At 40.7% G+C, this 288,358-nt stretch overlaps 4 protein-coding genes, 2 long non-coding RNA genes, 2 other non-coding genes and 3 pseudogenes across 16 annotated transcripts in view; 8 read left to right on the top strand and 3 right to left on the bottom strand.

Moving 5' to 3' along the window:
* Positions 1-70,933, top strand: part of SPG11 (SPG11 vesicle trafficking associated, spatacsin) — a 76,560-nt gene extending 5,627 nt beyond the window's left edge. The window contains exons 4-40 of one of the 2 annotated variants that reach the window (XM_061429711.1): positions 153-354; positions 3,957-4,094; positions 4,287-4,735; positions 6,120-6,265; positions 12,738-12,870; positions 14,589-14,744; positions 15,143-15,318; positions 17,151-17,327; positions 18,193-18,264; positions 18,556-18,683; positions 18,997-19,172; positions 19,893-20,106; positions 21,990-22,193; positions 24,737-24,843; positions 25,660-25,805; positions 27,119-27,280; positions 29,633-29,699; positions 33,373-33,538; positions 34,747-34,952; positions 35,346-35,454; positions 36,377-36,536; positions 36,925-37,197; positions 37,829-38,029; positions 38,789-38,896; positions 51,626-51,788; positions 54,293-54,507; positions 54,944-55,697; positions 60,637-60,776; positions 61,484-61,682; positions 62,395-62,532; positions 65,364-65,497; positions 66,196-66,303; positions 68,009-68,177; positions 68,641-68,729; positions 68,850-69,005; positions 69,662-69,813; positions 70,291-70,933. In XM_061429711.1, coding sequence (XP_061285695.1) covers positions 153-354; positions 3,957-4,094; positions 4,287-4,735; positions 6,120-6,265; positions 12,738-12,870; positions 14,589-14,744; positions 15,143-15,318; positions 17,151-17,327; positions 18,193-18,264; positions 18,556-18,683; positions 18,997-19,172; positions 19,893-20,106; positions 21,990-22,193; positions 24,737-24,843; positions 25,660-25,805; positions 27,119-27,280; positions 29,633-29,699; positions 33,373-33,538; positions 34,747-34,952; positions 35,346-35,454; positions 36,377-36,536; positions 36,925-37,197; positions 37,829-38,029; positions 38,789-38,896; positions 51,626-51,788; positions 54,293-54,507; positions 54,944-55,697; positions 60,637-60,776; positions 61,484-61,682; positions 62,395-62,532; positions 65,364-65,497; positions 66,196-66,303; positions 68,009-68,177; positions 68,641-68,729; positions 68,850-69,005; positions 69,662-69,813; positions 70,291-70,471 — 6,674 coding nt within the window. In that variant the 3' untranslated portion in view covers positions 70,472-70,933. Of the gene's footprint in view, positions 1-152; positions 355-3,956; positions 4,095-4,286; positions 4,736-6,119; positions 6,266-12,737; positions 12,871-14,588; positions 14,745-15,142; positions 15,319-17,150; positions 17,328-18,192; positions 18,265-18,555; positions 18,684-18,996; positions 19,173-19,892; positions 20,107-21,989; positions 22,194-24,736; positions 24,844-25,659; positions 25,806-27,118; positions 27,281-29,632; positions 29,700-33,372; positions 33,539-34,746; positions 34,953-35,345; positions 35,455-36,376; positions 36,537-36,924; positions 37,198-37,828; positions 38,030-38,788; positions 38,897-51,625; positions 51,789-54,292; positions 54,508-54,943; positions 55,698-60,636; positions 60,777-61,483; positions 61,683-62,394; positions 62,533-65,363; positions 65,498-66,195; positions 66,304-68,008; positions 68,178-68,640; positions 68,730-68,849; positions 69,006-69,661; positions 69,814-70,290 lie in introns of those variants that run through there. The other variant, XM_061429712.1, reaches the window with a different exon arrangement.
* On the top strand, positions 46,159-46,226 carry LOC133256326 (U5 spliceosomal RNA; annotated as a pseudogene).
* LOC133256281 (U6 spliceosomal RNA) lies at positions 67,284-67,386 on the top strand. The gene has a single exon (XR_009739156.1). It is a non-coding gene; the product is annotated as a U6 spliceosomal RNA (small nuclear RNA).
* Positions 70,934-71,532: 599 nt separating the features above from the next.
* EIF3J (eukaryotic translation initiation factor 3 subunit J) lies at positions 71,533-90,314 on the bottom strand. 2 transcript variants are annotated; one of them, XM_061429719.1, is made up of 8 exons: positions 90,176-90,314; positions 89,992-90,095; positions 79,875-79,929; positions 79,331-79,422; positions 76,237-76,351; positions 74,252-74,413; positions 72,938-73,011; positions 71,533-72,600 (listed from the first exon to the last, which is right to left on the bottom strand). In XM_061429719.1, exons 1-8 carry the CDS (start codon positions 90,210-90,212, stop codon positions 72,469-72,471), a joined length of 771 nt encoding a protein of 256 aa, XP_061285703.1. In that variant the 5' UTR covers positions 90,213-90,314; the 3' UTR covers positions 71,533-72,468. The 2 variants fall into 2 exon arrangements, with proteins under 2 accessions (XP_061285703.1, XP_061285704.1); XM_061429720.1 differs by having other exon boundaries at positions 71,533-72,597.
* Positions 90,315-99,803: 9,489 nt separating this feature from the next.
* On the bottom strand, positions 99,804-175,919 carry CTDSPL2 (CTD small phosphatase like 2). Of its 5 annotated transcripts, XR_009738887.1 has the most exons (14): positions 175,456-175,617; positions 150,586-150,795; positions 132,564-132,702; positions 130,843-130,992; positions 126,715-126,930; positions 123,373-123,451; positions 122,974-123,085; positions 120,785-120,871; positions 110,534-110,596; positions 110,352-110,431; positions 107,017-107,143; positions 105,258-105,353; positions 103,732-104,662; positions 99,804-101,363 (listed from the first exon to the last, which is right to left on the bottom strand). XR_009738887.1 is itself a non-coding variant. In XM_061429713.1 (13 exons), exons 2-13 carry the CDS (start codon positions 150,769-150,771, stop codon positions 104,597-104,599), a joined length of 1,401 nt encoding a protein of 466 aa, XP_061285697.1. In that variant the 5' UTR covers positions 150,772-150,795; positions 175,456-175,919; the 3' UTR covers positions 99,804-104,596. The 5 variants fall into 5 exon arrangements, 4 of the variants coding, with proteins under 4 accessions (XP_061285697.1, XP_061285700.1, XP_061285699.1 ...); XM_061429713.1 differs by having other exon boundaries at positions 99,804-104,662; positions 175,456-175,919; XM_061429716.1 differs by having other exon boundaries at positions 99,804-104,662; positions 130,843-130,989; positions 175,456-175,619.
* LOC133256318 (U2 spliceosomal RNA) lies at positions 141,254-141,394 on the top strand (annotated as a pseudogene).
* Positions 175,920-176,135: 216 nt separating the features above from the next.
* Positions 176,136-185,699, top strand: LOC133255115 (uncharacterized). Its single transcript, XR_009738890.1, has 2 exons — positions 176,136-176,812; positions 185,340-185,699. It is a non-coding gene; the product is annotated as an uncharacterized LOC133255115 (long non-coding RNA).
* Positions 183,946-270,182, bottom strand: GOLM2 (golgi membrane protein 2). 2 transcript variants are annotated; one of them, XM_061429717.1, is made up of 10 exons: positions 269,561-270,182; positions 236,336-236,390; positions 231,032-231,134; positions 229,472-229,562; positions 224,826-224,970; positions 224,450-224,530; positions 205,923-206,021; positions 204,812-204,982; positions 192,944-193,111; positions 183,946-186,039 (listed from the first exon to the last, which is right to left on the bottom strand). In XM_061429717.1, exons 1-10 carry the CDS (start codon positions 269,885-269,887, stop codon positions 185,969-185,971), a joined length of 1,311 nt encoding a protein of 436 aa, XP_061285701.1. In that variant the 5' UTR covers positions 269,888-270,182; the 3' UTR covers positions 183,946-185,968. The 2 variants fall into 2 exon arrangements, with proteins under 2 accessions (XP_061285701.1, XP_061285702.1); XM_061429718.1 differs by lacking the exon at positions 192,944-193,111.
* On the top strand, positions 240,834-240,901 carry LOC133256325 (U5 spliceosomal RNA; annotated as a pseudogene).
* A 75-nt stretch (positions 270,183-270,257) lies between the features above and the next one.
* Positions 270,258-277,350, top strand: LOC133255114 (uncharacterized). 2 transcript variants are annotated; one of them, XR_009738888.1, is made up of 3 exons: positions 270,258-270,765; positions 272,048-272,154; positions 275,791-277,350. It is a non-coding gene; the product is annotated as an uncharacterized LOC133255114 (long non-coding RNA). The 2 variants fall into 2 exon arrangements; XR_009738889.1 differs by lacking the exon at positions 275,791-277,350 and adding an exon at positions 272,311-275,772.
* LOC133256283 (U6 spliceosomal RNA) lies at positions 274,141-274,242 on the top strand. The gene has a single exon (XR_009739157.1). It is a non-coding gene; the product is annotated as a U6 spliceosomal RNA (small nuclear RNA).
* Positions 277,351-288,358: the final 11,008 nt, after the last annotated feature.

The following is a 288,358-nucleotide window of genomic DNA, read 5'->3' as shown; positions in this document are numbered from 1 at the left end:
ACCTGGTTAACATGATGGGTTCTTTAATGTCCATTCTCCTGTTATTATACCTACAAGGTTGGAACGATGAAGTCTGTAACTCTGTCCTGTTCTGTGTTTTAAGTGTTTGGGCATACTTAAGACTGACATTTTCTCTAACTCTTAACTCAAAGACATTTTTGACATTGTGGATGGTAAACAAGTAGCTCATGTGGATTTAGCACTTGCTCGAGAAGATATGTGTAATGAGCAGCAACAGGAACCAGCCAAGAGTTCTTCATTTACTTCACTGAAAGTGTCTCAGGACCTGGATGTTGTAGTGGTCGTGGGCTTCTCCAATACTGCAGTTGCTCTTAACTTGACTTTGTACTTCAGGTATGTAGATTACTTCCTTCTCTAATTTGAGGTAAATAATTAGAGCCAAAAAGAGGTTAAAAAATGTACTTGTTAGACTTTTTTTTTCCCTTTCTTTTAACCAGTTTTCTTCCTTTATCTACATTCTAGGTACTACATAGTGAGCTTGTTACTATATAAAAATATGTACAGATGACCACTGGCTATTTTTTATTTCTGGATGCATATTGAAGTTTTTATTTTGATTTATATTTATATTATAGATAGCTTATGTCATCATATGTAAAAAGTAACCGAGCACAATTTTAAAAACTCTTAGCTATTATAGTAATCTCCTCACTTCTTTCCAATGCCAGAGCAGAAGAAAAATGGGATTTACCCTGTTAGAATTTTATCTTATGTGGCTTATGGTCCTGGCCGCCTATGGGATCCACCTTTTTCCAATCTTAGGATGTTCTCAGGTGTTTCCTGTGGAGGGCCCACACCGGCAACTTTCTGAATATATTAGTGAAAATTGAATACTTCTGTGTGTAGCTTTTTGATTTAGAAATTCTAGTTGCTTCTCATCTTATGTTGGAAGGGCACATGTTTGTATCTGATTGTGCATACCCATGTACACAGCACCTGTTTATTGCAACTTGCAAGTAGGCTAATCAACATTTATGACTTTCAGAATTAAGGGACATTTCAAGCCATTAGGATTTTTGGTCCTAGTTTAATGTGAATGAAATAAACATATCCTTGAGTAATTGGGAATGTACTTCGATGAGTTAATTTCATCCTCACATATCAGCCAGAACGTCTTACTAGTGTGGTTTTTTGTTTTTAGTGGCTTTTTAACGTATTTTTTTAGAATTTTTAAGCCGGGATGATTATCACATTTTCAGGTTGTATGCTTGTGTATCAGTAGGCCATTTTCACTGACTGAAATATATCTTGTATATGTTGAGTTACCTCCTAATCAGATTCCTTGGTAAACAGTTTAACAGGTGAAGAGGAAGGAAAACCCACTTGCCTCCCCTGATCCTTGAGTGCAGGGTTCTGCTCCTCGGGATGTTTTGGCAGCACCCCAAGAGAACCCTGAAGGGGGCACCAGGCACATTCCTTGGGACAGATTCCTTTGAACTCGGCCACTGTAACATCAGCCAGTGAAGAACTCCTGCTCCCTTCCCTATAGTCAGTTTGGGGATCTGTCCTGTCCATCTAAATGAACAGTCTCTCTCTATTTGTTAATTATCTACGTGAGTGCTCTTTAATTAATATAACTTCTCGAGGAACTTGACCCTATATTTTGTAAGTACACTATGAAATCTAAAAGTATTTTTTCCATTCCTGCCTCCAGCTCTAGTTCTTTCCCACCATAAGGAATATCAGCCACCCCTTTTCATTTTATCAAGTCCTGTTCCCGCTCTGAGATCCACCTCTTTTATGAAGTCATTCCTTACTAAAATCCCTTCCACTTGTAAATTTCTGCTCATTTTATACTTTTTCTTCTCTTTGAACTTCTTTGGCACTTTTTGCTTTGAACTACAGTTTAGCACTTAATTGTATAGTCTTTCATTACTTCCCTAATTTTTTGTGTTTCCTATAGGTTTGTAAGCTCATGTAAGCTCCACATGATTTGTCGTTCAATTTGCTGTCAGTAACTTTTTCTTCCAGTTTACCTTAGCTGTCTATTCTCGTAGTCATACCCTGGGCTTTGTCAGTATATGAAACTATTCCTCCCCTAAATCACTTTTCCACACATCCCACTCTGACCACAACTTCCTGAACTACATCTTGCTTACTGAGGTACCCCCACTTCTCTCGTCTGGCTTCACTGGAATTTCCACACACTGACATCACGAGTGACGACTGCATCTCCCTCTGTCTTCACGTCCCTCTTTATAGTGTAGATTCTGTGACCTGTCATTGTGTTCACTTTTTTGAATGCGCCCTAAACTCTTGATCCTGCTGTGTGATAGCACTTGGTCTAACACATTTTTAAATTCTGTCTTATTCCCTGCATCCACACAACTGAGCACTTGTGAGAACACCACAAATAAAAATTGATACCACTAAAAGTTCACACTCATGCCTTATGTGGTCTCTTATGTTGCCTGGAAACTTTACAGTGATATTTTTCATGAGTCCTTTTTTTTGGCAGCAATGTTTTAAACATCCGTTTTTCTCAAACCTTTATTCATCTCTTTACCCTCAACTGTTCTTGGATGACTTTACCTCCTACTTTATAAAGGAAGTAGACCCTGTCTCACGGGAGCTCCTTCTGTTTCTCACATGAAATTCCTCACTTCCCTGCACGCGTCTTCTCCATATTCTGCCCTGTTACAGGAAAGGGGTTTCCTGTTCCCATGCAGGCCCATCCCTCTGCGTGTGCTCTGAATCCCATTCTTTCCTCCTCCTCGGGGACCATTTTCTGTTTCCTGTCTTTTCTAGATCTCCAGCCTCTTAAGTATTAGATCCATGTCCATCTAATCACCAGGTCCTAGTCATTCTAGGTCCTGAGGGCTTCCTGAATCTTTTCCACTTTTCTTAACTTCTTTGTCATCACTTTGATCCATGCTGCTGTCATCACTTATCTGAATTAGCTTACCAGCCTCGTAATTGGTCTCTGTTCTTCCCCACTCAAATTCACCCTCTACGGAGTAGCCAAAGTGATGTTGTTTAAATGCGTATCTTTTCAGAGTGTAGGCAGGTATGAACATGTGGGGACAGAGTACATATCTTTTGTTGGCGGGGGAACTGCTTTCTCCACAGATCATATTTCTTCACTTGTCACCCTGCTTTCTCTAACATCATGTCCTTGACAAATGCAAGTCACGCTGTTACCTTCAAATTGTTGAAATGGTTAATAACTTAACTAAGTGCTCAGGGGGTTACGTACATCCCGGTCTCACACAGCCACTCCTCTGTGTCTTATCATATGGCTTCTCTGCTTAAACCCCTTGTCTAGCTTCTTTCCTCCTTCCCCAAGATGAAAGCTAACAATCCTTAGTAGCCTATAAAGCCTGACCCCATTTGTCTCTTGCAAAGCTCTCCAGCCTCATGTTACATACACTCTGCATCTACACCTGCATTCATACTTTGCTTTCCTAGCTATTAAGTATTTCCCTGGTCTCAGCCTAAATCTCACTTTGTGGTGGTGGGTGATTAAACACCTGGGGTTATGTCACATTCACCTGGTTCAAATCCAGCTGCACTGTTTCTCTGAGCCTCAGTTTCTATAGCTACAAAACTGGCGTATATTTACCTCATAAGGTTGTTGAAAAATTCAAATACATTAGTTCAGGTAAAAGTTTTTAGTTTCACATCTACAGTGCAGTAGATAATACATGCTCTTGTCTCTTCATAAAGCTAACTTCCCTTAAGGGTAAAAATTTTTTTAATTCATGTAATTGACATATAATGTTACATTATTAGCTTCATATACACAACATAGTTTTATTAGTGTGTCTAAAGCAATGGAGGTGAGGCGTCTAGGTCAGGGAAACTTACTGTCTGTACTCTTTCTGCTCTGTAACACCTCCACCCTGTTTTCCTTTCCATTTTTAACAAGAGAGGCAATAACATGGATTTGGGTTTGACCATCATTTTTTACCATGACTATTGTTTTCAAAACATAGGCTATATCCAGGACATCTGTTATGTGAAAAAACTCTACAAGACAGCCCTATTGAAGGTCCCAAGGGGATAGATGAAGATGATCCTGTTAATTCTGACTACAACATGAAACTGACCAAGTTTTCCTTCCGAATTGATAGGTACAGAAACCTCCTTTTTAGATTTACTTTATTATTTTCATTTTTGTGTGTGTGTGAGGCTGACACTGTACCTTTTCACTTAAGTCTTTACAGAGCAGATACTTTTACTTCCCTAAGTGCATCTTTGCTTGGTTTAGTGCCTCACTTACTGCCTTCCACTGTCACAGACATGAGTTCTGTCCTATCTCCCAGGTCTTGGAAAGCCCAGCTGTCATCATTGAATGAAACAATAAAGAGCTCCAAGCTGGGAGGTTCCTGCTGTGCTCCGTGGTTCCAGGATATTTCGCATCTGGAGTCCCCTGAATCTGGTAACCGCAGTACCAGTGTGTCAGACTGGGCCTTCATTCCACAGGATGTGACATGTAGCCCATGTAATTTTCCACAGAAAGGCCCTGCCAGGACCAGTGATCCAGGAAGAGTGTGGAAAAGGATGCACATCAGGGAACAGGAGGAGCCCCTTGAGCTTACTTGTGTGTCTGTGACAGGCTTCACTGCACTGTTTACTTGGGCAGGGGAAAGCACAGGCTGGACCATTGTCCTGTGGGACTTGGAAACCCAGAGCACGCAGTGTTTTTCACTGGGCAAAAAATGTATTCCTGTAGACAGTGGTGGAGTCCAGCAGCTGTGCCTCGTCTTGACAGGTAAGGACATCTTGTAACAGGTTGAAATCCACGCGGAGGGCTGTCCTAATGCCAGTTTTACTTCTGCTGCCTGAGTGGTGGTGGTGCCTGCTCTCACCTCTAAGCCTAGGCTTTGATGGAGAAAATTCGGTGTTACTCTTAGTACTGTTGTCTATGTGTTTGATTTTTAGTTAAGATTAATTCTGCTCAGCTAAATGCTTAGGATACTAAGTCAGAAAGAGTTTAAGGAAGGTTGGTTTTTAACCTAGCAAGTCTTTCACAGGACTTCAGTCTGTGTAGGCAGAGGTTGCAAGCTCGTAGCTCATGGACTGTGTATGAACTCAGATTTATTTTGTTTGGCCTGCACTACCTAAACTTCTAAAAAGTTTTTGAAAGTTTAGTTGTGCAGTCATGTCCGACTCTTTGTGACTCCATGGACTGTAGCCTACCAGGCTCCTCTCTCCACATGATTTTTTAAGCAAGAGTACTGGAGTGGGTTGCCATTTCCTTCTCCAGAGGATCTTCCCAACCCAAGAATCGAACATGGATATTCCACATTGTAGGCCGATGTTTTACCATCTGAGCCACCAGGAAAGTCCAGGCTTTTAAAAGACATTTTATTTATTATAAGCATGTAAAATTAGAGGATTTCACACAATCTGGCAGTTTAGTTGTTACTGAAAAATTAAAAGATTTGGCCTACTGGCCTTCATCCCTCCTCCAATTTATGGATTGAAGCCAAATTTCAGTGGCCTTAGATGGGCCAGTTCCTTTCAGGTTGTTTTGTTTTGGTTTTGTTTTTCAATTTTTTTTTTTTTTTTTAGGTTACGTTTTCTTGTACTTCTCTCCCCACCTGCTTGGCTCCCATAGGTATTTGAGTTTGGTGTGTCAGATATATGTTGATTCAGCATTTATCCCATAATTTCCTGTAAAGCTACTGAGTGTTCTGATTGAACTGTGTGTTTCTTCTTCAGTATCTCAATTTTGGTAATCACGTATTTCTGTGTATCAGAGCGTGCTATTAATTGCTTTATTTTGGTAAAGGTTCCAGGTATTGATTGTGCAAGATATAATTTTTTACATTATACAAAATGCAATTATACAAGATTATACAGGATACAGTTAAGACAGTATTGATTGTGCAAGATTGTACAAAGTAGGTTTAGTGCTATTTCATAGGATTCATTGTTCTTATGAGAATTTGTCTCGTGTTTACTGTTTTGAAAATTGAAATTATTCTTTGAAAAATTATGATGAATGTATTAATTGAGGTCATTAGTTACCAGTACCCAATAAACATTAGTAATTACAGTACTGAAGTATTGAGTAGTTAGAAATTAATTCCTGTCATAACACTAAAACCTAAGTCCTAATAATTTATTAAAACTGACTTTTTGTCTTGTAGAAAGTGGACTCTCTCTGATTTTGTTTGGTTTGACTCAAGAGGAATTTTTAAATAGGCTGATGATCCACGGAAGTGCCAGTACTGTGGACTCTCTTTGTCATCTCAATGGTTGGGGGCGGTGTTCCATCCCCATACATGCGCTAGAGGTAACAGAATTTAGTGTCTGTAGTATGATGATGTTCGATTATTTTCTGTTGTTTACTCTTATATGGCCAAAGAGTTGGGAGATAATATGCAACCTAGCAACAAAAGATGCATTGCCTTTACCCATCCATTTGCCTAGTTTTGGCTGTTTCATTACCCTAATTCTGCTTAGCAATTTACCCTTTTTGGCTTTGAAGTAACGTAATGAACACTATTTAAGAAAGAAATCTGACTGTGGCTCAGATCATGAACCCCTTATTGCCAAATTCAGACTTAAATAGAAGAAAGTAGGGAAAACCATTAGACCATTCAGGTATGACCTAAATCAAACCCCTACAATTATATAGTGGAAGTGACAAATAGATTCAAGGGAATAGATCTGAAGACAGAGTGCCTGATGAACTGTGGACAGAGGCTCATGGTGTTGTATAGGAGTCAGGGATCAAGACCATCCCCAAGAAAAAGAAATGCAAAAAGGCAAAATGGCTGTCTGAGGACGCCTTACAATACCTGTGAAAAGAAGAGAAGTGAAAAGCAAAGGAGAAAAGGAAAGATATTTCCAAAGAATAGCAAGGAGAGAGATAAGAAAGCCTTCCTTAGTGATCAGTGCAAAGAAAAAGGAAAATAGCAGAATGGGAGATACCAAAGGAACATTTCATGCAAAGATGGGCACAATAAAGGACAGAAATGGTATGGACCTGACAGAAGCCGAAGATGTTAAGAAGAGATGGCAAGAATACACAGAAGAACTGTACAAAAACATATTCACTACCTAGATAATCAGGATGGTATGATCACTCATCTAGAGCCAGACATCCTGGAATGTGAAGTCAAGTGGGCCTTAGGAAGCATCTCTACAAATAAAGCTAGTGGAAGTGATGGAATTCCAGTTGAGCTATTTCAAATCCTAAAAGATGATGCTGTGAAAGCACTGCACTCAATATGCCAGCAAATTTGGAAAACTCAGCAGTGGCCACAGGACTGGAAAAGGTCAGTTTTCATTCCAATCCCAAAGAAAGGCAATGCCAAAGAGTGCTCAAACTACCGCACAATTGCACTCATCTCACACGCTAGTAAAGTAATGCTCAAAATTCTCCAAGCTAAGCTTCAGTAATGAACCGTGAACTTGCAGATGTTCAAACTGGTTTTAGAAAAGGCAGAGGAACCAGAGATCAAATTGCCAACATCCGCTGGATCATGGAAAAAGCAAGAGAGTTCCAGAAAAACATCTATTTCTGCTTTATTGACTATGCCAAAACCTTTGACTGTGTGGATCATAATAAACTGGAAAATTCTGAAAGAGATGGGAATACCAGACCACCTGACCTGCCTCTTGAGAAACTTGTATGCAGGTCAGGAAGCAACAGTTAGAACTGGACATGGAACAGTAGACTGGTTCCAGATAGAGAACGGAGTACGTCAAGGCTGTACATTGTCATCCTGCTTATTTAATTTATATGCAGAGTACATCATGAGAAACGCTGGGCTGGAAGAAGCACAAGCTGGAATCTAGATTGCCGGGAGAAATATCAATAACCTCAGATATGCAGATGACACCACCCTTATGGCAGAAAGTGAAGAAGAACTAAAGAGCCTCTTGATGAAAGAGGAGAGTGAAAAAGGTGGCTTAAAACTCAACATTAAGAAAACAAAGATCATGGCATCTGGTCCCATCACTTCATAGGGAACAGTGTCAGACTTTATTTTTGGGGCTCCAAAATCACTGCAGATGGTGACTGCAGCCATGAAATTAAAAGACGCTTGCTCCTTGGAGGGAAAGGAATGACCAACCTAGATGGTATAAGAAAAAGCAGAGACGTTACTTTGCCAACAATGGTCTGTCTAGTCAAGGCTATGGTTTTTCCAGTGGTCATGTATGGATGTGAGAGTTGGACTGTAAAGACAGCTGAGCACTGAAGAATTGATTCTTTTGAACTGTGGTGTTGGAGAAGACTCTTGAGAGTCCCTTGGACTGCAAGGATATACAACCAGTCCATCCTAAAGGAGATCAGTCCTGAATATTCATTGGAAGGACTGAAGCTGAAGCTGAAACTCCGATACTTTGGCCACCTTATGCGAAGAACTGACTCATTTGAAAAGACCCTGATGCTGGGAAAGATTGAAGGCGTGAGGAGAAGGGGACGACAGAGGATGGGATGGTTGGATGGCATCACCAACTCAATGGACATGAATTTGGGGAAACTCCAGGAGATGGTGAAGGACAGGAAGACCTGGCGTGCTACAGTCCATGGGGTCACGAAGAGTGGGACATGACTGAGCAACTGAATTGAACTGAACTAAAGAAAGAAAAAGTTACAAAAGATGGAGGCAACAATAAGCTAATGAGAATAAATGCAGTGGAATCAAGCCATGGGAAGCTCAAGCAGGAGTGAGCACTCATTCCTGCTTTATCTTCCCCACCACTCTTATCCTGCTGTTGTAGTGACATACCTGAATTTATACAGCATTTTTTAGTTCACCCACTCCAGTATTGTCTGGGAAAGCCTATGGATAGAGGAGCCTGGTGGGCTACAGTCCATGGAGTTGCAAGAGTCAGACAGGACTTTAGGGACTAAGCAGCAACAATGTAGTTCACACTCTCTGTGCATCCTCTAAATTGTGCTAAAATAACCACAGGTGACAGTTGGTAAGTTTGTATTCATGTCATTTTACTGATGAAAAACTCAAAACCATTGCGTGGTCCATAGCTGTACTAATATGACAGGAGCCAGAATCAAACTCGGGGCACTTTCTACTATACCACATGGAAAGGTTGAAAACTAGAAGTTAATAAAGTTACATACCAGACTCATCTTTTAGTGGCAGGTTTATTGAGATATAATTCACATACCATAACATCACCTGTCTATGGGTAGGAGTATCATTCACTTAGGAGGGATTTTTAGTATGTTCAGACTTGTACCACCATCCGCTCTGTCTAGTGTTTTCACTGTCTCACTTTTTTCACCCCAGTAGCAGTCACTCCCGACTCTGCACACACCCTCATTTCCACACACTGATCGGCTCTGTCTGTGGCCTTTGGGGATGGCTTCTTTCACTTCGCTTGTCTTCAGAGTCCATCCCTGTAGCATATGTCAGGACTCTGAGTAGCTTTGCATTATGTGGATATAGCACATATTTTTAATCCATTCATCATCAATAGACATTCAGGTGGTTTTTCCTTTTTTGCTATTAAGAATTCTTCTACTATGAAAAGTGGTGTACTAGTTTTTGTTATCACTGTTATTTTTTCGTTTCTCCTGGTAGTAGAGTTAGCAAGTTACTTAACTTTTTGAAGAACCACCAAACTGTTTTCCCCAGTGGCTGCACTATTGAACATTCCCAGAGTAAGGTAAAGGAGTTCCGATAGCTCCAGATCCACTTGTTTTGTCCAGTTTTGTTGTATCATAACCATCCTAGTGACTGTGAAGGCAACATGACGTGTTATCTCATTGTAGTTTATACTTGCGTTTTCCTAATGACTAGTGTGTTGATCAGTTTTCATGTGCTTTTTGGCCGTTTGTATTATATGTCTCTTTGGAGAAATATCTACTTAAATCCTTTGTTCATTTTGTAATTGAGTGATTTGTCTTTATTGTTGTGTTCTAAGGGTTCTTTACATATTCTAGATACTAGACCCTTATGAGATGTCTGACCTACAGATATTTTATCCTATTCTATGAGTTTTACTTCCAGCGTTTTTGATGGTGTCCTTTGAAACATAAGTATGTAATTTTGATGAAGTTAGTTTACCTGTTTTAGGGAGTTTTGTTTTTCAGTTACTTGTGCTTTTGGTGTCATATCTTAAGTAACCAATGCCTATTCTGTGAGGTCATGAAAATTTACTTTTATAAAGTTATGAGTTTTATTGTTTTAGTTTTTTCATCTGATTCTTTGATGTATTTTGATTAATTTTTATATATGGTAAGTGGAAAGGACCCAACCTCATTCTTTTGGATGTAGATTTTCAGTGACCAGTACCGTTTATTGAAAGACTTATCTTCATGTACTACAAAATATTTATTATAGAGAATTTAAGAATGGGAAAAAAAAAAATTAGTCTCTTATAAATCTGTTATCCCAAAGTAATCATGTTTACTCTTGGGTTATTTCCTATAGTTATTTTTTCTAAATATTAATGTTAATAATCAGGTGCTAGCTCATTTTCTTACCTATAGATAAAAACTATTATTATTTCCATTTTACAGTTGAGGGAACATAGAGGTTAGGAATCCTAATTCAGATGTACTTGGATTGTAACTGGTAGTGCCAGGGTTTGAACCCAAGCAGTGTGACTGCAGAGCCTCTGCCCTTAGACGTTGTGTGTCCATGTAGTAAGTTTAATTAGGATTAGGTGGTATTACAGCATTGTTTTGGCCTTAATCTCCCACAGCATACAAAGGAGTTACTTTGTTGAGACTCAGGTATAGCCTACTAAACACTCAGTTTTCATAAATGTTCCTTGTGAAAGTTGAATGTGCATTTTCCAGTTGTCACAGTGTTCTTTCATCAGAAGTAGTTAGAATTTTCATACTTGGCTCAGTTTATCTTAATCTCTTTGAGTCTTTGGGTAATTCAGCTCACTATTTCTCTTTTCAGGTAGGTCTAATCTGGTATTCAATATATCTGCTGAGTATCTAGTTTCAATTTTTATTTATTTATTACTAGAATTACTATTTGGTCATTATTTTTAAATATGTTATTTTGAAACTTTTCAAATGTATAGAAAAATTGTAAAAGTTATAAAATGAAAATCCATTTATCTCTTTTCTGTTTACCAACTGTTAACCTTTTGCCACTGGAGAAGGAAATGGCAGTCCACTCTAGTGTCCTTGCCTGGAGAATCCCGTGGACAGAGGGGCTTGCCAGGCTACAGTCCATGGGGTCACACAGAGTCGGGACACTGAGTGACTGACAAAACAGTTTGCCACGGTTGTTCTGACTGTATGTTACTTACTTTTGCTGAACTATTTGAAAGTTGCCAACTTGATAACTGTTGGCAGCCGTATTCTTCCTTAAGCACACACAGTTTAGTTCTTCCTTTCACTGTGTGGTGTGAAGTCAGGGTCTGTTTCTTGTCTCCCTCAGGGAAGTCTCTTCCTTCTTTTCTTTTCCTCCGCACATAACTTTCACCAGTACTTCCCACCCAGCCTGCCTGGCCTCGTACCCAGAACTCACCCCTTGGATTCTCAGTGTTGCCCCCAGACCAGCAGCATCACATCTTCTGGAGATTTATTAGAGATGCAGATTTTCAGGCTCCACCCCAGACTTAGGAAATCAGAATCTCTGGGGACTGGACTCAGCGGCCCACGTTTGAACAGGCTCTCCAGGTGATTTCTTCAGTGCAGTGCTTTAGCCTCAGCGTGGCAAACTTCTGTCCAGGGCCAGAGACCCCAGGCAGGTTTCTGTTATAACTACTCAGATGTGCCATTGTAGCCATTGACAGTGTGTAAGTGGATGGATGTGGCTGTGTTCCTATAAAACAAAGACAGGCAGGAACTGAATTTGGTTGGTTCGTCCTATTTTTCAACCCCTGCTTCAGGCCATCAGAAATTTATTTTTAATTCTGAGGATTTTTCTCACTTTCTTTTCACTTCAACTGAGCATTTAAAGATATAAACACACACACACACACACACGCACGCACGCACCATCATTGACCCTTGAACAGCATGGATTTGAGCTGCACGGGTCCACCTGTACTGGGATTTTTTTCAGTAGTGAGTACCACAGTACTACGCAATCCAAGGCAGGTTGAATACATGGGTGTGAAACCTCTTATTCAGGGGGAGGGCTGTAGAGTCATACATGGGTTTTCCACTTTGTAGGAGGGTTAGCGTCCCTAACCCCCTAGTTGTTCAAGGGTCAACTGTATATATAATTTTAAATCTATGATTTTTAAGTGTTCTTTATAGAACAGTTTCCTCAGATTCCTAGTTAGAAACAGAAGTCTGTATTTAGCCTGCTTTTTCAGTTGAACTTTGTATTAATCTGCTATAATATTTTAACTCAGATTGTAACTTAACTGTGAGGGTGATCCCCAGGTACCTAGCTTTGAATGGTTTTAGAATTACAAAATGGGTGGGAAGATACCCTGGAGGAGCGGCGGGCGATTTACTCCAGTATTCTTTTCTGGAGAATCCCATGGATTCTCCTGGTAGGCTATAGCCCATTGGGTTGCAAAGAGTTGGACGTGACTGAAGCGGCTTAGCATTCAGCACGCACAGAGCTAGAAGTGTTTTCTTTTCTAACCTCCTGTTTCTGCTGAAGCAGAGACTGTTGCTCCAAAAAGTTACAGAGACTTGCCCTAGATTACACAGTCGTCGTCAGAATCTGCACTAGAACTCAGGTACTCCTACAAGATAAAGATAGCCTTGTATCTCTGTTAGTGCATTAAATTGTAAAGTTTTAAAAAACTTGTATCCCAACTTTTTTTTCGTATTGTAATTTTTTCCCGATCTCCTCCCATTTCAGGCAGGAATAGAAAATCGTCAGCTGGACACAGTAGATTTCTTTTTAAAGAGCAAAGAAAATCTTTTGACTCCATCCTCAAAATCTTCTGTACCTGATCAGTTTGATCACTTTGCATCCCATTTATATTTAAAACGTAAGTGGAATGAAGGCTTCTACATTTGTATTTATCATTTTTCCTTTTTAATCACTTTCAAATTATTGTTATGTTTTCTGATGACTTATTTACTAGCCAGGACTCAGTCATAATGTTTTGTCTCCTTTCTGGACTCTTGAGAGAATTGTAAGAATCTGTAAATGCTCTCATTATACTTTGAATATTAATTATTCATATGCTGTACTGTGCTTTGTATTTTTAGTATGCAAGGAAGAGATGATCCTTGAAATTTAAGAGCATTTTATTCAAAAGAAAATAAAATTCATTTGTGAAATTCCCCACTCCTGCAGCTGTCTGAGGTATATAGTGACAGTGCAGCTGGCTTAGTTTTCATCCTGACTTTGCTTTTGCTACGTTACCAACTCTTCTTTTTAAGACTTTGGCTTTCATTGTTAACAAACAGGAGCTCTGCTTTTATTCTTCAGCCAGATAGTCGTTGCAAGTCCTCTCTTTGGAGGGATAGGGTAAAAAATGTATTTTCCCATGTACATAAAGTTTTATAATTTGCTTTTTTTCCACTTGATAATGTATTACAGACATCTTCCTTGATAACAATAGGTGTACTATTTATGGTGGCACAGAATTTCATTATATGGGCTGTGCCATAGTTTCCCCAACCAAACTCCTGTTGCACATTTAGGTTGATTCTAATTTTTGCTATTGTTGGCAATGTGCTATAAATGCTATGTGTTTGTATAATTTCACATATGTACAATTATTGGGATTAATTTCTACCAGTTTATACTCTTTTTTAGTGGAGAAAAGAGCAGCCTACCCTTTCAGTCAGGGTAATATTGGTTCTCACTTGCAGTGTGAATTGACATTCTCTTGTTTTGAGTGCAGAGTTTGCCCTCCTCCCTCTTGAACTGCTAACTTTTTTTTATGCTGCACTTTTTTTTTTTTTTTTTTAAGTCTGCTTAAATTTATAGAGAAAAGCCTGGTTTGTGGTGTTGAGGGGAACTCCAGTAGCAACTGTATGGTCATTACTCCCTTCTGCTGTTTGGTGGTCAGTGATTACTCTTCCCTCCACTCACACCTGCCCTGCTCTGCCCTAAAAGGTGGGGATAGATCTGGAAATAAGCATAGGATTAGCTTTTCCTGCTCTTTTGGTAAAACCCATGTTTCCCATCATTCTCACACAGACGCAGTTCTAGAGGTGGGGCCGATGCTGGAATGAGCAGGCAGCATTTTATTTGCAGCTGGCAAACAGAAGATTCAGGGGCCTCCATCCTTGCCTTCACCTGTATGTTTAAGAGAATGGTTTTGGAATCAGCAGATTTATATTCAAATTTGTTCTGTGCCACTCATGCTCAGATTAGCTTGGACAAGTTACTTATCCTCTTGAAACCTCAGTGTCTTCATCTGTGGAAAGAGGGATGTAATACCTACCTCTCTGGTCATTAAATGGAATAAGTGAGATAGCATTTATAAAACACCAAGTACAGTATTTAAAATAGAGTAGGTGGTCATCAAAATCCTAGTTACTAGTAATACCAGTAAATAATGACTAGTGATAAATAGAGTCCCTGAAGTTTGCAGGAAATAAGACTTCATGAAAGTTTTGTGAGCTTTTTGAGAGTAAGACATTGGTCTTTGTCTTATGTTTTAAGGTATTGGAGCATAGTATTTTTGGATAGGTTAATTTTATTGGGAGTGTCCTGGTGGTCTTCATAGTCCTTTCTTTGGTTTTTCCTCAGATGTGGAAGAGCTGACACCAGCATTGGATTTACTTTGCTCAGCAATTAGAGAAAATGATTCTGAGACCCAAAGCAAACACTTTTCAGAACAGTTACTTAACCTTACACTATCTTTTCTTAACAAACAAATAAAGGAGCTTTTTATTCACATTGAAGGTAAGAAAGCAGGAAATAAAGGGACAATTATCCTACCCTTATGTCAGGACAGAGATGTAAGTGATCCTATTGCACGAAAGGGCGTAAGCCAGCGGAGTGCCATTTGCTAAGTTCAGTGTGTAATTGAGTGAGTGAAATGGGTTCTAATCCTGGGAAATTTGGCAGGAAGAACTAATCATTTTGAAGGGGGTTATATTAAAACATGGGGATACTTGTAAATAGGAAAAAAGATCAGATTTTTTTGTTTGATCTGAAAACACTGTTTGAATTTTGCCATTTTGTAAACTTCATTATGGTTATATAGCTCATGGTGAATTATTTCTCTCTCTCTGCTCTCACACACACACACACACTCATACTCTTTATGTATGAAATTGGCACATTGGTGTTTTCCATAGAGCTAGATGAACATCTACAGAAAGGAGTGGACATTTTGACCAGCTACATTGATGAACTTCGAACCTTCATGATAAAGTTTCCCTGGAAGCTAACAGATGCTATAGATGAATATGATGTAAATGAAAATGTCCCCAAAGTAAAGGAGAGCAATATATGGGAGAAACTCAGTGTTGAGGTAAATATGAGTAATAATCACTTCTTCTATTTTTCAGATTCAGAGAATCTGAGAAAATGATAGAAGAAATAGAATTTAAAATCTGTATACTTGTTGGTTCATCCATATTGTAACATGTGATAGTATTAATTTTCCTTCTTTTTTTTTGGTCACACTTGTAGCATGCAGGATCTTAGTTCCTCACCCCAGGATCAATCCTGCCCCCTTCCCACCTCCGACAGTAAAAGCTCAGAGTCTTGACCACTGAACCGCCAGGGAAATCCCTAGAATCTGTATATTTGTGATTCAGAGTCTTTGGAAAGGCTTTTAGGTTTTATAGATTTTTGGATCTCTGAGTACAACTTCAAATACATGTTTACAAGTTTCACTTATTTAATTCAGAATACAGATAGGCACCTTCTTTATGCCAGATCTGCCCATTTGGATCCAGTGAGAAACACCCAACCCCAAACCCATCGTGAACTAGCACTCCTTCAATATCTAGGACATGGTACTTTGGACTTGTCCGTTCTGCCTGATGTTTGAATGAATCACATTGCTGCTGGTGATTCGATCTTAGGAAAGTTATGACATTATATAGTTGGAAGTATATTCAGTTCAATTCCTATCTCAGATTCTAGTTAAGATATTTTGCCAGTTAGATTTTCTATACTCATCAACTTGGCTTTCTTTTTATAGTAGAAGTTTATACAACCAAACTGTGATGCCCTCTTTTTGACTAGGGAGTGGAAGAATTCTTCTAATCTCTTGGAGGATGTTGGCATTGAAAAGACCAAGGCCAGAGTAGCCTAACCCCGATGGTCCACACTGATAGGGTGTGAAAGCACTGCGGTTGAGGTTGTGCCTCTCAGGGTACAAGGGCGGGGAAGCGCCTGGTGTGACTGCGCTTGCTGTCTCTCAATCATTCTCTAACCAAAAATTACTTAATTTTCCTTCCACTCTCTTAGGGTTCTCTCTTCCAGTCTCCTTCACTGGTTTCATTTCTCGTTTTTCCCATTTTCAATGTGTTCCAAGGTTTCATCTATGGCCTTCTGCTCTTTTTACTCATAATCACTGATTTTTAATTTGGGGGGAGGTTACAGTCCACTTCGATGAAAGCTGTGGACTCTGTCTCCAAAAACATGCATGCCAATGTGTGTGTGTCCTTTCTAAAATATATGTATCTTCCAAATACATCTGTATGATTTTATCATCCTAGCTTTTAAGATCCTTCAGTGGCTCTGCATAAGTTTCAGGATAAAACCCATGTCACACACACCATGCCATTATGATGGAGATTCTACTTTTCTTTCATGTTGCATTTGCTACTCTCTTCAGCCTTTTCTCTAGTTACATTAAGTACTTTCGAGTTCTCTGAAGGCTTGATACTGTTTCTTGCCCTTATGCCTCTGCATATTAAATATTCTCTGTTTTTGGAAGTCATGTTCTTTTCTCATTAAACATATATCACACTTACTTGTCTTTAAAACTTTTACTTCATCGGTCCGCTCTACTAGGAACCCTTTTCTTTTTTATTCATTTCTCTTATTTGGATATTCCTCTTCTGAACTCTCCTCTCTAGAACCCTGGAAATACCTGTATCATCCCCCTTATCATGCAGTACTATAATCTGTGCTTTATTTGCATTTCTTCCACTAGTCTAAAAGCTCCTGGAGAGCAGAGTCTGTATTTTGGTCAATTCATATCCCCTTCCAAGCCCCAAATCTAGTAGTAGATTTTCAGTAAAATTCTCTTATTGAGGTAGTCAGTAAATACATAAGTCCCTTGTTGATAAACATATTAAGGTAATAAAAAGGAACTCAAAAGGCAGATGTTTTTCTTCCTTTTCCTAGGAAGTTATTGCCAATGCCATTTTAAACAACAAAATACCAGAGGCACAAACTTTCTTCAGGATTAACAGTCATTCTGCTCAAAGACTTGAGGAGTTGATTAGAATAGGCCTAGATTTGGTCTTTGACAGTTTGAAAAAGAACAACATGGAGGAAGCCTCTGAGCTTTTGAAGAATATGGTAAGTGGCAAAATTTGTTTGTCCGATCATAAAGTTGCTAATGAAAGAAATTCTCTTCTGTGTTTAGTACAGTGTCTGGCTGTTAGGAAAACTGCTTTGTATTCGTAGTCATGTCACAGGACTGAGAAGTGTGTGTGGCTTTTCCTGGGAAATCATGACAACAGTACTGAGAAACCTTTAGTGCCAAGACCTTTCTGGAAGAGATTCTTGGTTAGAATTTCCACCATTTGTTCTCTATTAGATTTGGTACTTTGGTTAGAAGGGGAAACGGTGTTTCTCATAAAAGGTTTCACACATTTCATAGTGTGCAGAGGACCTCATTATTTGTTGGGGGACATTCTCTATGTTCTCTCTTATGTCGCCATTGGCACTTTCAAGTGGCGTATACCTTTGCTCAGTGCTCCATGGTTTTACTTCACTTGAGAAAGGAATGTCCTGGAGATGGGGTTCCTGGACCATGCAGATATGGTCCTCATCTGCATGGTTGAGGTCTTGCCCGTGGTAATTCTCTGGAAGTTCAGAGGGGTGAAACTGTGTCAGGTTTGTTACGTGCGTTGACGGTTGTCTTCAAGTGGATCGTGATAGCAGAGACCTGTAGTTTTGGTCCTGTGGTAGCCGGGCCTTGCCTTAAATTGTTCTGTGTGCTGCCTTTGGCATTCTGGCAAATCAAATCACCTTAAGGATTTAGAGATAGTCTGCAAATATTTTGATAAATGTAGAAAATGAACATTTACAAGAGCAGGAAAGTGGTGGAATTCTAACAGGGCACATTTCTGTAATAGAGTACTTCTGTATTGAACATATATTTAGGTTCAAATAGCTCCATTACAAAATGTAAGTTTTCTTGATTTTCTGTTTATTTCAGGGCTTTAATGTAAAAGACCAGTTGCTCAAGATATGCTTCTATACAGCTGATAAAAGCGTACGGGACTTTCTGGTAGGTAAAGGTGAGACCAAGTAGTTTACGTTTTCTAGTAAATGTTGGTGAAACTTCAAAACAAATTACTTTAACATTCAGCTAATACCTAGTAAAATAAAAGTATGACAACTCCTTGTCTTTATTTAAATGAACATTTTGCGTTTGTGTTAACGGAAAATTTGTGTGAATACATACATTGCCTCAGAAATTCAAAATATAATTCTTAAGTGGCATTTAATCTCATGGAATTTGTTTTGCAAATGTTCTTGATTCTTTGTGATTTTTTTCTTTAATTGCTTTTTGTTCAAGGTTGAAATTTTTAAAGAAAAAAATTATTTTTCTGAAAAAGAGAAAAGGACTGTAGACTTTGTGCATCAAGTTGAGAAGTTTTATTCAGGACATTTACAAGAAAATATACAGATCCAGTCTTTACCCAGGTAGTCTCATTAGCCCCGTTTTTATTACATAGGAAGAACACCATAGACAAGGCTTAGTTTTTAATTGTTATCTTGGACTTCTTATGTGGAATTGAGCTCATATTCCCTATGAAAATTAAACTTGTATCATCCAGAAGGGCCTGAGGAATCCCCTGTCAGATCAATATGTACATATCAGAATATTCTAAGATAATAAATACAAAGTTAAGAGTATTGAATTCTGTGTTCCCCTAAAGAGTAGAACTTCTTGAGCAGAGAAAAAGGAATGATGCCTTTCCCTCCAAAATTTAAAAATTTCCTATCACACTTTTAGGTATTGGATAAAGGAACAAGATTTTTCCAAGCACAAGTCTGTTTTGGACTCATTCCTAAAATATGATCATAAAGATAAACTTAACAAGCAAGATCATAGGATTGTGTTAAATTGGGCTCAGTGGTGGAATCAGCCAACACAAGAATCCATCCTTCTCCCCTGGATAAATCCAGAAGGCAAGTGTGAAAGAGCCTAAAAGAATGAATGAAGATTAAATTAGGCATTGGTATTTGAATATTTTGGTGTGTCTTCATTTTCAAATTCCTTTTGGGGAAAAATACTCAGTTGCTTTAGAATGCAAGTCTTTATATTGAGAGCTTTTTCTTGTCTTGAGGTTTTTGTAAGGGATTTATAATGTGATTATGAAAGAGAAAAATCATCTGGTTCATGAATATGAAATTTCAAGGCTAAGAGTTCTCTTCCTAGGTTCCATGACGTTCTTTGTTTTTCAAAATAGTCTTTGGTTTCTCTTTGTGTAAACTGAGAATCTGTATCATACCGGGGCTCTGGGGAATAACTTAACAATGGTAAACAGAGGTAGTTCATAGGGTGTCAAATTCACGTTTATTATTACAGCTGAAGTTTTTGTTTATACTAAGGAAAAGAAAAGGGAAAAAGAAGGCTGACAAGATAAATGAAACACACAGGTAATTCCCAAGCTTCATTTAACCACTGTAGTAACAGGAGGCAACATTTAGCTCTTCCTCCTGCTGACCTATCCGTTAGCAAACGAACAGCACAAAAGAGGGAACTAGGAAAAGGAGCAGAGGGCCTGAGTGATTCTTCTTTTATGTTAAGTATTTGCCCAGATCATCATGTTTGCTCAATTAGTGTTGAGTTTTATGTCAGTAATCATCATTCATTGCTATTTTAAAATGAATTTTGTTCTTACTTAGGATATAACTCGTATTCTCCTGAAGGCCTCTGGAGATACCTCACAGCACGCCATGATTGGCCCAGCATTATCCTGTGGATTGGAGAATTTCAGACCCAGAGTAGTTATGCTTCACTTGAGCAGAATAAATGGCCACCTCTGACTGTTGATGTTGTTGATCAGAATACTTGTTGCAACAACTACATGAGAAATGAAATTTTAGATAAGCTGGCCAGGTATTGTAACTGTTGTTGATGTTTAGTTGCTAAGTCGTAGCCAATTCTTTGCGACCCCATGGACTGTAGGCCACCAGGCTCCTCTGTCCGTGGGATTTCCCAGGCAAGAATACTGGAGTGGGTTGCCATTTCCTTCTCCAGGGGATCTTCCTGACCCAGGGATCGAACTCACATCGCCCGCACTGGCATGGAGATTCGTAACCACTAGACCACTAGGGAGCCCTCCAGGTAGTTTTTAAAACTTAAATGTAAAATCATAATGCTTTTAGAAGATAGAGAAGGCTGTCTTCATGACCATGGAATTAGGGGGTGCTTTCTAAGAGGCTTGGTGTGGGGCAAAGGGAGACGACACTCCCTGAAACCAGGGGAGCTGCCTGGTGGGACTTGTGTCCCTCAGTGGACAGCGTTAGCCAGCCTGCTGCCACACGGCACAGAGTGCGCCAAGGCATCCCCATCCTCCCTTTTTCTCGATTCTTGTCTCCTAACGGGGATCTTCGTAGGTCAAGACAAAGCAAAGCAGAAGCCTGAGGGCACAGGACTCTTGTAGACCATCCCACACAGGTGAGCGAGCCTCTGGGGACACACAGCAGGAGAGTAGAGCTTGGATCTGGAGGGGAAAGATACCAGCACACAGATAGTTCACAAAAGAGGAAGCATACATGACCAGTAAACATTTGAGAAGATGCTCCTTCTTATTTATAGTCACAGAAAGGGAAATTTATTTTACAAAAAATCTAGGGACAATGACTATCAAAGGTAGAATAGAAAAATAAAATGTGGGATAATCATACAGTGGAACAGTGAGAACTATACAAGTGAAACTTAACAATGAAAACATGCTACAGCTGTAGTATCAACATGATAAATCACACAATGTTAAGTGGGAGAAACAAGGCAACAGCGTGTCCAGAATGTTCCATTCATATATGTCACGTTTGAAATAGCCAGAACCAAATATTATTAATATTTCAGGCTACACACATGGGTAGTAAAACCATGTTGGTGAATGAAAGTAGGGAAACAGTTATCATGATAATCCGGATAGTGGTTACCTCTGCGGCAGAAAAGCTCGTGTGAAAGGGGAGGAGCACTCCAAGGACTTCCAGGTACAGCGTCCTATAATGTAGGTGGTGGCTATGTGGTGTTTCTCTAAACTGCACATAATACTTTCTTTTTGTACTCTTTTAATGGTACGTATGGACTTCTCTGGTGTCTCAGATGGTAAAGAATCTGCCTGAATGCAAGAGATCCAGGTTCGCTCCCTGGGTCAGGAAGATCCCCTGGAGAAGGGAATGACTACCCATTCCAGTATTCTTGCCTGGAGAATTCCATGGACAGAGGAGCCTGGCAGGCTACAGTCCATGGGGTCACAAAGAGTCAGGCACGACTGAGCGACTAAAACTTTGCCTTTCATGATGTATTAACAGTAAACTTATAGAGATATTTAAATGCAAATTTCTGTTCTTTAATAGTTGGTCTGTTTAAGTTACTCTTTATTATGCTTTTAATCTCTTAATGATTTTGTCTGTATATTTTGGTGAATTCCTCAGTGTATAAAGCATCTAGCTTCAAGAGCCACAGTGGGTTGTACAGTTCTAGTCAAAAACAAACAAATGGAAGTAATTTAGTTTAGGTTTCTGAAATATTTAAGGTAATTGGAGACTGTCATTACTACCTTAAAATACTATAGTGGTGCAGAAACCTTTATTGGAAACTAGCAAAAGACATGTTTCAGAACATATTTATGGGGTAAGAATTGGCAGTCTTATTTGTAAATACTAGTTTTTAACTAGTTGAGATTACTTAGCAATGGAGATGGTCTGGTCTGCTCTGAATGTAGCAACTTTTTAACTTGCCATGTTTTATTTAAACCTTCCCAATAGGAATGGAATTTTTCTTACATCTGAGTTAGAAGACTTTGAACTCTTCCTTGTCAGACTAAACCGTGTTGGGGGTGTCATGCAGGATGCCCTCGCTGTTCAAAACTATAGGTCCAAAGAAGGATGGGATTTCCACTCTCACTTCATTCTCTATTGTTTGGAACACAGTCTACAGTATCTTCTTTATGTCTATCTTGACCATTACAAGTGAGTACTAAGAACGAAGCCTTCATGTTCCCTCTTTCCATATTACGTCTGAATATGACTTTTAGGAAAATACTAAGCATTCATGTGAGCAATACTGATCTTTTTGAAGTAGTTCCCCCCACTCTAACATTTGGTAACGTCTTTTAGTTTATACTCCATTCAACTAAATGCTTATCGTGTGTTTTTTAGATGTTAATTATGTAATTCAATATTAACCTTTTAAATAATTAGATATATATTATTTATTAACATTTACTAATTTATTAATATTTATTAATTTATTAATATTTAATGCTTTAAGAGTTTAAAGGAGGGAAGATTCTAAAGGTTAACTTGGACTTTCATACCAAACAAATGCTAAGAACTTTGACTTTATAGCCACTGCAAGGTATCTTCAGTTCAGTTCAGTTCAGTCTCTCATTCGTCTCCGACTCTTCGCGACCCCATGAATCACAGCACGCCAGGCCTCCCTGTCCATCACCAACTCCTGGAGTTCACTCAGACTCACGTCCATTGAGTCAGTGATGCCATCCAGCCATCTCATCCTCTGTCATCCCCTTCTCCTCCTGCCCCCAATCCCTCCCAGCATCAGAGTCTTTTTCCAGTGAGTCAACTCTTCGCATGAGGTGGCCAAAGTACTGGAGTTTCAGCTTCAGCATCATTCCCTCCAAAGAAATCCCAGGGTTGATCTCCTTCAGAATGGACTGGCTGGATCTCCTTGCAGTCCAAGGGACTCTCAAGAGTCTTCTGCAACACCACAGTTCAAAAGCATCAGTTCTTCGGTGCTCAGCCTTCTTCACAGTCCAACTCTCACATCCATATGTGACTACTGGAAAAACCATAGCCTTGACTAGACGGACCTTTGTTGGCAAAGTAATGTCTCTGCTTTTCAATATGCTATCTTGGTCATAACTTTCCTTCCAAGGAGTAAGCGTCTTTTAATTTCATGGCTGCAATCACCATCTGCAGTCATTTTGGAGCCCCGAAAAATAAAGTCTGACACTGTTTCCACTGTTTCCCCATCTATTTCCCATGAAGTGTTGGGACCGGATGCCATGATCTTCTTTTTCTGAATGTTGAGCTTTAAGCCAACTTTTTCACTCTCCTCTTTCACTTTCATCAAGAGGCTTTTTAGTTCCTCTTCACTTTCTGCCATAAGAGTGGTGTCATCTGCATATCTGAGGTTATTGATATTTCTCCCGGCAGTCTTGATTCCAGCTTGTGCTTCCTCCAGCCCAGCGTTTCTCATGATGTACTCTGCATATAAGTTAAATAAGCAGGGTGACAATATACAGCCTTGGCATACTCCTCCTATTTGGAGCCAGTCTGCTGTTCCATGTCCAGTTCTAACTATTGCTTCCTGACCTGCATACAGATTTCTCAAGAGGCAGGCAGGTCAGGTGGTCTGGTATTCCCATCTCTTTCAGAATTTTCCACAGTTTATTGTGATCCACATCTTAGACATGCTCTAAAGTTTATATTTAGATAGTCAGACATCAGTATATGTACTTACCTAAGATCAACTGGCGGAATTGTATCTGTGGCCAGTGTTATTTGCTGTTGGGTCAGTAATAATAATAGTGGTAGCTCAGATGGTAAAGCATCTGGCTACAATGCGGGAGACCCAGGTTCAGTCCCTGGGTTGGGAACATGTCCTGGAGAAGGAAATGGCAAACCACTCCAGTATTCTTGCCTGGAAAATCCCATGGAAGGAGGAGCCTAGTAGGTTACAGCCCATGGGGTCGCAGAGTCGGACACGACTGAGCAACTTACGACTTGTGACCGTGAGTGAGCACTTAGACAGTGTATCTGGCACTGTTCTTAGTGCTTTATGTGCATCATCTCGTTTAATCTTCAGAAACTCCCTGAGGTGGTTATTCACACCTCCATTTCACAGATGACAAAACGGGCTTTGAGAGGGACCCAGTGCCTTGTTTAAGGTGCACAGCTAGTAAATGGTAAAGTTAGATTTAGTTATATTTGATTCCAGAACCCACATTCATCTGCGAATGAGAACATTTTTATTTATTTTATGTAGTATAGGCTAGGAATTCAAGCAAAGGATGTATTTCTTGTTCATATCATTAAGGCTTACTTGAACACAGAAATATTTCCCCCAAAACTACTGGCAAGTGAGGGTTTAAAAGCCATATTTTCAGAGGCCCTGTTATGACCCTTAACTGCTTAGTCTCATCTTCTCTTGTAGTTATATAAAAATTTCCAAAAAATCTCTTAAGCTTGAGAAAGATCTTAAAGCACAAAGGTATTCTGATAATCTTACACAGAGTTGGTAAAATTTCGTCATTGTAGGAAACACTTTAAGTGATATTATCTCTGTCTCTAAAATTTTCTTTATTCCCAGATCATATGTAAGGCATATGAAAAACATACTATAAGACTGGGAGTATTCAGTGTTTACTTTTTTAAGTGCAAAGTTCTTTTTTTTTTTTTAATGCTAGATATTACCTGAGCAAACATGGTTGTAATTGTCTGTCTTACCCTTTATGTTAATCAGATATTTTGTGTGTTTGTTTTATATACAGACTTAGTCCTCCAAATTGTCCTTTTTTGGGAAAAAAAGAATTACATGAAGCTCACCCTTGGTTTGAATTTTTAGTTCAGTGTCGACAAGTTTCCAGTAATTTAACAGGTATGGGTGTCCTATGTTAAAACAGAAATTGCTTTAGATAAATAACCAGTCTTGTGAATGGAATTTAAGTTGTAAACTCTTTAAATAAGTCATATAACTGTAGACAAATATTTGACCATAATCTAGACTCAGGCTTTATTTAAGAAGTAGATAGGTGATATGTGGTATCTGACTCCTGTTTTAATTTGCATTTTTATTGCTAATGAATTACATATTTTTATGTGTCAGGCATTTATATTTTCTGCTTTGTAAAATAGTTATTCTGTCCATTTATCTGTTAGAATCAGTATTTTGGGCTTTCGTATGAGCTCTTTGTTGAAGACATTAATTGTTAGGTTGTTGTTTTTGTTTATTTTTCCCCTTGTTCATTACTACCTTTCAGTTTTCCTTGTTTCCATTCCCCGAATAGAAGTTTTTATTTTTATGTAGACATCTATTTTTCTTTCCCTTTGTAATCTGATTTCCTATTGCTTTTACGTTTGGAAAGTCCTTACTGTGGGTAGAGCTAAAAATTCATTTTCTTTCTTAGAATTATATAATTCTTATGTGTGTTTGAGTCACTGAGTCATGTCCTACTCTTTGCATCCCCATGGATTGTAGCCCTCCAGGCTCCTCTGTTTATGGAATTCTCCAGGCAAGAATACTGGAGTGGGTTACCATTTCCTTTTCCAAAGGATCTTCCTAACTCAGGGATTGAACCCAGGTCTCACACATTGCAGGCGGATTCTCTATCATCTGAGCCACCAGGGAAGCCCATATAATTCTTAGTTTAGTATTTCTCTCTCAAGGAGAAAAATGTACTTTCTTATTTTTCAGATCCCAGACTGATCTTCCAGGCTAGCCTTGCAAATGCTCAGATACTGATTCCCAGCAACCAGGCCAGTGTCAGCAGTATGCTATTGGAAGGACATACCCTCCTAGCCCTTGCTACCACAATGTATGCCCCTGGGGGCGTCAGCCAGGTATGGACAGCACTTTTACATGTTATAGCAATATAGGACTGATTATAAGTTTAGCAGAAATACTGTGGATCTTCTAGATCTCAGTTGATTTAAAATGTAACCACGTACCAGTATTTCATTAAAGAGTATAAAACAACAGTGAATTTTTAAGCTTTATGTCATATCCTCTTAAGTTGAAAGGAGATCAATACAGTCAGCCCTCCATATCCAGGGGTTCTGCATCCACAGGTATGGAGGGGGCGACTGTACTACAGCATTTTATTTGAAGGACTTGCTGCTGCTGCTAAGTCACTTCAGTCGTGTCCGACTCTGTGCGGCCCCATAGATGGCGGCCCACCAGGCTCCCCCGTCCCTGGGATTCTCCAGGTAGGAACACTGGAGTGGTTCGCCATTTCCTGAGGTCCTCACATTTTGGTTATCTGTAAGGGTCTTGAAACCAATCCCCTGTGGATACAAGGGGCAACTGAATGTTGTGTAGAGATTTTTTTCCCCCTTTATTTGCTCTCTGATAGCCCAGGTTTGTTTTTAGGATGGAATCAAGATCTAATTGCTCCTTGGAGTAAGTATACTTTGAATCTGTGGCTTGGGAATTATTCTCTATTATTTGACCTCTTTGAGAGCTAAAAAGGAAATCATAATTTTTAGCTACCCTTAGAAACTTTTTTGAGGAACCCAGTGAAAATTTGCCCATCTCTGCAGTTTTGAAAGTGTAGCATGGCTGGTTAGAGGGAACTTAAAGATGCTGCTGCTGCTGCTGAGTCGCTTCAGTCGTGTCCGACTCTGCGACCCCAGAGACGGCAGCCCTCCAGGCTCCCCCGTCCCTGGGATGCTAGCTTAATTTAATTCCACCTGTTTTAGATGTTGCAGTATATCTTAACTTCATGGTTACTTACTCCTCTGTTTTTAATCACTGTTAGAAGTTAGCCATAGAATAACTTGAGACCTGAGAGAAAGAACCTAAGAGTCATCTAGTCTAGTAGGTTTTTTTCTTTTAAAATATTTACTATTTAATATACAATTAAATATTTAATGTTTTAAAATTTTAAATATTGTTGTAACAGAGCCTGTTTTCAAACAGATTTTCCTTATGCAGTTTGAAAGCCACTGGCCTAGCTGAACCTTCTAATTTTTTAGTTGAAGAAACTGAAGCCTGCCTGATACTAAGTATCCAGCCCAGGGCCACACAGCTAGTTTGTCTTAAGTCAGAGCTAGAGCTGTTGGCCTGTTACTCCTTGCATCTTATGAAAAAAGGACTTAAATTTGGAAAAGAGAAAAACATTATTCTGTATCACATTATCTGTCTTTTTATTTAGGTTGTTCAGAATGGAGAAAATGAGAACTCTCTGAAGAAAGTAGATCCCCAGCTACTGAAGATGGCATTAACTCCTTACCCAAAGCTTAAAGCTGCTCTGTTCCCACAGTACACCGCCCCTAGTGTCCTGCCTCCCGACATTACACTCTACCACCTCATTCAGGTATAGTACCGAGACATTATCAGCCAGAGTGGAAAAGAGAGACCATTCTGGGTCTTCCAAGTAAGGTAACGTGTGCATGCTCAGTCATTTTCGACTGTGACCCCCGTGAACTATAGCCCACCAGGCTCCTTTGTCCATGGGATTCTCCAGGCAAGAATACTGGAGTGGGTTGCCATTCCCTTCTCCAGAGGATCTTCCCAACCCAGGGATCAAACCTGTGTCTCCTGCATTGGCAGGCAGGTTCTTGACTACTGTACTACCTGGGAAGCTGGAGTCTTCCACGTGTAGGCCATTTAATGTAGGAAATTACTTATACCGAATGATAGCAGAAGAGAGAAGCCAAGTGTGTAATGATGAGGCAACCTCAAAATTGACAAAGATGGATGTCATCAACACCCCTAAGGCTGCCAGAAAGGGGTGTTACTGAACCCAGCAATGGAGCCTCTCTGAGAGACACGCTCAGAACCAGGCTGCCTACTGGGGGCTTGGAAGAGAGTGTAGGCTGGAACCTTGTAGGAGATCCTCCAGAAAACACAGAAGGGGAAAGCATCTCAGTTTCTCCCCTCTTCCCACTTTTTCTCTCTCATGGCTAAATGTGTCTGGTAGCCAAAGCTCAGGTGAGTTTGGGAAATGCAGTTGTCCGGTTAAGGGCAGAGCACAGGAAAGGTGGAATTGGGTGGGAGGGCAGACAGGCAGTTGGCCGGCATACTGGTCTGCTACTCTCATTGAAAGCTGCTTCATGCTACCACTGATAAACTTCTGTTTCTTCTCAGTGAATAGGGCTGTTCATTTAAGTCACCTTTTTCAGGACAAAGACTTCTTGAAGAATGTGAGAGAACTACAAACCCTGTACCCAGAAAAATTGTATATAATTTTGCTTATGTTCCCTGAAACCTATTGAGGGATCCTCAATTAAGAACACTTTCTTGACAGAAAACAACAAAATTTTGAAAAGCAGTTATCCTTTAATTAAAAATTAAATACTTTTTTTAAAAAAAGAACACTTTCTTTTGATCATTTCTCACTTTAGAAGGCTTTTGCTTTTTTTCCTGAGTACAGATATTCTCATAGTGTCTTCAGTTAAACGTAAACCCTATAATCCTATAAAAATATAAAACCTCTTACTCTAATGTGAAAATTTTACAGACCTGTGCTACTAAAAATGTGGTGGTCCCCAGGCATACATGAGTCCGTGAACTACTTGTTGCTGGTATGTGTCAGAGGTGTTTTTTGGTGTGTTTTTAATGTAGCAAAACTTTCTTGAAGAAGGAAGCAGTCAGCTAGATTTATATTTATCACAAGCTTCTTATCTCATTGCAGAAATGAGATAAATGGATTATATAGATATAAGTGGATTACATAAAACATAAAAAATACATGTTTTACTACATAAAGTGGATCCCATCAGCCTAAAACGGAAGTGGTTTCCAGTTGTTGTTTGTTCTGTTTTTAGGTTGAAGCAGTTTGTTAGTCCTATTGTTTTAGGGAAAGTATTCCCTCTTCACTAGACCGTAAGACTCTCCCTTCATTTAAAGTTAAAGCTGCTTTGGAATTCCCTGGTGGTCCAGTGGTTAGGACTTGGCACGTTCACTGCCATGGCCCAGGTTTAATCCCTCATTGGGAGCCCTAGAATAAATGAATGAATTAATTAAAGTATACTTAAATAAATAATCTAATACACACACACATACGTAAATAAAATTAAAGCTGCTCTTTTCCCCGCCACCCAAATCTGGACCTGATAGTTCTGTTGTCTCCTGTATGGTTCTCTGTCTCCTTCCCGCAGTCTGTTTACTGTCTGCTAAACCTTTGGCCTGCACATTTCAAACAGCCAGTGCTCCCTGCTCTCAGATCTCTGACTGACCTGGCCTTAGTCTGCTGTTTTTCTTTGGTGGTGGTATTGCTGCTTTGGTCCTCACATTGCTGTAGCCCGTGACCCAGCTGTCTGTTTCCCGACCTGCTGCAGCACACCTTGTTGTATTTATGGTAGCGTTTTCTAGCCGCTTAGTCCTCTTGCCTTTGATTCCAAAGCATTTACAAAGCCCATTTTTACGTTGTAATTGTTGCTGGTTCTACCAAAAGACAGTAAACTTTGCAGACATAGTTTGAAATGAAGAGAGTCTTTAAAAGAAACATAGCCAGTTCTGTTTTTATTAAAGTAGAAAAATGTCTCATACCCTCTTTTTTGTTTGTAGCTGTTTTCAAAGAATTTATATCTAGAAAGATGAGAAGTTTTTAATTGCTGTGGAAAGGGAAGCAGACAGAAAGAGAAAGTGAAGCTCTTGCATATGATTTAGTTTACTTTGGAATCAGTTACCTTTTAACTCTGATTTGACCTCTCCCCTTTTTCAGTCATTGTTGCCCTTTGATCCTAGCAGATTGTTTGGCTGGCAGTCTGCCAACACATTGGCTATAGGAGGTAAGTCATTATGGATTCTTCTTGCTTTAGAAGCATTTCAGCAGTGTTGACAGTAGAGGATCATTTATGTAAAGCCAATCTAGTTTTCTCCCTCATACTTTCTATCTTAAAAATAGAAACTTAAAAAACTGGTGTGCTTTTTTTTAATTGAAGTATAGTTGATTTACAGTATTGTGTTAGTTTCAGCTGTACAGCACTGTGATTCAGTTATATATTCTTTTTCAGATTCTTTTCCCTTATAGGTTATTACAAAATATTAAGTGCAGTGCCCTGTGCTATACAGTAGGTCATTATTGGTTATCTGTTTTATGGCACCCCACTCCAGTACTTTTGCCTGGAAAATCCCATGGACGGAGGAGCCTGGTAGGCTGCAGTCCACGGGTCGCTAGAGTGGGACACGACTGAGCGACTTCACTTTCACTTTTCACTTTCATGCATTGGAGAAGGAAATGGCAACCCACTCCAGTGTTCTTGCCTGGAGAATCCCAGGGACGGCAGAGCCTGGTGGGCTGCCGTCTATGGGGTCGCACTGAGTCGGACACGATTGAAGCGACTTAGCAGCAGCAGCAGTATATGTTAATCCCAACCTAATTTATCCCTCCCTACCCTTTTCCCCTTTGGTAACTGTAAGTTTGTTTTCTATGTCTGTCAGTCTCTTTCTGTTTTGTAAATAAGTTCATTTGTATCATTTTTTTAGATTCCACATCTAAGCGATATGATATTTGTCTTTGTCTGGCTTATATCACTTAGTATGATAACCTCTAGGTCCATCCATGTTCCTGCTGCAGATGGCATTATTTCATTATTTTTATGGCTGAGTAGTATTCCATTGTGTGTGTGTGTGTGTGTGTGTGTGTGTGTGTGTGTGTGTATATACATATATATATCTCACATCTTCCATTATGTGTATGTATACATACACATATATATTTTCTGCTGTGTGAGAGTGTTTGTGTATATATGTGTGTGTGTATATCACATCTTCTTTATCCAGCCACTTGTTGATGGACATGAAGGTTGCCTCCATGTTGTACATAGTGCTGCTGCAGTGGACATCAGGGTGCATGATCGTTTTGAATTAGTTTTCTCCAGATACATGCCCAGGAGTAGGGTTACTGATCTTGTGGGAAGTCTGTTTTTAGTTTTCTTAAGTAGCCTCCATATCGTTCTGCATAGTGGCTGTTCCAGTTTACTTTCTCACCAACTGGGTAGGAGGATTCCTTTTTCTCTACACCCTCTCCAGCATTTATTATTTGATGATGGCCTTTCTGACCAGAGTGAGTTGATACCTCATTTTAGTTTTTTATAGATACTGAATTGAAAACATACTTTGAGTTAAAAGTCATGAGGTCACTAGTGCTGTACTTGCTGGAAAATGTAATATAGACCTTCTGCTTAAATTTTTCCTTTTCCAAAAATCCATGTTCACTTGCAGTATAGTATTAATATTATAAAGGTTAAAAGCGTAGGTGTTTTTAACATTAGACAGGTCTTGGCTCTGCCATGTAATAGCTGTATGACCTTGGGCAACTGATTTAACCTCCCGTCAGTTTTCCATGAAATAAGGTGAGTGACAGTGCCTTCCTCACGCGTCACGAGACTCATTTAAAAAGCCCTTAGGTGGTGAGCACCAGGTGTGCACACACTGCCATCCTCTCTAGACCGTAAACATTTCCCTCATTTTTTTGTGTGCCATTCCTAAACTCTGCTTTTTCTGTTTCTTTTTTACTTACTCATTTTGAGTTAGCTTTTAATATCATATTACCTGTGGTGCCTCTGCCTGTATTACTGTAAAGTAGGATTCAAATCCATACTTTTCACATAATACATACCCTATAAATATTTACTGATGTACATAAAAGTGCGTTTTCTAACATGTCAGTTCTATAAGCTCAAATTTCGGTATATTGAATTTACCTGGTGTCTAGCACAGTGCTGGGCCTGTAGGAGATATTCAGTTGGTGTTTGTTCAGTGCAGGATGAGGTAGTGCTTACTGCATTTTCAAGTGAAAATACTCATTCTAATCTCTGTGAGGTTACTGGAGAGTAGGCAGAATCCCCTGTGCGGTTCTGATGGCTCCAACTCCACCCGTTAGCCAGAGTCCTGAAGTCCTGGTGAATATGGAGCACTCGACCAGGTATACTAGGGGAACTGAAAGGAAGCTGAAGACCTGTTCCCTGCCTTGTTTTTAGAAATTTAAAACATATTTGAAGAAATAAAGCACAATTTAAATGAAATCATTATTATGAAGATGTAATACGGATGTTTTAAATTGGAGGGTTGTATTTAACTAGAATGGGTGCTTCTTTTTTCATACGGTTCTACCACAGAAAATGACCATAGGCAACTGCATGGTAATTTGGCTTTTGCAGCAGGTTAGAGAAAATTTTCCCTTATACAAAACCTCTATACTGGCCCCCCACCACTAAAAAAATTAGGGTCTTATTTGAATAAAAACTCAAGTTTGGGGACTTGCTTGTGGTTCAGTGGTTAAGACTCCACACTTCCACTTCAAGAGGCACGGGTTCAATCCCTAGTCAGGGAACTAAGATCCCACATGCTGTGCTATGTGACCAAAAAAAAAACAAAGACTCAGGTTTGTTCATTTGGCTTTATGTGAACTCTGTAAATAATGGATGAATGAATGGTTCTACATGCAATTTTAAGTTATCAAAATCTATCTGCTCTTACAAAGAATACAGATAAGACGTGACAGTTTTTTAATCTCGAGGGAGGTGTAATTTTAAGGAATAGCTTTGTAAGATGACGGGCTCCTCTAAAGTCTTCAAATCTTTTTTTAATTAAGAACCTAGTCAGAATGTAAAAATTCCTTTGGAATTGCATGGGAGGATATAATTTTACTTCAGCTTTGAACTATGAAAATAAGAGCAGATGCACTGTTTTCCAGAAATGGTTCCTTACAGTTCAAAATGTTTTATCTCCTTTTTAAAATAGGTCTTTAGTGGTTAAGAAGCAATTAAAGGTTAGGGCTTGATAGGAACAATTATATCTTTTGACTTCATATTTCTCTAAAAAGAGAAAAAGTGTTTTTTTCTGCTTTTTCTATGGGCACAGAGGAACTTTGAAACACTCTGCTGGTCTTAGAAAGATGGTTTGATGTAGATAATAAGGTGCTCATGAATGCAACATGAGAAGCAAAAGTAGCTATAATAAAAGATTATTAGGGTATTAATGTGGAGAAAAGAATATTCTCAGTATTTTGGAAAAGGTACAATGCATTGGTCTTGTTGAATAGAGGATTTGTATAAATATGATACGAAGGCATTCACCGTGTAATGAGCTGTGTGAATGAATTAAAAAGCTCTGTGTGCCGATTATTAACAGATTTTGTAGTTAAAGGGTTATTGCCAATGTGAACTTAAAGAATCATCAAATACAGGATTATAGCATCTAAAATAACAAGCTCAATAGGTTTAAAACATACGTTTTTATGTGGCTTCTGAGGTACACATTTTTGTGTAAAATGAGGGCTACTGCTCCACGTTAAAATAAAATTATTACATTTTGGTGGTTCACAGTGATACACAGTGGTACAAAGTGATGATCGCGACCAGTTTTCTTTCACCGTTGCCAAGTTAAGTTTTCCACATGCCGATCTGAAGTTAATCATGGTGAGGTGCAGAGGATTAATATTGCTTCACTTTCCCCCAGATGCAGCGAGTCAGCTCCCACATTTCTCTAGCCCTGACCTGGTTAATAAATACGCTGTAGTAGAACGTCTGAATTTTGCTTATTATTTACATCATGGGCGGCCATCATTTGCATTTGGTACTTTTCTGGTTCAGGAATTAACCAAGAGCAAGACCCCCAAGCAGCTGTGAGTATTTAAAATATAATTTATACTCTTAATAAAAAGCATATTTGTGTATTTTTATACATGCATTTATAAAAACCTACTGGAAACATACCACAGTTGGTCGTTTTATTTTTCATTTGTACTTTTCTGTATACCCTAGGAGTCTGGCACTTAATCTTACTTTGTGAATAGGAAAAAGATTAAAATATATTTTTAAATATCATAAATATATCTTAGAATCATGTCTTTAAAAATTGAACCAGGAGCTTGCCAAATGTTAGCAGTTTCAAAGAGGGAATTCTATAATTAGATGTGAATTCTGTATTTAAAATCTTGGTCTTTTATAATTCACTTTTGTAAAGCACAGAATTGGGAGGAGTATTTGATATAATCAGCAGCTAAATTCAGACTTAATATCTTAGTTTATTTTATAGGTAACTAATGCAACTTTATGGTAAAATATTCAAGTAAATCAGAGGATGAAAAGTGAAAAACAATGTTTTGTCTCTCAGCTTCAATTGTATTGTACATAGTAAAAATAAGCATGGTTAACTTCTTGTGTATCTTTCCTCTGAATTTTTCTATTCATATAAAAGAACATATATGAGTCCTTTAAAATGCTTGAGCTTTATGATGTCACACTTTAGGTGCCATTAATTTTCTTGGTATTTTGTGTGAAAGTGAAGTCGCTCAGTCGTGTCCGACTCTTTGCGACCCCATGGACTGTAGCCTATCAGGCTCCTCCATCCATGGAATTTTCCAAGCAAGAGTGCTGGAGTGGATTGCTGTTTCCTTCTCCAGGGGATCTTCCCGACCCAGGAATAGAACCCAGGTCTCCCGCATTGCAGGCAGACGCTTTACTGTCTGAGCCACGAGGGAAGGGTAGTTTGTGTACATACTTAAAATTAATAAGATCACAGGTTGACAGTTTCTCATAAATTCTATTCCATGTTCCCCTGAATGAAGTTGGAAGCAAAAATTACTTGAACTATGAATAGGTGTTTTAGGCAAAGGTGAAATATAAAGGAATAGGGGGCTATGGAGCCAGAAGACAACTAAAAGCTACCAAGAACCTAAGTGGATGAGTACAGGGGGTGAAAAACAGCAGTGGGGGGGCGGGGGAGGAAATCACAAAGTCCACAAGTATCACTGATGTAATTCCATCTGCTTTTTCTGGTGAGAAAAACGTTTCACGTGTTGATGTGATTTTTGATCCCTTTCTTTCTCAGGATCCAGCAAGTCGGCCATGAAGCCTATGTTTTAGGGCTCTCCTGCTTCCACATATCTTCGATAGGAGCCGCCTGTGTATGCTTCTTAGAATTGCTTGGTCTCGACAGCCTCAAGCTCAGAGTTGATATGAAAGTGGCCAATATAATTTTGAACTACAAGTGTGGAAATGAAGATGCTCCGTACAACTCTATCAGAGAGTCTCTAAGTATAGCACCTTTATGTCGTTTGTTTTGTTTAAAGGACAAGAGACAAATAGGTCTAAAGCATTGAATTGTGAGTGGTTGGGGAAGAAACAATTATCTTCTGCTTCATCCTTTTTCTGCAGAATGTTTGTACTTTATCTCATTTCTTTGGGCCCTTTAATGGGTTTCTGAAATGTCTCTGGGCCACACTCTTCAAGTAGAAATGCCCAGTTCCTGGGAATTCCCTGACAGTCCAGTGATTGGGACACTGATTTCACTGCAGTGGCCCAGGTTTGATCCCTATTTGAGGAACTAAGATTCTCCAAGCCATGCATTGTGGCCAAAAAAAGAGGAAATGCCCACTTCCTGACCGTACTTTTCTCTTGACCATATTTTGTTGTTTAAATTTCTTATAGCTGAAAAACTGTCTAAACTTGCTCTGGGTGAAAGGGCAACCATCGAAGAGTTACTTGTTCTCTTAGAAGAAGGCATATGGAGCAACATTCAGCAGCAGCAAATACAGAGGTTTGTGAGCTGCAACCCTCACCTCTTTTTCAGGAAACCTGACCATTCCAGTCTGTGTTTGCCTAGTGTTTCTTCTCTCAGATGTTTCTGCCAGTCCCCCTAGACCTTATCTTCGTCCTCATGGAGTACTTAGCGTACTTTAATGCATCTTGCCATCAGTAAAAGGAGAATGAAGATAATGATTACTTCTTTAGAGAGGGTTCCCAAGAGGTGGAGAGGAGCTTTGCCTCTGCCAGGGCCCTGCTGGTCTGAGACATCTCCACTGTTAACATGTCGGAATCGGGTGCAGGATGGGTCTCACAAAAGTTGACTCTAAGTGATGTCCTTGATTTTTTTTTTTCTTGCTAATATATGTCAACTGATAATGGAAGGTGAGGTGACCGTCTTTCCACAGAAACCCCTCTCTTTACACATTGACGTCATCTTTCCTCTCTGCTGTCCACTGGGGTTGACCCTGCCACCCCAGCCCTGGGGGTGCACCATTCTCCTGTCCCTCCCTTCACAGACTGTGTGCTCAGCAGGTACCCTCCCCTTAGCGAGGAAGCCCAGGTGCCTGTCCGGCCTCCCTCTGACACTTAAAGAGAATCATGCAAGAGAATCAGGCACTCAGTTTCTCGAGTGACTGTTTTCTCAGTTCTCCTAAAGATGCTACATTACATAGCTGGTTTGACAGACACTTGGTTGGTACTGGTGTGGGGCGGTGGGGGGTGGGAAAGGAATTTTGCCAGTATGCTGAGAAAGCTGTTGAGCATTATGGATGAAAGTTCTTTTTTCAAAGCCTTCTAATAAATATTTGGTGTTTGTTGAAAGGCATTTTAGAGAATATACTGTAGTTAAATTTATTTTTTGCTAAGTTTCTAGCTCAAAGCTGTATTTTAACAAGTTCTTTCCCTCTTACCCCCATATCCACTCCCAATTACAGGTTATCCAGTGAATCCAGCAGCCAGTGGGCATTAGTGGTACAGTTCTGCAGGCTCCACAATATAAAACCGAGCACATCTTACCTTAGAGAATGTGCCAGAGCAAATGACTGGTTACAGTTTATTATTCATAGCCAGCTCCATAATCACCACCCAGAGGAGGTAAGCCACCGATTGTTCCTGGTTATTAAAGAAGACGAAATTGGAGCACTTCTCAGAAGACAGTGTTCTTTCTGTTGTATATCATAAGCTTTTGTTTGCTATGGTGACTATTTTTACTGAGATTTCTGTGGGTTGGCTTCAGACAAAGGACTAGTCATTACTACCAAAGAGCTGAAAGAAGAGTTTGTGTGACTCTAGATTGAATCTGGAAACTCACTCAGACATAACAAATGACTTTAAAATTGTATGGTCACTTCTGACATACAGTGGTCACTTCTGACAGTTCAGGGTGAGAAAGAACAAGTTTGCCTCTTTGTCCAACGTTTTTAGCTCCAGCTGAAATTGGAATTTGGTTGTCTTTTTTGATCATCGTCTAATATGTTTTTAGGTGAAATATCTTCTCCAGTATTTCAGCCCTGTTCTTCAGGACCACTTAAGACTGGCTTTTGAGAACTTGCCCTCAGTGTCCAACTCCAGAATGGACAGTGACCAAGTCTGCAACAGGTCCTCACAGGAACTCCAGAGACACAAAGAAGAGATGACAGATTTCTTTCAGATTCTGCTTCAGTGTTCAGAGGTGCCAGACTCCTGGTGCTGGCTCCTGGGAGAAGCAGTGAGACAAAAGGCCCCAATCCTCAGTGTCCTGGCCTCATGTCTCCAGGTGAGGATCTCAGAAAGCCTAAATTAAGGACTCAGAGGGCAGTAGAAAAAGCTGAAAGAAGACAGAGAAGGCTGACGTCAGGGAGGCTGTGAGGCGAGGGCAGTGAGGCTCCAGCGTGGGTTTGCAGGTCCCTGACACCTGTGCTTCTCCCGCTTAGGCCCTGGGCCGTCTCGTGCGCTTCCTTGTGCCTTAACGTTCGGTAACTGAAGTGGTCAGAGCCCTGGCTCCGGGCTGGCAGTCACAGAGAAGGGTGCTTTGGTGGGCCGACCTCCTCTGCTCTCCTCTTGAGCAGGACGGGGGATGCTCGGAACAGTCCCTTGGTCAGCAGTTCTATGGAGAACAGGCTTGTTTTCTTACACTCAGTACTTCCCTGACCTCCACATAGATCCCCTCAGGCTTTTGGCCTTTTGGTCTACTGTACTCTGCAGGACAGCTTATAATAGTCCCTTGGTTGTTCATTAGAGTTTGTTTCATGTCTGAAGGCTTTTCAAGTCATCTTAACCAATTTAGTGAGGTGACTTGTTCTCAACAGGAAATACCCATCTGTAGTTGTAGCATTGCTGGAAGCTTCCTCAGTCAGGCAGGCCATGTGTAGTCGTTCCTTACTTTGAAGAGTTTTTTCCGCTGGCAGGATGCCAGCGCTATCTCTTGTCTCTGTGTCTGGATCATCGCCTCTGTGGAGCCCCACGTTGCAGCTGAAGCAGTGGGACCCCTTCAGGACTCAGCGGAGGGCCACGTCTGGGGCCTGGAGGACCTCTCCGTCATCTGGAGGACATTGCTAACAAGGCAGAAGATCAGGACTCTCATCAGAGGTTTCCAGCTTTTCTTTAAGGTAGTGTTAGTTCATTTCTTTCCTCAGTCTAAAGGCCTTACTTCAGAATATCCACCATTGGCTTTTTCAATTATTCCTGTCACTGGGATTTTTTTTCCAAGCCAACAATAGATAGTGATACTAGAACTGTCACTTATTTAGCAAAGTGCTTTATATATATCATTTTAGTTGATTCTTACAATAATCCTGTGTAAAGTAGTATTTTATAAGGATGTTATGAAGTAATATTATCCTCGTTTTACACAATGATATACCAAGGCTCACAGAGCTTAAGAAACATGCCCGGGGTCTCAAAATGCTTTAGTAAGTTGTTTACTTATGGTTCAGATCCATACTCTCCAATTCAAAAACTCCTATCCTCTGAACAGAAAGCTCCCATTGAAGTGATGGAATTGTGTTGACTGATGCCACAGACGAGCAGTAGTTCAGCAGGTCAGTGGAGCCCATCACCCAGGAGTGTGCGCTGGCCACGGTGTCTCAGCTGCGTCCAGTGGAGCGTCCGCTGCTCGTGTGTAGTGGACCAGGCACAGGACAGACAGAAAATGGGCTGTTGAGTAGGTGTGCCTGGCCTGAGGTCTTTTTTCCAGAAGGAAATATAAATTTAATTTCTGTTCTTTTTAACATAGATGATTTCACTTTACTATGAAGCTTTATTAATAGTTTTGTTTTACTGTAACCTCTCTTGTGTTGGCATTATTCATTGAGAAAATAGTATTAAATTTCAGGATTTTGTAACTTCATTCAAACTCTTCCTCAAAGGATTCCCCACTCCTGTTGATGATGGAGATGTATGAACTCTGTATGTTCTTCAAGAATTATAAGGAGGCTGAAGCTAAACTTGTGGAGTTCCAGCAGAGCCTTGAAACTGTAAGTTGGAATTATAGTAATCTTTCTCGCTGATCTGAAATTGACTAAAGTGGCCTCTTGTCTACTGAGAGTCAGGATATGACAACAGGTGAATAGCTGTTAACATGGCATGATTCATACTGAATCATTTATACCACTCCAGAGATGGAGAGGCAGGACAGGAGTCGCAGTGACCTTGCTTATAGCAGATCAGTTGCCATGGATGACAGGGAGGTTTCATCCAGTGTGCTAATGACCTCTGATCAGTGACCTCTGACCACTGACGCTGTAGCCAACCTCAGTGGAAAAGGAATTAATGGTGTCTGCTGTGGATGCTACAGAGGAGTGTGGTGGTTACATGGGCTGTGTTTTGCCAATCCAAAAACAACTTTGAGTGTGAAGGGGCTTTGATACTGCTTTTGTTCACTATGACAGAAAATAATGGCTTTTTCCATCAATACTTGTGGTTTCTGTCCAAATGATGCTGAACCTTATGGTTAATTTCAGGCTTTACCTATTCTGGTGCTTGTTTCGGGCCTGTTTAGCATGTGGAACTGAGTAACCCTATGGAAAAAAGAGGAACATAGAAAAAAGGAAAAGAAATATGCCTTGGTCCTGCTTGGAGTATTAGCACTTTTGCCCTCTATCCTAAAAGAGCTCTATGATAAATGAGACAAAACCATATACTGATTTTACCCAACAAATATATCACAATGGAATCGTAGTATAAGATTTTCCTCCCAATCATGTTCATCTTAACTATAGTGAAACTTCTTTAAAGTTTTATTATTTGAAAATATTGAATCGGTTATTCAAATACCCCTGAGGTTCCTAAATTATAGAAAATAGAGACATTCATTTCCTTGGTCTGTCACTCTCCACGACTGGAGCCATACCAGGTAACTTCTTTTTTTTTTTAATTATTTTTTTAAATTGTGATAAAATGCATATAACATTTTTCATTTTAACTGATTTTAAGTGTATAGTTCAGTGGCATTAACTACATTCACATTATTGTACAACCATCACCACAACCATCCATCCTATAGCTTTTTTCATCTTGCAAAACTGAAATTTTATAGCCATTAAACAATAATTCCTCAGTCTCCCCTACCACTAGCCCCTGTCAATCACCATTCTACTTTCTGTGTTTATGATTTTGACTACGTCCCTCATGGCAGTGGAATCATATAGTACTTTTCTTCTTGTGACTTGCTTATTTCACTAAACATAATATCCTCAAGATTCATCTATGTTGTAGCATGTGTCAGAATGTCCTTCCTTTTTGGTGCTAAATACAATTCCATTGTATTTATATACCAGTCTATTCATCTATCAGTAGACATTTGGGTAACGTCTTACGTTTTAGCTACTGCAACTAATACTGCCACGAACATGTTGTACAAATGTCTTGAGACTTTGCTTTCAATTTGTTTGGGTATCTACCTAGAAGTGTAATTGCTGGATGATAATGGGAATTCTATTTTTGGTATTTTGAGAAACTGCCCTACTATTTTCAATAGCAGCTGTACCATTGCCACCAACAGTACACAGGCTTCCGGTTTTCCACATACTCTTAAACACTTGTTGCTTTCTATTTTTTTGATAGCTGTCATCCTAACTGGTGTGAGAATGCTGTCTCGTTGTATTTTTGACTAGCATTCCCCTAATGATTAGTGATGCTGAACATCTTTTCATGTGCTTATTGGCCACTTATATATCTTCTTGGAAGAAACATCTGTTCAAGTCCTTTGCCCATTTTTTTATTTCAATTGTGTTTTGGTTGTTGAGTTTTAGGAATTCTCTACATATTCTGATACTGATCCCATAGCATACATATGATTTGCAAATATTTTCTCCCTTTTTGTGGGTAGCCTTTTTACTCTGTTGACCATGTCTTTTGATACACGAAATTGCTTAAATTTTCATGAAGTCCAGTTTGCATGGTTTTTTGTTGTTGTTACCTGTGCATGTGGTATCCTAGCCAAGAAATTACTGCCAAATCCAGTGTTGTGAAGCCCTTATGTTTTCTTCCAAGAGTTATAATTTTTTAGATGTTACGTATTTAGGTCCTTGGTCTGTTTCAAGTGAATTTTTGTGTATGGGTTAGGGTCCAACTTCCTTATTTTGCTTGTGGATACCCAGCTTTCCAAACACCTTTTGTTGAAAAGACTGTTCTTTCTTCTTAAATGGTCTTGGCATCCTTGTCAAAAATAATTGGACCGTGTATGTGAGGGCTTATTTCTGGACTTTCCATTTTAAACCATTGGCTTATATGTCTTGGTTTGGCTATTTTGGTTAGTATAGTAGTTTTGTAGTACGTTTTGAAATCAGGAAGAGTGCTCTGCTGCTGCTAAGTCGCTTCAGTCGTGTCCGACTCTGTGCAAAACCCCGTAGACGGCAGCCCACCAGGCTCTGCCGTCCCTGGGATTCTCCAGGCAAGAACACTGGAGTGGGTTGCCATTGCCTTCTCCATTGTGTGTTTAAAGTTTTTTTTCATGATTGTTTTGGCTATTCAGGGTCCCTTGAGATTCCATATGATTTTAGAATTTTCTGTTAAAAAAATGTCTTGGGGATCTTGATAGGAATTGCATTGAATTTGTAGATTTTGGGGATAGTAATAATATTTTAACTATGGTAGACCTACAATTTATAACCATAGAATGTATTTCCATTTATTTATGTCTTTAATTACTTTCAGTGGTGTTTTGTGGTTTTCATTGTACAGATCTTTTACCTCATTGGTTAAGTTTCATTCCTGAGTACTTTTATTCTTTATTTTTGGCTGTGCCACGTGGCATGTGGAATCTTAGTTCCCTGACAAGGGATTGGACCCACACCCTCTACAGTGGAAATCTTAACCACTGGACCAGAAGGAAAGTCCTATTTTTGATGCTATTGGAAATGGAAAGATTTTATAATTTCCTTTTCAGATTGCTCACTATTTGTATATAGAAATGTAGCTGATTTTTTGGTGTTGACTTTTATCCTGCAACTTTGCTCATTTACTGTTAAGTTTTATGGTAGAATCTTGAGGATTTTCTATGTAAGATCATACCTGCAAACAGAGATAGTTTTATTTCTTCTTGTATGCCTTTGATTTCCTTTTCTTGCCTAAACCCTCTGGCTAGAACTTACCGAAATGTGTTGACTAGAAAGGGTGGAAGCAGGCATCCTTGTCTTGTTCTTCATCTTAGAGGAATGCTTTCAGTCTTGCACCACGGAGGATGACGTTTGTTGTGGCTTTTTCACGTGAGGGTTTTTTGTTTTTTTTTTTAAGTTTTACTTATGTGTTTTTGGCTGTGCTAGGTCTTTGGTGCTGCACGTGAGCTTTCTCTAGTTGCGGACAGCAGGGCCTGCTGTCTGTCTGTGGGGTGTGGGCTTCTCCTTGCGGAGGACAGGCCGTAGGGGCCGTGGGCGTCCGTAGTTGCAGCATGTGGATTGGTGGCTGTGGTGCCCGGGCTTAGTTATTCCCTGGCATGTGGGATCTTCCTGGACCAGGGATGGGACCTGTGTCTCTTGCTTTGGCAAGCAGATTCTCAACCACTGGACCACCAGGGAAGCCCTCACGTGAGGTTTTTATTATGTGGAGGTCGTTTCCTTCTGTGCCTCGTTTGTTGAGTGTTTTCTTATCATGCAGTGGTGTTTTAATTTTGTCAGATGCCTTTCCTGCATCAATTGAGATGATCATGTGTTTTTTTTTCCTTCATTCTGTTGAAAACTGTGATATGTACATTGAATTTTGTATGTTGAACCATTCTTGCATTCCAGAAATAAATTCTATTTGGCTGTGGTATACAGTCCTTTTAATATGCTGCTGAATTCATTTTGCCAGCCTTGTATTAAGGATTTTTGCATTGGTGTTTATAAGGGAGATTAGTCTGTAGTTTTCTTTTAGTGTCTTTATCTGTCTTTGGTATCAAGTTTATACTGGTTTCATAGACTAAGTTGAGAAGTGTTTTCTCTAGTTTTTTGAAAAAGTTTGAGGAGGACTGGTATCAATTCTTCTTTAAATGTTTGGTAGAATTCACCAGTAAACCCATTAGGTCCATGACTTTGCTTTGTTAGAAATTGGTTTTGGTTGGGAGATTTTGACTACTGATTAAATCTCCTTACTAGGAGATTTGGTCAGATTATCTAATTCTTTGTGATTTATTCTTGGTAGGTTTTGTGTTTCTAGGAATTTGTCCATTTCATCTCGGTTATCCAATTTATTGCCGTACAATTGTTCATAGTACTCTCTTATAACTCTTTCTGTAGAATAGGTAGTAATGTCCCCACTTTTATTGCTGATTTGGTAATTTGAGTCTTCTTTCTTTAAAAGTTGTTTAATTTTCATAATTTTGTGAGTGTTCCAGTTTTCCTTCTGTTACTGACTTATAAATCATCCCATTGTTGTCAGAGAAGATACTTCATATGATATCTGTCTTTTAAAATCTGCTGCTGCTGCTGCTAAGTCGCTTCAGTCGTGTCCAACTCTGTGCGACCCTGTAGACGGCAGCCCACCAGGCTCCCCCATCCCTGGGATTCTCCAGGCAAGAACACTGGAGTGGGTTGCCATTTCCTTCTCCAATTTTAAAATCTATTGAGACTTAATTACAGTTTAACATAAGTTCTCTCCTGAAAGATATGCCATGTGGACTTGAGAAGAATGTGTTTTTTATTGTTGTTGGATAGAGTATTCTGTGGATGTCTGTTAGATCTAGTTGGTTTTATGTGGAGTCCTCTGTTTCCTTCCTTGTCTCCTGCCAGCTTGTTCTGTTCATTACTGTCAGCAGAGCACAGGCGCCGTGGAGATGCTGCAGGTTAAGTTCCAGACAACAGCAGTGACGTGCACGTAGCAAAGTGCGTCGCAGGTGCTTTTCTTTTCTTGTGCAGTTACGTTTACACCGCAGTGTCGCTTGCTGAGTCTGCAGTGGAGTCATGTCTGCATTGGGAAGATCCCCTGGAGGAGGGAGTGGGAGTTCACCCACTCCACTACTCTTGCCTGGAGAATTCCATGGACAGAGGAGCCTGCTGGGCTGTAGTCCATGGGGTCACAAAGAGTTGGACATGACTGAGTGACTAACACTTTCACTACAGTTCCGTATATATTTACAGACCTTAATTTTAAAAGTTTATTGCTAAAAAATTCTAACCATTATCTGAGCTTTCACTGAGTAATAACCCTTTTGTAATAGTAATATCAAAGATCACTATAGCAAATATTATAATAATTAAAAAGTTTGAAATACTGTGAGAATTACCAAGACATCACTGAGATTAAAAAGTAAACTAGTGCTTTTGGGAAAATGACGCTGACAGACTCGCTCAGCTTAGAATCGCCATAACCCTTCAATTTGTAAAAATGCAGTATCTGCACAGCCCTGTAAAGCACAGCACAGTAAATGAAGTATGCCAGTATTGAGGTCTCCCACGATTATTGTGGAACCGTCTGTTTTTCCTTCAGTTCTATCAGTTTTTGCTTCGTGTATTTTGATGCTCTGTTATTGGATGTGTAAATGTTTATAATTGTTATGTTTTCTTGCTGTACTGAATGGCTTGCAAGTGCACATTGTCCTTTTCTGGTTCTTTTGACCTTTTTAACCTAAGGTCTGTTTGGTCTGATATTAGTACAGCCACCTCTGCTTTCTCTTGGTTGTTTACTATTTACACAGAATACCTTTTTCCATCTTTTCACTTTCAGCCTGTGTCTTTGGATCTCAAATTAAACTCTTGTAGACAATATACCATTTCTGTCCTTTATCGAGCCCATCTTGAAGAGATCTCTAGTCTTTCCCATTCTGTTGTTTTCCTCTATTTCTTTGCATTTATTGCTGAAGAAGGCTTTCTTATCTCTCCTTGCTATATTTTGGAACTCTGCATTCAAATGGGAATATCTTTCCTTTTCTCCTTTGCATTTCTTTTCTTGGGGATGGTCTTGATCCCTGTCTCCTGTACAATGTCACGAACCTCCATCCATAGTTCATCAGGCAATCTGTCGGTTCTAGTCCCTTAAATCTATTTCTCACTTCCACTGTATAATCATTAGGGATTTGATTTAGGTCATACCTGAATGGTCTAGTGGTTTTTCCTGCTGCTGCTGCTGCTGCTGCTGCTAAGTCACTTCAGTCATGTCCGACTCTGTGCGACCCCATGGATGGCAGCCCACCAGGCTCCCCGTCCCTGGGATTCTCCAGGCAAGAACACTGGAGTGGGTTGCCATTTCTTTCTTCAATGCATGAAAGTGAAAAGTAAAAGTGAAGTCGCTCAGTCGTGTCTGACCCTCAGCGACCCCATGGACTGCAGCCTTCCAGGCTCCTCCATCCATGGGATTTGCCAGGCAAGAGTACTGGAGTGGGGTGCCATTGCCTGCTCCGAGTGGTTTTCCCTACTTTCTTCAATTTAAGTCTGAATTTGGCAATAAGGAGTTCATGATCTGAGCCACAGTCAGCTCCGGGTCTTGTTTTTGCTGACTGTATAGAGCTTCTCCATCTTTGGCCGCAGAGAAAATAATAAGTCTGATTTTGGTGTTGACCATCTGGTGATGTCCATGTGTCTTCTCTTGTCTTGTTGGAAGAGGGTGTTTGCTATGACCAGTGCGTTCTCTTGGCAAAACTCTATTAGTCTTTGCCCTGCCTCATTCCATATTCCAAGGCCAAATTTGCCTGTTACTCCAGGTGTTTCTTGACTTCCTACTTTTGCATTCCAGTCCCCTATAATGAAAAGGACATCTTTTTGGGGTGTTCTTTCCAAAAGGTCTTGTAGGTCTTCATAGAACCATTCTACTTTAGCTTCTTCAGCGTTACTGCTTGGAGCATAGGCTTGGATTACCGTGAATGGTTTGCCTTGGAAACTAACAGAGATCATTCTGTCGTTTTTGAGATTGCATTTAAGTACTGCATATCAGACTCTTTTGTTGACCATGATGGCTACTCCACTTCTTCTAAGGGATTCTTGCCCACAGTAGTAGAATAATGGTCATCTGAATTAAATTCACCCATTCCAGTCCATTTTAGTTCACTGATTACTAGAATGTCGACATTCACTCTTGCCGTCTCCTGTTTGACCACTTGAAATTTGCCTTGATTCATGGACCTGACATGCCAGGTTCCCATGCAGTATTGCTCTTTACAGCACTGGACCTGGACGTGGAACAACAGACCAGTTCCAAATAGGAAAAGGAGTACGTCAAGGCTGTATATTGTCACCCTGCTTATTTAACTTCTGTGCAGAGTACATCGTGAGAAATGCTGGACTGGAAGAAGCACAAGCTGGAATCAGGACTGCCGGGAGAGATACTCTGGTTTCTCCTCAAAGCGTATAAATCTTTCGCCTTTTACTAAAGATTGCCGGGAGAAATATCAATAACCTCAGATATGCAGATGACACCACCCTTATGGCAGAAAGTGAAGAGGAACTAAAAAGCCTCTTGATGAAAGTGAAAGAGGAGAGTGAAAAAGTTGGCTTGAAGCTCAACATTCAGAAAACGAAGATCATGGCATCTGGTCCCATCACTTCATGGCAAATAGATGGGGAAACAGTGTCAGACTTTATTTTTTTAGGCTCCAAAATCACTGCAGATGGTGACTGCAACCATGAAATTAAAAGACGCTTGACTCCTTGGAAGGAAAGTTATGACCAACCTAGATAGCATATTCAAAAGCAGAGATATTACTTTAACAACAAAGGTCTCTCTAGTCAAGGCTATGGTTTTTCCAGTGGTCATGTATGGATGTGAGAGTTGGACTGTGAAGAAGGCTGAGCGCCAAAACATTGATGCTTTTGAACTGTGGTGTTGGAGAAGACTCTTGAGAGTCCCTTGACTGCAAGGAGATCCAACCTGTCCATCCTAAAGGAGATTAGTCCTGGGTATTCATTGAAAGAACTGATGCTGAAGCTGAAACTCCAATACTTTGGCCACGTGATGCGAAGAGTTGACTCATTGGAAAAGACCCTGATGCTGGGAAGGATTGGGGGCAGGAGAAGAAGGGGACGACAGAGGATGAGACGGCTGGATGGCATCACCAACTCGATGCACATGAGTTTGGGTGAACTCCAGGAGTTGTTGATGGACAGGGAGGCCTGGCGTGCTGCGATTCATGGAGTCACAAAGAGTCGGACACGACTGAGCCACTGAACTAAACTGAACTGAGACAACATAAGTTGGATTGCATGTTTTCATCCATCTGCCAATCTCTGTCTTTTAATTGGAGAGTTTAATCTGTTTACATATGAAGTAATTACTGATAACGAAGGACTTCTATTGTTGTGCGATTTGTTTTCTGTATAACTTACAGCTTTTGTGTCCCTCATCTCTTGCATTAGTGTCCTTTTTTGTGTTTAGTTGATTTCTTTGTGTAGTAAAATGTTTACATTTCTTTCTCATTTCAGTTTGTGTCTATTCTATAGCTGTTTTCTTAGTTGTTACCATGGAAGTTACACTTAACATCCCAAAGTTACAACACTTTAACTTGAATTTTATAGAGGTTTAACTTTAGTAGCGGACAAACTGCTACTTTACAGCACCGACCCCACTCCTGTTGGTTGTTGATGTCACAAAACTACATCTTAAACATTATGTGCCTGGAAACATAAACTAATATTTCTTTTCAAAGCATTAGTCTCTTAAATTATAAAGAAAACAAGATTTGGAATTACAGGTCAAAGTTACAGTAATATTAGCGTAAACTAATAATTGTTCTTTTTTCTTTAAATGTATTGGTCTCTTAAACTATATAGAAAACAAAAAGCTATTGCTGCCACAATACTGGCTTTTATAACTGGCCATTTATTTGCTTTTACTGAGCTCTTAGTTTCTCCACATGGCTTCGAGGTAGTGTCTAGTGTCCTTTTATTTTACCTTGCAGGACTCCCTTGAACACTTTCTGCAATGCAGGCCTAGTAGGCCCAGATTTCCCAGCTTTTTTAATCTGGGAATATCCTGATTTCTCCGTCACTTCTGAAGGGGAGTTTTGCCAGATACCATATTCTTTTTTCTTTTTTTTTAAGTAAGACATCTAATGTATTTTTAAAATTGATTTATTAATTTATTGTTGTGTTGATTTCTGCCATCCATCTACATCAATCAGCCACAGGTTTAATTCCCCAACCAGGGATTGAACCCCTGACCCCTGCAGTGGAAGTATAAAATCTTAACCACTGGACTGTCCCTTTAATGTCCTAATCTTTAATGTCTGGCTCCCAACGGAAAAAGCAAAAAAGAAGAGGGGGTTGAAAAGGGCACCAGCCTTTTAAATCCCCTGGAAGTCACTTCAGTTGAAGGGAGTAGAGCTTGCAACAGCAATCAGTTCAGTTTAGTCACTCAGTCGTGTCCAACTCTTTGCGACCCCATGTACCACAGCATGCCAGACCTCCCTGTCCATCACCAACTCCGGGAGTCTGCCCAAATCCACGTCCATTGAGTTGGTGATGCCATCTAACCATCTCATCTTCTGTCGTCCCCTTCTCCTCCTGCCCTCAATCTTTCCCAGCATGAGGGTCTTTTCAAATGAGTCAACTCTTCGCATCAGGTGGCCAAAGTATTGGAGTTTCAGCTTCAGCATCAGTCCTTCCAGTGAAGGCCCAGGACTGATCTCCTTTAGGATGGACTGGTTGGATCTCCTTGCAGTCCAAGGGACTCTCAAGAGTCTTCTCCAACACCACAGTTCAAAAGCATCAATTCTTCGGCACTCAGCTTTCTTTATAGTCCAACTCTCACATCCATACGTGACCACTGGAAAAACCATAACCTTGACTATATGGACCTTTGTTGACAGAGTAATGTCTCTGCTTTTCAATACGTTGTCTGTAGGTTGGTCATAACTTTCCTTCCAAGGAGTAAGTGTCTTTTAATTTCATGGCTGCAGTCATCATCTGCCGTGATTTTGGAGCCCAAAAAAATAGTCTTCCACCGTTTCCCCATGTATTTGCCATGAAGTGATGGGACCAGATGATCTTAGTTTTCTGAATGTTGAGCTTCAAACCAACTTTTTCACTCATCAAGAGGCTCTTTAGTTCTTTGGTTTCTGCCATAAGGGTGGTGTCGTCTGCATATCTGAGGTTATTGATATTTCTCCCAGCAATCTTGATTCCAGCTTGTGCTTTCTCCAGTCCAGCGTTTCTCATGATGTACTCTGCATAGAAGGTAAATAAGCAGGGTGACAATATATAGCCTTGATGTACTCCTTTTCCTATTTGGAACCAGTCTGCTTGCAACAGTAGGGGAGGTGAAATATCAGTGTCTGCCTGCCTCTCTATTTGCACTGTGGTCAGAAGCAGCAAACAGAGCTCGTATCTTTGAAAGACCCAAGGTTCTTTATGCCACCCCTGCTGTCTCCTCGACACCAGGGGCGTGTAAACTGCTCCAGGAACACGTGCAGGCTGCCTTCCAGGTGGCTAGGAGGGAGAAGGAGATAGCTGCCACTGCGCTGGGGCCTGAAATGGACCAAAATTATCCACAGTTTATGTTGCAAGTTTCCCTCTGGAAGTTGTAAGGCTTTAGCAGACCCCAGCGTTCCAAAAGAGTTCCATGTTGCACAGATTCTGCGAAGTAATTGTCGTCTAGGTGACGAGACAGAATTCTGGTGTTTTAAATCTGCTGTTCTACACACAGACGTGTACAGTTTTTTAAAAAGGAATTTATTTTTTAGAGCAGTTTTGGTCCACAACAGAATTGAGAGGAATGTACAGAGATTTCCCATGTACCTCCTGCTCCCACACAGGCGTGGCCTCCCCTGTTATCTGGACCACTCACCAGAATGATGTGTTACCAGGGATAAACCTACGATGACACATCCTAGTCACCCCAGCCCACAGTTTACCTTAGGGTTCACTCTTGCTGTACCTTCTTTGGGTATGTATTTCCACAAATGTGTATGACTTCAGCCCATGATTGCAGTGTGGACAGCGTGTTTTCACTGCCCTGAAAGTCCTCTGTGCGGCCTGTCCGTCCCTCCCCGCCCCAGTCATTGATAACCACTGTTGCTTTTACTGTCTGCACAGTTTGGCCTTTTCCAGAATATGGTAAATTGTAATACAGAATGTAGACTTTTTAGATTGCCTTCTAAATGTGTAACACACATTTAAGTTTCTTTTATGTCTTTTTCATGGCTTGATAGATCATTTCTTTTTAGTGTAGAATAATACCACGTTGTCTGGATATGCCAGTCCATTCACCCACTGCAGGACATCTTGGTTGCTTCCAAGTTTTAGCAGTTACGAAGCCAAAAACTGCTCTAAACATGCACCTGCAGGTTTTTGTGTGGACGTTAAGTTTTCAGCTCATTTGGGAGAATACTAAGGAATACTCGGGTCATGTGGTCAGAGTGTGTTTAGTTTGGGGAGAGGCCACCAAACTGTCTTCCAAAACAGCTGTGCTGTTGAGCGTTCCCACCAGCAATGCAAGCGAGCTCCTGAGTCTCCATGTCCTTGCTAACCTCTGGTCTTGTCAGAGTCCAGACCTTGGCCATGCTAATAGGTATGTTGTGGTATCTCATTGTCGTCTCATTTTGCATTTCCCTGATGATGTATGGTATGGATCTTTTTCTCATATGCTTATTAGCCATTTGTGTATGTTTTTGGTCAGGTGTCTATTAAGGTCTTTAGCCTATTTGTTTTAAATAGTGTTGTTTATTTTCTCCTTGTTTAGTTTGAAGAGCTCTTTGTGTATTTTGGGTAACAGTACCTTAAAATCAAATGTGTATGTTGCACATGTGTTTTCCAGGCTGCGGCTTGTCATCTGATTCTCTTGACACTGTCTTTTGTAGGGCAGAGGTTTGTAATTTTATTGAAGTCCAGCTTATCAGTTATTCCTTTCATGGATTATTTCTTCGATATTTTATCTTGAAAAGGCATCACCACACGCAAGGTCATCTATGTTTCCTCCCATGTTAACTCCTAGGAGTTTCCTAGTTTTGCGTTTTACCCTTTGCTCCTCCAGGGTATACTCTTCCTCTTGCCTGTCTGCTCCTGCCTCAGCTGCTACTAAGGCTGAGTGCAGCTGTTCCGTCTTTGCCTCAGCTCTTTACTTCCATATGTTTCTTCGTTTAACCAGTTCCATCATCTGTCTGCTGTAGACCCTCTTCTTAGAGCAATAGAGGTAGGGAATCAAGGAAATAAAGACGAAGAAGTAATACTCTGATTCAGGCCTAGTGTAGCTGCTGCTTGGGGTCATCTTCCTGTTAACACTTGTAGCATTTGATTGAAATGACAAAAACTCAGGCTTAGTAATCTCAATTAGTAATTGAGATTCTTCTGTAATGAAAGTATAAACTATAAGCACACCAGTACAGCCAGCTCAGAAATGTTAAGCAAGTCTCTTTAAGAGGTCTTCACATGTGAATTTCAAATCTTCTGGACTCCAAGGCAGGCTTAGACCCTCTCTGAAGGAAGAAGCTGCCAAGTGAAGCATGTCTGGTTAATTTCAGTCACGCCCAGGGCTATAAGTTTGGCAGTCTCTATCTTGGGGGTGTTGGCATTGCTTCACTCCATTCAATCTTTAGTTCTCTCTCCCTTTTTAAACTTTCACACACATAGCTCTCTACACCAGAATTTCCCACAAAAAAGACAAACTGCAAAGCTGGCAAAGAGGGTTTATATTTGCTACACCAGTTACTGCTGTCTGAAAAGGACCTGAAGGAAGCATCCTCCTTTGTGATGGGAGATGCCTTTGATGGGACCTTGGCTTTTTTAGACATTCCCAAGTTTGGGAGATTTTGATTTGCTGTTCCTGTGAAACCACTTTCCCTACCCCTCTCTTCTTTTTCATAGCTTGAGACAGCAGCCACAAGGGTCCCCGCTGCCATCCCTGCGCCATGGCTGAAGGAACACGTGTGTTTTCTTTTGAAGCTCATGCTGCAGCAGTGTAGCACCCAGTATGAGCTGGGGAGGCTCTTACAGCTGTTTGTTGGAATAGAGCATCTCTTCTCTGATGGTAAGCCAGTCCTTGCATTTAACTTGCTGCTAGAAGTTAGCATACTTAATCTTGAACATAGTTTAGAAGAGCATTCAGGAAGTTAAAACGCATGTGATCTAAAACATTGTAGGCAAGAACGTGGTGTGAAGAAGAGGTGACAGGAAACTTCACCCAAGGTTAAAGCATTTAAAACAGCACAACAGGGCGGGACACAGCTAACGCGACTCTCCGGATTCTGGGCCAACAGCCAGGCTTCCCCGCCGCCGGCCTGCCCTGTCACTGCTTCTCTTTTCTCTGACGAGTGACCTTAATGTGTCGTCGTTGCTCAAGGTCACCAACTTGTTTCAGGGATGCCTAAATCATTTTGAAGGTTTTAAGAGACAAATTGTGCTGATTTTTTGCAGATTCCTCTAGACATTGGCAGTCTCTAAGCTTATTGCTGATTGAATGAAACTAGTATTCCCTTATTTTCTTTTCTACTTTTTGAGAATTTCAAGTTTTTGTTGAGCGGTAATGTTACTCTTTTACACTAGATCCTAGTATTTTTCCACTCCCAGGGTTGGTTATTTTATCACATTTAAACTCACAGATGTTCAACCGGAAGCTCGCATTTGCACAGAACAGTGCTAGAATACCTGGGCTTCGTGCCAGTCTTGTAGGCTGTGCGAGCTTGAAGGAAAGAGGGGGTGTTTCCAACATGTATTATATACGAGCTACTTGTCAGTTACTGTGTAGATCCTTTTAGTATATTGTCATTGGTCTATAGTAACTTTAATTTTTTCAGAAATGAATTTCCTGTTTTCTTGCCAAAGTACCATATCTTAAAAGATTACAAAGATTGTCTGTGTTGTTAACCATTACCATAATGTCTTATTCACATAATTACATTGTTTTTATATAATATTTTTATGTGTATACCATGTATGTGCTTAGAGAAAAGAAATATGTTTTTTTTTTTTTTAACTTACATTATATATCATGCCAGCATAGAAAGCCAGCACACCCATACTGGTGGTTATTACACAAGGTGTCTCCGTCCCTGGAATTAGCTACATCCCAGCACAGCCCAGCAGGTGACAGGGGGAGCAGGCCCTGTGGAATGGTTTACATGCCCCTTCTTTATCACAGGGCAGACGGAGGCTCTGTGTTACTCTATCTGAGAGTAGGCACAAACCGAACCACATAAATTATTGGCAGAGAATTCCTAGTGTTACTCAGGATAAGAATTTCTAGGGCAGATAAATATTGTATCATTTCACTTACATGTGGAGTCTAAAGAGTGAATGGACAAGCAGAACAAAACAGAAGCAGACTCACAGGTGCCAAGAACAGACTGGTAGTTGCCGGAGGGAGGAGGGTGAGGGGATGGGCAGAGTAAGAAGAGGACTGAGAGGCACACACTCCAGTTATAAAGGAAATGAGCCACAGGAGGCACTGGACAGCCTAGGGAATATAGTCACTAAACGTGTAATAACTTTGTGTGGTGGCAGATAGTTACTGGATGTATCATGGTAATTATTTTGTAATGTTCAGAAATGTCAGGGGCTTCCCTGGTGACTCACTGGTTAAGAATCCACCTGCCAATGCAGGAGACATGGGTTCGATCCCTGATCCAGGAAGATCCCACATGCTGGAGAGCAGCTAAGCCCGTGTGCCACGACTGTTGAGCCTGTGCTCCAGAGCCCACGTGCCACAGCTTCTGAAGCCCGCATACCCTAAAGCATCCACTCATGTAACAGAGAAGCCACCTCAGGGGAAGCCTGCACCCCGCAACCAAGAGAAGACCCTGCTTGCCACAATTAGAGAAGAACCCATGTGGCAACAGAGATACAGCACAGCCAAAAATAACTAACTAAATAAAAGAATTTAAATAATAAAGGTTAAAAAAAATAACGAATCACTGTGTTGTACACCTGAAACTGACGTAATGTTGTAAGTCAATTATCGTTGGATTAACATTTCCTGGGGACGTCACGAATTGCTTAGCTGGGTCTCCTTGGTGGACTGCATTAGGCAGATGTCTGGGAGAGCACACGGTGCTCCGTTCTGAATGCCAGGGAACCACATTAGAGTTCTGGCTATTGTCAAGCTGTCCTGCAGGTTATGTATGTTGATCCACGTGATGCTTAACGTAAATGAATGAGTGAACAATCATAAAAAGAGATTTAAGGTAGAAAAATCTGGGAAAAGATGGAACTAACCTGAAAGGCCAAATCTTCCCAAGGTTAACTGAGTTGCTACTACAAAGTAGGCCACCAGCTTCTGCCTGGTGTGTAAAGGTAGAGTGCATGTGCTAATCTCTGATAGTTCTTACTACATAGGAGCTGCCTTTGGCTTCCTCTGCCAGCCAAGCAGAGTGGAAAAATAGGTTGTTGTTTTCCCTTTAAGCACAGTATTAGGTTAAATATACACATTCTCCCCTCATATTTAGTTGCTCTTGAAATGGCCATATCGGTATTTTGCTTCTATTTTTTAATATTTCATTTTATTTTAATGCTTATATCTGCTTCTGTTTGGCACAGGTCCAGATGTGAAGAAGCTGTGTGTCCTTAGTCAGATTTTGAAGGATACACCCATAGCCATTAATCGTGCAGTCATTACTAGCTACAGCCTTGAGAATTTTCAGCGTGAATGTAGGTCAGTTTTGGAAAAACTGGAGACAGACGGACACTTTGCTTTGGCCAGGAGGGTAGCAGAACTAGCTGAGTTACCTGTGGACGACTTGGTAATTGAAGAGGTATCATTAGTCTTTTAAGTTTTTTAAAAACTGAGCTTTTTGAACCAGCATTATTTGGAGAATTCAGTGAAATATGTGACTTATCAGAGATTATAGTTTTTCACTTTTGACACACAGATTACTTTCAGAAATGGGTGAGCCTGCAGTGCCCATTTTTGAGGAATGTTTGCTTTAATATAAAGTTAGCTTACAGGACATGCTTCAACTATATTGAATAGAATTAAATATAGTGTGGCTTCCTCTTGAACTTCATTCAATTAGATAAGTTTAGAATTGTTTTTCATATTTTAACTTTCCATGTAAAACTTCCAGGATCATCTGTAGCCAAGTCCCATGTTCTCTAGTTTGATTTGGATTCTTACAAGTAGGGAGCATTAACATTTATGATACTTCTTTATCTAGGAAAAGCTAAGAATTGCTTTGCTCAACTTCACAGATAACACAGGAAATGCAGACCTTAAAGCACATTGACCAGTGGTCCCTGAAACAAGCACGAATTGACTTCTGGAAAAAATGTCATGAGAATTTTAAGAAAAATTCCGTTTCCAGCAGAGCAGCTTCTTCCTTTTTCTCAGCCCAGGCCCTGTGGGCAGGTGAGTGCCCCGCTGCAGGGGGTCCCAGCAGCGCCGAGGAGCGCCACCTGCTGCTCACGCTGGCAGGGCACTGGCTCGCCCGGGAGGACCCTGTGCCTTTGGAGGACCTGGAGGGCCTGGAGAAGCAGATCTGGCTCTGCCGTGTCGCCCAGCACACCCTCAGGGGGAGCCAGGAGGAAGGAGGGCCCAGAGCGCCTCAGCAGGCCTCAGCTGGAGGTGAACTTTCCTTTGATGGCTTAGCCAGTGAGTTTTCATTCTCTAACTTGGCTGTTCTGAACACATCAAAATACTTAGAACTTACTGGCTTTCCATCCAGAGATATTTGTGACAATGAACTGAACTGGAAGGAGCAGGCATCCCTTAACTGTTTGATCGGGCGCCTGCTGGATGACGGCTGTGTGCACGAAGCAAGCCGAGCGTGCCGGTATTTTCGTTTCTATCACCAAGACGTCGCCTTGGTGTTGCACTGCAGAGCTCTGGCTTCAGGGGAGGCTAGTGTGGACGACCTGCACCCGGAGATCCTCGCGCTCTTACGAAGTACTGAGCTTCCTGAGGAAGAAGAAGAAGCTGGTATCCCCCTAAGGAAAGTCCAGAGCAGTAAGTGAAGGTCATGCTGCTGCCTCCTGTGAGGTGCCATTTGGCATTCTCTCCAGGTAGAAAGAGACTTTTGACACACCAGTTACACAAAGTTAAGGGTAATCCATAAACTAGGTAATTAACTACTCAATGAAGTAGAAACACCTGTATCTTTAATTAGCTATGTAGCAAGATTAGAGGGAATCTATCTGATTTACAATTAATTCACTGAAATTTACTCTGTGTAAATAATCATGTTTCCAATTGTACATGATCACATTTAGAATTATGGGTGATTTTTTACATTAAGCTTAAATTCTGTGATCTTGCTAAAGTCACTTATCCTAAGAGTTTTCTTGTAGATTCCTTGGGATTTTCTATGGAGACAGTCATATCTGCAAACAGAGGCGGTTCTATTTCCTTCTTTCCAATCTCTTTACCTTATTAATTATTCTTGATTTATTGTACTAGCAAGGACTTCCATCCTTGCCTTGTTACTGGTCTTAAGGAGGAGGCGTTTAGCCTTTCATCATTAAGTATTAGATTAAGATTTTTGAAGATACCTTTGTCGTGTTGAGGGAGTTCTATTCCTAATTTGCTGAGAGTTTTTATCATGAATCATTGTTGAATTTTGTCTTTTTTTCCTTCATCCATTGGTATGATTGTGATTTCTTCTTCTCTAGACTAGTAGTACAGTGCGTGTGTGTGATAAGTCACTTCAGTCCTGTCCGACTCTTTGCAGCCCTAGGGACTGTAGCTCACCAGGCTCCTCTGTTCATGGGGATTCTTCAGCCAAGAATACTGGAGTGGGTTGCCGTGTCCTCCTCCAGGGGATCTTCCTGACCCAGGGATTGAAACCATCCATGTCTCACATCTCCTGCCTTGGCAGGCAGATTCTTCATCACTGGCAGCACCTGGGAGGCCCCAGTAATACAGTAGATTACATTAATTGATTTTTTAAAATACTGAACCAGCTTTTTGTATTCCTAGGGAAAAGCTCACTTGGTTAGGGTACATTATTCTTTTTGATATATTACTGGAATCAGCTTACTTTGTTGAGAATGTTTACATTTATGTGCAAGAAGAATATTGATCTGTACTCTCCTTTTTCATACTCTCTTTGTTTTTTGCATCAGAGTAATGGCTGGATGGCATCACCGACTCGATGGACTCGATGAGTCTGAGTGAGCTCCAGGAGTTGGTGATGGACAGGGAGGCCTGGCGTGCCGTGATTCATGGGGTCGCAAAGAGTCGGACACGACTGAGTGGCTGAACTGAATGCCAGTTTCATGAGTTGGAAAGTTTCCCTCCTCTTCTGTTTTCTAGAAAACTTTGTATGGAATTGGTGTTATTTCTTCTTCAAATGTTCAATAGAATTTAGCAGTAAAACCATCTAAACCTGGAGATTTTTGTTTTGGAAGATTTTTAACTACAAATTTAATTTATTTCACAGTTATATGACTAATCAGGTTATTATTTTTTTTTTATCTTGGGTGGGTTTTGGTAGTTTGTGTTTTTTGAGGAAACCTTCTTTTCTTGCCTTTGGGTTATTTTAACAGTTTTTAGTCTTCCATTTTAATTTGGGATTTTGACTATATAGCTTTGCATAGTTGTTTTTTTTTAATTGGTTGCTTTAAGGGTTGCATTAAACATTTGTAACTTTTCACAGTCTACTTAAAATCATGTTTTCTCACCTCAACTGCAGGTTAGAAACCTTGTGGGTCACTTTACTTCTCTCCCTTTATGTCCAGGTTGCCTTATTATGTAACTCGTATGTACATTGAAAATATCATCAAACAGTGCTAATTTTTTTGTTTTCAACTGAAAAATGTTTTAACAGACTTGAGAGTTTATTATTAGTATATTTACTCAGATATTTAGTCTTTTTTTTTCTTTTTTTTTTTTTAATTTCTTAATCTTTTGGCCATACTGCATGGCATATGGGAGCTTAGTTTCCTGACCAGGGATTGAACTTGTGCCCTTCTGCATTGGAAGTACAGAGTCCCTGCTGGACTGCCAGGGGAGTTCAGATATTTACAGTTTTTGTTGCTCTTCCTTCATTTCCGATGTGCCGCGTTTCCTTCTGGCTCCTTTTCCCATCTGTTTGAAGGACTGCCTGTAGTAACTTTTTGAGAGTTGTCTGTTAGAAGCAGATTGTTTCAGTTTTTTTACTTCATCAGTTTTTTGTTCATCTGAGAATGTCTCTGTTACACCTTCAATTCCTGAAGGCTGATTTTTTGCTGGATATAGAACATTTACTCTTTTCTTTCCACACTTAAGTGTTCTGCCACTTCTTTTTGACCCGTGTGGTATTTGATAAATAATCTGCAGTCATCTGAATTGTTGTTCCCCTATAGACGATATATTTTTCTCTTGTGGCTCTCAAGACTTTTTTTTTCTGTCTTTTCAGCAGTTTGATTTTTGGCCAGGAGGTGGTGTGGGTTATGCTGTTTGAGCTTCTTAAGCATGTAGGTTTATCAAATTTAGGTAGTTTTCGGACATCGTTTTTAAAAAGTTTTTATTCAGCACCATACTCATACTGCTCTCCTCCTGGGACTCCAGTGACATGACTCTTAGAATGTTACTGTCTCAAAAGTCCCCAAGGCTTTGTTCAGCTTTTTCAATTTTTCTTTCTCTATTCGTCTGTCTTCATTTTCACTGACTCTGGCATTTCTATTCTGTTAGTTTTTATTTCTGTGATTTTTAAATTTCAGTTCTAAAATTTCCTTTTTATTCCTTATACCTTTTATTTCTTTGCTAAGACTTTGTTTTTCTGTTTAAGTTGTGAGCATTCGTAACTGCTTGTTGGAACATTTGTAGTAGCGGTTTTAAAGTCTTTCAGGTAATTTCAGCAGTCACGTCATTTTAGTACTGAGTTTCAGCATTTCTTTTCTTACATGAGTTGTGCTTGTCCTGTATTTTTGTATGCTGAATAATTTTGTGTTGTATCTTGGACATTTTGAGTAGTATGTTATGAGATATTGGATCTTGTTTAAATCCTATGAAGAATGTTGATATATTTATAGCAGGCAGTTGACCTGGCTAGGTTCAAACTACAAGTGCCAACCCACTTTTTGTGGGCTGTGGTTCTAACATCCATTTTCAGTTTCTTTGTGGTGCTATTCAGATCCATCCTGTGCGTGCCATCCTGTGCTCGGTCTGCAGCCTGAGTAGTGATCTGTCTGTTGATTCACTCCTCCGAGTCTTTGTTGGTCAGGACCAGATGCATAATGCAGAGCCAGGAATGGGTGACCCCTGATGTTTATGAACAGCTTTATTGTGTTGCGTTCCTCAGTCTTTCTCCCGGGCACTTGCTGGTTGCCTGCGGCTCCCCTCTTCAGTCTTCTGGCCAAAGCTGGAGTTCCCAGTTGCCCCATTCTGTCATACACTTACCTAACTGCCTGCGTCTTGGGCCAGCCAACAGGCTAATGCGAAAAAAGAGCAGGGATTCACTCTGCCTGCTTAGGACCGAGCACTTCTGTTGTGAAAAGAAGGTCCCTTTCTGAATTTTGGCTCTTGCCAGCTGCCGCTGCAGCCTGCCCACCACAGCTAAGGGGTTGCTTAGAGCCCAGAGATGATGGGTGCTCCTGGGAGTTCCCACTCCTTGAGCCTGTTCTAGAGGACGTCTCCTGAAGTGCTCTTTCTCTCTGTGAGCCGCAGTGATGGGTTCTGGGTTTTAGGCAGCACTGCATTCAGTCTGGAGGTTACTAGCAGGGAGACAATGGAAGCACAGGTTATAGTCAACCCACCTGCTACTGTCGACTTTCCAGAGTCTTCATAGAGGGCTCCATGCCCTGGATCTAGGTTGTATGTTGAGTTCAGTGGGAGAGACCTAGAAATGGACACCCTAATGAAGGATTTTAAGTAGGGAAATAACATGGTCTGAGTTGCTTTTTATTTTTTTGTGTTTAAAGTATATTTTTTAAAAAATAATATCTTAAATGCAAAAGTATTGTATTCTTGTATATTTTTTTTAAATATCTTAAATGCAAAAGTATTGTATTCTTAATGTAACAAATCACACAATACAGAAGTCATAAAGTAGAAAAGTGAAAGTTATTTACCCATTCAACACCGCCCCCACCGACTTCCCCAGAGCAGCATCTTGTCCCTGCGCGGTGTGTGTTGTTCTCTGTGTGTGGGCTTGCACGCGTGCGGACGTGCGTGCTGTCAGTACAGAGAGCGGAGCCTCGTTCTTCTAGTGGCCGCAGAGTACTGTATGAATGTATATGATTTTTTAACAATGGTTCACTGATACACACTTGAAATTTTTCAGTTTTGTTTTTGCTATTAGGAACAGTGTCATGTAAATATTCTTTCCTTCTTTTTTCCCCTAATTGGAAACCCTTTATTAAACTGAAGTTTTATTGTAGGCTAAGAGCTTTTTTTAAATTATTTTTATTTTAAAGAGAAACCAGGAATGGCTTTTACTGTTACTGTGCCTTTAAGAGATCTATCAGATGATCCTTGATTTTTTTGATCTGCATTTTATAACACAAAGGACACCAAGTTTGCGAGGCTGAACTGGGAGCGGGGAGACTGGCAGCAGGAGACGGGAGCAGCTCTTAGATGCATGGGGTGAAGGCTGGACGCCAGGCAGTGACCACAGAGATGTTCTGAGATACAGTCAGGTAGACCTGTGACTGAGCTGATAGAAGGGGAAAGTGGGAGGGAATGTGTGTGGGGGAGAGTTTGGCAGGCATCTTTGATGGTCTTTAGTATGTGTGTTAGGTGGCTTTGAGTCTTTTTTAGCCTATGAGACCTTCAAAGTATCCTGGGCTGGGGTTTCCTGGAAGAAGGCAATGACAGAAGGTAAGTGGGGCGTGAGCCCTGTTAGAAGTGGTCCCAGACCCGGGGGAGTCAGTGGGGCGCAGTGAAGGAAGCTGTGAGCAGAGAGGCAGAGTCGGGGGGGCCAAGGAGAGGCCTTGAAAGCCCCCCACAGGCCTGTGTTTGCTCCCAGCTCCCAGTCTGGACAGTGGGTCGTTAGTGATGCTGCCCCCCGCGGACGAAGTGGTGACGAACCTGGAGACTCTGACAAGCAAGTGCCTCCGCGGGAAGAACTACTGCCGGCAGGTCCTCTGTCTCTATGAGCTCGCCAAGGTGCGCGCCAGCGGGGCCTCCACGGGGAGCTGCCTCGGGGGGTGGGGGGCAGTTGGGACGTTGCCCAGTCAGCTTGTCAGTGATGACCCTGACCTGGAGGGGGCGCTCTTGTCAGTGTGCTGGCCCCTGTAAGTCCACCCCCTGAACCATAGAGGGGAGCTCGCCACATGGGACAGAGCCCAAAATTTCAAGTTTTTAAAATAAACTTGAATGTAAAGACAGGAGCCAAAGCAGCCAGCAATTGTTTTGGCTTTGTGCTGATTGGGGGAGAAAAAGATTTGATTCGAAATGGAGTGGAAGACCGCGAGAGAAGCTAGCCGAGTGCTGAAAGCCCTGCCTTGGACAAAGCGCAGAGACGTCTTTGGAAATTAAGATTTCCTGCTGCCATGGGAACAGTGAAGAAGGGCTCTGCCTTTTATTTAGGCTTCATGACATTTGAAAAGCTCAATATTCAGTGAGAGAGAGTAAGTCACCTGATGATTTCTGAAGACAAACCTTTCTCTTGCTTGGATTCAGCTCATTGGCAAAGTGATAGAAGGGACTCGAAAAACAGGTTTCCTTCTCGTAAGCTTCCTGCTCAGGGTGAGGGATCTTGAAGCTCAGAAAACCACGGTGTCGGTCCACATCAGATTTTGGGAAGGGTGGTGTTCTGCTGCCTTTTGCCTGGCTCCTCATGATGGCGTGGATTGGCTCTGCCTCCCTCTCAGGAGCTGGGCTGTTCCTACGCAGACGTCGCTGCCCAGGATGGTGAGGCCGTGCTCCGGGCCATCTTGGCTTCTCAGCAGCCTAATCGATGCAAGCGAGCTCAAGCCTTCATCAGCACCCAGGGCCTCAGGCCAGACACAGTGGCTGAACTTGTGGCTGAAGAGGTGACCCGGGAGCTGCTGACACCGTCGGAGGGAACAGGTGCCCTACTCCCAGGCCTCCCTGGCCTTTCAGACCACACTCTCCAGCTCCCCACATTCAGGAATTGATTTATGTTCATGTATATCTTGTATGCTGTCCTGTATGCCAGGTTGCACTTGAAACACACTACATTTATTTTCTCCTTTAAAACTATTTATTTACTTGTTTATTTTTGGCCGTGTTGGGTCTTCATTGCTGCGTGCGGGCTTCAGAGCGCGAGGTCTCCTCTAGTTGGACGGCACGGGCTTCTCTTCGTGGTGGCTTTTCTCTTGTTGCGGAACATGGGCTCTGGGCGCATGGGCTTCAGTATCGCTGCAGGTGGGCTCCGTAGTTGGAGCTCGTGACTTGGCAGCTGTGATGCGTGCACAGGCTTAGCTGCCCCGTGGCACATGGGGTCTCCCAGGACCAGGGGTCAGACCAGCGTCTGCTGCAGTGCGAGGTGGCTTCTTAACTGCTGGACGCCAGGGAGGCCCTGCATTAATTTCCGTGCTGTTGCTTTTTGTTCATTGCTTTAGAGTTATATTTAGAGTGACAGTGCCCTTCTCTGAGCTGATGAGCCCTTGCTGTCCTGCACGAGGGCGTCTCGCCTGCAGCACTGGAGGGCAGCTGCCCGGGGAGCTCCCTCGGCGTGGCCTCCTGCCCTGGGGCTCCTGTCTTCCTCTGATCTCTCACACGGTCAAACTAGCACCTTTCTCCACATCTTCCGATACAGGACACAGGCAGGTGTTCGCCCCAGCAGAGGAGAGCCAGACGTTTCTTCAGCTGACTGCTTTGTGTCAAGACCGCACCTTGGTGGGCATGAAGCTGTTGGAGAAGATTTCCTCTGTTCCCCACGGGGAGCTGTCTTGCAGTGAGTTTTTGGCCATCTTCTTAAATGTTTTGGGCCCGAGCAGGTCACTGAGAAGTCTTCTGTTTGGATCCTTGTTCCTTGTCTGGATCCCTCCTCCTCCACTATTGTTTATAAGTTCTTAGTAGAAAGCCATAAGTTCAGTGAAGAAAAGTTAGAAAATACATATGGAAATGCAGCTCAAAATTTAAAATCACACCAAAAAGTAACCTTTTCCCATTTGGTATATTTAGCTTATTTTATTCTTACATTACCCTGCAAAATGGCTGCTAGTGTCGCCATTTTAGAAGAAGGAAACTGAAGCTTTAGAGAAGTTGATTAATTTCTAACCTATTATGTGACACAGCTGCCACTTGAACACTGCTGTGTGATCTCACAGCCTGCTCATTCTCAGTGTCGTTGGGCTCATTCAGTAGTGTGTGTCCCTCTCATCTTTTTCTGTGCAAGTCCATAGGTTTTCTTTTTTTTTTATGGCATTATACTGTGGATACTACTTATAATTATGAATATGCTATCATTAATATCTTTCCATGACACTGACTATTCTACGTAATTTTTAATGGTTACACAGTATTTCTCTTACATGTAATTTTAAAAGGTATACCCTATTACAGGACCTGCAGATTGCTTATAATAGCTTCTGCTGGTTTAAACACTGTGACAGACCTGCTCACAGGCAGTCTGTGTGCACATCCATGATTACTTCTGTAAGAAAAATTCCTGATTCAGGAGTATGCCGTTTTTAACGCTTTCAGTTCACTTGCTCAATCATGTCCGGCTCTTTGTGACCCCATGGACTGCAGCACGCCAGGCCTCCCTGTCCGTCACCAACTCCCGGAGTTGACTGAAACTCATGTCAGTGATGCCATCCAGCCATCTCATCCTCTGTCACCCCCTTCTCCTCCTGCCCCAATCCCTCCCAGCTTCAGGATCTTTTCCATTAAGTCAGCTGTTCGCATCATGTGGCCAAAGTATTGGAGTTTCAGCTTCAGCATCAGTCCTTCCAGTGAACACCCAGGACTGATCTCCTTTAGGACGGACTGGTTGGATCTCCTTGCAGTCCAAGGGACTCTCAAGAGTCTTCAACACCACAGTTCAAAAGCATCAATTCTTCAATGGCAACCCACTCCAGTACTCTTGCCTGGAAAATCCCATGGACGGAGAAGCCTGGTAGGCTGCAGTCCATGGGGTCGCTAAGAGTTGGGCACGACTGAGCGACTTCACTTTCACTTTTCACTTTCATGCATTGGAGAAGGAAATGGCAACCCATTCCAGTGCTCTTGCCTGGAGAATCCCAGGGACGGGGGAGCCTGGTGGGCTGCCAACTATGGTGTCTCACAGAGTCGGACACGACTGGAGCGACTCAGCAGCAGTAGCTTTCTTTACAGTCCAACCCTCACACCCATACACGACCACTGGATAAACCATAGCTTTGACTAGACAGACCTTTGGTGGCAAAGTAATGTCTATACACATATATATAATATATAATGTATGTGTATATATACACATAAAATATATATATTGCCAAATTTACTTCAGAAAAGAAAAATTCACTTCTCCCTCTTAAGCAGTGTTTGAGAGTATCATTTTCTGGGATGCATTGAAAGGGAAAGTGTTAGTCACTCAGTCATGTTCGACAATTGATGAGCCCATGGACTGTAGCCCTCCAGGCTCCTCTGTCCACGGGATTCTCCAGGCAAGAACACTGGAGTGGGTTGCCACCGCTTCTCCAGGAGATCTTCCCAACCCAGGGACGGAACCTGGGTCTCCTGTATCTTAGGCAGATTCTTTACGTCTGAGCCACCAGGAAACGTTATACTCTGCAAATCTGATAGACGCACAAAAAAAGGCATCTTACTGATGTTTAGTGAACAAGTGAGATTTTAAGAGGTTGAACAGTTTTATTTTTAAAATAACCTGGGAATTCCCTGGCAGACCAGGGAATTTGCTTTCACTGCCGTAGGCCCAGGTTCAGTCAGGGAGCTAAGATCCTGCAAGCCGTACGGACAACCAGAAAACAAGTACAAATTCTGCAGCTCCTGTCAGTCCAGTTCAGGAATATCTACTGAGTACTGACTGTGTGCCAGTTACTCTAAAAACCAGGACTATGGTGGACAAGTTAAACAGCAGTCCCGGAGCTCGCAGACTAGGGGTGTTGTACACAGTAAGCAGACCAATGGCGTCAAGAAGGGTTTGGAGAGGAAATGTGCAGACCAGGGCCTGAAGGACTAGGAGTGAGCAGGTCTGGGGAGCGCCCCGGGGGCGTGGGCCCTGTGCACACTTGGCACAGTGTGTGTAAGGCTGGGAACCCCTCTTCTGGCTTCCAGCACCACAGATACTTTCCTCTTTCCCTTTTAATTGTGTTCATAGTGATTGTGTGTAGTCGTTTTAAATTTGTGTCATCAAATCTTAATCGGAAAATCCATAGAAGGACCAAGCATCAGATAGCACTTGATGAGGCCCTGATGCCCCACTGGGCTGCAGAGCGTGCCCTCAGACTCACGTTGGCAGGCACTCCATCAGTGTGTGTGCAGGAAGTCTCTCCATCTTTAGAAAGCTAGGCGTCTTTGTCGTCACTGTTTTAGCCTTTTAGAAGCGCTGTCACTGTATGTGCGCCGTCTTTGAGGAGAGTTAACCCTGTGCTATCACTGAGAGAAAGACGGACTTCGTCAAGGGGCTGTCCCAGAGCTAGAACTGGTGCGGCCAGGGATCTCAGGACTGCTGAGAGCGCCTTCTCCAGAAGGCCCCATCACCCTCCGGCCAGGCGCAGAGCAAGACACCGGGTAGCCGGAGTGGACAGTCCTGTCTTAACATGTGCCCACCCTACCCAGCCACAGAGCTGCTGATCCTGGCTCATCACTGCTTCACACTGACATGCCACATGGAGGGCATCATGCGTGTCCTGCAGGCCGCCCGGCTGCTCACCGACAACCACTTGGCCCCCAGTGAGGAGTACGGGCTGGTGGTAAGTCACCCCTGACCCTTGCCCCCATCCTGAAACCACCTTTGACAGGCAGGTGGGCTGGAGGCCGTCTCTGAGCTGATGTCTCTTAGGGAATCTGCCCGTCCCGATACCGCTACCTACTTGGTAGCTGGCTGGGCAGCTCAACCTTCTGCTTCAGGTTTTGGTTTCTGTCAGAATCCGAGACAGCGCCAAAGGAACAGAAATCAGAGAGGATCGCTGCCATGCTCCAGGCTGTCGCACCCATTCACCCCAGGTTGTTCCCTTTTCCAGAGGGCTAAGACAGCAATCATTTTCCCTGCAAAACAAGGTTCAGACCCGCCTCTTGTATGTGAACTGAAAGGAGCTGACAAGTCAAGCTTCCCATACTTCTGCAAATTCTGTAGGCTTGAAACTGATCCAAGTGTCTGAGCAAGCCGTTGGGTGCTGTAATTAAGAGTATGGGGACAGAAGGGTGCCTGCCCAGGAGGATGGTCCTTTACTGTACGATAGTCATGTTTAGACAGAGGAGAGGACAGCCAACGTGGGACCCGGAGGGGCGGGGAGACAGGCAGGAGGAGAGGAGGGAAGCCTGGCAGCCTGGCCATTAACCCTGCTTCCTGCCGGAGCCTGGTATGTGAAAGCAGCCAAGCTGTTGAGGAGGGGGTCTGGCTCAGAGAACTCCAAGCAGTGCTGATGCAAGCTGCCTTCTCTCTCTGCAGGTGCGCCTCCTCACTGGCATCGGAAGGTACAATGAGATGACATACATATTTGATTTGCTGCATAAAAAGCACTACTTTGAAGTGCTCATGAGGAAGAAGCTGGACCCTGTAGGTGTACAGTGTTTTTGAGCTGCTGTTCTACTGACACTCGGGAGTCTCAGGTTTTCTCAGAAGTAATCCCAATCAGGGTGGACTTCTGGGATATGGAAGACGAGAACTAAGGACCTCCCTCAGACATACACCAAAACCAGTAGCTTAAGGTTCCAGAGCTCCAGCCAGGTCACAGATGCAGCTGATAGATGCAGAATAATGAAGAACAAGTCTCCTCACTTACTGTCCCAAGGCCTGCTTTGGCAGGGGCAAAACCCCTCCCTCCCTGGATTGACCTGCTTGGGCCCTTAGAGTGAAGAGTTTTCAAGGGACCATGAAAAAGTGTTCCTCAGAGCTGTTCAGACATGGGTGCCAAGCTCTGGGCCTAGAAAGCTGTAGAGCTGCTAACGATGACCAGGAAGGAGGCTGGGAAGCAAAGCCCTGACTCGCCAGACCTTGGGCCTCTGGGTTCTTGTCTGTCCTTAGACAAGCTGTGTGTCTGAGGCATGTCACCAGGCATACACTCTGAGAACCTGTTTCCAAGTCTCTCATTGGCTGATTATTGTTTCCACCCATTTCACTTCCCGGGGAGTGCAGTGGTTTAGGACACTGCTTCCCATACAGGGGGCACGGGTTTGATCCCAGATTAGGGAACTAAGATCCCGCATGCTGTGTAGCAGGGCCAAAAAATTTAAAACCTAGGTGCACTTTTGTTATCTGAGAACTTGGGCCGGCCGAGCAGGATTGAGAGACATATTTTTCTATGTGTTGTGCGGGTAAGAAGTAGCCTGCTTTTCTCAGTTAACAAGAAGCATTAAGAGAAGCAGAAAAACTCTCCTCAGTGTTGGGCTGGTTTCGGGACAAACCAGTCCAGTTAATAAGGAAAGGAGCAAGGGATACCTTTCAGGACTTTAAAAATTGTTTTTGAGGCATTTTTGTTTCTGCATTGAAGCACTCTTTTTGTTTCCAATTATGAAAGTAATGCATATTTAAGACATTTGCTTACTTCAGCAGCACATATACTAAAAACTAGAATGATAGAGATTAGCATGGCCCCTGCACAAGGATGACACAGAAATTTGTGAAGTATTCCGTATTAAAAAGAAAAAAAACACTTGGGAAACAGAACACGGAGAAAGCCTTGTGTGTCTAGCTGCTGTAGACAGTCACCGCTGACAGTCTGGTACAGGCCCTTTGCACATGTACCCACAAGCATGTATACACGCGTGTTTACAGGCGTGTATACATGTGTACATGTCTACATTTTTTACTAGACGTGTCATGCTGTGCAGATAGGGGATAGCCTGCATTTCTCAGTTTTCAAGTCAACGTTGGTTTTAATGGCTACATTAGCCTTTTTTGGCCACCTGGATCATTTCTAATTGTTTGGTATCATATATCCTTGTTATATCCATCTTAGCACTTTCCTCTGCTTACTTCTTGAGGGACAGAATTTAGAGTGGAATTGTGAAGGCTCATGCATGTATACATGTTGTTAAGGCTTTTCCTCTGACGGGGCTTACGGTTCACACTCCCAGCCGGCAGAGAGGATCTGCCCGTTTGCTTATGTTCAGGATAGCATAAACATCTGTCTTCATTTGTGGCTCTCTTTTCCCTTTCCTTGGGAGTTTTTTGAGGAACTTTCAGAAGCAAAGGACTAGGTCAGTCCTCCCTGCTCTGCAGTGCCTGGTTGAGACCTTGGTATCCCTTTTTTTCTGGGCAGAGTGGCACCCTGAAGACGGCCCTGCTGGACTACATCAAGCGCTGCCGCCCTGGGGACAGCGAGAAGCACAACATGATCGCGCTGTGCTTCAGCATGTGCCGCGAGATCGGCGAAAACCACGAGGCAGCTGCCTGCATCCAACTGAAACTGATCGAGTCTCAGCCCTGGGGTAAGCAGAGGTCACAGCAGCACCCCCAGGGCAGTGCTGCTGGCCAGGGAAGGGTCTCAGGGCTAAGAACGCCAAGAAACCAGCAGACTAACACCCACCTCAGCCTCTTGACATTCATCCAGTGGGTCCCAGCGGGGCAGAAAGGAGGTGGAAGGAGGGTTGGAAGGCATTTACCTCTCTTATAGCCCGTGCGTCCAGTGGTGTCATCTGTCAGGAACCATTGTATGCTGAGGCTGTGGACGCCTGCCAGGATGTTTCAGAGAGGAGTGAACTAGACGGGCAGTGAATCCCAGTCTGGCGTGTAGAGGGAGGGAGTGCGAGAGTCTCACTTCACCTGAGTGAGACATACCTCCCTCCCTGTGGGTGCGAGCTGGGCTGTCTCTAGCCCACGCTGCTGCTGAGTGGGGAGAGAGTAGCCTGCTCTGGGAGCCAGACACAAGCACATTTGCTCCACTCCCTGCAGAGGACTGTGTCAAGGATGGGCAGCGACTGAAGCAGCTGCTGCTGAAGGCCCTGACTCTGATGCTGGACGCAGCAGAGAGTTATGCCAAGGTAATTGGGAGCCTTGGGGCTTGGTGTTGCAGGAGGAGTAAATTTGTTACGCTGCTGGAGGGGTCGTAGGGGAGACGTCACAAAGTCTTTATCTGTGCCTACCTCCACCCTTACCCTCAGGACTCCTGCGTGCGCCAGGCCCTGCACTGTCACCGGCTCACCAAGTTGATAACGCTGCAGATTCACTTTCTGAACACTGGCCAGAACACGATGCTCATCAACCTGAGCCGCCACAGGCTGATGGACTGTATCACGGCGCTGCCTCGGTTCTACCAGGTGAGCGCGAAGCCCCACCAGTACTGCCGGCCTCGTCTCTGCTGGTGTCCCTGTCACAGGGCCCTTCCCTGAAGGGCTCAGGTCGGCCAGCCCTGCCTCCGCTGTCTGACCCACCCAGCTGCCTTTGCACAATGGTGCTTCTCACCAGCATGCTATCTGGGCAGAGGCTGGAGACCAGCGAGACAGCATGCTGTCCCCTTTCTCCACACCGTTAAGCCTTTGCACTTTGACAGTTGAGGTTCAGGGGAACATCCCTGCTCGTGGTCCCATGAGCACCTCTGAGCCCAACGTTTTCCAGAATGCATGCACTTCTGGGTTAGCATAAAAAGCCAGGGCTTCGGGGAGGCTGGTTCCAGCCCTTTAACAAGGAGGGATAGTTATCAGGGAATCAGCCCTTTCACTGAACAGAGCTGAGTGAGAAAAATACTCTTTATCAGCAGTTCTTTTAAGTCATTGTGAAGATTAGAAACACTGAAAAAACATATCTGGGGTGTCAGGGGAAGGGTAATATCAACCTTCCCACCAACCCTGGTAGACAGCCTTTGTCGTCGTCGCTGGCGGCCACACCTGCTCCAAGTGCAGTGTCTCGCTGCTCTCTGGGATCGTTTGCCTCCAGTGGTGTCCTCCCCTCCCTTCTTCCCCTCCACCCTTTTCAGGCTTCCATTGTGGCAGAGGCCTATGACTTTGTTCCTGACTGGGCTGAAATTCTCTATCAACAAGTGATTCTTAAAGGAGACTTTAATTACTTGGAAGAATTTAAGCAGCAAAGGTTATTAAGACCCAGTGTATTTGAAGAGATTTCAATAAAGTAAGTACTAAAATGCCTCTGCTTTGATGTCAGGCATGGGTAAGAATTTTATACCTAAGTGTAGGTATAATATGTCTAACTAACCCCTTGGCTCAAGATGGCAAAGAGATGTCAAGAATATCCAGAGGGATAAGATCTTTTAACAGATTTATGCAGACGAATGAGAACAGCTTGCTTATGATGCTCTGTACCCAAAATGGGAGAACTACTCAGCTGGCCTGAGGTGCCAAAAACACTAAATATCAGAAGATCCCTTTGGAACAGGAAATTAAGGCCAGCATTAAGATACTTGTTTTTAATGAAATTTCATTGTTATCAAGCACTGACAGCGAGGGCTATACTAGTACCCTAATTACTAGTCTGATTTCCTAGAGTCAAGCAGCTTCTTTTCTATAGATAGCGGTTAAGCATCAGAGCTGATAGCCCTCGCTCAAGATACAGTATCTTAAACCTGTACATTCTTGCTTCCCTCTTTAGATGTAAACATCATCAGCCTACAGAATTTGTTCTGAAAAACCTGAAGAAGTTACTCACATATTGTGAAGACATCTACTTGTATTACAAGCTGGCATACGAACACAAACTTTACGATGTTGTAAATGTGCTTCTGAAGGACCCTCAGACTGGCTGCTGTCTAAAGGACATGCTGGCCGGTTAGGTGGATTCAGGTGACACGTGAGGACGGCTGCTGCCAGGGATTCCTAAGTGCCTGTCGTCTTGTGCTGAAACGAGGTACTGACAGATGTTTGTGGTCAGTGTAGAGAGAGATGCACTGGGGATCTTTGATGTCAACACCAGGACTGACCATACCAGTCCTTTGTGAATAGTGGGTAAAAGAAGGAGAAATTTTGACAAGGAAATTCCTTTTCGAAAATGATCATGCATCTATATTATCATTTTCTGTACATACCAATATATATATATTGGTATTAAGGAAAAAAGTTCCATCTTCCTCAGGGTAGTTTTACTTTAGGAGCTGATACAGTATTTAGTAAAGAATAGCTGTGCCTGTAGATTCCAGTTTCAAAGGAATTTAATATTATTTACACAGTTGAGGAACAGATGATACATTTCCATTTGTTAGAAACTGATCTCTATAATAAAATAGATTTTAAATTCAGTGTATGTCATTACTACTGCTAAGGAAACCTTAGCCCTTGGCTGCCTTGAAGCAGTCTTTATTGGCTGTAGTTATTGCTGTAGAGTCCATTCTGTAAATTCCTCAAGTCACTGGATGGCCCTGTCTCCACTTGGTGGTCTACAGAGCTCTGATTGAGACTCCTACTCCTATGTAAGAGAAATTTAAAATACTTGCTCTGTCCCTATTTTTGATTCCATGGCAGTTTCCAACAAAGTCTCTAAGCACAGATTTGGTTAAACTGATAACCAGAATATATATAATAGAGAAGATCACCCAGTCTCTGCATACAGCCATCACCTGAGTTACAAGCTCAGTTACTCCAAAATAAATACTTCTAGGTATTTAATTAGGCCTTAGTATCTAAGCAACCAAATAATTTCTCCAAATAAATAAGAGGACTGCAGCTCCGTCCCTTTGTTGCTCTAGAGTGACACTGTTAAGGACTTTGCAAATCACTTTTCTTCTAGAACTGCACCTACTCATCAAGCACCTACAAAGCTTTCTCAGTATATAGAACTCTCGTCCCAAGAGCTTTGTTCTATACTCTCCAAAAATATCTCTTGGGAGGTAACACAAAATTTAAGTCCTCACAATAGTGACTTTATTAAATTAGTTGCTTTATAAAACATTGCAGATGTCATAATTGTTAACATAACAATTTACCAAACTGTAGTTAACTGGTGCAATTTGCTGAGCATGTTTTATAAAGGAAAGGAAATGCCAAAACCCTGTTAAAAGTTGTTCCACTGCAGTCTTGGAGAACAAAGGAAGATTTGTTTCTCAGACACTTACATCAGGCAAATAAAACAGGTGAGGAGTTTCCCTCCCCCATCTGAAGCTCCGTCAGTAGAACAGCCCGATAAATAGAGACTATACAGTCTATAGAGATTCCACAACTCGTACTGCAACGATGGAGAGGTTTACCTTCTTCAGCTTCAAAGTTGGAGGGTTTTGGTCATTTAATTATCAAACTAGTGCTCTGCCCCGCCGTATCTTCGCTGAGATCAGCAGTCTTCTCCACACTGTATTTTTAATATCCTCACGCTCAATCTTAAGACAAAGCAATTTTAATACTAGGTGCACACCACATGCCCTTGCAGCAGACCGCTTTTCTCGACAAGTTATGAAGTAGTTCAAGGAGGTATGGTTAAGGCTGTATTACTGAACGGTGCTGGTAAATACTACACAATTTTTTTTGTCATGTTGCAACCTTTGTTTCCAATTTAGTGACTGCTGCTATGGAATCAGATAGCAACAATGACAACATTATTAGGTTTGTTTTTTAAAACTATGATTTAGTAGCAACAGAGATTCCCAATTTTAACCCCTTGGCAACAAGATCCAAGTTCCCTCATTTGCACATTAGCACCTAAGTGTCAAGGGATTAAATAACCAGCACAAAAGATACTGCACTTCTGATTGTAGCATTTGGCAGAACTGAAAAGAAAGGAAGTTGTGCTACATGTTGAAGGGATTGTGGGCAACAGAAAGAAGACGCCAGGAGAAGATAAGCGTCACATGAAGTCCTCGTAGTCCTGTGCGTATCCGCCGTCGTAACCCCCGTAGTCCGCCAGGTCGTCTTTCATGGTGGCCTTTAGTCCCCCTCCGGGAACCACACCTTTCTTCTTCTTTTTGGCTTTGCTCTGCTGAAGATAGAGAGTTAGATCTTAAGACTTTATCTACTATGGGCATCTGTATTAGGTACAGCAACCCTCAGAGTCAAAAAAAAAAACCTCTGGTTCCAGAAAAACCGAGTTCTCTGAGATTCCAGAACTAAGCCAGGGTAATTTCTATTATTACTTTAGAAAAACATGAACATGTCTACAAACAGAAGGATGACAATGGCACTTACACCCCTGTCCTATTCCAGTATAAATGGTATTAGTGAGCTCTTGACTTCTCCTAACCAGCCTTGGTGAAAATACCATGTCTACACCCCAGTATGCGTGTAACACACATTTCCCACCCAACTCACTCTTTTACCTTTTCTTGCTTCTGTTTTTCACTGCAGAGTACAGTCAATGAATTGGTAATCTTTTTCAAGTCATCAATTTCCACTAAAAAAAAAATAATTTTTAAGAATTTTAGAGAATAAGTAAAAAAGCAAAATACACATTCTTCACGGTGTCATGAGAAATCTAATTTGTCCATCATTAACTTCAGTAACTTTGTAAAAGGCTGTTAATTTCTCCTAACATGATAGAGAATCTTAAGTCTATGGGTAGGCTCACAAACCAGAACTGTTTAAAACTGCAAACCCAGCAACAAAACTTTATAATGATCTATAGTCGCCAAGACACCACTGTTTAACCAGAAACTGGAAACATCTACAGCTCACAGTGCTCCCTACCATTCTTCCGTATCCAGTCTAAACACACAGAATAACCATGCCTTATGGAAATTACATATCCTTAGTTTTCAGAGGGGAGAATCTGAATCAGTATGGAAGGCCAATCCTCAAAGCCACAGACGACAACTCCCCGACCCCTGAGGTCTCCATTTTCTAGCACAAGAATGAAAATGAAAACAGTAGGTATCTCAGGAGTCCCAAGTGCCTGCCCTACCAGGAAATAAACTTGGCCAACGCATCCTTCCACCCCATTAAAATATAAAGCTGGAAACAGACACGAGTTTTTAGCTACCAAAAAAAGTGTTCAATTTTGGTTAGCACCTCTGAAACAGAACAAATAGTGTGTACAAAATAAAATGACAACTATGGGCATATCACTGACCAAGTTTAGAACCTTCCACTTAGTAATCATTTCCCAAAGAAAATCCACTTTAAAATTTCTGTGAAGAATTTCGTTCTCGGTCTTAAAAATAGCAAAGACTAGCAAAACTAGGCCCTCCCACCTTGGTGCTGTACCACCACTGGCTGCCGTCCCCATACCCCATGCCCCTGAAACGCATGACTCTTCTGGGAGCATGAAACGAAACCCACGGACCCAGAGACTGCGTGGCAGCTCTTGCAGCTGGCTTCCTCATTTATAAAGTGAAAAGACACTCATCTATGGTCTCAGTTGTAAAATTCTGTATGCTTTTCCCCAAAAGATACTTCCTTACCTCCCTTCAATATAAAACAAGAAGCTAGTCTTTTATTAGCTGTTGTGCCAACAAGCACAGATGTCTCTCTGGGAAGCCACTGTAAAAACACTCAGAAAGCGTCCTCAAAAGACCACTTAATGTGTATTTGCAGAACAACATTCCTAAGCTACCTGCTAAAAAGCAAATCTTCAGTGTATTAGAACATCCCCTACTTAAATCCATCCACAGGGGTCAGAGATGAGAATTACTTACATGAAATACAAACATCTCGAACTAAGGCTTCCAAAAAATTGGCATAATATAGTGACTTTTCATATTGTGTAATTTTATCTTTTAGTAACTTTCCAAACTCTGTGAAGTCATCTCTTGAGGATGGGTTCATAGCGTCTATTCCATAAACTGTATTATTAACACCTGTAGGAGAAAGGGGACACGCAAACTATCAGATTTTTTAAAATTTAGAAAGAAGCCTATCATACCTAATAACCCTATTATTTCATTCTAAAACAGAGGTTCCCAACCTGAGTCGACTGAACTCTTCGGACAGAATCCAAGTGGTCTGTACATAATTACTGTGTCACAGGTTATTCAGTATTTTGATACCTATTCCAAAATAAATAGGTTTCCTTTGTAAGTAAAATCCTCTGTACTTTATGCATTTAAAAACAGTATGTTAAGAAGGGGACCATAGCCTTCACTTGGCCCAAAGGAGTCCCTGGCACAAAAGGGAAGCTCTAAAAGCACTTGTCCAAGAACAGCCTACAGCAAAGATTGAAGACAAAGGGAAAAAAGCCAACAAAGATGGTTCCTGTCCAAGTATCCAGCTAACCACAGAAGCTACGTAGGAGTAAACCATGTGCTAAATCCCAACAGAAACTTTAATCTAGCTTTCAAGGGTTCTAGGCTGCGAGACAGACGCTTCTGTGTGTGCGCTGTATGTGCTCAGTCGTGTCCAGCTCTTTGCAGCCTCATGAACATGGCGCATTTTCTAAGAAAGACTGGAGTGGGTTGATATTTCCTACCCCAGGGGATCCTCCCCACCAGGGGTCAAACCTGCATCTCTTCCGTCTACTGCACTGGCAGGCCAGTTCTTTTTAACACCAGCGTCACCTATTCCTCTATAATCAAGTCATTACTTGTTCACACCGATCCAGTACTTTAGTATTAGAAACACAACATTAAAACCCTATTAACCAAATGATCACCGCATGAATACATGTTTTTGCTTTTAATCTGTAACTGTGTGTCCCATCTTAGAATTTATTACCACATAAACCCTTCTCTTTAATAAACACAGGGGTGGCTTTTACCATCCTATGAAGACAGGATAATGGGCACGTGCCCTCTGTAATGCGATGAGAGTGGTGGAGACATGTCAAGCGCTTGCCAGTACACAGAAGCATCCACGGCAACTCTTGAGATTGCTGAAGACTCACTAAGAAGTTAGCTCACACTTCCAGTGAAAAGGAGAGTGATCACTACAGTCAGCCTGCTTGGTCCATTTTAAAGAAGGGACCGGGGGAGAGATCAAAATAACTAGATCCTTCTAGGTTTCATTTCAAGGTTATTTAACTGTTTCAACAGGATATTCTACTCTGAAAAAGTACTCAATAAGCAGAGACAGCAAGTAAATAAAATGAGAACTTTTAACTATTTTCTCTGACTTTGAATCTTCATCCTCTGTGCCATGTAACTCCCCCTGGAACTCTCTAAACTTAAATTTACAGAATCCTGAACATACCTTTTACACTACCCTAACCACAGCGGCAGGCACGGGACTTGGGAGTGGAAGTCCTCCGAGGGTAGGGCACGGTGAAGGCCAAGAAGGGGCAGAGCCTCAGCCTCACCAAGGCCAGCACGCTCTTGCCTAAACCCTATGAGACTTTAAGACAGTGACACGCCTACAGTCAAACGCTTAAATCTCAGAAAGTTACAGACTCACATTTCACCCAAATTTCATCCAGCGGATACATATACTTAAATCAGCAGTATACTTTATTTGGGTTCAATAACTTAATCATCTTTTATACAATACTCAAATTATTCAAAAATCTGAGCATGTATCTCACTCTACATTAAGTAATGAAACCTCAAATACAAACAAAAGAGATTAAGTTCTAATACCTAAATTATCATGTTTCTTCAAGAAAGATGTTTTCTGAATTTTCAAACTACTAAGACCTCCACAGTATTCACTTACAACTTCAATACTACACTGTTACCACACCCCCACTTACCAAAAGTTTCTTTTGCTAATTCAAGGTCAGACTCTTCCTGTAATTTCTTAAGCCGCAGTTTATCTGCTAATTGTTCTTCTGGTGTTAGCACTTTAGGTTCTTCAGGTTCTTCTAACTAAAATGAAGTTTGAAAATAGCTGGTTATAATGAACGCAGTACATATCTATCCTGTATATAATTTTTTTCTAGACATATATAAATAATAACAAATATTCATAGTGTTTACTGTATTTCTACAGTAAATTCTTTTAGATATCCTAATGTTATAGGAAAAAAACCCGAGTCACAGATTAAGCAGCCTGCCCATGGTAACAGAAGGTTAACACAGGTGGTAATGTCACAGAGTTAAGATTTGACGACTGGGTTTATTTCATGGTGATTTTTTTTTAATTAAGGAATTGAGACTGCAGACAAGTTGAAAATAGCTTTCTTAGATTCTGACTAAAACTGTATACTGAAAAATCTTTTCTAGAGTAACTGTGGTAATATTTATCAAGTTTTAAAAACATTATTATATGCTTTAATAAAATAATTCCACTTTTAGATATTCCTCTTAAGAAACCAAAGATGCACACAAATATTTAACCAAAAGGAGGTCAAATGGGGTATTATTCATAATAATATCAAATAAATGTAGAGATGATCTAAATGTTCCACAACAGAATGGTTCAAGTATATGGCACATCCATAATAAATATTATACAGACATACAAAAAAATTTTTTTCAAAGAATTAGAAAAACATTTCCCCCTTATCTTTTTATTCCACTTCTTTGACAGGACAATTAATAGTCTAATTTATATCCCTTCTATATGCCATCATAAGTTTCTATAACGAATATGTTACTAACAGGAGATACCTTTGATAATAGTGGGGAAAAGGTGAAGGGAATTTGTGCCATTCACAAATCTCCGTACCTGTGCAGTTTGAAGATTTTAATTCAAAAGGCCACTTCTGAGACAGGTCACATTTTGTTTCTCATGGAGAAGATTTTTCAGAAAAAGGGGACCATCTCCACTGTACTGACTGACCTGAACACCCTTGCTTCCTGCATCAAAACTGAGTATGTTTTAACAACACTTCACCTGAGATAAAATTAATGCACTGAGTGTAAGGTTTCTTTACTTTGGAGACTAATATCAAGATACAGTAAAGTAAGTATAATGCTAAACTTCAATGACCAACTTCTTTGAGCTGTAAGAATCCATTCCTTGTTCTGAACAGATAAACATGCATGTAAGTGATCTCAGATATACAAACACAAGTTACTAAAAAGCATCTAAAACGTTCCTGACTGGGGGGAAACAAACATTCTCACATACTGTTGGCCATGATAATTTGCTACTAAGAAGGAATCACAGCAGCTGATTCCAGGCCTAAGAGAGTTCACTAGAGGAGTTTATTGTGCCACAGAACCAGGGACCTTTCACAGACTAGCAGGGCTCTGTGAAACAGAGGAAGACAGAACAACTTAGAGGGACCCCACTGTCCAACGCTGGGACAAATTAAGCATTAAAAAAAATAATCGCTATATCTAAATGAAATTCATAAAGACCTGTAAGTCCATAAATTTACTCAAAAAGAAAAAACTGAAACCTACAAAATCCTTCATTTTTCACCACTTAGAGTTACCACACTCCCTTACTCTGAAAATTAGTAATTAAATGAATTAAGCTTTTATGCTTTCTAGTACAAACCATATCCAAAGTAACCAAACAGAAAAAAAAGGGGAAAAAGTCAGCCGATAAGAAAATGGAAGTCATAGAATGAAGTATCACCTTTCTGACACCTAAAGAAATAATTAGGCAATGATCACCAGTGACACTCCTAAAACTGGGCCAGCAGTAAAAAGGAATCTGTAATGTTACAGGAGAAGGGCCAGGTTGTCATCAACTTGACTCAGTAATCAATTTTAGCATCACTAATAATAGTACAGACATTATATGACCTGATGTGATGCAAGGTGCTTGCCTGAACAAAGCATATGCTGGGATATTCTGGGACAATTAGATGCACATAAACTGAATGTAGACGATGTTTAAAAATGACTTACATTAGGAGCGTAATTATATGAGACATAGCTTTGCTTTTTCAGAAATGCATACTGAAGTATTTAAAGGAAAAATGCAGAATGTTTGTTATTTATTGGATTATATTTTAGCAAAAAAAAAAAAACAGATGAAGCAAGTTGGCAAAATATTAACAACTGGTAAATTTAGGTGATTTGTATATGACCCATTATGCTATTTTCTTGAAATTTCTCTTAATAAAAAGTCAAGGGAATTCCCTGGTGGTCCAGTGGTTAGGCACTTTCACTGTGGAGTTGTTTCACCAGGTTAAAAATAAAATAAGAAAGCTTGCTATGTATGATCTATGGTAAGATTTCCATGATTATTAACTAAAGCCAAGGTGAAAATAAAAAATGGGTGGAATATGACCATATAGTTGTATACAAATATATAAAGTCACCTTGGAGACATCGTAATACACCAGTATTTAAGTAAATACTTAAGTAAATATTTAAGTAAATACAGTATTTAATACACCAGTGTATAAGTAAATACACTAGTATTTACTTATAAAGGGAAAGAGAACAAATCTGTGAAGAGTTGGGAGCCCCTCTTAATACCATTTTGATTTCTGAATCATGTAAATGTGTTTTCTATTCAAAAAGTAAATGAACACAAAATTTCTGACCTTGCTTCAAATAATCAAAAACAACATTTATATAGTACATGGCAGAGAAATGGATGCTTTTTATATTTACTCAAAATGTACACTGCAAAAAAAAAAAAAAAGACTAAGCTAGAGAGAGCTGCAAGACACTGACAAAAGCCCTGACTGTGGGCACAAGACAGTCCTGCCGCTTTAAAGTGTCTGTGAAAACCTGAAAGGCATCTAACACATAACGCTTCTCGGTTTGTTTTTTGCAAAAACCACAAATTCCATGTGTTTGGGATCACCTTATCTGATGATATCCATGCATAGCCTTTACAAAGCCCTTTACACACCCAGGTAGCATCTGCTGCTTGCTAAGGTTCTGCACCACTGCTGACGCGAGGATTCTGTACTTTGGAAAATAAACAGGACTTACTCTCTTTTTAATTTCTTCTTGCCTTTTCTTCTGCTGCCGTTCTTTCTCTTTTATTTTCTCTGCTATTTTTTTCTTTTCTGAAATTTTTACTTCTGAAAGTAAAGAAATGTTTTAATCATAGTTAATCTTAAATATTTTCTAGTTTATGAATGAGACAGACATGACACTTATATACTTCAAGAGATCAAACCTCTCCCAGCTCCAATTTAGATGGTGATTTTCTGGCAAATAAGAATAGAAAAGTTCTGGGACTTCTTTCTCCTCTCTAATCTCACCCCTAAGATCCAAACACTTCCTTTCATGTTTCCCCACAGTCCTTTAGGTGGGACTTAGACCATTCAACTGTGATGCCTCATCCTCTAATCTGTTTACATTTTAAAGAGAGAAAGAGAAAAGAGATGCAGGGAGAAGAGAATGAAACAGAAGGATGTTTGGTTTCTAAAAATAACCAAAATTCCCAAGTTTGCAGCATTTTGTTAGTTGTCTTAACATAAGCATCAGAGTAAGATCTAAACCCCAAAACTGAGGAAACCCAATGGATCACCTGGTTTTACTTCTGCTTCTTCTTTTTTCTCATCATCATCATCATCCCAGTTATCCTAAACAAAAGAAAACTCCATTAATACTTCTTACATGCTTACTCTTCCCTGTGATCTTTATTATTCTAACACCAGAGAAAAAAGTTCGCTGGGTTTTTTTTTTTCTTTTTCTTTTTTGGTGTTACATTAAATTTATAATTTTGGGAGAACTGACACAATGTTGAACTGCCCTAGCCAAGAAAAAGGGCTATCTTTTCATTTGTTCAAGCCTACCTCTGTATCTTTCAAAGAATTTTTTAAAGTTTCTCTTAAAAGGTTTTGCCTATTTCTCATTAGGTTTGTTCCTAAGTATTTTGTCTTCCCTGTTGCCACTGTAAACATTTTTTTTCCATTTTCTGTCCTCTGACTGGTGGTTGTATCATACGAAAGCTACAGGGTTTGTATGTAAACTTTATATCCTGCTACTGTATAAACGTAAATACATATATGTTGTGCTCAGCCGTGTCCGACTCTCTGTGACCCCACGGACTGCAGCCCACCAGGCTCCTCTGTCCATGGAATTTTCCATCAAGAATACTGGAGCAGGTTGCCATTTCCTACTCCAGGAGATTTTCCCAACCCAGGGATGAAACTCACGTCTCTTGTGTCTCCTGCATCAGCAGGCAGATAGATGCTTTACCACTGCACCACTTTGAAACCCAGGTACCTTACCAATTACGTTTATCACTTAAGTTAGTTCCATCACTGAGTCTCTGTGGTCTTCCAGGTATACTACCACATCATCTGCAGGTGAGACAGCTTTACTCCTCCTTCACCAGTCTGTGTGGCTCCACAACTGATTTATCTTATCTAATCGCACTGGCAAAACCTCTAGTACAGTATGAAAGAACAGTGGCAGAGAAAATGGGGATCAAGTCCTTGTTCTTCTCTTAACGGAAATGCCTACAGTGTTTCCCCACGAAGTGTTATGTACCCCACCACATTTACGGAGTAAAATTTTAACTTTTCTTTTACTGCTCTGAATTCCAAGTCAATTAGAAAGTCTTTTCTTAAAGCAAGGAGTTTTCTCTAGAAGATGTATGCCCCCATTGTTTTTTCATTTAGATCTCTGATCCTTTGGAATGTTTTCTTCTCTACGATGGATCTGAGTGCAGATCTAATTTTATATTTTCCCAAATAGTTACCCAGTTGTCAAAGCACCATCTGTTGAAAAGTCCACCTTTCTAATATCCTATAATAACTATAAATGGAGTATTATCTTTAAAAACTGTGAACCACTATGTTGGTTCCAAATTGGGAAAGCAATACGTCAACGTTGTATATTGTCACCCTGTTTATTTAACTTATATGCAGAGTACATCACGAGAAATGCCGGACTTGATGAAGCACAAGCTGGAATCAAGACTGCCGGGAGAAATATCAATAACCTCAGATATGCAGATGACACCACACTTATGGCAGAAAGTGAGCCTCTTGATGAAAGTCAAAGAGGAGAGTGAAAAAGCTGGCTTAAAACTCAACATTCAAAAAACTAAGACCACGGCATCCAGTCCCATCACTTCATGGAAAACATATGAGGAAACAATGGAAACAGTGACAGACTTTATTTTCTTGGGCTCCAAAATCACAGCAGATGGTGATTGCAGCCATGAAATTAAAAGACACTTGCTCCTTGGAAGAAAAGCTATGACCAACCTAGACAGCATATTAAAAAGCAGAGATATTATTTTGCCAACAAAGGTCCGTCTAGTCAAAGCTATGGTTTTTCCAGTAGTCATGTATGGATGTGAGAGTTGGACTATAAAGAAAGCTGAGCACCGAAGAACTGATGCTTTTGAACTGTGGTGTTGGAGAAGACTCTTGAGAGTCCCTTGGACTGCAAGGAGATCCAACCACTTAATCTTAAAGGAAATCAGTCCTGAATATTCACTGGAAGGATTGAATCTGAAGCTCCTCTAATACTTTGTCCACCTGACGCGAAGAACTGACTCATTAGAAAAGACCCTGATGCTGGGAAAGATTGAAGGCGGGAGGAGAAGGGGATGACAGAGGATGAGGTGGTTGGATGGCATCACCAACTAGATGGACATGAGTTTGAGTAAGCTTCAGGAGTTGTTGATGGACAGGGAGGCCTGGCATGCCGCAGTCCATGGGGTCGTAAAGAGTCGGACACAACAGAAGTGACTGACACTGTACACCTGAAACCTATAATACTGCAAATCAACTATACTTCAATTTTTTAAAAAGCCCATCTTTGCCCCGTGATTTACCATATACTGTTTTCCTAGACACTTGCTCTATTTCTGCTTTCTATTCTATCCCACTGGTTTGTTGTCTCTTCATGTACTAGTATGTACTGTTTTAATTAGAGGCTTTATAGTATGTTTTTAATGTAAGCTGGGGCTAATTCCCCCTTTTCAGGTTTTTTAGTGTTTTCCTGGCCATTCTTGCACACTTGTTTCTCCATATGAACTTTTATATCAACTTGTCTAACTCCACAAAAAAGCTTCTCCATTAACAATTAAAACACAAGACCACCAAGCCAAAACTAATGGCCTCTCTTAAATAATTCACAGTAGTTTTAAAAGAAAATTTGAGCTGTCTTTACACTTACTTTCCCAAATGTAAAAGCAGCCAACATTCTGGCTAATGGTTTTAATTATTTCAAGCAACATTTCACACAACATAACCCTGGCTAATGAATTAAATCTTTATAAAAATTTAAGCCCAATTTTTTAAAATTAAATTTAAAAAAAGAAAAAAGAGTTAAGCTCAGTACAACAGAGGAGTCAAGAGCTGATCCACAGCTTCATGGAACCAACTCCCTAACTTGGGCGGGCACTTCAAGGTGGCTCTGCAGCCTCTCTTCTCTATGCCTAGCACACAGTCCCTGAGCTAAACATTAAACAAGTATCAAACAATTTTTAAAGGGTCCACAGAATTTAGAAGGGTTAAGTTCAACAGAGAAAGACACAGTCCTGTGTTTAAATAGGGCTTTAACCTACAGGTAACCTGACCCCTGTCTCAACCACCACCAGGCGCCCTAGGACACGCCACCTGAAGCTTAGCCAGAGGATGACGGGCAAGGCAGGAGGCCCTGGCGAGGCCGGAGGGGCAGGGCTGACGAATATGCCACAGCTGCGACAGCAACCTTCTGGCTTATAAACCAAGAGGCCATAAATCTGAATCAGGCTAGGTGTCTGTAAATTAACCAAGCGTTGATTCTTAATAAAAATCTAAATCCAAAGAAATAAAACATCCTGATCAAGGCTGCCATGGAGTGGGAAGAACTTTGACGAGAAGTATTTTTATAATCACTTTACCTTTGCAATTTAACCCATAGTTCATAGTTAACAAACACAACGAAAGCAAACCAGCTAGTCACTTTTTGAACATCTAAGAGTTAGAAATTAGACGGTAAATGTTCGTATCACCCTCCCGGTTTGCTTAAGTGCTTGCATCAATACAGCATTGCACAAAAGGAACCAGAGAGCTAACACTAAAAGTTGACTACTACTAGAAGTTTTTGTCATTTTAATCTTCAGAGAACGTAAGAAAGCTGGGTTTGTGAGTGGTATGCTACTTATATGGTTCTTAGATAAAAGAGCTACCTGCTGACTTCTAGGGGATGTTTGTAACTCCCTACTAATAACAGTGACGATAACAGCAGCGACGACAATAGACTGCATTTACTAAGTGCTTGCTCTACACTAAGCTCTGTGCTAAAGACTTTATGTTTAATTTTGTTTTTAATTCTTTGGCCACGCTGCACAGTTTGTGGAATTTTAGTTCCCTGACCAGGGATGGAACCTGGGCCCGTGGCAGTGAGTCCCAACCACTGGACTGCCAGGAAGGTCCCCAAAGGACTTTACATATGGTAACACAGTTAACCCTCACAAAAGTCCTGCAAGTCAAGTAGTGTTATCCCCACTGTAATACACGGACACAAAGGCCCAGAGATAACTATCACACAATCTGGAAAACTAACGAAAGAACCTGTTTTGAACAGGACATTTCTTTACAGTGTCATACTAAACATCATTTCTTACCTGAATCTGAAGTATAAATGTCTGGGAACTAGGTCCCTCCACATCAAAATGTGTTCTTTCAATTAGTCCTGGAATGGAGTCCCCTGGAATTGCAGGGAATCCCATATCAAAGAGAAGGGTTATGGTACGTACTAAGATACGCCCAGCTGCAACTATGTCAGATATTCATCTCAAATTGCCTGTGATGGATTCTACTAATTTTAACAAATGAGTCTAGCAGCCTCTGGGAGCAGGAGCTCAAGAGAAGAGAGGCATAGCTGAAAATGAGCAGCCCCATCCCAGTAACCCCCACAGAGAAACAGCACAACGCGGCAGGGTTTTTGTTCAGTGCTGACGTTCCTCAGTCCCCTGTACCAGTAACACCTCACCCCCCAGGTCACCGCCTGTCCAGGGTCGCATCCACCCTGACTTTGCATCCCGCCTCTACCCCGCCCCTGGTTTCGCTATCGAAGAATAACCTTACTCCAGACGGCTGTCACATTGTCCCTTCAGTGCAAGTGTAATGAGGCCACCCGGATTTTCAGCACAGAAACGGTTTCAAAAACAGTGGCTCCCGTCTCCAAGTCCTGGAAACAACTACGACATCCGCTCCTCAGCTCATAAACGGACCATGAAGGCGCCTCACCCCACAGCGCTGGGAAGAAGACGCTCCTTTCTTACAGGGGCAGTCACTCCTGTACTGAGGATGAGCCTGCTCCTTTCTTACAGGGGCAGTCACTCCTGTACTGAGGATGAGCCTGCTCCTTTCTTACAGGGGCAGTCACTCCTATACTGAGGATAAGCTCCTCCAGAGGGGAGCACAGTGACGTCAGAAAAAACAGACTGGTCACACTTCTGAACAAATGTAATCCCCAAAGCTTTCCCCATGAACTTACGACAGTTTTTGCATCCTTAGTTATAAAAGTAAATGCGTAAAAGTAGAATGTTTAAAACTTCCCAATTTTCCCTAAACATCAAGACTTTGTAAATGCTGACAAAAAATTCAGATAAAATACAAGAAGGGTTCCTAGAGAAACAGCTAAAATTAATGGTTGTTTTTGGTTCAAGAGTTACCTATCAATATCCAATTAAATTCTTTAGCCAATTATCACTGGTAGTCAATAAATCTTTCAACTACAATATCCAAAAGTATTTCTTTTACCTCCAAAAGTATTTCCAAGTATTTAAAGTATTAATATCTCCAATATTAACCAGGCTCTTCTAAAATGGCCAACTTCCTCAGAAGAGAAGCTGTTTATTAACTACCTGCTTATCTATACTTATGTTCTTCAGATAAACACCCAGCATCATTTGAGCCATTTCTCTAAAAAAAGGGTGTTTTTCAAGTTTAAAACCTGCTTCCCAACTAAATACAACTAAGAATTGAAAACATAACAGAAAGAACTTAAACCCTGGCTTCTTTTTATTTCTAATGATGCAGCCAGTAGTTGGCTAGTCTGTCATCTTATAATGTACAACTACAGACTGTCACGTGCAATAGGAGAACATGTTTAGGGCTGAAACTGCTTCCAACTTGAGCAAGTGTATTTATAGATCATCCAACAGAAGCAGCTTCAATGAGCAGGAAAACTCTTCTGCCCCACAGCAGAAGCCCATTAACTAATATATATACCCCCTCCGTTTCTTCTTAAGCACAATAGTTTGGTTTAGATAAAGCATAATCTCTTGAAGCAAAAGAGTCTTTTACTGGGTATTCTGTAAGCTGTACCAATTCTGTTCTGAGAAACCTCAGAACTCTGTAGTGAGCTCCTGCCATGGCTAGACCTGACAGCAAAGCTTAGTTTTTAAAATAAGCTCAAATGTTCTTCCATCACCTCACTACTTGCTTGTCTCTGAAAGCCAGGGTATCTCTCTCAATAAATTCTACTTCACTTAATTCATTAAGCTTTTAACACACTACTATGGCTCAGCACTCTGCTGAATTCCATCTCAATACCGACCTGTCTCATATTTGGAAGTGTTATCAATCAATTCTACTTCAAATTCCTGGCTAAGCTAGATCAAGAACAAGACACTGAACATGAAACAAATGGCCTGTTTATTCTCAATGGTCCAGGACAGCAAATATATTAGGTAAATATTTTTCAGCAACAAACACACTTCCCAACTTAAAACTTACTAGTTTATAAAAATTGTCAGGGTATTAAAATGATACAACTGATATTTTCTTCAAAATAATCTGGCTGGGTAAGGAGAGCAGGAAGACAGAATATAGAAAATAGAAGGTTGGACATGGGTTAATAATTATTAAACTTTTCTTTCCACTTCTGTATATGTTTAGAGTTTTTCATAAGACACACACATGCACACACACACACCTTCCAGATATCCATTTCCTAGCAAAATGCCTACCTTCTGAAAACTTCCCAACAATCTCCCATGTCTTTGAAATATAATCCTCTACTTCAGAAGTGCTGTTTCCAATACTTCAAAAATGTCCTTACTCTGGTATATTTAAACTATTAACTGGGATACGATCCTGACAGACAGCTGAATGGGCATAATAAGGCATGCAGTTTTCAACTAATCCAGTTCTCTAGGGTCTTTTAAAGACATTTTGTAATAACATTATAGAAGCAAATGTGTGAGACGCTTAATTACAGCCAGAAGTTTTCTCAAAACAAACTCTACACCCTTTGAATAAATCTAGCTTCTATCTGTTTTAGTGAAATGATGGGAGTCTAGTAAAATGGAGTAAAAGTTGTATTGTTCCTGCTTGCAGTGGGTAGGTACTCACAGCAAGCAGAAAAAATGATCAACACAGCCTACACATCATTCCAGAAACGGAGAAGGAGTCTAGATATATGCCAAGCAGACAATTCCTCCCTGCCTCTGCGCTGATAGCAGGATAGGGTAGAAAGGGGAAATAAAGCTCATGTGAGAGGAAAGCATGCTCCCTGGTTCTCACCTTTTAAACTGGGAAGAAGCACAGCCTTCCCCTCCCCGCCCAGTGAATAGGAACAATTCTAATTTCACCTAAATCCACTTCTGCCACTATCAGACTGCTATTTGAAAAGTCAAGGGCAGCAAAATGCTATGTCTACTGAAAGACATTCACCTAGTGGAGCAAGTCACTGTAATAAAAGACCTTGGTGTTCCTTTCATTTCTCAGGATGTTACAAATGACATTAAGCCTATACTCTCAAAGGTTAAACACTACATGCTGACACAGACTTAAGAACTTACTGTTTCTACCTACCTTACTTTTGAAGGACTTTTCAAAAATTCACATACTGTATTCTTTAAGGACTGTGATTATTCAGTCTCATGAAAACTAAACCCTGCTAACAACTGCTACAAAGGCTCAGCATTAGAATGTGAGAATTCAGAAATCTGGTATTAATGTACTCCTTACTTTTTGAAAGTTCACTTTATGACACTTCACTTTTTCTAACAAAGTACCTTAGTACCTGTGTTCGCTAAGTGAAATCCAAAAACAATTTACAATGTTATGACAAGTGAAAACAGCATCTGTTTTTGCACTGAGCTGTTACAGTGGCAGTGAGTACCCTAAGCAGCAAGAGTGGCACCATCAAGGCCAAGTTCATTCTCCACCAAGCTGCTCAGAGTCTAAGCACCAAGCTGCCGGAGCTCTGACCTGTGTCTGTGAGCATCTGTGCGTTACCTTGACTGACGCTGTGCATTCGTTAGCAAGACGCGTTCTAAAGTAACTGCTTCTTTCAGCTTAGGAAAAGTTTGACAGGAATGCTCTAGTTTCAGAAAGCAGGGAAAACCTGCTCATTACCATTCAAGGTGACAAATTTCAACTCTAGATTCTGAGCAAGCAAAAACTTGCCTGACAACCATGGTCATTCCATTCAAACCAAAAAATACACAATAAACACCCATTGTGGAGAGAACTTACTCCTACTGAGCTAAAGAAAGCACAAAATGTGGCACAAAAATGACCCCAGATACACGATCTAAACAGCCTAAGCGTATTTTCCACTAGCCAGAAAAATTAAGACTACATCTAGAAGCAAGAGAGAATTAACATTTACCCAGTGCCTACCAAGTGTCAGACAACTCTGCTTAATGCTTAATATATTAACTTCTTTAAAGTGCAAAATAATGCCTGAGATAGCTTCTGTAATGCCAAGATTGGGAAATGGGGGAGGGGGGTGATTACAAAACTGGTTTATGTTCACAAATAGGAATGGTCAAGACAACAACATAGATCCAGGTCTGCTGATTCTAAACTGCTAGGAACCAAACTACTCTAGGAACACCTTATCTTGGAAATCTCCGAGAAACTCAACAGAAATAAAGCAACATTTCAACATGGAAATAAAATGGGTAAGTTCAGCTTCCTACTACTCAAAGATCAACTTCAAAGTTTAAGTAAAAGAAATAGGCTATTTGTATAAATACAAACAAATTATGCACTGGAGAGACAAGATAACCTTTATGTAACATTTACCTTTAAGTAAGATTTACAACTCCTAAACCTCCAAAATTAGTTACAAGTGGTCAGAATTCTATTTATCAGGATAGACACCACTTATACAATCATTTCAGTCGGGCTTCTTCATATCAGTCTAGACTACTTCATTCAAACTTCATTTTCTGGTAATTCCTGATTCCCTAGCCTCTTCTCCCTTATTTCCAATTTTCCTAACAGATGTCTTAACTCCTGAATCTACTATGCATAGCAGTCAAAGGACAAATCTGAACTAAAGGCTCAAAACACAAAACCTGCCACAGTGCAGGGAGGTGACTAATATTCTGCAATGAGGGTGATAACACAATCCATTCCCATGTCTACACAACATTTAAATGAAACAAAAACGTAAATATCTTCACAATGGTGTTGCTTATTAATTAACCCCAAGGTCTGAAAAGCTCACATCATCCCTGAACCTCAGGCTGTTCAATGAATTGGACATCCACCTCATCAGACAAAAGTAAAATCTAAACAAAAGCAGTATGGACACGAAGTTCCTAACGATTATCTAGCTTAAATTTTTTTTATCTCAAGCGGAAAGATTTGTAGGTTTGTTATCATGAGCTGGGTGTAGAAGTCAGTAGAATAAACCATTCACTAAATGAATCAAAACCACAGAAAACCATTTTCCAACTCATATTAAATTTTATCTTCACGGAAATAAAGATTTTGAGAACTTCGTTAATGAGAATCCTAACACTCTGCACTTGAGAGATTTGTAACTACTAGAAAAACGAAAACAAACGCACATACTGTCATCCGCAGCCACGAGTCCCCAGGAGGTCTCACAAACAAGCGAAGTGTAGAAGGCACAGGAAAAACACAACACAGCGGGCTCGCTCGCCTTCTCCAACCACGACATCAGTATTTCCTTACGGGTTCCCGTGTAGATGAATAACCCACTCTATCAGCGCCCCATTTTTCAAGTCGCTGTGTAGACTAGCCAGGTTTCTGACCACTAAGGTAGCTATCTCAGTCCTCAATTCATCTTTTTACCACACGTAGGGAAAAGAGGGTCTAAAAATGGGGTCTAAAAATTATTTCACTTGTGTGTGGGGAAAAAAGGTGGCTGAAACTACACCACAATATTTCACACATTTAAAAGCTCTAACAAACTCTACCAGCGGGCCTTTGGGGCTGGAGACGAGCTACCAGCCCGAGGGACGCCTAAGCTCAAAAAGGCTTGAGTGTTAGGAAACGCCCCATGTGGGATGAGCAAGGGCCCCACCTTACCCTCCCTTTAGGGCTGCAGACGAGCTACCAGCACGAGGGACGCGTTACGAGACGCCCCATCTGGGAAGAGCCAGGGGCCGCGCTCTCGCCTCCCGGCCTGAGCCCCGCGCAGTGCGCACGTGGGCCGGCCCAGCCGCGGCTGTCACCGCCTGTCGCCGGCTGGCGGGGGGTCCGGGCAGGCGCGGACCCTCTAAGACGGGCTGGGGCCCGCCACTCGCCAGGCAGGCTCGGCAGAGCACGCAGCCCGCCTCCGGCCCTGTGGCCGGCGGACCGGGGGAACAGGGCACCGCCGGGCCCTGCGCTCGCGTCCCCACGCAGGCCCGGGCGGCGCCCCGGGCCCCGCGTCGGACCTTCCGCCCCAAGGCGGGCACCCCGGCCCACCCCGCGCGGACCCACCTTGACGTCCTCGTCCTCGTCCTCGCCCTCCCAGCGGTCCCCGCCGGCAGTGCCGCCGCCCCCCACCTTCCGCACCGGGTCTTCCACTGAGAACGTGTCCGCGTCTGCGGGAAGAGAGTCGCGTTAATGACAGTCTGGGGCCAGCGCCGGGCCGTCCCGGCCCGACCCCCGAGCTTCTCCTCACCCCAGGAGTCGGAGTCCCCAGCCGCCGCCGCCGCCATATCGAGCCGGGCGTGAGCGTGTGTGAGGGAAGACCGCGGAGAGTTAGCGCGGCGGAGGTGAGTCACCGGATCCGCGCTCGTCGCCCGCGCGGGGAACGCTGGGACCGCGGCTGACTCAACGCTGAGGCCCCGCCCCCTGGCGGCCGGAAGGGGCGTGGGGCGCGACGGGCGCGCGGGTTCTTCCGCGCTCCACTCGGCGCCTGAGGGGCCCAGTGGGCCAGTGGCAGAGGGGGGGGAGGGCCGGCCCACGTCGCGCGCCCCGGGAAGGAACAGGGAGGGCGGGGACCGTGGCGGCGCCCTGTCTGGCGCTTAGCTGTCGCCTGCCCTCTCCCGTCCTCCCAGGCCACCCTGCGCCCGCCCCAAGCGGCGCGGCGCGCCCTCTGCTCGCGTGGACCCCGTCCCCAGGCGCGGGTGACAGCGGCAGACAGTCCGCACGCCGCGCCCGGCTGTGGGCGGCGGACTGGCCTCCACGTCCCCGGGGCGCGCTATGGCGTGCTGGGCGAGATGGGCCTCTGGAACCCGAAGGGCGCAGGGCGCCAGGAGAAGCGAGAGGAGAGCACCGAGTTCCTGGCAGTCTCCCAGCCGAACAGCTCAGATTGAGCTCCCGGCACGTCTGCCGGCAGTGCGTCACGAAGGAATCGAAGGGAACCCCGGGGCCCGAGGACCTTCCCTTCTGTGAGCCCCCTGAACCCAGTACACGATTCATTCTTTCGCAGAATGATTTAGGAACTCAGCTAAACTTATCTGCTCTAGCCTTACCCTTAAGCGCACAATCAAGCAGTAAAAACAGACATGTAAATGATTTCGATACAGTGCAATGACTGCAACAAAAAGAAGCGTTGTGAGGTTAAAAGCAAAAGGTTAACGTTAACCGCGGAGGGGAGCGGTAGGGTATTTGAAAGGTTTCCAGAAAGTGAGCGCTGCAGTAAGGAGTTTTAAAGACCCAGTGAAATTTGCTCTAGAGCGTTTCCGGTAGAAAGTACGCAGGTAGTCCCTGATATGACTGGCTACTGGAGATAAGCTGAACAGGTAAAGTGATTCTAATAAAGGGCTTAAGACGGGCTATCAGGGAAGCACAGTAATGCTGAAGAAGCTGAAGTTGAACGGTTCTATGCAGATAACACCACCTTTATGGCAGAAAGTGAAGAGGAACTAAGCATCTTGATGAAAGTGAAAGACGAGAGTGGAAAAAGTTGGCTTAAAGCTCAACATTCAGAAAACTAAGATCATGGCATCTGGTCCCATCACTTCATGGCAAATACATGGGGAAACAGTGTCAGACTTTATTTTGGGGGGCTCCAAAATCACTGCAGATGGTGATTGCAGCCATGAAATTAAAAGGCGCTTACTCCTTGGAAGGGAAGTTATGACCAACCCAGATAGCATATTAAAAAGCAGAGACGTTACTTTGCCAACAAAGGTCCGTCTAGTCAAAGCTATGGTTTTTCCAGTAGTCATGTATGGATGTGAGAGTTGGACTGTGAAGAAAGCTGAGCGCCGAAGAATTGATGCTTTTGAACTGTGGTGTTGGAGAAGACTCTTAAGAGTCCCTTGGACTGCAAGGAGATCCAACCAGTCCATTCTAAAAGAGACCAGTCCTGGGTGTTCTTTGGAAGAACTGATGCTGAAGCTGAAACTCCAATACTTTGGCCACCTCACGCGAAGAATTGACTCATTGGAAAACACTCTGATGCTGGGAGGGATTTGGGGGAAGGAGAAGAAGGGGACGACAGAGGGTGAGATGGCTGGATGGCATCACTGACTTGATGGACATGAGTTTGCGTGAACTCCAGGAGTTGATGATGGACAGGGAGGCCTGGCATGCTGCAATTCATGGGGTCACAAAGAGTCAGACACGACTGAGCAACTGAACTGAACTGATGAAGACCTACAAGACCTAGAACTAACACCCAAAATACATGTGCTTTTCATTATAGGGGACTGGAATGCAAAAGTACGAAGTCAAGAAACACCTGGAGTAACAGGCAAATTTGGCCTTGGAGTACAGGAGGAAGCAGGGCAAAGGCTAACAGAGTTTTCCCAAGAGAACACACTGGTTGTAGCAAACACTCTCTCCCAACAACACAAGAGAAGACTCTACACATGGACATCACCAGATGGTCAACACCAAAATCAGATTGATTATATTCTCTGCAGCCAAAGATGGAGAAGCTCTATACAGTCAGCAAAAACAAGACCAGGAGCTGACTGTGGCTCAGATCATGAGCTCCCTATTGCCAAATTCAGACTTAAATCGAAGAAAGTAGGGAAAACCACTAGACCATTCAGGTATGACCTAAATCAAATCCCTTACAATTATACAGTGGAAGTGAGAAATAGATTTAAGGAACTAAATCTGATACAGTGCCTGATGAACTATGGGCAGAGGTTCGTGACATTGTAGAGGAGACAGGGATCAAGGCCATCCCCAAGAAAAAGAAATGCAAAAAAGCAAAATCGCTGGCTGAGCAGGCCTTACAAATAGCTGTGAAAAGAAAAGAAGCAAAAAGCAAAGGAGAAAAGAAATTTGAATGCAGAGTTCCAAAGAATAGCAAGGAGATATAAAAAAGCCTTCCTTAGTGATCAATGCAAAGAAATAGAGGAAAACAACAGAATGGGAAAGACTAGAAATCTCTTCAAGAAAATTAGACATACCAAGGGAACATTTCATGCAAAGATGGGCTCAATAAAGGACAGAAATGGTACGGACTTAAAAGAAGCAGAAGATATTAAGAGGTGGCAAGGATACACAGAGGAACTGTACAAAAAAGATCTTCATGACCCAGATAATCACCATGGTGTGATCACTCACCTAGAGCCAGACATCCTGGAATGTGAAGTCAAGTGAGCCTTAGGAAGCATCACTACGAACAAAGCTAGTGGAGGTGATGGAATTCCAGTTGAGCTATTCCAAATCCTGAAAGATGATGCTGTGAAAGTGCTGCACTCAATACGCCAGCAAATTTGGAAAACCCAGCAGTGGCCACAGGACTGGAAGAAGTCAGTTTTCATTCCAATCCCAAAGAAAGGCAATGCCAAAGAATGCTCAAACTGCTGCACAATTGCATTCATCTCACATGCAAGTAATGCTCAAAATTCTCCAAGCCAGGCTCAACAGTACGTGAACCATGAACTTCCAGATGTTCAAGCTGGTTTTAGAAAAGGCAGAGGAACCAGAGATCAAATTGCCAACATCTGCCATATCATCAAAAAAGCGAGAGTTCCAGTAAAATATCTATTTCTGCTTTATTGACTTATGACAAAGGCTTTGACTGTATGGATCAACACAAACTGGAAAATTCTTCAAGAGATGGGAATACCAGACCACCTGACCTGCCTCTTGAGAAACCTGTATGCAGGTCAGCAAGCAACAGTTAGAACCGGACATGGAACAACAGACTGGTTCCAAATAGGAAAAGGAGTACGTCAAGACTATATTTAACTCAATGTATTTAAATATAAATATATTAAATAAATGACTATTATTTAAGTAAGTTAACTTATTTAACTTATATGCAGAGTACATCATGAGAAATGCTGTGCTGGATGAAGCACAAGCTGGAATCAAGATTGCTGGGAGAAATAGCAGTAACATCAGATATACAGATGATACCTGCCTTATGGCAGAAAGCGAAGATGAACTAAAGAGCCTCTTGATGAAAGTGAAAGAGGAGAGTTAAAAAGTTGGCTTAAAGCCCAGCATTCAGAAAAGTTAAGATCATGGCATCCGGTCCCATCGCTTCATGGCAAATAGATGGGGAAACAGTGGAAACAGCAGCAGTGATTTTTTTGGCTCCAAAATCATTGTGGGTGGTGACTGCAACCATTAAATTAAAAGACGCTTACTCCTTGGAAGGAAAGTTATGACCAACCTAGGCAGCATATTAAAAAGCATGTGCGTTACTTTGCCAACAAAGGCCCATCTAGTCAAGGCTATGGTTTTTCCAGTAGTCATGTATGGATGTGAAAGTTGGGACTATAAGGAAATGTGAAGGCCAAAGAAATGATGCTTTTGAACTGTGGTGTTGGAGAAGACTCCTGAGAGTCCTTTGGACAGCAAGGAGATCCAACCAGTGCATCCTAAAGGAAGTCAGTCCTGAATATTCATTGAAGGACTGAAGCTCAAGCTCCTCCAATACTTTGATCACCTGATGGAATGAACTGACTCATTGAAAAAGACCCTGATGCTGGGAAAGATTGAAGGCGAGAGGAGAAGGGGACGACAGAGAATGAGATGGTTGGATGGCATCAACGACTCAATGGACGTGAGTTTGAGTAAACTCTGGGAGTTGGTGATGGACAGGGAGGCCTGGCGTGCTGCTGTTCTTGGATTTGCAAAGAGTCGGACACGACTGAGGGACTGAAGATGGGCTAAGCTGCACTCTGTCCTTTTGGCCTTTGGGCTCCACTGCAGGATTTTCAGAGGCGTGCAGTTTCAGATATTTTTTGTTTTGTTTCTGCTGTTTCCTAGTTTGTTTTTGAATATGTAACACCTCCTTGGTACAACATTCAAGTTGTAGAAAGGTATATACAATCATCAGCCGTTGTGTCTTTTTCTAGTGGCAACCATTGTTCCCCATTTCCTGTGTATCTTTTCATTTAATAGTCTTCCAAAAAATATTCCACAGTCCACTTACTCAAAGTTTGTTCTTGATCAGCAACACCTGAGAGCTCTCTGACCCGGTCCCAGATGACTATGTTAAGGTGTGAGAGGCAATGCTCCGCAGCCTTCCGTTTATAAAGAGGGACTAAAGGAGGCAAGACAGAGGGCAAAGACTAGAATGTAAGGTCCCTAAGACACAATCTTTCATTCACAGTTATATCTCCAGCATTCAGCACAGTATCTACCATATAAGTAAATATTTTATGAATTGAGAATACAACCCTAAAGTAAGACAATGGCAACTGAGAGGCAGGAAGCAATCTGGAAGGTAGTTAACTGTCAGAACCAACAGGATTTAGTGGCTGTGATGATTAATTTTATGTGTCACTTTGGCTGGGTACTCAGTTTTTGGTCAAACACTAGTCTAATTATTGCTGTGAATGTATTTTTTGTTTGTAATTACCTTTAAATCAGAGAATAAGATGGTTGGATGGCATCACTGACTCAATGGACATGAGTTTGAGTGGGCTCCGGGAGTTGGTGCTGGACAGGGAAGCCTGGCGTGCTGCGGTCCACGGGGTTGCAGAGTCGGACATGACTGACTGGGCTGACTGAACCTTTAAATCAACAAACTTTGAGTAAAACAGGTTACCCTCCATAAGGTGGATGGGTTTTATCCAATCAATTGAAGGCATTGAGGAAACACTGAGGAAAAAGGAATTCTGCCTGCAGACTGCGTTTGGACTCTGCAGCATCAGCTCTTCCTGGGGGCTCCAGCCTGTGGACCTTCTGTGCAGAATTGAGACTTGCCAGCTCCCACAATTACATGAGCTAATTTCTCTGATTTTTTTTTTTTTGCCACACCCCACAATTTGCACCATCTTAATGCCCCCAACCAGGGATTGATCTGAGCCCTCAGCAGTGAAAGCTGGGCATGCTAACCACTGCACCGCCAGGAATTCCCTGTGAGCCAGTTTCTTAAAATGTTCTCTCCATAGAGACACATCCTGTTGGTTCTGTTTCTCTGAATGAACCCGATTAATACAGTGACAAACTGGATATGGAGGAGGAGGGGAAGGAATCAGTAGAGGATGATGCTTTTGGAGACTGGAGGAGTGGAAGTGACACCCACCTAGAGGTACTCAAGTCAAAAACCTGGGAGCTATCCTTGCATTCCTCCTCCCCCTTACCTTTTTTTTTTTTTTCCACTTACCTCTTAAATTCAGTCCATCACCAAGGTCTGCGATTTGCTTCCACTATTAATCTTGAACCCATTTAATTACCCCCATGTCTCTTGCTACCACCATAGTCCAAGCTTTCTCTAGACTCTTCTCCTATAATCTGCTTCCAGTGGGTTTTCCGTCTTCTGCTCTTCCCTCTCCACAGCCCATTCACTACATACCGGGCAGTTTATTTTAAAAATCAAACATCGTACCCCTTCCTCCCCGTTGAAATCCCTTTAGTGGCTTCTTGGTGTTTGCTTGGGGTTTGAATTCACCTCCTTATGAAGGCCTACAAGGCTCTGCATAGTCTGACTCCTGCCTCCCACCAAGCCCCCTATGCCATTCTCTCTCACTAACATCATTGCTACTGGCCCTCTAAGGCTACTAAGCCTTGTCCTGTTTTTGGACTTTGTACTTGCTATATTCTGCCTACAATGCTTTTTCTACACCTTTATACAGTTGGCTTTCCTTCCTCCTTTGAAGCTCTGTTACCTTTGCAGAAAGTTCTTCCCTGATCTCTCTCCAGCAAGGGGCCTCCCCAGTTACTCATCTCGTCACTCTGTTTTTGTCATAGCATTTATCACAATTTCTAATGATCTTGTTTCCCTATTTAATATCTGTTTGGAGCACAGGCATCTTGTCTGTGTTCTTTGCTACTGTATTCACAGTGCCTGGCATGTAGTAAATGCTCCATAAATATTTCTGAAAATGCCTAAATGGTGTGGTTCTCAACATTAAAGAATGAGGATAGTTTTGGGCCACACAGATCTTGACAATCCTTTGAGGCATCCAAGTAGAAATGTGTAGTGTACATTTGGAACTGGAGTGGTCTGAACCTGTTTTAAGGAGAGAGAAATACTCAGCCAGCGCCTGGCTGTTTCAGATTGTCTCAGCAGAGATGTCAAACATGGGAGCAGAGAAGCCACACTGGATGTCCAACCTAGCTGAGCTGTCAAGTGATCCCATCCACAAGCACCGTTTGTTTTGGCCGTGCAGCTTGTAGGATGTTAGGTCCCTGATGAGAAACTGAACTTGATACCCCTCCAGTGGAAGCTCAGAATCCTAACCAGGGGATCACCAGGGAATTCCCAATCCACCACTATCATTTGAATGCAATCACAGAAGACCCCTGGGCCTCCCTGGTGGCTCAACAGTAAAGAATCTGTCTGAGATGCAGGAGACAAGGGTTCGATCCCTGGGGCGAGCAGGTCCCCTGGAGGAGGAAATGGCAACCTACTCCAGTATTCTTGCCTGGAGAATCTCATAGACAGAGGAGCCTGGCGGGCTATAGCCCATGGGGTCACAAGAGACACGACTGAGCACAAGCTGCTGCAGAAGACCCCAGGCAGGAGCTGTCAGTTGAGCCCAGTCAGCCCACAGACCTGTGAGAGAGATCTTAAGCTTAAGTCTTGAGGTAAATATAGTTTCCTAGAACTTTAGAATTTGGAACTCAAGACTCTCAGGCCTGGGAGTTGGTGGCAGATGACAACAGCCTGAGGGAAAGACCTCCTGCTGAAGTGGTGATTGCCCACGCCACCTCAATTCCTCGCCTCCCCTGGAGGTCCAGTTGTCCAGCTCTTCCTTAAATGCCATGACATATTCCAGTATCTTTCCAGTCAATTCCATTATTGGCCTCAGCTAACATTTTTACCAGGTACATCCTAGCAGTCTATCTGCAGGTGAGAGATCTTGAGAAGCTCAGGTCTGCCATACTTAAAAGTCTGTTTGGCACATCAGTTCAGTTTAGTTCAGTCACTCAGTCGTGTCTGACTCTTTGCGACCCCATGAATCACAGCACGCCAGGCCTCGGAACGACAGCATGAATAAACTTCTAGGCATTTTTCTCAAAAATGCACCCATCAGGCCATTGCTTTTCCTCACGAAAGGTAGCCTCAAAAGAAAATTAATAGAGCTGGGTCCCAAAGAAAGCTGCTTTTATATTGTATTACTAGTCAGCCCACACAGTGTAGCATGACCTGAACTAGAAAATAGTAAATAATTGGCTAAAACGGTGGCAGATTCAATCAAATACACCAAGGTGAAGACTCAGGAAAGCACCATCATTTCTGAAGTGGTAATGTAGTCATCTGTATTAACTTGCTTGAAGATGTTCTAAGACAATGTATCTTCAATGTTAACAGAAATAAGGTGAGATATAGGGGATGGGAGACCAAAAACTACGATTTTCACAGTCCCCAGAAATAAGGCTAAGCTGCCCTGCAGACTTCTGGCAGATGCCCAGTAGAGATGAAGATGAGAGCGTCCAGTCACCTTGGTATTAGCCATTAGGATTCTCCTTAGTTCTACCCTTACCAAGCAGCCATCTGATTGTGATTTAGTTTCATAAGAAGGTAAATGAATGAAATTGAGCCTAGAAATTAGTGCACCAAGTTAAAACTCATTTATAGGGACTTCCCTGGTAGTCCCAGTGGTTAAGACTCCACACTTCTAATGCAGGAGGCTTGGGCTCAACCCCTGGTCAGGGAACTAAGACAACACACGCTGTGTGCCCCGTCTTAAAAAAATTTATAAAATACCAAAATCACTGATTCGAGGTAGAAACTAATGACTTCCTCCATTTTTACCCTCCTTCCCTAAAGAGCCTTCCCATAACATGAAATCAACGACAGCATGTCTCCTTTCAGCTCCTACACCTTTTCTGTACTTCTTATACAGTGATATAAAATCAGAGTGCCTTTCTATTCATCATTAACCTGTACAATGCATACTCCTTCTAGAACTTTACCAATCTCTGGGCTCAGATTATCCATTTATGGTGCTAGCACCCAATACATTAACCATTTATCAAGGAGAAAGGAAATTGGTTGCATGGAGAATTTGGTCAGCACCTGTATTTCTTCTTCTAACTGGTCACCCATTCAATCTATTCCCTATTCAATCACCAGTGGTCTTTCTAAAACAACCCTGATACACTCCCTTGCTTAACTTACCCTGACCCCAACCAAGCTTGGCTTAACATTCCATAAATGTTGCACAGATACTTCAGCCAATTGAAGCCTGACTTCAGATTGTGCTGTTGGTGCTCTCCAAGTGTCTTTTCCTTCACATCCCTATTCTCAACAATGTCAGTCTCCACTGCTGGACTGTTCCAGCTTGAGAGCAGTGTCAGGCTTGCTTTCTTCTGCCATCCAGAGCCTGGCACAGTAAGGCAGTGTTTTTACATTACCTTTACCGGCATCGGCAAGTCTAGTCAAAGGTACCTTCAAGGGTTGTCATACATCAAATATATTAAAGCTCATTATATGAGCTACTAAAAAAAGCTCTAGTTCATTTGGTTCACTAAAAGAATGCTAACTTTGCAAGTCATTTATATGAGCCTGCTACCCCAATTACTTACCAGATTTCTCAAACCATTTAATAATCGTTCTTTAATTTCCTCAGCATCCGTTTCTTCCTTCACACTCAGCGTCACTTCCATCAAACGTATCCGTAACACTCATGGCTGGCCTCCCCATCAGCACTGCTCCAGCTCTTTCCAGACTGTTTACTGCTCATGTGACCCCACCCCCACAAACTTTTTATTTTGTACTGGGGTACAGCTGACTAGCAGTGTTGTTGAGTTTCAGGTGAACAGCAAAGGGACCAAGCCACATATATACATGTATCCAACCCACTCTGTTCCTTAGAGGCCACCCACCCGAAGGGAAAGCAATGTGAAAAAGCTGTGTAAACAAAGCACTATACAAATGTAAGTTGTTAGAGATTATAGTTTCTAGTGGCTGATAAAATATCACCAAAGAAAAGTGCTTCCATAAAAGTTTTATTTATCCCCACAACAACCCTGTGAGGTAGGGTGATCAGGGCATTTGAAGATGAGAAAACTAAATCTACATTACTTGTTCACGGCTATACTGCATAGTAAATATGTAGAAATTAAATCGAGTGTTTTAAATGTCCATGATTTATATCAATTCATGTGGAAAAAGGCAGAGAGAATACTAACTCCCCCCGACCTTAATGCCAAAAGGACACCGCCTTGAAAATCCCATTTCAAAAGATGAAAGTATATTTCATTGCTCATTTCTACAAAGATTTATAAAATAAAAAAATAGTGAAATATTTTACAGTTAATATATATAATGGTCTCATTCAGGGATATGTCCTTCAGCTGTGTATATGATCAACTACTTCAAGTGCTAGAAACGCAAACTCTTAAAAAGTATGAAAGACAATGATAATGAGCAGTAGCCTCAATCTTCTTTATTCCTCCAAGTATCCTGAATAAGTTCCGTGAAATCTGGTAAACTCCACCACAAAGAAATATCTGGTAAACTTTATTTTGTTGCCTACTCTCAAACCACTGTCACAGTGAGCAGTGATTGCCCAAATCTATTAGAATCATTTGGAGAGCTTTTAAAAAGCACGGACTTCTCAGGCCCCACTCTAGACTCAGACAATTCTGCAGAGGTGAAGGCCTCAGGAAGCTGTATTTCGAAAGCTCCACGGAGTGACACAAAGGAGCAATCAGGTTCGGGAGCCACTGATGTATTTTAAAACACTGATATCAAAACCATAAAGTGAGTATAACCCTCTTGCTCTCAACTCTCCTTTTTAAAAATTCCTCAAAATGCATTACAACCCTCGAATTCTGCCTCTGGTCAAGTAATTTTAATTCAAGATACAGAGAAACATCTTATAAAAATGTATCCTAGTGAGTTGAGACGTGGATTCCAATTATAATTTACGTAGCATTTAGATATAACGTACCGAGTTCTGTGGTTCTTATTCTGAAATTTCAAATTCTATTTTATACAGGTTCCTAGTAGGCTTTTAACTCAGGGGAAGACATGAAAAATAATGACATAATCAAGCACATAAGCACTGAAAAAAATATTATACTCAAAAACAGCTTCATGAGAGGAATAAGAAAGTGAATGAATGACAACCTAAGGCCTTTTGGCCCATACACTTTTGTTCCCAGTCCACTCTTCCCCTATAAGGGGAAATAAAATAAACATTCTTTCCTAGTTGCTTGGCATAGTTATTCGGTGGGTGACTATTAACACTAAGTTAATTTAGATACACAAGAGATTAAAAGAGACAACAAATAAATACCTAGGAAGACAGAGAGAATCCGGGTCAGAAAGCCCTAACTAGCTAACGATGCAGTACGTAACACCACCGTGTCAGTGCAGGTAAAGGAGGCGCCAGTGTCCTGTACATCTCAGCTTTGTGTGACTGACAGAAGACGTGCAAAAGATCTGGTCCTTATGAAGAAGTCTGTGCTTGCTGTAAAGATTTGTAGGAATAATGAAATGCGTTCTTCATTGATGAGATGAAGTCTCTGTTTTTCAGGGAAGTTGACTGAACAAAACAATGAAAAACAAACTTCTTTAGATGGTTAAATGAAAGAAATATCTAATTGAAAAAGTCATTGGCCAAAGATAACCTTTTTTAAAAAAAATGATTCTATGTTTAACCATCCCCCCCAAAACCCCCAAAACAAACAAACCAGGAAAACCAGAGAAATATAAAAAAACAATATACACATCCATTTTCACTTAACAGTTACAAGAAAATAGCCATTTATAGAAGTTACAATGCTTTCAACAAATCCCCCTCCAAATTCTGGGAAATAAGATAAAGCCATTGGGTAAATAAATATACATACTAGCTAATATAAAACAATTTATGCTTTTAAATTGTTGTCAACTTTAAGACCCAAGGAGAAATACGGTGCTATAAATCTGATCAGGGCTACATATATTACATGGCGTTAAAAAACACAACTGATTAAAACATCCTAACAATAATACAAATATTTAAAAGAATGTCTTTAAAAGTCAGACATTTACCACTGGAAATATCACAATTATAGTATGTACTTCAGAGTTGTAATGTGTATATAGGTCACTTTTTCTGTGTCATCATCAGGTACCCATCTCTCCTGCATTTACTATGGTCAGTTTCTAAGAGTTCATGTTTCCTGTGTGAACTGAAGGGGCTGGGCACATCAATTCATAAACACCTCCATTTAACTAAACGGAAATGTTTAAGATAACATCTACCAACAGATAAAGGAAAGAAGGACTAATAAAACATGTTAAAGAGGAAGGAAGCTGGATAACAGTCTCTAACTTATTCTAAATTTTGTATTAATAACAAATTTAAAATTACTCAAATCAAATAATGAAAAAAATATATTAAATTGCTATCAAGAAATTTTCTCAGGCCATAGGAAATTTTCCCTTAGCTTATTTCTTTACAGAATCTTGTTAGGCTTGATTCATTTGTCAGTTGACTTAAAGGAACTCTCCAGCAGGGGATCAAAAGCAGCTTTACCAATAAAAGGTGGTTGAAGTAGTTTTTAAAGTGCCTGTCAGCACAATGCTTTATACAGGTGCTTCCATTTCCCCTCTAGTTCTGGGAAAGCCCACAGAGTATATGTACTTAACTGGTCAAGCTTTCAGCAATTATAATGTAAGCTGAAAGTTTAGATCTTATATAGGTTTTGCTGTTTGAACATAAAAAGGGAGCAAGGAGAAATGTAACCAGGTTCACAATTTTGAGCAAGAGCATATGTAAAGGTAACGTATGTACATTTTATTTCAAGAAAGACAGGAGACAAACAGCATAAAGATGCCCAGATGCCCTAAAGATAAATACATTTCAAAGATTCTCATTAAAATGAATCTGTATTGTTTTTTCCTGCAAGCAAAATACCTTTCTTTAAATTAAAAACAAACAAAAAAACCCCCAATATTCTGAATTGCAAAAAATTTTTTTTTTTTTGCAGAAAATCTGCCATGATTATTTTTTTTAATGAATAAGGATTTTCCACAAAACAGGCTTGCTCTACATGCTAGATTTTTAAACAGTTCAGTGACACAATATGCTAACTACATACACAACAGATAATATAGTAAGAAAACACTCAACCTGATGAAAAGTTAAAATCTTCATTAATACACTGAAAATTGACATAACTCATGCCTTTAAAATCAAAAATACAAAAATTAAATGTTTTCCTAAAAAGATTTCCTTATTTTAAGGATTCATTTGAAAATGAAGCTGCATGTAATTTGTACAATAAGTTGTACAAGTAAACAGGTAATATACATAAAAAATTAAGTGACATACTCCTCAATTATCAGTTGTCCACCTTTAATTTCCAATACTGTACTTTCTTAACAAGCATACAAAATATCAAACTTCTCTTTAGAAAAAGTGCCGTTCTTTGACATCCTTTACACAAAAACAGTCTGAGCCTGTGGCATGTTAATGCAGTTGAGAGGCAAAGCATACTAACTTTTACAAATTCTACCTCCATAAAAAGCCTCCCGAAAAAGAGATTACACGCCACTATAAAAATATCAACCTCTTGTGGTAGCTGCATCAGAGAACCAAGGCTTGAAGACTATTTCCATATAGCATAGAAAACCACTATGAGAGCGTACTGACTGCACTGGTGGCCCGGGAGTCTACTGCACACAGGGTTATGCACAGCTGCTGCGAGGTACCAAGACTGTTACACGGAGCTTAAACTGATTGTGACCGAGAGCATAACAGAGGTACTACCAGCCCATGCAAAGTAACTAAAAATACTGAATCACTGTGCTGAACACTTCATTCCTGGAGAAAACCAAAGGCATCAGTAACCAAATCAAGCCCGACAGGTGGCCCAATCCATCCTCCTCAAAGACTGGTGAGCACAGTGAGGTCTGAGGTATACCTTTATCCATCACGTCTGTGTGCCACTGCGAGATAGTACCACTCGGAACACATGCCATCACAATGGTCTACATCTTTTGAATATTAAGTCATTCATATATTCTTATCTACCCAGTCTCTTGAATTTTGAAAAGATTTCACCTACAGTAGAATATTACAGAAACAAAATATAAATGCATGTTCTCTCTAAATGAAACTTACATGGACTAAAAGTAGAGGGTATTTTTAAACAAATATACAATATGCAGGCAGACAAAGCAGGAAAACGGCCATTCAAATGTATAATAAAAAACTAAAAATTTACTATTTCCAGAAAACTATGAAGCGCCTCAACTAAAAGGAATGCATAATGAAATTCTAATCTATTAATAATACAGGTCAAAAATGTAAAAAGGTTATAAACCTTAACAGGAAAAATAAAACAACTTTTACTGGCCATTCCTGTTGAAATGAGAATTTTAAAGTAACAGAAAAGTGGCTACAAACCCACTTAGAGCACCAAACAGAGAGAAAATAAAAGTCCATTTTCATCTCTGTTATTATCATAAAATCCTGTGTGACTACAGGTCAAACTGCTGGTGGCAGAAACAGAATTCTTTATAAACTGCAGATGTCCTGTACATAAAAAAATTTCACTGGAGTTGCACTAGTTCTAAAGACGCTTCTGTTTTCGCCTACCTACTGTGTGTATTCAATCTGAGAGAAAGTCTCTTTCTGTAACCCTTGATTATTATTGGGCACCAAGATAAGAAAAGCAAGACGGGGTACAAAAATGCAAAATTTCAACAGTAATGGCAATGTTTTTGTCTTAGTCCAAAAGGGTCCTGCATCCTCTCCCCCTTCAGTGATCTGACAAGTCTTTGTACTTAATCGGGGGGCAGCAAGTCATGCAAGCGAAACCGGTCTCTGATGTGCGGTCGAACGTCTTCATTCTGTTGGAGACAGACATTTTAAAAGCCACGAAACTTAAAAGACACGATGCTCAGAGCATTATGAACATTCTGACTTTGCAGGGAAACTATGGCTATTTATTTCATAATTTACATCATTATTATTATTTTTGCCAAATGCAAAGACACTACATAGAAGTAAACTTAAATTTAGATGCAAAAGAAAAGCTCGTCATTAACGCATCAATTTTGAAAGAACAGTGATGCAGGAAAAGATCAAACCAAAAGACAGACAAAGCATTTAGCCACTGAAGTCTACTTTACACAGTAGTTTTAAATTTAATCCATGGATATAGCAGAAAAAATTCCCAGAATAAAATTTCGGTACCATAAGCATCAGCTCTAGACCTGAACTCAAAACGGATTGAACACAGCCAGCTAGTGACTTGCCGCAGGAAGGTCGGTGAGATTAAACGATGCGTACAATTTTAAATACTGATAAACATAATTTATAAGGTATAATCTTTTTCAACTTCTGCCCTAATCTCTCACCATGTTTACTTAAAACATCAGTATTTCAATAGAGTTAAAGCAACAAAAAAACCTAACAAAAAGATAAATGAAAAGATATACTTACCAGTTCTACTAGCTTCTCCAGAAATGGGATCAATTTTAGCAGTTCATTGTCATTTTTATCCATAAACCAGCTTTCTATAGGGATTCCATTAGATAGCTAAAATGATAAATAAGGAATTAACTCTTCTTTTCATTTACAGTTTGCCTAAGTTGGAAAAGCTATAAAAAGAAATAACAGATTTTAGTAAATATTAATCCATTAAGTTCCTTTAAAAAAGGAATGCCATCAGAGTTTATGCCTGTCACAGTCTTTGGCATCTTAATAGTGCCAGACACAGATGTGAAGGAATAAACTGAAACCTAACTGGTTTTTCAGAGTAATTCTTAGTGTATATAAAATTTAACAAGAAATATTCATTAAAATAAGTTTTGCGTTAACATAACTAAAAACATTACTCATTAGAGAAATAGTAGTCGATGCTAGGCATTTTGAATAAAGAAATACTGCCATTTAATTTATTTACTTTTGGAATACTGCCATTTTAAACAGAGAGAGGCATATGCGCGACTGTGTCCTGATCACTGTTTTACTCCCACACAAGATAACCTGCAACGCAGCAGGGACACAACAAACCGACTCAATGGTATTCCGTTGAAATCTAAAAACAAAACTACAAACCGTATTTGTTTTATAGTAAATATTCTCTAGGATATCATATCTTTTAATATTTACACAGAACACTGTGTTTAAGATGGAGGGTAACTGAAATTATTTTATTTACAAACCAATTCTTAAAAACATTTAAAATGCAAGGAAATGAAAAGTAGTGACCTAAACTGAACGTATTTCAATACCATAGGCCATCTTCCCCCCTTGTATTTATTCTCTTTTATGTTTTATTATGGACACTTTGAAACACAGAAGTTGAGGGCAAGTCTTGTTTCATCTATACCCAACCCCCTTTCCACATCCCAATTCTGCACTGATTTATTCTGACGAAAATCTCAGTCGTATCTCATGAACATAATACTCAATGTAAAATCCATCTGGCAAAGATGGCCCGTCTCTCTCTCTCTACGTATGTATCTATCTGTTTATGCCGCGCTGCATGGCCTATGAGAGCCTAGCTCCCTGACCAGGGGTGGAACCCAGGCCCTCAGCAGTGAAAGTGCCAAATCCTCAACACTGGATGCCACAGACTCAACTAGAGTTGAATTTATATGTCTAAGAAACACTGACAAAGGGTACAAATATATTGACAAAATAGTCTAAGATTTCAAAAGGTCAAATTACACAGACCAGAAGAACACGGTGTAATTCTCAAATTATTTACAATTAAAATTACTGATTTAACAACGGCTAAGAATGCTACTGGGGCTTCCCCAGTGGCCCAGTGGTGAAGAGTCTGCCTGCAACGCAGGAGACATGGGTTCAAACCCTGGGCTGGGAACATCCCCTGGAGGAGGAAATGGCAACCCGCTCCATTATTCCTGCCTAGAAAATCCCATGGACAGAGGAGCCTGGTGGGCTACAGTCCATAGGGTTGCAAAAGAGACACGATTTAGCAACTAAACAACAACAAGAAGGATGCTATCAAATGGTATGTATCTTACAGCCCCTTCTTAGGGTTTTACTATTTCAAATCTACATGTATGTTGTACTTCATTTAAAAGAAAAATTTCCACAAGGAATATACTAATTTGGCACTTCTAATTCTAAGATGACACTAAACAGGGAAATCCCGCCAGTGAAAACTCTGCTGCCCCATCACACTGTCTGGCAGCGTTCGTCTGAGTTTGTTTAGCAGCCTTCTTCCTACCTGATATGCAAAGGCTTGCGGTGAGTTGTCAATTATTATAGTTTTTGAAAGATCTCTTCCAAGGATATTTAAGTCCTTTATATAGTTTCCTTGTACACAAACACAATGTTCACGGAAAAGCCGGTGCCTAAACATAAAAGTAAAAACAAGTTAACTAAAAGATAAAGTATCTGTAAAAAGCACAACACATACTGAAACATATACAATGCACACACCACAGGCTTTACAATTAAGCCTTGTCATTTTCTCTCACAAAGGAAATTCAATTACAAGTTGTGGGCCTAGGCTTCGGGCTACGGTCTTATAAAAAACTCTTGGCAATTATTGAAACCTTACAACCAAGTATTACCATGTCTTAAAGAACTTTGGTTTATCCCAAAATTTTATATTAAATGATAAAGAGGGATGAAAAACTCTGTAAATTGTTTTTGTAATTTATTTACCCAGGAGAGCTCAGTTCAGATGCAGCATCTGGTTGTCATCGAGGTCCTGCTTTTTAACCAATTTTCCAGATGGTTGACTGAGGCACAAGGAGGTCAAGTGACTTGCCCAAGGTCACACAGTAAGTCAGCGGTTAGCCCCGCAATGGGACCCAGGGTCCTCCCGGCTCCCAGTCCTTTGCTCTAACCAGAAGACCACACCGCCTCCCTAGCCCTGCACATGCCAGAATAGAAAACATGAGAAGGGATGCTTCTGTGTTGGCATTAAAAAAAAAGTTTTCAGTTTCTCTTATAGATTTTGAGGAAAGGTGCAGAGGCCAAAACATTCCATCATTTCAACTTTTCCCAAACACCCGTGCTTTAACTGTGTGCGTGATTTGGAAAAACAAGGATTGAATGAAAGGATGAATTCAGATTTAAGTGTAACAAAATTGATCTTTCACCAGTGAAAACTGAAAAAGTTATATCATTTTAAAACGAAAGCTATTAAGTTTTGTAATATTTATATACTTGTAATATTTATATAATCTCTAGCACTCAAAATATATTAGTTTCTGAATATTACTAATAACTGGTACAGATTATCCTGAAACACACTACTTGCATACATTAATAATTTGGTAGTTTGGCTTCCTTGTGTCTTAATCCCACTATACAATTTTTAAGGAGCTAGGACTTATGCATTCATAATATTTTTAATTCTCAGATTTTAAGAAAGCAGCATTTTCTACCAACAAAATCTGTCATAGGTCTAAGAACAACCAGTAACTGGTATTTTAATCGGTGCCAATGGTAATGGAAAAGAGGAAGAATCTTAAAACCAGACAAAACATAATACTATAAACAGTTTTTTCTAATGATTATCTACGTCTGAAAGGTTTAAAGACAGTCCTACTTTGAAAATATAAGGCTAGACAAAAGAATTTAAGTCCTGGTTGGACCTAAATAAGATCCTACATTTTATCTGTATAAACATCCAGATAAAAGGAAATTGGAGGCAGGTACAGTGGGTACCTCCAAGTCACACTGATAACTTCTCCAATAGCAGCAATTCACCAGACACAGGGGACAGCTAGCTGAGTATATATATGGAGACTAATGATTATTTTAATTATAAACTCCTCCCAGTTAGCAGGAATCTGAGGGTTGCTGCTGCTAAGTTGCCTCAGTCGTGTCCGACTCTGGGCGACCTCACAGACGGCAGCCCACCAGGCTCCCCGTCCCTGGGATTCCCCAGGCAAGAACACTGGAGTGGGTTGCCATTTCCTTCTCCAATGCATGAAAGTGAAAAGTGAAAGTGAAGTCGCCCAGTCGTGTCCAACTCTTAGCGACCCCACGGACTGCAGCCCACCAGGCTCCTCCGTCCATGGGATTTTCCAGGCAAGGGTACTGGAGTGGGGTGCCATTGCCTTCTCCAATCTGAGGGTTAGTAGCTAGTATTTGCAATTTTAAAAAGAAATTACTTTTGCTCGTCATCGAATTAGCATTCAGACTCCTGGGACTTTCTGAATCGACTTTGTCACCAACGCAGGTGGCGCCCTATAGCACTCTTAGTGCGTTCAATACACAGTTCAAGAAGCTTTTCCTGTTTTAAGTTTTTCAAAATACAACTCGATGAAACGAATTTAAACTCCCAAAGGCGTAGGTTCTATAAAACTAGTTTAAAAGAAGGCTTTTAACTTGTAACATCACAACTGCATGACTGTGATTTGTCCCCTAGTAAAATGAAAGCTTCACAAGAGAAGGGCTATGCTGCTCACTGTTCCTGGAGCACTGGAGGTGCTAAATGGAAATCTTCAGGAGTGAGGTCATCAGAGCAAAATCACTTGTACGCTTTTATTATCAGGTAAAATGAGCATAAATTATAATATACTTTTATGAAAATAAAATACCATTTTCTTTTGTGTGTCTGAAGCTTGTTTATATGGAAGATAAAATGGAAACTGACTAAACGACAAATTTTGATACTTTAAATTTTTTTTAAAAAAAAGAGGGAAAAGTCTCCTAAATGTGGGCATTAGGAAAAGCCTTTCACTATAGCTGAAACCACTCAATAATAAAGGTACTACTGACAGTAGAAATTAAGTTTAGGATTTTCCACTCTAAGACAATATGTGAGGAAATATTCAAGAAAATGAACACCCAGATACCAAAGCTTTCAGGAGGCTTTTCCTGCATCTCTCATTCAGCTCTTGATCAAAACTCAAAGATTAACTCCTATACTTCAGAGGATGCAGCAAGACTGAGGAGTCTTGGTATCTCACTTCAGTTGACAGAAGTAATGAAACTAATTTTCAAATTGTGTTAAATTACTGAAAACACGCCCACCTAACCAGTAATACACTGCATCTGCTGGCTTAGGACACACACACAAGGAACTGAGTCCAGATCAGAATCACCTGAGTGACTAAACCAACTGCAATTTCCAATTAGACTCAAGTAACATTTTCTTTCCATGGAAGATAAATTTGCTCTTGAAAAAAAAACAAGAGTTTAATTTGATCTTTTTTGTTAAAATTAACTTTCATTTCTATGTCATTAAAAAGATGACATAACATGCATTATCTCAGAGGCATTAAGTGAAAACATCATGCACAGTGAAAAATTCCACATACCCTCAGTTTCCCCCCAATCCCAAAGTGAGGATACATATGTACAAGTGAATAAACACCTTTGATCTTTGTATCCATTAAAGAACGTCTGTCTGGAGTTTAATTAGGAACTCTTAAAGAGTTTGGGGGCTTAAAAGAAAAAAAATCACTTATTTTCACCATTTAACACAACAAATCTCTATAAATGCAGCCAACTAAAAATGGCCATCAAAATTAAATAGAATCATAGTAATTTCATAGTTCAGTGTGACAGACATTTCCACTATTTCTTAATTAAATTTACCTGACCAGTTGCTTTTTAGGGTCTAGTATGTTCAGTAACTTGTCTGCATACACCTTCTTAGAAGCAGTAAAAAGAATGATCTACAAATTCAGGGGAAAAGAAGTAATCATTATACATGATCTAAATGGGTACTGTATTGAATAAAATAAAAATACTTAAATAATTAACTTAAGTATGTTTACCTCATACATCTGAGACATTCGTTCCAGGAACTCCCTGAAGAATGGTCTTAATCTCACGTAAACCTGAAAAAAACACAAAGATGGGCTTCAGAAAATAAAAATATGAAACAGAAAAAACTTATTTATAAGGTATGCTCTAACTTTGAATACAATTTAAAAGTTCATATGAATAAAAAAATTTACTAAGTACCACTTGACCAAATATATTTCGCATACCAAAACAATCTTTTGGTAGGATAATAGTAATTGCTGGTGATCATTTCACTTTTTCATACTCAAATAGCAGCATATAATAGACCTTCATGGAATGTAATTTTAATGAACAGTTAAACTAAGAATGGCAGTTTGCCCTCTGAGACTCTGATCCACCAATCAGCTCCATCTTCCAGCCAGGGAGCATCCATCCAATTATGAGGCAGGCTGTGTGTCCACCTCTAGCTGACCTGTCTCAATGACCTTCCTCAATGATCACTCAGAATTTCTTCTCACTTGCTTAAGAATACCTTTATTTTCAATTTCTATTATGGTAAATAATGTTTAAGAAGGAGATGTCTGGATTGGTGGGTTTAACTAACAAGAATGTTTCAGAAATCAAGCTTGTTCTACACTTACTGATTCAGATGTGGTATCTAAATTAGCACTACTGGGCTACTTGAGATTGAAAATATAATAATCAAACACACCAGTTATCAAAACCAACTGACAATATCAGGACAGACTACAGTAACCAAAGAACTGACTCTAAATATATTATTGTCTTACTTCTGTCTGTCTTTCTGCCTATATTTAACGCAGCTCTTGTAATATACTCAAGAAGCACAGAAATATGTCATGAACAAGCACTAAAAACTGATTTACAAAAGACTTTAACTCCTTTAAATTATATTTATTTTGTGACAAAAAGTTTTTACAAAGAAAAGTTTGTACTTCACTCAAAGGTGATTGTTAAAGTAAAAAAAGCACGAAAGACAAACACACCCTCGCGCCAGATTTCCTGGGCGCAGTGGCTGTGGTGGCAACACGGTCAAAACTTAGGCTTCACTGCATTTAACTGTGTCATCAGTACACATCTCAACAAAAATGACCTTATGATAAAAATCTAGTTCTGGGAATGTTTCAGAGCAGAACAGGGAAATCAGGCAAAGGACTTTAGAGGGAAGGGACTATGTACTAACAGTCTTTGTAATTTCTAAAGCCCAAACAGTGTAAGAGAAAGCCAAATATATAGTAAATATGTGATAAAAAATCTGTCAAATAAATTTAATAATAAACAGACTTAGGCAAATAAAACTGCCTTAAGCAATATAAACAAAACTGAGAAGGAAAGGCAAGACCACACACTACAGGACAACTACACAACTACAGACTCGAAGGCCAACCATTGAATCTCCTTAAGAACTGATCACTGTGGAAGACAAATCCCAAACAACTATTAATGTTAATAATATCACCCTATTCCCACTTACAGGCTAGAATAGTAAGTCAAAGTGTGTGTCAGTCACTCAGTCGTGTCTGACCCTTGTGACCCATGGACTGTAGCCCACCAGCCTCCTCTGTCCGTGGGATTCTCCAGGCAAGAATACTGGAGTGGGTTGCCATTCCCTTCTCCAGGGGATCTTCCTGACCCAGAGACTGAACTCATGTCTACTGCACTGCAGGCAGATTCTTATATTCTTTATATTCTTCTGCAGTCTGAGTTACCAGGGGAGCCCAGCATAATCAAGATTTACTCATTTCTAATCCTGTTACAAGGCAGCTGATCTCAGTAGCTTTGACTAATCAAAAATGAAGGCAGTCACACACTCCCACTACTAGCAAATAAAAAAATCATTAGTATCCAATCCCTATCCTTTAGGATGAGATACAAAAATTTTAACTAGATTTGCACTTCTAATAAATTTTAACATTTGCATCCTAAAATATTTGGTATAGTTGGGTAGTTTTCAACACACTTTATTTGATAATCCAAGTAACTGACAGATTCAGATATATTACTACCTTAACTGACAAAATCAATTTTTATTCATTATGGAACACTTCAAAATATATTTGTAATGGTTAAGGGAAAAACTATCAATTCAGTTGATACTTTTTTTCAGTCAACCTTATCTCATGGAAGATGATAAACCATGAGCCATCAGAGACCTCTGTTTGCTGCTAAGAAGCAGTTGGATGCATCTAACAACCAAAGTGCCTCATTCCTGCATGTGTGTAAATGCCTCCATTTGCTTTCAGTATCCCTATCACTTGCTCATACTATAGATTAAAATGAGCAGGGCCTCTACAATTTGGGGTTTGTCTCCTCTGAAACCTAAAATACGTCCACTGTAGAGGAACACTTCCATTTAAACAGCATTATCTAAGCACAGTCAGTGGCCACGGTTCAAAGGGGACGTGTCCCACTGCTTGCACTTGGGGATTAGGCAAAACTGTGGCTTCACTATGATTCTACGACGCTGACTATGCTGAGAAATGTAACACACATCTTAGAATCTGACATTACTTTCAAAATGTGCCTGTTTACTGGGGATGAAGGCAGCGCTGAGATGGGGGAACAGAGCACAAGAGTGTTTTCTTAGCACGAGAATAGAAACTGTTCACTGTAGATGTTCCTACTCTCAGAGCAGACTCACTATTTGAAACACAGGAAGGTGTTTCCGGATTAAAAGACATAAGCAGAAACAGACAGTTAGGGAAAAGGTGCTGAAAGGAACACAGCAGCAGCGAGCAGGAATGGGATGGGACCACGCGAGGCTCTGTCACTTGTGAAAAGGCAAACATCTCAGGGAGAAAAATAGAAACAGAGTCACAAGGCCAGCAGGACCTAAGTCATTCGGATGGATATACTGAAGCAGAAATATACAGAAGTCAAGAAGCACTAAGCACTGTCCAGCAGGAGAGCAGAAGAGCTGTACGGGATGCACAATCAACAGACTACACCCTCTACTGTGTTAGGTCAGAGACACAACCATACAGATACACGGACACGCCTCTGAAGGCTTCAGAATCGATTCCACAGATGCCCTTTTCTTCTCCTAACCGTCTCCTAACAAAGATTCCCGTCCCGAGTTACTTACTTCCTATTCTCTACATTCTTCCACTACTTAGTATTTCAGAAATCATCCTCCTTTACACTTGCAACTCTTCAAAGTCATTTAGTCACCCAAATGTTAAGACTAGGCCGTAAGTTTCATTTCAGGCTGGTGTATATATGCTCCTTTAACTATACAGCAATTATTCTAGGTACAGAACAAATAGTTTTAATCACTAAACCAAATATATTTTGAAAAAGTCAAAGTCTTAATGCATAATGCTATAATAATGAACAATTATGATATAAGAACAGCACACACAAAGACATGTCTGAAATAAGACTGCCTACTACCCAGAGATGTTCATGCCATGAAATGTTTATTATACAGAACTTTTGTACATTTCTTACTCATGACTCAATTTATTTTGGAACTGGAAGTTTGTACCTCTTAATTCCCCTCACTTATTTCATTATATGTTCACGCTGTAAACTTTTACAACAAAATCTACTAGAATAATATCTGTAAAAATAATGATAACTAATCTTGTGTGATATATTGTGAACTGATTTTACCAAAACTTAGATGATATCTGACAGTCAGCCTATACTTTCTTTAGTACTAAGACAAGAGAATGTTCTGTAACTGTGCATACAAGATGCTGCTGCTGCTGTTGCTGCTATGTCGCTTCAGTCGTGTCTGACTGTGCGACCCCATAGACGGCAGCCCACCAGGCTCCCCCGTCCCTGGGGTCCCCCCTGACCCTTGTGACCCATGGACTGTAGCCCACCAGGCTCCCCCGTCCCTGGGATTCTCCAGGCAAGAATACTGGAGAGGGTTGCCATTTCCTTCTCCAATGCAGGAAAGTGAAAAGTGAAAGTGAAGTTGCTCAGTCATGACCCCATGGACTGCAGCCCACCAGGCTCCTCCGTCCATGGGATTTTCCAGGCAAGAGTACTGGAGTGGGGTGCCACTGCCTTCTCTGAAGATGATGCTAATAGGTTATAAATGGTTAACAGAAACAGATTTAATAAAAAGTCATTAAAATAGCTATCCAGTCACAAATTGACTATATTTTGTGAAAGTCTATCTAAACTCAAATTTATGTCTAAGTGTGCAATGTCAGTTATATATACTGATTTCTGTAACTAAACTATTATCTTAGTTATCTAGGTGACTTTATGAGCATGACCAAAAGCAAGGGGACACCCAACAATCTCAATTTGCAGGCAAAACTGGAAAAAAAATTCTTACATGTAGATCTTTTTAGGAAAAATACTTCTAGTTTTAAGCACAGATAATATGACCCTAATATATTTTGAAAAAAAGTATCTTTTAATATTTTTTCCATGAAATCCTTTGAACTTATTGCTACACTGTTGCAGGAAGGAAAAGAAAAGATCAAATTCGATGGTATTCACCCACTTAAGAGTATGGCACCTTTAAATAAAAAGATGATTGGTGGATGCTACTTATTTAAACAACAGAAAACCAAGAACACTGAAGAAGGTAGAGTTCAGCACACATACACCAATATATACCACGGGGATATAAGAGGCTCTGCCAATTTTTTAAAACCTTCTGTACACCTCAGTTTCTTCATCTATAAAATCGGTATAATAACAGTACCTACATAAGGTTACTGTAGTAAATAAGTTAATACATATAAAGCACCTAGAACACTACCAGCACATCAAGACCCTCAACAGGAATTATTACTATCCATGTGATTATTTAAGTTATCAGCCATAAGGAGAACACCTGGAAAGAGCAGGATTTTATGGGGGTAGGACCGGGCAACCACACTCAAAGAGAAAGCTCTATCTTCACTTGTAGAAGAAGTAAAGTAAGTCAACGGATTACTAATTATTTAACTTGGTTAACATTGTCTTTGCATCAATACCAGATCATAGAGACAAAACCCAAATCTTTCCCATAGAAAGAGGGTTGCTCAGATACACCCTGTGCAGGAGGCCTCAACTTCATAATCCATAGGTGATTTAAAAGTCATCTTTTGCTTCACACAGTTTCAATAAAAGGCAGACTGCTGCTGGGGATAGTATCTGCAGGTGGATCAATCTGAGAATGAATAGGTAAATACTGAAACATCATAACCAACACAAATGAAACTCTCAAACTAAAACCTTCTGTAAAATCTTACACTGTATTAAATAGAAATAAATTTGAAAAGATATTTTCTTATGGAGTCCAAACGGGATAAAATGTTTCATGTATTCATACAGAAGGTATATTAAAAATTAGCAATGAAGCATACTTTTCAAGTCATGGCCATTTACACACACACACACACACACACACACAATTTTTCAATTTGAGTATGTATGTACACATATGTGTGTATGTATATATATATATAAGGTTTAATGTGTTTCTTAAAATCAAGTTTACTGACTTTAAAAGCAAAAAAAAAAAAAAAACCCAAAAGCTCACATAGCCTTCAAAACCAAATTCTAAATTCTTAAGTCTCCAATTTAATATGTTTAATAGTCAACTGTCACCTCTCCTAAAGCTGCAAAATATTTTCAGCTACTGAACAAGAATTTTCTGTGTATTTTTAAATGAACTACTTCTAATTTTAAGATACATTTATAAAGAATACAAAAGCCATGATGAAAAAATTAGTACCAATGACTGACTATACTTACTAATAAGGATGGAAAAATTATTTTAAATGCTGACTTACAACTCATTATCAAAAATATTATTCCCTATCAGATATAAAATATTACTTTCATCCTCAATACTGTGTCCATGGTCCCGGATGTTTTAAGGAACAAGTATACATACTACTTTTAGATAATAAAATTATGCTTTATGAATGTCAAAACAAAATGCCTCCTGTTTAGTATCAATTTAAGTCAGAGCATGAGGGGAGGAAAAGTTTGATTAAGTATCTACTAACAGAACTCTTTATTTAAATAATTGCTTTTTTTCTTCATCAAGCAAAAATGCTGACTTTTCTAGGAAAGATTGCAGAAAAGAGATAGATGCCACCGACCTTCTACTTCTATATTTCTGTAGTATAAAATATTTGAAATCCTTACAAAAATTATCCTAGGCTGTAAGCCTCCCAGAAAACAAACTACAATAAAGAGGAAGAGGCTGAGCTTTGCTAAACATGGGGTTTCCCACCCACCTTTCCCCCCAACGCTTCCCATAAAAGCAACCTCTACTATTAAAACAAAGCATACTTTAGCAAGTAGCTCCCTATAGGATCCTATCTCTCCTTGAGTGCTTACCACAATCTGATTTCTGGACAGCTGACCCAAAGTTTGTTGATTTTACTGATCTTCAGAAAGCCACTGACTGGCTAAAAGTCTTATTGGTGAACAGAGTCAAAAATCAGATGCCCCTGCCATACTTTACAGAATGAGGAGTTGGACAACACAGTTACGTTTGGTGGCACTGTGGTGAAACATATGAGGCATCTTCTTTTTGTCTTCAATTAGCCACGTTTGGGCTGGGTAGCTCTATTACATCTTCAAAAAACTGAGCTCCAGTTCTTGATGGAGACAGAGGAAGGTCATTGAGGAGGTGGTTCAGCTCAAGAGCTAAGTGAAAAATCTGTCTTTTGATTCAGTCCTGCTTGTGGATAGAAGTCATCTTCTGGATGGAAGAGGGAGTGAGATGACCTAGAGTCTTGAATTGGTGGATCTGCAGGAACAGAAACTAAATACAGTGGAGACCTCTTAACTGAGTAACACCACGAGACGGATTTCCTGACAATGTGTCAATATAAGCTAAATATAAAAATGAAAACATGTGCATTGGAACTGATCATGCACTTGGTTTTCCAGATAGCAAATGCATTTGTACCATTCTACGAATAAATATGTTTTCCAGTATCTAACTGTAAAACAATTCATGGAAAAACTATCAATTAAGGGAAAAGAAAAAATACATTCAAACAAAAAAATCTATCAACTTTGCCTTAGTGAATGCCACACCCTCATTTTAAACACTCAGTTACTCTTTCAAATGACTTTTTCACAAACTATAATCTGTCTAATCTATATAGTGTCAGTGGTAACATATATCAAAATTTTCATTTGAGTTGGATCTTTTAGGTTTATCCCCTAGAGAAATGGAAATTCAAATACACTCCAGGTACTAAATTGAGGCTTGAATAATCTAAGTCTTCATTGTTCTAAGTCTTGCATTAACTAAGCTGATCCCTACTTATCAATCAAAAGAAGCAAGGCAATCTTTAAACATTGAGTAGTGACCACCTTAAAATTTCCCTCAAACTTTCATCTGCAAAAACCTTAGAAAGCCTGTCATCAGGGTATAGTGGATCTAATTCTAAATCTCTCAATATATTAACAAGAATTTTGATGAACATCTGATTACTTACTTCCATTTAGAATTTGAATATATAAATTTACTGCATATACTCTCATAATTATTAGACCAAGGGTCAGCAAACTATGGCCTTTGAGCCAAATCCAGATCATCACTTATTTTTGTTAAGTAAAGTTTTACTGGAATGCAGTCAGGCTTATTCATTATGCGCGATCTATGACCACCTTCATGCTACAATGGCAGAAAAAGCAGTTGTGACACAGACTGCAAAACCTCAAATAACAACAACTGGCCCTTTATAGGAAAAAGTTTGCCAACTCCTGATACAGACAATTATTAAAACATACAGAAGACAAATTACATTTTAAATTGTTCTGAAAGAGAACAGCAAACAGAATTAAAATTAGATACAGTTCTACCTCAACAAACTTACCATAAAAAGAAAGCAAAAGTAACAGAAGTCCCAAGAGGACACTTTATCTGGCTTTGATTCAGATGAAGAATTCTGATCCTATCTTAACATTACCATTTTATTTTAAAGCATATATATGTAAATGCTATGGAACTGACATATCCAAGAGTATTCAGATAAATGCCATTCAACTGTTCCCTTAAAAATGGTTAATTTTATGTTGTGAATTTAAATCTCAACCAATTATTTTTTAAGAGTATATACAGTCTTTTACAGATGTCTCCCTTTAAGCGGGCCACATTACACTGCAGTTGTTAAACATGTAAGTTCCATCTTACCTAATACTGTGGTTTCTCCAAAATCTCTTAGATCATCCCAGACCCTTGTGTATATGTCTTCTTTGCCAGTAGATGGAGACAACACCACTGAAAGTTTAAAAGACATCATTCCCTGTTTAAAGGGAGCTTGCTGGTCTGAAAACTGGGGGAACCCTAACCCAAGATTTCCACAAAGTTATTTTTAAAAAGTAGACAGAATGGCTATGCCAACACCAGAAACCTAATATAACTATGGACATCCTCAACAACTTACTGAAAGGGAACTAAATTCTGTACATGATGTAGTAACTAAATCATATTAAAATGCAGTCATCTCTGTAACTTAGATTCAAACTTCCTGCTCATTTTTCCTGACTTAGGCTAGACCATTTAGTTTTCCTGTTTCAGAAAGCAGAACTCAGGTATATAAGAAGGAGTTCTTTGAATTCCACAGAGGTAGATGCAGTACATATGAAGATTATTTTTAAAGTATTATATGCACTGCTAAAAGCCTTTTATTCAAAATAAGACAACTATCCGGATCCACATGAAATAATAAGGATTTTACATAGAAGAGAACTAAAGAAGAAATGGTGAAAGCAGTAAGAAAAAAATTCAACTTTATGGTCACACTGAAAAGAAATCCTCGTGAAAGAAAAATCAAACTTATCCACTCTTCAAGTTTTTTATTTCACTACTAAAAATTATGCAAACAGACAAACCAACTGTAAGAAATAAATTTCAAATCTGGAAAGCTTAAGAAATCACATCAAAATAATTTGTATTTTTCAGTAATAGCTTTCTTTTCCAAACTCAAAGATTGAAAGCCATTGTTTTTAAGGGCAATTTTGAACATAAAAACAAGGTTATCAAGCTAAAAACAGAGAACATAATGCTATACTATTTATATTTGCCACAAGATTCCTGTCTTTGAAGTACACTAAACAAGAACAACCTATTTGGCAGAAAATGTCTTAAGAAAAAGATTTACCTTAAATAACATCCAGTTATTAAAAATCTTAAAATTCCTTATTTTTATGTATACTTTGTTCATCCTCTGATCATATATCAGAACTAAAATCAGTTTACATAAAAGGGAAATAAATACAATCCAGGTATTACCATACCTACAATTCCTCTCTAGGTTAAACTAGAACTGACAATAACCGCTTAAATAAATCCTCTTATGACTAACTGTAAAGTAGATCCTGAACCACAAACTAACTCTAAAATCTTATGATTCCTAAGATCTAATAACTATCACGTGCCAAGAACTCTACAACAATATGCCGCCTATTAAGAGCACATAAGCAACCGTAAGCACCTCCTCACCGCTCCTTGTAAACGTGCTGTGACTTCACTCAGTTAGCCCTTGGGTGGGCTTCTATCTGACAGACAACAAGGTTCTGGACCCTCTGCCAACCTTTCAAAAACTGGGATACAAGGCAATGCTGGTAACAACGCCCAGGACAGAAAGGTGCTTTGTAGTTTTCAAAATGTATTCACACATCTTAATTCAAATTTTATGATAGGAAAATCTCTAACAAAGTAAGAACTATGGTCAACAGGTAATTCGCAGTGATATTTGTAACTGATATTTGTACTCTGCACTGTTTCCTGTCCATCGACACAAATGAGGGAGATACACTCTAATTTTTTAAAGTAAAAGCAGAGTAACTAGGAGTAACTGGAAGAGTGTCCTGGAATTCCAAATTAAAATAAACTAGATTTACTACACTGCAACCTACAGACCACATTACTACAAAAGGCAATAAAAATGACCAACAAGGAAGCTTTCTTCATATGAACTGCGTTTTGGAAAAACAACAATAATGTCAGATGTTAACCTTGCACAGTTCCTGGAGCCCTAACGTGTCAGTGTTCCTGCCTCCACCTGCTGGCAAACAGGTTATGAAACTAGTAGAAATCAATGGGGTAGAAAAAGTTCACATTTTTCTGGTAACAATGTTTAAATGTAGTCCTTTAGCACCATGCTACCTTGTGTTACTAAATCATTAAAATAGAGATGAAATCCATTGGGAATAAACACTTTAAACTTTAGCAAAAAAAAAAAAAAATATATATATATATATATATATATTTACAAAGGATTTCTTGATTCAGAATATCTAACAGGCCAAAATTCAAGTTAAAAAGTTTTAATTACCTGATAAATGACATCTTGGAAAAGGACTGGAAAAGTAAGTGCTGCATCTTCTAGCTCATTTAAACTACAGTGTACTAGTGTTTCATCCTTAAAATAAAAAGCACATATTGAATGAACTAAGATACTGAGATATTTCAAATGATAATTGTATGTATTCATGATCACCAAAAACATTTATTAAAGCATCCTTTAATACATGACTTTCATGTTTATAACACCTTCCTGTGCGTGCTTGGCACAGTAGTCAGGGGCTGGGTTTTCTAAGCCACTGGTTCTCCGGTGGTGGCCACTAGGACAGCATGTGGCATCGGCGTTATCTGGGGACCGCCAATGAGAAATGAAAGATCCCCAGCTCTTCTGATAACTCAAATTCAGCAAGGAGCAGAGAGCGGAGCTCAGCAGTCTGTGCTCCAGTAAATCTTTCAGGGGTTAGGGTGATAGGGCGAGTCTGAGAATCACTGTTCTCAGTCCTGCAATTGCCCACTTTCTGTTAAACCACATATGTACTTTCTTCTTATTATTATTTTTACAACTCAGCAATAGAAGTTTAGCATCTAATTATTTAAAAATATATATCTATAGCTCCTTATCTGTAAACTAAATTAGCGGTTAATCAAGACTTCTCATCTTTGATTACCAAACCCTCTTTTCTCATTGTGAGGAAAGGAAAGTGAGGATCATTCATCTAAGGTATGTGTAAATATCTGTATTTCTCAAATCCTGAAGGAAAAACAAGAGGGCTTCCACTTGCAGAAACTGACAACACTTTATGCTTAAAATGAATTAAAATGAAATACAAATGTTCACACCTTATGAATTCCATGTTTTATTAGCTGCAGTGTTTCTTTGAACCTAAAGTTAAACTCGGTGGAGGCAAAGAGCAAAAAATACTCTAGATATGCCTCATTTTCTTTTAATAGCATATTAGAATACACAAATTAAGATATTCTTAGTATCTTTTAAAAAGGTATTCTCTTTCCTATAATTGAATCATAACTAATTCTACTTCTTCATCTATAGCCTATCTAAATTTTGATCATTCTTCTTTATATACTTCTGTAAAATTACTCATTTATGCTCACCAATTCTTATCTTTCCTTCTCTTTTTACCCTTCATATTGGTTTAAAAATATTACGGCCAAGCTTGCTATCATGATATCAACTACTAACATAAAAATCTAGCAAAATCTTTTTCAGTTTCTCCACTAACTTGCATATCAAATCTTAATTACTCACACTCAGTTTCAATACTTTTCTTTCTTTTTTCCTACTTAATCCTCTAATACACATTAAATACTTAGGACTTCTGGATACCTAGCTTCTCTCTTTGGCTAGGCAAAGGCTAAGGTGCTGAACTCTCAGAACTGTCCATGTTAGTCAAGATTTAAAAGAATAACCTTTTCATAAGATAAGAAACAAATTAATGAGAACTAAACTACATCTCCAATTATAGGTTACTAGTAACAAAGACTAAATAGTAAAATGTTTTCCAACACTACTTAATGAATTGCTAATATCAAGAAATTGCTGGCAGATGTAAATAATGGTGACTATATATTAAATTTGGTTAGGAAAAGGTAAGAGATATTCAGTTTTCAAAGCTCTCTTGGTACCCTAAAATATAAATTTAAAATCACACCAAGAAAGCATACTAAAGGTCTTATTAGTCAACATTAAGAAGTCATGCTTTTGAGAGTCTATTAATAAAGTTATTGGTATGAGATAATATGCAAAAAAAAAACAAAACAAAACAGGAAAAGGAGTATGGTCTTGCATAAGGTTAACTCATCAAGACCCAGGTCCTCAGAGGGACATGACTGTGGTCTCCCTAAACTGAAATCTAGGCATGAAATTATAATTAACTGGAAGATTAAAAAACAAAACAAAAGGTATAGGAGTGTTGGAAAAATAATTGAATTTAAATAGCAAAGTAGCAACAGTGTGGGGAGAGAAAAAAAGAAGCCTAATTTATTTTCAAAAGGTACTGGATACCAGTGCAATGGGAGGAGGCCCTGGCATTAGATGGCGCTTAAAGGAAAACCATTTCAGAGCACCTAAGACAAGCTACTACAGTCAATGTGTGTGTGAGGTGGCTCACTCTCTTGGATTCTTTTAGATATTTTGGCTAATATTTTTTAATAAGAATTTAACTCCTTTATTTTTCCTAACTCTAGAAACAATATACTTACCAAGTCTAAAACTAGGGAGAATTCTGGTGTGCTTCTTGTCTTCAATGGAAGAGCGGGCTTCCTATTTAGTTGTTCTTCTGTCAGTGGTGGAACATGTTTGATGAAATAATAGCTATAAATCAAATTTTAAGAAAATGTCAACATTTCTATTTTTTGTAAATATAAAACATCTTATTAAACTCAGCCCATCTTTAAGTTTTAATTAAATAATACATATTTAACCTAGTAAACCAAAATTATAAAACATGTAAGTAAAACTGAAAATTAGTATTTCAGTAACTCAGTAGAAGTATTAATACCTACAGGTAAGATGCTCCTTGCACTATACCATTCAGCCACCCCTGTACACATGTACTTTCTTTCCGTCCCAAGAGGAAAAGGAAAAAAAAAAAAACTCACGGGTCAAATACTTCCCAGTCTTCTTCATAGGTGGCCTCTGCGTGGGCGGATGAATATCCACTATCTGGTGTTACTGGTGCTATTTAGTAAAGAGAAAAACAAAATGATGCTTTTACTCAATGATTCCATGAAGTATACATATTTACTGCTTTTATTAAGATTGTCCTGAAGCCCTGTGCATTTTAGGTTAAAGATAAGACAGAAATAATTTGTAATTATTATTACAAACATACATTATTATTATTATGCAATATACAATAATATATATTATATAAATATAATATACAAATAATATCTAATAAATTATAATTATTATTATGTAATCATTATTACAAATTATAACAAATTATTATTAATAATTTAAAAGTAACTTGATTAACACAGAGATCTAACTCTGGATCCAAAGGAAAAAAATACCATTACAGACAAAGTGGCAAGCTGTATCATGGCTAACAAAATTTAAATCCCTAACAACTAAGAGAAAATTTACTACTTATTATTAGGAAACTACATGCCACAAAATTTCCATTTCTAACTGAATGATGTTTGTATGTATAAGAAGAATTTCATGGTGCTCTTATAGCAGTAATACTTCACAAAGTACACTGTACATACAGGCAGTCAATATATATGCTGGGATTTCCCTGGTGGTGCAGGGGTTAAGAATCTGCTTTTCAATGCAGGAAATACAGGTTCAATCCCTGGTCAGGGAACTAACATCTTGCAACTATTAAGCCTGTGCGCCGCAACTAAGAACTGACACAGCCAAAAATTAAACATTAATATGTGTATGTGTGTGCTGAAAAAAGACTCGAAGGTAGTTTCAACTTAAGATCCATGAACAGTCTTTAAAGAGGTCCACAAACTCCTAAAGATTTATACAGGATCTCAAGGGTTAGGAAACGATGCTCTACATAGAAATCAGCGCTTTAGATGACCCATTATTTTACTTCTCACTTACAAGTAATTTAAAAATAATCAAGGAAAAATTCTATAAAATGCAACCAATTGATAGAGCTTCAGAAATTACGTTGAGAATTTTCTAATATTTATAACTTAAATTCAATGAGAGGACAAAGATGACCTACAAGCTAAACAGGTAATGTCTCAAAGATGAAAGTTTAAGGTGGGCTAGAGACTGAGTGTTTTTGTTTCCCCAAAATTCATGTACTGAAATCTAATCCTCAAAGTGATGGTGTCTGGAGATGGAGTCTTTGGGAAGTCATTAGGTCATGAGAGTGGAGCCCTCATGGACGAGATCAATGACCTTAAAAAGAGACACCCCAAAGAGCTCACACAGCTTCTGGCAGATGAGGACACAGCAAGAAGACGGCTGTCTATGAACCAGAAAGCAGATCTTTACCAGACACTGAATCTGTTGGGGTTTTGGTCTTAGATTTCCTAAACTCCTGAACTATGAGATATATTTGTTGTTTATATGTCACCTAGTCTAACGGTAGTCTGTTATTACAACAGCCTGGAAGAACTAATGGGCCGTAACAGAAATCGCTGTGAGCTACCCACAGGGACGGGACGGTGGTGGTGGAGCCACCAAGTCGTGCCCGACTCTTGCGACCCCACAGACTGCATGTAGCCTGCTAGGCTCCTCTGTCCATGGGATTCTCCAGGCAAGAATAGTGGAGTGGTTGTCATTTCCTTCTCCAGGGGATCTTACCGACCTAGGAATTAACCTGGGTCGCCTGCATCACAGGCAGATTCTTAACCGACTGAGCTATGAGGGAAGCCCCAGGAATGGAATACTGGTGGATAATAGCCTTTCAGGACAAAAACTTTTTTTTTTTTTAAACTATTTTCATGTATTAATGCCTTCTCAGAGTCAATACAGTGTGTATGCTCAATAAATGACAACAGATGTAAGGCAGAATTTTGTTCACCTCCAACAACTTTATGCCAGTTAATGGTTCATAAGCACAAAGGGACAAAAAGGAGAACACACCTTCTGCCACTTCACTGCTTCACGTCCTTATTACCCGCAGAAAAAGGGGGAGAGGAAGGATTCATAGTATTCAAACACCTCATGCTAAAGCATTTTCACATTTCATCTCAGTCTCCAAAGCTCTAAATTATTATTGCCATTTTAAAGCTAATAAAACCACCTCAGAGAGCTCAGGTTATCTCAAGTCACACAGCTACGTAAACGGTGCAGCCAGCCTCCTTCCTTCTTGCTCTCTTTGGCGACCTTCCTGAAGCTGAGGGAAAGCCACGCTTCTGCCACTCATGCTCATCTTTTAAGGTCAGCAGGACTTTCACTTGTTTTCCTCTCCTAATCCTCCCAAAGGAACTGCAACATGCCACCTCCACATTTCGCTCATTTATTTGTAACAGCACTCATCACACTGTGTAGTAATTTTTGTGTATACCTGGCTCATCTATTAAATCATATACTCTTCAGGGTCAATGAGCATATCTTATTCATCTTTATAAAGAGTGTCCATCACAAAAAGCAGGTGTTCAATTATACAAGTGTTAAAGGAACAAATAATGAATGGGAAATGGAGTAAATCTTACTATTCTCCACTAGAAACTAAAGTTTTAGAAATCCCTTTTGTCGCCATAGTTGTCAGAAAAAATAAGTACAAAGGTTAATAAAGAACCACAAAAACAGAAAAATGTCAAACAAAAAGTCAAGAGCCTTGGCTTCAGTCTGTATCTTATCATTCACAAGCCTGTAACACGGGGGAAAGCAATCAGCATTAAATGACGGGTCAACATTAAGGTCATCTACAAGTCTTATCCACCCAGGAATAAATTATGTGCATAATTCATGCTGATTTGCTTGTTAAGTTCAGTATTACTCTTAAGTTAGGTAATATATGCTGACCCCACATGGTTCTATATTTCCAACTGGCTCAGGGACCTACCAGTTATGGTAGGCCTTTCAAGGGATCCAGACTGGGCTGCAAAGTCTGTATACAGAAAGACCCGAGAACAGAAGTTTCTTCTTTGGGGATGTTATCCATATATGAAACAAATCTGAAGGTATGAGATTACCTCTACACAGGAACTTCAGATCTTAAGTAAAACTCATGCATTTCTAATAAATATGTTCATAAATGTAAGCATATTATTTTGTTAGCTGTGTTAGATTTAGATTGGTACAAATAATTAAACTGTAAGTGACTAAAATGGTAAAATAACCTTTAAAAAATTCAATTTCAAAATGACTAGATTTGGGAGGAAACGCTTTATTTCCAATTTTAATTTTATTAATTTCAAGGAAGAAAAATTTATGCATTTAATCTGCCTATTTAAGAAAAATATGAAGTACTGCATTTTTACAAACTATTTATGAAAATGTATAAGAAAAAAAATATTTTTCACCTGTAAGGGGTGGTATATCACGATTAACTGTTTCCTCTGCTTCTTCTAAACCATTATTTATTGATGGCCTCACTTGAACCGCTTGATTTGAGTAAGCTGCTCCATTAGCTGATGTAGTAGTACTGGTAGTGATCTCATCCACCTGTTCCATATCAAGCTGCTTTACTATCTCCTCAGCTTCCACAGCCTGTCCTGGGGAATCGGATCCTGATGTTCCTGAAATTATGATTCAGTGTACATTAATCATTACTTAACAGCTCATAGTGGGAGAGGAAAGACAGAGACAAATTTAAAATGAGTAATAAATAAGCTTTAGAGACAAATGCACAGTATAGTGAATATAGACAACACTACTGAAATCATCAAACCTGCTAAGAGATTAGAAGTCAATTAATCCAACCACTAAAAAAAATAATTATATAATATAATAGCACATGCTAATCATCACTATGATGATCACAGTTCAGTTCAGTTGCTCAGTCGTGTCCGACTCTTTGTGACCCCATGAACCGCAGCACGCCAGGCCTCCCTGTCCATCACCAGCTCCTGGAGTTTACCCAAACTCATGTCCATCGAGTCGGTGATGCCATCCAACCATCTCATTCTCTGTCGTCCCCTTCTCCTCCTGCCCTCAATCTTTCTCAGCATCAGGGTCTTTCCCAATGAGTCAACTCTTCACATCAGGTGGCCAAAGTACTGGAGTTTCAGCTTCAACATCAGTCCTTCCAATGAACAGCCAGGACTGGTCTCCTTTAGGATGGACTGGTTGGATCTCCTTGCAGTCCAAGGGACTCTCAAGTCTCCAACACCACAGTTCAAAAGCATCAATTCTTCGGCGCTCAGCTTTATGGTCCAACTCTCACATCCATACATGACTACTGGAAAAACCATAGCCTTGACTAGATGGATCTTTATCAGCAAAGTAATATCTCTGCCTTTTAATATGCTATCTAAGGTTAGTCATAGCTTTTCTTCCAAGGAGCAAGCGTCTTTTAATTTTATGGCTACAGTCACCATCTGCAGTGATTTGGGAGCCCCCCAAAATAAAGTCTCTCACTGTTTCCATTGTTTCCCCATCTATTTGCCATGAAGTGATGGGACTGGATGCCATGATCTTAGTTTTCTGAATGTTGAGTTTTAAGCTAGCTGATTGTGTAATCAGCTGATGATCACAGGACAATATATAAATTGTAAGATCAACACATTGTACAACTTGAAATTTTCACAATGTTTTATGTCAGATATATTTAATAAAAATAAAAATTCATCAATATTTAGAAAAACTAACTGGAACAGAAACAAAGCCAAGGACACCATTATTCAGTGAGTCTTCACTGGACATTTCAAACAATAAGGAATAAAGACTATTATAAGCTAGAGTGGTATTTGTGAACGGTTTTTCTTAAGAGTAGCTTAAGCTATTTCAAATAGCTTAGAAATACCCATGTATAGTTAAATGAGTCAATTCAGAACTTTAAAATATTTTATTGATATAATTAACTTTATATAATGAAATGTGATTACCAACTGAGCATTAGCTAAAACCTCTATCCTGCCACATAATTATTTCTTTTTTGTGGTGAGAACATTTACGATCTAGTCTCTTAGCAACTTTGAAGTATCAATATATACTGTTGACTTCTGAACAACACGGGGGCTGGAGGCACTGAACCCCATGCAGTCAGAAACCTGAGAATAATTTTACAGTGAGCCCTGTGCATCCACAGTTCCAAATCCTCAGGTTCAACCAACCAGACTGTGTACTACTGTAGTATTTATATTGAAAACAATCCTTGTATAAGTGGACCTATACAGTTCAAACCCATGTTGTTCAAGGGTCAAGTGTAATACAGTATTGCTGACCACAGAACTTCTTTTCATTAAAGTAAGTGTTGTTTATTAAGGGCCTACTACATGTTGGGCAATACACACATACACACTTTTCCACTATCCTCAAACAGCTTCTGATTTTTTAAAACTAGAGATAGTTCTCTAAAAATGAGTCAACTGTTTCCGTAACCATAAGAAGCTTTTTATTCCAAGGTACAGGAACAATTTCTCAACAAGATTCCACCTCGTTAACAAAGAAGTCAATTTCCTCGTTACATTCATCCATCACTGAGATGAACCTGCTGCCCAGTCTTTCTCCCACTATGGACTGACCGACCCCAACTCTCCATTTCTTTCTGGAATCCTCCAAATATCATTTTCAACAACAAAATGAACCTCCAGTAACTCTCAACTTTCTCAAAGAATATTCTTTCTCCCTCCACTGCCTTAATTTTAACCTCTTTCAAAAAAAAAGTCTCTCTTCCTATTACCCTTCCCTGAAAGCTGTGTGCTGTCTCATACTTGTTACTCAATCAGAATTCATCTACCTCCATTGCTGCTGCCAGATCACTGGTTTTTCCCTAATGTGTAAAAATGTTTGCTCCTCTGAGACTGATGTCACCTGACTACCCAATTCTTCTCTTATCCCCGGTGCTGTCACCTACCACCTACTGCCAGCATCCTCTTAATCACAGAGCAATCTAACACCTAGCTACAAGTTTACTGCTCTATTAAATACCTATAGAGTTGTTGTTATAGGAGATGTCAGCGACTCATCCAATAACCAACCTCAAAGGTCTTGCCCTCTTCGGCTCTATCTACCCTTGTGATGCTCTTTAGTAGTTACTACCATGGCCACAGCCTGGACACTATCACTGAGAAACCATTCCCCTCTGAAACCTAAAATTCAAATAATTAATCTCCTACAACAACCTCCTAATCTTCTAATTAGCGTCTCTCTCATGTATTTCTATTACATGTGATCTTCATGTCTGATAAAAACCAGTCTCTTTATCCAAACGCACCTCTCAGTGGCTTCCTCCCCACCTGCCTCACCTAGTTAGCCTTCATGCTGCATCATTTAAACCACTCTCATGCCAGCAGCCTCTGTCCTTGCTTCCTTGTCTTTCCACTGTCATTCACCATAGAAATCCCTCTTCAATCAATCTGACAGATTTCTCAGGCACTAGACCCAGCCTGGGATAGGCAACAATACAATTATAAATAAATTTTGAAAAGAAATGTCTAGGGTATATTGGGTTAAATTTAAAGGTAGGGTTTTTTGGGGGGTGGTTTTTTTCTTTTGGCTGCACCGTGAGGTACGTGGAATTTTAGTTTCCCAACCAGAGATCAAACCCATGTCCTCTGCTTCAGAAGCATAGAATCATACCACTGGACTGCCAGGGAAGTCCCTAAATGTAGTTTTTTGTTTTGTTTCTAGTCTAAGACTTCACAGTCCTTTAACGTGCTAATACATTTTTATGCCCGTACAGTATCTTGATTTTATAGTGTACACTGTGCCTTTTAAAAACTGCTTTATCATCCAGAAACATAATTCAAATTAGAATTTAAATAATCAGGCAACAAGTATTTAATGGCTATTTCCCATGAGCCGAATAATACATCAAACAACATGGTAGATGCAAAAATAAAGACACTACCTCTTACCCTCAAATAATTTCATGTATGAAATTAAATACTAATATTAGAAAAGATAGGACATCAGAAAATATTTGAAAAATATGTTGAGAAGGCCATTTTTTTGCCAAGGCATTATACAATGGAAATCTTAAATTCATTTGAATTAGGGTAGTTTTACTGTTTGTCTAAACTGAGGATTCTTAGAGGTGGGAAAAAAACCAAGCAAAGGATAATAAAAATAAATTGTATTACAAAAAATAACCTGGTCTCAATCCACTTAAAATATTCAACAAATTCTACTTTACTGATCTCTAGAATACAGAAAATGCTTCTCAGTTCTCTCCTGTACACACTCTAAAGATGTAAAAGTCATTCCAACACATAAAAAATAATACTTTCCATTCAGCCCTAAGTTTATCATCTAGCTTTTCAGCTAGTTAAAGCAGAGCTCATTAACTTACACAAAATTAAACATAACCTACATTTATTTCAGTCACTACAAAAAATAAAGTACATTTTAGAAACTCTGTATTTTTAATGAAGCTGAAAACAAACATAAGATGCTAACAAAAATATGCCAAAAAAAAAAAAAAGACCTTTTAAAAAACCAGGAAAACAATTTTTAAGCCCAAATTATGGTTAATGATTTATATTTACCATTTTTATTTGCTGGTGAAAAAAAGTTGAAGACAGGAGAAAATATGGTCCCCAACAATGTAGTCCTTGGAGGACTGCCAGAGGAAGGGTTATCTTCCAATTTTCCATTTTGTTTTACATGTTGGTTTGTCATTTCATAACTACCAGCTTCTAAGAAAGAAACAAAAGAAAAAAGTTGCAATCTAGAAAACATAACTTTCACAAATGTGTTCTAAACCATTAAGAAACTTTTTCCCTCAAAATAATGAAAATTGATTAACATTAATTTTTAAAACCTTATTGTTTAAAGAAATCTTGAGTTAAGTCACTTGCAAATCAAATGATCTTTATAATAAGTTTATTTATAATGCTTTGTAAATGCTAAATTTACTGAGTTTTTACAAAGCAGATTTATATCTGGAATTATATAGTCTGGAAGTCTTAAATTCAACATTGTTTAAAAGAAAATGAAATAAACTCTTTGTAAGTAAAGCAAGCAAGTTACACTATGAAAAACATAAATGTAAGATTCTGCCTTGGCTTATTTACATTTTGGGATGCTGTCTACTTCACAAAATTTACCCTCTATGTCTAACAAATAACAGCTAAAAAATAGAGGCAACCAGTTTTACTGAAAAAGACTACACATATAGCAGTGTCAAATGTTACTTATGGATACTGCAGCACCATTTCAGAGTACTTAGGAAGAACAGCCAGTGTTTTCCCTAAGTTTCTTATAAATAAAAAATTTAATGGGTTTTGGGAAAACGTAAGTTGGAAATGTTTAAATAAATCATCCTCAACCCTCCACAACTTTACCACATTTCTTTTCTTCTTTCTTTGCTAGAGAACTGTTAACTTGTGTATCCCTTTTCTCCCTGATGGTCAATTCTAGAGATAAATCACTGCATTAAGAGGAAAGAAGTTGAGAAAAAAAAATCATAAAAAAACGAGGAAAGAGACTGAGGAATTATTACTACTGTTGTGTTTAAAATTGCATTGGTTAAAAGGCAGCACTCCATGCTCTAAAGTGCTATTCACGCTTTCTCTGCTTGTCCATCTTGTTCCACTCCTTTTTGATGCTGAGGAGCTTGTCAGCTCCTCAAAGGTACTGACCTAGAAGAGGGTTTATAAACAGTAACACTACTGGCTCTGGGCTGGGTAATTCTGTGTTATGGGATGTCCTGTGCACTGCATGATGTTTAACAGTATCCTGACCTTTACCTGCTAGATGCAAGAAGCAACCTCTCCACAGGCTGCGGCAAACCAAAAGGCCTCCAGACACTGAAAAATGTCCATTGGCGAACAGAGACACCCCTACTTGAGAAACACTGACCTGAGAGCTCCAAGCCGCCTCTGAGCTTTAAAATTTCATAATCCAGAAACAAATTCTTTATACACATTTCAAAAAATTTATTATATCATTCATAACATATTATATATAACATATATTATTCATATATATTATTATTCATAATAAAAATTATTACTGCTTTAAGAAATTTCATATATATTTTCCTGCCAAACAGTATAAAGCTAGTTGCTCTGCCTTTAACTGTCACTTTAGCTCATCAAAGCAGATGTATACATTAGGAAGGTAAATTTCTATTTACTTCATGCTATTCATACTTAATACAAAGATTATAAAAAGGCAGAAATGGCTCAAAGTAGATTTTTTTAAAACAGAGAAAAAACATATCAAGTGATCTCTGCTTAAAAGCAACAGGTAAACATTAACAAACCTCCATTTACTTGACTTTTCCGTCTTACTCGAGATATCTGTTTGTTAGGCTTTTCTCCTGCTCTTGGTGTTGATGTGATCAAATTATTATCTATATCACGTTCAATTCTACTCCGTTTTGAAGGATTTTCTCTCTCTTCCTTAAGATATAAGAGGAAAAAACATGCATTGAACAGAGTCATTCTGCTGGATAAGTCACATTTTTGGGGGCCACTCTATGCAACTTACTGGATCTTAGTTCCCCAATCAGGAACTGAACCTAGGCCACAGTGATGCAAGCGCCAAGTCCTAACCACTGGGCCACCAGGGAATTCTCTACATGTCACACACTTTTAAAATGATAAAATGTGTTCACTACATTATTTACAACAGCCAATGTTATCTGTTATCAACTGATGGACACTTAGGTTGTGTCCATATCTTGGCTATTAGAGATAATGCAGTGAATATAGATGCATGTACACAAACAACGGATTATTCAGCCATAAAAAACTGAACTCCTGTCACTAGTGACAACATGGATGAACCTAACAGGCATTTCATTAAGTAAAAAAAGTCAGACAGAGAAAGACTTATACCATATGATCTCACTTACATGTGGAATTAAAAACCAAGAACAAATGAAAAACACCAAGCTCACAGAGGGCAGACTGGTGGTTGCCAGAGGCAGGGGGATGGGGATGAAGGAAGTGGATGACAAGTATCATCAAAGGGTACAGAGGGTGATAAAATACTGCGAGTCACCGTGACACAGCGCACAGCATGGCGACCACGCGTGCACACTGCACTGCACACGTGAAAGCTGCCGTTACAACACCATGGTGTAAAGTTAAAAAATAAGATAAAATAAATTAAAAAAAAAAGAGTAAAGCTTCAAAGTTTTGATCACAAGAAAAATTCTGTAACCAAGAATGGTGACAGATATTAATTCGACTTATTGTGGTGATCATTTTGCAATATATAAAAATACTGAGTCAGGCTATATGCCTGAAACTAATATATGTCACTTCTCTCAGATTTTTAAGAAGATAAAATATGTTGTAAAAGCTTTATTCTCTTTTCTTCGTATCAAGGAGAAACAAACAGAAATATCTAACAACAGAAGAAAACAGAAAAAAATCTGACAAGAGTCATGAAAGTATTCATTAATGTCATTATACTACACAAACACCTCACAATTACTCACAAGAACAGGGGTCATTTCCTCGAGTGAACCCCACGGGAATCTGCTGGCATATTACATATAACCAAAAATGACATAAAAATAACAGGGCTTGTCCACCGCTATCCATCTAATGCCAACCTCAATCTTCAAAAGGTCCCAATCAACACTAAGGAGTCTATTCTTTAACAAAGTTCTCTATTAGTTTCCTTATGTGGGGGGCAAATCTACATTACCAGTTTACACTATTTTGTAATACAGAGTTACGATCAGATCAGTCGCTCAGTCGTGTCCGACTCTTTGGGACCCCATGAATCGCAGCACGCCAGGCCTCCCAGAGTTCACTCAGACTCACGTCCATCGAGTCAGTGATGCCATCCAGCCATATCTCACCCTCTGTCGTCCCCTTCTCCTCCTGCCCCCAATCCCCCCAGCATCAGAGTCTTTTCCAATGAGTCAACTCTTCGCATGAGGTGGCCAAAGTACTGGAGTTTCAGCTTTAGCATCAGTCCTTCCAAAGAAATCCAAGGGCTGATCTCCTTCAGAATGGACTGGTTGGATCTCCTTGCAGTCCAAGGGACTCTCAAGAGTCTTCTCCACAGAGTTATGATAGTTTGACTTAAAGATTTTCTGACTTTTACAAGTCAGAATGTGAAAGCAACTGTGCTTTGGAGTCTGTTTTTTCCCCCGGAGTCTGTTTTGGAGTCTGTTTTTTCCCCTGACCAGCAACATGCAGGCACTCCGCTCTCATGTGATGCTGGGCTATAGCCAGCCACTTGATCACGATCACTCACAACATTCTGTATCCATACAGCCATTTTCACTTTCAGTACAGTATTCAGTAAGTCAAATAAGATATTCAACACTTAAAAAGTGTTACAAGCATGTTAAAGGTAGGCTAGGATAAGCTATGATGTCAGGCAGCTGCTGCTAAGTCGCTTCAGTCGTGTCCGACTCTGTGCAACCCCACAGACATCAGCCCACCAGGCTCCCCTGTCCCTGGGATTCTCCAGGCAAGAACACTGGAGTGGGTTGCCATTTCCTTCTCCAATGCATGAAGGTGAAAAGTGAAAGTGAAGTCACTCAGTCGTGTCCGACTCTTAGCAACCCCATGGACTGCAGCCTACCTGGCTCCTCCGTCCATGGATTTTCCAGGCAAGAACACTGGAGTGGGTGCCATCGCCTTCTCCGGATGTCAGGTAGGTTAAGTGTACTAAGTGCGTTTTCAGCTTACATTTTCAATTTACAATGGGTTTATCAGGACATAACCCCACCATAAATTAAGGAAGATCTGTATTACCGACTAAAATAGTATACTCCATGCAATAACCTGAATTTTTTCCATCTGTACCTCCATTTTTTTGTCATTAGTACAATTCTTCCAGTCATCTCCTACATGAGCAATTTTCTTACATTACTGTAATACTGGCCTATAATTTCTTGCTGTTTCAATGAAAGTACCTGAAATCTTCTGTTAAGGATTAGATTTTTCCACAGCAAATAATAATATACTATTGTGCATTTTCTAAAAGTTGAATATTATTTTACTGTCTCCGAAACAAACTTTGGTATTGCAAATAGCCAAAATTACAATTCCACAATTCCCTATCTGGATCAAAATGAAAAAAGATAATACTGCAAATATCACTCAATATAGAATTTTACTTTTCTCACCAGTTTCTCTAATTTTAGGTAAGTTCACCAAGACAATCTCCTTAGCACAAAATACTGTGTCAGTGACCCACAATGTAATTCCTCTACTGTTTACTATTCCCCTGCACTTAAAAATGACGACCAGGAAGCCTCGAATCCGAAACACTGGGTCTTCATTACAGAGGGGCTCTTATCATAAAGTCCTCAAGAACAGAAATAATGCTGCAAAGCCTTATTACACTTACTACTCTAAGCTCCAGCATTTTCTTGAAGAAGTCTCTTAGTACATCTGCTATAATGTAAATACATACATGCATTCCTGGAAAATTTTCACTCTGCAACCCTGAAAATAACAAGGTTTATGGGGAAAAATGGGTCCACGAGGGTAGAGAAGGGTACATGGGAGGCAGATCAGCCAAAGCCCCTGTAAATCTGTAACCACAGCACTAAGAAAACCAATGATGGGGACTTCCAGAAATGACCTGCACGCCCCAGGTGAGCAGCTAAGAGCAGCTAAAATGCTACCTCAGAGTTTAATAAAAGGGATTTAAAACAGAAGTAAAAACAAAGGTTTATGGGAGCTGAAAAGTGGAGCTTTAAGGCAGGAAGACTGCAAACACGGACACGAAAGGAAATGCAAACTGCCAGATGAGGACAAGAGTCCATGACAGACCAGGGGGCTACATCTCCAGGAGAGAGTCCCTGATACAGGTCACTAGTTTTAATTAAAAACTGTGTGTAGGATAAAATTCCACCACCATTATACAGGATTCCCTTGTCCAGTTTAGAAAAAATCATACATAAACCAAAACCCACTCATGTTATATTGAAACTATCTCCCTACTTAACAATATAAATCAACATTAACGTATAAGAGCTAACAGACATCCCCGGCAGCTCAGTGGTAAAGAATCCACCTGCAACGAAGGAGATGAGAGTTCGATCCCTGGGTCGGGAAGATCCCCTGGAGAAGGAAATGGCAACTCACTCCAGGATTCTTGCCTGGGAAATCCCACGGACAGAGGAGCCTGGTGGGCTACAGTCCATGGGGTTGCAAAAGAGCCGGACACGACTGAGTGACTAAACAACAGCACATAAGCTAACTGTTAGTGTGGAGGTACCACACACACAGCAGAAACAGCTATACTGTGGTCAGTTGAGAATACATTCAAATACTTCAGTTTACATCTCTAAAGAGAAATAGAAAACTATTAAGATCAGGGTTAAACTTCTGCAGTCACTGACAATAATATTCTATTCTTCAGAATAAAGCATTTAAATGTCTGATGAAGCTTCAATTCTGAAATTTGTCACCAAATCCTCATCTTTTTTAAACACTCATGTATATAATTTGGGGGCATTTTTGGATATAGGATGCGTTTTAGAAGAGGAACTAGGAAAAATAACATTTCTACATTACTGTACAGGTTATTTAAAAATTTTTTAATAACCCTATGATGTCTTTTCTGGAATCTTCATTTTTCAAAGCTGCCTCTAAGACATGCTTTTAAGGGGAAAGCTTGGGAAGGTAGCATTCTTAAATCTCTGAATCCCAAAGGAAATACAGAGAACTAAAGAAGCGACAAAAACCCAAGAGCACATTTATAACAAAACCAGGAAACAAGGTTTCTCCCCCAACTCCAAGCAGATGAGGACAAACCAACAGCTGTAATACTGAAGGAATCATCTTTATCAGTGCTGGAGAAAGCAAAGCAATGCAACACAGAACGGGACCCATCTGAGGCCAGGAGAAGCCACCCCAAACTGCCAACACGGTAGGTATTCAGTGGAGAGCACGGCAGGCCAGTCTGACGACAGCAGATGAAACGGGGTAGAGGACACTGCTGCTCAATCCAATAGCAAAGGGATCCACAACTGAAATGGGAGCAGTGTAGCTCCTAGGAACTCTTGACACCGACCAACTACAGCTCTCTTCAGAACAGAGCTGCATATGAAGGGAAACTGCTAGGAATGGAATCGAAATTTCATTGCAAAAAAAGGCACAACAGAAAAGCAAAGAAAAGTTCCAGATAAACAATGAATAGGGATAAAGAAGGCTTCCTAGGTGGCTCAGTGGTAAAGAATCCACCTGCCAAGCAAGAGACTCAGGTTCAATCCCTGGGTCAGGAAGATCCCCTGGAAAAGGAAATGGCAACCCACTCCAGTATTCTTGCCTGGAGAATTCCATGGACAGAGGAGCCTGGCAGGCTACAGTCCATGGGGTTGCAAAAGAGTCAGACACAACTTATCAACTAAACAAAAATAAACAGGAATAAACATATAGCAAAACTTGAAACGCAATCATTGTATTTTTAACACTATTCAAAAACAACAAAATTGATTAGAAAAGATACCCCGAACCATACAATCTTCTAAAAATTTAGAAAAACTCATGTAAGAATGAGAGAAAAGAAAGCATAGATCTCAAATTCCACACAAAATCATTGTAATAAAATGTTGCTTAGTAGCTAAGTCTGTCCTTCTCTTTTGCAACTCCATGGACTGTAGCTGCCAGACTCCTCTGTCCATGGGATTTCCCAGGCAAGAATACTGGAGTGGGTTGCCATTTCCTTCTCCAGGGACCTTCCCAACCCAGGGATCCAACCTGTGTCTCCTGCATTTGCAGGCAGATTCTTTACCACTGAGGTACCTGGGAAGCCCATAATAAAACACAGGAGAAGTAAAAGAAAGCATCTCGGAAAAATATGCGTGAGAGAGCCTTCCCTGGCTGTCCAGTGGTTAAGATTGCATGTTTCCACTGTAAGGGGTGGGGGGCTGATCCCTGGTCAAGAAACTAAGAGCCCTGTGGTACAAACTCCCCCCAAAATGCATTAAGAGAACAGATTAAAATTAGATCTTTATTTCAAAAAAGACAAATAACATTAAGAAAGTGATATGACACATACATCAGAGTTAGAAAAAACTCACTAATGAAAAGACAGAACAAAATAGAAATAAAAGAGAAAAATATTTTAGAAATAAAGACTAGGATAGACATAAAAGTTAGTAAACAGGATAGACTATGTGCCTTTATGAGAATTAGACGGTAAAATAGAGGGGAGGGGAGGTTAAGACATCAAAATGTAACAAATACTGAGGAAGATCCGACAGACAGAAAACAGTAAGTGGTCCCTGAGCAGGAAGCCAGAGCCAAGAACAAGGCGGAAGAATGAGCATCATGAAGTTTTCCTCAAATGAAACATCTGAAATTACATACTCAAAGAGTACACGGGCCTTTTTTTTTTTTTTGGTCTGTGTGACTCAGCTTCACAGTCCTCGAAGTCCCCACCAGGGACTGAATCGGGCTCACGGCAGGGAGGGCTCAGTTCTCACCTAAGCACTGGGCTGCGGGGCTCTGAGAGTGCACCGTTGGACCACAGCCATAAACCCAGAAAAACGACAAGACAGGCCCTAAACTTACCACAAGTTAAAGAAAAAAATCCTTTGGAGAACAAGGAAAAATGTTCGTTTAAAAAGAGAAAATTAGACTGTCATCAAACTTTGAAAGCAGTGCATTTAATGCTGGAAGAAAATGGAATAACACTTTTAAAAATCAAGAAGAGAAACTGTGAGACAAGGATATCATATGCAGTAAAAGTGGTTTTAAAGCACAGAACTCAGAATATTGTTTCTGTGTCTGCTTCATGTGGCATCTACCAAAAAATGACTACAGACAACAACCAGAGGACTGGGGAAAGCATTAAACACGCTGAACGCACACAGGACCTGTGCAAGATGAACGAGGGTTAGAGATCACGTGTAATGGCTACAGGCTCAGAACATATACACGACAGTAAAAACTGGTAAGAGATATAAATTTTAAAAATTGTTCACTTTAAAGACATTCTGAGTAAAGCTGACAGAATTCATTTTTAGCTGGTAAGAAATAACAAATGAAGTTATCTAGGCATAAAAGAAATAATACCAGATGGGATTCTAAATCTGCAATAAGGAATGGATACCACTAAGGCAAACATGAGTAAATTCAAAAGATCTTTGTGTTCAATAGTTCTAATATGGTCTTTCTAGCTGTCTTCAACACTGATACCTGCTACAATCTCTGCAGCCTCATTATAATCCAATAAAGTATTCTCAAGTCTCCGAGCTGCTTCTCTCTCTCTCTCTCTACATATATATATGGAAACACAATAAAGGTACTCTCATTGCTTTGCAATATTATTAAATTTGGTCTTCAAAATTTACTCTAAAGTTATTTTAGAATTTAGTAATTCTTTAAATAAAATTTATAATTTATAATTAAGAATGGATTACTGGGTTGAAAAAGGGAGCTGGGCGATCTGTGATTTCAATCCACCACTCTTAGTGATGAAACTGACATAAACTTCTATAGCCCATGAAAGGAGGAAATGCACTCCAAGGGAACTAAATACAACTGTAAATCACAAATGAAAATAAGATAAAGTTAGTGTCCCTTTGGCTTCAAAATTGTCTTATGCAACAGAACATATTCAAATAGAATTATAGTGCCAATTCAGTTGCACTGTCGTTTGAGAACAATCATTCAGTTTTTAAAAAAGAAACTATTTTAGATGTACAGGATGAAATCTTTAAAAGCCAAAATAGTTATATAGCCTTTCAAACTTAAATTGCAAAACCCAATGAGGTGTCTCAGAAACAAAGTTGGTTATATTGCTTTGGCTGAAAAAAGGTATATACTTACGAGAGACTTACAAACTCTTACACAGTAGTTAGTGCTGAAAACCTTCTAAGTCAGTAAAAGAAACAAGCAGAGGCTTTCCTGGTGGTCCAGTGATTAAGAGTCCATCTGCCAACGCAGGAAACTGGTTCGATACTGATCCGGGAAGATCCCATGTGCCGTGGAGCAACTAATCTCCTCGGCCACAACAACTGAGCTCTACAGCCTGTGCTCTACAAGAGGAGAAGCCACCACAATGAGAAGCCCAAGAGCCGCAACAGAGACTGGCCCCTCCTGCCACAACCAGAGAAAGCCTGCGCGCAGCACCATCAAACACAGACAGACAGACTAGCAGGCAAGAAAGAAAGAAAGAAACAGACGTTTCCACTTTCTAGTGATAAAGTAAATCACTGGGAGACTTAACTGTGAACACAGAAAATGAGCTAACACTGGTATGTGACTTGTACTTGTCTGCTGCTTCAGTCGTGTCCGACTCTGTGCGACCCCACAGACGGCAGCCCACGAGGCTCCCCGGTCCCTGGGATTCTCCAGGCAAGAACACTGGAGTGGGTTGCCATTTCCTTCTCCAATGCATGAAAGTGAAAAGTGAAAGGGAAAAAAAAATTTTTTTTAAAAAAAAGAAAAGTGAAAGGGAAGTCGCTCAGTCTTGTCCGACCCTTCGCGACCCCATGGACTGCAGCGCACCAGGCTCCTCAATCCATGGGATTTTCCAGGCAAGAGTGCTGGAGTGGGGTGCCATTGCCTTCTCCGTATCTGATACTAGTATCAACTAATCATCAAAGATCTTCTTTACCATGAATGCACGGTAACAAACACAAGTGAATTAATTTTTTGCATCTCAGTTTATCCTGGAACAACTGTGTCAATGTCTGTGATGACTATTTTGTGATGCAAAATAAAAAAAAAAGGTTTATGATTACTGCCACCTTAGCACAAATCAAAACGTGGACATCCAAAGTTATTGTATTTTTCACAGCCATGCACTTGCATGGGGGAAAAAAGTCAGCTATACTTAAGAATGTCCCTGATGAAGCTGTAAAATTAATTAAATCTCAACCCTTAAATACGTGTTAAATCCTACATGACAAGATGGGAAGCACACAAACGCTTCTGCTGCACACTGTGCTTCCACAGTCGTCTTGAGGAAAAGCATCTGACTGACTGTTGAGTTGTAAGCTGAATTAGATCACTTTTTTTGATCACTTCTCGGCCTTTTGGCTAAGATCAAGTGTAGATCACTTTTTCTGATAGAAAACTATCTTCACTTGAAGCAGTTTATTTTCTGAAAAATGAACAAAGCAACTCAAGAAAAAACTAATACATTTTGTTGCGAACAATAAAATTTGAGCATTCAGCTAAAAACTGGGATTTTAGGAAACCTGGACAACACATTGTAAGACTCAAGAGTTTCCCAATATTGTTCTATTGAGATCAGTGGGGTTGTTCAGAAATGTGATTTCTAAACATTAAATAAATAATGAAATATGTCAATATGGATACATATGTGGAAGATTTACATAATAAAGCAAACCATTATTTTCCCAACCAAAAAAACAGTACATGATGTTACAAAATCAGATGTAGGTAAAAAGATTCATTGCAAGTACAAGACAGACCAATAAAAAGATCACTGTCGAGCTTTCTTTCAAAGTCAATATTGGAACAAGAACTTAAGATACCACACCACTTGTCAAGTTTTGGTATAAAATCTGCAATTATCTAAAAAGTATATTAAAAGACTCTTTCGTTTTCTAAATACATGTGTAATTTTCTTTTTGTGTGTCAATGATAACCACAAACTACGCTCTGTGAAGCGACCGTTAAACAGGTCTACGGGGCTCCCTTGGTGGTCCAGCGGTTAAGAAACCTGCCTTGCAATGCGAGGGACACCGGTTCGATCCCTGGTTGCAAAAGCACCACAGCTGATGAGCCCGAGCCCTACAGCCCACAAAGGGCGACTACTGAAGCCCTCGCGCCTGAGCCTGGAGTCTGTGCTCCTCAACAGAGGAAGCCCTGCAGTGAGAAGCCCACACAACTGGAGGGTGGCCCACCCGTCGCAGCCGGAGGAGGCCCCTGCATGGCCATAACGAGCCAGCACAGCCAAAAATAAACTTTAAAAGAGAGAAAATGTTAAAGGAAAAAGGGGTTTATAAAACTGTAAATATTGTCCTGTTTCCCACTAATTCCCTTTTTCTTTAGCAAATAGTTAAAATATTAATTGTACCAACATCAACATGTAATGGGTTTAGAATTAAAATTTTGATATTTTCAAAATTCCTCAGTTAGTATCTAATGAGATATAGATAGATATTATCCCCATAAACAAAAAGTTCTTTAGGGTTTCTAATAATTTATAAGATGGTAAAGGATTCTAGGTTCAAAAAGTTTAAGAACCACTTGCTTAAGAGAGACCACTAATGAATTCACAAGACAAAATGTAAAAATTCACTCCCAATAAATGGGGAGAAAATTTGACCTGGAAGGGAAAGCTGCCAAGTGGCAGTCAAAGGGTACAGAGTTTCTTTAGGGGAGGATATAAGTGGTTTAAAATTAACTGTGGTAATGACTGCATAACTCTGTGCATATATTAAAGCCTACTGAATTGGGCGAGTTTTACGCCATGTAAATCATATCTCCATAATGTTACACTATATGTATCTATCATATAATCCAACAATATCAATCTTAGTTATTCACCCAGGTTTAACATAAACAAATGTCCACACATGGATTCAAAACAGAAACATTCACAGCAACTTCGTTCACAACAGCCAAAACCCAGAAATATCTCAAGTGGCTAACAAGTCACGGTATGTGGTGCGTGCGTGCCAAGTCACTTCAGTCGTGTCCGTCGCTTTGCGATCCTATGGACGGCAGCCGGCCAGGGTCCCCTGTCCACGGGATTCTCCAGGCAAGAACACCGGAGTGGGTTGCCATGCCCTCCTCCAGGGGATCCTCCCGACCCAGGGACTGAACTTGCAGAATGTCTACTGCATTAGCAGGAAGGCTCTTTACCACTAGCACCACCTGGGAAGTCCTGTGGTATGTGGTATACTCACACAATAGAATAGTGTTTGGGGCACAGGAGAGAGAAGGGGTAAATTACAGATACATGCAGGAACACAAATGAATCTAAAAACTTTACGATGAATGAAGGAAGCAAGACATGTTATATGCACAGTAACTTTAGGGAAGACTTATACAATCTATAATAACAGAAGATCAATGGTTGTCTAGGATGATGCTGAGATGGTCTGCAATACTCCAAGGATACTTTTTAGTCATGGGTGTATAATTCTGTTAAAATTCATGAAAACATATAATTTAAATCAGTGTGTCTTACTATGTTTCATTATACCCCATAAAACTGTTAAAAAGTCAACGGAGATAAAGTACAATTCTTTTTTTTTTTTTAAGGTAGAATCCTAAAGATAACTAGTTCATCAAAAAGAAGGCAAGATGAAACAGAGTAAAAAATAACAAATGGGATAAATACAAAATAAATTACAGGATGGGAAACTAAAGCGTCTGCCTACAGTGCGGGAGACCCGGGTTCGATCCCTGGGTCAGGAAGATCCCCTGGAGAAGGAAATGGCACCCCACTCCAGTATTCGTGCCTGGAAAATCCCATGGACGGAGGAGATTGGTTGGCTACTGTCCATGGGGTCACAAAGAGTCGGACACGACTGAGCGACTTCACTATCACTCACTATTAATAACTACATTAAATGTAAACAGACTAAACAAGCCAATTTAAATACAAACACATAGGGTGGGGAAAGGTGTATCAGGCAAATGATAAGAAAGAAAGCTGTGTGGTTTTATCAATATCAGGCCAAGTAAATCTCAAGGCAAACAGTAGCACCAGAGATGAGAGACATTTCACAGTGGTGGAAACTTACACCCAACACTCACAAACGTGTACGCCCCTAACAAGAGAGCTTCACAACACACGCAGTGAGAGCTGACAGAACGGAAGGTGGAGAGTTCATAATTAAGAGACGGAGACTTAAAAGAAGACACAGAGTATTTGAATACTATCAAACTATCTGATTAACTGATATTTACAGAACTGTACTAATCAATTCCAGAATGTGCATATTTTTTTCAAACACATGGGACATTTACCAAAATAGTCCATATGTTAAAAAATATCAAAAGACACCAAAGAAGTGAAGTCATACAGTATATGTTCTTAGGTCACAATAATATTAAATTAGATATAAACAATTAAAAGACATCTAATAAATGCCCAAATATCTGATCTGACAATTAAATAACGTATTTCTAAATAATCCATGGACCAAAAGGTAATAAAAATACAGTCAGAATGTATGGGAAAGCAGTATTTTGAAACTGCATAGCTGTAAGTATTTGAATTAGAAAAAAACTGAAGTGTAGTATTACTGATCTAAGCAAGGGGCTGGGAAACTACAGTACAAACGCCAAGCCTAACACATTGTTTTTGTATGACCAGCAAACCAAAAGTAGTTTTTATATTTTAATATGGTGGTAGGGGGAGGTGGGAATCAAACAAATGACACTATTTTATGACTCATGAAAATTGCATGAAAATCAAATATCAACAACCAAAGTCATACTCATTCATTTATGCATTATCTACAATGGGAGAGTCGAGTAGTAACTGCAATTTCAGACAAGACAGTCTGCAAAGACTTAAATATTACTTATCTGAAATATTTACAGAAAAAGTTTACTAATTCCTAATCTAAGTTCTCGCTTGTATAAGCTGGAAAAGTAAGAGTAAACCAAACATAAAGTAGAAAGAAATATTAAAAATAACAAGTAGAAATCAAATAGACAGTGGAAAGAAAAGAGAAAATGTACAAAGGCAGATGTTGGTTCTTTGAAAAAGTAATAAAACTGATAAAGCTCCAGTTGCAAAGGGATCAAAACAAAAATAAATTGTTCACATCAGGAGTGAAAAGAAGAACATCATTATAGATCCTACAGAGACTATTAGGTTAATAGAGAAATACTGCAAAGACTTTATATCTAATAACTTGACAACTTCAACGAATAGACAAATTCCCTGGAAAACACGTATGACCAAAATTCAAACAGAAATAGAGAAGCTAAAGAAGTTCATATGTATTAAAGAAATCAAATTTATAGTAAAAAGTTATCACACAAAGAAATCCAAGTCACATTCCAAAAATCCCTCTCCAGAATTCACCACTGAATTCTACTAATAATTTAAGGTTGAGATAATACTCCGTCACTACAAGCTCTTTCAGAAACAGAGAAGCAGACGGACAGTTCCTGGGTCATGATCTGATGCATAACTCTGACCCTCAGAATCTCAAAAGTATTACAAATCAAAACTACAGACCAAACCCTCATGAGCACAGACACAAAACATCTTTAAGAACAACAACAAAACACGGCAGCAAACTGTATCCAGCCATACAAGTTTAATTTTCAGTTAAAAAAATTCATGTCCTACTCCACATTAAAAGAGCAAAATCTGGAGAACATCTCAATCCAATATAATAAAATCTTACAGCAAACTAGGAACAGAAGGGAACTTCCTCAAACAGACAGAAGATAACTATGACAGACATACATACCTAATGTAAACAAACTCTCTTCCCCTAAGACCAGTAACAAGACAAATGTTTGCTTTTACCACTTCGACTAAATGTCCTAGAGGTCCTAACCAATGCAATAATGAAGAAAAAGAAATACAAGGTCTAGAAATCAGAAAAGGAAATCATATCTGGTATATAATATGATTATATATGTATAAAACCCTATGAAATCTTAAAGACTAGAATGATTAAGTAAACCTAGCAATTTTACACAGTATCCCAGTCAACACAGAAAAATTAATTATATTTATATATATTACAACAAACAAAGTAAAAACTTTAAATGTATTATATCATTTAAAACAGCACCATAAAACATCAAATACCTGAGAACAGAACTAATTAGTATGTGTAACACCCTCACATTAGCACAAAAAAATTAAAAACACTTATATTAACACTGAGATTTATCATGATCACGAACTGGCAGACTCAATACAGCTAAGACGTACAGTCTCACCAAATGATATATACATGTGATACAGTATTATAATCCCAGTAGGTTTTCTTTGGAGAAATAGACAAGCTAATTCTAAAACTGACATGTAAGTATAAGGGATCTAAAGTAGTATTTAAAATGCTATCTTTTATCTCAGTATCTTAAATACAGTGGTGTTGTCTTTTTCAAAATTTGGGTAGGGGTTGGCAGCTAGTGTTTATTGAGTATCAGGTACTTTACAACCATCATTTGGTATTTTACAGATTAAAAAAAAACTTAGGCTCAATGAATTTAGACAACTTACAATGTTAATTATAACAATAATGACTATAATAAATAGCTTGTCCAAGATTAGAAAAATTAAAAGCAAGTATCACAGTCAATCACCCGTCGCTGGGCACTGCTGTGTGCCCCGTGTCATTCTCAGCGCTTCCAGTTAACACGCTCTTACAAACACTTAAGCTTTCAAACCACATGACGTTGTTACTAGCATCTCTGTATTACAGGAGAGGAAACTGAGAGTTAAATACCTCAGTTAAATAAGCACAGGAGAGTTAAATAACTCGGCCAGGGTTACACAGCTTTCACCAGCAACACTGGCACTGAAACTGATGCGCCTGGTTTCAGACCCTGAGCCCGTGACTGCTGTGCACGACTGCCTCTCCAACAAGGGACAAGCTGGGATCTAACCCAGGTACAATTTGACTGTCTCAAAGCAGTCACATGGTATCTTCATAGCATGACCTACCTTATGTAAGGACTGAAAATTTTCTTGATGAAAGAAACAAAGAATTGAGTCTTTCTATGCTACTGACTTGGTCATTTATTTATATTCTATCAAAGTTGAAGCTTATTTTGTCTAGGAAAAACCTTTACCCTCGTATTTTTTCATGAATCATCATCCTCTGTCTTCAGTTTTTCTGACTGGGTGACAGACTACTCTTATTTCTACAAGGGTCTTTTTTAAATCCAAGTTAGTTAGAAAATTTCTTATGCAGCCACTGGCTTCTTTGGTTCCTTTTCTTTCTCTTCTTTTGAACTTTTAAAAGTATATGGTTAAAATGGAACTTTATAGACAGGTCTTGCTTTCTCTTTTGAGCTGTCTTCTTTCTCAGGTGTCTGATATTGCTCTCATGCTTGTCTTATGACTCTGGCTTTTTGAAACTTGGTCTCTGAATATCAACTAGGCTTTCTGCTCTTCTTTACTGTTATGATTTCTAGTTTGAAGTAACAGTTGAAACTGGACATGGAACAACACATTGGTTCCAAATAGGAAAAGGAGTACATCAAGGCTGTAGATTGTTACCCTGCTTATTTAACTTATATGCAGAGCACATCATGAGAAACACTGGGCTGGAAGAAGCACAAGCTGGAATCAAGGTTGCCAGGAGAAATATCAATAACCTCAGATATGCAGATGACACCACTCTATGGCAGAAAGTGAAGAGGAACTAAAAAGCCTCTTGATGAAAGTGAAAGAGGAGAGTGAAAAAGTTGACTTAAAGCTCAACATTCAGAAAACTAAGATCATGGCATCCAGTCCCATCACTTCATGGCAAACAGATGGGGAAACAGTGGAAACAGTGGCTGACTTTATTTCTGGGGGCTCCAAAATCACTGCAGATGGTGACTGCAGCTGTAAAATTAAAAGATGCTTACTCCTTGGAAGGAAAGTTATGACCAACCTAGACAGCATATTAAAAAGCAGAGACATTACTTTGCCAACAAAGGTCCGTCTAGTCAAGCTTATGGTTTTTCCAGTAGTCGTGTATGGATGTGAGACTTGGACTATAAAGAAAGCTGAGTGCCAAAGAATTGATGCTTTTGAACTGTGGTGTTGGAGAAGACTCTTGAGAGTCCCTTGGACTGCAAGAGATCTAACCAGTCCATTCTAAAGGAGATCAGTCCTGGGTGTTCATTGAAGGACTGATGTTGAAGTTGAAACTCCAATACTTTGGCCACCTGATGCAAGGAGCTGACTCATTTGAAAAGACCCCTGATGCTTGGAAAGACTGAAGGCAGGAGGAGAAGGGCACGGCAAAGGATGAGATGGTTGGATGGCATCACCGACTCAATGGACATGAGTCTGGGTAAATTCCGGGAGTTGGTGATGGACAGGGAGGCCTGGCGTGCTGCAGTCCATGGCGTCGTAAAGAGTCGGACACAACTGAGCGACTGAACTGAACTCAACTTCTAGTTTCAACGGCTGCTGGTATTCTTTCCAGTTTAGTATCACTGATCCATTTTTATTAACATTTTGCTAATAAGTTTTAATCTGTATTCTAGCTCTAACTTGATATAAAGGTCATTAGAATACTTAGATAATTTAATAAACATATATTGTTCATTTAAGAGGTGTGTATTAGTGTACTATTAACATAAATACATAGTAAAACCTATTATTAAGAATAATGCATTATTAAGAAGATGGTTTAATAACAATTTAGATAAGAAAGAATTAACAATTAGAAGCCAGTATAAGCTTCCCAGGTGGCTCACTGGTAAAAAGTCTCCCTGCCAATGCAAGAGGTGCAGGTTCAATCCCAAGGTTGGGATGATCCCACGTAAAAGGAAATGGCAACCTGCTCCAGTATTCCTGCCGGGAAATCCCAGGGACACAAAGTCTGGCGGGCTACAGTCCATGGGGTTGCAAAGAGTCAACACAACTTAGCAAATAAGCAACACAACAGCATAACATCATTAGGATAATAAATGACAAAATCATCTTTTAATTTACTTCTAACAAAAGGACAGTAGATAGGAAAAGAAACAGTATACTCTGATTTCAGTAAGGCATTCAAATCCTAATTATCACAATAATCTTACTGAATATAAGAATGAAATCTGGGATGAATTAAATGAATTTATAGCTGTGGTGAAAACCTTGCTCAAAAATATTAATTAATGAATAAGATATTAGCTTGCAAACAGGTTTTTATTGGCCTAATCCACTAATGGATAGGCATTAATAACAAAATTTTAGTTTTTTGCTTAAAAAAAAATAACCGACAACCCTGAATGTTTGAACTGACATGGGCAAAAATCTGCTGACCAACAAAGAACGAAAACTACTAAATGAAAAAAAAAAAAAAGAAAGCATGACTAACATGAACAGAAGTCAGAAGACACAGGGAAGAAAAAAAACCCAAAAACCTATTTTCATTTCTGGTTGTTACCTTTCAGGAACAAGGTAACCAAGAAAAAGCTGACCAAGATGCTAACCTATTATCATATAATGCCATATAATGAAAACTAGAACTATTTAGCCAGGACGGTGACTGAGTGTTTGCACTTGCACAAGGAGAAAAAGAACATGTGAGGCAAGGAAAGGGTAGGTATACTTTCTTCAAGATGAGGAAGAACTTCACAATATTCAGAGCTGTTCAGAGAATGAACTTGACACAGTGATGTTCTCATCAACAGGGCTAAGGACAACCCAACAGAAACTTAAAGATTCAAGAATTCTTGTTTCTGGAAGGAATTTCATCTTTTTTATACAATAATACTACAATATTTATAGGCCTATGTAAATTAACTCATAGAAACTTTTAAAAATTATACTTAAAATTAGCAAAAGAAATCCATCATTACGAAAAAACAACACTTTACTTTTCTACCAAAGTGACAAATTTACACTATAAGCAACTTATTATATATAATAATCCGAAGTAAGAACACAACAGTAGTCAACAGTGATAATAAAATCAACGAAAAATGAATGATAACACTATTATTTACAGAGTACATTAGAACTTCTCAAACTGCTTTTCCACCTGTTTGCCATCTAATCTGAAAACAACTCTGAGGCAGACAAGGCAGTTAGTATGAGTCCCATTTTACTGTCTTCTTGAGGCTAAGAGGGCAAAATGACTTTCCTCAGAATTCAAGTTGGTCCACAGGAGGAAGTATGAATCTAGAGCTCATGCCTCCTGGTTAGTGCCCCTTCTTTCTTTCTTTTGCCACATGGCCAGTGGGGTCTTAGTTCCCTGACCAGAAACTGAATCCAGGCCCACGGCAGTGGGAGTGCCAAGTCTTGACCATGGACCCCCAGGGAATTCCCCATTCTTTCTTTAATAACTTTGTTCTCCCTTCAATGAATACGACATTTTCATTGTACAACGGTTAGAATTCAGATAAATCATCTTCCTAATTAGACAACGTATCAATATTAACAAGAAACTTTAACTTATGTTTGAAATGAATAAAAAAGAAATAACTCAAATAAATGACTAAGAAAAAATTTCTTTTACTTCCCAAAATACTAAGCTGAAAAAACAGAAGGCTAACAGGATCAGTTAAGTAGAATACTGTTTTCTTGACCAACCATTAAATATTTTACATGTAAATACTCAACACCAAAATGGAGACACACTTCGTTAAATGGGGCTCTAGCAATATTAGATTTCTCATCTTCATAAGCTTAAAGAACACAATCTAAGTTTCCTTTTTAATGATATAATTATCAGGTAAAACCATTACCTTGGGTGTGCTTCCTTTAATGAATTTTTTAATTGAAGACAACAAGCCGGTTTCATTCTTCGGTGGTTTTTCTCCTCCTGAAGGCAGGCTGTCATCAACTTCTGAGTATTTCCTCTTTGCTCTGGCAGTGCGTTGTGTTTGGATTTGATTTGATTGCTGAGAAGCCTTCCGTGTTCTCAGCCTCATCTTTTATGGGTGCCACATGTAAAACTATAAAAGAAAAATAATCAGGTTATTAAAATTAAGCCTAGTGTACCCACGTGTGCCCAGTTTACCTAGGTTTGTAGAATCTTAGTTTCCCTGATGGGGATCAAAACCAGGCCCTCAGCACGGACAGTGCAGAGTCCTAACCTCTAGAGCACCAGAGAATTCCCAAGAAACTAACTTTTTAACTGAAAGGCATAGTGCTTTGAATTTTATTACATTCTCCCAAATAACCTTCCCACAACTTCTGAAATATTACACCCTGTGATCTAATAGAGTGTGCACGTCCCTTTCAGAATACTGTAGTGCCTCCATCCTTGCTGACACTATCATTCATTTAATCACTCATTCGTTCAACAAGTATTTACTGGGTAAGTAAGTACCTGGTAAAACAAGAGAGAGAAGGTTTTTACCCTCAGGAGATCACAATGTAGTGGAAAAAACCCTTAAGTCATTGAATGAATTAGTTCCAAGAACACAATTCTAATAATCAACAAGTACAAAAGTGTGGCAAGATTGAGTCAATCATTTTACAGGATTTGATCTTACCACATGCGTCGATCCTTTAAAAACCAAACTCATCTGGCTCAAGCTGCCGGAGTAGAAGGATGGTGCTCATCTTCTGCGAGAGCACAAAACTCCAACTAGCCGCTGAACGACCAAGGACAGGAGGACACTGGAACCCACCAGAAAAAGACACCCCACGTCCAAAGACAAAGCAGCAGCCTCAGTGAGATGACGGGAGGGGCACAATCACAATAAAATCAAATCCCATGCCCACCGGCTGGGTGACCCACAAACTGGAGAACAGTAATACCAAAGAAGTTCTCCCACTGTTGTAAAGGTTCTGAACCCCACGTCAGGCTTCCCAGCCTGGGGATCCGACAAAGGGACTGGGAATCCCCAGGGAATCTGGCCTTGAAGGCCAGCAGGATTTGTTTACAGGACTTCCACAGGACTGGGGGAAACAGAAGCTGCAGTCTTGGAGGGCACAAACACTCCTGCACACACCAAGACCCAGAGGAAAGGAGCAGGACCCCACAGGAGACAGAGCAGAGACACCAACTGGCATTGAAGAGTCTCCTGTGGGTGTGGAGGTCGGCAGGGGCTCAGCACAGAGATGGGGTGCTGGCGGCAGCAGGTGGGGCAGGCCCCCTCGGCATAAACCCTCTTGGAAGTCCCTCTTGGAAGTCCCCATTAACCCTACCACAGAGCCTGTAGAACCCAGGGCCAAACGACTACCAGGGAGGGAGTGAAACCCCACCCATCGGCAGATAACTGGGTTAAAGTTTTACTGAGCAAGGCCCTGCCCACCAGAGCAAGACCCAGTTTTTCCCACCACCAGTTCCTGCCTCTGCATCTTCTCCATTAGAAGAAGTAAGAACCACAGTCCCACAGTGGCTTAAACAGAAACCACATTATCGAAATTTAATTAGGAAGAAAAAGCAGAAAGTTATGTCCCAGATGAAGGGACAAGATAAAACCCCAGAAAATCTAAATGAAGTGGAGATATGCAACTTTCCAGAAAAAGAATTCAGAATAATCATAGTGAAGATGATCCAGGATCTTGGGAAAACAATGGAGAAGATGCAAGAAATATTTACCAAAGACCAGCAAGAACCAAAGAACAGAAGTGAACAGTACCCTAGAAGGAACAGGATAACTGAGGCAGAAGAACAGGTAAATGACTGCAGGACAGAAAAGTGGAAACCACCGCCACACAACATAATATAGGAAGAAGGCGGCAAAAAAAGAAGACAGCCTAACAGACCTCTAGAACAACGTTCAACACAACAACATTCACATCACAGGGTCCCAGAAGGAGGAGAGAGAGAGAAAGGACCTGAGAAAACACCTAAAGAGATAATAGCTAAAAACTTCCCTAACATGGGAAAGGAAATAGTCAACCAAGTTCAGGAAGCACAGAGTCCCAGGCAGGATAAACCCAAGAAGAAACACAACAAGATGCATAATAACCAAACTGACAAAAGTTAAAGACAGAGATAAAATACTAAAAGTAACAATGGAAAAACGACAAATAACATACAAGGGAACTCCCATGAGGCTATTAGCTGATTTTTCAACAGTAACTCTACAAGCCAGAAGGGAATGGCATGATATATTTAAAGTGATGAAAGGGAAGAACCTATAGCCAAGAATACTCTACCCAGCAAGACTCAGATTTGATGGAGAAATCAAAAGCTTTCCAGTCAAGCAAAAGCTAAGAGAATTCAGCACCATCAAACCACCTTTATAGCAAACGCTAAAGGAACGTCTCTAGACAGGAAACAAGTGAAGGAAAAGACCTACCTACAGAAAATAAACCCAAAACAATTAAGAAAACTGTAATAGGATCAAATAAACCAACCAAAAGACAGAGGCTGGCTGGGAGATGAAAACATGTGCATGCATGCACTTCCACTCACCACGTCACTCTGCTTGACCCCTCCCCCCATTGTTTGTAATTATTTTATACTGTTAATCATGTTCCCATTATGGCTTGCAATTGTAATTTTTATTTTTTGTCAGGCTGTTGATTGTGAAAACTGACAAATATCTTTTACTATCGTGATTATGTAACTATTACTCACTTAATACTACTGCATCATGATTGGTCAACAGAACAATGATAGAACTCTGTATCATCCAGAACTACTATTTAATAGAAACACCTGTAATCACTTTTTAAAATCCAGATGCATATCAGAATTATCTTGACATTTTTTGAAAAATACAAATGCCCAAGTATTGATTTTTTCCTCCAGAGCTCCGGACATGCTTCTAACGAGCAGCCGTGTTTAAAGCACCTGGACTATATGATGATCTTTGATCTGGCCTGTTTCCCTTTCCCTATTTCATACTCAGTGTTCCCATTTCGGAGAAGGCAATGGCACCCCACTCCAGTACTCTTGCCTGGAAAATCCCATGGACGGAGGAGCCTGGTAGGCTGCAGTCCATGGGGTCGCTAAGAGTCGGACACGACTAAGTGACTTCACTTTCACTTTTCACTTTCATGCACTGGAGAAGGAAATGGCAACCCACTCCAGTGCTCTTGCCGGGAGAATCCCAGGGACGGGGGAGCCTGGTGGGCTGCCGTCTATGGGGCTGCACAGAGTCAGACACGACTGAAGCGACTTAGCAGCAGCAGCAGTTCCCATTTCACTTAGTTTATGTTTTCCAATTTTTCCATCTTTTTTTTTTTTTGATGTTCCTTCTCAACCTTTATCAAGCATAGTAGAAAAGCTTTGCACAGATATATATAAATAGTATATACAACACATGTATTTTAGAAACTTACGAATTTTTGCCTAACTAAAACTTTATGACATTTTGATTCCACTTGTTTGATTTAGTATGAATAGAATGCTAAACTTCTAATTTAAAAAAAAAACAGATATGCATCAAGCAACAAAGGTTTATTGTACACCACAGGGAACTACAGTCAGTATCTTGTGAAGTGAAGTAAAAGTCGCTCAGTCGTGTCTGACTCTTTGTGACCCAATGGACTATACAGTCCATGGAATTCTCCAGGCCAGAATACTGGCTTGGGTAGCCTTTCCCTTCTCCAGGGGATCTTCCCAACCCAGAGATCGAACCCAGGTCTCCTGCACTGCAGACTGATTCTTTACCAGCTGATCCACAACGGAAGCCCAAGAATACTGGAGTGCGTAGCCTATCCCTTCTCCAGCAGATCTTCCTGACCCAGGAATTGAACTGGGGTCTCCTGCATTGCAGGCAGATTCTTTACCAACTTATCAGGAAGCCAACCTTTCAAAATCTCAGGTTATCTCCATTTGCACTTGCAATTCCTAGCCCCTTTCAGTGTTTTTCAGATGGCTATCACTGCTTCAGCGGCAAATCCGAACGGAAAACATCCAGGCACAGCATTATCCAATAGAACTTTCTGCAACAATGGAAATACTCTGTGTCTGCACTGTCCCATAGGGCAGCCACTAGACGTGGGTGGAAACCAAGTGCTTAACATGTAATTAGTGTGACTGAGGAATTGAATTTTTAATTTCACTTAGTTTTTATTAATTTAATTTTAAATAGCCACCTGTGCCTAGTGGCTATCATATTAGAGAGTGCATGTCTAAGGGACGAATCTTGTAACAACTTATAATGGAAAATAATATACACGTGTACCTGAATCACCAGCTGCGCACCGGGAACACTGTGAACCTACTGCGCCAGTGACACGTACAAAGGAAAAAGCTAGCACCACAAAGAAAAGACGAGGGCATCAGTCTGAACTCTCATTTTACTGGTGAGAAAAGTAATGACTGGCAAAGTTGTCCCAAGACTCAGTAGTTGAGAATATTCCCCGAATTAGAATCTGTTAAAGAGACAACTGAGAAAAGAGTGAAAACTACTATACTAAGAATCAAGAGATGTTACTTCTAATCCTACTTCAATCATCACTAAACTATAGCCCCTTAACTATTTTTTCCCCTGTATATTGAATACATTCATCTTGACGCTCAAAATGGAAATGGATTTAGAAAAGGCTGTAAAGTGCAGAGGACATACAACTACTCACAGCAGTGAGCACAGTCCCAGAAAGGTCTGACCTGTTAGGCACGCTAAACTCCTAAAGGTACAGGAATTCTTGGCAAAGAGCAGGGTCTTACAGACAAATGAGGAAGCTGAAGTGATGTCTTTAATAACCCAACACAATGTCCACAGAAGAAGAGTTAGGATGCCTCCCTTTTTTAAAATACAGAAAGTGCACACACGCACACACACAAAATCTATTTCAACCAAAAACCCAAACTCAAAGGCTTCACCAGAAGAGTACTAAAATATCTTTCCATTGTTTTTCATCACCAAATGGTGCTCAGTTTTTAAGTTGTCATCCCCAAATAAAATAAATACTGCCTTTTTTCCTAAAAAGTCAATATGAACTTCTAAGGGATTTACTCAAGGCATGTATTACTAAAAACTCTACAGTGTAAAAATTTTAATTTTTTGTTCTTCAGCACAGCACTCCTTAGAAAAGGAAAATTCCCATATAGCAAATGCATAGGGGAATTTTTCACAAAGAAAGCTGTTTGTATTTGATTTAAATTTTTAAAAATATTTTCAAAAATATCTATGAATGAACCTATCTTAAGTCCAGAATCATTCAAAGAAAATGAAATTCTGACATCACTGTCGGCCACCATGCTCACTGGTTTCTGTACCGTCTATGGCACAGTATAGCAAAAGCAGCCTAAGACAACATGCAAATGAATGGACACAGTTGTGTACAAAGGAAACAAACAAGTGTTTAGAAGCAGTCAGTCCACGGGCAGTAGTCTGCAGACATGCACTAAGTGACTTTATAACCCAATTAGACTATTCTAAATTTTTCAATAGCAATGGTTCACGCCAGATGAAAAATGGAGTAATATATTTAAAATAAAATAATCAAGGGAAGAACATACAAACCAAAGATTTTATATCCAACAGAAATAACTTGCAAAAATAACGGCTATGGACAAACTATTACCAATGTGTAAGAATTCGGTGAATACTGTGCTCAGGGAATCCTTCCTGAAAAACTTAAATGAGCATTTCAGAAAACCAAATTGACTACAGGTATTCCTTTAGAACCAATGGTGATTGTCAAACATAAAACATATAGCTACAAACAGTTATCATGTAATAGCTATATTCTATATAAATGTAGATTCACTCAACCTTTTACAAGTGAGGGAGAGACTTCCCCGGTAGTTAGGACTCCACACTTCCACTGCAAGGGGCACCGATTTGATCCATGGTAGGGAAACCAGGATCCCACGTGCCACCCAGCACGGCCAAAACAGAAAGAAAGTAGGCAAGAGTGGGGAGAGCACTGCCAAGAAAACGGTATATAGTGCTTCGGTAGTCATACATATTATCTTCAAATCTTCCAATACTGGTACTGCTCCTCTGAAACTGCTGTGAGAGTAATTTATTAATATTTCCGTTTCTAAGCCCACATCTGTCATCTACCAGGTTCCTGAGAGCCAAGACACGGCATTGAGCAAAACAACAGGGAAGCAGGATGGAGAGCCAGAATACAGCCCCATCAGAGCTTGACCACGACCAGTGAGGACGCCAACAAACCCTGTCCTCAAAAAGCAACAGTACAACTCGACAAACGACAAAAACCACCGTTAGCAGTTCACTTCAGTCGCGCAGTCGTGTCCGACCCTTTGCGACCACATGGACCGCAGCACGCCAGGCCTCCCTGTCCATCACCAACTCCCGCAGTTCACCCAAACTCATGTCCATTGAGTCGGTGATGCCATCCAACAATCTCATCCTCTGTCGTCCCCTTCTCTGCCTGCCTTTAATCCTTCCCAGAATTAGGGTCTTTTCGGAAGAGTCAGCTCTTCGCATCAGGTGGCCACAGTATTGGGAGTTTCAGCTTCAATATTAGTCCTTCCAATGAACACCCAGGACTGATCTCCTTTAGGATGGACTGGTTGGATCTCCTTGCAGTCCAAGGGACTCTCAAGAGTCTTCTCCAACACCACAGTTCAAAAGCATCAATTCTTCGGCGGTCAGCTTTCTTCACAGTCCAACTCTCACATCCATACATGACTACTTGGAAAAACCATAGCCCTGACTATATGGACCTTTGTTGGCAAAGTAATGTCTCTGCTTTTTAATATGCTGTCCAGATAGGTCATAATTTTCCTTCCAAGGAGTAACCGTCTTTTAATTTCATGGCTGCAATCACCATCTGCAGTGATTCTGGAGCCAAAAAAAAAAAAAAAGTCTGTCGCTGTTTCCACTATTTTCCTCATCTATTTGCCATGAAATGATGGGACCAGATGCCATGATCTTAGTTTTCTAAATGTTGAGCTTTAAGCCAACTTTTTCACTCTCTTCTTTCACTTTCATCAAGAGGCTCTTTAGTTCTTCTTCATTTTCTGCCATAAGGATGGTGTCATCTGCATATCTGACGTTACTGATATCTCTTCCAGCAATCTTGATTTCAGCTTGTGTTTCTTCCAGCCCAGTGTTTCTCATGATGTACTCTGCATTTAAGTTAAATAAGTAGGGTGGCAATATACAGCCTTGACATACTCCTTTTCCTATTTGGAACCAGTCTGTTGTTCCATGTCCAGTTTTAACTGTTGCTTCCTGATCTGCATATAGGTTTCTCAAGAGGCAGGTCAGGTGGTCTGGTAGTCTCATCTCTTTCATTGTTTTCCACAGTTTATTGTGATCCACACAGTCAAAGGCTTTAGCATAGTCAACAAAGCAGAAATAGATGTTTTTCTGGAACTCTCTTCCTTTTTCCATGATCCAGCGGATGTTTGCAATTTGATCTCTGGTTCCTCTGCTTTTCTAAAACCAGCTTGAACATCTGGAAGTCCACAGTTCACATATTATTGAAGCCTGGCTTGGAGAATTTTGAGCATTACTTTACTAGCGTGTGAGATGAGTGCAATTATGCAATAGTTTGAGCATTCTTTGGCATTGCCTTTCTTTGGGATTGGAATGAAAACTGACCTTTTCCAGTCCTGTGGCCATTGCTGTTTTCCAGATTTGCTGGCATATTGAGTGCAGCACTTTCACAGCATCATCTTTCAGGATTTGAAATAGCTCAGCTGGAATTCCATCATCTCCACTAGCTTAGTTCATACTGGTGCTTTCTAAGGCCCACTTGACTTCACATTCCAGGTTGTCTGGCTCTAGGTGAGTGATCACACCATCGTGATTATCTTGGTCGTGAAGATCTTTTTGTATAGTTCTTCTGTGTATTCTTGCCACTTCTTAGTACCTTCTGCTTCTGTTAGGTCCGTACGATTTCTGCCCTTTACTGAGCCCATCTTTGCATGAAATGTTCCCTTGGTATCCCTAATTTTCTTGAAGAGATCTCTATTCTTTCCCATTTTGTTGTCCTCTATTTCTTTCGATTGATCGCTGAGGAAGGCTTTCTTATCTCTCCTTGCTATTCTTCAAAACTCTGCATTCAAATGACCGTATCCTTCCTTTTCTCTTTTGCTTTTCACTTCTCTCCTTTTCACAGTTATTTGTAAGGCCTCCTCAGACAGCCATTTGGGTTTTGCATTTCTTTTTCTTGGGGATGGTCTTGATCCCTGTCTCCTGTACAGTGTCACCAACCTCAGTCCATAGTTCATCAGGCACTCTATCAGATCTAGTCGCTTAAATCTATTTCTCACTTCCACTGTATAATCACAAGGGATCTGATTCAGATCATACCTGAATGGTCTCGTGGTTTTCCCTACTTCCTTCAATTAAAGTCTGAATTTGGCAATAAGGAGTTCACGATCTGAGCCACAGTCAGCTCCCAGTCTTGATTTTCCTGACTGTATAGAGCTTCTCCATCTTTGGCTTCAAAGAATATAATCAATCTGATTTCAGTGTTGACCATCTGGTGATGTCCATGTGTAGAGTCTTGTTTTGTTGGAAGAAGGTGTTCGCTATGACCAGTGCCTTCCCTTGGCAAAACTCTGTTAGCCTTTGCCCTGCTTCATTCTGTACTCCAAGGCCAAATTTGCCTGTTACTCCAGGTGTTTCTTGATTTCCTACCTTTGCATTCCAGTCCCCCATAATGAAACGGACATCTTTTTTGGGTGTTAGTTCTAGAAGGTCTTGTAAGTCTTCATAAAACCGTTCAACTTCAGCTTCTTCAGCATTACTGTCAGGGCACAGACTTGGATTATCATGATATGGTTTGCCTTGGAAACGAACAGAGATCATTCTGTCATTTTTGAGATTGCATCCAAGTACTGCATTTCGGACTCTTCTGTTGATTACGATGGCTACTCCATTTCTTCTAAGGGATTCTTGCCCACAGTAGTAGACCTGGGGAGTTCATCTTTCAGCGTCCTATCTTTTTGCCTTTTCATACTGTTCATAGCATATCATACTGTTCATACCATATCAGCACTATGGAAATCAACCAAAAGCAAACAACAATCTGAGAGTACTTTAAAAAACATTCAACTATTAGTAAAAACACTGAAGTGTCTGAAAACAAAACAAAACATTGAGAGCCTGTGTCATTCTTGTTCGGGGCTGCTCCATTCTACACCCATCCGCAAGCACCCAAAGTCTGGCAGGCTGAAATGACTGGTAGCTTTGAGGTTACCATAAAAAAAGGCTCACATGATTGAGAGCAGTTGGACAATGACCACATTCTGGTGGTAGCATCAGTGTAAGTGACAATCCTGGTCTAAGTGATAACTTCTGTGGCAGAGCTAGGAGGACGAGACTTCCCCATCCTTGAGCTCTGGGGCTGCTGGGACAATATTCCTGGCAGAGGCAGCATACACACACAGCAGCAACTACAGAGGCACAAGCTCCCACACTCTCCTGGCCAACTCTGCAGCTGCATGGAAGAACACAGGAGACACAAAGTGAACCGGTGAGAATAAGAGCTTGAAAAGGCCTGCAAAAGGCCTGAACTTTGAATGTGCACCGCACGAGTCCACAGGTAAGAGACAGAAGCATTACTGCGCAAGATGTTTAGGCATGATATTTGTTCAATCATTAGCTTACCATAAGGCAATGCAGACACCAGGGTGTGCCTTAGTAAAGCTTCAAAATTAAAACAAAAATTAAAACAAAACAAAACAAAACAACACCAACCAACAAACTAAGCAAAGTCATCAGTAGCTATATCCTGCAGGAAGGCATATTCCACAGATTTTGCCTATGGGAATTACAAAACAACCAACCTTCAGGGAAAAAATTCTGAATCCACAGTGGCTATCTGTTATCTAAGGGACTGGTTTTCAACAAAAAAGTATGAGACATGCAAAGCAACAGGAAAAAAATAACCCAAACTTGGGGGGGAGGGGGAAGCTGTGAATATGTATTATATGCCAGGCTTACAACAATCCAAGGAATGGATAAGTATTTAGTGTATGAAAGACAAAATTCACTCTTGATCCCTTACAAGTTTAAAATATTCTCTATTTCAACTGGACATATTTTTTATCTAAAACATATGTTGTTAGAAGTCTTTAAAAGCACAAAAATACGAAAAGAACTCACATAATTCCTCAGTCCAGAGATGACTGAAATGTGGATATGCATTACTGACTGTTTAAACACATATAAATATTTTAATCAATAGAGTTATACTACAGTTATGACCTGACCTATTTCTTCCCCTTTTATACTATTGCTCAGTAGCTCAGTAGTGTACAACTCTTTGCAACCCCATGGAATTTTCCAGACAAGAATACTGGGGTGGGTTGCCATTTCCTCCTCCATTTTATTCTGTTAACTCCCTACTAATATTCTCTGAAAAATCTGAGAACATAATTTTTAATGGCCACATAATATTCCAACATTCAGATAAATGTTCTACAATTTATATGGCCACTGACCTGTCAGAAAATTAAACTGTTCATAATTACTCACTAATATCACTTCAAATGTAATAACCTTATATACAAATTTCAGTCCAAATATCTGATTCTTAATTTCTTAGAAGGGAATTCATTAGGTCAAAAATTGTTAACATTTGGTAGCACTTCTAGAAATACTAGACTTCCCTGGTGGTGCAGATGGTAAAGCATCTGCCTACAATGTGGGAGACCCGGGTTCAATCCCTGGGTCGGGAAGATCCCCTGGAGAAGGGAATGGCAACCCACTCTAGTACTCTTGCCTGGAAAATCTAACAAAGTATTTTTTGGAAAGATGGTTTCAACCAGCAGGATACAAAGAATCTGACTAAATAAACATCAGAATTTATTTTTAATTTTCAAAATGTTGGCTTATTAAAAGTAAAAGTATTTTAAATAATCATAACTAATAAAACTAAACATTTTAATTCTATTTATAGGTTACCAACATTTCACATTTTTTAAAATGCCTATGGATGCTCTTTTCTCATTTTTTCCCTAAGAATCTAAAATACTAAGGTTGAAAAAACCTTTGGTTCAACCGTCCCAACCAAAGCAGAAACCTCTTAGGTAGCATTCCTGTCTAAAGGTAATCTAGAATCTGCTAGAATGCTGAAAGAGACAGAGTTTACTGCATAATAATGCAAATACTAAGAATATTAAATGAACTCTAAACAAAAAACCATTTTTAAACTGAGTAAATCCTGCAAATATGTACTGTCACTCTCCTCATTTAATAAATGTCTAAGAATTTAACTCTAGCAATTTGGTTAGCCATAATTTTCCCTGTTTTAAACACAAAGTTTAAAAATTATATTATCGTTTTTAGTTTGCCAATTAAGGCCTAATTTTGAGTTTAGATATTTGCAATATTTTCCCCCAACTCCCCAAAATAACAGAACTGTATTTAATACTTTAAAATAAAGATTTAAATGTCAATGCTTATCTGAATACAGAAACATAATCCAACCAAATATTACACACAACCAAAGCACTGTGTAAAAACTACTGTGTTGGTTTTCTGGTAGGCTGACTTCGGAAGACCCAACCATCAACCTATTCTTTCCAAACATAAAGTAACTGCTTCAGCTACAGAAAAGGTTAAAGTGATATATAATGAATAGCTGTCCTTTAAAAAGTAGTACTCATTATTTCCATTTCATTTTTTTCATTATTTCCATTTTATGACAGAAAGAAAATAAGATGGAGACAATGGCAAAAGTGTGTTACTCTTCAGATAATTTCAATAAAAATAACCAGCAATGTAAAAACAGTCTATCATTAACAAAAATTTTAATTAATTAAAAAATTATCAAATTTTTCAATTTGCTATATCCTGTTTTATTTTTTACTTCTGCTCTTTTTCTAACAGTTATTCACAATGGGTGATTTTACCGCAAACAAAGGGTTAAGCAGGTTAAGAGAAAGAGGGGTTCTGGGAAAAGATAAGGGAAACTACAGAGGAGGTGCTGACCACAAGACAGTTTTGGGGGAATCAGTGTCTAGGTGAAAAAAAGTAACCTAGGGCCAGTTAAGAAATTGATCTCTTTCTCTAGTGCCAGTTTACCCAGTTTGAACCCTTTCCTTTGGTCCAAACCAAAGAGAAAGCAAGGGAGTTATCCCAAGCAACTTGAGACCTAAGAAGTCATGGAGTTACAAACTACAGCTTCCAGAAAAGAGAGCTCCCCTGACTAGTAATTGGAGTTTCACCTAAAGATTCATTTTTATGCATTAATAGGGTTCTGCCTATGGAAAGGAAAAAGCTGGGGAAAATGCCACTACCAGCATAACAAAAACTACAGAATTAAACTTTTCTTGAAGAGAGAGAGCTGAGGACCCAGGCCAACCAAACAAAGATACAAGACAAGACAAGCCCTTTCCAGGAGACAGGATATAAGCACTGGCTTACCTGTGGCAGAGCAAGCAGAGAGACAGTGGTGCTATAAAAGCAGGTAAAAAGAATTCATCTCGATTGTTAACACAAACTACTAAACGCGAAGTGCAGGCCAGCACAGGCCTATGGCGCTCCTGGGAGCAGCAGACGCGATGGGAACCCAGGCCCGTCTTCAGGCCCTCCGCCAGAGACCACCAGCAGTGCTCCCCATGGGGGCGCACGAGGCTGGAGAGAGCTGAAGCCTGGAGCAGCCGGGGGCGCCCTACCAGACCCTCCTTCTCTAAGGAACAAACACTGGAAGGCAGGAGGAGGGGCAGCAGGGGCAGTGCCCCACTAGGATGGGGCAGAGTGTAAGCAAAGCCCTCTACTGATCCCTCTGCACGACTGCAGGGGCAGGTCTCGGGCCCGGATCTCAGACCACCTAAGGCAGGTTTTTCCAAACAAGATGTGTAAAGATACAAGGCCCAGTTTGGCATACCAGGGCAACATCACTGAAAGCCCACCAGCTCTGACGCCCAGACATACAGAGCCTATCCAGGACTGAGACTGGATGAGGACAAAGGACTTCCGGACTCCAGCACCGTGTAACAAGCACCAACTGCACTTACCTCTGGGAAAGGGTTAGGGGCGCTTCGATTCCACAGAGCTACAGGCACACAGGGAAAGCCAAAATCCGAGAGTCAATTGGGAAAACTGAGGAACACTTTCTCATACCTCCACTTCTAGCTTAAGCACAAAGTAACACTGGAGAAATCTGAAGCCAACCGTGCACTTGAGGTATCCTATGAAACAACAAAACCAAAACTCAGCCTAATGAAACCCCCTAGACTATGCCACAGGATATGCAACTTTCCAGGTATAAACACTAGTCAGTCTTTACTGTCCTATTTATAATATTCAGAATTCAATAAAATACTGCAGAACACACACTCAAAAAGAAGAAAATACCACCGTCAAAAAGCAATAGAAAATCAATGAAGTTAAAAACAGAAAACTCAGTAAAACCAAAAGTTGGTTGTTGTTTTTTTTTAATCAATAAATTGATAAACCTCTAGCAAGAATGGGGAAAAAAGAGAGAACACACAAATTACCAATACTGAGAGTAGTTTAGTGAACACCACGACTACTACAATTTTATGCCCACACATTCAACAATTCAGATGGAATGCTCAAACCTCTAAAAAAAAAAAGTGCCACCAAAGCTCAAAGGTAACCTGATCAGCCCATATTTTAAAAAACTGAAATTGCAGAGAAAGTCTCAAAACAAAAAAAAGTTCCAGACCCAGACGGCTCTGACAGGCTGGGACCCAGGACCCTTTTGCTGTAGTACTCCAAAGCTTGCACCTGGACAAACCTCTCTTCTAGCAACAAAATTACAAAGAAACTCTATGGGACTAAAAATAACTACCTGCCTGAGCAGTTGGGGCGAATTCTGGACAAAAGATACAAAGAGACCAAAAAACCCCAAAAGCCACTTTTGAAGAGCCTGGAACAAAAGCAGGGAGTCGGGAGGAAAGGCAAGGCACTAAACATGCCCTCTGCACTCAACACCGCCTAAGGGGTGGGCAAACCTCCTAAGCCACCCCTCTGGCCCTGGACACACCCGCACTCACCCCGTACAAGGAACAAGCCCGCTTCCCCACAGGGAGCAAGCCAACAAGGGAACCTGTTCCCTGGTCTCACTCCCATCTGTTGCAGCAGGGCCCCAATAAAGCCTTGCCTGAGTTTCTTACTTGGCCTCTGGCCAATTTCTATCAATTGGGAAAGGTCAAGAACTCTGGTTGACTTCAACTTCACTGAAGAATTCTACCAAAAAATTAAAAAAAAAAAAACACAAACAAAAACCCAAACAAACCAATTCCCCCACACTAACCCCAGCAAAACCCAAATCTAATACACAAAACTCCTCCAGAAAAGAGAAGGGAAGTTTCCAACTTATTTTAAGAGGCCGACATTTCCTCATCATAACCGAAGACCATACATATTAATTGCGCCAAGTACTGCCAGAAATTACCTACATAGTATCTGCAATAATCCAACTTCATTACCTTCACTTAAAAAAGTTCTACACATACATATACAGCCTGATGTTGGTAATTCTACCATTTACATTACAAATTAACTGTCTTCTAAGCACTTTAGAGTTCCGTCACTAAGTTAAATTCTCCATTCTCAGCAATTATGAAATAATACAAGACTGGAAAATAAGCTGTTGTTCAAGGGTAAGTTGTGCCCAACTCTTTGCGACCCCATGGACTGCAACACACCAGGCTTCCCTGTCCTTCACCACATGCCAGAGTTTGCTCAAACTCATGTCCATTGTGTCGATGATGCCATCCAACCATCTCATCCTCTGTCGTCCCCTTCTCCTCCTGCCCTCAACCCTTCTCAGCATCAGGGTCTTTTCCAACGATCCAGCTCTTAGCATCAGCTGGCCAAAGTACTGCAGTTTCAGCATCAGTCCTTTCAAAGAATATTCCAGGTTGAGTTCCTTTAGGATTGACTGGTTGATCTCCTTGCTGTCCAGGGGACTCTCAAAAGTCTTCGCCAGCATCACAATTCGAAAGCATCAATTCTTCAGCACTCAGCTTTCTTTATGGTCCAACTCTCAAATCTGTAAATGACTACTGGAAAAACCATAGCTTTGACTATATGGACCTTTTTTGGCAAAGTGATACGCTGTCTAGGTTTGTCATAGCTTTCCTTCCAAAGAGCAAGTGTCTTTGAATTTCATGGCTGCAGTCACCATCCACAGTGATTCCGGAGCCCAAGAAAATAAAGTCTGTCACTGTTTGCATTTTTTCTCCATCTATTTGCCATGAAGTGATGGGACTAGATACCATGATCTTATTTTTTTGAGTGTTGAGTTTCAAGCCAGCTTTTTCACTCTCCTCTTTCAGCCTCATCAAGAGGCTCTTTAGTTCTATTTCACTTTCTGCCATTACAGTAGTATCATCTGCATATCTGAGGTTTTAGATTATTTCTCCCAGTAATCTTGATTTCAGCTTGTGCTTCATCCAGCCCGGAATTTCGTATGATGTACTCTACATATAAGTTAAATAAACAGGGTGACAATATACAGTCTTGTCACACTCCTTTCCCAATTTTGAACTTGGCTGTTGTTCTGTCTGATTCTAGGTGTTACTCTTGACCTGCACATAGGTTTCTCAGAAGACAGACAAGGTGGTCTGGTATCCCATCTCTTTTAAGAGTATTTCAGTCTGTTGTGATCCACGCAGTCAAGTTTTAGCTCAGTCAATGAAGCAGAAGTAGATGTTTTTCTAGAATTCTCTTGCTTTCTCTATGATCCAACAAATGTTGGCAATTTGATTTCTGGTTGCTCTGCCTTTTCTAAATCCAGCTTGTACATCTGGAAGTTCTTGGTTCACAAAGTGCTGAAGCCTAGCTTGAAGGATGTTGAGCACTACCTCGCTAGTATATGAAATGAATGCAAGTATACAGTAATCTGAGCATTCTTTGGCATTGCCTTTCTTTGGGATTGAAACGAGAACTTGACCTTTTCCAATCCCGTGGTCACTGCTCAGTTTTCCAAATTTGCTTACATACTGAATGCAGCACTTACCTTTTAGGATTTTTAAATGAGTAGATCGGGGAAATAAATCTACCACTGAAACAGATAAAATTTAAGTAGATTATATCACAAAACAAATATAGCACGGAGTGGAACAACATTTCAAGCTTAAGGATTCATGACACTGGAGGGAAAAGTATAGAATAGAAAACATTCCCACTTTTCAACATTTGAACCAGATCTCATTTCAGGAATAGAAAAAGTTGATTGTTCGGCAATCTAAAACAAGGCAATTAAGTCTGCTTTCTAAGTATTTGCAGTCTTTGGGGGTGGGGGTGGGGGCTCTTCCAAATTGCATCATTAATTCTTCTTCTAGCTTCTCCATCATCTTTAAAATTTCAGACTCTCATCTAACAGCTTTCTCAACACTTCCACTCTGCACCTCAAATTCAACTTACCGAAAGCTTAATTCCCCTTTCCTATCTCAGCCCTATTCCTTTTGTATTTTTGCTACTCTATTCTTTGTTTTTTTCTGCCGCACTGTGTGACACGTGGGATCAAACCCACACCCCCTGCATTGGAAACACAGTCTTTACCACTGGTCCACCAGGGAAGCCCCCTACTCTATTCTTGATCACAAGTTATCTGCCTAATCAATCAAGCCAGAAGTCATCCTAAACACTTCATCATTCTTCTCTCCCTTGTCCCCTACAGTCAGTCACCAAATCCTGAGGATTCTACCTCTAAAATATTTCTGTCTGTCCGCTTTAAATCCATCCTCTGCACTCCACAAATCTGCCTGTTCCTGCCCACCAATTCCCTTCAAAATAAAGACTGAACCCTAGCAATATATGTAAAGCCCTCCGAGAGCTACCTCTCCACACCTTCCTTCACTGCCGTCCGCCGCCTCCCCCTTTGATCCAGTGATAAGTGTCCTGCACAGGCTGCTGCATCCTACTTCTCCTTCTCTTACTTCACATTCCCTCCTTTCAGCTGATTCTTATCCTCATCATTTACAGCTCAGCCCAAGTATCATACACCCCAGTAAGTAACCACCCCCACACGCGCATGCCTGTATAAACCTGCGACTATCTATCCGTAGCTCTTAAAACATCGTATTAAAATAATCTGTTTATGCATCTTTGACTGCACTCGATTGTAAGAGAGCTGAAGGCAGAGATCTTAAAACTCCAACCACCTGGCAAACATAACAGCGCAATCTCTGTTGACTTGAATTGTAATTTTTTTTCATTTCCCTCAAACAGACTACAGATTGGAGAAAAAACTGTATCACCGAAACACAAAATCCTCACTGCAGTAATCAATTCTTGCTCACAAAAAGGTCTACAAATAAAACTAAAAATATCCCTTCCTCATAAGATTTCCTTCCTCTTAAAATCCCTGACCCCAAGCAATACTGGATGCCAACAATATCCCTGACCCCAAGCAATACTGGATGCCAACAATTATGGTTGCAAATAGTCTTGTGTGAACAAGATTACAATAATGATATGAGCATAATCTCAGTTGATAATTTGCTACAGAGGTCTTAACTACACAAATTTCTATCAACAACAAAATACTATATTGTATTCGAAGGATTCTTAACAAATTATCTAACGCTAACCTAATGTGTGTTCTTTCAAACAAATTTTTGCTGAATAAAAGAAAAGGGAAACAAAAGTGGGCCAAAAGATATAAAAAAGAAAACTATTAAAAAGACCATAAATCAAATGTTAAAGGCAACAGTTTTGGGTTTCCCCATAAAATATAGGTATATGTAACCTATAAACTGCTTACATATACTTAAAATTACTTATATAATTGCAAAGTTCTGAAGTAGGCTCCTGAGTGAGTTACTAGAGGAATAGCCCCTGGACTGGTAGGCATCAGTCCTGAATCTACCATGTTAGCTGTAACACTGATTAGACATTGATTAAGACATGTAATCATTCTAGCAATCATTTCATCTCCTCAACAGCAAAAGAAGTTATTGAACATCATATCTATGGCATTTACTACATGTAAATTTTACCTTAAAAAAATCTATCAAAACAAGAGATGAGTCATTAATCTGAGCTGTTTTTATTCTTCTATCACATACAACTCATCTAGAAGCACCCTAATTAAGACAAACATTTACTACACGTTAAAAAGTCTTCAGATGGTTCATCATTAAGGAAACAAAGACTAGATGACCCCTTTGGTCTCCTCTAGCTACTCTATTACAAACAGTAGCACTACTCAATTTACACTTGAGAAAGAAAATGCTAAAAAAAAAATCACTGCCTTAGTTACACCCCATGACAAAAATATCAGCATCTGTTTTCACTGTCTCTTCCAGTTGTATAATCTTAAATTAACAGGTTCAGATACTACAACTGTCCACTTTTATTCTCTACTACCTTCCCAAGCCCTTCCTTAAAAGATTTTACAGAAGGAAGAGATTTCTTAGTCTCTCCCACTTATCATCCAACAAAAGTCAAAAGTCAACCAGAGCAGGAAGATTAAGAAGTATTATATGAATCATCAACTTCAACAGGGAGATTCTTTTCATTGAGCCCTTCCCAACAAAGTGTGTGATAAAGTGGTCTTTTTAGGTTATTATTACTTGATATGTAATTTTCTGTTTTAAAACTATATAACATTATAGAATTCTTCAAAAACTACTAAATAAAAAACATAATAAAAAGCTGAAAAACTCGGGGAAATGTACAAAAAATAAAGGAGCTGCTGAGTTAGGTTGATGAAATTAAGACTCTTTAAAGTTTTCTTCAATGAACAACCAAAATTTTTTAAAAATGCTTTCTCTAAAACCATGATCAATTTTTCTACAGAAACAAAACATATGGGTTGTTCGATTATTGATGAGTAAATGCTCAATGAAAATATAAACTATTTTTTAAAACATTTATTTATTTTGGGCTGTGTTGGGTGTTCATGGTGGCACATGGGACCTTTCGCCACTGGATACAGGCTTAGTTACTGGCGGCAAGTGGGATCTTAGCTGCCCAACCAGGGATGGAGCCTGAGCCTCCTGCACTGGAAGGCAGATGCCTAACCACTGGACCACCAGGGAAGTCCCTGACCTGACTTTTTTAGATGGCATTATTCAGTTTGTTGATCACTAAGGCACAGCCACTGACATATGTGTTTTAAAATACGACTGGGGCTTCCCTGGTGGTACAGTGGGTAAGAATCTGCCTGCCAATGCAGGGGATACAGGTTCGATCCCTGGTCCGGGAAGGTTCCACATGCTACAGAGCAACTAAGCCCATGGGCCACAACTGGGGACCCGTGTGTCCCAATGACTGAAGCCCGTGCGTCTAGAGCCACGTTCTGCAGCCAGAGAAGCCATCACAGTAGGAAGCCCAGGCACCTCAACAGCAACTGCAGAAAGCCCCGGCACAGCCACGAAGGCCCAGCGCAACTGAAATCAATAACTTTTTACAAAGCTGGGGAGAGAGGACAAGGTGATGAAAAGGGAAAATGATTTTTAAAGTAACACTATTTCAGGACCCCAACTTAAAACTTTGTATATACTCCACAGAAATACCATTAGGGCAAAAATCAGTATTTGTTATGTACAAAATGAGACAGCATGTACTTCTGCTGAGGACAGACTGGTACTTCTTTCACCTAAGCTTTAAGGAATAGCAATTTGAAGACTGTTGTAATTTTAACTACCTGCAACATAACTTACACATGTTGTAAACAGAGCGTTCCATTACACAGCATGAAAAGAATTCATACCAGTGAAACTTTACAACAAGATGTGCTATTCTAGGAAAGATACAAAATTATGAATTCCTAAGAACTGAGTACTACAATACTCATGAGAAAAGCACATGGGAAATCTGTCACTCCAGTCTATTACTTTTCATCATATTTCTATCCTTTCTATGGAATATACATATATTCCAACATATATAATGTTTTAAATTTACTAGAGTTACCTGTATGCATGCAAGTTACAATGCACTTACTGGATACATTAACAAAGAAAATTTTGGAGAGTTACAAAGTAAAGTCAATTTTGGCAAAATTTTCCTACAAGTACTTTTTAAGTAGTTCTCACCAAAACTGTGCAAGGAGAGGGATACAACTATTTATACTTTTTTAATAAAAACTTCTATTTAAAGAAAGTTTTAAACTTATATTCAACTTACACTCAGGTCAGTAGAAATATGAAACTCTCAGACCACAGTAATTTGATAGTAAGAAAAGAATCAATGAGACGTTAGCAAATACGAAAATTAGTTTTTAACTAAAAATCTTTGAGTACCTGAAATAATTTCCTACTATTCATATTACTACCTACCAAAGAAAAATTAATCTTTATGACTGAGATAAACTGAAGACAAAAAGTTAAAACTTCCCTGGTGGCTCACCTACCAATGCAGGAGATCCAGGTTCAATTCCTGGCCTGGGAAGACCCCACATGCTGTGGGGCAGCTAAGCCCATGGGCCCCACTACTGAGCCCGTCACCCAAGAGCCCAGGCTCCACAACGAGAGAAGCCACCACGATGAGAAGCCCGTGGACCGCAACTAGAGAGTAGCCCCGCTCACCCCAACTAGAAAACGCCTGCATCTTCAACAAGGGCCCAGCACAGTCAAAAATAATATACGTAATTTTAAAGTTTTAAGAAGAGTGAATTTTTATAAAAATTACTAGTCAAAGATGAGGTATGATCATAATTCTCTAAGGAAAATATCCTCTTGTTTGCTACTACTAAAAAACAGGATAAAACAAAATGGGAAAGATTAAAGGCAGAAGGAGAAGAGGGTGGCAGAGGATGAGATGGTTAGACAGCATCACTGACTCAATGAACATGAATCTGAGCAAACTCCAGGAGACAGTAAAGGGCAGGTGAACACGGCGTGCTGTGACCCATGGGGTCGCAAAGAGCGGGACACAACCTGGCAACTGAACAACAAATATTACAAATGAGGGGGAAAAGCATGAGAGTTTGCAGTGTGATTATATTTTTCAAACAATTTTTATCAGTACATCAGAAAACTAAAGGATTATATTTTATAATTACCTTATTTAACAAAATACACTAAAGCAGGTACTTGTAAGGTCAGTAAGAAGTTAATCATTTTCAACTCAATAGAATAATCATACATATTTGGGGAACATCAGGAAGAAAGCAATTATTACTGAAACATATAATCATAGTTTTTCTCAACTGAAAAGATACTTACTGGTTCTGTATATTTTTAACAAATATTACACTCTTTTAACAAAATGTATTTTAAATTTCTACTTAAACAGTAACTGGTCAACATGAGAAACTTAAATGTCATGTTATGATACTAACAGATTCTTAATCTCCCTTTCTTATTTATTTTTAGCAATGGCTCTGCTTTTTTAGTTTTCAATTTCTCCATATAGAAGTATTTATTCCAAAGAAAATATTCTTCCTAAACCATATATAAGCCACTATTACTAAATATAATCCCAATTATTTCTGAAGTATTCAAATGCCTTCTACTAGTACAATTTTATGTTTCTTTAATCAAAGTAATAAACACATTTCCTTGTTCTATGATTATTATGCTATTATGAAAACCTGACTGCTAGAACCTAAAGTCAAAGCACAGTTGATGATTCATGTTTTACCTAGATAAACTTCCTTTTCTATAATTTCTCGAAATGAAAACAGGAGAGCCTACAATTACCACAAAACATGGGGTCACTAATAGAGTTAAATGGTCTACTGTGACCTTATTTTAAAGTTACATTAAAGACTTTTTAATGTAAATGTTTTACAACACTAATTTTTTTCCAATGGTATTTTAGTGTTTTCCTCCATCCTTTTCTAAAAATACCATAATAAATGGGGGACCTGCAGATGTAAATAAAAGGGCCAGCCAAATCTATAATCCATGCTTGTCCTTAAAGTCTCACAATTCTTCCTGGGACCACACTTAGTCTCACTCATTACTATCAGACTCACAAGATTTTCAAAAGACCCCAAGAAGCCCAAGTTTCTCACTATCACCCTACTTCCACCACGGCCTTCTTCCTTAATGTTCCTACACACTACACCTTTCCTGATCACAGCTTACTTCTATGTTCCATTGCCTCTGAATCCTCGACTGTTTGTGGTATCAGCAAATTTCTTTGATAACTAATCTGTGCTAATACTGTCAATAAAAGGCAATAGTTTATAAAGCATCTCTTCCAGAGAATTTGTAATTTTAAACAAAACACTGTAGAAAGAATTCCGTACCACAAAGGAGAGACACAGAGTTTGGCATTGGCTATTCTCAAGTTAAACCTCACAGTCAACCACAGAGTCTAGCTGTGCAAGTAAAAACGAATGTGGGCATACACCAGTAGTGAATGTATGTCTGGCATAGATATGTCATAGCAAATGTAAAGTGGAAACTAAAAGCTGGATGGATTCATCTTAAGTCCCACCTCTGTTAAATCTTCTCATCTTCAAAGAGCAAATGACCCCTGCAGTCAATCCAGTTAAAATTGTCAGGTAAGCACCCAAAAGAATTACTTAGAGCATATCATATACGAGGTCTTCTCAGCACACCTGGTATTTATGACTAAAGTGTCTTTTCTAGTTTATGCATTCACAACAATTTGGTAAATTACAAATATAATTAGATACGGTTTATTCCCAATTCTGACAAACCACTTTTTTCTCTATCACATTAATCCAAAACTCTATGAATGAGGTAATCTTATACCAGTTCATTCAATCTGCAATTAATCCTACAGTTACAAGTCTAGAGTCTAGAACATCCTTTCTGAACAACAGATCGAAGGTTTTTTTAAAAACCGGCCTTGGATGGATTCTGCTGTATAATAATCTCATGAAGAATCCTCTTGACCTAAAATCTCAAACATTGGATCAGCTAGATGAATTGAGGAAAGATAAAACACCCCTAATTCTGAATTTCTTAACCACGAAAAAAAGAGTAGCATTACTAGCTCAGGTGGAATGTCCAAGAGACACTATGTAGAATACTATGAACATTGTATTATAAACAAATATTAAAACCGATCCTATTTGGTTTTTCTATGCAATCCTATTTAGAATTTCTGTACAGTTTCAAGCCCACAAAGGTTAAGGACTACACCGCTTAAGAACTTTCACAGCCTTTCAACCTATACTGAAAAGATTATTAAAAGAATTGAATGAATGAAGAGCTAGAACAATTTGGAAGAGTTCTTGAAGACAAAGTGTACACACAACTCACACTCACCTATCTGTAAAACAAACTTTATTGAAAACATTAATGCTTTATAAACTACAATAAAGGTCACTAAAGTGACCAGATAAAATATACACTAAACCAATAATTTATTTTATATCCTTTTAAGTGACATATCTGGCCCTACTGTTTAAACAAACCGACTAAGCAACCATCCAATTGCCCTCACCTCCACTTCCCACCCCCTATTCTTTTTGCTTTGAAGGTAAGCATGAAGTTCAACTCAATCCTAAAAGACTGCTTCACCTAGGAGCTACATTTTACCTTGACTTTCTTTATGACCTTGGGAGGAAATCTACCAAATGACAATTATAATACCATTTGTGTGTTCCTGCTTATTAATGAAATTCAATTCTAATATGCAAACAATAGTGAATCTTTGAACCTAGAGAGCTGAAAGCCTTTGAGTTACAAATATCAAATGATGTGTAATGTAAACCACATTTTTAAAACTTAATTTGACTAGTTAAAAAAATTACAAAGGCCCCAAATTAAACAAGATTGAAAAACAATTCTGAGAAACACCAACAGCCTCCTATTATTTCTCTTTAGGGACAACTGATTTGCAATGTGGAAAATAACAAGAAGGAATAAAAGTAGCTTTAACTAGCCATTTCCTTGCTTTGTAAGCGTTAACAGCTGGACAGCAAACGAAAACTTGGCAAAGAACGGGAAGACGGTATATAAAGAAACCTACAACCTGAAAATTACGAAGATAACCTATCTTTGAAGTCACTAATTGTATACATACGTTGGGCAGTAATCTTGGTATTGTCTTATTAGCATTGGAAAGGTAAATCCCTGCCTTGGAGGAACATCTACTAAGTACATCTCAAGATCTTAGTGCAGTTTACGAGCAGTATCTTGGTAGGTTTCCCTAAGGTACTCTAAAGTACTTAACATCCTTCATACATCCAGCCACGACAAGAGTGAGAAGTAAATAAACACGACCGACTTATGCAATTATTCATCACGGAATTCTAGTCAAGAGTGCAAAAGTAAGTATCTACACAGGCATTTACTACCCAAAGAAAGCATAGAATGCTCCGTACACTAAGATTCACCCTTAACTGACCACTATAGAAACCAGAGGCCTTCACTCTGGATTTCAAAAAGTAACAATGTCAACTCCCCATTTTAACAGCAGACAAACAGTGCTTCGTGAAATCACTTCTTCCAGGTCCTCACAAGGTGAATCTAAAAACTGAGAGAGAGAGCAACGCCCCCTCTAAAGGCACCCTACCGTAAAGAATGAAATAACGAGAACATCAGACGGGTCCAGGTTAGATAAGCAGATCCAAGCCGATACCCGGGAGGGACCGCAGGTCTGGGGACTAGAGACGTGAGATCGGGATGTGTGTGCGGGGGGGAGCAAAGTGAAATCCAACCCCAGAAATCACAACACAGGCCGCAGCCTGAGAGCTGAAGCTGGCGGGAAGTGAGCTCCGCTCCGCTCCCGGGGGAGTGCAGAGGCGAGCGGCTCCACACCGCGGTCGGACGCGCGCCCACGGGGCATGCCTACCCAGGCGCCGGAGCCGCTGGCGAGCCCGGGCGCGAAGGGGAGGAGAGCCCGGCAGACGGCCCCGAAGAGGCGGCGGACTACGGCAGGGCGCAGCGGCAGCGTCTGGGCGAGGGGGATTACCTAACTGTGACGACAGAGAAGTGTCCCCGGGCTCCGGCGCCGGCCCCGGCTACGCAGCGTGTGGTGTCTTTCCCGCTTCGCCCGCAGCAGCAACAGAACCAGCTCCTTCAGCCAGTCGCCATTTCCCGCCTACCGACCTGCGGCACCGCACGGACGGGGACCCGGATGGAACGCGGCTGCCCCGCGCAGGCGCCCTGCCTCCCCGCTCCCCCTCCCGCCGCGACCCCGCGCGGAGGGAGGGAAGGAATGCGGGCGGCTCCGGCGGCAAAAAAAAAAAAAAAAAGCCGGAAAAAAAAAAAAACACCCAAGAAACAACTTTACTTCCGTAAAGAGCGCTAGAGTTCCTGCGGCCGGAAGAAACTCAGGAGCCCGAGTTCCTGACGAAAACAGACGGCAGGGCCTTGGGGCCGGATGCAGCCACAAGGACAAAATCCGCCGGGCTCCGCCGGAGTGCGGGATGTTTGAGCGTGAGGGGCCTCCGTAGCGGCGGTCGCAGGGGGAGTAGGGAGTGGAGAGGCGGGGACCCGAGGACGGTTCCCCCCCGCGGCTAACGGAACTGCCTCAGCGCAGCGGGGGGGCGCTCGGCTCGGGGGCGGGGCTCGGGCTGCGCCCCCTGGCGGCTGAGGCGCAGTCCCGGGCCGCGGCGGGCGGGGCCGGCCCGGCGCGCGGGGAGGCGGGGCGCGGACCGCTGCGGGGCCGCGTCCGGCCGGTCCCGGAAGGTCTTCTTTTCCCGCGCGCCGCCTCGAGGGCGCAGCCGTCGTTCGGGGGTCACGTGAACCCACGCCTCGCGTGTCGGGCCGTTCTGATAAAGGGCCTCCTCCTACCGCGGGCCCGAGTCAGAGGGCTGACAGACTCACGGCTGAGCATGGACCCGTCCGGGGCGTCCAGTTCCAGTGGAGAGGCAGGAAACCAAGCGTGCTGACGGGAGGAGCATGGTCTGTGCGTAAAACTCCGGGTCGCTGTCGTTATTCCGTCAAGAAATATGTCCTGTAAACTCTTCATTTGTTAGCACCGTACCAGACGCAAGGGATGCGACAGAGAACAAGGCAGGCACTTCGAGAGTTCACAGTCTGTTGAAGAAGACCGACAAGGAAACAGAATTGAGATGCGTTGTGAAAAAATGACCACAATGAGTTCTTGACGGGTGCCGTAAGAGCACGGGGGAGACACGGGGTAGGAGGTCTGGAAAGGCTTTAAGACGACGTCTGAGTGACACGTGAAGAGCCGATGTAACGAAGGAAGAATGCCTAAGTAAAGGAAACGAGATGGAAAAGTCGAAAGACGCGGTCGCATTGAGCACTTGGGGAGGTTGTTCTATGCCACAGGGATACAGGAGTTGCCGGGAAGATGGTGAGAGGTAGGCAGAGAACTTTGTGAATCTGGTTGGTGCTGTTTCAAAGTGTGGAGCAGGTGGGTTGTCTTCTGAAAGCCTTAGATTCTACAGATCATGTCTGTTAGAACTCAGGATTCATTTGGATCCTAAATCTTCCCGGTACCAGAATGCTGTGAATGCGACGTTTATTGAGAGCGGTGGTATACAGCGTGCAGAACTGGTAATACTCCGCAATAGAACAGATTCCTGAAAAACGAATTGAAAATCAACAAATAGTTGTTGATTATCTAGTGTGTACATGAAAAGCAACAGAATATAAGCAATTACCCCAATTGATTAATAAAATAACTATTACACCGAGTTAGAATTGGAAATATTTCTGAAACAATTTCAAGTAGTAATTATTTCATATCTTCACTCTTAAAACTTAAATATTGATACTATATGGTATTTACAAAGTTTTGTATATGCATTTTGATTCTCCCAGCAGAGATAGGCAGGTGATATTAGTCCCTCCATTCTTTAGTTGAAAACACTGAAATTTTTTTTTAAAGCAAGGAAGAGAAAGGGAAAAACAGACACCATATCCAAAGATGAGTGCAGTCAGCTAATAAGAAATACCATGAGGATCCATGTCCTCCTCCTACTCACTATACCATATCCTACTGTGTTCTGTGGCAGTATTACTATTGTTTAGATGTTAAGGTTAGAAAGGTTGATGGTAGTAAACCTAAATACTTTTGCAATTTATTTAACGATCAGTTTTATAATTTATTTGTTAACTTATGTTAACATTTCAACATCATTTACATACAGTGGTCTCTTTCTACTGGTCCTTTTTCTGGAATATTTAAAGATCAAATGAGATTATGGTGTTTTTCTTTCTCCTTAAGTGGTAGTTGTCAATGTGATTAAGCTTCAGTACCAATACTGGTGAAGATTTTAGAATAAAAGTTTAAAATTTTGGACTTTTAAAAAATGTGAAGTATATTTAGATGCACAGCATTAACCACAGGGGAAAAAATGGAGAAAGCCAGTGGCGTGTATACTGTTTAAACTCTTCAAAACTATGTTATATGAAAACAATAAACTGACATGTTCACTAAGTTATGTAATACAAGTATCTTGAATCTTCAACAGTCTTTCAGTAGATCGCTTATTCCAGAGTATATGGAATATATATTTACCTTTTTAAAATATATTTGTTTGGCTGCATTGCATCTTAGTTGCAGCACATGGAATCTTTGTTGCATCACGCAGGATCTTTCACTGCTGCGACAGACTCTCTAGCCTGCGTTGTGGCACGCAGGTTCAGTAGTTGAGGCGCTTGGGTTTAGTTGATCAACGTGCATGCAGGATCTTTGTTCCTTGACCAGGAATTGAACCCATGTCCCCTGCATCGATAAGCGGATTCTTAACCACCAAGGTTAAGACTTCCTTGGACCACCAAGGAAGTCCTGAGTTACACATTTTAAGCCCCCTTAAGTGTGAGTGTATAACAGTGAATTTTATGATTTTTACTACAAGGAGCTAAAAACATGTGTCCACACAAATACCTGCTCACAAATGTTTATACTAGCTTTATTCTTAATTGCCAAAACTTGGGGCAACCTAGATGTCCTTCAGTAGGTAAATGTATAAAAAAAACTGTGGTACATCCATAAAATGGAATCAAGCCATGAAAAGATATATGCTTAGTTGCTCAGTCTTGTCTGACTCTTTGTGACACCATGCACTGTAGCCCACCAGGCTCCTCTGGCCATGAGGATTCTCCAGGCTACAATACTGGAGTGGTTTGCCATGCCCTCGTCCAGGGGATCTTCCCAACCCAGCAATCAAACCCAGGTCTACTGCACTATAGGTGAATTCTTACCGTTTGAGCCACCGGGGAATCCCTGAAAAGGTTTCAGTTCAGTTAAGTCGTGTCCGACTCTTTGCGACCCCATGGACTGCAGCACGCCAGGCCTCCCTGTCCATCACCAACTCCCGGAGTTTACTCAAACTCATGTCCATCGAGTCAGTGATGCCATCCAACCATCTCATCCTCTGTCATCCCCTTCTCCTCCTGCCTTAAATCTTTCCCAGCATCACAGTCTTTTCAAATGAGTCAGCCCTTCACATCAGGCCAAAGTATTGAAGTTTCAGCTTCAACATCAGTCCTTCCAATGAACATTCAGGACTGATCTCCTTTAGGATGGACTGGTTGGATCTCCTTGCAGTCCAAGGGACTCTCAAGAGTCTTCTCCAACACCACAGTTCAAAAGCATCAATTCTTCGGCGCTCAGTTTTATGGTCCAACTCTCACATCCATTCGTGACTACTGGAAAAACCATAGCCTTGACTAGACAGACCTTTGTTGGCAAAGTAATGTCTCAGCTTTTTAGTATGCTATCTAGGTTGGTCATAACTTTCCTTCCAAGGAGTAAGTGTCTTAATTTCATGGCTGCAGTCACCTTCTGCAGCGATTTTGGAGCCCAAGAAAATAAAGTCTGCCACTGTTTCCCCATCTATTTGCCACGAAGTTATGGGACCAGATGCCATGACCTTTGTTTTCTGAATGTTGAGCTTTAAGCCAACTTTTTCACTCTTCTCTTTCACTTTCATCAAGAGGCTGTTTAGTTCTTCACTTTCTGCCATAATGGTGGTGTCATCTGCATATATGAGGTTATTAATATTTCTGCCGGCAATCTTGATTCCAGCTTGTGCTTCTTCCAGCCCAGCGTTTCTCATGATGTACTCTGCATAGAAGTTAAAGAAGCACGGTGACAATATACAGCCTTAACGTACTCCTTTTTCTATTTGGAACCAGTCTGTTGTTCCATGTCCAGTTCTAACTGTTGCTTCCTGACCTGCATACAGATTTCTCAAGAGGCAGGTCAGGTGGTCTGGTATTCCCATCTCTTTCAGAATTTTCCACAGTTCATTGTGATCCACACAGTCAAAGGCTTTGGTGTAGTCAATAAAACAGAAATAGATGTTTTTCTGGAACTTTCTTGCTTTTTCAATGATCCACTGGATATACCTGGAAAGGTTTGGGGGAATCTTAATGCATATTACTAAGTTAAAGAAACCAATCTGAAAAGGCTATATACTGTATGATTCCAATTATATGACATTACGGAAAACTCGAAACTTTGGAGACAGTAAAAAAGATATGTGATTTCCAGGAGTTTAGGGGTAAGGGAAGAATAAGTGCAGCATAGGGATTTTTAGAGCTGTGAGTTTATTCTATATGATACTGTAGTTGTGATTACATATCATTATACATTTGTCCAAACTCAGAATTTACAATACAAAGTGCGAATCCTAACATAAACTCAGGACTTTAGTTAATAATTATGCATCAGTGTTGGTTTATCAATTGCAACAATTCTGCACTGGTGCAGGGTGTTGATGGTGAGGAAAACTGTGTGTGTGTGTCTGTGTATGTGTGTGGGAATAGGGTATATTGGGTCTCTGCTATGTTGTATTCAATTTTGCTATTGACCTGAAAGTTCCCTAAAAAGTAAAGTCTACTGTAAGTATGCTTGGGCATGAATACATAGATACACTCATTCAACTATAAGTTTTATAAACTCTAAATACCAATCAAATATTTCCAGTGACAATTTAGTGTCCAAAACGAGATGTACTGTAAATATAAAATATATGCTAGATTTCAGATTTAGTACAAAAGAATATAAAACATCTCAACATTCTCTACTGATTACATGTTGAAATGGTAATATTTTTGACATATTGGTTAAATATCAGAATTTCACTTTCTTTTTTTTTTTTTGACAGTTTCATGCAGCTTGTGGGATCTTAAGTTTCCTGACCAGGGATCAAACCTGGGCCCTTGGCAGTGAAGGCATGGAGTCCTAACCACTGCCAGGGAATTCTCTCACCTATTTTTTAAAGGAGGCTACTAGAAAATCTTTAAGTTACACAGGTAGCTTGCATTATATTTCTATTAAATAGTGTTGCACAGGATATTCACAGGGCTTGTTCTCACACTGCATCTTCAGAAAGGCCCTCCCTGGTTATCTTATTTGAAATAGGATACAACATTTATTGTATCCTATTCCATCTTCCATCAACATTTATTTATTCAGATCTAATTTTTCTCATAGCATTTATCACTGAGTATAGAAAATAGTTATTGCTTCCTCTGCCGCGCAAGTTCCATGAAGGCAGCAGCTGTTGCTGTTGTATCCCTAGTACTCAAAACAGTTCTGTACTCAGGAAGGAGTTGAAAGAACGATCCGTGTTCTTTCATGATGGATTCTTTAGGCTTATGTGTTAAGGAGTGGGGTGGACAGCATCTTGAGGACTTAATAAACATTTGAAGAATGAATTCCAAATTCACATTTCAGGGTCTCAGCATTTCAGCCCTCCATTTCCAAATACAGAAAACTACATGTGTATGTCTTCAAGTTCATTCTGCTGCCACCTCCGATCTGCTATTTAACCCATCCAGTGATTTTTCATTTCAGTTATTGCACTTTGCAATTCTAGAATTCTCATTAGGTGTTTATTTAAACGTATTTATTTTTAATTTGAGGATAATTGCTTTACATTATTGTGTTGCTTTCTGCCCACATGAATCAGCCACAGGTATAATACATTGTGTTGCCTCCTCCCTGAGCCTCTGTCCCACCTCCCAGCCCACCCCACCCTTCTAGGTTGTCACGGAGTACCGGGCTGAACTCTGTCACAGAGCAAGTCTCCACTGGCTCTCTAATATTACATATGGTAATGTGCATGTTTCCATGTTGCTCACTGCGTTCATCCCACCCTCTCCTTCTCGCCCTGTGTCCACAAGTCTGGTCTCTGTCTGCCGTCTCCAGCGCTGCCCTGCAGATAGGTTCATCAGTGCCGTCTTTCTAGAGTCCATATATATGCGTTAATATACGATAGTTTTTCCCTTTCCGACTTCACTCTAATAGGCTCTATCGTTAGGTTTTTATAGCTTTTGTTTCTGTGCTAAGATTCCCTGTTCACTCATATTTTCATTTAATCTTTGAACATATTTTTAACACCTGCATTAGCAAATAACAATATAACAACAGTAAAAGAGACCATCTCAATTTTTCCAACTATGGACCACAATTTCTTTTGTCTTTGTATATCCAGTAATTTTTTAAATTGAATACTGAGTACTGTGTATCTCTTGTAGAGATTCTGAATTCTGTCACCTCCTGAAAATTGATGATTCTTACTCTAGCCAGCACGTCAGTTCCTGGGCGGTCACCTTACACTAGTGTAGGCTTGGCTTTGTGCTCCATTAGCTCATATCTGTGGAAAGCAAGGAGGACTCGGGTCTCCACACTCTGACTCCCCTGCCATTCGAGTCAGAGCATGTTAGGGCCGTCTACAGTAGGTGTCACTCCGGGGTATGGTCTTCATACTCCTGAAGTACAGTCTTTCTAGTGTTTTAGCTGGCTACACTGTTGTTAAGGAGTGTTCCACCTTCGGAGGCCCAGACACCCAGGGTCCCTCAGCACTGTTTTTCTGCCAGCACTGCTTGACCTGGGTATCTCTGTTCCGTTCTCATCGGTGTCGCAACTGCTGTTCGGTTAAGTATCCGGTGGTCTTGCTGTGGTTATATACCCTGTCCTCAGGCATGGACTTGTGGGGACCCCTTTATGGATTTCTGAGGCCACCTCTCTAAATAGCTTCCTTCTCTGACGCCCCACCCCACAGATTCCAGCATCTCAGCTGCTCCCCACGTGATCTCCATCTTGGCTTGCACTCAGCCTCTTTACACCTCAGGGAGCAGGCTGACTGTGGGGCTCAAGTGCTCAAGTTTCCCCTCTCTGAGAAGTTTCAGTTTTGTGCTACCTGAAAACAGGTGCTTAATGTATCAATATCTTGTCCAATTTTATAGTTGCTACTAATCCAGGAGGGCTAGGTAAGTTACTAAATCATAGCCAGAAGCAGAAGTCGGCCTTCCCTCAGAGTTTTTGATGTGGATCTAAGGAAGGAGGAGCAGCGTCTCTCAGGGGGCAAAACAGAAACCCTGGCCTACTGGAAATCTTGGTTGGAGCTTTGGGGTGGAGCTGGCCTGAGAGAATGACGAACAAGTGGAGAGCAGCAGCAATCAGAGTGGAGAGCTGCCAGCATTCAAGGCCCCGTTTCAGCTGTCCTCAAGCCAGGAGGAGTTTACCCTGTATGCATTTCCCCCTCCAGCCCCATCTTTTTTTCTGGGATAGTTGGTCTAATTTTCATCTAGAACCCTTAGCGAGGGGTACCTTTTAAAAGCAATTAGATGTAGTCCAATTAGAATTGAATGTTAATGGCCCACATGTGATGTTAAGACTCAATAACCTAAACTTTGAAAATGAATTCATGTCACATTGTCTTATTGGAGCGTATGGTAAAATATGTGAGAGACGTTTCCAAGGTCAGCCATTGTGGGAAGTGACTGTCTGCCTCATAAATATGTTGGGTTGTTTTTTTTTTTAATTCTCTACCCTCATATTCTAGCAAATTTCGTTCTAAGATGATACAAATGAGAAGTCAAAAAAGCATATAATCTTAAGACTTTTAAATAAAGGGATATGTTTGAGAAATGACTTTGCAAGTCATATTCACATTTTCTCTGGAACCATTTTTTTCATGTATATTTTATATCTGCATTTTCTCTTTATTGGGACAGTAGCAAATAACCCCGGAGAAGGCAATGGCACCCCACTCCAGTACTCTTGGCTGGAAAATCCCATGGATGGAGGAGTCTGGTAGGCTGCAGTCCATGGGGTCACGAAGAGTTGGACACGACTGAGCGACTTCACTTTCACTTCTCCCTTTCATGCAGTGGAGAAGGAAATGGCAACCCACTCCAGTGTTCTTGCCTGGAGAATCCCAGGGACGGGGGAGCCTGGTGGGCTGCCGTCTCTGGGGTCGCACAGAGCCGGACACGACTGAAGTGACTTAGCAGCAGCAGCAGCAGCAGCAAATAACCCGAACTTATGCGGTTCTCCCTATCTTACCCCTTCCATACTACTTTTAGCCTCATTTCTATTATCCTTGCTCATGAGACTCTAGCCTCACAACTGCACTGTTTCAGTTACATGAAAATCTGATTATCTGGAACTTTATAGGCCTTGGAACTTTTTGTTTAATTTATAATGGAATTAATGTGTTGTATATGAATAAGAATCAGAAAAATAGAAAAACAAGTTTAATTTTTAATTTATTAGAACCCAGTAAGTGATGATTTTAAAAGCAGAGTTTCCATCAAATTAACACTGAATTCAGGGCAAAAATACATTTAAAAAACATAAACTGTAAGGCAGAAGTAAAACATTATAAAGCCAGGATGTCTAATACAGACTGTAGAATGTCAGAATTTTAAGAGATTCACATAGTATTTTATAGCACTAAAATGTTAATACAGTCAGAAATATCAATTGATCCAAGATTTCTCCGTTTATAAAATGTCTAGACTGCTGATTGAAGGCGTTTTGCTGTGTGAGTAACAGCCACCATACGACCAAGTGACTATTTCTATGACAAAGGAGCTAAGGCAGGAAGTTCACGGTTTTCATTTGTGAAGGTTTTACAGTGTTTAAATATAAAGTGTTACTAGGAATATGTTTCAGATTCGTCTTCCCACCCTAACTTCCAAAAGGTACACATCACTTCCCTTTAATTCCATTTTAAAAAATGCTGTAAACTATCATTATAGGCCTGACTACTCACAGCAAAAGCATGAATTACTTACTTTGATAGGGTAGAAAAAACAATTTTAGTAAATCACTACATCTTTTCTTGGTTGCTAAATAATTTTAAACAGAGATCTAATAATTTTTACACCTCCAATAAGTGAACAACCTTTTTATTTAACCTCTGTAAGTTTGAATTTTGACTAGAACCTGAGTTACAGGGGGTAAAAGAAAAGCATCTCACGTTCACCTGCAATTAACAGTAGCCCTTCTGAAAAACAGTTAACAAGTTTAAATTCTCATGATCAAAACCTTTTATTTAGGGGGTGGGGGATAAGATTTAAAAGTGCTTTCAATCAGAAAATAAGGATTAGCTAGCTTACATATTCTACTGAAGGGTGTCAAAAAAGACAAATGCATTTAAAATAATTTTTAAGTCTAGCAAATATGAGGTTTATGGGCTCTTAACTAACATATTAAGTAGATAGAAAGATTCTTCATCTTCATTACAAACTTTTCAGCTATTTTAATAAAATGGCTGTAGACCTCACTGTACTTCTGTCTATCTGTGCATTAATAAAAACCTGTTAAAACCGCTTATTTAATACTTCTGAAAAAGTCTAGTCAAATAAGGTCACTAAAACTACCAGAGAAGCTTTGAAATACTGACTGAAAATTCATTTCAAGGTTGATTTAGCCTCTTTGGGAATCTGGCATTTAAATCATTAATATCTTCATCAACTTTAACTCTGAAAATATAAAAATTTTAGCCAGTAACAGTTACAGTTAAACAGTATTGATATTATGTGAAAAAATAAAAATAGAAAATAGGTCATCAATCATGCATTTCACAATTTCATGAAGTAAGGTAAGTATAACTCATAAATACTGTTACGTCTTTGCAGGTTTTCTCCGCTCACATCAGGCCTCAGCTGAAAGCTTGTCTACCACACGCACCGGCACTCACGTGGAGTAAGAACAGGAGGGGTGATTTTGCACGTCGCTGCCCAGAGTTTGGCTGCAGGTGCCCCTCTCTTTCATGAAACTATTCTAGGTATAACTCCTTGAACAGCGTGAGTAAAGAGTGGACAGAACAGAACACCTGTTGGGCTAACAAGAATGTACTCGTGTATAAAAAGGTTTTCAGCTGAATAATTGTTCTCACTGTGGTTCTGCTATGTGCAACATATAAACTGTACAACCATTTTTCCTGTTTGTCTCTTTGTGGAAAGAATTAGGCTCAATAAAATGTAAAATATACATTAGTTTGCTTTAAATGCAAAGATTAAAGTTTTTCTTACTTTGTTTTTGGCTCAACTGTAACATAACCCCATAAGTCTCTGCTTTAATAATACAATATGAAAAGTTCACATATGTACATGGGTACATTCTGTCATTAAATTTTTCCTTAAATCTATCTCAATGTATCTTTACAACTGATACAACTGATCTTTACAACAAAAGTCAAAATCAACAAAGTAGAAATGGTTCCATTTTACAGCACTTTAGGTTATCTGAAGTTTTCCTTCACGGCTTAAAGGGCATCGTTGAAACGTTGCTTTCCATAGTCTGCAGGATCCATTTGAAGTTCTCGTTCTTCATCGTCTATAAGGAAAACAATCAGGTATCAAGAATATTATTTTTAAAATCACTTGCAAAAATCCAATCAAATATCTTTTTTTTCCCTTCAGTCTACTCCTTATCTTACACCTGGAAATAGTGTTCTGTTTCTTAAGATGCTTGGTTAATGAGTGAAAAGTCTGTAACTGTTTTAGAAGATCACTTAATTTTAACAAATCTTTTGATGATAGAGAAGAAAAAAGCAAAGGAAGGGAAGAAAGGAAGGGAAAAGAGGGGAAGGGGACAGAGAGAAAGGAAGAAAGAAAGATGGGGAAAGAAGAAAGAGGATGAAAGAAAGAAGCAGAGCTGGACAGTGAGCAAAGCTGTAGGGTCCCGTAAGCACTGAGGAGCTGATCCTTCTATATGGAGGTATTATTCGCATGTAGATGGAAGCCGGTCCTTTAACGCTTTGATGGAAATTGTTCTTTATACACTTTCATACCTTTAAAAAACAAACATTTTTTCTAATAATACAATTAATCCATAACCATCATGTAAAAATTAGAAAATAAGAGGAAAATTAAAGTTACTCATAACCCCCGTATTTAATATTTTAGTGAATTCCTTTGCTCTTCTGCAAATAGCTTACCAGCAACTTGCAAAATGGAGTATATTAACTAAAAAAAAAACTTTTCTTGACCAAAAAAGAGAGAAAAAACTATTATACAATATCACTAGACACTAACATCCTCAAAGTCACTTTTAGTAGCTATATTAAACGACTTCATATAGTGCTTCAGAGTTTGACTTATTTGGCTATTGTCAGGTTTTTCTGGGTCCTTGGCTATCACCTATCACGTCACTACTCTCAGCTTAACTAGCAATAACAATTCTTCCTTCTAGTTTTACAGTTATTTCTATCTTCAGGTTTTGAAATAAGACTGCTCAGAGTATTAAAATTAGTATTTTAATTAGAGCTTAAGAGGCTCTATATTTTTTAGTACATGGTTTTTAATGACATCTTTTGGCTCCTCCACAGCCTTAAAAATAACTTTCATTACCTTTTGGTTCAGTTACAATTACCCAATAGGTTAGTTTTTGACAGACTGAAAGTATTACTATCATAACTGGGAAATAAAAATTTAAAGAAGGTTATATGTTGGATTCCAAATTCATGTGTACACTGTAGCTGTCTCCACTCTGTTCTTTGCGGTTTGACAGGTCCTCTCCTCTCAGCTTCTCCAGCATCATCTGTGGCAACGCTTTGCTCCGGAAAGATGCCATGAGGTGTAGGAGCTATGCATGTAATGTGCCAAGTAGTGTGCCAAGCAGTGACTGCTCGGTCGGGTCCGACTCTGCGACCTCATGCACTGCAGCCCCCAGGCGCCTCTGTCCATGGGACTCTCCAGGCAAGAACACTGGAGTGGGTGCCATTTCCTGCTCCCCAAGTAGTGCATGTGCTATGTATTAACTTCCCATAATGACATGTTCTTATTTCTTCTTTACAGTTAGTCATTAACAATGCCAAACAAACCAGCTTTCTCTTACCCTTCAATAACTTTCCTGTTAAATTTATAGAAATTCTCTTTTAGAAGTGCAAATTGATCTCATATTTTTAATACTGTAATTCAATAGGAATGATAACCCCAAATCTGTTATTTGCAAAGGCTGCAATTATATCCATAATCACATTTGTATTTTAAAAATATACTAATCACTCTCTTATTAAAGAACTCTTTGTACTTTAAGAAATTATCTTGGTTTTGAAAGGGAAATAATCACAGGCACCTCTATGGAAAGCTCTCCTTAGGACCCATGTTATGGGAACTCGCTACGTGGCTATAAACACATCTTTCAGGACTTTAGTAACTAGACGAAGACAATCACCACAGAGCAGTGGGAAAAGCTACTATATAAAGGAGAATTTCTAGCAAATTAACAGGAAAATTGTGAAAAGGAAAAATGAGATTACCTTTGAGACTTTAAAATAAATAATTGTAAAGAGAAAACAAGAGCAAAGTTATGGGAATAGAAAAACTGAATTCTAGTCCTGGCTGAGGCATTTAACAAACTTGATCTTGTTCCTAAACCTCTTTAGACTTCTAATTACCTTCTTGGTAGAACAGGGATAACAACTATTTTTCCTACTTCAAAGTATATTAATGGATAGGAAGGCAGCCTTTACTTCTGCAAGTCCTGTGTAAACTCAAGGAGGAATCTGTTGGTTTTACCAATTTATGCTTTACAGCAAATTTTAATACGGGGTCTTCACACTGCTTTTCATAGTACTTCTGCTTGCCTTTTTCTTACACTGTGTATCATCTGCATGAGCTAGAGCCCACTCCCAGTGTAGCTGTTCTAACCAGAATTCAAGTTCTACCAACAACTTCTTTGCATTTATCTATACATGCAATGAAATTACCTAGCCAAATCTGATATAGGAGAACAGCCACTATATATAATTATATGGTCTAATATTTTATTTCATTTTATAAAGCAGCAAAATCTGTAAATAACTCAGCAACATAAAATGACTATTAAATATAAAGATATTTATAATTTATCAAATAATTTCTAAACTCGCTCTTGAGTCAAGAAAGGACCACCTCCAAAAAGCAAGCTCTACCAAGCAAGAATGCCTTGGGGAAATAGGCAGTGAGTCTCCATTAAAATGTACAGGTTAATGCACAGGCCAAAGTGCAATTATCCTGTAAAGCATGCAAACCAGGGGAAAAAATTCTGTAATTGCTTTATTTTTTTTTAAATTATTTTGTTCAACAAACACTTATATAGTACTTACAGTATGAAAGATCCTATTCTAAGTGCTGAATAAATATTTAAATCATATAATCCACATAACAATTGTTGAGTTAGGTAACTATATTTATCCCTGTCTTACAGTTGAGGATTCTGAGGCACGAAAGTATAGGTAATTCACAAGGTCACACAGCTAGTAAGTGGCGGAGCTGCGGTTCAGAAGCAGTCTGGCTCCAGAATCCAGGGATTTGGGCCCTATGCTAGACTCCCCTCCATGGATTATACTCAGTGATATGCGCTCCATCTTCTATTTGGCAAACATGGAGCTTCTATAGGGTTAAAGATAAGAGTACACGGAATTTGTAAACATCCATATCCTTATTATAATCAAAAATGACTTAAAAAAAGATACATCCATCAGATGTGTAGTGTTTCCAGATTTCATCTTGTAGTTAACTTTTTCATTGTTGTTTCATTGGGAAAAAATGTTTATAGCACTGTAAATTAAAAAATATTTCTCTCAGGATGTTTCAGAAAACCAGGAATTAAAAATCAAACCAGGACTGTAAATACAGGAAAAACAGGCTGCACTTAATTCTGCAGGAAACACTGCAGGCAGGACTGACCCAAATGACCAACGTGCATAAACAGGCATCAGTGAGAAATCTGGACTTACTGAAAGTGAAGGCCGCTCAGTCGTGTCTGACTCTTTGCGACCCCCATGGACTATACAGTCCATGGAATTCTCCAGGCCAGAATACTGGAGTGGGTAGCCATTCCCTTCTCCAGGGGTCTTCCCAACCAAGGGATCGAACCCAGGTCTCCTGCACTGCAGGCGGATTCTTTACCAGTTGAGCCACAAGGGAAGCCCAAGAATACTGGCGTGGGTAGCCTAACCCTTCTCCAGGGAATCTTCCCAATCCAGGGATCAAACCCAGGTCTCCTGCACTGCAGGATGATTCTTTACCAGCTGAGCTAGAGATGCTGTCAAAGCCTGCATTTCATAATTAAGAATTTCAGAGACCAAAGTCGGTGTCCTTAGCTGAAGCTAGAACCTTAGTCCCACAGGTAGAATCTCAAATACAAGGGACCCCACAACAGCTTGAGGAAAAAGAAAACAAAGCACCCCCGCTCCTAACCCTATGGAGAGTAGAGCAGACCCTATGGACTCTGTGCGAGAGGGAGAGGGTGGGATGACTTGGGAGAACGGCATTGAAACGTGTATGACATATGAAATGAATCGCCAGTCCAGGTTCGATGCAGGATACAGGATGCTCCGGGCTGGTGCACTGGGATGACCCAGAGGGATGGTACCGGGAGGGAGGTGGGAGGGGGTTCAGGATGGGGAACATGTGTACATCCATGGCGGATTCATGTTGATGTATGGCAAAACCAATACAATATTATAAAGTAAAAATAAATAAATAAAGCTAATCAAAAAAAAAAAAAAAGAAGAAGTGGCAGATGGAAGGAATCAGGAACTTTAACACTGAGGAGCGCCACATCTGCTCTGGAACACCTACTTCTAGAAATAAACTTCCATGAAGTCAAAAAAATAAAGTGCAAGCTTCAATTTGTGACATCTCTGCCTGCAGAGTTTTGGTGGTGGCATAGTTTCCACTTTCTTTCCAGGGTTTGGGGAAAGATGTTGTTTTAGGTATGCTGAAATATGAAACACGTTTGTCCCTAACACTTGTATATAGTGATTCCACCGTGAATGTGACCACAACATTTTAGAACTGAGAAGGACCATCTGTTTATTTTAGTTCAACACCCTTACACTGCGGATGAAGAAACGGTGGCCGAGAGGGTACAAAATACCGGAAGGAGCAGCGGCCTGGCTCCTGGCCCTGCGGCTAATCGTTTTTTCCGTCTACTGCCTGCTTTGGCTTCACGTGCAGCCTGACCTGGGAACCCAACTATTATTTCTACATAGAATCTATGAATAATTCTTTTAACTACTGTAATAATAATCATTTGAAGTACATACTGTTGATAAGCCAGAGAAGAACCATAATTTTCCCTCCCCACGTTTTAGACAGTTAATACTGTATCTCAAGAATCTCTGAAACATTTTAAATTATCTGGGTTTCCAGTATATTCCTTTTTAGTCAGTTCACACAAACTTCTCCCTCTGTTTGCTGGAGCAGATGTCCTGCAAATCTCTGTCCCTGTGGTAAAGGGTCCCTGGGAAGCTGCCCTATGCTGCTGCAGCTCTCATCTAGTGAACCTCAAAACGGGGTAAAAAAAGCCAAATGGCAACCCCCTGCTCAAGTAACATTCACGTGCAGACGAGCAAGCCCCTGAAACCACCATCCCCTCCCTACGTAACTGCGGTATCACCTCAGGTCGTCTCCTCGTGTGCACTAGAATCAGTGGACTGGTTTTGTGGTGAAGGGAAAGGCAGGCGTGGCACGAGGCCCGGCACCTAACGTGGAAGCGGCCGTGAGGAGCAGCGGTGGGAGGCAGGAGAGCAGGGAGGCACTGGGGACAAGCGCAGCGCGCACAGAAGGCAGGAAAGCGGCAAACGAGAGTCCTGCGGCCGTCAGCAGCAAAAAGCCCTCAACCTTAGGCAGCCAAAATGTAAGAGATGATTTCCAATTATCATTGAAATAAATTGCACTAATAAAAACGTCAGAATTACCCAATGAGATGACAGAAGCTTCTATGAAAGAAAAATAGAGAATGTTTAAAGCTTAAACCAAGCAAGATTATAAGACCAGAAGTTAATGGGTTATTAACCTAGTCACAGTTGTAAGAATAAAAGCTCAACGGGACAGGCACAAAATGATCAGTTAACAATATTTACCAAGGGTCCTATGGATGCTAAGGGCTATTGGGGGGGGGGCAGGGGTGGTGTGAAAATGAAGGTAGAAAATGATGCAAACAAAATAGAAGGAAAAATAAATCAAAATTCCTGCCCTCCAAGAGCTTACAGTCTAATTGGTGATTACAATATACATGCATGAGAAAGCCGTAAAACAACATTATAATAATTGCAAATAAATATAATCCAAACAAATTACAAAAGCAATGAGAAAGAAATGGTAAGATTCATGAAAAATGGATGAGACTAGAAAAATGGATGAGTACAATTTTCTCAATGATACCAAAAAGTGTTTGAGAAGTTCTCATTAATATATCCTTATACAACTATAAATCTCTTTCTATTCCCAATAACCATTCTTCTAACACTAGAATGTACTATCAAAATAATGCCTAGGTGGAAGTCAGAGTCACTAGTTCCCCTTTTTCTATCAAAAATGTAACATTCTAGGACAACTATATTTTCTTGAGTTTTACAGAGATAATTCTTGTCAGGAACCGAAATAAAATTTAATTACTTTAAAAAGAGTTATGAAAGAAATCAAGACAGGTTACATTGAAAAATACTTCATGCAATGTATTATAAAATTGAATACATCACACATTAAGTTCATAATTTTTATAAAGAGAAAAAGCTCCAGAAATACTACTAAATGATAAGCAGGCAGAAAGCAGGCCTAAGAACTTGCAATAAAGCAACATACTCTGATACGCATGCACGGGTAGGGTGCATGCACACACGTGGGTTCTGAACTTTCACTAAGTTAAAAACTCAGAAGGAACACAGTTAACAGGGAAAATATGTTGAATCTGTGTATTAAACATAAAACAGACAAATCTTCACAAAACTGTTAAGGATAAACCTTAAACCTCTCAGAAAAATTTTAAAAACAGACTTCCTCTGCTGAATCATTAGTGAAATAATCTTATCTTCAGTGTGGAAGAGACCATTCCCTTTGTGGCTGTCTGGTCAAAATCTGTACCTAGAATGATGAAATGTTTTCAGATGAGAAATGGGAATAGAATTATCTTCTGGGAGTATTTGCCTTAGGTAAAGTCTAGAGACAGTTTAAACAATTAATTTAGTGCTAAAATTTCTGAAGTGTTTGAGTTTCAAATTAACTGTAGTCACTAAAACATGTAACATAATAACTAAAAATGAAAACAATTAAAATGATCTGTTTAAAGATCTGTAAATACAACTATCACAAAATGGTTTTCAAAACAGAATTGAAAAACTGCACAGAATACCTCTCTGTATGAAGATCGTACTGCTAATAAGTGGGGAAAATTCTACACAAATTCAACCAAAAACTTGAGGAGGTGGGTGTCACGGTCACGGCACGGAGGCCAGGCCCACGCTCACCTTGCACGTCTTCCTCTCCGCCATCACCATCTTCTTCCTCATTGTAAGCCAGCTCGGCCTGCTTGTCTGCCTCATACTCACCTACGTTACCATCATCCCCATTATAATCCGCCAGTTTAGAGCCATGCTGCGGATCAACAGGGGATTCATTCTCATCAAAGAATCGGCCTGTGAAGTAGGCAGAGGATTAAATCAAGAGTGAAGAGAGAAGAAAAGAAGGGACCTATATTGGAGGTAGATCAGAAAGCAGACAAGTGAAACCTGGCAACTTTCAGGATACTGGTTATAAAAAAAAGATACATTTTCTGAAGGTTATTTAAGATAAAAGGAAATAAGAATGAAGACCGAAAATAATTTTGAGAATTTCTCCTGTGTATTAATTTCAGTACTTGCTACTTAAGGTTTGAATGTTTTCTTAAAGAAAAGGGCACAATTTTCAAAACTATTTTCCTAATAACCAACAACTTTTCTGATAGAAGTATTTGTCTAACTTAACACTTTAGGAGGAGAATCAAAAATTTTATGAGTAGATATACATATATGAAACCTGTAGTCATTTATTGTTTTATAAAATATTACTTTCCAGGAATAATTTTGATAACTTTTCTTATCAGAATAAATGAGTACCATGTAGGCTTGTAGAAACCATGCAGTTTCTTTTTGGAAAATAAGACAAACTAACATACTGGTGGGCTATCTTAAGTTTCTTCAGTGACCGTGATTCACCATAGCCATGGGTTTCCAAGGAGGTACGGCAAAGAGTAAATTATCAGAATCCCTAGTAGTGTGTGTTTTGAAAAACATCCCAAGTAATTCTGATTTATTCTTTCTCATCTCCCAAACCAGACTTCTAAAAGTCAATGACAGAGGAAACTTAGAAAAGTTGACCTACACAAGGCTATTATATTGCACACATTCATAGTAACTAGAATCAAGAAGAGCAATAGATATAACATGTACTGTAAAAAGCTATTCAATAAATGGACATCAAAAATAAAAATGTTATGCAAACTAAGATCTGACTCCCAAACACAAGTTAAACTCTGACATTAAATTTAAGTAGCATAAAAGTAAATTTTATTCCAATCCCCAAAATATGGATATCATTAACTTACTGATGATTTAAGATTTTTAGAAATTATAAAAACTCTGTGATAGGTTTAAAATTGGGGGAATTATATTTTTAAAATTCACATTGCAATGAGACAAACTTCCTCTGCTTGGAAAGTAAGGTTAAGTTCAAACAGAAAGAATTATGGAGGTATTGGTCAATTCCACAGATGGCTCACCATGTCATCAGGCCAATATATTTCTAACTGCTGAATAGAGAGTCAATCAGAAAATATCCAAAATACGTAAACAGCTTCTATAACTCAATATCAAAACCACAAACAACCTGATTAAAAAATGAACTGAATAAACATTTTTCCGAACACATACAGATGGCCAACAGGCACATGAAGAGATGCTCAACAATGCTAATTAGGGAAATGCAAATCAAAACCACAATGAGGTGTCATCTCACACTGATCAGAATGGCTATCATAAGAAGCCTATAAATAATAAAGGCTGGAAAGGGTGTGGAGAAAAAGGGATCCTTGCACACTGCTGATGGGACTGTAGATTGGTGCAGCCACCATGGAAGTTCCATAAGCAACTACAAACAGAATGGCCACATGATCCAGCAGTTTCACTCTTGGGTGTGTATCTGAGGAAAACGCAAACACTGAGTCAAAAAGATATATGGAGCCTAATGTTCATAGCAGTATTATTTACAGTAGTCATGATATGGAAGCAACCTAAGTGTCCGTCAAAGGATAAATGGATAAAGCAGATGTGGTGTATATATAAGATATATACTTAACTATAAAAAGGAAGGGATTTTTGCCATTTGCGACAACATGGATGGCCCTGGAGGACATTGTGCTTCGTGAAATAAGTCAGAGAAAGATACATACTCTGTGTTATCACTTATATGTGGAATCTAGGAATCAGAACAAACTAAAGAATACGAGAGAACAGAAACAGACGCACAGACACAGAGAGCAAATGAGTGCCCGCCAGGGGGCAGCGCGGAGGGGAGTACGAGACGGGGACTAAGAAGTGCGCACTGTCACGAGTGCGGTGAATGCGCCACGAGGGCGTGCTGCCCGCCACAGGGGATGCAGCCAACGTTTACGAGAATTTCAGATGGAGTGTAATCTATAAAAACTTTGGATTAGCATGTTGTACATGTGAAAATAATATAGTACTGTAACAGCTATACAGCAAATAAAAAGAGTCAATTTTTCTTTTAACTAAACACAGTTAAAGAACAAATCATACTCATAGGTTTTTGAGGGGAGCAGTTTACAGCAGGAAACTGAAGTAAAGGGGGCTACCAGGAGGGCACAGACGATCATCTTAAATCTATTCCAGAATAGAGCTGGGCATATACAAAAAACACGTACACTGATCAAAAGAGAGGGAGAGAAAATAGATGGATATACAAGAGTTAAGAAGGAAAAAAGAGTACCGTGAGAAACGACGCTCTTTGTGAGAAAGACAACCTGTCTTCTAATGGAAGTGATGCAAAAAAGAAAAATCTGGTATCTATTATTATCTCTTTCTCTAATGATAAAATAAAAGATGCCAACCTAAGAAGGAAAAAAGAGAGATTTACAGAAAACTTTATTTTGTTTTTCTTAATATGTAATATTATGGACAAAATGCCTGGAGCACTTAAATCATCTTTATGTAATGTGAAATTGCTGTTTTAAATACATAAACATTTTAACCTGGTAGTTACCAAGTGAGTTTCTCAAGGTTTCCTCCAAGAAAATATTTTCATTTTTTAATCAGAATTATGAAATAGAGACCAAAAATTAGTCTAAAAGGTTATTGCAAAATAAGATTAATTTAACTAATATTATCAAACATGGCATATTAATCAAAGAATTGGTCAACCTGCTCCTATTATAATATTCCAACAGGACAATTCACAAAGTCTCTTCTCTCTTTTTATTTTAAAGGTGTTTGATGTTCTGACTAGCTTGAATTCACTCATAAAATTTTCATACAACTACAGTAACACTCAAGAGATAATAAGAAAATTAATAACAAGAATGTATGACCACAATAGTAATTCATGTTATCATATATACAGTATGATAAACAACAAGAGAGGGAAAAAAAACAGAGTTAAGGGCATAAACTCGCTACTTGCCAGTCAAGTGAAAGTGAAGTCGCTCAGTCGTGTCCGACTTTTAGCCGCCCCATGGACTATAGCCTACCAGGCTCCTCTGTCCGTGGGATTCTCCAGGCAAGAATACTGGAGTGGGATGCCACTGCCTTCTCCATATAAATGTATTAATTTGTATAAATGTATAAATTATATAGTTATCGGGCAATATACTTACAAAAAGTTATACAAGAAGAAATCAATGTGAGTTAAGAGCTAGAAAGGAAGGTTTCAAAAAAAGAGGCAATCAGGTTTCTGTAGTGTAATGGTTATCATGTTCACCTCGAAAGAGGCAAATATATTATACTGTGACAGAAAGAAAGAAAGGAGCATTCAAATAAGGAAGAATGAAGACAGAGTATTCAAGAGACAGTAAAGAGACTAATTTGACTGGATTTAAATTAGAAAGTAGAGGAAGTTTGGGTAAGCAAATTGGGAATAATTATGGAAGACCTGTGAAGTCAGAGATTTTAAGGGGCTTCCTATACCTATCTCATGGTACATTCCAGAGAAAGTCCTGTCTTCAGCACTGGTTCTCGCCTTGACTCTGGGAGATCCCTTCTGAGCCCTCGAGCCATGCTATTCCAGTGTGATTGGACAAATTCATCCCGACAAAGTGATTTATGGTGAACGTTTGTTTTTGTTAGGTGGAAATTTTTTTAAAAAATAACTTACAAAAATCTTAAAAAGTTTCTTTTTAAAATTTTCATTTTATATGTTTACTGCTGACATATAAAAATGCAATTAACTTTTAATCCCCTATCTAATAACTTTGCTAAATATATTTAATAGTTTACATACTGTTTTTGAATTTTCTACATATAAAATAATCTTAATATTGGCTTATCAGTTTTATTTCTTCCTTTCTCATCTCTGTACTGTTTATTTTCCTTTCTTGTACTTTGTTTTGTTGAGCAGGACCTACTGTGAAAAGCTGGACAGAAGTGACGACAGTGGTTATCCTAGTCTTCTGGATTTCAGAGGAAAGTTTCTGACAATTCACCCTGAAGTATGATGTTTGTGACAGGATCTTGGCAGATACTCTATCAGATTAAGGAAATTACCTTCTAATCCTAGTTTGCTTAGAGCTTGCTGTTTTTAACAAATACATGCTGAATTTCCTTAATACTTTGGCCACCTGATGTGAAGAGCTGACTCATCTGAAAAGACCCTGATGCTGGGAAAGATTGAGGGCAGGAGGAGAAGGGGACGACAGAGGATGAGATGGTTGAATGGCATCACTGACTTGATGGACATGAGTCTGAGTGAACTCTGGGAGTTGGTGATGGACAGGGAGGCCTGGCGTGCTTCGATTCATGGGGTCGCAAAGAATCAGACACGACTGAGCCACTGAACTGAACTGAATGGTCTGTTAGGAAACCGTTCACCAAAACCACCCACCGTGGCCAGGCATGGTGATAACAGCTGGCACGAGCAGTCTCACCACCAGAAGGTCCAATAACCGAAGACTAACCGGAAGATTTGGGGAGCGGCCAAGAGAAGGGAGGTGACAACCAGTTTATAATATGTCCTGCCAACCTTCCAGAAACCCTCCTGCTAGAAACCAGCTTGACTGAAAGATGCACGCGCCATCAGGAAAGGCCCTGGATCAGACCAAATATGGGCATGGGCAAGATCATCAGCCAGAAATAACTAGAAAGCTAACAGTACCACCTAAAACCTGAGACTAAGAACCACGTGGCAGAGCACTTCTCCTGGGCTCCCTTACCCTGCTGCTCTCTGCTTGAGCTCCTCTTTCCAATAAAGTCTTTTGCTTGTCAGTGCCTGCATCTTCTCAGACCATCTGTTTCCGAATGCTAGACACAAGCTCAGGCTTCCCAGGTGGCGCCAGTGGTAAAGCTGCTCCCTGCCAAAGCGGGAGACATTAGAGACGCGGGTGTGATCTCTGGGCGGGGCAGATCCCCTGGAGGAGGGCACGGCAACCCACTCCAGTGTTCTTGCCTGGACAGAAGAGCCTGGGGGGGTCACAAACAGTCAAGACACCGAAGCGACTTACCACAGCACAGCATATTCCAAAGAGATCAAATAATCCACTAGTGGTTAAAAAAAAAAAAAAAGTGAAAATTTAGTAGTATACATATGGCCAAATAAGATAGATGATTTTCTATAAAAGAAATGATTCTCATAAGTCAAGATGGATATGCTTGAATATACACAAATAAAAACCTGCTGTGTTAAATTCAGCTAAGTTGTAGGATACAAGATCAACAAACAAAAATCAGTCATAATTGGAGAAATGTGGAGGAAAGGGAACCCTAAGCACTCCTGGTGGGAAAGTGAACTAGTGCTACTCCTGTGGCTTCATAGAAAACATTACGGAGGTTCCCAAAAATTAAAAAAATATTCTATGATCCAGCAATTCCATTTTGGGTATTTATCTGAAGAAAATGAAAACACAAACTTGAAAAGATACAAGTACCTCCATGCTGCATTAGCATTATTTACAAGAGCCAAGACACGGGGACAACCCAAGCGTCCATGGGTGAATGAATGGATAAAGAGAGTGTGGTATATATGTGTGATGAAGTATTATTCAGCCATAAGAAAGAATGAAATCCTGTCATCTGCAACATGATTGAAGCTTGATGGCATTATGCCAAGTCAATCAGCGCTGCTGCTGCTGCTGCTGAGTCACTCAGTCGAGTCCGACTCTGTGTGACCTCATAGACGGCAGCCGCCAGGCTCCCCGTCCCTGGGATTCTCCAGGCAAGAGCACTGGAATGGGTTGCCATTTCCTTCTCCAATGCGTGAAAGTGAAAAGTCAAAGTGAAGTCGCTCAGTCGTGTCCAACCCTCAGCGACCCCATGGACTGCAGCCCACCAGGCTCCTCCATCCATGGGATTTTCCAGGCGAGAGTAAGTACCATATAATCTCAGTAAGTACCATATATAATCACTAAGTACCATATAATCTTTCTTCTACGTAGAATCTAAAAAAAAAAGTAAAACAAACAAAAATAAAAATCATAATACAAAGAACAGATTGATAGTTGGCAGAGGCTGCGGTGGGGACATAGGAGAAATGGCTGAAGGCAGGACAAAAGCAAAAAGAAAAAGTGTATTTGATGTAAAATACCCATAAAATTTTTGAATCATATTCAAAATATTGACTTAAGTATCTTTATATATGCTAATAAGTATGTTTATATACATTAATATATATGACATAGGTATATTTTATAGTATATTTAATTTAAAAAAAATTTTTTTAATAGTATATTTAAAAACAATAATTCATACCTATTATTCTAAAAGAGTGAAAATAAAATACATTCTAAATCTTTGAAATGAACCCAAATATTAGCATATTCTTAGAAATTTGCATTAAAAATTTTAAAACCAAAAGCCAAAGGAAAAAAAAAATCAGTCATATTTCTATGCATTAACAATAAACAATCTGAAAAGGAAATTAAGAGGAGAACTTGATTTACAGTAACATAAAAAAGAATACAATGCTTAGGAATAAATTTAACCAAGGAGGCACAAGATTTGTCACTGAAAACTACAAAAATTGCTGAAAAAAATTAAGATACCCTAAATTAATGGAAAGACATCGTATCTTCATGGATTAATAGACCTAATATTGTTCAGAAGACAATCCTCCCCAAAGCAATCTACAGATTTCATACAATTCCTATTAAAATCCTAACTGTCTCTTTAGTAGAAATAAACAAGCAGATCCTAAAATTCAGATGGGATTGTCAGAGATTCCAAAAGTCAGAATAATCTTATAACGAAGGGCAAAGTTGGAAAACTCACACTTCCCAATTGCAAAACTTGCTACAAAGTGACAGTGATCACAACAGTGTGCTGGCAGCCGGGATCAGTGGGACGGAACTGCAAGTCCAGAACAAACCCACACATGTGTCATCAGCTGAGTTTTGACAAGAATGCCAAGACTGCTCAATGGAGAAAGACGGTCTCTTCAACAAATAGTGCTGGGATACCTGTATACAGAGTATAATTGGATCCTTACCTCACGCCATATATAAACATTAACTTAAAATACACCAAAAAACCTATATATGAAAGCGGAAACCAGTGCTGTGGTGACCGTTTTGCAATGTGTACAAACGCTGAGTCATCACGTTGTACACCTGAAACTAACAGAACATGGTAAGTCAACTGTACCTCAAGTCAAAAAAAAGACCAAAAACTATACAGTCCTTAGAAGAAAACATGACCTGTGATTTGGCAAAGATTTCTTAGACATGACACCAAAAGCATGAACCACAAAAGGAAAATAGATGTATTGGACTCCATCAAAATTAACACTTCGTGCATTGCAGGACTATCAAAGTGTGAAAAGGCAAACACTAGAATGGGCAAAAGCATTTGCAAATCATATATCTGATAAAGGATCTAGTATCCAGAACATATAAATAATGCTTAAAACTCAACAGCAAAGAAAACAACCCAATTTTAAAAAGGACTTGAATAGACATTTCTCCAAATAGGATATACAAATGGCCAACAAATATATGAAAAGATGATCACTGTCATCAGTCACTAGGGAAATGCAAAGGAAGGTCACAGTGAGATACGACTTCACACATGCTAGGATGGCAACGTGAAAACAACGATAATGGAAAATATTAAGAGCTGACAAGGATGTCGAGAAACTGGACCTCTTGAGCATTGCTGAGGAACTGTAAAATGGTGCAGCTGCCGTGGAAAACAGTCTGGCAGTTCCTCATAAAGCTCAGCATAGAATTACTGATAACCCAGCGATTCTACACCTATGTATATAACAACACTTTAAGAAATGGAAAACGAGTGTTCAAGAAAAACTTGTAAATAAATGTTCAGAGCAACACTAGTCACAACAGCCAAAACGTGGGAACGATCCAAATGCCATCTATGGCTGAGGGACAAACAGACTGCATTCATACAACTGACGACAGCCAGCCGTCAGAGGGACAAAGGATCACGTGACTGAGCCTGGCAAACATTATGCTAAGAAAAAGAAGCCAGACAAAAAAGGCTACATACTTCATGACTGCATTTACATGAAGTATCCAGGATAGGTGAATCCATAGTCAGAAATAAGGTCAGTTGTTGCCAAGGACGGTGGGTGTCAGCAAATGGGGAGTGACTGTGTAATGGGCGCAGGCTCTCTTCTGTATCAATGAGCACTTTCTGGAACTAGAAAGCAGTCATGATGACTGTACAACTTTACGACTGTACTAAATACCACTGAATTGTGCACTCTGGTGAATTTTCAAATCAGATCAGTTGCTCAGTCGTGTCCAACTCTTTGTGACCCCATGAATCGCAGCACACCAGGCCTCCCTGTCCATCACCAACTCCCGGAGTTCACTCAGACTCGTGTCCATCGAGTCAGTGATGCCATCCAGCCATCTCATCCTCTGGCGTCCCCTTCTCCTCCTGCCCCCAATCCCTCCCAGCATCAGAGTCTTTTCCAATGAGTCAACTCTTCTCATGAGGTGGCCAAAGTAATGGAGTTTCAGCTTTAGCATCGTTCCTTCCAAAGAAATCCCAGGGCTGATCTCCTTCAGAATGGACTGGTTGGATCTCCTTGCAGTCCAAGGGACTCTCAAGAGTCTTCTCCAACACCACAGTTCAAAAGCATCAATTCTTCGGCGCTCAGCCTTCTTCACAGTCCAACTCTCACATCCATACATGACCACAGGAAAAACCATAGCCTTGACTAGACGGACCTTTGTTGGCAAAGTAATGTCTCTGCTTTTGAATGTGCTATCTAGGTTGGTCATAACTTTCCTTCCAAGGAGTAAGCACCTGTTAATTTCATGGCTGCAGTCACCATCTGCAGTGGTTTTGGAGCCCAGAAAAATAAAGTCTGACACTGTTTCCACTGTTTCCCCATCTATTTCCCATGAAGTGGTGGGACTGGATGCCATGATCTTCGTTTTCTGAATGAAAGCCAACTTTTTCACTCTCCGCTCTCACTTTCATCAAGAGGCTTTTTAGTTCCTCTTCACTTTCTGCCATAAGGGTGGTGTCATCTGCATATCTGAGGTTATTGATATTTCTCCCGGAAATCTGGATTCCAGCTTGTGTTTCTTCCAGTCCAGCGCTTCTCATGATGTACTCTGCATATAAGTTAAATAAACAGGGTGACAATATACAGCCTTGACGTACTTCTTTTCCTATTTGGAACCAGTCTGTTGTTCCATGTCCAGTTCTAACTGTTGCTTCCTGACCTGCATACAAATTTCTCAAGAGGCAGGTCAGGTGGTCTGGTATTCCCATCTCTTTCAGAATTTCCCACAGTTTATTGTGATCCACACAGTCAAAGGCTTTGACATAGTCAATAAAGCAGAAATAGATGTTTTTCTGGAACTCTTGCTTTTTCCATGATCCAGTGGATGTTGGCAATTTGATCTCTGGTTCCTCTGCCTTTTCTAAAACCAGCTTGAACATCAGGAAGTTCACGGTTCACGTATTGCTGAAGCCTGGCTTGGAGAATTTTGAGCTTTACTTTACTAGCATGTGAGATGAGTGCAATTGTGTGGTAGTTTGAGCATTCTTTGGCATTGCCTTTCTTTGGGATTGGAATGAAAACTGACTTTTTCCAGTCCTGTGGCCATTGCTGAGTTTTCCAGATTTGCTGGCATATTGAGTGCAGCACTTTCACAGCATCATCTTTCAGGATTTGGAATAGCTCAACTGGAATTCCATCACCTCCACTAGCTTTGTTCGTAGTGATGCTTTCTAAGGCCCACTTGACTTCACATTCCAGGATGTCTGGCTCTAGGTCAGTGATCACACCATCGTGATTACCTGGGTAAACATCTCTAGTGACACTGTGAAACTGTTCTAGAGAACAATCTGGCAATTTGTAACAGGAGCTATAAAGTTAGTCAAGTACTTTGCAAATTCAGTCAGGAGATTATACTTATAAAAGAACACTCAGAGTAGAAGCAGGAAATAATTTGAAATAAAAGATAATCATAGTCATGACTGCTAACGTCAGACACTATGAACTAATTTAAAAATCAATTAAAGAGCAGAGCTAGATGAACTATTATTATTACCTAAATACAATGGAATATATGTATATATCTTTATGTGTATATGTATGTGTATATATATATTTTAATGACAACTACATAACCATTTAATAAGTTAAAACACATGTAAGAAATAATGTCAAAGTAAATCACAAAACAGTGCTCACACTGATTTCAACTCTCTGTGTATATATTGAAAAGAATTCAGAATAAGATTTTAAAACTCTTTTAAAAAGGAATTGTAGGGAATTCCCTGGCAGTCCAGAGGTTAGGACTCTGTGCTTCCACTGCAGGGGGCATGGGATGGGCATGGGTTTGATCCCTGTTCGGCGAACTAGGAACCTGCATGCCACATAACATGGCCAAGAAAAAAACTTGTAGAAAGTAGTAATTTTCCAGTCACATCTACCCAAAGACTGGTTGGGAGGTAAGAGAGTGATAACAATTTTTACAGAATAAACTGTAAGTAGAAGAAAATCTTAAGTGATCAAATTAAGATATTTTATCTTAGTAAGATTCTGACCTTACCATACACATCTTTTTGTTGAGCTAAAAAGTTTTGAAGCCAATCCTCCAACAAGATTTGGAGGAAATATTTTTTCACTGTATTTAAAGTATTAGCCATATCCTTGTAAACACAGACAGTTTTACATAGTATTTCAGTCAAGGTACATGGATAGGCTTTAAAACATCAAGGAAGGAAAATCAGTTAAATGTAAATAAACTATATGTTCATATAGATGCAGAAATACGAATAATTGTCATAAGACCGATTTTAAAATATAACACTGTGCAGATCTCACCACACAAACAACCCGTGCACGAGTAAATGCCTAAACGCTGCTCTGAAGAGCTGCTGCCATGGAAGCCGTCCTTACAAGTAAACAAAAGCAAAGTGGAGCTCCCAGACATTCTGTGTGTTCAGGAGTTGAGGCAGGGAGGTTTAAACAGCAGAGGCAGTGCAAAGTACAGTTTAGGAGAGCCGGCCGGTTCCTAATTCTGTCAACTACCAAAATGTTTTCTTCTACAACTTGAAAATCTACCAATTAGAGGGTTATGCAAATAAACAGGTATTTCCACTTATCATAATCAATATCTCTGAAACAATTAAGCAGTCAAACCTTATTACCCAGTACTATGAATCTGTTCCATTTTTTTTTCAATTCCCTCCTAAAACCTAAATGAAGCAAATTGCAACTGGAAGGAACGGAAAAGCAAGCAGCACTGAGCCTTCTACCACGCAGTCTTTATTACTTCCAGAACCCATTTTTCAAATCTTGATCTTCCCTCTCTTCTAATCAAAGTTTCATTTACTAGTTTAACAAAATATTATCTTTTCTCACTTCTCAAAAAATTTTCACATTCGTAAGAACTGATAGCATTTTAAAAAATCAACTCACCTAAATTTATTTTTAATGGAGAACAAAAGAAGCTTTTGAATGTGTTCTTTAGAATATGTAAAATCTACTTTTCTTTAAAATTTTACCACCATTATACTTTCTCTTTATATGTGTAAAACTTTACTATATATTCATTTGTTAGAGATTATAATAATGAAGATGCAAATTGAGCCTTGTAAATAAATATATTTAAAGAAATCTTTTCAGCATAATACTTATCAACTGATTCTTACTTTGCTTCAATTTATGGAAATCACCAGCTCGATCCTTAGTAGCCTGCTTTAGAACTTCTGCTTGAATTCTGGGTTCATTCTCCAAGTTAGGGCCTGGAATTAAACGCTGGAGAGGATTGGAAGGATTCTGTTTTGAAGTTCTAGAGTTTCCATTGTGGTTTATATGAGAATCTAAGGCAAAAATAATCAAATTAAGGTCATATTTTGCATAAAAATTTCATAAGACCTACTTGAGAAAAGTAAGACACACTGTTATCTGATACTGGGTTAGCAGGTAGGTTTTTTTTTTTTTAAGCTTTATTTTATTTCTTTAATCAAAGCTTATAACCAATGTGATTTTAGTTGTGTGATGTTTACTGACCATTCCCAGGTAGATATCTTTAGTGCTGATTATAAACTCATTCGCCAACTGTATGCACTGTTTCTCAGTCACTCACTCTCTGAGACCTCAGGGACCAACGGAAAGGCAGCGATATCTGTATCTTCCCTCCAAATTCCAAATAGCTGTCAGAAATCTCCAAAATCCATAAGGCTTTTAGAACTTCTATTCTCAAAGCCATTTTCATCTACACAGTGACACACTCCTGATTCTTATTAGTATCTCCTGGATATATCTTTTCTTTCCTTCACTTCTCTTTTTAACTCATCAAATAATTGATTTAGATCTTTATTACAATGAATTTTATTCATATCAATTCTCATTTTAGGGGAACATTCCTGTAAAACTAAGTATTCAGTAGAAAACAAATAGAAAAGTAGAGAGTAGGGAGCTGAATATAGATGGATCTCTTAACTTTAGAAGGCCTCTGGGAGACACACTTGAACACATTCTGAAGAAGGTACATGCACGCACACCAGGAGTGTTGAAAGGGAAGGCAGTCCAGAGCGGCAGGACAGACAACTCTTCTGCTCTTAATAGTCCATTAGACAAAGTTAATTTTATAATGATTTCTCCCTGAGCTTTTATCAGTCATTTGACAATACATAATGTTAACTAGAAGAATGAATGATACTTCACTGTGCTCCTGAATGACATGTTTTATTCCCTATATAACAATATGTAACCAGTACACTGATTTTCAAATGGAATTTTAAGAATAAGACTTCATACCTGGAACCATATTTGGGGAGAGAGGTTGTCCAGTTGGAAGATGGGAGATTACTTGATGACTTTCATATTGAGAAAAGGAAACAGGGGGTTTCTTTAAAGCTAAAAGAAAAAAAAAAAAAGAGATCCATATTATTCCCAGTAATATTATGGTTTATAAAACCAACCACCATGAATGTATTTACACTGCATTAATCCTATGATGCTTATTCTAATTTTGTAATTCTTATAGTTGGTATATTAACAATTTATGGTTACTAATTGGAATATTGTACCATCCATAACAGATTTTGGTGATCAATAAATCTGACCAGAATACAAGATAGGAAATCTGTCTTGTTCACCACTACCTTCTCAATACCTAGAATAGTGCCTGGCATATAACAGGAGCTCAATTAAAATTTGATGAATGAATAAATAAATGAGTCTCTTCAGATATAGTGAAAACTTGTTGGGATTCTCTTCTCCTGTAAGAAATGAAGGCAACAGGCAAACAGGTTAATTTTCACTCATTGCACCACAACCTTGGGCAGCTTAATGTGACAGAAAGGCAGAGAACAAGATGAAAACTACAGAGAAGGGAAACAGATAAAGAGGGGAGAACTGAAAGTCATCTATGAACACCCAGATGTTCAAGCTGGACTTAGGAAAGGCAGAGGAACAAGAGACCAAATTGCCAACATCTGTTGGATCATTGAGAAAGCAAGAGAGTTCCAAAAAACCATCTACTTCTGCTTATTGACTACACCAAAGCCTTTGACTGTGTGGATCACAATAAACTGTGGAAAATTCTGAAAGAGATGGGAGTACCAGACCACCTGACCTGCCTCCTGAGAAAGCTGTATGCAGTTCAAGAAGCAACAATTAGAACTGGACATGGAACAACAGACTGGTTCCAAATTGGGAAAGGAGTACGTCAAGGCTGTATATTGTCAGCCTGCTTATTTAACTTATATGCTGAGTACATCATGTGAAATGCTGGGCTGGATGAAGCACAAGCTGGAATCAAGACTGTTGGGAGAAATATCAATAACCTCAGATATGCAGATGACACCACCCTTATAGCAGAAAGCGAAGAAATAGAGCCTCTTAATTAAAGTGAAAGAGGAGAGTGAAAAAGTTGGCTTAAAACTCAACATTCAGAAAACTAAGATCATGGCATCTGGTCCCATCACTTGATGGAAAACAGATGGGGAAACAGTGGAAACAGTGACAGACTTTATTTTCTTGGGCTCCAAAATCACTGCAGATGGTGACTGCAGCCATGAAATTAAAAGATGCTTACTCCTTGGAAGGAAAGTTATGACCAACCTAGACAGCATATTAAAAAGCAGAGACATTACTTTGCCGACAAAGCTCTGTCTAGTCAAAGCTATGGTTTTTCCAGTAGTCATGTATGGATGTGAGAGTTAGACCATAAAGAAGGCTGTGTGCCGAAGAATTGATGCTTTTGAACTGTGGTGCTGGAGAAGACTCTTGAGAGTCCCTTGGACTGCAAGGAGATCAAACCAGTCAATCTTAAAGGAAATCAGTCCAAAATGTTTATTGGAGGAACTGATGTTGAAGCCAAAACTCCAATACTTTGGTCACCTGATGCGAAGAACTGACTCATTGGAAAAGACACCAATGCTGGGGAAGACTGAAGGTGGGAAGAGAAGGGGATGACAGAGGATGAGATGGTTGGATGGCATCACCGACTCAATGGACATTAGTTTGGGTAAACTCCGGGAGCTGGTGATGGACAGGGAGTTCTGGCGTGCTGCAGTCCATGGGATCGCAAAGAGTCGGACACGACTGAGAGACTGAACTGAACTGATCTATAAGATACAGTTATGGCCCATTTTATTCTTCTAAAACTTTGGTGTGGCAGATACGATGCTTCATGACCCTATTTCATTATATTTTTCCTAGGCATAGAGGAAGATTAGCCTTCCTTATGGTTACAGGCCATGAAACTGGGTTCCAGTCATGAGAATGTAAGTGAAATTGAATGTGCCTCTTCTAAGTGTGCCAATAAAATCTCCTGTGCAAATCAACTACAATCTCTCTTCCCTTCTGCCACAAATTTGGAGGCTACCTATGAAAATGGTGGCATCAAATAATGTAAGGAGACATAGCTTGGAGGAGAGCTGCAACGAGAGTCATCCAACCTGCATCAGACCGCAAAGTGAACATTTACATAAACAAAACTTTATTGCTTTAAGCAACTGCAATTTGGACATTATTTGTTAATACACCACCGCCTTGTCAATCCCATCTAGTATGCTTGGGTTATTTTTATAATCCTCAAAGTTTGTTTCAGTGACTGTATTTCATCATTTTTTTCATTATTTATTGTGTATTTATTATTATATAGATTTCCAAATTTAAGGGCCCAAGAAGCTTAAAATGCACCCTAATACAGCAACCCATTCAAAGTTACAGAAAGCTGAGGTTTTCTGTATCTCACTGGCTGCCCTTTCCTTGTTTGTATTCCCAGCTGCAATGCTCAACACCCACATCTGTACATAAGGCAACTGAGCAGCTGACACCTTTAAAGAGCAGTACTTTGAAGGCCTAACAACACAATTTTGACTTGCTAACTGCCTCTGAGGACACTAAGCATCTAGTAGATATACTGGGAGGAGGAGTCAGTCACAATCTACAAATCTGTCAATCAGTGCTGGACCCCAGCTGGCCTCAGTACTATATAAACCAAAGACAAAAGAGGTACTTTCAAGATTAAACAAGAAGTGATCATACATGTTACATGTTCTTAGGTTATGCAATAATCCCTCCTGCTCAAGAGCAAGCTGACTATTTGGAGGAGAAACTATGCAAATTTACATAGGTAGAAAGAGCTGGATTAAAAAGAGCCTTTACATATGGATTTGATACCTGGTTGGGCAACTCTGCGGTGCAGCGCAGCCCAAAAACAAAACCCAGCCTTTATACACCATCCCCATCCGCCAGTGTTCAGAACCGATAGACAGGCGTATCTGCGGGTACTGCCTGTTCACCTCCACACCACTGCAATAAAGCGATTACAGCAATAAAGCGAGTCACATGCAGTTTTTTGGTTTCCTAGGACGTATAAAAGCTATGTTTACATGATACAGTAGTCTATTAAATGTTCAGTTGTGTTATGTCTAAAAAATCAATGTACACACCTTAATTTTATTTATTTTTGTTGGCATTTTATTTTTTTTTAATTTATTTATTTATACACCTTAATTTTAAAACACTTCATTGCTAAAAAACATTAACCGTTACCTGAGCCTTGAGCAAGTTGTAATCTTTTTGCTGGTACAGGGTTTGAAATATTGCAAGAGGTACCAAAATGCGACACAGAGACATGAAGTGAGCAAATGCTGTCGGGAAAATGGCACTCACAGATTTGCTTGACACAGGGTTGCCACAAACATTCAATTTGTAAAAAACACAATCTGTGAAGTGCAGTAAAGCTAAGCACACTAAAACATGGCTTGTCTGTACTAGAAACCACACAGTCATCCCTCGGTATCCGCGGGGGACTAGCTCAGGACACCCCTACCCCACGCTCAAGTCCCTGAGTTCTCTTTATCCACGGCCCTCTATCGGAGGGTTCACACGACCAGAGTGTAGGCAGCACACAATCCCGGGCAGGGTGGCTCCATCGACGAGGAGTCCAAGGACACAACTGTGGTCCTATGGAGCCTTGTGAGTGTGATGCGAATACTACATTTCCATAAAAGTTCAGAAAAGTAGAGAAGCAGGAAGAGATGTAAAATGAGCTGCAATTCCCCTACTTAAAGATAAGCACTGCTACCCTTTCAAGATTATCTGTTTTGTTTTTTCCTGTACATTACACAATATACCTTAAAATTATGATACTATTAAATATACTATTTTATAATTGGGTTGTTTAATATTTTATACATATTTTTCTGTGCCATCTCAATTTCTTCTATAACATTCCTAAATGGTATCATAGTACTGAATCAAAACTTCCAACTTCACAGGTTTGACTTGAAAGATCTGGGTCAAGGATTGCCACAGTACTTCACAGGGCCATCTGCATCAGTAAGCTAATTGGTGGACAGACTTTTTACTACTGAGGAAAAAGTAATGTGCGTTCTGTAAATACTTTGGGTTCTATGCTTTTGCTTTGACTTTTTTTACTCTCCTAGAAAAGTTCCTTCAAAAAAACACTCTAGTCTTGCTTTTTTTAGGGGAAAGGTGATTTATTTACACCCAAGACAAGATAGAGGCTTTCCCAGGAGCCAGAACTAATAGCTACAGTTAGTGGTACCAAAAAAAGGTGAAGATCCAAAAAATTACTAGTGGACCTGGACTACTAATCTTGCTCTGCAGTTTTGTATAGAGTTTCAGATATTTTTTCTACACATATACAAGTATCTAATTTTAATCACAAAAATGAGATTCTATTGTACTTGCTCCCTTGTAACCTGCTTTTTTTCATGAAAAAAAAAATCATAGATATATTGGGAATTCCCTGGCAGCCCAGTAGCCAGGACTCCACACTTTCACTGCCGAGGGCCCAGGTTCAGTCCCTGGTTGGGGAACTAAGATCCCACAAGCTACACAGTACGGCCAAAAGCAAGCATAGTTATACGTTAATTAAAACTAGTCAACATCATTTTTTTCAGGACTATATACCACATTTTATGGATAGAACACATTTAATGACCTAATAAGCTTATCTGTAACATTTATATGGTTTTAAATTTATCATGATAAATAATTTTATGGTGAGCATTCTTGTATTTTATGGTGAGCATTCTTGTAACTAGATAGAGTAAATTCTTAGCTTCCCTGGTGGCTCAGAGGATAAAGCGTCTGCCTGCAATACAGGAGACCCAGGTTCAACCCCTGGATTGGGAAGATCCCCTGGAGAAGGAAATGGCAACCCACTCTGGTATTCTTGCTTGGAAAATCCCATGGATGGAGAAGCCTGGTAGGCTATGGTCCATGGGGTCACAAAGAGTCAGACACGACTGAGCGAGTTCACTCCCACTAAGCACTAGGTTGATGACTATGTGCACTTCTTTAAAAAATTAAGAAAAACTAAATAAATGTGAGCTTGAAATAAATGTGAGCTAAAGTATGGGGAAAAAATCAGACATTGAAAGACTGAAAAGAATTACATATAATATTAAAGTTATTTGTACATTACGATCCTTGGAGAAGGGAACGGCTACCCACTCCAGTATTCTGGCCTGGAGAATTCCACGGACTGTATGGTATGGGGTGGCAGAGTCAGACACGACTGAGCAACTTTTACTTCACTTCATATATTACGATGTATTTTACCCAGGACCTCTCCACAGGGGACCACAAAGAGCCAGGGGAAAATACAGAAGGCAAGAGAGCACTGCTGCCACCAGGTAATGCCATTACTACACTGCTAAATATACATCACTGAGAAGACCATTATCAAGGAAGATTACCAAAGATAAACAGAAGCAAAGAGGAACTAAACAGCCTCTTGATGAAAGTGAAAGAGGAGAGTGGAAACAGTTGGCTTAATACTCAACATTCAAAGAACTAAGATCATGGCATCCAGTCCCTTCACTTCATGGCAAAGAGAGGAGGAAACAGTGGAAATGGTGACAAACTACTTCTGGGCTCCAAAGTCACTGCAGACGGTGACGCAGCCGTGGACTAGGACACTTACTCCTTGGAAGGAAAGCTATGACCAACCTACATAGCGTATTCAAAAGCAGAGGCATTACTCTGCCCACAAAGGTCCGTCTAGTCAAAGCTATGGTTTTTCCAGTAGTCACGTATGGATGTGAAAGTTGGACTATAAAGAAGACTGAGCACCAAAGAACTGATGCTTTTGAACTGTGGTATTGGAAAAGACTCTTGAGAGTCCTTTGGACTGAAGGGAGATCAAACCAGTCCATCCTAAAGGAAATCAGTCCTGAATATTTATTGGAGGGACTGATGCTGAGGCTGAAGTTCTAATATTTTGACCACCTGATTTGAAGAGCTGACTCACTGCAAAAGACCCTGATGCTGGGAAAGATTGAAGGCAGGACGAGAAGGGGACAACAGAGGATGAGATGGTTGGATGGCATCACCGACTCAGTGGAGATGAATTTAAGCAAACTCCAGGAGATGGTGAAGGGAGGGGAGCCTGGCATGCTGCAGTCCATGGGGTCACAAAGAGTCAGACATGACTGAGTGACTGAACAACATAAAAATGATAAAACTTGTTTAACCATAAAGACAGGATACAAAGCCCCTAGAGCAGATAGCTTTTATCCTACCACTATGATACTGGGTTTTGTATTTTTTTTAATAAAGGAGAGCTATTGATTTGGAAATTCAATCATTCAACAATAGTTATTACGTGTCTACTATATGCAGGGTCTCCCTGGTGGCTCAGTGGTAAGGAATCCCCCTACCAATGCAGAAGATGCAGGTTCAATCCCTGGGTTAGGAAGATCCCCTGGAGAAGGAAATGGCAACCCACTTCAGTATTCTTGCCTGGGAAATCCCATGGACAGAGGACCCTGGCTGGCTACAGTCCATGGGGTTGTAGAAGAGTTGGAATGACTTAGTGGTAGACAAAACAGACCAAGTTATAAAACAACAAATGAATTAATAAGTATCTATAGCAATAGATAATGCAAATGTCAGAGTAAAAATGTTATGCCTGAAGTAAAATAGGGACGTGTGATAAAGGGATATGTAATGACGACCCTATATGCAAGGCAGCAAAAGACACACAGATGCAAAGAACAGACTTCTGGACTCTGTGGGAGACGGCGACGGTGCGATGATCTGAGAGAAAGCACCGAAACATGTATATTACCATGTGCAAAATCGATGACCAGTGCAAGTTCTATGCCTGAAGCAGGACGCTCAAAACCGGCGCTCTGGACAACCGCAAGACGGGGTGCGGGGGGGAGGAGGGGCGTTCAGGACGGGGGACACGTGCACCTGTGGGTGATTCACATCAACGCACGGCAAAAACCACCACAATACGGTAAAGTAATTAGCCTCCAATTAAAATAAATTCATTAATTTTTTAAAAAAGAGTAGTGGATGTTCTATTTTAGATGCTTGGTCAGGGGAGGCATTTCTGAAGACCTCTTTGGGCAGAGGTGGGAGTGAAATGTGAAGACTATCTCAAGCAGAGATCAGCAAGTACAGAGGTCCTGAGACAGAAGCATGTGCAGCAGCTCTGAGGAAACGCAGGGAAAGCCCTGAGACGAAAGCACAGCAACGAAGGCAGAGAGGAGAGCAGGGCCCGCATCAGAGCCCAGAACAGTAAACAAACGTCAGATAGGGGAGCAGGGGCTGAGGGCTGGGATGAAATGGCAATTTCAAGGGAAGCAACAGCACTACTACCTATGACAAGAGTAGCTCCCATTTTCTGAAAGCTTAGTGTGAACCAGGCTCTAATCTCATGTCGCTCTCGGAGCCACGTGAGGCAGGTAGTGCCTTTCACAGATGAGGGACGGAAACTCAGGACAGCAGAGATGAGACACACCTCCTACTTGACTTAAAAATTCAAAGCAGTCATTTCTGGAGAACCTGGCTGATAAGCTTACCAAGTAAGTAAGTGAAGTCGCTCAGTTGTGTCTGACTCTTTGCGACCCCATGGACTGTAGCCCACCAGGCTTTTCTGTCCATGGGGTTCTCCAGGCAAGAATCCTGGAGTGAGTTGCCATTTCCTTCTCCAGGGGATCTTCCCAACCCAGGGATCGAACCCAGGTCTCCCGCATTGCAGGCAGACACTTTAACCTCTGAGCCACCAGGGAAGCCCAAATAGGAACAGGAAAAAAAAATTAACAGAAAGTTTAGGGTTAATCCTCCTCGACTTCTCTGCTAGCTCTCAGCTGCAGCCTCTACTTGGAGAGTCAAAAAGAAACTGGCTTTGCTTTTCACTCTCATTTTCTTATTTCAATGGCAGAGCAACAATCTTTCTCGTCTCCTGACTGACAGGCTTCACAGGCCAGTGCCTGTGACTCCGCAGGAGGAAGGGCGCTAGGAGGCAGTGGAGTTCAGCTCTAGCAACACCACAGTGTTACAGCGATCACCCTGACACGGGCGTCCCCGCGGCTCAGGGGCAGAGAATCTGCCTACCAGTGCAGAAGACGCGAGTTGGATCCCTGGGTTGGGAAGATCCCCTGGAGAAGGAAATGGCAACCCCCTCCAGGATTCTTGCCTGGGAAATCCCATGGACAGAGGAGCCTGGTGGGCTACAGTCCATGGAGTCGCAAAAGAGTTGGACACGACTGAGTAACTAATACAACAACCCTGAATATACTGAATACAGGGATGGTACCCAGGAAGTCGTATCTATTAATAGTTCCAAAGGTGGTTCTGTTGCACAACTAAGAGAATAAAAGACAGCATAAAAAGCATGGGCTCTGGAGTTAGACCAGGGTTCAAATCATGGCTCTATAATTTATTAACTGTAAGACTCAAGTGCCTAGTTTCTTAAAGCTTGATGTTTCATCTGAAAAAAAGGAATAATGCTATTTGCCCTACATGATTAAAGTGAAGGATAAGTCAGAGTATTTGCTAGTATATTATGACAGATGCCTAGAAAATAGGTGTTCAACATATACTAAGTATTTAGAGTTGTCAAAGTTAAGCTATATCATTAAAATGAAAAAAAGAATTCGAGATTCAAGTTGAAGGAAACAAAAACATTTAAATGTAAAACTATCAGCCCTAACCAAATTATTGACCTGCTGATTACATAGCTTGCATACACTTAGGAATCTTGATGAATGTTTACTTAATGTTTTTGGAACTTCAAGAAACTCTGATCAATAATTACCCATTAAAATAGTAATTCTGAAGCATGAACATTAAATACAAAACACTGATGTAACATCCTTATCTTGTTCTCTGTACATGAACAGATATAACATGCCTGTAACTGCTGAAATATTGGCCAGTGAGGCCATCTCAGCCCTCTAAGAAACATACGTACATGTCTACAGAGACTAATAAAATGATGTTCTCATATGGCTCTGTAGACCTGGCCTATGAACTGAAATTCTTTCACATTGAAAAATCCATTTATACAATTTTAAAAAGTAATATGAATTTCAATCTCAAAAACGACAGAATGATCTCTGTTCGTTTCCAAGGCAAATCATTCAATATCACAGTAATCCAAGTCTATGCCCCGACCAGTAATGCTGAAGAAGCTGAAGTTGAACGGTTTTATGAAGACTTACAAGACCTTCTAGAACTAACACCCAAAAAAGATGTCCTTTTCATTATAGGGGACTGGAATGCAAAAGTAGGAAGTCAAGAAACATCTGGAGTAACAGGCAAATTTGGCCTTGGACTACGGAATGAAGCAGGGCAAAGGCTAATAGAGTTCTGCCAAGAGAATGCACTGGTCATAGCAAACACCCTCTTCCAACAACACAAGAGAAGACTCTACACTTGGACATCACCAGATGGTCAACACCGAAATCAAATTGATTATAGTCAGACAAAGATGGAGAAGCTCTCTACAGTCAGCAAAAGCAAGACAGGAGCTGACTGTGGCTCAGACCATATACTCCTTGTCGCCAAATTCAGACTTTAACTGAAGAAAGTAGCAAAAACCACTAGACCATTCAGGTATGACCTAAATCAAACCCCTTATGACGATACAGTGGAAGTGAGAAATAGATTTAAGGGGCTAGATCTAACAGACAGAGTGCCTGATGAACTATGGATGGAGGTTCATGACATTGTACAGGAGACAAGGATCAAGACCAGTCCCAAGAAAAATAGATGCAAAACAGCAAAATGGCTGTCTGAGGAAGCCTTACAAATAGCTGTGAAAAGAAAAGCAAAAAGCAAAGGAGAAAAGGAAAGATATACCCATTTGAATGCAGAGTTCCAAAGAATAGCAAGGAGAGATAAGAAAGCCTTCCTCAGCAATCAATGCAAAGAAATAGAGGAAAACAACAGAATGGGAAAGACTAGAGATCTCTTCAGGAAAATTAGATATACCAAGGGAACATTTCATGCAAAGATGAGCACAATAAAGGACAGAAATGGTATGGACCTAACAGAAGCAGACGATATTAAGAAGAGGTGGCAGGAATACACAGAAGAATTGTACAAAAAAGATCTTCATGACCCAGATAATCACGATGGTGTAATCACTGACCTAGAGCCAGACATCCTGGAATGTGAAGTCAAGTGAGCCTTAGGAACCATCACTACGAACAAAGCTAGTGGAGGTGATGGAATTCCAGTAGAGCCATTTCAAATCCTGAAAAATGATGCTGTTAAAGTGCTACACTCTATATGCCAGCAAATTTGGAAAACTCACCAGTGGCCACAGGACTGGAAAAGGTCAGTTTTCATTCCAATCCCAAAGAAAGGCAATGCCAAAGAGTGCTCAAACTACCACACAATTGCACTCATCTTACACACTAGTAAAGTAATGCTTAAAATTCTCCAAGCCAGGCTTCAGCAATACATGAACTGTGAACTTCCAGATGTTCAAGCTGGTTTTAGAAAAGCAGAGGAACCAGAGATCAAATTCCCAACATCCACTGGATCATGGAAAAAGGAAGACAGTTCCAGAAAAACATCTATTTCTGCTTTATTGACTATGCCAAAGCCTTAGACTGTGTGGATCACCATAAACTGTGGAAAATTCTGAAAGAGATGGGAATACCAGACCACCTGACCTGCCTCTTGAGAAACCTGTATGCAGGTCAGGAAGCAACAGTTAGAACTGGACATAGAACAATAGACTGGTTCCAAAGAGGAAAAGGAGTACGTCAAGGCTGTAAATTGTCACCCTGCTTATTTAACTTCTATACAGAGTACATCATGAGAAACGCTGGGCTGGAAGAAGCATAAGCTGGAATCAAGACTGCCGGGAGAAATATCAATAACCTCATATATGCAGATGACACCACCCTTATGGCAGAAAGTGAAGAGGAACTAAATAGCCTCTTGATGAAAGTGAAAAAGGACAGTGAAAAAGTTGGCTTAAAGCTCAACATTCAGAAAACGAAGATCATGGCATCCAGTCCCATCAATTCATGGCAAATAGATGGGGAAACAGTGGAAACAGTGTCAGACTTTATTTTTTGGACTCCAAAATCACTGCAGATGGTGACTGCGGCCATGAAATTAAAAGATGCTTACTCCTTGGAAGGAAAGTTATGACCAACCTAGACAGCATATTAAAAAGCAGAGACATCACGTTGTCAACAAAGGTCCACCTAGTCAAGGCTATGGTCATATATGGATGTGAGAGTTGGACTATAAAGACAGCTGAGTGCAGAGGAATTGATGCTTTTGAACTGTGGTGTTGGAGAAGACTCTTGAGAGTCCCTTGGACTGCAAGAAGAGCCAACCAGTCCATCCTAAAGGAGATCAGTCCTGGGTGTTCATTGGAAGGACTGATGTTGAAGCTGAAACTCCAATACTTTGGCTACCTGATGGGAAGAGCTGACTCATTGGAAAAGACCCTGATGCTGGGAAAGATTGAGGGCAGGAGGAGAAGGGGACGACAGAGGATGAGATGGTTGGATGCCATCACTGACTCAATGGATGTGGGTTTGGGTGGACTCCGGAAGTTGGTGATGGACAGGGAGGCCTGGTGTGCTGCGTTTCATGGGGTCGCAAAGAGTCGGACACGACTGAGCGACTGAACTGAACTGAATATGAATTTCTACTGCTACCCATGACATAATAACTAGTATTGGACTTATCCTCTCTCACATCCTGAACAATTCTTAATATAGACAAAATATATAAGCCTACTGTTTTCAGGCACTGGACAACCAGCAGCATAAAACCAATCCTTGAAAGAAGGGATATACATGAGGTGAACAGTCTCAGTAAGTAGAGGAGGCAAACTGGGTTGCTGAGGTGGCTGGAATTTGTAGGACAAAACACTATAGAGAAAGGAGTGGTGAGCAGTGAGACGGGGACAGAAATCTGCAGGGATACTCCCCTTGGGTCTCTGACCAAGGCCTGGGCCGTGACTACACAGTGTGAAACTCTATCAGACCTAACATACAGTGCCTGCTGCATGGTTGAGAGCTGAACAAAAACTAACAGAGGTCAAGAAGTGCTTGGAGCCAACTGGATCTCTGAGCCAGCCACAGTGCAGGGTCTTCACTGAGCATCAGACACATTCAAATGAGATGCTACAAGTCCTACTTTCAAAGTAGAGATCACAGCTCAGAGTCAAAGGCCATGTCCTTAAATAACAAATTCAACACTTACCTGCCCTTCTTCTCCTCTCAAACATCACTGTAATGATCTCTTTTTTTTTCATGCTCTCTTTTTAATATTCTAAAAATATTTATTTTTTAAATAGATATTTTATAAAATTACCTTATGAAATTTTGAAACCAACATTCAAAACGTTTTCAAAAGGTTATGTAAGGGAAAGACACCTTTCTATCGCTGCCCTCAGTCTTCTTCCGCAGAAACAAACCCAATTACCAGTTTCGATCAGCACTAACCAACAGGATTTTCTGCAGTGATGGAAATGTCCCATACCCATGCTGATACAATAGCCAGGAGCCACGGCGACTGCTAACTACTTGACGCGTGGCTAGTATGACCGAGGAAGTGGAAGTGTAGTTTCACTCAGTGTAAGTAAACTAAAACACATTCAGTCGTGTCTGACTCTTTGCGACCCCATGGACTGTAGCCCACCAGGCTTCTCTGTCCATGGGATTCTCCAGGCAAGAATCTTGGAGTGGGTTGCCATTTCTGCTATCTTCTCCAGCAGCTCTTCCCAACCCAGGGATCGAACCCGGGTCTCCCGCATTGTGGGCAGACACTTTAACCCCTGAACCACCAGGGAAGCCCGTTACTCAGTTTACTGAATTTAAACAGGTACATGTGATCAGCGGCTAGTGTATTGGGCAGTGCACATCTAGAGAATCCTCTGAGACCAGCAGTCTTCTAGGTTGGCTACACAATACAGTCACTTATGAAGCTGCATCTCACATCAGATCACAATAAACGTCTCTGGAGTGGGACTCAGACATGGGTCATTACTTTTTTTTACCTTACCATGATTCCAGTATATGGCCAAGGTAGAAGTCTTCTGTTATAGAAAATCACTTATTTTTTAAATAGAGTAGCTCTACCTAAAGTCTAGTCAAGGCTATGGTTTTTCCAGTGGTCATGTATGGATGTGAGAGCTGGACTATGAAGAAAGCTGAGCGCCAAAGAATTGATGCTTCTGAACTGTGGTGTTGGAGAAGACTCTTTGAGAGTCCCTTGGACTGCAAGGAGATCCAACCAGTTCATTCTGAAGGAGATCAGCCCTGGGATTTCTTTGGAAGGAATGATGCTAAAGCTGAAACTCCAGGACTTCGGCCACCTCATGCGAAGAGTTGACTCATTGGAAAAGACTCTGATGCTGGGAGGGATTGGGGATAGGAGGAGAAGGGGACGACAGAGGATGAGATGGCTGGATGGCATCACTGACTTGATGGACGTGAGTCTCAGTGAACTCCGGGAGTTGGTGATGGACAGGGAGGCCTAGCGTGCTGCAATTCATGGGGTCGCAAAGAGTCGGACACGACTGAGCGACTGAACTGAACTGAACTGACAAATCTCAGCATAGTATATCTTCTATGTATATAGTGTGTCTGGAGAATAGATATCTGGGAAATGGATATCATAGTGTATCTGGGGAAAAGAGACAGGATTGGGATCTGGAGGGGACAAAGGGAGGCTTCAATTTATCGGTTATGTCTTTTTCCTTTAACAATAATACCAGTAACAGAAATATCTGAAACAAATGTGGCAAGATGTTACATCATTTTTTTGTTTTTTAATTTTTAGAGGCAGTAGATCCTTGACTATTCATTATATTATTCTCTATGCTTTTCTGTATGTTTGAAACGTTTCTAAATCTAAACTACAAGACTCCTGTAAAATCTTGTGACTACCTCCAAACCAACATGAAAAACAAACCAAGCCCATTAAGATCTGGCTCCCTGCCTCTGGAAGCTGAGAGGCTGAAGCAGCAGGCATCACGCTGAGCACAGGCGCGTGCGACACCCCCGGGGCCGCTGCAGAGCTGCATCTTAGGGCGGCTCAGCAGTGCTCTGCTGTGGTCTCTAGTGCAGCCCTGGCTGTCGTGAACAAAACCGCCACCCACACCTAAGAGTCGGCTTTTAATTTACAAGGATATGCTCTTTTCTCCACTTCCCTCTGTGGGGTTACTGCTCTGTAGTCTTTAGGGACTCCACATACACACCAGAACTTGTACTGGTGTAAAGAATTATTACATACATTACTTCAGGGAGAAAAGACAATACTCAATAAAAGGAGTGACAAGGAGATAAAAATATGTTTCTAATGATATAAACACTCGCGGCCATAACAGTGGCGGCTGGGACTGATAAATGCAGCACAGGCTGCACACCAGGCACTACTCTTGGTGGCGGTGGTTTAGTTGCTCAGTCGTGTCTGACTCCCTGCAACCCCATGGACTGTAGCCACCAGCCTCCTCTGTCTATGGGATTTCCCAGGCAAAAGTACTGGAGTGGATTGCCATTTCCTTATGCAGGGGATCTTCCCAATCAAGGGATCAAACCTTTGTCTCCTGCTTGGCAGGGTGATTCTTTACCACCAAGCCTCTTGTGGTGCTTTGCATTTAAACCTCACATCCACCCTATGAGGTTGAAACTGTTACCATCCTATCTCATTGATAAGGATAAGGGCAAATAAATGGTCACATGCCTTTGAAAATACAGAGCCAAGGGTTTGAAGCCAGCAGTTTGACTCTAGAGACCACTGCCCCGCCGCTAAGCATATTCTGGAAATTCAACCATACACATTCATTGGGACCTTGGATGTGCAAGGCATGAGCATACTGCATGCTCAAGGCACAAAGACACAGCACGGCTTTCCTTTGTGTTTGCTCTGACGGACTGTACGGCTCAGAGTTTCTTTTCACCAGTGACTGTATTAAAATAGTCTTTATACTCAAAATACTTCTGTAAAAGCACCAACAGTCCAGAGATTCAAAATTAATCCAGAAGACTTCTGGTTCCTGGGTCTGCATATACGGAGCTTAGAAGTTGCCACTCTAGCCTAACAACAAGGAAACAGCTAAAACAGGTGGAAAAATCAACAGCTCTTCTGGGTCCATAAGAAAGAGGAAGACACAGGGCAAATTGCAACCATCATATAAGAGGGACAGGCAAATACAGGGAGTCTTGGCTTACAGGAGAGACTAGTGAAGAGAAACTGCCACAGAAGCCAGTGCCAGGGCAGGGAAATCTGAACTGTACCTGGTTAATTGCCAGAGGTTCAGTATGGATAGCTCAGAGTTAAAACTCTAGGGGGCCCAGTCACATAGGGGGCTCCCACAAAGTTAGGGAATTTACTCCAGGAGTTCAAGTAGATTCCCAGGTAAATAGTGGAGAAAACCCCCTGAGGGTTGGGGGAGGGCAAAAGGAAACAAAGCATTCTGTTCCTAATAAAGTCTGCTCTTTGCAGAAACCAGTTAAACAGCACCTAACTTGCTAGGGCATTATCAGAGTCTAAGTGTCCTACCGAAGGAAAATACCCAACTCTAGCTCCCTCAAGCCACCCTGTCCCACCTGAGAGGGGAAGGAAAAAACTGAGAAGCCCTTGTGAAGTTCAGAAGCCAGAGGCACAGGCTCACTGAAAGGCTGAGAGCCAACCGCAGAACAAGAGAGAGCGTCCCCTCCCCACAGCTCACCAGCAGGGCTGCGCCCCTAGCGTGTGTGCCACGCTGAGGCATCAAGAAAACCCACAAGGCACACTGAAAGGCACGGAACGCTCTGCGAGCTTCAGAACAGACACGGCAGGAATGGCGGGGCTATCAGCCCGGGAACGCAAAAGAACTGCAACTACGACGCTAAGAACTCCATCAGATAAAGTAGACAGCATGCAAGAATAGATGGGCAATCAAAGTACAGAGATAGAAATCCTAGAAAGAATAAAAAAGAAATACTAGAGATCAAAAACACTGTAACAGAAATGAAGAATGCCTCTGATGGGATTATTAGTAGACTGGACAAAACTGAGGAAAGAAGCTCTGAGTTAAAGGATTTATTGATAGCATCCTCAAAAACAGAAAAGCAAACAGGACAAAGACTGGAAAAAAACAGAACCAAATACCTAAGACAACTATAAAAAGTGTAACAAGAATACCAGAAGGAGAAGAGAGAAAAGAACAGAAGAAATATCTGACATATAATGACAGAATTTCTGCCAAATTAATGTCAAACACCAAACTACAGATCCAGGAAGCTCAGAGAACACAGAGCAAGATAAATGCCCAAACACACAAACAAAAAGACTACTTCACAGCATATCATTTTCAAATTACAGAAAATCAAAGATAAAGAAAAACTAACCCACTGGTGCACTTTGGTGGGAACATAAACTGGTGCAGCCACGTGGGAAACAGTGGCGGCTTCTCAACACCAAGGGCAGAGCTCGCAGGCGACCCAGCAGCGCACTCCAGGGCAGACACACAAACAGCAGAGCCACGGACTGAAGAGAGACATGCACCCTAACGTTCACAGCAGCATTATTCACAAGTGCCAAGATACGGAAGCAGCCTGAGCGTCCAAAACCAGATGACAGACAGAGAAGATGTGGAGCGCGCGCGCGCGCACACACACACGCAGGAACACTACTCAGCGTGAAAAAGAGTGAACGTTTGGCATCCGCAGCAACGTGGATGGACTTGGAGGGCACCAAATGAAGCCAGAGAAAGAGAAATACTGGGTGATGTCACTTACATGTGGGATATAAAAATTACAACAAACCAGTGACGAAAACAAAAAAGAAGCAGAGAAGCAGACTCAGAGATACAGAGAACACTCTAGTGGTCACCAGTGGGGACAGGGAAGAAAGGGGGCATACCAGGGTAGGTGGGACAAGATAGCTATTTTATGGGATTATATGTAATCATGTGGGTGAAACTTATGAAAATTATAAAGCACTATAGAATTTAAAGAACCTTTCATTTAATTTTTAAAAAGTAAGCACAATATAAAGAGATTAATCAACCTAAACCTCAGTGAATCTAGGACTAGGGTAAGTACTGCAAAAATTCAGAAGAATACATGGTCCTTGCCCTCAATATTTCTTTAACACCTAAGCCAGTGGTTCTAAAACATTGGCAAACACCAAAACCACCTGGAGAGCTTGTTAAAATGCAGACTGTTCGGCTACATTCCAAGAATTTCTTATGCTGTCCGTCTGGAATGGGACCTAAGAATATGTGTTTCTATTAAATAAGTTCCTGGGTAAGGCTGACACTGCTGGTTCAAGAACCAACTTTAAGAATCACTGGAGTATACCTATGGCTGATTTATGTTCAGGTTTGACAGAAAACAACAAAATTCTGTAAAGCAATTATCCTTCAATTAAAAAATTAAAAAAAAAAAAGAATCACTGGATTACTTCATGGCCTTACAAAAAAAACATGCTCATCCTTACTCCTTATTTATAAACTCATGTTCTTGCTCTTGCCCTGAACTTTACTTGGAGGGAATACACTGTGAACTGGCAACTCAAAAGAATATAGATATGAAAGAATTTGAGAAGATGGCGAAACTATGCAAAGGAAAGGACTAACTGCTTTTGCCTTAAGAGTCAAACATATTTGAACTTTTTCTTGATGGCTCAGAGTTATTGTTCATGATAGTCATGCTGTGTTCAAGCTACTTATGTTTATTAAAAGTATAAGTAGTTTATTTCTTTCAAGCTAAATGTTCCTAGATTGCAGTGCTGTTGATATTCATTCATTCATTTGGACCTTAGACACTCAGCAATTTCAGCCACAATGAGCTAAAACTACAGAAATAATCATGGAGATTGCAAAGGAATGAAAACAGCAAAGAAGAACCAAAGATATGCTGTTACTTCCTATTTTTCATAATAAACTGGAGTCAGCATGGAAGGGTATCTACGATAGCTAAGAAACAAACATAGAAATGGTAAGGAAACCGAGAGACATGAAAAAACTGCATGGGATTAGGGCAGCAGCAGTGACACAGACCAAACAGAAAGAAAGCAGCAGACATACTAATGAAGAGATATACACTGAGCAGAAGTGGCCGTAAGAGAAGGAAAAAAGTGAACAAGCTGCTTAAATTGTAGGGTGATTAACTGAAAAGACATGCCAAGTCCTAAAAACCTATATAAGGGTATTATTCTGCCATATTAAAGAATACCAACACCACCACAACCTGGGAACATTTAGCCTGAAGGAAAGAAACCACATATACTTTTAGTAAACATAAGCAGCTTGAACATATAGCATAACTGTCATGAGCAATAACTCTTGAGTCATCAAGAAAAAGTTCAAATATGTTTGACTCTTCAGGCAAAAACAAGTATTTTATACACTTTAGCAAAATTTTCCATAAAAATTATATCTAAAACAATTATATTCTGGGAATTAATAGGTAGGTAGTTAACTAAAAATAGTGGTCCCCAAGATACATATGACTTTTCTCAGATGTTACTCAAAAAAACAACAGTCACATGAAAAATAAGATGATTGCTTCAGTTAAAATCCAGTAACTTTTACTTACCAACAGGAACATCTTCAGCTTTTGCAAGGTCATTCTCTTCTATTCCAGGCATGCCTGCATCACCACCTCGTTTGATTTGTTCTGCTCAAGTAATAAAAACATAATTCTGTATTTTTCCTTACATACAATGAAGGAATGTAACAATCAGTTTGTAAAGCAACGGGCCACATCGAATGAGTATCTATAAATCTTTCTATGGATACAGCTATAACTCTATGGACTTATTATTTTTTTCTTCTCTGTTAAAGTATTCAAATTTGAAACAGATACCTAAACATAATGGAAGAAAAATCAAACAATATTCTTTATGACTGAAAATGTTCACTTCAAAGTGAGAAGAAGTCAATCCCCTCTTAACACAAAATAATAGTAATACCTTTCCCATGTGGAATATGATGGCTTGAGGGTTCTTCATTCTTGCCTGCACCGTTCTCAGCAACTTCTGGAATGTTTTTAGGCACTGCATGATTGTCCGTATCCAATTCATTTCCACCTTTTGATTCAAACTTGTGGGCCTCTTGCTGTGAGATTAAGATTTGCTAACAGTAAGTATTTTTCAGCTCAAAATGTTAAACTATTGACACAACTAAATATTAGTTGTGTTAACTAAATATTCTGAAACAGTTCATTTTTTTTGAAATACATACCATGGGTCCAAATTCCAAATACTTAATATTTTGAAATAGTTCATTTTATTAACTAAATGTTAATATTTAGTTAATATTAACTAAATATTCTGAAATAGTTCATTTTTTTGACTAAATATTCTGAAATAAACTAAATATTCTGAAATACATACCATGGGTCCAAATTCCAAACACTTAAGAGATGTGGGATGTAATATTATTTTTTTGTTCAGTTTTTATACCTAACATGAAGTCAAAGAATAAGTTTTTTTTTTTTTTAAGTCTCTAATTACAACAAATGGCCTAAAATGTTAGGCAGAGATAATGCCCTTTGGCTATGCTGAGGGAGTGACTCAGTCAGAAGAGTCTTGCTGAGTGCTGGCTGCAGAGGCCTGGGGGAGCATTGGTTCTGTACGGCATGTTTTAACCAAGCAGGAGGGCAGACAGCAGGAGGCCGGCACCCAGGGACCCCTCAAGTGGGATCGATGGCTGTCGACACTGGCAGGTTCTTCTCCCAGCAGAAACAGCAAGGTGGAAAACAGGCAAAGTCTTGCCAGGTGCACCGGCCACTCAAGCACAGAAGGATGGCAGAACAGTACACAAGCCAGTGCTCCCTGTAACCTACCTCACCTGACCATATCGCCTTCTGGGAAACCTGAATCTTCAGTTTATGATTGTTGCTGCTGCTGCTGCTGCTAAGTCGCTTCAGTCGTGTCCGACTCTGTGTGACCCCCATAGACGGCAGCCCACCAGGCTCCCCCGTCCCTGGGGTGTTCCAGGCAAGAACACTGGAGTGGGTTGCCATTTCCTTCTCCAATGCATGAAAGTGAAAAGTGAAAGTGAAGTGGTCGGTCATGTTCGACTCTTCTCGACCCCATGGACTGCAGCCTATCAAGCTCCTCCGTCCATGGGATTTTCCAGGCAACAGTACTGGAGTTGGGTGCAGGTTATGATTAAGCCTGATTCAATCCTGTGGGTCCCAGTTTTCTCTTAACTGGTTGAGCTGTCTCACGGAAAACTGGGAGAGGGACGGAATCAAGTACACACTCTTGGGTTGCCATATTAATATTTAATGCATAATAATATTAGCATTAAATGCTTTGCCAACTCTAAAACGCTATGCAATGTAATCACTGGTAACATTATAAAAAAACAACAGTACTACAAGATCTACAGGAACTCTAGAAACATAGGAGCCAAACGGTAAGAATTTGTCATAATAAAGAAGAATGGGCACTTTGACCATCAAGTGTAGGTATTCCAGTGTACCAGGCAATACTTCTGCCATGTCTCCTAGTTTGCAACTTGTTTTCAAGCCTGTCCTCTAGTACAGATAAATGAATAGTTTTAAGGAAAACAAAATAAAACTGAGGCTTAAAGAAGTTATATAGTTTGTTCAAGATTACAAAGCTGGAGAAGTATGGAAAGGGATTCAAACCATCTTTCTTACTCCCACAGGATTTGGGAACTTGATAAGCTATAGCCAATTTTCAGAGCTTAACTGCTGATGTGTGAAATGATAAACTGAAATTTCTGAACATATCAGTATAAAGGCCAAAGGTGAGAAAATCTGTGAGGTACACAACCTAAGCCATCCTGCATCTCTGTGCATTTTCGCTATAATGCCACATTATAAGGCAACTTCCATAATAAGTACTCCACAGCTTTATGATATGGATAAAGCAAAGAAACAAAACTTAAAAGTCAACAAACTACTCGTCCAAAATACTTCTCCGTTTAAAACAGTTAGCAAAGATATTGTCCTTTGATTCATTATTAATGCAATAGTTTTCTGTGAATGGACAATAATAAATACAATTAATAAAATAGGATGGCTTTCTAAATTCAATATTGTTGATTTGGTAAGGGGGCCACCTAGTTCTTTTTTAAATATAGTTTTTACTCTGAAATAATTTAAATTTATAGAAAAGTAATTACCAATCACTCAATTTCCCTTAGTGTTAACATCACATTAGCATGATACATTTGCAAAACTAAGAAAACAACATTAGTACATTATTAACTAAACTCCAGCCTTTATTTAGATTTCACTACTTTTTCCATTAAGGCCTTTTTCTGTTCCAGCATCCAATCCAGGATATTATACTGCATTTATTTAATTAATTTATTTACTTACATTTTTACTACATTACATTTAAATACTCAGGTCTTCTTAAGTCTTCTCTGTGCTCAGTCGTGTCCAACTTTTTGCGACCCCAGGGACTGTAACCTGCCAGGCACCTCTGTCCAGGGGATTTCCCAAGCAAGTATACTGGAGTGGACTGCCATTTCCTTCTCCAGGGGATCTTCCCAACCCAGGGACAGAACCTGTGTCTTCCACGCGTCCTGTGTTGGCAGGAAGATTCTCTACCACTGAGCCACCTGGGAAACCCAAGTCTCCTCTGGTCTGTGACAACTTATCTTCCTTTGTGATAGCATGAAAGCAGTAAACAAATGACTGTGGCTGTGTTCTAATAAACTGTATCTCTAGACATTAAGATTTCAGTTTCTTACAGCTTTCCCATGTCATAGAATATTCTTTTGATTTTTTTAACCATTTTAAAAATGCAATAACCACTTTTTTTGGCCGATGGGCAGTATGGAAAAAAAAGGCAGGAGGTTGCAGTTAGTTTGCTGACCCCCTCCTTAGAGTAATTTCTAAGACAGGCATGTACTTGGTTAAAAAAAAATCCCTGAACACACCTTATGCTTGTTTCTTATAGCTTATAATGGATTTGTTCCTATGAAAAACAACTCAGATTTCACAGAATCAAGTCGTGGTAGCTGAAGGGTAGGAACTGAGGGTGAGGAGCAGAACGAGGCGCTGGTGTGTCATCCTAGAAAGACGTTCTCTTAAGAGAACTTAAGGTTAAGCACCTCCATTTCTCTCCACCTTGTTCCATTTAGGGCAGCATAAGGGCAAAGAATGGGACAGGATATTAGTTAATTAACAATATAAAAATAGGCTAAAATAGAAGAGCAGAAAGAGAGAACTACACTTGCCAAGAGAAAGGAAAAAGCTGATATATACACTTCTTGGGAGAAGAGAACAAACTTATCCCATTTATATGATGGGCTCATAATACCACAGTTCCATCAGCAAGCCTCTGGTCCTCTTCCTTTTGTGTTCTATGCTGCTCCTGCTGCTAAGTCACTTCAGTTGTGTCCGACTCTGTGAGACCCCATAGATGGCAGCCCACCAGGCTCCCCCATCCCTGGAATTCTCTAGGCAAGAACACTGGAGTGGGTTGCCATTTCCTTCTCCAATGCATGAAAGTGAAAAGTCAAAGTGAAGTCGCTCAGTCATGTCCGACTCTTAGCGACCCCATGGACTGCAGCCTACCAGGCTCCTCTGTCCATGGGATTTTCCGGGCAAGAGTACTGGAGTGGGGTGCCATTGCCTTCTCCATTTGTGTTCTATAGGGTTGGTCAAAAGGCTCGTTCAGGTTTTTCTGTTAAGATCTTACAGAAAAAGCGAACAAACTTTTGGCCAAACCACTGCTATGCCCCTCTGCGCACGCAGGGTCCCGGCAGTGTCTGCTGGCTGCCCCGGGGCCTCAGCCCCACTAAGGCAGCTCACTTGTGCCTGCCATCTCCCCGTAACCTACCCCATGTCTCTGCAAGGAAGGCTGAAGACAGACAGCAGCTGTTTCACTTTATGGGTAAAAAAAAAGATGCTCTCAATATCATGTTGCAAAATGGTGAAAAAACAGAGCACGAAAACCTGGTTTCCTGAGCTTCTAGTCCTTTAGGTGAGAGACTACCAGAGACCAAGAAAAATACTTTTCACTATTCAATCTCTCTTTACTCTAAATCACAAGACTGTATACAAACTATAGCTAGTCAGACTAGACTACAGGGTGTGAAAAATGAATGTCTTCATGACTTGTAAATTTCAAATTCCTTCTATTTCTAGCAGGACTTCCATAATATTTATCTACTGGAACTGTATGACTTAATAAAAGAATTTGCCACCCCCAAAATATGAAAATAGTCGCTAGCATTTCATTTCTGTATTTTAAGAAAGGAATTAGAAACAACAAAGATTGATAAGTAAAAGTTTCTCAATTTTTTTTCCTATTTCTCAAAAGGGTAAAATACGAAGTAACTGATTTTTCAGTAACATGATTATCCACTTACAAACTGAGAAATAAACAGCAAAAATTACTTTTAAAAGTCAGGCAAAAGTTATTTAGCTCAAAATTAGTTTTAAGACCTGAGGTTATATTTTTGCAAATGTTTAATTTACTCAGTACTAAAGCCACTGAAGTCATTTTTAGAATTACATAGGCTAAAATACTTAAAAATATAATGTTTTATGACAAAAATACAAAATTTAACTTCTAAATTATAAGATTTATAACAAGAACATATTTTAAGTATTTTTAAAATTTACCTTTTGTTCCTGCAAAAACTGGTCTGCTAACTTTTTAATATTTTCTTCATGCTGAGCTCTTAACTCCTTGATCTGTTGTCCACACTGAAAACTAAATTAGAAAGTCATTCTTTTAGACTATAATATCTTGAGTTGATCTCAAAGATGTTTAGAAGCTGAAAACATACATCTATATGGATAAAGCATTCAGTCAGCAGGAGAGTGGATAGGAGAGGACAAAGAGCAGACATGAAAATAGCTCACAGTCAAAATCCTTAAAATACCTGAATCTTTAATAGAGGATAAAAATATTGATAAAGCTAATTAAAAAACAGAAATTAGAAAGATGAATTTTTAAAAAGAAATTTTAAGCAGTTGCAGCAGATAAGTCATCAAACAGTATTGAGTTATCCAAAAAGTTCGTTTGGGTTTTTCTGTAAGATGTTATGAAAAACTCGAACTAACTCTTAGCCAACCCAATACTTTCAACACAATAATAAAAGCCTAAACCATAAAAAGAGCAAGAACAGAAGAAACTAATAAAAAAGACAGAATGCAACCAGCAAGACAAAATGTAAAGGCACAAACAGATAAAATTATGAATTTCAACTGGACAAGCAGGCAAAGCATACGAAAAGATCATTCATGTAAAAAGAAACAAATAATAAATACATAGAAAAGTGTTGCCTTCTACCATTTAAAATGCAAATTAAGCTTCCTATATGTATATATAGTGCTTTCCTTATTCCTATACTAGTGAAATTAAGTCAGAATTATAAAAGTCAATGTTGGTGGGGCCACAGGGAAACATTTACAGTATAAATTAGTATAGTCATTTTACAAAGCAATTTTCATATATGTGATAAGATCAATAAACATTCTATCTCAGAAGTTCTGTATTTGAGAATATAATCAGTGAAATAACATAAGAGGAAAAAAAATCCTTTTTGCACAAAGATTTTTATAGTTGATAATCGTAACAGTGAGAAAAGGAAAACTCCTACAGTGGTCCAGCAATTGGGAGAGATTAAACAAGCTCTAGCATACTAATACACTGGAATAATTTATTACCTCTAAGTATGTCAATCTTTAATCCTAAAGATATACAGAAAATTACTGAACACTATTAGATTAAAAAACATATATGTAGTAGATGCATATTGACAACCTACAAGAGTAAGATGTTCAGAAATGGATAAACAGTTTAAAATATGTTGACTCTTTCTAATTTTTGGTATGCAGACCTAAAAAATACCTTTTACTGTAAAACTGATTTCTTACGTGATTTTCTGTCTTACAATGTCTACAATGTCTTACAATGTCTACAGGGGTAGATTCAACGTGCCTTGTATGAGATATTTTCATGTTCTTCAAGCTATCAAAATAAAATAGATTTCACAGACACATACAAAGACAATAGAAAAGGAATTTATTTTCCTTTTTTTTTTTGGAAAAGGAATTTAAAAGACTTAGTAAAATGAAAGAAGAGAAGAAAAACAAGCTCCAGAAAGGAAGAAATGACTTGACTGAATGTTGGACAAATATTCAAGATTCGTAAATACTTACTGCGTGCAGTCTTACCTCTCATATTCTAACCTCTTCACAAGGTAAGTATTGTTCTTCCTATAGTCTTGAAGTTGGTCTTCCTGTCGAAGGAACTCCTGACGAAGCTCAGCAAGTTGCTCTATCCACAAAACGGAAGCAAAACAAAAGCAAAGGAACGAAGTTTACGTACTCTGCTACTTCCTGTTAAGAAGGCACGGGATTTCTAAAATTATATACAGTTCTCTATTTATTCACACTCTCAAGAAGTTAAATTACATGACTAGTACCATATTTAACTGCCTTTCATACACACGTATGCACAATAAAATTTATTTTTAAAACAAGACAGCCTCAGTGGCTTTCACATCGACCAGAAATATTTAAAAATTATACATCTTTACACATTATATAGACCATATGCTAAGTTGTGGAAACAGAACATGAAGAGCTGCCTCTCTCTCTAAACCTAACTGCTTTACAAAAAGTAGGGGGGAAATCATATTTTTTAGATGTGTTGGCTATGGATGCAGAATTCATTTTAAAATCACATTTGATTCCCAACTTAGGTACCAATCTCTTTAGATCTGACTTCTAGTTCCGCTACTGAATTACATCCACATACACCAAAATTCCATTTCCAAAGCTTATAATCTCTGGACCAGAGCTAAAAGTTTTAGTTGTAATGAATAATATGAAATTTCAAACTGGATAGTAAATTAAAAGCTGAGCCAGATGCTCTTTTGTGAACATTTAATCTATAATCACTAGCCCCACATTTTCTAGAGTCACTCCATCTAATCCTACAAAAAAAAATTCAGCCAAGGAAGAGAAATGTCAGTTTCTTGGACAGAGGATAAAAAAATTTGCCAACAGCCTTATCAGTTATGCAAAAGCAGTAATTAAGAAAGTCTTAATTTTCATAAATGGGAACAGAGGTCTATTCTATATAAGCAACATCTACTTATTAAGACTAAAATATAATTTCTAACTATAATATGCCAATATTATAACATCTGCTTTTCACAGAAGGCTTAACAAATTAGTCTTGTTACTTTAAAGGCACCCAGAAATCCTTGTGATGTAAGTTTTTTTGTGTGTGATGTAAGTTTTTAAAAAGCAGGTATAAACATAAATTTATAGTATAAATTTATCCATGTAAAAAAATAGACAAGAATAAAATTACATCAAAATGCTATCAGTGATTAAGCTTACTGGTGGGATTCTGAGCACATTTTTTTTCTCTACAACTTTTATTGTGGAATCATAACTACAGTAACAACAACAAATAAAAATGTTCAAGTCACATGAACGCTTGATGAGGTATATAAAGTTTAACAATATGCATGTAATAGCTATTATATAAGATTAATAATCAAACATGAAATGTAAATGATTTACATAAAATGCTTGTAGTTGATAATTATGCTTGCCTATTCAAGCTACATTTTTTATTATTTTTAAAATTTTAGTTGAGATACACTATGTGAGTTCAAGGCATACATGTTGATTTGATTCACTAACATATTGTAAAATGATTACCATCACATTAGCCAACACCTCCACTATCTCACATAATTACTACTTTTTTTGTGTGTGGTGAGAACATTTAAGATCTACTCTTTCAGCAACTTCCAAGTATATAGTATAGTATTGTTATAACACAATATTGTTAACTATAATCATCACAGATCACCAAACCGTACTCGTCCTGTAACTAACAGTTTGTACCCTTTAGCCAACGTCTCATTTTCCCCACACATCCCCCAAACCCTGGTAACCACCATTCTACTCCCTGTTTCTATGAGTTTAGTCAAGTCACATTTTACATTTCTCTACTTGCTCTATTAACTCTACAATATGCAAACATGGTTGATCTCTGTAGTTTTTCAGTCATTCCCCTACCTCAGATAAAAGTAACAAATCCGAGGCCAGGTATCCATGAAACAATATTCAGCTTGTTACCCGCTCCCTGGCCCCACCTACTAAGAAGCAGAGGGCAAGAGGGAGCAGAGCTCTGGCCTCAGCTACGGATGCTGATTCTCAGAACAAAGAAGTCTCGTAGCTTATAGATAGACTTAGCCAGCAAAGATTCCAGAACTGAAAAGTTACTGCAATTAAAAAAAAAAAGTCAAACCAGTATAACCTCACAGTTACTAGGGTAATGGATCTCAACTGCTGATCTACAGGACCCCTTCAGGCTTCTTTTTCCTATACAGTAAACTCACTAAACAGCTAAGTTTACCCTCAGAATGAACGTAAGGCATGTATGATTTCAAGATTTGAGATTGCTTCTCTGCTTCCCCAAAATGCTTCTCACTAACAGTATTTGAAATATCTTTATCAGGAAATAAAGTCTTCCATTTTTAAATGGAGATAAAAGGCTTAAAATTCAATTGACAAAAAAATAAAACAGTATGAATTTCAGTGCATGTAAAATACCAGCTTCTAAGGGTGTGGTTTTTCCAGTGGTCGTGTATGCATGTGAAAGTTGGACTGTGAAGAAAGCTGAGCACCGAAGAACTGATGCTTTTGAACTGTGGTGTTGGATAAGACTCTTCAGAGTCCCTTGGACTGCAAGCAGATCCAACCAGTCCATCCTGAAGGGCATTAGTCCTGGGTGTTCATTGGAAGGACTGATGTTGAAGCTGAAACTCCAATACTTTGGCCACCTGATGCAGAGAGCTGACTCATTTGAAAAGACCCTGATGCTGGGAAAGATTGAAGGCAGGAAGAGAAGGAGACAACAGAGGATGAGATGGTTGGATGGCATCAACGACTCAATGGACATGGGTTTGGGTGGACTCCGGGAGTTGGTGATGGACAGGGAGGCCTGGTGTGCTGCGTTTCATGGGGTCGCAAAGAGTCGGACACGACTGAGCTACTGAACTGAACTGAACTGAACCTATTTGAATACAGGGCAAGGAATATAAAGCATGGAGCTGATTGGTGCTTTGAATAGTTAAAGACTTGAAAGGAGTAAAAGTAGAGCTGCCTGCGGGTCTGGTGCTTAGGGTTCTACATTTTCACTGCTGCGGCCGGGTTCAGTCCCTGGTCAGGAAACTGATATCCCACAAGCCACACGGCAAGGCCAAAAAGAGCGGGGGTGGGGTGGGGTAGAAACAGATCAAAAAGCAAAAGTAAAGATAAAAGTTTTCTGTATCACAGTTTTACTTTCAGCTGATTTGAACCCAAAGATACTCTGTCTAGTAGGCTGCTCAAGGTCAGCACAGCAGAATGCTCCGCGTAACTTAGAGGGCGTCAGACCCAAGGCCAACTGTGCAGCCGAGCAATAACAGCAACAGCAGGGCATGCTATAGAGGGCATGGCCATAATCCCTCAATTTAACTTCAAAAGATTAGGGATATGGTTGAGAAAGGGGTTGCCTAGGATGAGCTTTTACAGCCAAAAAAAAAAAAACTCTTACTTTTTTTTTTTTCAAATTTTCTTTCAGTAACAGGCATAAAAAAAGGGAAGTTAGTCTAAATAAGTCAATGTATACTAGGATGTTAATTTACTTTCTCAGGCACTAAAAACAACTCCAATCTTTTTATTTCCAAGAAAATATTAATTACCATAAGGGTTTATTTTTTTTTTAAGAATCTGATGTATATTAACTCCAATATATCTGACATTAATGTCAATGAAAACAGGCAAATGTGCATTGTACTGTCAACTTGTCAAGAAGTTAGTTTCAGTAGAAACAGTTCCTAAGGTGCAAAAGTCACATTAATGAAACTCAATTTCAAGAGTCCCAGCTTCAGTAACTGCACTAAAGCCAAGAGTTGCACAGTTATGAGCTCAAATCAAATCTTTTTTCTTTGCTGAAGTCTATCACCTAAATTTCAAAACATCTCAGGATCTACTTCAACTGTGGATGCACACAGTATAATAAAGATTTTTACTCAGGAACATGGGCTGTCATTTTCTCTGACATATACAAGGAAAAGCCCCAGTCTATTACTATTTAGTAAGAAATCACTCTGACGACAAGCAGAATCAGCACTGGCAGGGCGCCGCCTTCTGCGCCGTCCCGTGCACGCCTGGGAGCCACAAAGAGGACAGCACGGCACGAACGCCACAGCGACAACTGTGGCCGCCCGGAAAGCGGACTCCTCGCAGAAAACCGGAGCTGTTCGAAATCGTACACAGCACAACGCGAGTAGCCCCTGTGTTTGGGCTGTAATCCACCAAGGCTGCCCCCTAATGGTTTTGCTTGGCGAGGGACAAAGCTTGCATAAATTAGCCAGCGTAGGTTGGCTTCTTAAAGAGAGTGTTAACAATATATTACCTAATCCGACAGAGGTTCAAAATGGTTATAAAGAAAAATTTATGAAATCAGAGAGCAAGTACTACCCACATTGATAAATTTAGAGAAACTTCATGCAAAGTTTTAAAATACGTAGTGTTGTAATCAAAGGGTATGAGGGAAAAGAGGGATGGTCCTTAGACCTCAAATTCCAAAGGCCAGGGATAGCGTGAAGTAACGCAAGCAGAGTATAGAGCTTGTTCTCTTTAACTATTATTTTTCATAAGAGCTTTAGACATCTCCTATCACTTCACCAACCCCAAATATTCACTGGAAGGACTGATGCTGAAGCTGAAGCTCTTACTTTGGCCACCTGATGTGAAGAGCCGACTCAGTGGGAAAAGACCCTGATGCTGGGAAATACTGAAGGCAAAAGGAGAAGAGGGCGGCAGATGGTTAGCATCACTGACTCAACGGACATGACTTGGAGCAAACTCCAGGAGACAGTGGAAGAGAGAGGAGCCTGGTGTGCTGCAGTCCATGGGGTCGTAAGGAGTCACACATGACTCAGCAACTGAATAACAACAATCACTTCATCAAAATGAAACAAAAAAAACTCTTCATCTATCTAATCTACCTCCAGGCTCCCTGGCTTCTGTTCCAAGCTTCTTTGTTCCCCGGGTATCTAAAATATTGAGCTTGGGGGACCTGCCCAAAGCATTCCCAGAACTGAATGGATTATTTCAGCAGGCTGGACACAGTACAGAGGGGTCACTCCTAACCCTTTCCCTGGTAATCTGACAGTCTCCGAAGCAACACCTCAGTTTTCTTTAAAGATTCTTTTAACGTTTCATTGTATGAAATCTGTCCACAGCACAAGAGTAAAATGCAGATCTCAAATTTTAACTTGTACTTATTATATATAAAACAACATTAAAATTTTTATTATCTCTTAAGACAAAAGGAAACATGTTTTGCCATCAGAGGAGCTTTGTTCAAAACTCTATTTCATTTAGCTATCTGACTTGAGGATTTCTTAACTCTTCAGGATTTTAGACATTTAGTGAACTTTAATTTGTAAGTAAGTTTCTTACCCTTTAAATGATGTATGTCTGCCATCTGATATGATATGTTGTTCTGCAGTTTAACCTGAAAAAAAATCGTCTTAATTTTACTAAAGAATATGTAGTTTTGCTTATATTTACCTTTTCCCCCTCATATTCACTTTGAGCTTGATAATAAGTACAAAACAAAAATATTTAAGTTACGTATGCCACATTTTCCAAAGAGAATTGTAAGTTCTGATTTTGTAATATTCATTTTAAAGTTGCATAAGAATATTAATTTAATTTAATATATAGTACGACATTGTTTGAAAGTTTGAGGTGAATATTGCTTTTTTGAAAAAAAAAAATCAGATGTTTTCCAAAATCTTACCAGAAGATTTTCAACTCTATATTAAGAAAAGAATTAATGCCAAGTCGGAAGTACTTATTGTTCATCAAGCTCCCCCAAGAGGACAGATATTATTTTTATACAGGACTCACTGCTGCAGTCATTGTCCTCTAGAAGCCAGTATACAGGAGCTCTGGGAACTGAAAGTGTACCCAAAGACTCAGACTAAGCCTTACCACTTAAGTTAAAAACTAAGACAAGGAATGTCTTAGGATAACAAGCAAAGAACTACAGTGTCTCAGTTCTTGTTTAAATAGGTTTCAGCTAATTGTAAATCCAACTAAAGTTATCACTACAAACAGTTCTCTTGTCAATCTCAATAGTAATATTATTTTGAAAGGCACAGATTGATTTAAGTTGATCAAATGCAGTACCATGAGTGGCAAATGATTACACTAAATACCACTTAAATCTCTAAAGAAAAAAATTTTTAATTTTTCATCTTGAAATAATTTTAGGTTCATAGGAAATTGCAAAGATAGTACAGAGAAATCCCATATACCCTTCCCACAATTTCCCCCAGTGGGTACATCTTATATAACTACACAACTTCAAAACCAGGAAACTGACATTGATACAACATGTACAGTTCTATGCTGTCTTATCACACGTATAGATTCATGTAAACACCATCAACACAAGATACAGAACTATGCTATCATCACAAATATCTCCCTCATGCTATCCTTTGCAGTCAAACCCATCCTCCTTCCACACTGTTCCTGATCCCAGGTAACCACTAATTTGTTCTCCATCTCTGTAATTTTATCATTTCAAGAATGTTAAGTGTAATCATATGGTATGTGACCTTTTGAGACTCTTTCCAATCAGCATAATGTACCTGGGCGTCCCAGGTGGCACTAGTGGTAAAGGACCTACCTGCCAATACAGGAGACATAAGAGACCGGGGTCGATCCCCGGGTGGGGAAGATCCCCCGGAGGAGGAGATGGCCACTCACTTGAGTATTCTTGCCTGCAGAACCCCATGGACAGAGAAGCCTGGTGGGCTACAGTCGATGGGGTTGCAAAGAGTCGGACACAACTGAAGCAACTTAGCATACATCAATAGTTCATTCCTTTTTATTGCTGAATAATATTCCATGCTTGGTCACTCATTCATGTCCGACTCTTTGCAACCCCATGGACTATACAGTCCATGGAATTCTCCAGGCCAGAATACTGGAGTGGGTAGCCATTCCCTTCTCCAGGGGATCTTCCCAACCCAGGGATCAAACCCACGTCTCCTGCAGCTCCTATGTTGCAGGTAGATTCTTTACTACTGAGCCACCTGGGAGGTCCAAGTATTTACCAGCTGGCCCTTTATAGAGAAAGTTTGCCAACCCCTAGTCTGAACTAACAGAATGAGGACAAGAGATAAATGCATGTGAGAGAGACTAAAGGGGAACAACGAATAGTCTGACCAGTTGATTAGACTGAGGAGTAAAACAGGAAGCCTTAGGGTGATGTTTCAGTTTCTAGAGTGAGGGGACTAAGGTGAGTGAGACTGCAGTGCTCCACCACAGGGAGACACAGGGGAAGCAGGCTGGGATGGGAGGAAGACATGGGGAGATGATGTTGTTCAGATCCGAACCCACTGAATTTGAAGCACTTGTGACACATCTAAGAAAAGATCTTTAATAGGAAGCGGGATATACTAGTTTGGAGTTGATCTGAGAGCTATGACCAACCTAGACACCATATTAAAAAGCAGAGACATTAATTTGTCAACAAAGGTCCGCCTAGCAAGGCTATGGTTCTTCCAGTGGTCATGTATGGATGTGAAAGTTGGACTGTGAAGAAAGCTGAGCACCGAAGAATTGATGCTTTTGAACTGTGGTGTTGGAGAAGACTCTTGAGAGTTCCTAGGACTGCAAGGAGATCCAACCAGTCCATCCTAAAGGAAATCAGTCCTGAATATTCACTGGAAGGACTGATGCTGAAGCTGAAGCTCTAATACTTTGGCCACCTAATGCGAAGAGCTGACTCAATTGAAAAGACGCCGATGCTGGGAAAGATTGAAGGGAGGAGGAGAAGGGGACGACAGAGGATGAGATGGCTGGATGGCATCACCAACTCGATGGACTGAGTTTGAGTAAACTCCGGGAGTTGGTGATGGACTGGACAGGGAGGCCTGGCATGCTGCAGTCCATGGGGTCACAAAGAGTTGGACTAGGCTGAATGACTGAACTGAACTGATGTGAGAGTTAATAGCATACAAATGGCAATTAAAACTATGGGAATGAGCTCACTGATGAAAAGCTGCAAGAGGCAGCAGGAAAACCTGACATCAACAGCTGTGTGGTCTGAGATCAAAGGACTGCTCTCTAATAACTTCTAATTAGCCTCTATTTTCTTTCCCACTTCTTTTTCAGTAGCCCCTCTCCAATCTGTGATTTTGCTTTCTGTGGTTCCAGTTACCAGCAGTCAACTGTGGTCTGAAAATTCCGGAAAGAAACAATTCTTAAGTTTTAAGTTGTGTGCTGTTATGAAGATGTCCTTTTCATTATAGGGGACTGGAATGCAAAAGTACAAAGTCAAGAAACACCTGGAGTAACAGGAAAATTTGGCCTTGGAATACAGAATGAAGCAGGGCAAAGACTAATAGAGTTTTGCCAAGAAAATGCATTGGTCGTAGCAAACACCCTCTTCCAACAACACAAAAGAAGACTCTACACATGGACATCACCAGATGGTCAACACCAAAATCAGATTGATTATATTCTTTGCAGCCAAAGATGGAGAAGCTCTATTCAGTCAACAAAAACAAGACCGGGAGCTGACTGTGGCTCAGATCATGAACTCCTTATTGCCAAATTCTTAAATTGAAAAAAGTAGGGAAAACCACTAGACCATTCAGGTATGACCTAAATCAAATCCCTTATGATTATACAGTGGAAGTGAGAAATAGACTTAAGGGACTAGATCTGATAGAGTGCCTGATGAACTATGGAATGAGGTTTGTGACACTGTACAGGAGACAGGGATCAAGACCATCTCCATGGAAAAGAAATGCAAAAAAGTAAAATGGCTGTCTGGGGAGGCCTTACAAATAGCTGTGAAAAGAAGAGAAGCAAAAAGCAAAGGAGAAAAGGAAAGATATAAGCATCTGAGTGTAGAGTTCCAAAGAATAGCAAGAAGAGATAAGAAAGCCTTCCTCAGTGATCAATGCAAAGAAATAGAGGAAAACAACAGAATGGGAAAGACTAGAGATCTCTTTAAGAAAATTAGAGATACCAAGGGAACATTTCATGCAAAGATGGGCTCGATAAAGGACAGAAATGGTATGGACCTAACAGAAGCAGAAGATATGAAGAGGTGGCAAGAATACACAGAAGAACTGTACAGAACTGTACAAAAAAGATCTTCATGACCCAGATAATCACGATGGTATGATCACTCACCTAGAGCCAGATATCCTGGAATGTGAAGTCAAGTGGGCCTTAGAAAGCATCTCTATAAACAAAGCTAGTGGAGGTGATGGAATTCCAGTGGAGCTATTTCAAAGCCTGAAAGATGATGCTGTGAAAGGACTCCACTCAATGTGCCAGCAAATTTGGAAAATTCAGCAGTGGCCACAGGACTGGAAAAGGTCAGTTTTCACTCCAATCCCAAAGAAAGGCAATGCCAAAGAATGCTCAAACTACCACACAATTGCACTCATCTCACACGCTAGTAAAGTAAAGCTCAAAATTCTCCAAGCCAGCCTTCAGCAATACGTGAACCGTGAACTTCCTGATGTTCAAGCTGGTTTTAGAAAAGGCAGAGGAACCAGAGACCAAATTGCCAACATCCGCTGGATCATGGAAAAAGCAAGAGAGTTCCAGAAAAGCATCTATTTCTGCTTTATTGACTATGCCAAAGCCTTTGACTATGTGGATCACAATAAACTGTGGAAAATTCTGAGAGAGATGGGAATACCAGACCACCTGACCTGCCTCTTCAGAAATTTGTATGCAGGTCAGGAAGCAACAGTTAGAACTGGACATGGAACAACAGACTGGTTCCAAAGAGGAAAAGGAGTACATCAAGGCTGTATATTGTCACCCTGCTTCTTTAACTTCTATGCAGAGTACATCATGAGAAGCGCTGGACTGGAAGAAGCACAAGCTGGAATCAAGACTGCCGGGAGAGATACTCTGGTTTCTCCTCAAAGCGTATAAATCTTTCGCCTTTTACTAAAGATTGCCGGGAGAAATATCAATAACCTCAGATATGCAGATGACACTACCCTTATGGCAGAAAGTGAAGAGGAACTAAAAAGCCTCTTGATGAAGGTGAAAGAGGAGAGTGAAAAAGTTGGCTTAAAACTCAACATTCAGAAAACGAAGATCATGGCATCTGGTCCCATCACTTCATGGCAAATAGATGGGGAAACAGTGGAAACAATGTCAGACTTTATTTTTTGGGCTCCAAAATCACTGCAGATGGTGACTGTAGCCATGAAATTAAAAGACGCTTACTCCTTGGAAGAAAAGTTATGACCAACCTAGATAGCATATTCAAAAGCAGAGACTTTACTTTGCCAACAAAGGTCCATCTAGTCAAGGCTATGGTTTTTCCTGTGGTCATGTATGGATGTGAGAGTTGGACTATGAAGAAGGCTGAGCGCCGAAGAATTGATGCTTCTGAACTGTGGTGTTGGAGAAGACTCTTCAGAGTCCCTTAGACTGCAAGGAGATCCAACCAGTCCATTCTGAAGGAGATCAGCCCTGGGATTTCTTTGGAAAGAATGATGCTAAAGCTGAAACTCCAGTACTTTGGCCACCTCATGCGAAGAGTTGACTCATTGGCAAAGACTCTGATGCTGGGAGGGATTGGGGGCAGGAGGAGAAGGGGATGACAGAGGATGAGATGGCTGGATGGCATCACTGACTCGATGGATGTGAGTCTGAGTGAACTCCAGGAGTTGGTGATGGACAGGGAGGCCTGGCGTGCTGCAGTTCATGGGGTCGCAAAGAGTCGGACACGACTGAGCGACTGAACTGAACTGAATGAGTAACATGGTGGAATTTGGGCTGACATGCTCTGTTCTGCCTGCGATCCCTAACCATCGTCATCACCTGCTGCTAACAGCCAACTCACAGCATCACGGCTCAACGACCCAAGATCACCCAAAGCAAGTGCTTCTCCTCCTAACCTATCACCAGAAGGTCAAGAGCAGCCTAACGCTAGGTCATTCATTTCATCTCATCTGATCATACAGGCATTTTATCATCTCACATCAATCACAAGGTGAGTCAAGTAAGAGACATTCTGTGAGGGAGAGAACACATTCATATAACTCTGATTTCAGGATATTGTTGTAACTGTTCTATTTTATTATTACTGTTGCTAATTTCTTACTGGGCCTAATTTAGAAATTAAAATTTATCATAGGTATGTATGTATGTAAAAACCTAAGTAAGTCTAGGGTTTAGACTACCTATGGTTTCAGGTATACAGTGGGGGTTCTAGGTATACATCTCCTGTGGATAAGGGGGGATTACTGTATTTTCATGATGCACTTTCCTTTTGCATTCTTTACCCCTCCAAAGAACATAGCTATCCTTTATTTTTCTTTATAAGTTTTCATTACTTTGTTTTTTTTACTCATTTTTATGATGCTATTCCAGCTTCTCTGTACTCTCTTTTAAATTCTACTCTTGAAACAGCTAGAGAGATGCTATTTTTGAATACTAGCCTATGAGTGGCCTCAGCTTCCTGGACTGTCTCTTTTATATCCTAAAACTCTTAAAAAAATTTTAATAGAGAAGAGGAAGTTCAATCTATAGACTGCGAAAGTACTAAAGGATATTATGAGCAGTGCTACTTTATTCTAATCAGTTTAATTTTCCCTTCAATCTTTAATTGAGGATGGAGACGCTGATCCCAACAGCTCATATATAGAGTCCTCATATTTCAAAAGCTGCTCTGGAACAATTAAAGAGAAAACCACAGCTTGTCTAAACAAAAGCCTTTCTTAATTCAAATAGAATGAACTTATTTCCCACCTCATTCTTTGGCCGGGTAAAGATTTTCCAGTTAGCTTCTCAGACCCCCTTTATGGCACATCTCATGTTCTCTATTGTTCCTCTCAGTCTTTCCAGCAGGATTCTCACAAAAATCTTATATTCAGTATTTAGTATTAGCAGCAGGTACCAGTTCCCAATTTGTCTCACTTCCTGTTAACACCAGTTCCATAGGGCTGCTTATCTCGCCTTCCATGTGCCTTTGAACAGAGCTGCCAAAGATCTACTCAGAGGTCTCTGGTAGATCATTAAACCCAGAAGTTCTCTTCCTTCTACAGTATTTTATTATGTTGTTTAGTTTCAGAATCTAGATGTCTGCTGCTAAACCATCTGTTCATTTTTAGACACTGCGCTACTATGGGCATCTGATGCCTCTTGCTCCACATACACCACGCAACCCCCCGAATCCTTATGCAGCTCCTAAAACAGTTTGACAAAGAATTCTTCTAACTTCCAATCTTATCCTTTTAAGGCAATCTGAATGTGTTTTTTACCTACTATGCACTCCTTTGTGTTTTTGCAAAATCCAAGCATGTAAAGCAGTGACTTAATTTTAGCTTTAATCTTATGTTTTCTACTATCCTGGGTCTGCATAAAGGCTTCTCCCACTTGGTTTCTGATTTTTAATGTTTCCTTCAGTGTCTTCAATCTGTTTTTCTTTACTTTTATGCTTTTCATTAATCATGTCTGCATACAGATAGGTCTCTTTAGTCCTTTAACTTCTTTGGTTTTTAACCCTCGGGGAGCCTTCCCTTAATACTTCCACCACCTCCTCACCTTCAATAGGAAGTTGATTATTTCTCCTCATATTTTTAATTTTCTTGCGTTCCAACAGGAATTTGTTTATCTTTGAAATGATTCTATCAAAACCTCTCAGCTGTTGAGAAATTAATTTGAGTTCTTATTACTGCATGATTGGAAAAAAGGTATTTCACTTTGCCATATATTCTGTTGACCTGGCAATGCTATAAAATACAGATGGTCCTCTGCACCCACCATTTTATATAAAGAATTTGAGCATCCATCTCTGCACAGGGGCTTCTGGAACCAATCCCTTCGGTACTAGCGGACGACTTTTCTTTCTAAATATATTTTAGACCAGTAACAGTGTATAAACCTTAAGAAGGATTATTTAATTCTTATTTTATAAATGGATTCTCATTGTCTGGCTTCTTGGGTTCTTTTTGGCTACTTTCAGACTTTTCCCACAACGTCGTTATTTACAATATGAAAGAAAGACACCAAATAATCATTTTCTTTTTTCAAATTTCTTTGGGGATGAGAGACAGATGTGTGTAGACAGACACACATGCACACATATATTGACAAACCCAGCCCCATCTCTTTGTTTACTTTACACCTATGGTCAGATAGACTCCAACCCAGATTTGAACACACCCTCCAAACTCCCTCAGTGCTCAAAATGCCTTGCCCGGCTTCAGGGTCTACTGGGTCTTTTAAAAAACAAAGCATTCCCTTAGTTCACAGGCAGTCGTATCTCTAACCAGAGTGTCACTTTGTCTCTTTCTGCCCTCAAGGTTTATCAGAAATGAGCATCCATGAGAACAGAAGCTGTCCCGCAGTGCATTCCCTGCCCATGTCTGGCGCACGGCCCGACCCCGGTGAAAACGGGAAGTGTCCGCTGAAAGCCCCCTTAGACTCCCATGTTCCGCTTCTTTGCACTGCACGCTTTCCTACCTGCGCTGGACTTCATCCCTACTTGTGTGATTCTGATTATCCTTCAGTGCTTCTGAACTCCCTCATGCATTTCCCTTGGTTAGGCTTCATGGCACCTCTCTCCTTCCGTAGTACTGGTGTGTCTGGCATTGGAGTGCATTTATAATAGGTCGTTTATCCATGCTCCCTTTGGCCTTTTCCATGTTAATCTCTCAAAATGTGTTCCCGATTCTTCTTAAGGCTTTTTCCTCTTCTTCTTCTTCTGAGGCATGTGTTCTCTATGTCTTTTTCCAGTAAGAATTATCTCCTCCTATTTTCTCATAGTCTTTCTTGCTCACCCCAGCTACTTCATCTATTTCCCTCTAACCTTTCTTCCTCCAATACCTAAAACTTAATCTTTATATTTCTACCATCTCCTGCTGAAGCTCTCTTAATGCCTCCCCATCCCACATGGCTACTCTGAATTAATTTTGGCAGCTGTTAACAGCTCACTTGCTCTGCTTTCCTTTTCATTCTGGGACCTTGAAAATGGCTCAGCTGTTTCACAGGCATAATGAATGTGCCTGCTTCACTTTCATTATGACCTGTTCTCAGGCAAATCAGCTCAACTATATGACCACTGATCCCAAAGGCTACAGACAATTGGCTTTTTAGAGATGTCATTTCTGGCTCCTTTTCCTTCACACTAGAACCATTTTTCCTGATTATATCTCATACTCAGATGATTTCTAGAAACAATTCTATCTTTAGTATTATAACTGCCAAACCTGATGCTCACAGTCTCCTGGGGAGCTTTAAGAAATACATACAATGACTCCCCTCCCCTACTTCTCTCTCCCCTCCCCAACTCCAGTCTGACTCAGCAGCCTGGGGATGGGCCTCAGAATCTTTTTTTTTTTTTTAAGCTGAAGTGATTCTGATAAATAACCATATTCAGCAATTACTCATCTACAGTATGTCTTTGATTGGCACCTATATGAACTGGATCAAAATGGAAAATTATTAATAATAAGTACTTAATACTTATTCAGTGCCAGGCCTTGTGCTAAGCTAAATGCAATAATACAAATATTATTGTGGTTAGTCCTCTGAGGTGGGTTCTGCATTTCGCAGATGCGTCACACAACTACAGTAGGTTCTGAGTACTCTTCCTAGTGGTCCCAAACCAAAGTCTGTGTTCGTGACCACCACATATACACTAGATCAATAGTTAGTAGGTATCTATAACCTTTTGATTTCTTATTCCTCATACATTGCACACATATAATTCAGTCAACATTCCAAACACATCTGCAACTTTTATTGATACTTGATCTGTTAAAGAATTAATCTCTCATGAAGCAAGTTTTAGTTTAAGCTATACTAAGTTACATTTTTAAAGAGAATAAGATAAGGTCTTTGGTCTTGGTTGGCTATAATGAATCATTACAAAGGTTTTTATTTACTCATTCTTTTTTTGATAAGTCATTTATAAAGCATTTACTGAGCATCCACTATGTGCTAGGCCTGAGGATATGCAGGATTTGGTTTTGGTCACAAAGACTCATTAAATTTTGTTTATTCATTCATTCTGTCAGGCAGTCTTAAGGAAAGCATTAACTGAACACCTAATAAGTGAACAACACCGTAGAAGGCCTAGAGATACAGCAATATATAAGAAACGGGACAGAGGTCTGGATAAAGGATAAACATTTTGGAGTCATCAGCATAACTGAAGTGTTCTGCACAGATATGATTACTTCAGAAAAGGACAGAATAAGAGAAGAGGATCTCAAATATAAAACTATGAACTTTAATACTTAATAGGAGAGAAGCCAGCAAAGGAGACTGAGAGCCGAGAAGAGGAAAACAGGAGCGTCTGTGCCATGCGGGACAAGAGCGCAGCGCTGGGCAAAGACGTTGAGATATTAGGAGCAGGAGGAGAAAAATGCAGATGTGAGCAAAGGCAATTTTCTGTTCAAGAAATGTGACTGGGGAGGGCAAGAAAGACTCAAGTATATTTTAAGTGCTGAGGAACAAGTATAGATAAAAGGATTGAATGTAACAGGGAGACCGGATTAGTAACAGAAAAGAGTCTTTGAAAAATGTAAAGGAGACTGGATCCATAGAACAGGTGGAGAGGCTGGTCTTGGAGGAAGAATGAACCCTTTTTTATTCTAACAAGGAGGAAAGAGATATGGGTGGAGATGTAGGTATGCCTGCAGATTTGTTAGTGTGGTAGCTCCTGTTCAATTCTCGGTCAAGCAGGAAACAAGATTATCTGTTGAGGTCAAGGAGAAGAGGAATTTAAAGAGACTCAGGGTCTGAGGCCGAGAAGGCAATGGCACCCCACTCCAGTACTCTTGCCTGGAAAATCCCATGGATGGAGGAGCCTGGTAGGCTGCAGTCCATGGGGTCGCTAAGAGTCGGACACGACTGAGCGATTTCACTTTCACTTTTCACTTTCATGCACTGGAGAAGGAAATGGCAGCCCACTCCAGTGTTCTTGCCTGGAGAATCCCAGGGACGGGGGAGCCTGGTGGGCTGCCGTCTCTGGGGTCACACAGAGTCGGACACGACTGAAGCGACTTAGCAGCAACAGCAGCAGCAGCAGGGTCTGAGGAGGGCAGAAGTTTGAAAGTTGTTGGAATGAGTGTGTTGACTAGAGATACGTATTTGTAAGGCGCTGCTGAAAACCCACCTGAGGTAGCGGATCATAAATTTCTATAAGTACCAGTCTGGTTGTAAGAATTTCTCCAGCTGCACTTGAAGTAGACATGTAAAAAAAAATGGCAAGACACTAAAACAATAGACCATGGAATCTTAGCTGCATAGAGAGGAAAGGAAAGAATAAACAAGGATTCTGGAAAGGAAGAAAAAAGGATCAGCACTCTAGGTGAAACTGAAAAACAAGGATAGTTTGGCAGTTCTAATCTTTTTTTTTTAAATATATTCTCCCAAGAATACACATGTTTGAAGTTTATAAACTTTCAAGGATTTGAAATCTTATGTCAGGTTCATGTTAGAATGAAATAATAAGCTGTTTGTCTCACTAATGTAGGGTAATATTTCTAACTCTCATCCCAGGTACTTTGTAGGACTGCTCCTCCCCGATTCTTCCAAAACTGGGTTAAGGGGGGACAATGAGGGCCTTCCTGGAGGCTCAGACTGTAAAGAACCTGCCACAAGGCAGAGATCCGGGTGTGATCCCTGGGTCGGAAGATCCCCTGAAGCAGTGGATGTCAACCCACTCCAGTATTCTTGACTGGAGAATGCCACGGACAGAGGAGCCTGGCGGGCTACAAGTCCACGGGGTCACAGAGAGTCGGACACAACTGAACCTGCAAGCGTGTAATGAAATGTGAGCCAAGAGACAGGAATCGCTTCCAGGCGTAGTAATTACAGGGAGCACAATTCACCACTCTCTCATTTTACCAAAGCCACCAACGTTTCACATGGTGGCTGCTCGATCCTCTAGGGTCCTAAAATGACAAAGACACGGGGCAATGCCTCCAGTCGACCCCCAAAGGGCATGCTGAATATCAATTTTAAGCCACATCAGAGGGTGCCAAGGGCTTCCCAGGGAGCACCAGCAGTAAAGAACCCGCCTGTGAAAGCAGGAGACGTAAGAGACACTAGTTCAGTTCGATCCTTGGATCAGGAAGATCCCCTGGAGGAGGGCGTGGCAACTCCCTACAGTGTTCTTTCCTGGAGAATCCCACGGACAGAGGAGCCTGGCGGGTGCAGTCCATGGTGTCGCAAAGAGTGGGACACGACTGAGCACAAGAGAGTGCAGATGAAGGACTAAGAAAGGGAAGGTGAGAATGACAGGTGGGTAAGGAATGCAAGGCAGACCACACTGGAAAGTATGAGAGCAAGTCTCCTCCTTAACATCAAGCCCATAAGGCATTTCCATTTGCACATTTCACTAATCTCTGAAACTTGAAATGTAAAAAAAAAAAATCAGAAGTTTCTCGACAAGTTAGCACCCTTTCTCAACTTTCCCATTACTTTCAGGGGCTTCTTCGTCCTTTGGCTCTCCTGCCTCTTACCTCTTCTCATCCCGTCCAGCAGTCATTAGTGCCTGTAACTATACGGTACAGCTAGCCAGTCATTAGTGCCTGTAACTACACGGTACAGCTAGCCAGTCATTAGTGCCTGTAACTACACGGTACAGCTAGCCAGTCATTAGTGCCTGTAACTACACGGTACAGCTAGCCAGTCATTAGTGCCTGTAACTACACGGTACAGCTAGCCAGTCATTAGTGCCTGTAACTACACGGTACAGCTAGCCAGTCATTAGTGCCTGTAACTACACGGTACAGCTAGCCAGTCATTAGTGCCTGTAACTACACGGTACAGCTAGCACCAAGTGCGGGGAACTCCCTGGTGGTCCCTGGTTAAGACTCAGTGTTTTCACGGCCATGGGCCCATGTTCGATCCCTTGATGGGGAACTAAGATTCCATAAGCTGTGTGGTATGGCCAAACACAATTAAATAAATACAAATTATCACCAAGGTCTGCCAGTTCTTCTGCCCTGTCTCTCAGATCTGACCCTTAACTTATTCTATGTTCATGCCAACTACCTACAGGGACCATTTTCATATAGCTGCACTAGAACATAAGCTCAGCATTATGACTGCATAAATAAATGAAGATATCTAATCTATCATCTGTCTCTTCCCAATTTTATTTATTTCCTAACAGAAGCGAGAAACATCTTTGGAAAAACTTTGTTTTCCATCAAGTCTTTCCACTAGTCAAGATCCAACAACAGAATACTATTATTCCTAGTGTGTAGAATATAAAATTCTGCTACTGAAGATTTAATGCCTTCCACAAAGTGAGTACCACTTTCTCTATCCAGTTATCAGAAATGGTCTCTTTGACATAGTCAAGTTAGTTTTAACCATCTATAATGACTAGATTCCTCTTTCCTATGTCTGTTTATATCCGCAGATAGTAGTAATGGGGGTCAGGAGAACTGTCTGGGTTCTGGATATATGGATTGTGAAGCTAAGCCAACAGAATTTGCTGATAAGCTGGAAGTAGGGGTGAGAAAGGAGGAGTCAAGAACAACACCCAAGTTTCTGGTCTGATAAACGAAGGGGTCACCACTAACTTCTTTGGGAATGGCTATGAGTAGACGTTCTGGGATTGGGGAAATACCAGGGCTTTGGCTTTGGACAGGTAAGTCCAAAACCCCAGCTGCACTCAACAGAAAATGAGTAGGGAGTTCAAGATGAAATCAAGGGATATCTAGAGATATCAAGCCCAGAATTCAAGAGAACAGTTTGTTGTTTAGTTGCTAAGCAGTGTTCAACTCCTTGTAACCCCATGGACTGCAGCACGCCAGGCTTCCCTGTCCCTCACTAGCTCCTGGAGTTTGCTCAAACTCATGACTCATTTGGTGATGTCATTCAACCCTCATTCTCTGTCACCCCCTTCTCTTCCTGCCTGCAATCTTTCCCAGCATCAGGGTCTTTTCCAATCAATCAGCTCATGGTATCAGGGGGCCAAACTACTGGAGCTTCAGCATCAGTCTTTCCAATGAATATTCAGGACTGATTTCCTTTAGGATGGACTGGTTAGATCTCCTTGCAGTTCAAGGGACTCTCAAGAGTCTTCTCCAGCACCATAGTTCGAAAGCCTCAATTCTTCGGTGCTCAGACTTCTTTAAATAGATAGTATATAGGTAGTATTTAAGTAAATGTCAATAGGAGCTCTCCAAGAGACTGAGTATAGATAAGGAAGATGTCACAGGACTAAGTCTTGGGGCATTTCCTTTGAGGAGAAAAAGGAATAAAAAAAATGGAAAAGAAGGAATGGATAAAATGCAGAAGAAAAGCTTGATTTCCTGAAAGCCTAATTCAAGGAAGAGGAGGAGGGAGTGGCCAACTTATCAAATGCTGTTTATAGGTAAGTAAGGTGATGACTATGAATTAACAAGTGGATTAAACAAGACTGAAATCATTGGTACCTTGAAGAGGACACTGGTGCTATGGGCAGGGGCAAAAACCTGGTAAGAGAGGATTGAAGGGGAATATATCTAGGCTGTCTCCAGCATAGGCTACCAGAAGAATTTACTTTCAACAGTAATCCTTCTACTTAGCAGGAGGCCAATAGGGTTTGAGCTCACTCTCTGTGAAAGTTATCTCAGCTACACTTATTATTTTCAAGTAAAAAAACTGATCACAGAATTAGTCCTTGGTCCTCTGACATGGATTTTTCCAGAAATAACTGTATTAGAAAGCTCACTTCAGTTCTTAGCACCTAGAGTGAGTACATCCTCAATTTTCTAAGGTTCCAATTTAACAGAATTTTGTTCTGTTAATGAAGGGAATTTTTTCTACGTGCAATTAAATGTGGTTTAATTTTATGCCACTACAGGAAGTTTTACATTAAAGTTTTTCTCATATTGAAAAAAACCAACTCATTTTCCTCTATGGGCTGGGAAGAAGGGAAGTGGAGAACGTTGTTGAGTAGGTATAGCATTTCAGGTCTACGAGATGAAAAAGTTCTAGGGATCTGTTGCACAACACGCAGCTAACACTGAAAGTGAAAGCCGCTCAGTCGTGTCCAGCTCTTTGCAACCCCCAGGACTGTAACCTGCCAGGTCTTTGTTCATGGGATTCCCCAGGCAAGAATACTGGGCAGCCATTCCCTTCTCAAGGGGATCTTCCCAACCCAGGGATTGAACCCAGGTCTCACGCATTGCCAGGGGATTCTTTACCATCTGAGCCACCAGCTAACATTACTATTTAAAATGATTATGTTGTAAATTTAATTAAACTTGATTAAAATGATTAAGATGTAAATTTTACATTATGTGGGGTTTTTAAATCACAAGTAAAAAAATTCTTTTACAGACATCACATCCTGCTGGCAAATAAATCTAAAATAATAAATAACTGGAGGCACGGCAGATACCATAACAATATTTGAGGAGTAAAATGTGCTTTGTTTGTGGGAGGGGCACCATTTAAGGAAGTAAAACGTTACGAAACTTTTCTCACTAAGCTGTAAAATAGTTTCCTATTTCCCTGCAGTTAAGGTAAGAGATGCTGGACAGCATCAGCGCAGCACACGCTACAGGAAGGAGTCATTTATAAGCAGATTATGTGCAAGCACAAACTACCTTGCAGAACTTGGTATGAAAGTTTACTTTATATTCTTTAGTCATATAGTCTTTCAAGGTTTTCCCCAGGTCTTTTTACTTGATTCTCTAGTAACTCTCTTTCATCCCTTGATTTTAGCTGCTCTTCTCTGGATCTTTCTTAAAACTTAAAATAACAGCAGCAAGAATAGAGAATAATAGATCTGAAAGGCTGATTAATTTGATATTTATCATGAAACTGTAAGGCAGACGGGGCCTGCACTTCCCATTTCATAGGGAAAGCTAAACTTTTTTAAAGTGATTTTCCTCTGATCTCATACCAAATGTTAAAACTAAAACCTAGGTCTTCTGATTTCCAATCCAGTATTTTTTCCACTATACCACAGTTACTTCTCAGGTGGAGGATAATAAACAGCAGAGAACAAGAGATTAGTTTTGCAACTGGTCATAGTTAACCTTTTTAATGAATGATCTAGAAAACGTTCACAGAGCAAAAGAATGAAGGTGGACCCTTCCCCTGCACAATACAGGAAGATTAACTCAAATAGATCAAAACCTAAATTTAAGAGCTAAAACTATAAAACTCTTAGAAGAAAACATAAGGGAAAACCTTTATGACCTTTGATTTGGTAACAGTTTTTTAAATATGACACAAAAAGCACAGGCAACAAAAGAAATAAATAAATAAAATTACACTTTATTAAAGTTTAATTTAATAAATTAAATTTTATTTATTAAACTCTTGTACATCACAGGACACTATCAACAGTGAGAAAACAGCCCACAGAGGGAGGAAATATTTTCAAGTCATTTATCTGACAAGGATTTACTATCTAGACTACATAAAGAATTCCTACAACTCAACAAAAAACGCTTCAAAAATGAGCAAAGGACTTGGACAGAGATTTCTCGGAAGAAGATAAAAATGGTCAAGAAACACATGAAAACAGATTAAACTTCATTAGTTCTGAGAGAAAAGCAAATCAAAACCACAAATGGGATACCATGAGGATGGGCTATCATTTCAAAACAGGGCGTTGAATAACATGTGTTGACAAGGATATAGGGAAACTGGAACCCCTGTACATTGCTGGCAGGAGTCTAAAATGGTACAGCCACTGTGGAAAACAGTTTGGTGCTTCCTCAAAAAAGTAAACGTAAGATTACCATATGAGCCAGCAATTCCACTTCTAGGTATATACCCAAAAGAACAGAAAATAGAGACTCAAAGACAGAATTATATACCAGTGTTCAAAGGAGTATTAATCACAGCAGTTAAAAGGTAGAAACAACTCAAGCCAGAAGAATGGATAAAGAGAATGTAGTATACACATACAACGGAATGTATTAAGTCCTAAAGAGGAATGAAGTTCAGATATATGCTACAACGCAGATAAACCTTGAAAGCATTATGTCAGTGAGATAAGCCATACACAAAGGACAAATGCAGTATTATTCCACTCACATGAAGAATCGAGAATAGACAGATTCATGGAGACAAAAAACGAGAATACAGGGTACCAGGGTCTGGGAGAGGTGGACAGTTATTGCTTAATGAGTAAGGAATTTTTGCTTAGGATGGTGAAAAGTTCTGGAAATAGTGGTGATGGTCATACAACACTGTGAATGTACTCAATACCAAAAAATTGTAAACTTAAACATGGTTAAAACAGTAAATTTTATGTTATGTAAATTTTACCACAATAAAAAAATTAATAATGAAGAGTCTGGTCCTAAACAGCTTTATCTGCAGCCACAAATTCCCTTCCTTTCCCACCGCATGTACCCAGCATTCCACTCTCCTATTGAACTGCCCTTGGAGGGACAACTCCCTTTCAAGCTTCCTGGCTTCACTGTGCTCACTGCTTTCTAAGTTTGGTTGGTGAGCTACTCTTCATCCATGAGGACTCATCTTTAGCGAGTCCTTTCTTTCCTGACCTTCTGAAGCAGTTAAATCAATTGTTCCTCTATACTCTCAAATCCCTTTGTAGACAGTTCTAACGTGGCATTTAATCACACATTATGGATCATTTCTCTGTGTGTCTCCGCCATTAGATCAAGTTCCTTGAGGATTAGCGTTGAATCTTATCTTTCTATTCCTAGCACCTAGTACATGGTAAACACTCAACTTTCCCAAACAAGTGACTTATGTATACCGTGTACTTTGATAAATCACAAAGCACTGTATCAGGAAAAGAACTTATTTAGTTCTACCCTTTATGAACTTAAGTTATTAATAGTTTTCAGTTTATGAAACAAGTCCCTGATGATATGCAGTACATAAGACAAATGAATTTTTTCATTATGTTCCCATTAACTAATTCTACGGTTTTCTTCTCTTCATATAAATGCTATTGAACCAGGAAAATATTTTTGAGTTTCTAACTAAACAAAATACTAATCTAGATGTACTATTACATGTTTCAAGGAAGAGATACATTCAATAAAGCCAAAAAGATAATGAGTTGATAATGACTGCCTTTACATAAGAATATTTCAATTATGTCTTCCAGAAAAGTAGTATAATCAGATATGTGGATAATACCGCTGGTAGCCCAGCACATATAAAGACATGCTTTAAGAGCCACTGCAAATTGCTGAATCAATCACCAAATATTTACTGAGTCCACACGTAGGGCATAGTACCAAATATGTTAGGTGCTTACAAAATTTAGACTAGATTATTTTCAGAGTCAAGAAATTCACAATATAAAATTGGAAGACATGAAAAAATAGATCCAGCATAAATGTACAGATATGGTTTACACTCAACATTCATTAACCAGGCATAAACCAGGTACTTAAAACATACACAGATTAAGAAACATGGACTCTGCTCAAGAATTAAGTAACGTCATGCCAGGAACTGTGGGAATACAAAGATGAACAAAACACATAAGCCCTATCTGGACCACAATCAAGTTATGGAGAGGTAATCCTAAGTAGGTAATTACAGCAATTAACACTGATGACTCTTCCTCCAAACTCTCCCCTTGGCCGACACACCACCACACCAGGCAGCCTTTTCTTTTCCTCTCTTCCTGCTGTCGGTCATTCAAACCTGCTTCTCCTCTGCTGTGCCCTGCCACGCTGCAAAGCTCCATCTTACACATTCATCTCACTCTATAACCTAGGCCATTCCTATGATTTCAACAACCAAAATCTTTTCCTAGGTTGTCCTTTCTACTGAATTCCAAAAGGGCATTTTCAACTACCTACTAAATATTTCAGATTCCTCAAACTCGACTTAAACTTGCACTCTTCTCAAACTAACTTCTAATCTCAAGTTCCTACCTCAGGTCACAGCGCCACCATCAGTATCACCAGTGTCATGGGATTCATCTTTGCCTCCCCAATCACACACCAAACACATTACAAACTCTTGTTAATTCTACTTCTCTCCGCTTCTCTGTCTTAACGGCCCAGTGCTTCTCCATCACGGTGCCGCTAGCATTTGCAGTAGGGCAGCCCTTCATTGGGAGTAGGCGATGGCACCCCACTCCAGCACTCTTGCCTGGAGAATCCCATGGACGGAGGAGCCTGGTAGGCTGCAGTCCATGGGGTCAACGAGAGTCGGGCTCGACTGGGCGACTTCACTTGCACTTCTCAGTTTCATGCATTGGAGAAGGAAATGGCAACCCACTCCAGTGTTCTTGCCTGGAGAATCCCAGGGACGGGGGAGCCTCGTGGGCTTCCGTCTGTGGGGTCGCACAGAGTCGGACACGACTGAAGCGACTTAGCAGCAGCCCTTCATTGTCGGGACTCTGCTCTGCAATACAGAGCTCCTACCATTCCTGGCTCTACACCTAAACCCATTACCACTCCCCAGCCATCAATACTAACAAAAATGCCTCCTGAGGCTGGTAAGCACAGAATTACACAATGTGCTTAGTTGAAGACTCCATTATCCTCCAACTGTACTACTGAAAAAAAGTTTTTAAATAAAAACCTATATTTATTTTTCCTATATCTACTTTTTCGCCTCTCTAATCACTTCTCTATTCTGCAGCCAGAGGTTTTAAGCTCAATCTGCTAAAGTAACTCCTCTATTTAAAGTCCTTCCATGTTTCCAATTGTAGGAGAAAGCATTTAGTCTCTTGCCATTAAATACAATGTTAGCTGTGGGGTTTTGATAGAGACCTCTGATGAATATGAGGAAGTTTCCTTCTATTGCTACTTTGCTGAGAGTTTTTACCATGAATGCGTGTTCAACTTTGTTAAATACTCTCTCTCCAAGGATATTCAATCTCACTACTTCTATTTAACATTATACTGGAGGTCCTAGCCAGAACAGTATGGGGAAGAAAAATAAAAAGCAACCAACTGGAAAGGGGGGAAAACTGTTTTTATTTGCAGATGACATGACCTTGTCCAGAAATAATTTTAAAGAATCTATGGAAAAACCACTACTACTGAGTTCTAATGGCTTTTTGTAGAATCCTTAGAATTCCCGAGATGCCATTAGTGCTAGAACTAAGTCCTAGAGCAGGGAAACGATCAATATACAAAAATTAACAGCACTATATATACACCTGCAAAGAAGAAGTGGAAAATGGAATAAGCACAATTCCATTTTTATAGCATCAAATACATGAAATAAATGTAATAAAATATGTGAGTCTTGAACACGTGAAAAGTGTCAAATGTGCTGCAGGAACACAGAGAAGATCTACAACACAGAGATACTCCGTGTTCGTGGACTGCAATAATCAATACGGTGAAGATTCAGTTCACTCCAAATTGATTTACAGAGACTGATAATGGGTTGAGTTGTATTCCCTAAAAGGTTATGTTGAAGTCCTAACAGCTGCCGCCCCCAATACTGTGACTGTGACCTTACTTGGAGATCGTGTCATTGCAGATGTAATCAAGATGCAGTCATACTGAATCAGGGTAGGCCTTAATCCAACGTGGGCTTCCCAGGTGGTGCTAATGATAAAGAATCTGCCTGCTAATTCGGCAGACATAAGAAACATGGGTTCATTTCCTGGGTCATGAAGATCCCCAGAGGAGGGCATGGCAGCCCACTCCAGTACTCTTGCCTGGAGAATCCCATGGACAGAGGAGCCTGGCGGCCACAGTCCATGGAGTCTCAGAGTCGAACACAAACAACCAAAGTGGCTCAGCACAGAGCACACACGTGCAATCCTCGATTAATGCAAAATAACTAGTCCTTGTAAGAAAATAAAACAGAACTAGGAAGAGAACTCCACATGAAGAGACGGAGATACACAAGCATGTTGGGAAGACAACCATGCATGACGGTGACAGAGACTGAAGTTACGCTGCCTTAAGCCAAAGAACAGTTGAGGTTATCAGAAGCTAGAAGAATCTTCCCCTAGAGGCTCCAGTGGAAGCACAGTCTTGCCAAAACCTTAATTCTGGACGTCTACTCTCCAAAACCGCAAGACAATCAAGTTCTGTTTTTAAGCTATCCAGTTTGTGGTTCTTTGTTACAGTAGCCCTAAGAAACTAATACACACAGTGACTACTCAAAAGTTATTTGATTTGTTGGCAAGATAACTGTTCTTATATAATCATACATAATTTTGCTCTCTCTATATAATTTTATATCTTTTAAAACTATATATAGGTACACAATGTGTGGCAATGCAGTTTAGTGGAAAGGATTTATGGAATCAAGCAGATCTGAGTTTAGGATTCTGCCATTTTCTCACCTAACCCTGTTTCTTCAACCATAAAATGAGAAGAATTAATGGAAATACATAAAAGCCTGTCTACTACAGACTGACATTTAATAATGTTAGTTCCTTTATTTCCTGTACTGGAAGAGTTAACCTTGAAGAGTTTTTTTTCCTTTTGCCGTGCCACGTGGCTTGTGGGGTCTTAGCTCCCCATCCAGGGATGGAATCTGTGTTCCCTTCAGCGGAAGCGTGGAGTCCTAACAACGGGGAAGTCTCTGATCTTACAGTAAAACCGGAACATTTTAATTGACAAAAATATATTGATCACACAATGTACTTTGTACTACAAAGATCTTAGACACATGTCCCCGCATTTCTTTCATCTTCCTTTCTTATTTCCTTATTTCTCTGCTGCTTCTTGCTCACACGATAAGGGTCAGAGTAATCTCAGGAGGTTCCATGAAGATCATAAAACTGATTCTTGAAGAATGTTGGTTACAATTTAAACAGAGAAAAACCTAAAAGAACATTCAAGGAGATTCCTTCCACCCACCCCAGAGAGGAAAGAAACAATTCATAATATGTGGTGATGCGGTATATGTCCTCTAATACAACAGGAAATACTTGAACTGTAACTTCATTACGCAAGGAACGATGTTTGTGAATGAAGACCACAGGTTTCCGCATTTTGGCTTCCTTGAAAGAGAATTAACGTTCCGTTTGACTGAAGTTTGTGCTCCTCTTGGCACAGGCAAGGCAGGCAGTAATTTTAGTTTCTCATGATGCTTTAAGTTTCTCTAAAGTGTTTCTCTTTTTCTGTTCAACTTCAGTGATTCCCACTACTCTGCCTTCCGCTCACAGATCCGTTCCTCTGTATCATCGAATCTACTGCTGATTCCTTCTAGTGTGTTTTTCATTTCAGTTATTGTATTCTTCATCTGGTTCTTTTTTTATATTTTCTCACTCTTTGTTAAGAACTTCTAGCTTCTCACTATGCTCGTTCAATCTTCTCCCGAGTTCTCTGAATGTCTTTATGCTCGTTACCTTGAACCCTGTACTGGGCAGGTTGCCCATCTCCACTTCACTGAGCTCTTTTCGGGTTTTATCTTGCTCCTTCATTTGGAAGATACTCGTCTGTTGCCTCATTTTGCCTAATTTACTGTTTTTATTTCTAAGTATCTGGTAGGTTGGTTTCATTTCCCAACCTTGGAAAAGTGGGCTTCTGGAGATGTCCTCTGCATCCCAGCAGGACACTGCCCTCTGGTCATCAGAGCCATGTGCTCGAGGGGAGCCCCCTGTCCGGGCCATGTGGGTCGTGGTGGTGGTCTACTGGGGGCCGTCTGACAGGTGCGGCTGGCCCCAGTTCCATCGGTTGCCAGGCTGTTCCTTGTGTGGAGGCTGCTGGCCCCTGGTTGGTGAGGCTGAGGGCCCTGGGACCCGAGGGCTGGTGCTGGCCCGCTACTGGGTGGGGCTGGACACCGGGGTAGCTAGCTAAGGGGCTGAAGGTGGTGCTGGCCTGCTGGGAGGTAAGTCTGGGGCCCAAGAGGTCCCTGGGGCTAGTGATAACCTGCTGGTAGGCTGAGCAGGGTTCCCGGGGCTCTGACTGTAGGGCCCTGGGGGTCTTAGGGCTGGTGGTGGCCTGATGCTCGGCAGGGCTGGGGCTCCGGGACTGGTGCTGGCCTGTTGGTAGGTGGGCTGGGTCCTGGTACAGGGGGCTGCACTGATACAATTCTCTATCTGATACATCTCTTCTAAATATGTCTTCCAACCCATGACTTGCTTTTTCTTTCATTTTTTAAAAAAAAATAGTGCCTTTTGAAGAACAAAGCTTTTAATTTCGATAGTCAAATTTATCTATTTTTCTCTTTATGGTTCATGCTTTTTATGTCCTCAAAAACCCACACAAATCCAAAGTCACAAATATTTTCTCCTGTGTTGTCGTCTAAAAAATTTATAGCTTTACCTTTTACGTTTAGGTCCATGAGCCAAGTTAATTTTATTTGTTTATGTTCTGAAGTAGCACAAGTTATATAACACCACCACCCACCCCACCACCATAAAGATATCCAGTTGCTTTAATATCTTTTGTTGAGAAGACTTCCCTTTCCTCATTAAACTGCCTTGGCACTTTTGCCAAAAATTAATCGACCATATATCTGTGGGTCCATTTGTGACTCTGCTCCATCCCAGTGATTTATATGCCCATTCTTTTCAATAACTCCACAGTCTTGATTACTGTATCTATATAGTATTACATTACTATATACAAGCCTTGAAATCAGGGAGTATAAACTCTCCTACTTTGTTCTTTGAAAAATTGTTTTGGCTATTCTAGGTTATTTGTATTTCCATACATTTCGGTATCAGCTTGTCAGTTTCTACAAAAAAAAAATAAAATAACCTTCAAAAGTCTGCCAGAGTTTTTAGTGAATCCAATATCAGTTTCCTAGAGCCATTACAGCAAAGTACCAGTATTCTTGCCTGGGAAAACCAAAGGTCAGAGGAGCCTGGGGGACTACAGTCCTATAGTCCATAGTCCTGGGGTCGAAAAAGAGTTGGACACGCCTTAGCAACTAAACACCAACAAAATACACCACAGGCCCAATGACTGAAACAACCAAAAATATTCTCGCAGTTCTGCAGTCTAGAAGTCCAAAACTGAGTTGTCTATAGGACCGTGTTCTCTATTCGAAGGCCCTAAAGGAGGATTCTTCTTTGCCCTTTTCTTAGCTTCTCGTGGCTGCTGACAATCCTCGGCATTCCTTGGCTTATAAATGCATCACTCTAGTCAAGGCCTCCATCTACATGGGGCCTTCTTCCCTGTGTCTCTCTATGTATCCAAATTTCCTCTTTTTATAAGGACATAAGAAACTGGATTAGAGTCCACTCTAATCCTATAACCCGTAACACTTTGTATCAGCACTAATGACTATCAAGAACTCATTGGAAAAAAATTTTAAATATGGTCCTTCCTCAAGTAACTTAAAAATTTTGTTGAGAAGACAAAGTTAACATTTAGGAAGCTATCAGTGAAAAATGAAAAACAAAATTATAATTTAGAGTGCTTCAAACAATAAATGTTAACTGTGTATAAAAAAAGCACGCGCCAGGTCAGAAGTCAGAGGGCTTCATGGTCGACGTACCGAAAGGCTGGTGTAACAGAAAAGAGGCAAGAGGCTAAGAGTTTGGAAACAGGAGCAGAAGTGCAGAAGCAGGGACTGACAGAAAGGTGAGCAAAGCAGCACATCTGCAACAGTCCAGGTCAGGAGACAGCGGGACAAAGTCGACAGAGGCCTCCATGGAGGCCGTGAAGGCTGGACAGCAGAGGTCTGATTTGCCACAGGGAGGGACACCACTACCCCAGAAGTCAGGCAGGAGGCAGAGCTGGTTTGCTCAAGAGGGCAGGACGCACTGAAAAAACAGAGCTCGGAGCAAGGAGGCTGGTGAGGGAGCTCCTGCTTCCTTTCCAATCAGTTCTCTATTCTGCAACCAGGGTGATTTTTTTTAAAAATTCAATTTGACCAAGTATCTCCTCTGCATGTTGAATCACTGAGTCTGAGATGCTCAAGGAATCAAAGATGATACCAAAATGTCTAACCCCAGTCTCAATAATGGCTGCATGAGCGTTACAGGGACCAGGAAGGCAGGAAAGGGATGCAGTCTGGAAAGGAGGCATTAGCTCTGTATGGTTTATGAATAATTTGAGGTAGCAATTAAATGACAGCTAGAATTTGGCCAGGTTATGATGGGGAAGGCAAAGGCAGGAATATTCATGTGTAGAGTGTTAGAAAAACTGCACAAGGCTGCTCTTCAAATTCCAGAGGCAGGCATCAGTGGAGGAGGAAATGGCAACCCACTCCAGTATTCTTGTCTGGGAAATCCTATGGATGGAGGAGCCTGGTGGACCACAGTCCATGGGGTCACCAAGAGTCGGACCCTTTGTGACTAAACAACAAAAAAAAGGCAGGTGTTGGCGAGTCAGCTGAGACAGGCATGAGAGGAGTCAACTAGGCCTGTTCAGAAAAGGACCAGGAAAGGTGGCAAGGGTGGAGTCAGACAGCGGGGCAAAGGGCAAGGCAGGCCGGCTGGAGCTGGGACCGGACCTTAAGCAGGAACGCGGACGGAATCCCATCCTGGAAAGAAGGCCGGTCAGAAATAAGGAAGCAGTTGTGGAATAATAGCTAACGTAACACTAAACGTTTTTTTTTTTAACAATGTGGTATGTTCAAAGCATATAAATGACTTTATCCATTGAAACTTCACAAGAATGAGAGAGGTGACCATCACTGTCCTCATTTTACAGATGTGGAACGAAGGCTTGCCCAAGGTTCCACACACATTAAATGGCAGAGCCAGGACTTGAGATCACGGTGAGTGCAAGTCGCTCAGCCGTGTCCGACTCTTTCAACCCCAGGGACTATACAGTCCGTAGAATTCTCCAGGCCAGAATACTGGCGTGGGCAGCCTTTCCCTTCTCCAGGGGATCTTCTCCACCCAGGAATCGAACCAGCGTCTCGGCATTGCAGGCGGATTCTTTACCAACTGAGCCATCAGGGAAGCTCTGAGATCATGGTAGTGAACCCTTATTCCGTGCCATGGTTTTACATATATGCATTTGGTGTGTGTATGAGCGCTGTGTACGTACACACACAATGAGGTTATTTTGGGGGAAAAAAGCAGGATGTTTCCCACCCTCCTTTCTGGCACATGACCTTTTCTCTGTTCAAGCAGACGTACGTACCGCCTCAAGGAGGATGGTAAAGGGAAAAGAGGGCAGTCATTTTCGGCTTCAAACCTCAAAACTGATTCTTTTTTTTAATCCATTTGTAACAAAACAACGGTTTTGGGAAGGGCTTTTTCTATATTCAAACAGCTCTGATTTATCAAGCGCTTGCCTTGGCCCACCATAACTGGTACAAGGTACAGGCAGGAAGAATTCAAGTTAGGATAGGAGAAATAACCCCACCCAGGAAATGGGGGAAAGGGTCTTTCTCACAGAAAGGGGAAAGAAAAGGCAGCGTGTGTGTCAGATTCCCTCTTGGCATGGGCTGAACTGTGTTCCCGCAAACCCACACACTGAAGTCTCAACACCCAGTACCTCAGAATGTGACCCATTTGGAACCAAGGTCTTTAAAGAGGTAAGTAAGTTAAAATGAGGCCATTGGGGTGGCACCCTAACCCAACACTACTGGTGCCCTTATAAGAGAAAGAACCCAGAGAGGCAGGAACACAGAAGGAAAGCATGTGACGACAAGGCAGCAAGAAGGTGGCCCTCCGCCAGCCAAGGAGACAGGCTCCAAAGAAATAGCCTGCCGGTACGTCAGCCTTGGACTTCTAGACTCCAGGACCATCGGGACACGAATTTCTGCTGTTTTTACCCAGCCAGTGTGTGGGATTTTGTACGGCAGCTGTAGACAACTAACACACCCCTCTAGACTGAAACCCGTTAGGGAGGAAGGTTTAAAAAAAAAAACAAAAAAAAAAACAAGGTAAATGTGGGGGGAATCCCAGAGAAGTGGAGCCTGTTTCTCACTTCCAAAGACAATTTCAGGCTCCCTTAAAGAATTTCTGTGTTCTTATGCTTGCTGGAGGGAAGGGACAGTGAGGGAGTTTGGGAAGGACACGTACACACTGCCATATTTGAAACGGATAACCAACAAGGACCTGCTGTAGAGTACAGGAAACTCTGCTCAGTGTTCTGTGGCAGCCTGGACAGGAGAGGTTTGAGGAAGAATGGATACACACGTACGTAGGGCTGAGTCCCTTCACTGCTCACCCGAAACTGTCACAACACTGCTAATCGGCTATACCTCGATACAAAATGAAAAGTTCGAAGTGTAGGAAAAAAAAAAGTATTTCTGTGTTCTAACAGCCCCGGTAACAAACTGAAAATGGGAGGACAGAATGATAAATTGGAAGATATCCAACGTCAGCCTCCTGATACCTGTAGAGCAGGGATTTCAAGATTTCCAAAGTTAGTCTGACGTAGCAATGAGTATACCTCTCACCTAGACTTTGGTCTCCAACACCATTTTCCAATAAAAGGACCTACGGCTCTGTGGAGAAGGATTCTAGGCCTGGGGCAGGAAGTACACAGGAAAGTCAGAGCATCTTGTAGTGACAGAAGCTAAGGAAGGGGTCTGTGACAATGATGGGGTATTATGCCCCGAGGTAAATGAAACAGCTCCCAACGGCCAAAGCTGAAACAATCTGAGCAGCAACATAAATAGAGTGGCAGTGGATTATAAATTAACGTATAAAATAAATATCCATGAGTTCATAGGATATAAATAAATAACTGAGTGATAAATAAGGGAGAAAAGACTAAGGTCCATGCAGAAAAATTGCAAGTAATTTACATAGACACTCTGCCCTTGAAGAGACAGAACACAACTCCCAAGTCATTAAGCATTGGCTGTACATAGCAACCTCCTTTCAAAAGAGTACAGCACAGGAAAGGAAGAAAAAAATGCATTCTTTTCCTTTACGGTAACTTTACGGTGAAGAGACCTGACACACACTACCTCAAGCCAGGCGATCAAGGTCAGCACTGAGCGGGAAGTCACTTTGAGAGACGCCCTGATATGATGAGAAAGGCGCTTTCCTCGGCAGTCTTCCTCCCACAAACCATAACCTGAGTCTAATCCTGAGAAAAGCATCAAACAAATGCCAACAGAGTGGCATTCTACAAAACCCTGACCAGTAATCCTCAAAACTGCCAAGATCAGGGCTTCCCTAGTGGCTCAGTGGTAAAGAAGCCGCCTGCCCATGCAGGAGACATAGGTCTGATCCCTGATCCGGGAAGATCCCACATGCCACGGAGCAACTAAGCCTGAGCTCTAGAGCCTGGGAGCCCACCTGCTGAGCCCACACACCCTGGAGCCCAGGCTCCACGATAAGAGAAGCCACTGCAACGAGCAGTCTGAGCGCTGCAGTTAGAGAGCAGCCCCCACGCTGCGACTGGAGACAAGCTCATGGAGCAACGAAGACCCAGCACAGCCAAAAGTAATGAAAATCATGGAAAAAAGCAAAAACTGTCGAGATCATAAAAAACGAAGTCTGAAAAACTGTCACGACTACAAGAAGCTTATAGAGACATGACAACTAAATGTAATGTGGAATCTTAGAGGGGATCCTGGAACAGAAAAAGGGCATTAGGGAAAAACTGAGAAAATACAAACTATGGACTTCAGTTATTACTAATGCATCAATTGTGGTTGCTCAGTCACTCGGTTGTGTCCAACTCTTTGCCGCCCCATGGACTGCAGCACACCAGGCTCCCCTGTCCTTCACCATCTCCTAGAGTTTACTCAAACTCATGTCCATTGAACAGGCGATGCCATCCAACCATCTCATCCTCTGTCGTCCCCTTCTCCTCCTGCCTTCAGTATTTCCCAGCACCAGGGTCTTCTGCAGTGAGTCAGCTCTTCAAATCAGGTGGTCAAAGTATTAGAGCTTCAGCCTCAGCATCAGTCCCTCAAATAAATATTCAGGACTGATCTCCTTCAGAATGGACTGGTTGGATCTCCTTGCAGTCCAAGGGACTCTCAAGAGTCTTCTCTAGCACCACAGTTCAAAAGCATCAATTCTTCGGCGGTCAGCCTTCTTTATGGTCCAACTCTCACATCCATACATGACTACTGGAAAAACCATAGCTTTGACTAGATGGACCTTTGTCAGCAAAGTGATGCCTCTGCTTTTTAATATGCTGTTTAGGTTTCTCATAGCTTTTCTTCCAAGGAACAAGCGTCTTTTAATTTCATGGCTGCAGTCTCTGTCTGCAGTGATTTTGGAGCCCAAGAAAATAAAATCTGTCACTGTTTCCATTGTTTCTCCATCTATTTGCCATGAAGTGATGGGACCCGATGCCATGATTTTTTAATGCATCAGTAGGGGTTGATTAATTATGACAAATGTGCCATTTAATAACAGGAAAAACTAGGTGTGGCATATGAAGAAACTGTCCGTACTATCTTTGCAATAATCCCATAGATCTTAAATGTTCTAAAATAACTTTTTTTTTAAAAAAAGGGTAACTTGAACAATCAATAACCTCAGATACGCAGATGACACCACCCTTATGGCAGAAAGCAAAGAAGAACTAAAGAGCTTCTTGATGAAAGTGAAAGAGGAGAGTGAAGAAGTTGGCTTAAAGCTCAACATTCACAAAACTAAGATCATGGCATCCGGTCCCATCCCAACACCTGATTTGAAGAACCAACTCATTTGGAAAAGACCTTGATGCTAGGAAAGATTGAAGGCAGGAGGAGAAGGGGACGACAGAGGGTAAGATGGTTGGATGGCATCACTGACTCAATGGACATGAGTTTGAGTAGGCTCCAGGAGTTGGTGATGGACAGGGAGGCCTGGTGTGCTGCAGTGCATGGGGTCGCAGGGAGTCAAACACGACTGAGCGACTGAAATGAACTGAACTTGAAAAAAGGCTGCCTTACCAAAATTCCCTTCACACACATCTTACCTAAGGCAGCTATTTCATCAGGGCAAAGGGAGTTTTGGCTGGGAACATCCATGGAGTGGGCAAAGGTATATAGGGAGGTGATGCCACCTAGGGATCCTGATCTCCAAAAGACTGTGAAGCAAGTACCGACTGAGTCAGGCATCCAAACACCACTATTGATCTTAAGACAAAGTCCTTGCTGCTGCTGCTAAGTCGCTTCAGTCATGTCCGACTGTGTGTGACCCCATAGACGGCAGCCCAGCAGGCTCCCCCGTCCCTGGGATTCTCAAAGCAAGAACACCGGAGTGGATTGCCATTTCCTTCTCCAATGCGTGAAAATGAAAAGTGAAAGTGAAGTCGCTCAGTCGTGTGCAACTCTTAGTGACCCCATGGACTGCAGCCTACCAGGCTCCTCCATCCATGGGATTTTCCAGGCGATTTTCCAGGCAAGAGTTCTGGAGTGGGGTGACTGTCCACATTGCCCTGGGGACATAGAAAATTTAACTTACACCTCAGACATGACTGTGACAATGAGAATCTTAATAGTCAGGATACCTTAGATAGGCTGTAACTAAGGAACTCTCAACGTGCCTGGCTTACACAATAGGAATTTTTAAAACTTTATCTATTTATTTTTGGCTGTGCTGGGTCTTCAGTGCTGCTCTGGCTTTTCCCTAGTGGCGGGGCCACCAGCCGTTGCCGTGCTCGGCCTCTCACTGTGCCGGCTTCTCCTGCTGTGGAGCGCAGGCTCTGGGCGCACCTAGAGGTCTCAGCAGCTGCAGCGCGTGCTCTCGGTAGTGCCCTCCTGGGCTCCAGAAGACAGGCTCAGTGGTTGTGGTTGCACGGGCTGAGTTTCTCCGAAGCATGTGGGATGTTCCCAGGTCATGTCTTCCCAGGAGACAGAACCCCTGTCTCCTGCATTGGCAGGCAGACTGTCTACCACTGAGGCACCAGGGAAGCAGGGAAGCCCCAGGAATGTTTCTTTATTTCACATAACAAGTCCAATAAACTATTGTAACACTCCATTCTACCAACTTCAGTGCCTCAGCCATTTCTTAGCTAACTTTTCTGGCACTCTGGTTACCCTGATTTCAGGTATCACGTAGTGAAGCAATGACAGCTGGCAGAAGAGACGGACCGCTTCTTCAAGTGTGACCCTCTGAAGAGTACTGCTCAGGTACTTTGTAGAATGTCCCTGAATGTGAGCTTGTCCGATGCTTTTTTATGATTAGACTGGAGATTTTTGATTTGGGGGAAGAATATCACTGAGGTGCAAGTACTACTCTTTTAAGGAGCAAGGAAGCTTCCCCTCGCAATTCACTAGCCAGCCCCTTCCTAAACTAAGCACTGGGAATAATGAAATTACCGGAATCAGTTCAGACCAATCAGGACACAGCCCTGAGTCATCAGGAAGGATGTATACCAAACCAAGGGGTACAAATGACTGCTGCAGGGTCAGCACCAGTGTGCACTATGGGCAAAAGTCCTGAAAGGCAGAGTGCCCTTAAACAGACTGCACTAACATGAATAAACATCAAAACAGGTCTAGTTTTAAAAGGAAGACACTTTTAATTGTCTATTTGTTTCTCCAACATTATCACCATCCAGAAGGATTTTAGATCATTTACACATGATAAATCTCTCTTCTCAGCTCTTGAGGGAGTAGCAGGAATAAAGGAAACACCTCTAAAAGACAAATTTCATCTTCAGCTCATCTAGATACCTACGGCAACATTTTCCAAACTAGTGTGCTTTGCTACATTCTTCTGTACCATGGTAACAAGTAGGCCATGAAAATAGTAATCTGTGATCAAATTAACTGATAGAGACTAAGTTAAACAAAATTAAACAGGCTTCTTTACTAACACATCTCTCAGAGCCTTTATATGCTAGCAAGATTATATATTTGAAGAGGAGGATATACTACTTACACTGTTTAACATTTTCCTCCAAAAAAGAAGGTTTTCCTTTTTTGTCCTGACCATCTATGAGCAATTTCTAGGATAGTATTCTGTTTAACACCACCTTGAGAAATACTGCTGTAAGAGGAAAGCAAAGACTCAAGAATATAGTTTATTATTATTAGACATTTGGTGGGGGGGGGGGAATCAGAGAAAAATAAGTATGCTGAAGAAGGTAGGAAGCAAATCCAGAGAATTCAATGATAAAGAAGTGAGAAAGGATACAGTTCCCAAAATGTTAGAGACCATCAATTATTGAGAAATTGAACAGAATAAGAATAAAAATGCTTTTTGATTTGACCAGGAAGACTGCCATTTGTGACCTTCAAGACAATAGCTTCAGAAAAGAGGAGGAAAGAAGGATGGTATACAGAATGAAAAAAAATTAGAATGGGGATGAAAAAAGAAATGCATGAAACATTTACAGACCACCAATAACTAGAGTTTAGCAGTGAAAGTAAAAACAAAGACATTGGTTGACTGGGAGAATGGAGTATATGGAAGAATACCAAAAATTTTAGAACAGCGAACACCTACACGTGGTTGAAAGTAAAAGCGAAAACCTACAGAAAGAAACTGATAATCACAGTCCAGTAGACGGAAGAAATGGAATCCAGAGTATAAATCACTAGAAAAGACTTATCTTTCTTTCCAGATGGTAGAGAACTTGAATAGTAATGCCTCACCATTCAAGTCTGACGATCTCCTTTTAACACTCCAAAATTTCATGGATATCTGTTTATTCCACCCCAGAGAACTTTTCAGTCTATAGAGTTCAGTATGTAGTGTAAGTTTGCTGATCTGTTGCTCCTCTCAGAAGCTATGCTGTGGTGAAGGGTAGGCTACTGAGAAGCACTCACCTCAAGTGCTTTTGTGGGCCTCAATCCTCATGAAACAAGAAACAAAGCAGTGGCTGGTGACAATAAGGAAATTGGGAGCTCAGGAGATTTTAATTTATAATGATTATCTATAAATAATTGACATACAAAATAAAAACTTATAATGGGAACACACACTGACACACAAAAACACTGTGAAGATTACCAAAAGAGGGTCCAAAAGAAAGGTATCCATTATGCTTATCCCATCCAGAAATTTCCATAGGTCTGGTATATCAACAAAAACTGCACAGGTATAAATTAATAATATAGTTCCCAGTATACTGGTGAGAACAAAGACTACTCAGCACCAGTCTAGTTACAGTCTAGCTTTAAACTTTCACAATTTAAACTTAGTATGGCTTTCCAACAACTAACCCTAAAAGTTAAGCATACAAAATTGTACTTTTATTTCCTTTCAAGATCAATTAGGACAATGACATGAGATTCTGTTGCTTAGAATGTTATTTTTAGAGTCTATCTTTTGGGTTAATTTCACTAACAATTCAAACTGAGTACATAATTTTGGATTACCTATGTCCAAGTCACAAGTGTGGTTCATATATGGCTCCACAGCCCACCTATAAAAATATTTTGATCACAAAAAAAGGCAGTAATTCGGATTCTTTAACTGCTTAATACATAGCCCTATAGAGATTTAAGAGAAGTTAGACTGCTTAAAAAATAGTGATCGCCGTAAGTAGATGGGTTAGAGGAGGCCACATTGTTTAAATAAAGAAATTAATAACGATCAGTGAGCATGGAATAAAGGATAGGGCAACAATGCTCACACCAAATCCGGCAGTCTCCAGCCCTGTGTATCCGTAGACGTAAGGCGGCCGGCCACATAGACCGGCCAGATCATCACGACTGCCAGCTCAGCAGCCCGGCTTGGGGAAAAGGCGGCATCCACGGAGAGGCCACCCTTGAGAACCAAACACTTACAGTTTCGTCTGGCAGGGACCAGAAAACGTGGCCGTGGCGAACCAGTTAAAGTCTGACAGAAACAGGGTTGTTAGCGGCAAAGGGAGCCTCCAAGGCTGCGACTCTGGAAGGCAGAGGCAGCCACGGCCGCGCAAACACCCCCGCCACGGAGCTGAAGGAAACTATGGGGGCTGGCGGAGGCGGCTTCGTGCTTACCTTGTCATCTTCGCATCTCTTCCCCAGGCCCTCCCGGGCCTGCAGCCGGCTGCTAAGGCGGCCGTAATCGGCCTCCTTCTGGTCAATCTGTTTCTTGTGCGAGTCCACCAAGAGCAGGAGGTCCGAATTGCGCTTCTCCAGGCGCCCGCGGGCCACCTCGGTGCGCTGGACCTGGCCCTGCAGCTCCGCCACCTCCTCCTGCAGCAGGACGTGGCGTGAGGAGATGCTCCAGTAATTGAAGGCGAGCACCGCGATCACCACCAGCAGGACCGCCAGAACCAGGGAGGGCAGGCGGCCGGCCCGCCGGTTCGCCCCAAAGCCCACCATGGGGCCGAAGCAGGCCGCGCCCGGGAGCCTCGGCGCCGACACCTGCGGGCAGAAGCTCAGGCCGCAGCTGAGGAGTCGCCCGGGGGACGCGGCCCCAGGGCCGGCCGACGCGGGAGGCCGGCCGACGCGCCCTCCCGCGAGCCGGAGAAGGGGGCGGGGCCGCCAGCCGCAGGCCCCTCCCCGCCCCCCCCTTCAAAGCCGGCCGAGGCGCGTTCCCTAGGCTTTCCTCCAGACCCTGCACCAGCGGGGCGGAACCCGGAGAACCCGGCGCCCGCACCGCAGGCCGGACGCCTCAGGGTTAGGAGGCGGGGAAAGAAGCCGGAAGAGGGTGGGCTTAATTCTGGTCCCGCCCATCGGCTTGTCCGGGTCGCCAAGGGAGCCATTTCCTAGTTTCCGTCGACGCCTCCTCTTCTCGCGAGAAACTGGACTTCTCTCGCTGCCCGCAGTCTTGTCTCGCGAGGGTTATCTCTGTGGAAGTGTGTGGTTCTTTTGGCTGTCTGGGTGAGCTCTGGTACTTGAGCCGGAATCCCTTCGGCTTTTACCTGGTCAGTACCCTTGACCCATGGTCAAGGCCCTCTGAGTTTTCGGTTTTGAGGACGTTTGAGGCTGCGACCGCTATGTAGGGAAAACTTAGGTGAGCTGCGGGCAGAAGGGGCGACAAGAAGGCTCTTGTACTGCTTCAGTAGATTTCCTCTCTTGTGCCGACATTGTGAAGAGAAAACAACCACCAAAAGAAAACGACCATGAAATAGCAGTGTCCCAAGTATTACGGAGATAAGCAAGAAGAACTAGAACTAAGCTTTTTGACTGAAAGAGGTGCTGCCAGCCTGGTTTCCAAGGTTACTGCTTTCACACTGAGGGAAAGAACTTCAGAAAGGGTGAGCTTTTAGAAACTGTCCCTAAACTCGCCGCTGCTTTTGCCTCGAGCTAGGCTTCCAAGTAGAAAGTCCAGAAGCTGCTCGCAATGAATAATAACTCTTGCTGTTACTGATAGCAAGCACATTCTAGGAGAGAAATAATAGCTCTCTTACAGATTGGTTCTGCATGCTTTGTTGTTTAGTCGCCAATTCATGTCCCATTCTTTGGGACCCCATGGACTGTAGCCCTCCAGGCTCCTCTGTCCATGGAATTTTCCAGGCAAGAGTATTGGGAGTGGGTTGCCATCTCCTTCTGCAGGGAACCTTCCTGACCCAGGGACTGAACCAGTATCCCCTGCATTGGCAGACAGATGCTTTATCTTTTGAGTCCCAAGGGAAACCCTTTTCCGTGTTATTCTCTCAGCAGCACAGTTTTAGGGATGAGGAATCGAAAACACAAAGGTGTCCTAGAAACTTTCTCAAAGTCCTGTATCTTGAGCCAGAATTAGGCTTGAATTCGGATCATTGGTGTCTAATATCATTGTTTTTTACGTTATAATAGGCTTCCAGGCTAACTGTTGCTATATGTTCAGCTTTAATTAAAGGGATGCAGAACAAGCCCCTATTTTTTGTTTTTTTCTGCATATTTACTTTGCCCTTGCATGAAAGTTATTGGCTCTATCCTGTTTAAGGAGAAGGTGGTGCTGATTTATTTTTTTCAGACCTCAGGATCAAGAACATACATGAGCATAAAACCCCCCAAATGCAAAAACTTTGGTATTTTCATTGAGATCAGAGTGGTATGATTCTGATGCAGGAAGACTTGTCATAGAATAATTATTCTGTGCTTCCTATCCATTTAAAAAATAAAGTTACCTGCCTAATAGTTCTAGAGTAGACTGGAAAAACTATTGAACCGTCAAAGAGTGATGATTTCTCTCCCACAGATACAAAAACTAAAAACACCAAAATTATTAATATTTACTTCACATCAAGCTTGAGTCCTTTGCTCTGGTTTCATAAGATCCAAGAAAGGACAACCTCTAAGGACAACCGTACTTTGGCAAAAAAAAAACAAGACAAAAATGGGAAATCCTTGATTATAATGGATTCACCTATCCTTTCCTCAATTGCGTATTGGCCTTGCTTTGCTTAGCCTAGCAATTGAAAATTAATCTGTAAAGTGGTGTTAACTGCTTAAGATGTTACTCTTTCTTTATAGAAAGTGTTTTCATTTTTATATGAGATTCTGGCATGTAAAAGTGTGTTATTACTTTCACATTCACATACCTTTTTTCATCAGGTGCTTAACTCTTTGCTAGATGTGGAAGTAACTTGCCCAGAGTCATACATCTAGTAAGTGGCAGGGCTGAAGCTGGAAAACCAATCCTCTTTCCACCCATCCCTCAGGTAAAAAAACTTTTTTAATAATCTGCTTTGATGGTTACCTCTTCAAGCTCTTCTCCCTATTAAAGAGCCCAAACCAGATGTCATCAAGACAGTGTATAAGTGCTGTATTGAGTGCTTTCCAGGTGGCTCAGTGATAGAAATCCTTGTGCATTGCAGGAGATGAAGGTTGGATCCCTGGGTCAAGCAGATGCCCTGAAGAAGAAAATGGCCACCCAGGCTAATATTCTTGCCTGGAGAATTACATGGACAGAGGAGCCTGGCAGGCTACAGTCCATGGGGGTTGCAAAAGAATACATCTGACAAAGTGGCTCTTGTTATGGGAATCGCTTGGCTCCCAGGAGGAAGGAAGGCTATTTCATGTCCTCTCTTTTCCCTTGTCTCACAGTCAAGCCATTCATCTTCAAAAGTAGGAGCTTCCCTAAAACTAGAGCTCTCAAGTCAGGAGTCATTACATTTCTCCAAATAAACTCATAAAGTTAGTCCTGTAAAGGCTTCCATGTACTTTTTGGATCCTCTAGATAGTCTTGACCACAATTGGGACTATTTGAAATTCTACCGAGACTGAGGCAACCACTCCTAGAAGGGTGCCCTGATTTTCAGCCTGTTCAGTTGGGAGCCCCAGATACAGGGGCAAAGTAAGAGCACAGTAGGCAGCTGAAGCTTTTACATCCAAATCTGCACCCTTAGGACACAAGTCTGGCATGTCTCACAGAGCACCACATAGGGCACTTCTGCCCATTTCTCTTGTTTTCTACAAAACTGTAGATGTAGAACAACTCTAGTTGTAAAACAGTGTCATAATTAAGACCCTTCAACCGGCCAGTGTCCCCCATCTTCCAAAGGGTACTGTGGCCATTCAGTGTCACAGAAGAAGATCAGGCGTGTCTTTTTAAATTCTGCAGATCAGAGTTGTCCCAGTGTTTTAAAATGCATTTTAAAGGAGTGGTTCTAGAACTGTTAGCTCCCATCTGTAAGAAGAAAAAAGTGGCATCCACAGCCATGGCTTTTGTCCACTGCAGGCATCCCTCCCTGCTCTAAATGGGGATGTAGACAGACTCTCCACCGAAGCTTTCCTTTCCTGGTCGGACTTAGTCTGTACCTTACCGGCGCAGGTACTGTAATCGTCCCTCCCGGTTCTACCACCGAGGCGGGGTGGAGATGCACCGGGGTAGACCTGATGGCATCCCAGGTTGATTTCTAGTTTCTTAGCACAGAGAACTTTGTTTGATTTGTCCTTTTCTCTGATGCCACCCGGGGCGGAGCAGAGTAGCTTTCCCGTCCCAAGCTAGGACTTCTAGGGGAAGTGTCCATCTTACATGTGCCTGTGCACATTCCTGAGTACAGTCCTGAACACAGGAGAAGTGGTGAGTCATAAAGGGATGAGCAGCAACTAAGATGTCCCTTCTGAGCGTCACCACGCCAGTATAAGCAATAGCAAAAGAGATGGTGAGGGGCTGGCCAGTGAGGAAAACAGCGATTTTGTCCTGAAGTTATTAGGGCCAGTTCTTCCAGTTCACTCCCACAGATTCCACAGAAAGACTATCTAAGGAGTTGGGACAAAAGCCATTGGAGAGCCTTCTCTGGTCCACTGAGAGCTAGCGTTACCAAAGGAAGAAGCCTGCTGTACTTCCTGAGTAAGCTTTAACCTGAGAGATTCTCTTGGAGCTAGAGCTCCATCTAGCTTCCGACTCCTAGCAAGGCTCTGCACTTCCTGACTATCAATCCAAGTTTGGGACCTAAGTAACAGTACACAGTAACAGCACAGATCACAAGTCTCTTGAAAGTCTATGATCTGACAGTTTAGGTTAGTAGTTCTGACTCTTTTAGTAAAAGAAAAGAAGAAAAAGTATAAGGAAGCAAAAACAAGCTTATAAATAGGGTAATCATAAGGTTTATCTCATATGGTCATTGTGTGAATTAAATGAGTTAATACAGCAGTGCTTAGAACAGGCACTTAGCACATATTCAGTAAATGTAGCCACTACTGTGCCCACTTTGGCAACACACATACTAAAATTGGAACAATGCAGAGATTAGCCTGGCCTCTGCAAGAATGACACGTAAATTCGTGAACCGTTCCATAATTTTTTTGTAGAGACATGGATGGACCTAGAGACAGAGTGAAGTAAGAAAGAGAAAAACAAATACCATACATTAATGCATATATGAGGAATCTAGAAAAATGATATAGATGATCTTATTTGCAAAGCAGAAGTAGAAACACAGACGTAGAGAACAAATGTATGGATATCACAAGGGAAAGGAGGGGTGGGAGCAATCAGGAGATTGGGATTGACATACATACATTATTGACAGTATGTATAAAATAGATAACTAATGAGAATGTACAGTAGAGCACAGGGAACTCTACTTGATACTCTGGTGACTTAAATGCAAGGGAAGTCAAAAAAGGGGATATATGCATATGTATAGCTAGTTAACTGCTGTACAGTAGAAACTAACAACCTTGTAAAGCAACTATAACCCAATAAAAATTAATAAAAATAATGTTGCCACTACTGTTGCTATTACTGTAGCAGTGGTTTTCAGTTTGTGGTGGGGGCAGGAATGAATCTATTTGTTCACTAATGTTTATCTATATATTGAATAAATAATTTCTGTATAATCTCACCACTTCTGAGGTGCTATGGTGCTGAATAAAATAAAAACTTATTTATGGTCAGGATGGGGAACACATGTACACCCATGGCTGATTCATGTGAATGTATGGCAAAAACCATCACAATATTGTAAAGTACTTAGCTTCCAATTAGAATTTTTAAAAAACTTATTTAAAATTACTGGTGAGAGTCGGACACGACTGAAGTGACTTAGCAGCATAACCTTTTCCATTATATATTTTCTTAATCAGTGAACACTAAACATACAATTACTATCACATGAGTATAAACTATCTGTACAGATTCTGACATCATAAAAGATGTTCTTAGAGTCAAAATATTGGTAAATTTAAACCTAAAGGGCACTGGTTTTAGTAAGACTGCAACCCAGCATCTACCACCCTTTCCATCCTCATTTTTTCCCTGTATTCTATGCCCTTGTTGATAAGTCACTTCAGTCATGTCCGACTCTATGCAACCCCATAGACGGCAGCCCAGCAGGCTCCCCTGTCCCTGGGATTCTCCAGGCAAGAACACTGGAGTGGGTTGCCATTTCCTTCTTCAATGAGTGAAAGTGAAAAGTGAAAGTGAAGTCGCTCAGTCGTGTCCGACTCTTAGCGACCCCATGGACTTCAGCCCACCAGGCTCCTCCATCCATAGGATTTTCCAGGCAAGAGTACTGGAGTGGGGTGCCATTGCCTTCTCTGATCATATGCCCTAGCTCTAAGGATATCCTGTTTTTCAAGCTATATCATGTCTCTAACCCTTTGTTTGACTATTACATATTGGAACGCTTCCCCATCTTACTTTCTTTTTTCATTAACATTTATTGATAAATTTCTCCATTATTAATAATAGTAATACAAATCTCTCAGACACCCATATGATTATAATTATATTATTACTATAATTGTTGATGAGAAAATGCTCATTTGAAAATTTTATTAGGAAATGAGTAATCTAAATGAAAATAATTTTTTTACTGAAGTGTAGTTGATTCGTAACATTGCATTAGTTTAAGGTATTCCAAATCCTGAAAGATGATGCTGTGAAAGTGCTGCACTCAATATGCCAGCAAATTTGGAAAACTCAGCAGTGGCCACAGGACTGGAAAAGGTCAGTTTTCATTTCAATCCCAAAGAAAGGTAATGCCAAATAATGCTCAAACTACCGCACAATTGCACTCATCTCACATACTAGTAAACTAATGCTTAAAATTCTGCAAGCCAGGCTTCAGCAGTACATGAACTGTGAAATTCCACATGTTCAAGCTGGTTTTAGAAAAGGTAGAGAAACTAGAGATCAAATTGCCAACATCCGCTGGATCATCGAAAAAGCAAGAGAATTCCAGAAAAATATCTATTTCTGCTTTATTGACTATGTTAAAGCCTTTGACTGTGTGGATCACAATAAACTGTGGAAAATTCTGAAAGAGATAGGAATACCAGACCACCTGACCTGCCTCTTAAGAAACCTGTATGCAGGTCAGGAAGCAACAGTTAGAACTGGACATGGAACAACAGACTGGTTCCAAATAGGAAAAGGAGTACATCAAGGCTGTATATTGTCACCCTGTTTATTTAACTTATATGCAGAGTACATCATGAGACATGCTGGGCTGGAAGAAGCACAAGCTGGAATCAAGATTGCTGGGAGAAATATCACTAACCTCAGATATGCAGATGACACTACCCTTATGGCAGAAAGGAAAGAGGAACTAAAAAGCCTCTTGATGAAAGCGAAATACGAGAGTGAAAAAGTTGGCTTAAAGCTCAACATTCAGAAAGCTAAGATCATGGCATCAGTCCCATCACTTCATGGAAAATAGATGGGGAAACAGTAGAAATAGTGTCAGACTTTATTTCTTTGGGCTCCAAAATCACTGCAGATGGTGACTGCCGCCATGAAATTAAAAGACGCGTACTCCTTGGAAGGAAAGTTATGACCAACCTAGACAGCATATTCGAAAGCGGAGACATTACTTTGCCCACAAAGGTCTGTCTAGTCAAGGCTATGGTTTTTCCAGTGGTCATGTATGGATATGAGAGTTGGACTGTGAAGAAAGCTGAGTGCCGAAGGATTGATGCTTTTGAACTGTGGTGTTGGAGAAGGCTCTTGAGAGTCCCTTGGACTGCAAGGAGATCCAACCAGTCCATTCTAAAGGAGATCAGTCCTGGATATTCATTGGGAGGACTGATACTGAAACTGAAACTCTAATACTTTGGCCAACTCATGCGAAGAGTTGACTCACTGGAAAAGACCCTGATGCTGGGAGGGATTGGGGCAGGAAGAGAAGGGGACAACAGAGATGAGATGGCTGGATGGCATCACTGACTCAATGGACATGAGTTTGAGTGAACTCCGGGAGTTGGTGATGGACAGGGAGGCCTGGCGTGCTGCAATTCATGGGGTCACAAAGAGTCGGACATGACTGAGCCACTGAACTGAATTGAACTGAAGGTATACAGCAACGTGATTCAGTTATATGTATTTTTCAGATTATATTATGTTACAGGTTATTACAAGATATTGAATGTAATTCCCTGTGTTATACAGTAAATCCTTGTTGCTTATCTATTTGATGTATAGAAGTTTGTATCTATTAATCCCATGCTCCTAATTTGTTTCTCCTTCCCTCTCCCTTTGGTAACCCTGTTTGCTTTCTGTGTCTATGAGTCTGTCTGTTTTGTATATAGATTCATTTGTATTATTTTTTAGATTCCATGTATAAATGATATCACATAGTATTTGTCTTTGTCTGACTTCAGTTCAGTTCAGTCACTCAGTCGTGTCTGACTCTTTTCGACCCCATGAATCGCAGCACGCCAGGCCTCCCTGTCCATCACCAACTCCTGGAGTTCACTCAGACTCACGTCCATCGAGTCAGTGATGCCATCCAGCCATCTCATCCTCTGGCGTCCCCTTCTCCTCCTGCCCCCAATCCCTCCGAGCATCAGAGTCTTTGCCAATGAGTCAACTCTTCGCATGAGGTGGCCAAAATACTGGAGCTTCAGCTTTAGCATCATTCCTTCCAAAGAAATCCCAGGGCTGATCTCCTTCAGAATGGACTGGTTGGATCTCCTTGCAGTCCAAGGGACTCTCAAGAGTCTTCTCCAACACTACAGTTCAAAAGCATCAATTCTTCAGTGCTCAGCTTTCTTCACAGTCCAACTCTCACATCCATACATGACTACAGGAAAAACCATAGCCTTGACTAGATGGACCTTTGTGGGCAAAGTAATGTCTCTGCTTCTGAATATGCTGTCTAGGTTGGTCATAACTTTCCTTCCAAGGAGTAAGCGTCTTTTAATTTCATGGCTGCAATCACCATCTGCAGTGATTTTGGAGCCCAGAAAAATAAAGTCTGATACTGTTTCCACTGTTTCCCCATGTATTTCCCATGAAGTGATGGGACCAGATGCCATGATCTTCGTTTTCTGAATGCTAAGCTTTAAGCCAACTTTTTCACTCTCCACTTTCACTTTCATCAAGAGGCTTTTTAGTTCCTCTTCACTTTATGCCATAAGGGTGGTGTCTGACTTACTTCACTATAATATTCCCTAGGTCCATCCATGTTTCTGCAAATGGCAATATTTCATTTTTTATGCTGAGTAATATTCCATTGTATATATGCACATATATACATACCAGGGGCTTCCCAGGTAGCGCTAATAGTAAAGAACTTGCTTGCCGATGCAGGAGACATAAGAGACACGGGTTTGATCCCCAGATTTGGAAGATCCCCTGGAAGAGGTCATGGAAACCCCTTCCAGTATTCTCGCCTGGAGAATATCATGGACAGAGGAGCCTGGCGGGCTCCAGTCCATGGGGTTGCAAAGAATCAGACACGATTTACCTGGTGCCTGGAACAGTGGCCAGGGTGTGCAGTGTCCACTTGTCTCGCTAGCTTTGGCCCCGCAGCGGCAGGGGGCCACTGTTGGCCTGGCATACGTGCTAAGTCACGTCTGACTCTTTGCGACCCCATGGACTGTAGCCCTCTAGGCTCCTCTGTCCATGGGATTCTCCAGGAAAGAATACTGGAGTGGGTCACCATGCTCCCCTCCAGGGAATCTTCCTGACCCAGGGATTGAACCCGTGTCTCCTGTGTCTCCTCCAATGGCAGGTGGGTTCTTTACCACTAGCGCCATCTGGGAGGCCCGGCAGAACTTTTCAAAGCCCGGAGCAAGGGACCTGGGCAGAAGCACCACACTAGCTGGCTGGATCCTTGGGTTTGCTGAGAAAAGGGAAGAATGCAGTCTATTCCTTTTTGTAGAGCCTTTATAATTCAACTTTTAATTGAAGCATAATACACACAGAAAAATGCACCTACGTGTACAGCTTAATGAACTTTCATAAGATGAACAGACCCGTGGAAGCAGCATCCTGGTCAAGACACAGAGTATTACCAGCATCCCAGAGCCTCCCCTGTCATATCCCTTCCAGTTATACCCTCCACACCCCCATGAGAGTCACCACTACCATAACTTCTAAAACCACAGATTACATTTGCCTGTTCATGCGTTTTCATCCTGTGAATCATACAGTATGTGTCTTTTAAGGCTACGTTTCTTTGTTCACCACTGATATGTGGTATACTCCTTGTTCAGTTGCTCAGTTGTGTTCAACTGTTTGTAACCCCATGGACTGCAGCACGCCAGGCCTCCCTGTCCATCACCAACTCCCGGGGTTTACTCAGACTCATGTCCATAGAGTCCGTGATGCCATCTAACCTTCTCATCCTCTGTCGTCCCCTTCTCTTGTTAGCTTCAATCTTTCCCAGCATCAGGGTCTTTTCCAATGAGTCAACTCTTCGCATCAGGTGGCCAAAGTACTGGAGTTTCAGCCTCAGTATCAGTCCTTCCAATGAACACCAGGACTGGTCTACTTTAGGATGGACTGGTTGGATCTCCTTGCAGTCCAAGGGACTCTCGAGTCTTTTCCAACACCACAGTTCAAAAGCATCAATTCTTCGGCACTCAGCTTTCTTCACAGTCCAACTCTCATATCCATACATGACCACTGGAAAAACCATAGCCTTGACTAGACGGACCTTTGTGGGCAAAGTAATGTCTCTGCTTTTGATTATGCTATCTAGGTTGGTCATAACTTTCCTTCCAAGGAGTAAGCATCTTGGCTTACAAGATGGCTGCAATCACCATCTACAGTGATTTTGAAGCCCCCCAAAAATTAAGTCTGACACTATTTCCACTGCTTCCCTATTTCTCGTGATGGGACAGATGCCATGATCTTAGTTTTCTGAATTTTGAGCTTTAAGCCAACTTTTCACTCTCCTTATCTCACTGCTTTTATCTCAAACTATTGCTGACGGATGTCAGAATCCTTTCCAGCATAGGGTTTTTACAAATGGTGCCATGGAGAACACTTTAGTACGTGAGTTTTGGGCACACACATCCTGGTGCTGTGTGGCACACACCTACAGTTGTAGGAAATATACTTGCTCAGCTTTAGTAGATACTGCTAAGCAGCAGTGATCTGACCAGGGTTCTTGGCCTTCCCCAGTCAACAGAAATTGATGAGGTCAGGCCAAGACATTCAGGCAAAGCTGTATTGGGGTTCCCGTGGTTGCAGGAGGGAGCAAAGACAAGTAACAGGTCCCTTTGCTTGCTCCCTGAGGCCGGGTGAGCTGGTTCCTTGTATGGGGTGAGGGTGGGGGTGTGTCCAGGGGTCAGCAGTACGGTGGCTTCATTGTTTTGCCCACCTCTTTATGGTGTTGAGTGCAGGGGGCATGTGAAGTACCCTGCTTTTGCTCCCGACACAAAATTTTTGCTCCCAGCTTTTTAGAAGTGGCAGTTGGGTTTTTCGTCTTCTATTTTTTGCCCAGAATTTGCCCCAGCTGCGCATGCACGCAGTTATTTTTAGTCCCATGTAGTTTCTTTGCATCTGGCTGCTTGAGGAGACGTTTGTCCAGGTGCAAGCAGTCCAGCATCAGGCACTCTGTCTGTTAGATCTAGCCCCTTAAATCTATTTCTCACTTCCACTGTATCGTCATAAGGGGTTTGATTTAGGTCATACCTGAATGGTCTAGTGGTTTTTGCTACTTTCTTCAGTTAAAGTCTGAATTTGGCGATAAGGAGTATATGGTCTGAGCCACAGTCAGCTCCTGGTCTTGCTTTTGCTGACTGTAGAGAGCTTCTCCATCTTTGTCTGACTATAATCAATTTGATTTCGGTGTTGACCATCTGGTGATGTCCATGTGTAGAGTCTTCTCTTGTGTTGTTGGAAGAGGGTGCTTGCTATGACCAGTGCGTTCTCTTGGCAGAACTCTATTAGCCTTTGCCCTGCTTCATTCTGTAGTCCAAGGCCAAATTTGCCTGTTACTCCAGGTGTTTCTTGACTTCCTACTTTTGCATCCCAGTCCCCTATAATGAAAAGGACATCTTTTTTGGGTGTTAGTTCTACAAGGTCTTGTAGGTCTTCATAGAACCGTTCAACTTCAGCTTCTTCAGCATTACTGGTTGGGGCATAGACTTAGATTACTGTGATATTGAATGGTTTGCCTTGGAAACGAACAGAGATCATTCTGTCGTTTTTGAGATTGCATCCAAGTACTGCATTTCAGACTCTTTTGTTGACCATGATGGCCACTCCATTTCTTCTGAGGGATTCCTGCCCGCAGTAGTAGATATAATGGTCATCTGAGTTAAAAATTCACCCATTCCAGTCCATTTCAGTTCACTGATTCCTAGAATGTCGACATTCACTCTTGCCATCTCTTGTTTGACCACTTCCAATTTGCCTTGATTCATGGACCTGACATGCCAGGTTCCTATGAAATATTGCTCTTTACAGCATTGGACCTTGCTTCTATCACCAGTCACATCCACAGCTGGGTATTGTTTTTGCTTTGGCTCCATCCCTTCATTCTTTCTGGAGTTATTTCTCCACTGATCTCCAGTAGCATATTGGGCACCTACTGACCTGGGGAGTTTCTCTTTCAGTATCCTATCATTTTGCCTTTTCATACTGTTCATGGGGTTCTCAAGGCAAGAACACTGAAGTGATTTGCCATTCCCTTCTCCAGTGGACCACATTCTGTCAGATCTCTCCACCATGACCCGCCCATCCTGGGTTGCCCCACGGGCATGGCTTAGTCTCATTGAGTTAGACAAGGCTGTGGTCCTAGTGTGATTAGATTGACTAGTTTTCTGTGAGTATAGTTTCAGTGTGTTTGCCCTCTGATGCCCTCTTGCAACACCTACCGTCTTACTTGGGTTTCTCTTACCTTGGGCGTGGGGTATCTCTTCACGGCTGCTCCAGCAAAACGCAGCCATTGCTCCTTACCTTAGACGAGGGGTATCCCCTCACCACCGCCCTTCCTGACCTTCAATGTGGGATAGCTCCTCTAGGCCCTCCTGCACCCGCACAGCCACGGCTCCTTGGACGTGGGGTTGCTCCTCCCGCCCGCCGCCCTTGGCCTCGGGTGTAGGGGCATGGGGTAGCGCCTCCCGGCCGTTGCCCCTGTCCTCGGATGTGAGGTAACTCCTCTCGTCACCACCCCTGACCTCAGAGGCAGGGTAGCTCCTCTCCGCCGTTCCTGCGCCATCGCAGGCTGGTACTCTCGGCCGCTGCCCCTGACCTTGGATGTGGGGTAACTCCTCTTGGCCGCCGCCCTTCAGGCATGGGGTCCTCCCGGCTTCTGCCCCTGACTTGGACGTGGGGTGGCTCCTCTTGGCCGCGCTTAGCGCGCCCGTCGCAGCCACCTGCGCTTTGTACAGGAGACAGGGATCAAGACCTGACACTGTACAGGAGACAGGGATCAGGACCATCCCCATGGAAAATGCAAAAAAGCAAAATGGCTGGGGAGGCCTTATAAATAGCTGTGAAAAGAAGAGAAGCGAAAAGCAAAGGAGAAAAGGAAAGATATAAACATCTGAATGCAGAGTTCCAAAGAATAGCAAGAAGAGATAGGAAAGCCTTCCTCAACGATCAATGCAAAGAAATAGAGGAAAACAACAGAATGGGAAAGACTAGGGATCTCTTCAAGAAAATCAGAGATACGAAAGGAACATTTCATGCAAAGATGGGCTCGATAAAGGACAGAAATGGTATGGACCTAACAGAAGCAGAAGATATTAAGAAGAGACGGCAAGAATACACAGAAGAATTGTACAAAAAAGATCTTCACGACCCAGATAATCACAATGGTGTGATCACTGACCTAGAGCCAGACATCCTGGAATGTGAAGTCAAGTGGGCCTTAGAAAGCATCACCACGAACAAAGCTAGTGGAGGTGATGGAATTCCAGTTGAGCTATTCCAAATCCTGAAAGATGATGCTGTGAAAGTGCTACACTCAATATGCCAGCAAATTTGGAAAACTCAGCAGTGGCCACAGGACTGGAAAAGGTCAGTTTTCATTCCAATGCCAAAGAAAGGCAATGCCAAAGAATGCTCAAACTACCACACAATTGCACTCATCTCATACGCTAGTAAAGTAATGCTCAAAATTCTCCAAGTCAGGCTTCAGCAATACGTGAACCGTGAACTTCCTGATGTTCAAGCTGGTTTTAGAAAAGGCAGAGGAACCAGAGATCAAATTGCCAACATCCGCTGGATCATCGAAAAAGCAAGAGAATTCCAGAAAAGCATCTATTTCTGCTTTATTGACTATGCCAAAGCCTTTGACTGTGTGGATCACAATCAACTGTGGAAAATTCTGAAAGATATGGGAATATCAGACCACCTGACCTGCCTCTTGAGAAATTTCTATGCAGGTCAGAAAGCAACAGTTAGAACTGGACATGGAACAACAAACTGGTTCCAAATAGGAAAAGGAGTACATCAAGGCTGTATATTGTCACCCTCTTTAGTTAACTTATATGCAGAGTACATCATGAGAAGTGCTGGACTGGAAGAAACACAAGCTGGAACCAAGATTGCTAGGAGAAATATCAATAACCTCGGATATGCAGATGACACCACCCTTATGGCAGAAAACGAAGAGGAACTAAAAAGCCTCTTGATGAAAGTGAAATTGGAGAGTCCAAAAGTTGGCTTAAAGCTCAACATTCGGAAGACGAAGATCATGGCATCCGGTCCCATCACTTCACGGGAAATAGATGGGGAAACAGTGTTATTTTTCGGGGCTCCAAAATCACTACAGATGGTGATTGCAGCCATGAAATTAAAAGATGCTTACTCCTTGGAAGAAAAGTTATGACCAACCTAGACAGCATATTCAGAAGCAGAGACATTACTTTGCCCACAAAGGTCCGTCTAGTCAAGGCTATGGTTTTTCCTGTGGTCATGTATGGATGTGAGAGTTGGACTGTGAAGAAGGCTGAGCGCCGAAGAATTGATGCTTTTGAACTGTGGTGTTGGAGAAGACTCTTGAGAGTCCCTTGGACTGCAAGGAGATCCAACCAGTCCATTCTGAAGGAGATCAGCCCTGGGATTTCTTTGGAAGGACTGATGCTAAAGCTGAAACTCCAGTACTTCGGCCACCTCATGCGAAGAGTTGACTCATTGGAAAAGACTGATGCTGGGAGGGATTGGGGGCAAGAGGAGAAGGGGACGCCAGAGGATGAGATGGCTGGATGGCATCACTGACTCTATGGACGTGAGTCTGAGTGAACTCCAGGAGTTGATGATGGACAGGGAGGCCTGGCGTGCTGCGATTCATGGGGTCGCAAAGAGTCGGACACGACTGAGCGACTGATCTGATCTGATCTGATCTGAAGCAGTCCAGCACTCCAGCACAGGGTCCCAGGTCCCAGCCTGTCTCGGTTTTACTGATTGACATTCCCACCAGGGGCGTGTGAGTTCCTGGTTGCTCCGTATCCTCTTCAACACTTAGTATTGCCTGCCTTTTTCATTCCAGCCTTCCCGGTGGCATCAAATGGCGATTTTAATTTGCATTGCCCTGATGAGTAATGCAAATGAGTGCCTTTTTGTATGTTTTTTTTTTTTTTTTGCCCATTTGGGTATCCTTTCTGGGAAAGAGATGGTTCACATTTTTTGTCTAGGCAGGTTCTTAACTGAGCAGGCTCGTGAAGCCTTGACTCCCTCCAAAGAGACAGTCTTAGGGGAAGATCGCCCCGCCATGCCTACCACGTGCAGGCCACATTCTCCTCTGGGGACAACCAGCCCATCTCTGGAATGGGAAGTCCTTTGGTTCTGGAGGCAAACAAACTGGGTTTGAATCCCAATTCTGCCTCTGACCAGTATAATGACCCTGGGCTTGGTTTTGCCATGGATTAGATGGCAGTAATCATACCTACCTCAAAGAGAACTCCGTGAGTCCTTTCCTATACATAAATTACCCAACACACAGGGCTTCAGAAAGTAGGGGTTGGAGTTAGATTCATTCAGCAAATCTCGTGAAGACATTTAAAATTGGTATATAGGGATTTCCCTGGGGGTCCAGTGGGTCCAGTGCAGGGGGTGCAGGTTCAATCCCTACTCAGGGAACTAAGATCCCACCTGCCACATGGCACGGCCAATACAATAAAATAGGGCACAGAAGCAGCGTCCCTGGTGGCTCAGACGGTAAAGAACCGCCTGCAATGCGGGAGACCTGGGTTTGATCCCTGGGTTGGGAAGATCCCCTGAAGAAGAAAATGGCTATCCACTCCAGTATTCTTGCCTGGAGAATCCCATGGACAGAGAAGCCTGGCAGGCTACAGCCCATAGGGTTGCACAGAGTCAGACACGACTGAGCAACTAGCACATTTTCAAGGTACAGTAGAAATATTTAATGATATTAAAAGAAGTTTGGGATGTATCATTAAAGGAATATTACTAGCTAAGAAAATAGTAGTCTCAGCATATTCTCCTTTTTAAAGATAAGAGAAAGAACTGGAAGGAAATACATCTTCATGTTCATCACGGTTATCTCCACTGACAAGATTGTGGGTGATTTTAATTTTCTTTTTTGTGCTTTCCTTAATATGCTAAAAATTATGCAATAAACAAGTATCAATCTGTAACTGGAGGAAAAACAAACAAGAAAAGTTATGTTTCTCAAAAAAGGCTATTTCGTTTAAAAAGATCACCCCAAAGAAAAACATAATTGTACTCTTGGAGAGATAATCTTGGTGACAAATCTCCTAAATGCCCGACTTGCTCTATCAACGTGTGGACATTTCTTTTTGCAGTAGAATCTATCAGTTACTATTTTCTGAATGCTTAGTATATGCCAGACTCTCTGTGTTAAGAAATTTATGTGTGGACTCATCTGTACTTTATACAAGAAGCGAGTAAGGCTCAGAGAGATGGAGGGACTCTCCCAGGGTCACACAGCTGGTGTGTGGAGGGTCATGCCTCAGACAGGTGACCCCTGAGTCCCTCGCAGGTCACCGCTGGGCTGTGGGCACGCGCTGCCCACCCCCACCCCCCCACCCCCTGCCACACACACACACACACACGGGTCCACCACCACCTCGGGCACCTTCCTCCTTGGGGATGGAGTCATGAGGCAGATGCAGTCCTCTGCAGGGAGAGTCTGGGACCGGCTCCCACACTGACTGCCTGGAACTCATTACTTCAAAGCCTGCAGTGCCTGCCAATGCTAGACTTTCCAAAGGAGGACAAGGACACCCCCTGCTGCTGAAAGCCCAAGGAAGCTGGCTGCAGGGCTCGAGCAAGCCCAGTGCATTCCAAAAACAATCTAGAGTGAGTGGAAGGGAATTCAGCCAGCCTGGAGGCCTCCCAGCCCCTAGCCACCCCTTTCTTACCTCTGAAGCCTGTTTCCAGAGCAAACTGGATGACTACCATAAATCACGAGGTAAATAAATGCACACAAAGCTTCTCTGTTTCCTTTTTAATTAAGTGAATTTCTGAAGGCTTGGTGTTTTGGTTTTGTTCACCTCGACTGCCAGTCACAGCGAGTCCCTGCGTCATCCCCGTCAGTAACAGGACATGGAACAGAGGTCTCCGCGATGCCCTTTTGGAGGGGCCGTGGACACGCGAGGCAGGGGTGCTCAGGTCTGCCCTCTCGGGCTCCATCTAAGGTCATGACAGCCTTTTCTTTGCAGAGAGGAATGAAATGCGTCCTCTGGGTCCTTTTACCCAAAGAGCAATGTTTTCCTTTTTTTTTTTTAATTTAATAATGAGAGAGAGAAAAATGGAAGAAGCAAAAGCCTTTAAACATTCCTAATTTGATTTAAACCCTTGGGAGACATAGTCCCAAGCTGGAGAGCTCTCGCTGGCCCACAGAAACAGCCGCTTTCCTCATGGAGAATCTGCCATAGGTGGCGGTAATGTGGGTCCAGCACCACATCAGCTCCATGGGCAAGGTTCTGTGGTTACTTTCTAGCAGGGGAGGCTTAGAGAGGTCGGACGATCTGCCCCCAGAGGCGGCCAGTAAGGAGCAACGCTGTTCCCTTGGCCCCCCTCCTCCGGGCTCCAGTGGGTGGAGGTCGACCTGGTGCAGCTGCTGTTTGTTGGCCCGTCGTGTCAGAGGAGGGCTGGGGTCCACTGCTACGTGCTGACTCTAAAGCAAGCTTCCCAGCGCTCACTCCGAGCCCCTCCACCGTGAGGCGGGTCTGGGCCACATGACTCCTGTTGCTAGTGGGACATTAGGAGGTGTGATGCAAGCAGAGGCTGGACACGTGCTTATGCATTAGGGTTTGTTCTCCTGGAATGTCTCCCAGGGAGGCCTGAGCTACTCTGAAAAGAATTCTGGCCTCCACTGCTGGAGAGGCTTCCTAGAGAGAGGAATGTGAGGCTGGTCCCAGCCATGTCAGTGGACACTCCAGACGGGAGATACCAGCTTGGTGGGCTAGCCCAGGAGACACCATGTGCAGCAGAGGAACCACGCCGCTGAGCCCAGCCTCTGTAGATTATGAGAATTACGGCTGAAGCCACCAGGTTTGGGGGTACTTTGAGGGGCAACAATAGGTTCTGTTGGCCCAAAAATAGCAACAGAGGACAGATACGTCCATAAACAGTGAACATTGTCCCACTTTAGTATTTTAATCTGTATTGCTCGTGGTTCCACCCTAACCAGAAACGTCTTTCGTATGGTGAAACTTTGCTGGGACTTAGGTTGGAGAAAACATCTGTTTTCCAGCTGTGCTGGAACTTTTGGAGCCTCAAGTGTCACTCCTGGCATAGGGAAGACCAGTCCACATGGGGAGATGTGGTCTCAGTCAAAACTAAACTAAAATGTAGCCTAATCTGGGGAAACTTCTCCCAGGAGGGAAAACCTTATCATCAGAAGCCATGGGGGTTCTTTCTCCCCGTGGATCTGTGGGCCCCGAGCAGAGCTGGGTGGTACGAGACTTCACACCTGAGTCTGGTCCAAGGTATCAGCTCCTTCTAGAAAGTTAAGCAGTGACCAAGGAGAATCTCCTTCTGCTTTGACTTTCTGTCTCCCGGTTGGAAGCTGGGAGTCTTGACGGTTCCTGGGAACGGACATGGCTGGTGTTTCCAGGGAATTTTTTTTAACACTTAGCACCACTAACCCCTACTCATGATGGGCATATTTCTGATGTTTAGTTTCTTTTGTAGAATCAAACTATGGCAGAGGGAAGGCAGGATTTCAGGTGGACTGTGAAGGTTGTTATGCCGTCCCTGAATGGGCCATGGAGGACCCGAGGCATGGACAGAGAGGAACAGAG

Source organism: Bos javanicus, chromosome 10, assembly GCF_032452875.1.
Source record: "Bos javanicus breed banteng chromosome 10, ARS-OSU_banteng_1.0, whole genome shotgun sequence".
Classification (NCBI taxonomy): Eukaryota; Metazoa; Chordata; class Mammalia; order Artiodactyla; family Bovidae; genus Bos; species Bos javanicus.
Note: the sequence above shows the minus strand (reverse complement) of the source record. Positions and strands in the feature narration are given on the sequence as shown.

Excerpts from the sequence above, each read along its gene's own strand:
- EIF3J (XM_061429719.1), bottom strand. The coding sequence starts at position 90,212 with ATGGCGGCGGCGGCGGCTGGGGACTCCGACTCCTGGG. Across the intron at positions 79,423-79,874 it reads AGAAGCAGAAGTAAAACCAG|AAGTAAAAATTTCAGAAAAG; the intron begins GTGATCCATTGG and ends CTTTACTTTCAG. Across the intron at positions 74,414-76,236 it reads ATTAGCAAAAGAAACTTTTG|GTGTTAATAATACAGTTTAT; the intron begins GTAAGTGGGGGT and ends TTTCTCCTACAG.
- CTDSPL2 (XM_061429713.1), bottom strand. The coding sequence starts at position 150,771 with ATGAGGCTGAGAACACGGAAGGCTTCTCAGCAATCAAATCAAATCCAA. Across the intron at positions 126,931-130,842 it reads TTCACCAGCAAATAAAAATG|GAACATCAGGATCCGATTCC; the intron begins GTAAATATAAAT and ends TCATAATTTCAG. Across the intron at positions 104,663-105,257 it reads TGGAGAAGCTAGTAGAACTG|AATGAAGACGTTCGACCGCA; the intron begins GTAAGTATATCT and ends TGTCTCCAACAG.
- GOLM2 (XM_061429717.1), bottom strand. The coding sequence starts at position 269,887 with ATGGTGGGCTTTGGGGCGAACCGGCGGGCCGGCCGCCTGCCCTCCCTG. Across the intron at positions 231,135-236,335 it reads AGACATACATCATTTAAAGG|AGCAACTTGCTGAGCTTCGT; the intron begins GTAAGAAACTTA and ends TTTTGTGGATAG. Across the intron at positions 224,971-229,471 it reads AGTTTTTGCAGGAACAAAAG|CAAGAGGCCCACAAGTTTGA; the intron begins GTAAATTTTAAA and ends TTAATCTCACAG.